General features: G+C 43.3%; 2 protein-coding genes and 1 non-coding gene across 12 annotated transcripts in view; 2 read left to right on the forward strand and 1 right to left on the reverse strand.

Annotated features, from left to right (window-relative positions):
- Positions 1-35,813: 35,813 nt before the first annotated feature.
- On the reverse strand, positions 35,814-35,936 carry LOC120366238 (small Cajal body-specific RNA 11). The gene has a single exon (XR_005580973.1).
- A 3,396-nt stretch (positions 35,937-39,332) lies between these two features.
- PRDM2 (PR/SET domain 2) lies at positions 39,333-164,037 on the forward strand. Of its 9 annotated transcripts, none has more exons than XM_074380090.1 (10): positions 39,351-39,420; positions 54,084-54,157; positions 69,061-69,178; positions 70,899-71,002; positions 82,734-82,886; positions 89,524-89,650; positions 116,456-116,566; positions 121,823-126,254; positions 156,905-157,048; positions 163,921-164,031. In XM_074380090.1, exons 2-9 carry the CDS (start codon positions 54,149-54,151, stop codon positions 157,023-157,025), a joined length of 5,175 nt encoding a protein of 1,724 aa, XP_074236191.1. In that variant the 5' UTR covers positions 39,351-39,420; positions 54,084-54,148; the 3' UTR covers positions 157,026-157,048; positions 163,921-164,031. The 9 variants fall into 9 exon arrangements, with proteins under 9 accessions (XP_074236194.1, XP_074236191.1, XP_039329981.1 ...); XM_074380088.1 differs by lacking the exon at positions 39,351-39,420 and adding an exon at positions 39,763-53,752; XM_074380093.1 differs by lacking the exon at positions 54,084-54,157 and having other exon boundaries at positions 39,333-39,420.
- Positions 164,038-221,653: 57,616 nt separating this feature from the next.
- The window catches only part of KAZN (kazrin, periplakin interacting protein), a 1,256,655-nt gene continuing 1,189,950 nt past the window's right edge, over positions 221,654-288,358 (forward strand). The window contains exon 1 of one of the 2 annotated variants that reach the window (XM_074380096.1): positions 221,654-222,610. In XM_074380096.1, the coding sequence (XP_074236197.1) occupies positions 222,490-222,610 (121 nt within the window). In that variant the 5' untranslated portion in view covers positions 221,654-222,489. The remainder of the gene's footprint in view (positions 222,611-288,358) is intronic. The other variant, XM_074380098.1, reaches the window with a different exon arrangement.

A 288,358-nucleotide genomic window follows, 5' to 3' on the forward strand; every position in this document is an offset into this window, starting at 1 on the left:
TGTTGGCCTCATTTATGTCTTCTTTTGAAAAGTGTCTGTTTATATCTTTCACCCACTTTTGGATGGGTTTGTTTGTTTGTTTTTTTCTTGTAAATCTGTTTTAGTTCTTTGTAGATTCTGGATATTAGCCCTTGGTCAGATGGGTAGATTGCAAAATTTTTTTCCCATTCTGTTGGTTGCCGGTTCACTCTAATGACTGTTTCTTTTGCTATACAGAAGCTGTGGAGTTTGATTAGGTCCCGTTTGTCTATTTTGTCTTTTGTTGCCATTGTTTTTGGTGTTTTAGTCATGAAGTCCTTGCTTATGCCTATGTCCTGAATGGTTTTGCCTAGATTTTCTTCTAGGATTTTTATGGTGTTAGGCCTTATGTTTAAGTCTTTAATCCATCTGGAGTTAATTTTAGTGTAAGGTGTCAGGAAGGGGTCCAGTTTCTGCTTTCTGCACATGGCTAGCCAGTTTTTCCAACACCATTTATTAAACAGGGAATCTTTTCCTCATTGCTTGTTTTTGTGAGGTTTGTCAAAGATCAGATGGTTGTAGATGTGTGGTGTTGCCTCCAGGGCCTCTGTTCTGTTCCGTTGGTCTATATCTCTGTTTTGGTACCAGTACCATGCTGTTTGGATTACTGCAGACTTGTAGTATAGTTTGAAATCAGGTAGTGTGATGCCTCCAGCTTTGTTATTTTTGCTTAGGATTGTCTTGGCTCTGCAGGCTCTCTTTTGGTTCCATATTAAGTTTAAGGTGTTTTTTTCCAGTTCTGTGAAGAAGGTCATTTGTAGCTTGATGGGGATAGCATTGAATCTATAAATTACTTTGGGCAGTATGGCCATTTTCACAATATTGATTCTTCCTAATCATGAGCATGGAATGTTTTTCCATCTGTTTGTGTCCTCTCTTATTTAGTTGAGGAGTGGTTTGTAGTTCTCCTTGAAGAGGTCCTTCACATCCCTTGTTAGTTGTACTCCTAGGTATTTTATTCTCTTTGTAGCAATTGTGAATGGGAATTTGCTCATGATTTGGCTCTCTGTTAGTCTGTTATTGGTGTATAGAAGTGCTTGTGATTTTTGCACATTGATTTTGTATCCTGAGACTGCTGAAGTTGCTTATCAGTTTAAGGAGATTTGGGGCTGAGGTGATAGGGTCTTCTAAATACACAATCATGTTGTCTGCAAATAGAGACAATTTGACTTCTTCTTTTCCTAATTGAATACCTTTTTTTTTTTCTTGCCTAATTGCTGTGGCTGGAACTTCCAGTACTATATTGAATAGGAGTGGTGAGAGAGGGCATCTCATCTAGTGCCGGATTTCAAAGGGAATGCTTCCAGTTTTTGCCTATTCAGTATGATATTGGCTGTGGGTTTGTCATAAATAGCTTTTATTATTTTGAGATATGTTCCTTTGATACCTAGTTTATTGAGAGTTTTTAGCTTAAAGGGCTACTGAATTTTGTCAAAGGCCTTCTCTTTCTCTATTGAGATAATCATGTGGTTTTTGTCTTTGGTTCTGTTTATGTGGCGGATTTAGTTTATAAACGTGCATATGTTGAACCACCCTTGTATCCCTGGGATGAAGCCTACTTGATCACGATGGATAAGCTTTTTGATGTGCTGTTGCAATCAGTTTGCCAGCGTTTTATTGAAGATTTTTGCATCGATGTTCATCATAGATATTGGCCTGAAGTTTGCTTTTTTAGTTGAGTCTCTGCCGGGTTTTGATATCAGGATGATGTTGGTCTCATAAAATAATTTGGGAAAGATTATTGTTTGGAATAGTTTCAGAAGGAGTGGTACCAGCTCCTCTTTGTATGTCTGGTAGAATTCGGCTGTGAACCCGTCTGGACCTGGACTTTTTTTTAGTTGGTAAGCTATTAATTGCTGCCTCAGCTCCAGCCTTTGTTATTTGTCTATTCAAGGTTTCAACTTCTTGCTGGTTTATGCTTGGGAGGGTGCAAGTGCCCAAGAATTTATCCATTTCTTCCAGGTTTACTGGTTTGTGTGCATAAAGTTGTTTGTAGGAATCTCTGATTGTAGTTTGCATTTCTGTGGAATCAGTGGTGATATCCCCTTTATCGTTTTTTATTGCATCTATTTGATTCTTCTCCCTTTTCTTTTTTGTTAATCTGGCTAGTGGTCTATTTTGTTGATCTTTTCAAAAAACCAGCTCCTGGATTTATTGATTTTCTGAAGGGTTTTTTGTGTCTCTCTCCTTCAATTCTGCTCTGATCTTAGTTATTTCCTGTCTTCTGCTAGCTGTTGAGTTTTTTTGATCTTGCTCCTCTAGCTCTTTCAATTTTGATGACAGAGTGTCAATTTTAGATCTTTCTTCACTTCTCATGTGTACATTTATTGCTATAAATTTCCCTCTAGACACTGTTTTAAATGTGTCCCAGAGATTCTGGTATGTTGTGTCTTCGTTCTCATTGGTTTCAAAGAACATCTTTATTTCTGCCTTCATTTCATTGTTTATCCAGTCGACATTCAGGAGCCAGTTGTTCAGTTTCCTTGAAGCTGTGCGGTTCTGAGTTAGTTTCTTAACTCTGAGTTTTAATTTGATTTCCCTGTGGTCTGAGAGATTGTTTGTTATGATTTCCGTTCTTTTGCATTTGCTGAGGAGTGATTTACTTCCAATTATGTGGTCAGTTTTAGAGAAGGTACAATGCAGTTTGAGAAGAATGCATATTCTGTGGATTTGGGGTGGAGATTTCTGTAGATGTCAATTAGGTCCTCTTGGTCCAGATTTGAGTTCACGTCCTGGATATCCTTGTTAATTTTCTGTCTCGCTGATCTGTGTAATACGGACAGTGGAGTGTTAAAGTCTCCCACTATTATCGTCTGGGAGTCCAGGTCTCTTTGTAGGTTGTTAAGAACTTACTTTATGTACCTAGGTGCTCCTGTGTTGGGTGCATATATATTTAGGTATAATGACTCATGCCTGTAATCCCAGAAAATGTATCCATATAAATATGACAATGCAAAATAGTAAATAGTGATGAAAGAGAGCACTGGCTAGCTAGTTCTGTGGACTTTTTTTTTTTTTTTTTTTTTTAGATGGGGTCTGGTTCTGTTTCCAGGTTGGAGTGCAGTGGCACAATCTCAGCCCACGATCTCAGCTCACAAGGGATACTCCTGCCTCAGCCCCCTGAGTAGCTGGGATCACAGGGACATGCTGTCACGGCCAGCTAATTTTTGTACTTTTTGTAGAGGTGGGGTTTCACCATGTTGGCCAGGATGGTCTCGATCTCCTGACTTGGTGTTCCGCCCACATCAGCCTCCCAAAGTGCTGGGGTTACAGGCATGAGTCACTGCACCCAGCCAGTTTCGTTGCCTTTTTTAGGGGGGACTTTAACAACACAAACTTGGGGATTCGTATTTTTGTTATTTATTTATTTTGTTTTTGGGGGAGGATCAGTATTTTTATTCAGATACTTTTGTCTTTAAACTTTCTAGACAAAAACATGTGCCATGTATATTATAAAATTCAAGAAGAATAAAAAGTAAGTGTATGCGTTAGAGGTGGAAGCAATATGAAAAACAGAAAATTCTAGTGTTGAAACAGACTTCAAAGAGCACACCAGTTAAAAGGACCTCTCTTCGGTGTTTGTAAGTGAAGCTCCAGGCTGCAAACACCTGGGCAGGCATGTGAGAACTGCTTCCTCTCTACTGATAAGCCAGACGATGGAGGTGACATAAGGCATTAATTCAAACAAAGAGGAACAACCCACGAAGGATGACGAATCATGGCCAGTTCAATGTCATTGCATGCTTCCTAAATAGTAGCCTAGCACCAGCTAGTAGTGAGAATTAATGAAGACATTATTTGCTAGGAAAAAAAAAAAGAGAATATTTGTCATAAGGAAATCATATGTCTCAATGCCTTAACCTCTTTATAGGTGCCTTCCACAGTGCAGCATTTTTACGCTCTGGACTGAATAATACAGATAGCTTCATTAAAAATGGTGAAAGATGCTGTTCATCTGAAAATCCAATGAGTAACTTGAGTGACACAGTTGTTAGAATCCTGGGAGGATAGTTGAGGATGGGGTGGGTAATGAAGGAAATAAAGGATCCATGTATTTGAAAAAACAAAAACAAAAACAAAAACAAAACCATCCCTTTAATCTGTGTAGCCTTCACAGATCTTGTTAGCACATTGCGGTTTCTTGGCATTTCACCCTAATTCAGCCTGAAAAATGTTCTGGCTGTCCTTGATGGCTGCTATTCACCGGCAGACCCCAGCCCATTGATCACATCTAATGCTGTGATGGAAAAGCTGGAATTTCAAACAGACTCACCAATCACGGTCTATGAGCCAGCTCTGACAACGTCTTGCTGGGTCTATACAGACAGAAAGTTAAGGACTTCTACAGTGCACTTGACATTGGTGGCTATGTTGGTAGCTAACCCGCTTTGCCATTGTTACTGCTTACACACTCAGGACATCTAATGTGTTGACACAAGGACACCCAGCATTAGTTCATGATGGTTATGAGGTAGAATTCAACTGGATGCAATATCAACAGCTATCTTTTATGGCTATAAAGGAAAGGATTGGAAAATGCGCTCATGATCCAAGAAAGGTTATTTTATTTATTTTTGCAGAAAGTGATTTATTTAGGAAGAGAGAAAGAGAGAGAAAAAGATGAGAGAGAGAAAGCTTCCGTGAGGATTGTGGAAGGGGACCCCAAGCATGGAATCCCAGGTTCTTCTATTTTTTAACAACAGCAGGAAGTTTTAGTCTATAAAGCATAAGATATTTTAATGAGAAAACAAAAACAAACCCAAACCTCAGTCTCATGTTTCTATCCAAAGACACTCAAAACTAGTTTTCCCCTGCTCGTCCCTTTCCTAACTTCAACTTTATTTGTGACCATGTAATAAAGGCCAGTTTAAAGACTTTTTTTTAAAGTTTAAAACTTTTTTTTTTTTTAAAGACGGGATTTCACTCTGTTGGCCAGGCTAATCTTGAACTCCTGACCTCAGATGATCCACCTGGCTCAGCCTCCCAAAGTACTGGGATTACAGCATGAGCCACCATGCCCAGCCCAAGTTTAAACCTTTTTTAAAAAGATTAAACAATGAGTCTAGCAAAAAGGAACCCAATACATATTTTCCTTATATCAAATAAGCTAATATTACAGTACAATATAACTATACAGATTATATACAATACACTTATGTTCACAAAGCAAACACTATAGGCTCAGAACAGATTTGAAGAAACATGATACTCACATTGGTTACAATAACTCTAAAAGTGATTGTAACATTGAAATGATATTGTATACATTTTCTGGAAATAAAAGAAAATCCAAAACCATTTTTATTATTGTCAAAAGTCAAACATGCCAAGTAAATTAGCTGCGGCCAGTGTCTCCAAGTAAAGCCATATTTGAATGAGATGACTAGATGCAAAGCTGATGAACTGCAGACCGTCACAGTTAAGAGTTGTACTAGTTCTAGGAAAGGGGTAGAAGATAGGAAAACATCCATCTATGTAATTTAATTCACATTTTCTCCCCTGCATCACCTTCCCTTGAGAGTTTCACAAAATGCCAGTGCCCGGAAAGAATCATGATGCTGTAACTGGCAGGGTAAAAAAGTGTCCCCCCCGTCCCCGGCCACCATCATGCCGGCTTCTTTGCTACGGGGCTATAGGCAAATATTAAAGCGTGCATCCACCGGGCCCGGTGGCTCACACCTGTAATTCCAGCACCTTGAGAGGCCGAGGCAGGTGGATCACGAGGTCAAGAGATCGAGACCATCCTGGTCAACAAAATGAAACCCCGTCTCTACTAAAAATACAAAAATTAGCAGGGCATGGTGGCACGCGCCTGTAGTCCCAGCTTCTCGGGAGGCTGAGGCAGAATTACTTGAACCCAGGAGGCGGAGGTTGCAGTGAGCCGAAAATGCGCCATTGCACTCCAGCCTGGGTAACAAGAGGGAAACTCTGTCTCAAAAAAAAAAAAAAAAAAAAAAAAAAAAAAAAAAAAAAAAAAAAAAAGCATGCATCAGCTACACAAAGCCATCAATTACCCATCTGGAAGACCATGGTGTACAGTTTCCGCCTAGGTTGGTTGCACTTTTAAAACAGAAATCCTGGGAAACAGAATTATCTTGTTAAAGTTAAAACCTGCATTTTAAAAGGTCATTATCAAAACATTAAAACCTTACTGGTAGAGCATTTTCCTACAGCATTTCTAAGATCTGACATAAATTTTAAAAAGAGACATACAAACCCACAGAGTAATGTGTTTGTATTAAGAAATTATGCATGTGTGTCTATATGGATATATTTATAAAATCCCAGCACACAGTGAGGTTCCCACTGGTGTGCTCAGGCCTCTGAAAAGTAATTGACTCAACGGTAATTGGCCTTTAGTGACAATGTCCTTTAATGACAGTGGCTTATGTGATCTGCAAATGTCAAAGTCCCATGATTTGCTGAGTTCCTTTGTGATAGTGAGTGATATAGTTTGGTTGTATCCCCACCCAAAATATCTTGAATTTTAATCCACATAATCCCCATAACCTCCAGGTGTCAAGGGGACCAGGTGGAGGTAGTTGGATCATGGGATGGTTTCCCCCATGCTGTTGTCCTGATACTGATTTTTCATGAGCTCTGGTGGTTACGTAATCGTCCGGCATCCTGTGAAGAAGGTGCCTGCTTCTCCTTTGCCTTCCACCATGATTGTAAGTTTCCTGAGGCCTCCCCAGGAATGTGAAACTGTGAGTCAATTAAATCTCTTTCCTTTATAAATTACCAGTGTCGGGCATTTCTTCATAGCAGTGTGAGAAAGGACTAATACGGGTTAGTTCTTCTGCAGCCCACCTGCTACTTGCAAGTGGAAAGAAGCAGCTCACAGACTCTTCAAGAGTCAGACTGTCAGGCCCTCCCTGAGCAAACCTGTATTCCTTCCTCCAAGGCAGAAGCCCAGGGAGTTACTTACTGACTAATGCAAATCAGACCCCAGTCACTTCATCCAATCGGAGGTAGTCCTACCCTGGCTGCTGCCTCCCCACCTTCCTCACCCCCATGCTCAAAACCATGACACCTAGGTCATTGACACCTGTGTCTGCAGCTGGCAGGGCCACAGCTCTGATCACATTCACACGTTCCTTCATTCATCATTTCATTCATTCACACACCCTTATTTGAAAACTGACATATGGTGGATCCTGATGTTTCTGAGATAAAGTACCCAGTTTGCTGTTAATGCAAACTAAATATGTCCTGAGAAGGACTCCATACTTCTATATTTGAGTCCTTGTGGATGAACTGTAACCCAGCTTAATAGGTAGACAATTTATGAGTATGCACCTGTAACAGTAGTTGAGTCTTGGCCAATCCCAGCAGCCAAACTTCAACCACTCAGAGACTGCTAAGCGTTCAAACTGTGGTTCAAGTAAGGCAAACACCAGCCTGTGAGCAATCCAGCTGTTTCTGTACCTCACTGCGATTTCTCTACGGCACTTCCTTTTCTTTGTCTATACATTTCTTCTGACCAGGAAGCATCCCTGGAGTCTCTCTAAATCTGCTGTGATTCTGGGGACTGCTTGGCTGGGAAATCCTGCATTGCTCAATTAAACTCCTTTAAATTTAATTCGGCTGAAGTTTTTCTTTTAACATTGCCCTTATTGACTTTGCAGCCTCGTGAGGAGAAATCATCTGACAAATACAGAGTGAGGAAAAAAGTTCTTAAATTCCCAAACTGCACTAGCAATGGGCTAATAACAGATTTCCAGGGATTATCTCATTTAATCCTCACAACAACAGGAGGAGGTGGATACCGTTATTATCTTCATTTCACAGGCCAAAAAGGTAAAAAAAGAGGACTCAGCAACAGACACAGCAATTTGCCCAAGATGACCAAGTTAGAAATGGTGGAAATTAGCCAGGAAGTCAATCTGACTCCATTAGCCCATTGCTAGTGCAGTTTGGGAATTTAAGAACTTTTTCCCTCACTCTGTATTTGTCAGATGACTCCAGACTGTGTGATTTACATGTCTCAGGCATCTTTAAAAGGAAAAAAAAAAAAAAAAAAAAAAAAAAAAAAAAAAAAAAAAAAAAAGAGAGAGAGGCAGGCACAGTGTCTCATGTCTGTAATCCCAGTATTTTGGGAGGCCTCAGGGGGAGAATTGCTTGAGCCCAGGAGTTTGAGACCAACCTGGGCAACATAGTGCAACCCCTCTCAAAAAATAATAATAGATAAATAAACAAAATGCTTTTTAATCCTCCAACCGAGCAATTCTGCTCCTAGAGGAATTGTTTATAACGGCAAATAAACTGTCTTACATGTCCGTCAAGGAGAGAATAATTTATAAGACTTCTGGTATACTTACCCTGTGAAGTATTTTACACACAGTGATGAAAATGAATGCAGTGTGGCCACATTCATTAATGTTAGAAACCTAAGACTGAATTTTTAAAAGCCAAAGATCACACATCATATGATGACATTTTGAAAGCTCACACCCAGTAAAACAAGATTACACATTGTTTTGACAACACACAGCTTAGATAAGCAAAAAATTGTTTAAAGTTAGAAAGTGATAAATATAAACTTTAGGGTAATGGTTGTCTGGGCAGATGGTTCTAGGGAAGCAGGAGAAGGACTTAGGGGTGGGGGTTGTCAAGGTAAATGTGAGGCTTTTGGGAATGGTTTAATTCCAAGATTGACATACTAGAGCCAAATCTGGCCCTTCAACTGTTTTTGTGAATAAAGTTTTATTTGAACACAGACTCGTCAATTTGCTTACATATTGTCTGTGGCTGCACTCTACAACAGCAGAAATGAGTAGTTGCAATGGAGACTATATGGCCCATAAAGCTTAAAATATTCTCTGACCCTTTACAGAAAAAGTTTGTTGTGATCTCTGTTCTTGCCTTAGATTGAGTAATAGATTCCTCTCTTTAATAGTGGTAAGATATTCACTTCTCTGGGCCTCAGTTGCTCTATCTGTAAATAGGGATGATACAGGTTCTAACTTCATATAGTAGTGTGAGGATTAACTAATTAATGTAAGAATAATAAGAATATGGAAATAAGGATTGGCTACTAATGAGTAAAAAGTTTCTTTTAGGGGATAAAAATGTTGTAAATTAGACTGTAGTGATGATTGCACAACTCTCCTAAAAGATTCACGGCCTCCTGCGGGATTTCTCAACCTCAGCACAATGGACATTGGGGCTGGATACTTCCTTGTTGTGGGGCTATCCTGTCAATGTAGGAAAGTGAGCAGCCACCCATCGAGGCAGTGATGCCAGTAGCACTCACCACGCTGTGAAAACCGGAAGGTCTCCAGACGTTGCCACATATCGCTGGGAACCACAAGGGGAAGTAAAATCACCCCCATTTGAAAACCACTGTTCTGAGGCCTCAGAAATAAGACCACACATCTACAACCATCTGATCTTTGACAAACTTGACAAAATCAAGCAATGGGGAAAGGATTCCCTATTTAATAAATGGCGTTGGGAAAACTGGCTAGCCATATGCAGAAAGCTGAAACTGAATCGCTTCCTTACACCTTATACAAAAATTAACTCAAGATGGATTAAAGACTTAAACATAAGACCTAAAACCGTAAAAGCCCTAGAAGAAAATCCAGGCAATACCATTCAGGACATAGGCATGGACAAAGACTTCGTGACTAAAACACCAAAAGCAATGGCAACAAAAGTCAAAATACACCAGTGGGATCTAGTTAAACTAAAGAGCTTCTGCACAGCAAAAGAAACTATCATCAGAGCAAACAGGCAGCCTAGAGAACGGGAGAAAATTTTTGCAATCTACTCATCTGACAAAGGGCTAATATCCAGAATCTACAAAGAACTTAAACAAATTTACAAGAAAGAAACAAACAACCCCATCAAAAAAGTGAGTGAAGGATATGAACTCCTCAAAAGGAGACATTTATGCAGCCAACAAACATATGAAAAAAAAATCCCATCGTCACAGGTCATTAGAGAAATGCAAATGAAAACCACAATGAGATACCATCTCACGCCAGTTAGAATGGCGATCATCAAAAAATCAGGAGACAATAGATGCTGGAGAGGATGTGGAGAAATAGGAATGCTTTTATACTATTGGTGGGAGTGTAAATTAGTTCAACCATTGTGGAAGACAATGTGGTGATTCCTCAAGGATCTAGAACTAGGAATAACCATTTGACCCAGCAATCCTATTACTGGGTATATACCCAAAGGGTTACAACTCATTCTCTTATAAAGACACACGCACTAGTATGTTTATTGTGGCACTGTTCACAATTGCAAAGACTTGGAATCAACCCAAATGCCCATCAATGAAAGACTGGATAAAGAAAATGTGGCTCATATACACCATGGAATACTATGCAGCCATAAAAAAGGATGAGTTCACTTCCTTTGCAGGGACATGGATGAAACGGAAAACCATCATTCTCTGCAAACTAACGCAAGAACAGAAAACCAAACACCACAAATTCTCACTCATAAGTGGGAGTTGAGCAATGAGAACGCACGGACACAGGGAGGGGAACATCACACACCAGGGCCTGTTAGGAGGTAGGGGGTTAGGGGAGGGATAGCATTAGGAGAAATTCTAATGTAGATGATGGGGTGTTGGATGCAGCAAACCACCATGGCACGTGTATACCTATGTAACAAACCTGCACGTTCTGCACATGTACCCCAGAACTTAAAGTATAAGAAAATAAAAAGAAAAAAAGAAAACCACTGTTCCATAATAATAACTTGAGAAACTGCCTCTGCACAGCATGACCATAGAAAGGACAGTCAAAAGTCTTGGAGTAAATAGTAGGCCCATTTTTACCATGGAATATGATCAGCTTTGAATCATTGGGCAGGGACTGAACTGGGCAAGTCTTTGCAAAGGCAACTTCCAAGGAGTAATAGAGGTGGCATTTGAGTAGTTTGGAAAGTGATATTACTTGGAAAGCTGCTATGTTCCATTCATTAAAACATCAGCGCCTAAGTGGTAGGAGTTAGCTGTGTGGTCCTGGTCTATTTCCAGCCCAGCTGATCTCAGTCTCCTGTTCTGAGTCTTCCCTCCGATTTCTGTAGGACATGGTGCTTTTCTTTACTTCCGTTCCGTACCTGATGACTAAGTCATCGTTATTCTCTTCTAGAGATGAGTTAGGAAATAGTAATTTTAAATCAGCAAAGAACTGGGGGGGGGGGGAAAGGACAGCTTGGGCTTCCCTTTTCATCCCCAAGGGAGGTCACAGTGTGCCGGTCAAGTCCTTGGTGGAGAGAGAAACTTCCTTGAAATCATCTTGCCAAAATGGAAAAACAGATTAGCCAATAGTTCATGAATTTGAAAGCGCAGGGCTTTCTTTTGGTGAAGGCCAATTCCTAGAGGAATGGAGAGGAAGCTCGATCACAGTGTTTAGACACAGTTGAAGAACCCAGTGCTCCCTACTTCCCCTCAACCTATGTCTCTAATCTGATGGGCCCTTTATGCTCCATCCTTGCAGGAAATTGATCTGCTCTCCAGCCTTTGCTTAATCCTTGCTCCCTTTATTTATTTATTTAATATTTTTGTTTATTTTGAGACGGAGTCTGTCTCTGTCACCCAGGCTGGAGTGCAGTGGCACAATCTCCGCTCACTACAACCTCTACCTGCTGGTTTCAAGTGACTATCCTGCCTCAGCCTCCTGAGTAGCTGGGATTACAGGCGCCCGCCACCACACCCGGATACTTTTTGTATTTTTAGTAGAGACGGGGTTTTGCCATGTTGGCCAGGCTGGTCTCGAACTCCTGACCTCAGGTGATCCACCCGCCTCGGCCTCCCAAAGTGCTGGGAGTACAGCATGAGCCACCGTGCCCAGCCTCTTGCTCCCATTTAAACAGTCAGCCCCAAGCTTCAACCCTAAGAGGCCTGGTTTCTGCCCAGCATCAGAGTGAATGGGTTAGGCCTAAAGGGACCCACTTGTCCAGATTGGTCCAAGACTGGGTGGGTTTTAGCACTGAAGGAGGTCCCGGGTAATCCTTTGGTCCCCAGCAACATGAAAGAGCTGGATAGCTTAACTCCCTGAAGACCACCTCTATACCTCATCCCTTGTAACCTCAACTCTCTTTGAACACACCTCACAGCGTCCAGGTCAACAAGTGATTGTGCATCTATCTCAAAACGAAGCAAACCACTTGAATGGAGACAAGCAGACTGCAAATTAACTGCAGCTCTTCCCGATGACCAGCAGGGGACTCCTTCTTCCACATAAACAGCCCTGCTGTGCCCAAAGGAACAGAACATTCCGGATCCGGAGTGATCAAGACGGCTGTGACAGTCACTGCCACTGAGTAGAAGCAAAAGAAGATGGTTACGTCCGTGTCACTTCTGCCTCTGTTAACGAACGGAAAACACTTTTTATGAAATGGGTGCTCCTTTCATGTTCCAGAAATAGCCTTTATTCCAGGTCCTCACCAGAATCTTGCAAAGTGGGACCCGCTGGTAAGTGGCCTGAGGTCATAAAACCATCAGACTTCAAAGACCACAGTCTTTTGACTGTACCACATCACCGTATTCTTTCTTTTTCTTTCTTTCTTTTTCTCTCTTTCTTTCGTTTTCTTTCGTTTTTTTCTTTCTTTCTTTCTTTTTTTTTTTTGAGATGGAGTTTCGCTCTTGTTACCCAGGCTGGAGTGCAATGGCGCGATCTCAGCTCACCGCAACCTCCGCCTCCTGGTTTCAAGCAATTCTCCTGCCTCAGCCTCCCGAGTAGCTGGGATTACAGGCAAGTGCCACCATGCCCAGCTGATTTTTAGTATTTTTAGTAGAGACGGGGTTTCACCATGTTGACCAGGATGGTCTTGATCTCTTGACCTCGTGATCCACCCGACTCGGCCTCCCAAAGTGCTGAGATTACAGACGTGAGCCACCGCGCCTGGCCCGTATTATTTCAAAGAACAGTGAAATGGCAGTGTTACAAGCTGTTCCGTGTAGTGTGTGGGTGTAGACAAGAGAGGGTGGATGCCTGAAGGGGGACTTGGTCAATGGCCGTGATGGAGAGCAGGAATGGGGGTGGGCATGCAAGGGCATCGCTGCGCAGTGCGGACGCCAACAGGAGTGAGAAGTGAGAGGACACCAGCCCCCGAGTGATGAGGAGGCAGGGATGACCAGCCCTTGTAACTTCCCAACTCTAAGACAGCTGACAGTGAGCAGCCACCATGGCTGCCCCCTGTCCGGGAGCTCCGAGCATGCAGCAGATGGGATGCAGGCAGAGAGTTCAAGGCTGTTAGGCCTCAGCACTAACCAGGAAGTCTTTACGGGACCCGGGTGGGATAGTGTGTGCCCCAGGCTCTACGCCACCTGTTACTGCCACCTGCCAAAAGAAACTGACAAAGTCAACCCAAACTAAATTAAGAACCAACGTGCCAAGAGTACCTATAAAAAGAAAGAGTATCTGCCAGTTGTTGTTAAAGCAAAGAAAAAGGAAGAACAGGGCAATTCTACGAATGAACCATGCTTTATCTTAACCCTGGGATCAGTGCAGAGAACGCACAACGTGCTAGAAAGGGCTGGGGTAGTTGAGTGGCAACTTCTCTTAGAACTGAAATCTTAAAATTCAGTTTGATCTTGGACTCCTCTGCCGCTTTCACACCTTATAGATGGGCCCAGAAGCCCCGGGGTTTGCTTGTTCTTACTTTCTTCTTTTTTGAAGAAAAATTCAGCGTTAGGTTTCACTGTGACATAGAATAGATTTGGTTTTTTTGGTCAGTCCCTACCATTTTGACAATCACACTTGGAAGACGTGGTGAGCTGTCAGGAAAGGACTCCTTTCTGCATTACTTTAACCAGAACAACTATCGTTTTTAAAACTATACATTAGGCCAGGCGTAGTGGCTCACGCCTGTAATCCCAGCCCTTTGGGAGGCCAAGGCAGGAGGATCACCTGAAGTCAGGAGTTCAAAACCAGCCTGGCCAAAGTGGTGAAACCCTGTCTCTACTAAAAATACAAAAATTAGCTGGGCGTGGTGGCGCACGCCTGTAGTCCCAGCTACTCAAGAGGCTGAGACAGGAGAATTGCTTGAACTTGGGAGGTGGAAGTTGCAATGAGCCGAGATTGTGCCACTGCACTCCAGCCTGGCAACAGAGAGAGACTCCATCTCCAAACAAAACAAAACAAAACAAAAAAAACCCTACATATTAGATTACTGTATCTGCTCTCGCTTGCCCTAGCCCCCAGATGAACTGGGTTATCATTTCTGAGTTGCAAATAATCCTTTCCCCATGGATGTATTTTTATCCACAGCAACATCTCTCTAATTCAAGACTTGAAAAATAAAGCCCACGTGATTTCAAGAAGATGAACACTTTTAAGTTGTGAAGCATGTCGTAGCCTAAAAAAGAAAAACCGTAGTCTTCCAAGAAAGCCATCTCTCCAGTAAGAAAAAAAAAATTCTTTGACTGACAGCTCTTTTCAAGTGCAAATGAGAGTGACAGGAAGAACGGGTTTTAAATTCTCACTGGGTTGGAGGGTGCTTTTGCTTTTAATGTAAATATTGATGTGTGATCTGGGTTGGCCCTGTCGGAAAGCCCTCATCCATACCAACATATTCAGCTTTTTATACATATACTCTTGGTTCCTTTCCTAGGTGGACCCTGTTTTTTTTTTTTTTTTTTTTCCTGAGACAGGGTCTCACTCTGTCACCCAGGCTGGAGTGCAGTGGTGCGATCTCGGCTCACTACAACCTCCCCCTCCCGGGTTCAAGCGATTCTCCTGCCTCAGCCTCCTGAGTAGCTGGGAGTACAGGCACGTGCCATCACACTCGGCTAATTTTTGCATTTTTGTTAGGGACGGGGTTTCACTATGTTGGTCAGGCTGGTCTCAAACTCCTGACCTTGTGATCCACCCACCTTGACCTCCCAAAGTGCTGGGATGACAGGCGTGAGCCATCGCTCCTGGCCAGACCCTGTCTTCTTTTCTTTCGGTTTTGAGATGGGGTCTTACTTTGTAGCCCAGGCAGATCTTCCAAGCTCAGGTGATCCTCCTGCCTCAGCCTCCCACATAGCTGGTATTACAGGCACGTGCCACTGTGCCTGGCCTCTTTTCTTTACAATGCCCTTCCGGGAAGGCAGAGAGTGTGCCTTATGGCTAATTTCAAGAAGGCAGCTCTAAAGAGCGTCCCAAAAACTTTCCCGTAAATCAGTGAAAGAGCTAACATGGTACGTAAGTGAAGGTCTCATTGTTTTTCTGTCTGGTTAAAGTTTTTTTTCACCAGATTTGTGAAAAAAGGAGTTGAACATACCGATGTCCTAGTTAACACATAAAGTTTATTTTATTTATTTGTTTGTTTTTAAATTGTACTTTAAGTTCTGGGGTACATGTGTAGAATGTGAAAGTTTGTTACATAGGCATACAAGCAACGTGGTGGTTTGCTGCACCCATCAACCCGTCATCTACATTAGGTATTTCTCCTAATGCTATCCTTCCCCATGCCCCCCACCCTCTGCTCTCCCTTCCCTTGGCCCCCACCCACCGACAGGCCCCGGTGTGTGATGTACCCCTTCTCTGTGTCCCTGTGTTTTCATTGTTCAACTCCCACTTATGAATGAGAATGTGTGGTGTTTGGTTTTTCTATTCCTGTGTTATTTTGCTGAGAATGATGGCTTCCAGCTTCATTTATGTCCCTGGGAAGGACATGAACTTGTCCTTTTTTATGGCTGCATAGTATTCCATGGTGTATATGTACCACACTTTTTATTTGGATTGGTTCCAAGTATTTGCTATTATAAATAGTGCTGCAAAAAACGTAAGTGTGCATATGTCTTTATAGTAGAATGATGTAAAATTCACTGGGTGTATACCCAGTAATGGGATTGCTGGGTCAAATGGTATTTCTAGTTCTAGATCCTTGAGGAATCACTGTAGTGTCTTCCACAATGGTTGAACTAATTTATACTCCCACCAATGGTATGAAAGTGTTCCTATTTCTCCACATCTTCTCCAGCATCTGTTGCTTTCTGCCTTTTTGATAATCAAGAAGGCCTACATCTTTTGCTGTTGATGGGTAGGTTGAACCAAAATCTGGTTCCAAATCTAATTGGTTTTGTCTTTTATTTCTTACTAGTTGCTATACTGGTCAGTCTCCTTTCTGTTGCAAGTGATAAACCTCAAATTAGTTTAATTTTTTAAAAAAATTCGTTGACTTGTGTAATCAAAAAGTTCAGGGATACATCTAACTTCAGGCACGATGTCATGAAAAAAGAGTCCCTCTTCATCTCTTGACTTCTTGTTTGCGTTTTTCTCTTCCTGTGTTGCCTTTATTCTAGTCCTCTGTTGATGTGATGGTAAGGAGGACCCCCAGCCGCTCCAGACTCGCATGCCCTGCTGCCTATGCTCTGAAAGTGTCAGAGAGTGTTCCTTTCACAAAAACCCCTGCAAAAAAGTCTCCCATGGGGCAGATGGATGTAAACCCATTGCCATGTCCTGGAAATGCTGAGCTCATTGGACAGGGAGCCAGCCCTCAAGCATGGGAGGGCATCTACGTGGACCACACAGCCTGGAAACAGGGAGGGGTAATGTCCCAAGAAAAATGTAGGATGCTGCTATGAAAAAAAAAAGTGGGGCATGGCTGGGCATGGTGGCTCATGCGTGTAATCCCAACACTTTGGGAGGCCAAGGTGGGCAGATCACCTGGGGTCAGGAGTTCAAGACTGGCCTGGCCCACATGCAGAAACCTCGTCTCTACTAAAAACATAAAAATTAGCCAGGTGCGGTGATATGTGCCTATAATCCCAGCTACTCGGGAGGTTGAAGCAGGAGAAAGACTTGAACCCGGGACGTGGAGGTTGCAGTGAGCTGAGATTGCGCCACTACACTCCAGCCTAGGCAACAGAGCGAGACTCTGTCTCAAAAAAAAAAAAAAAAAAAAAAAAAAGTGGGACGTAACGCCTGGCAGGTAAAAGGTGAAAACAACAGTTGTCCACTTTGTATGCTAACAAAAGTGTCTGATTCATAATCTGTGGCATTGAGAATGGCAGCGAGCAATTTGGTGAGATCTCCCAGGCAGTTCTGAAGATGCAGCTTGAACAAGAACTAGAAATCACAGACAGATGTTTCAGAGGAGCTTCCTTCCCAGGCTCCTTCCCAGGCTCACCAAGCCAAGTCCAGTTGAAGCTGGAGGACTCTGTGTCCAGTTGGGAGGTAGTCGACTGTGAATTCCTCTTTCCTCTTTGGTTGCCGTTGCCAGCTAAGCATTTCTTTTTGTTCTGTTGCATTTGAAAATGTTACTAAGATTATTTCCAACAATACTTCACTGAGTTATTTCTTCGTGGCGTATAGAAAATTACCTTTTTTTTTTTTTTTTTTTTTTTTTTTAAGACAGTCTAGCAGCCTCGCTCTGCCACCCGGGCTGGAGCACAGTGGCGCAATCTTGGTTCACTGCAACCTCTGCCTCCTGGGTTCAAGCGATTCTCCCGCCTCAGCCTCCCAGGTAGCTGGAATTACAGGCATGCACCACCGTACCCAGCTAATTTTTGTATTTTTAGTAGAGACGGGGTTTCATCATGTTGGCCATGCTGTTCTCGATCTCCTGACCTCAGGTGATTCACCTGCCTCAGCCTCCCAAAGTGCTGGGATTACAGGCGTGAGCCACCGCAACCGGTCTGAAAATAACTGATTTTTAAGAAAGAAGAAATCAAGCTCTCTATGATTAGACCAGATACATTACAGTTTGATCTTAAAAATCTGAACATCTTGGAGCTTCGGTGCTAAAATCATGCAGTGTCATTCCTTGAGTAGAAGGCTCAGGTTGGCTGTGAAACTCAACACACACACAACCCCAGTCTTGATACAAATCTTTCTGATTGCATTATCAGAGCAAGGGAGAAATGTTTTTTATGATCATTCAGTGTTGAGAATTTTTTAGTTTCCCTTTTGTTTCCTCTATAATCTATGAGTTGTTTCTTTTCTTTCTTTCTTTTCTTTTCTTTTTGAGATGGAGTTTCACTCTTGTTGCCCAGGCGGGAGTGCAGTGGTATGATCTTGGCTCACTGAAACCTCTGCCTCCTGGGTTCAAGTGATTCTCCTGCCTCAGCTGCCCAAGTTTCTGGGATTACAGACGTGTGCCACCATTCCCAGCTAATTTTGTATTTTTAGTAGAGATCAGGTTTCTCCATGATGGTCAGGCTGGTCTCAAACTTCCAACCACAGGTGATCCACCCACCTCCGCCTCCCAAAGTGCTGGGATTACAGGCTTGAGCCACTGTATCAGCTGAATTGTTTCTTAAAGTTATTTAGTTTTCCAGACATAGAGTATTTCTGTGGCCATCTTTTGTTATTAAGTCCTAATTTTATTGCATTATAGCTGAAAAACCTGGTCAATATGGTGTGTATGATCCTGTTCCCTTGGAATTTGTTGAGGTTTCTTTTATGGTCTAATTTATGGTCATTTTTTATTAATATTTTTTCCATATGTACTAAAAAATGTGCAGAAAAAGAAGGTATATTCTAGCCAGGCATGGTGGCTCATGCCTGTAATCCCAGCACTTTGGGAGGCTAAGGCAGGTGGATCACCTGAGGTTGGGAGTTCGAGACCAGCCTGACCAACATGGAGAAATGTGTCTCTATTAAAAGTACAAAATTAGCCAGGCATGGTGGCACGTGCCTGTAATCCCAGCTGCTTGGGAGGCCGAGGCAGGAGAATTGCTTGAACCAGGGAGGCGGAGGTTGCGGTGAGCTGAGATCATGCCATTGCACTCCAATCTGGGCAACAAGAGCGAAACTCCATCTCAAATAAATTAACCAAATAAATAAATAATAAATAAATAAATAAAAACATCATTTCTCCAAGGTTGATGTTGGGGAGAGGGAAACTAACCTGCACTGGTTTGCCCTTTTGACACGAATCAGAAAAATTAACCCTCCATCCAAAAAGGAAAAAAAAGTGTTCACTTAGTTTTCCTTTTCAGTCATCCGTGGTACTTTCGTCCTCAGTCTTTGTATTCAGAGTATACTTAACAGCTTATTTTATTGCACCACATGCTCAAAGGGCGTAATTCAGTGATAGAGATTTGATTATCTTCGCAATTTTTAAAATTAAGGTAGAGTTGGCATATCATCAAATCACTCCATTCAAGTGTATAATCCAGTGATTTTCAGCATATGCACAAAGATGGACAGCCATCTACGAATTGCAGAAAACTTTCATCACCCCAAAAGAATTGCCAAAACTGTTTATTACCCCACTTGCAGTTATTCCTCATTCCTTTCTGTCCTCAGCCCTGGTAACCACAAATCTCTTTTCCGTCTCTGTGGAGTTGCTATTCTGGCAAATTTGTATACATGAAATCATATCATATGTGGCCTTTTGTGTCTGGCTTCTTTCAGTGGTATAACGTTTTCAAGGTTCATTCTTACTGATTATTGATGCTTCATTCTGTTTTACAACTAAATAACTTGCATTTTTGGGCTATTAGAAATGATGCTGTGTTGAATCTTGGTGTGCAAATTTTTGTGTGAACATATGTTTTCAATTTTCTTGGATATATATCTAGAAGTAGAATTCCTGGGTCACACAGGAACTGTATGTTTAACTTTTTGAGGACTTGCCAGACTATTTTCCAAAGCAGCTGCATCATTTTACATTCCCATCAGCAATGAATGAAGGTTCCAATTGTCCCACACCTTTGTCAACATTTGTTACTGTCTGCCTTTTGGATGATAGCCATGTCAGCAGTATGAAGTAGTATCTCACAGCAGTTTTGATTTGCATATCCCTAAAGACAAATGAAATTGAACATCTTTTCGTGTGTTTGTTAGTCATTTGTATTTCTCCTTTGGAGAAATGTCTGTTCAAATCCTTGGCCCTTTTAAAAATTGGACATTATTCTGTTTATTGTTGATTTGTAAGAGTTCTTTATATATTCTGGATATCAGACCCTTATCAGATATATGATTTATAAATATTTTCTCCCATTGTCTAGGTTGCTCTGTACTTTGTTAATAATGTCCTTTGCTGCCCAGGAGTTTTCGTTTTTTGGGCTAGGTTCTGGCTCTGCTGCCCAGGCTGAAGTGCAGTGGTGCAATCTCAGCCCACTGCAACCTCTGCCTCCCAGGTTCAAGTGATTCTCCCACCTCAGCCTCTCAAGTACCTGGGATTATAAGCACCCTCCACCACACGCAGCTAATTTTTGTGTTTTTTGTGAAGATGGGGTTTCACCATGTTGTCCAGACTTGAACTTTCATCACCCCAAAAGATTGCTCCTGAGCTCAAGCAATCCACCTGCCTCGGCCTCCAAAAGTGCTGGGATTACAGGCATGAGCCTCTGCTCCCAGCCAAGAGTTTTAAATTTTGATTAAGTTGGAGTTATTTGTTTTCTTCTCGTTTTTGCTTTTGTTGTCACATCTAAGACACCACTGCCTACCAAACATTAGAGAGATTTACTCCCCTGTTTTCTTCTACAAGTTTGATGGTTTTATCTCTTACATGTAGGTTTTTTTTTTTTTTGAGACGGAGTTTCGCTCTTGTTACCCAGGCTGGAGTGCAATGGCACGATCTCGGCTCACCACAACTTCCACCTCCTGGGTTCACGCAATTCTCCTGCCTCAGCCTCCTGAGTAGCTGGGATTACAGGCACGTGCCACCATGCCCAGCTAATGTTTTGTATTTTTAGTAGAGACGGGGTTTCACCATGTTCACCAGGATGGTCTCGATCTCTCGACCTCGTGATCCACCAGCCTTGGCCTCCCAAAGTGCTGGGATTACAGGCTTGAGCCACCGGGCCTGGCACATGTAGGTATTTTGAGTTAAATGTTATGTATGGTGTGAGAGGTAGGTGTGTTATTCCATTTTGCATTACTATAAAGGAATACCCGAGGTTGACTAATTTATAAAGAAAAGAGGTTTATTTGGCTCATGGTTCTGCAGGCTGTGCAGGAAGCATGGTACCAGCATCTGCTTCTCGTGAAGAGTTCTGCAAGTTTCCACCCACAGTGGAAGGCGAAGGAGGAGGAGGTGCATCAGGGGGCAAGAGAGGGAGGTTGTTGGAGGATAGTGCCACACTCTTTTAAACAACCAGATCTCCTGTGAACTCAGAGCAAGAACTCACTCATTACCATGATGATGGCACCAAGCCATCAATGAGGGATCCTCTCCCACGACCCAAACACCTCCCACCAGCCCCACCTCCAACATTGGGGATTCCATTTCAACATGAGATTTGGTGGGGGGACAAGCATCTAAACCATATCAGTTGGGGGTTCAACCTCACTTTTTGCATGTGGCTGTGCAGATGTTCCAGCACCATTTGTCGAAAGGTTTATTCTTTCCCCATTGAATTTTCTTGACAATGTTGTCAAAAATCAATTGACCATAACCATATGGGTTTATTTCTGGTCTCTGGATTCTATTCTATTGATCTATGTCTGTTCCTGTGCCACCATCACACTGGTTTTTTTTTTTTTTTTTTTTTTTTGAGATTGGGTCTTACTACATTGCCCAGGCTAGAACTGAACTCCTGGGTTCAAGCAATCTTCCCACCTCAGCTTTCTAAGTGATTGAGACTACCCGTGTGCACCACTGTGCCAGCTTTTATTTTCCAGTTGCATATATTTAAGATGCACGATATGATGTTTTGATGTACATGTACATCATAAAATGATTATTATGGTCAAGAAAGGATTACCACAAACGAATTAACATATCCATCATCTCACATTGTTAACTTTCTTTTTCGTGGTAAGAGCACGTAAAACTGACTCTCTTAGCAAATTCTCAGTACCTGTAATACGAAATTATTAACTGTAGTACTCATGGTGTGCATCAGATCTCTAGAGTTGTGTTCATAACTGCAATGGCCTTTGACTTGTATCTCTCCATTCTTTCCCTCAAATCCCAGCTCAGGTAACCACTGTGTTACTCTGTTTCTATGTATTTGACTTTTTTTAAAAAAAGTCTCCACATATGTGAGAGACCACGCCGTATTTTTCTTTCTGTATCTGGCTTATTTCACTTAACATAACGTCTTCCAGTTTCATCCATGTTCTTGCAAATGGCAGGATCTCCTTTTCATGGCTGAATAATATTCCATTGCCTATATGTGCCACGAATCATTCTCCAGTCATTCATCAGTGGATACTCAGGTAGTTTCCAGTACTGCACTCTTCATTGCTGTAGCATTGTTGTAATGTTTGAAACCAAGTACGAATCCTCTACCTTTGTTCTTTTTTGAGATTGTTACATCAATGTTTGATATTTGAATATTTCATGAGATGTTAATCATATCCTTCACTATTTAAGCGATGGAATGTGTCATTGCAAACACTTCTACAACTAGAATGTTGATGTTTGTACCCCAACTCACTTTTCAAATCAGACTAAATGAGGTTAAGTGATTTGCCCATACCCATTTATTAATGTATTTATCTCATAAGCACCTATCATATGCAGGGTGCTGTGACAGGTACAGGACGGAGTAAATAGCCTTGGGTCCTGTCTTAAGGTCATTTACAGGCTAGTGGTGGAGGCAAGCCATGTGTGCAAATACAGCTGGTCCCCCACGTGCAATGGTTCAATTTATGACTTTTGACTTTACGATGGTGCAAAAGCAATAAGCATTTAGTAGAAACCATATTCCAAATTTTGAATTTTGATCTTTTCCCAGGTTATCACTATGTTTCACTTTATTCACTTCATTATAAAATATGCTTTGTGTTAGATGATTTTGCCCAATTGCAGACTAAAGTGTGTTCTGAACGTGTTAAAGGTAGGCTAGGCCAAGCTCTGATGTTCTGTAGGTTAGATGCATTAAATGCATTTTCTGTTTATCTTATTTTCAACTTAAAATGAGCTTATCAGGATGTAACTCCATAAGTTAAGGAGCATTCATAATGAAATTATAAGGCAGAAAGTTCTAAGTGGGATCAAAGAGGACTGATGAACTCTAGAAAGAATAGAGTTTAGAAATGGTGGGAGTTTTTAACACTGTGGGGTGAGGAGGAACCAGGAATAGCTCACACAGAGGCAGGTGGACAGGGTCTTCAAGAGTGAAGAGAATGTGAACTCGTAGGCAGGGAGAAGGGCTTCTGAGGAAATGGGGCATTAGGAAGAGAAGTTATATGTCAGGGGTGGGAATGTGTGAAGGGAATAAAGGCAGATGAAGCTGAAAGGTAAGTTAATGTGATAGTGTGCAAGGCCTTGACTTCCAGGTGGAATACATCGCCTTAATCAGCAGATTGTAAATCCCAGTCCCATAAAGGCAAGGCCAAGGTCTGTCTTGCTCACACTAAATCTCCCAAACCTTGCACAGTGCTCAATAAATCCACACTGAATGAATGAATGAATCTGGAATAATTGAATCTCACTTTGACACCTAGTTAATTTAGTGATACCCATAACAATTTTTTTTCACAACTCTGGCTCAATTCATCTCAACCTGAACGGTGGGATAAAAACAGGTAAAGGATGCAGGGTGGAAGGAAAGCAGCAGATTCTGTTCCTCCAGAAACCTCAAGATAAAAAGGTTATTTAGAAAAAGAATCATTTTGAGACTTGATGATGTTACATTTGTATTCTTCTATTTGCTTTTAACAACATCATTATAAATTTTTTCCAATAAATGCCGTATTTGTGTACATGTGTGTACACAACGCATATTTTGTGTGAGAAATATGCTTATACATATTTCTTTCTTTCTTTCTTTCTTTTTTTGAGACGGAGTTTTCGCTCTTGTTACCCAGGCTGGAGTGCAATGGCACAATCTCGGCTCACCGCAACCTCTGCCTCCTGGGTTCAGGCAATTCTCCTGCCTCAGCCGCCTGAGTAGCTGGGATTACAGGCGTGCACCACCATGCCCAGCTATTTTTTTGTATTTTTAGTAGAGACGGGGTTTCACCATATTGACCAGGATGGTCTCGATCTCTTGACCTCGTGATCCACCCGCCTCGGCCTCCCAAAGTGCTGGGATTGCAGGCGTGAGCCACTGCGCCCGGCCACTTACACATATTTCTAACACAAATATGTATATCCTCTAAAAGCATTCCCAACCAATAAGAAATGTATGTGCATATTTGCAATATGTAACATATTCACGTTAGTATATGTAATCACATTTACATTTGTAAACATATTAGTATATACAAATACAATGCTATTGGTTAACATTTTTAAAGATGTTTACATTAAAAATGCTTTATAACAGTACTGAAGCAGTAACAAAATTTTAACTAGACCGCATGGCAAGACTCATCTGAGGCCGGGCGCAGTGGCTCACGCCTGTAATCACAACATCTTGGGAAGCTGAGGCAGGTGGATCACCTGAGACCAGCCTGGTCAACATGGTGAAACCTCATCTCTACTAAAAATAAAAAACTAAAAAACTAGCTGAGCGTCGCTGGCAAGTGCCTGTAATCTCAGCTACTCAGGAGGCTGAGGCAGGAGAATTGCTGGAACCCAGGAGACGGAGGGTGCAGTGAGCTGAGATAGTGCCTTTGCACTCCAGCTCATGTGAAAACGGCAAGACTCTGTCTCAAAAAAAAAAAAAAAAAGAGACTCATCTGAATGTCACACAGTAATCTACAGCTAAAGACATGAAAGAGCTAAAACATCTATAAACATGATTGCACTTGTCTTCACTTTATTTTTTTTTGTTTTTCATAGTAATAACCTTTACTGGAAATTTTACCTGCACAGGAAGAGAACAAAATGTAATCAAATGCAGGTTTGACATCAAGTATTTAGTGTCACCCTTTCAGACAAAATATCGTAGATCTGTAAAACCAACTTTATCTACAAGCATAGCCTGCAATGCAGAAATCACTGATAGTAGGTATATATCAGATGCCATTCAATAGTATTACTATATCTTTGTGTTGGTTTATTTTATGTATCAAGTTGGAGGGTGTTTTGGGATGAGATCTTTTTTTTCTCTTTTTGAGATGGAGTTTTGCTCTTGTTGCCCAGACTGGAGTGCAATGGCGCAGTCTCGGCTCACTGCAATCTCCTCCTCCCAGGTTCAAGCGATTCTTCTGCCTCAGCCTCCCACGTAGCTGGGATTCCAGGCATGCACCACCTGTAATCTTATTAATTTTTGTATTTTTAGTAGAGGCGGGGTTTCTCCATGTTGGTCAGGCTGGTCTCAAACTCCTGACGTCAGGTGATCCACCCACCTTGGCCTCCCAAGGTGCTGGGATTACAGCGTGAACCACCAGGCCTGGCCTGAGATCCACATTTAAATTGATGTATTTGGGGTAAAGCAGATCATCTTCCATAATGTGTGTGGCCCTTATCCAGTCATTTGAAGGCCTGAATAGAACAACAACAAAAACAATGGGCTCCACAGCAAGAGAGAATTCTCCACCACACTGCTTTCAGACTACATCTACACAATCAGCTCTCCAGTGTCTCAAGTCTGCCAGTCCTTGGACTAGAACCAGACTATTGGCTTTCCTGGATTTCAAGCCTGCCAGCCCATACTGCAGATTTTGGACTTGCCAGCCTCCATAAACATATGAGCCTATATGCAATTAGCATATATACATATATATTATTCCATTGATTCTGTTTCTCTGGAAAGCCCTAATACAATCTTTTTTATTTTTATTTATATATTTGAACATATTTAAGGGAGGCTAGGCTAAGCTCTAATATTCTGTAGGTTAGGTGCATTAAATGCATTTTCTATTTATGATATTTTTGACTTAAGATGGGTTTAATAGGAAGTAATCTGATGATAAGGAGCATTGGTAATGAAATTACAAGGCAGAAGGTTCTAAATGTGCTCAAAGAGGACTGATGAGCTCTAGGAAGAATAGAGAGTTTAGAGGTGGTGGGAATTTCTCCACATTGCGGGATGAGGAAGAACCAGGAACAGCTCTTTTCCATCTCACAAAATCATTGAGTAGCAATGTTGATGTTATTTTAATGGTAGCGCTTGGCAGAAGTGTGTTCTCTGATCTATGCTCTGTTACGCTCCAGCTTGGGGACGCTACAAAAATCAGGTGTAGGATACACAGTATTCAGACTATCAGGCCGTTGCTGAGATAATGGCACAGAAACGGCCATTGTACACCTCTTCTTTTTTCTTCCATTTTCTTTTCTTTAGCTATTTTCACCCTATCATAGTGTGTGTATGTGTCTCAGCTACTTAGGTTATTTTAGGAATTAGGTGGAATAGGTGAAAAAAGAACCCAAATGTGTGTATTAATGACTTTCCTTTATACATTTAGTTCAGAAATGTTAGCAGAAAGTTTTCAGCAAAACTGGAAAGGATTAAATCACCATTACGATATTGACTGGCCTCACACGTATCATTCTTACAATTATACTCACGCTTTTTGCATTGTAATTGCTTGTTAAATATACGTTACAGACCTAGAGAAGATTTTTGTTTCTGTTTTCAAGTCAATTTTTGTTCTATTATTTAGTAATCTTCCAACTTGAGGAGAGAATATGAATTTTTTGAATTAAAAAGGTGTTATAAGTGACAGTAATTTTGTTATCAGATTCAAAATTGTGACATATATATACATATGTATGTATATATACACATGAGATGGAGTCTTGCTCTGTCACCAGGCTGGAGTACTGTGGCGTGATCTTGGCTCACTGCAACCTCCGCCTCGCAGGTACAAGCGATTCTTCTGCCTCAGCCTCCTGAATAGCTGGGACTACAGCACGCCCAGCTAATTTTTGTATTTTTTACTAATAGAGATGGGGTTTCACCATGTTGGCCAGGATGGTCTTGATCTCTTGACTTCATGATCAGCCTGCCTCGGCCTTCCAGAGTGCTGGGATTACAGGCGTGCGCCACCACGCCCAGCCATAACGGATATATTTTACATTATATAAATATATTTGGCTATTTTTATGTTATACTTTCATATTTATGTTTTTATTCTGTATTTTACATAATATGTATTTATATGTCTATTTTTATATATCCCTATACATGTAAAGTAATGAGTTTTGTTTTTTTGTCATTGAAAGAACATCGTTATTTAACTGAAAATGCAGTTAAAATTTCATAGAAACATCTTAAGAGGATTCAACATGAAGTCTCAAGTTATATAATTGTCGTTTTCTTTGTTTTGCATTTTCCCCCATAGGTCACCTGTGACAAAGCTGAACTGCACATGATTTTTACTTAAACAGCTTTGTTGAAAAGTACCAAAAGCTTTTAGAAAATGTTTATAAAATGCACATTTTAGAGTGTTTCTCACAATGTAAGAGACCGCCTAACTACTACACTAACTCAAAATACCTCTCATTGTCAAATATTGCTGGTTTAGTTTTCAATTATGAAACTGTCCAGGAGTAGTTTATATAAATACAACCAGAATAACAGATTTTATAACTAGAAGGGTAGTCTAGCTTCTTAATTTTGCAGATATGAAAATCAGGCCCAGAGAGGTTAGGTATCATAATTAAAATCATACAAATTCTCAAGAGCAAAAACAAAACACGAAACACGTTTTTTCTGGGTTTTTTTTTTTTTTTTTTTTTTTTGAGACGAAGTTTCGCTCTTGTTACCCAGGCTGGAGTGCAATGGCGCGATCTCGGCTCACTGCAACCTCCGCCTCCTGGGTTCAAGCAATTCTCCTGCCTCAGCCTCATGAGTAGCTGGGATTACAGGCACGCGCCACCATGCCCAGCTAATTTTTTTGTATTTTTAGTAGAGACGGAGTTTCACCTTGTTGACCAGGATGGTCTCCATCTCTTGACCTCGTGATCCGCCCGCTTCGGCCTCCCAAAGTGCTGGGATTACAGGTGTGAGCCACTGCACCTGGCCCAAAACACGTTTTTAAAGGCTGAAAAAAAAATTTTTTAAAAAAGAACCACAGGAGCCCATTTTACAAGTAAGAGTCATTTACAATGTTACATCCAGAATAGGTTTACTCCCTGCTAAAATATTTGTTTGTTCTTGCCTTACTACAGTCATGTAACATTTCATCACAGTCAATTATAAAAAGCAGTTGAGGTATTGTGATTTGTCTGGCCACGTGGGAAATAAGAAACAATTCCTAAGAATGCCTATTGCTAATTTTAATCATGTCAGAAGAAGAAAGTTTAACAACCTGGCCCAGGGACTGCTGTTTCCTCTGGCATTGGTTTCTTTCTCTGAAAGTAGGCATAATCCTGACTGGCATAAGGGAATGCTAATGAGGCTTCAGTCTTGCTAGTAAATTTTTTTGACATTTGCTCTCAGAGTAGCATGCATAAAAAGTGTATTATTAATATTTAGCTCACCATAGTGCCATCATTATGCATTGCATCATGAAATAAATCTAGAAGGAGACAGGGCTCCCCTCCAGTCTGCATGGAACATGAGTCTGTCAGTATTTTTAGATCAGGTTCCCACAGTAGGTGGAAGTGAAGCTCTGGTTTTCTCATCGTAAGGGGGTTGTAGTTGGTGGTCAGGCGTGCTGCCTCTTTGGCTCTGCTAAGCACGGTCTTCGTAGATTTTATAATGAGGAGCCAGGTGGCATGATGAGCATTCATTATTAAGAATAATGAGAAAATTGTATCATATAGAAAAATAAACTACAGCATCCCTGTTTTGATCAATGCATTTAACCTTTGCACTAGTCAACAGTTTTCTCCCTTAATCAGAATGTTGTTGCTTAGAGTTCATGCGCTTTCAACAGGGGTCAAAACTGGCTCTTGAGGGGCACGAAATCTTAACCATAAAACAGTAAAAAAATTCCTGGCCATAAATTCTCATAAAAAAAACCAAACACCAAAAAGTTGTCAAAGGCTGAAAAAGATATCTTAATCAGGAGCACAGGAGCTAAATTTATATTTTAAAACAGTTTGTGTGGAACTAGAAAGCACAATGATGGTTGGCAGGGATCAAGGGAAGGGGGAATCGGAAACTATTGCTTAAGGTATACAGTTTCAGTTTTGGTCTGGGTATGGTGGCTCACGCCTGTAATCCCAGCATTTTAGGAGACCAAGACAGGAGGATTGCTTGAGTCCAGGAGTTTGAGACCAGCCTGGGCCACATAGTGAGATCCTGTCTCTACAAAAAATAAACAAAAATTAGCTTGGCATGGTGGCATGCTCCTGTAGTCCCACACACTTGGGAGGCTAAAGTGGGAGGATCACTTGACTCTGGGAGGTAGAGGCTGCAGTGACCTGAGATTGAGCCACTGCACTCCAACTTGGGTGACCGAGGAAGACTGTGTCTCAAAACAAGATTCAGTTTTGTAAGATGAAAATAATTCTAAAGATGGATGGTGGCGATGGCTCTGCAACAGTGTGGGTGTACTTAAATGCCAGTAAACGGTACACTTAAAAATGGCTAGATTGTGAACTTTACATGATATGTATTTTTGCCACTATTTTTTTTTCTTTTTGAGATGGAGTCTCACTCTGTTGCCAGGCTGGAGGGCAGTGGCGCGATCTCAGCTCACCGCAAACTCTGACTCCCTGGTTCAAGTGATTCTCCTGTCTCAACCTCCCAAGTAGCTGAGATTACAGGCAGGCACAACCATGCCCAGCTAGTTTTTGTATTTTTAATAGAGATGAGGTTTCACCATGTTGGCCAGGATGGTCTCAGTCTCCTGACCTCATGATCTGCCTACCTCAGCCTCCCAAAGTGCTGGGATTACAGATGTGAGCCACAATGCCTGGCTTTTGCCATATATATATATATTTTTAAAAAAAGCTCTTTATAATCTTACATAAAAGATTAGCTGCTGCAGTATGTTTGCTCTCCAGTAACTGTAGCCATTATACCTCACCAAAGTGTCTAAAGCACAGGTATTATATTGTCTGTCTTCATGCTGCTGATAAAGACATACCTGAGACTGGGCAATTTACAAAAGAACGAGGTTTAATGGATTCACAGTTCAACGTGGCTGGGGAGGCTTCACAATCAGGACAGAAGGTGAAAGGCACATTTCACATGGCAGCAGACCAGAGAAGAGAGCTTGTACAGGGAATCTCCCCTTTATAAAACCGTCAGATCTCATGAGACTTATTCACTATCACAAAAATAGTACAGGAAAGAGCTGCCCCCATGATCCAATTACTTCCCACAGGGTTCCTCCCACAACATGTGGAAATTGTGGGAGCTACAATTCAAGATGTGATTTGAGTGGGGACACCCCCAAATCATATCAGATATTTATATAGTACACAAACAGATATACAGTACATCTATGATACGCAAATTTCATGGTAGCAGGAGGAGCAATTAGGGGGAAACTGTCTAAAGAAGTCCCTGGAGCAGGGAAGACAAGGGAAGAAGGGAGATATAGTTCCTTTCCTTGATGGGTCTGCAGTCCATACTCCAAATGGGTACACAAATGTCTAAAGATGAGACTTGAAAGTCACATACTGAATAATCTACAGCAGTGTTTTTAAAAAGACATTTTAAATATCTGGGGCTGAATAATTCTTTGTTGTGGGAGGGGACTGTCCTGTGTATTCTAGAATATTCAGTGACCTTTCTGGCCTCTACCTGCCAGAGGCCAGTAGCAGCCCCCACCCAATTAGGACAACTCAGACTCTCTCCAGATATTTCAAAATGTTCCCTTGGGGGCAAAATCTCACCCCAGTTGAGAATCACTGCTCTCCAATTAGTTAAAGCTAACCGTAACTTGGCTAGTGAATGAGTTTCAAGCAGAGGCTCATATAGGTTGGTTGGCAGGCTTATGAACCTAGCTCAGGTGTCTCAGCCCTGGCAGTTGTTGGCAGGTGTTGTCTTGGCTGTGACACCTGTATGGTTCCTTTATGTTGTTTAAATGATGACTTAGATGTGACAGAGGAATGGCATGCGTTTTGACCCTGTTTGTGCAGCTTTGGAAAGGTATTGTTATTCTACTGCTAGCCAAAGCATCTTCGGATGACAATATAGTTTGAGTTCTTAGGGAGGGTTGGAGGGAAACATACAGTCAAGTTAAATCGAAAGAAAATGAATTCAAAGTGCAGGCCCTGAGTTCTTGCTTAGCTGTGAGTAACTTGTTTCTATTTCAGAGATCATATTTAAATTACAAAATGCTTGTTACCAATCAACAGTATTGATGGAGGAAAGACTTGTACTTACCACTGTTTGGATAATGGAGATGTGTACAAGCCTGTTCACACTCTCGAGAGGCTTAAAATATGTTTGGGATTTAAGATACACATATACAGGCCAGGTGTGGAGGCTCACGCCTGTAATCCTAGCACTTTGGGAGGTCAATTTGGGTGGATCACTTGAGCTCAGGAGTTTGAGACCAGTGTGGGCAACATGGTGAAACCTTGTCTCTACAAAAAAATACAAAAATTAGGTGGGCATAGTGGTGCATGTTTGTAATCCCAGCTACCTGGGAGGCAGAGGTGGGAGAATGACTTGTGTCTAGAAGGTTGAGGCTGCAGTGAACCAAGATTGAACCACGGCACTCCAGCTTGGGCGACAGAATGAGATCCTGTCTCAAAGAAAAAGAAAAAGAAAAAAAGAGATACACACATACAGCAATTAGACCCAGAGGGGACACAGCATGTGGATGATTGCTGATGAAGGTTATACTTAGGTTCATAAAATGAAGAAAGAATGAATGTGTGCTCTACTTCTGTTCTGGGTTGCACACTGTCCTCCCAAAATCCATGTCCTGCTGGAATCTCAGATGTAAACTCATTTGGAAGGAATGTCTTTGAGATGTAATTAGTTAAGATGAGAATGAGCTGTGTGGTCTCGGCGTCTCACACCTGTAATCCCAGCACTTTGGGAAGCTGAGGCGGGTGGATATCCTGAGTCCAGGAATTCGGTACCAGCCTGGGGCAACATGGCAAAACCCTGTCGCTATTCAAAAGAAAACAAAAAACAAAAAACATGAGGTCAGACCAGATTAGGGTGGCCTTAAATCTAATGATTGGTATTCTTATAAAGAAGGCCATGTGAAGATAGAGAGACACAGAGAGAAGATGGCCAGGTGAAGATAGGGGCAGATTGAAATAATTTGTCTACAAGCCTGAGAATGTCAAGGCAACCATGAGAATCCAGGAGAAAGGCATGAAACAGATTCTCCCTCAGACTCTACAGAAGGAACCGATCCTGCAAGGCCTCTGGGGCTATAAGACAATACATTTCTTTTGTTTCAAACTAGAGGTCCCCAAACTTTTTGGCACCAGGGACTGGTTTCATGGAAGACAATTTTTCTAATGACTGCTGAGGTGGCAGGGGTGGAGGGATGGTTTTAGGATGATTACATTTATTGGGTACTTTATTTCTATTATTATTACTTTATAGTATATAATGAAATAATTATACGACTCACCATAATGTATTAGGCTGGTGCAAAAGTCACTGTGGTTTTTACCGTTAAAAAAACAGCAAAAACCACAATTACTTTTGCACCAACATAAAAGAATTGGTGGGAGCCCTGAGCCAGTTTTCCTGTGACTAGATGGTCTCACCTGGGGGTGATGGGAGACAGTGACAGATCATCAGACGCTAGATCCTCATAAGAAGCGTACAGCCTAGATCCTTCCCATGTGCAGTTCACAACGGGGTTCATGCTCCTACGAGAATCGAATGCTGCCACTGATCTGGCAGGAGGCGGGGCTCAGGCGGGAATGCCAGTGATGGGGAGCAGCTATAAATACAGATGAAGCTTCCTCCGCTTGCCTGCTGCTCACCTCCTGCTGTGTGGCCCAGTTCCTAACAAGGTACCAGTTCCTGGCCTGGGGGTTGAGGACCCCTGTTTGAAACCACTGGATTTATTTTGCGACTTGTTTACTGCAGCCCTAAGAAACTAATGCAATGAAGGGAAGATTTCATCAAAAAGCTGGCTTCTGAGGAAAGGCAAAATTTGGATGCCAGTGAGAAGGGGTGAGGAGTGAATCTTAGACAAAAAACGGGGTGAAGGAAAATGGAGAGGCTGGCATTTCTAGAACACAGGTGGGGACAGTGAGAAGCACAGATGCAGCATAAGAGATGGTTCTCTGGCCGGGCCTGATAGCTCACGCCTGTAATCTGAGCACTTTGGAAGGCCAAGATGGGTGGATCACAAGGTCAGGAGATTGAGACCATCCTGGCCAACATGGTGAAACCCTGTCTCTAATAAAAATACAAAAATTAGCTGGGCGTGGTGGCACGTGCCTGTAGTCCCAGCTGCTTGGGAGGCTGAGGCAAGAGAATTGCTTGAACCAGGGAGTCAGAGCTGAGATCGCGCCACTACACTCCAGCCTGGTGACAGAGCAAGACTCTGTCTCAGAAAAAAAAAAAAAAAAAAAAAAAGAGATGGTTCACCTTGGCGACGAGTGAGTACTGACTGGGTAGGTAGGATGGGTCATCTCGTCTACAGACGACCTTGTAAGACAACACACTATAGCTTCAAATCTGGGGAAACACATCCAGGCTTAGGGTTTTACTATCTCAGCGCAATCTGCACATTTCTGGCCCTGATTTATTTTCTATTCCTTCTCAGGCTGCTTGCTATTTCCAGCTGAAAAATATTTTCACTTCATGCCTTTGCTGTCAATGTATATGTTTTATTCATGCTCTCAGGGTGGTGTATTAGCGAATTCATTCTGCCTTCAAGGAAGACTTGAACTTCCCTTTGTACTCTCTGGAACAAACTACGTGGGCCTTTGAGCTTGTTACACTAAAAGTTTTGAAAGGAGTGACATCTGTTTGGGAATTTCCGAACTTTTCAACTAATTTATTAACATGTTTGGTTCTAAAAAATGTGATATAGGAAGTATAATGGGAAACCCTAGAAACAGTGCTCTGGATTTTTTTGCAGAATGGAGTAAAGTTATCTCTAGAGCCACACGTTTGAATTGGTTAGACATTTTAGCATCTTGGGCTGGGTGTGGTAGCTCATGCCTGTAATCCCAGCACTTTGGGAGGCCGGAGGTAGGCAGATCACTTGAGCCCAGCAGTTCAAGACCAGCCAGGGCAACATGGCAAAAACTCATCTCTACTAAAAATACAAAAATTAGCCAGGCATGGTGGCGTGTGCCTATGGTCCCAGCTATTCTGCAGGTGAGAGGACTACTCAAACCCAGGAGGTCAAAGCTGCAGTGAGCTGTGATTGTACTACTGCAGTCCTGCACTCCAGTGTGGGTGACAGAATGACCGAATGAGATTCTGTCTCAAAAAAAAAAAAAAAAGAAAAAAAAAGGAAAGGAAGAAAAAATTTAACATCTTGGAGTCCATTTTCTTTTTTTTCTTCTTAAGAGTAATACTGAAATGGAACAAGGTGTGGGAGCGAGCCATCATGAAGCATGCTGGTAGCATAGAAATGCAGTTGTTTTTTTTTTGTTGTTGTTGCTGTTTGTTTTGAGACAAAGTTTTGCTCTTGTTGCCCAGGTTGGAGCACAACGCCCACTACAACCTCTGCCTCCAGGATTCAAGCGATTCTCCTGCCTCAGCCTCCCAAGTGGCTGAGATTACAGGCACGCACCACGATGGCCAGCTAATTTTTGTATATTTAGTGGAGACGGGGTTTCACCGTGTTGACCATGGGTTCTGGTTTTATCCCAGAGTGAGCACCCTTTGTAAGTCCTGTCTCTTCCAGTGGATCTTAAGTTCTTGGAGGGCAGGGGTGGTGTCTTTGCTCCTAGTGTCTAAGAGTGGCTTGATGACCAGAAGCAGAGTGAATTCATCATGGACTTTGACATCAGACAAGTCCTTGAATCCTGCTTCTTATACTGGCCAGCTGTGTCTCTCAACAATCTGAGCTTCAGTTTCTTCATCTGCAAAATTAGCAGCCGTTGTTGCTGTTGGGAGGATAAAAAGACAATGTGGTATAAAGTGCCGGCTCAGACCTGGGGCTCAGTAAAGGTCACCCCCTTTCCCCTTCTCACACAACTGCATTTCACCATTGCCAAGATCTGCCTATACACCCCGAGGCTGCGGAGTTTTTCTCACAGGATCTATGCAGCCAAAAGTGCCTGTGACGGGATAAGATGTATCTTTAGCCCCCGGAGTTGCTATGTTTGGACTTCACGTGTTCATCTCTGATCAGAACCTGGAGTGCAAGCTTCAGATCTTTGGTTGCTGGGGTGCTTACTTGGATGCCATTCCTTGCTCAGGTGAATGACGTGGCAGAGGGATGGCAGGTGGGGAGAGTGAGGTGATATAACAGAAAAGAGTCACTGGATCTCATTATGGAACACGATTTGCAGTCACAAGAAAAAGGACTCAGTTTTCTTTCTTTCTTTTTTTGTTAAAGGTAAACGAATGTGTTATTTGAACAAAAGCCAAGTTCATTTGATGCAGCTGTGCTGGATTCTCTTCCTCTGCCCCTGCCTATGATCTTTTAATAGATGTTCTTGTTTGACAGTTCAGGGACAGGGTTTAGAATGGCGACTTTATGCATCCAATGTTTTCTAATAATTCTGGCAATGAATAAAAAAATTGTAAAAAAAAAAATACTTCCCAGCCCCTACCCTGAGTAGCTTGGTGGAGGAATGACTAGTTAAGAGCATGTAGTAAGGCCGGGCACGGTGGCTCATGCCTGTAATCCCAGCACTTTGGGAGGCCGAGACGGGTGGATCACGAGGTCAAGAGATCGAGACCATCCTGGTCAACATGGTGAAACCCCGTCTCTACTAAAAATACAAAAATTAGCTGGGCATGGTGGCGCGTGCCTGTAATCCCAGCTACTCAGGAGGCTGAGGCAGGAGAATTGCCTGAACCCAGGAGGCGGAGGTTGCGGTGAGCCGAGATCACGCCATTGCACTCCAGCCTGGGTAACAAGAGCGAAACTCCGTCTAAAAAAAAAAAAAGAACATGTAGTAGCATGGACCAGTTCCTGCTCTAGCTCTCAGACTTGTGTGTGTGCATGTATGCTTTGGGGGTGGGGAGGTTGCTCACTAGGGAGCTAAACTGTCTAGGTTCAAAACCTGGTTCTGTTGATGTTTTTCCATCTTAAATTGTCCTCTCTTGTCTTGCAGAGCTAGTTCTATTCTTAGGACAGCCTTCCTAAGCTGAGAGGGAGATGGCTGTTTGTCCTGCCAAACTACCTGTTAGCTTGGTTGTATTACTAACGAGGCAAGTTTTTTTTTTTCTTTTTAGATGAAGTCTCGCTCTGTTGCTCAGGCTGGAGTGAAATGGCATGATCTCTGCTCACTGCAACCTCTGCCTCCCAGGTTTCAGCGATTCTCCTGTCTCAGCCTCCTGAGTAGCTGGGATTACAGGTGTGCACTACCACACCATGTTAATTGTATTTTTAGCAGAGAAAGGGTTTTACCGTGTTGGCCAGGCTGGTCTCGATCTCCCGACCTCAAATGATCCACCCACCTTGGCCTCCCAAAGTGCTAGGATTACAGGCACGAGCCACTGTGCCTGGCCAAGGCAAGTCCTTGAACCCTTCCTAGCTTCAGTACCTTCAGCTTATCCCAGGTTATGAGGATAAGTGAGAGAGTGCACGTAAAATACCTAGAACAGAGCCCAGCAGAGAATAAGTATTGTTCTTATTTGGGGAATTTGAAGTCCACTTACATTCTCATTGGCAATGTACTGTAAGCTCTTAGATCTCAGATATAAGATCTGTAATCTTTGGAAGCAGTGCTACAGGCATTCCAGCTGCTATGCAGGGCAGGAGTGCTGTGGTTCCTATTATAACATTATCAACAACAGGCTGTCATTTATGTGCATAAGATCTGGTCTACAACATATTTGCTCTAATATATCCACATTAAGAGGGCCATGGAGAAGCCTTTTTTTCTCATTAAAAATATCTATTTAGTGTTTATTGTGTGACAGATCTTCTTCTGGGTAGTAGGATGTTACGGTGAATGATGATCATGTCTTCTGTTATGGTACTGCCGTGGCAAGGCACAAAACCGGCCAGAACCGGTACCAGGTGTACTGGGGTAGAGTGGAGTTTCATTCATGTCGTCGATTGGACAAAATATATTTTTTCTACTTCCATCCCCATAGAGAAACAGCCTGCAATACACTTTACCTTTCCAAAGAGGCAAAAGAGTGATATTTAACATATACGGATAATAAGTGCTCATTAAATTATTGTATTTTTGATGGCTCTGATCTTTTTGGATTAAATAAATTATATATAATTATTTACCGTGAGAAATAGTACAGTTTGAAAAACAGACACGTTCAAGAAATACACCGGTAAAAAACATGTGGCTGATTAAGGGTGGGAGGAACTCAGAAATGCTGAGGAGACACCCAGTGTGATAGGATAAATAATGGCCCCAGACCTAAGTCCACATCCCTAACATTCAGAATCTGCAAATGCTACTTCATATGTAGTCTTGCAGACGTGACTAAGTGAAGGATCTTGAGATGGCCAGATTATCCGGGTGGGTCCTAAATGCAATCACGTGTCCTCATAAGAGGGAGGCAGAGGGAAATTTGACCATATACAGAGAAGATGATACGAAGATGGATACAAGGATTTGAAGATACTGGCCTTGAAGCTAGAGTGATGCAGTCACAAGCCAAGGCATGCTGGCAGCCACCAGAAGCTGGAAAAGGGAAGGAGCAATTCTTCAGTAGAGACTCCAGAGGGAGCCTGGCTCTGCTGCCGCCTTGATTTTGACCTAGTGATACTGATTTTGGATTTCCAGCCTCTAGGGCTGTGAGAGAATAAACTTCTGTTGTTTTAAGCTGTCAGGTTCGGGATAATTTGTTGTCACAGGAAACTCACATAGCCAGTTGCTTTGCATTAATGACGGGAAAGGCGACCACTGGCTACTTTGTTAACCAACCATCTAGTATACATTCTGGTTCACCATGCCACTTCTGACTTAATGTCCTTCATTCTCCTTTTGCAGTCTATTGAATGCCAGGTGGCCCATAGCTTTTCTCTTAAAATGTTGATTTCTATGTCAGTGTTTTGATGGTGGATGTGGATAAACAGTGGGATCTCCCTATTTTCTTCAGAGATACCTCAGATAATTTCAACACATGGATCAGGTCGGAAGGTATTAATCTAGGTAAGGGGTGCAGAAGTCTGATGATTTTGCTCTACAACAGAGAATACTTCTTTGATGACCTGCATGTGGGCATCATTCAGATCTAGGATCTCTTTTCCTTGAATAAAGGAAGAAATAAGCAAAGCCTTGAGGTTTGATTTGCTTTTCTTTCTTGTGCTCTGTGCTGATCCTGTCACTTCTCAAGGCCTTGATAAAATTTACTCTGATGAGGTGATCTTCATTTGTTCACTATAACTGACTGGGTCATCAGCTATAGCCTCATCCTTTTACAGTAAGATAACATGATATATGTTGTTACAACACTTTTTCTTAAGTTTAAACCTGTTACGGAAATGATCGTTCATAATTTTGGGGGTCTGTCTTTGGATCGGGTGCTTTCTGCAGAGGGTTAACGTTGCCATTACGTTCAGATTCTTCCTGACTTCCTTCTCAGAGGATCACTTTATCTTGAAGTGCTCGAGGCTCCAGGCAACTCCCAACCTTCCATTTCATCTCCAGCCTGCGCCTCTCCCTGACTCAACTCATTTCCAACCGCGTGCTAGGCTTCACCCTTGGATGCCGAAGAGCCGTCTCCAGGTCCACCCAGTTCATCTTCATCAGCGCATCTGTGAGCCGTCGTCCCTGCAGTCCACGTGCGCGCCCGCTTGTGAACAGTAAGCTCCTTAAGGGCAGGGCTCTCAGGGGCTGCCCTGGAACAGCGCGGGCACAGGGCGGCCGCCGGGCACTGCCCCCGGGTACCGGGGCAGCCGATAGACCCAGCTGCGTCTGCCTGCCTGGAAGTGCATCTCTTTCGGCGAGGCCCTACCGGTCGGTCCTTCTGACACCAGCGAGGTATAAGGCCTATGTTTATGCACCTGTCAGATGCTTAACGACCTCCAGCGGTAGACATGCGCCCAACACCTCCTCCAGTGTTTTAGATTTTTTTTTTTTTTTTTTTTTTTTTTTTTTTTGAGACAGAGTTTCGCTCTTGTTACCCAGGCTGGAGTGCAATGGCGCGATCTCGGCTCACCGCAACCTCCGCCTCCTGGGTTCAGGCAATTCTCCTGCCTCAGCCTCCTGAGTAACTGGGATTACAGGCACGCGCCACCACGCCCAGCTAATTTTTTGTGTTTTTAGTAGAGACGGGGTTTCACCATGTTGACCAGGATGGTCTCGATCTCTCGACCTCGTGATCCACCCGCCTCGGCCTCCCAAAGTGCTGGGATTACAGGCGTGAGCCACCGCGCCCGGCCTTTTCGATTCTTTGAGAACCTCTGAGCCCCACGTGGGTGCGCTAGGACCCGCCGCGACGCCGGAGCACCTTCCCGAGGCGCCGCCATGGATTCCGCAGTGACCTACGGGGGAGGCCGGGTGGTAGCCCTCGGGCGACGGCGCAGGGCCCAGGGCCGGGCTCCGGGGTAGCGAGGAGGTCGGGGTCCGGGGTCCGGGGTCCGGGGGCCCCGCAGTCCCGCAGGCCGCGCCGCCCGACGTCACTTCCGCCTGGAGCCAAGATGGCGGCGGCGCGGCCGCGGGCGCGGGAGCCGGCGGGACGGTGGCGGCGGCGACGGCCCTCGTCGCTCTGAGGCGCGGGCGCGGGTAAGGAGCGGCGCGGGTGGGCGGCCTCTGGGCCGGCGCCGGGACGCCGGTCCCTCCCCGCGAGGAGCGCGGCGACACGCGGCGACACGCAGGGGACCCGGCGCCGCAGGGATGTCCGGGCCGGCGGGCGCGCCCCCTCAGAGGTCCCGGGCGCGGCGGGGGCCTCGGGGTCGGTGGTCCTGCCGCGGGGTGGGGTGGGGGGGGCGGTGGCGGCGCGGGGCCCCTCCCTGCCGGCGTGGGGTCCCCGCGGCGAAGTTCGGGGTGCGCTTTGTCGCCGTGCGGAGCCGCGCGCCCCGCGGGGGAGCGGTCGGTGCGGGCGGCGGCCACCTGCGACCCCACGTGGGGCCGGGCGCCCTCCCGAGCGTCAGGCCGCTGCGCGTTTCTCTCTTTTGTGTTCCCACCGAGCATGTCTCGCGCGTTTGCATCCCTGATGTGTTGTGTGTCTTGCGTCTTTGTGTTTCCCAAGTACTTTTTGTGTGGTTTAAACCTGGCGATTGTCTCCCTCCGTGTTCTCATAGACCCACGTGCGTGCGTGTGTGTGTGTGTGTTACAGACGTGCACCTCTAGGTGACTCATTTTGCTACTAAAGCTATCAATGAACCTCTTTTGATGGGGGCGAGTGAGACATGGAAGAAAGACCTAACGGGTCAGTGTTATTCCTCAACCTTCGTGGTTCTTTCGATCCACGCGTGAACCACCGACCCCTGGGCTTGTAGCCTGGCGTCCGGCTGTGAGCTGCGGCAACGACCCCACAGTGAACCGGAAAGCCCTGAACTATGTAGCTGAAATTTCCCCTAATGGAAATTTCGTGCTGGCCCCTCACTTTTCGTGTCGCATGGAGGTTTTGGGTGTATTTGAGACGTGGAACGTCTTTTGCTGAGTGTCAGTGGGTCCTTAGATCCCTTTAGCCAGACACTAGAACAAATATTTTTACGCCAGAACTGGGCCAAAATATTTCTTTTAAGTTTTTGTTGACTCCAGGTTTATTAAAAGTGACCGAAACTTTTCACAACAAATGGAACCCTTCAATGAACAGACTTCGCCTCGGTTTGATCAGCTGTGTCCAAGTAGAAGAAAAATGTAGGCCTTTAAAAAAAAAAAAAAAAAGATAGGAAATGTACTGTACCTATATTAAGCAGGAGGAACTGAGACCCGTAGTGATAGGTTCTTTTTTAGCAGGGTTCTGTGTTTTTGAGATGGTCCACAGCCGCCTGGTCACTCTAGAGGCTTCCGGACTAACATTTAGTTAGTCAAATTTTTACATGTAGAATCTTCGTTTAGCCTGGAGAGGACCTTTAAAGATCATTTTTTATTAAACCTCATTTCAAGCTATGGAAACTGAAATCAAAATTCATAATGGAACTAAAGCTCAATTTACATTTTCTCTTTTTACTCAGCACATCTGTTTTGGTTCGATGGAAATAAGTTAATACATTTTAAGTGCTTAGAAAAGTGCCAGAACATGATACTGCTCAGTAAATGTTCGCTTTTGTTGATTCTGAAGGTGGTGTCTTTAATTGAAAAGTTGGTATGTTCAGGTTTGTTTTTCCTTATTTTGTGGACGTGGCCCTCAACAGTACAGTTTAAATCGGTAAGAATGTATTAGTTTTGTAAGTACAAACCATAACAAAAGATTCTTACTGTAGAACAATTGGAAAGCAGAGAAAAGCACAAAGAAGAAACAAATAACCTTCCCCTTCTTCAGATAACCATCCTTAATGTCTGGCAGGTCTTCCTGTCTCTCTTGGTGTGCTTGTGTGCATTCCTCTTCTTATTTTATAATTCATTCATATATATATATGTTTACATTTTATACAGGAGTGATGATACAATGTATATATTGTTTGTAACCTGTCTTGCCTTGTGATATTGTGAGCATGTATCCATGCCACTAACCATTCAATATTATGCTTAATGGCTATTTAATAGGTGGATGGGTTGTAAGTTGCCAGTCAAGTCCATATTGATCTGTAAGGTTTCTCAAGCCTGAGATTTTTCTTTTCATTAAGATTTGTTTGAAAGTTTATTAACATTGTGAGTTTTAAAGTTCTGTGATCTTTTGAGATTGCAGTGAAAAATGTAAATTCTGCTTTTTAGCATCTAAATACACATTTTTTTCTTGCTAGCGTAGTTATAAGAAGTAACACTCAATTCCAGCTCCCTTTCTTCCCTTTCTCGGCTTTAGCTGTGCAATTATGTACATATATCTGCACACATTCTTTTGATGATTATTTTACGTTAGATGTTTATTTATTCATGGGACTGTTTCTTTAAGCAGCCCGTCCCTTGTCAAGTTCCAGATCTGATTTACAAACCCTTTTTAAGTCCTGTTATGTCACAGACTTTCCAGAATGGAAAGCACCTTAGGTTATTTACAGTTTTCATGTCTTCTGAGTAGTTTTGCATGTTATTTTTAATAACCATGAAGGGAAAAAAAACAAAACGGTGGACTTCTACTAGAAAACTCCATAATGGGGAGTGGAAGAGGAGGAGTAGGTAGATGGTTGAGGGAAAATTGTCATACTTGCACGGTGATGGGTAGCTAAGGGAGTTTCCAGATGATGAGGGACATCACCTGACCATCCTTACCATGGATACTGCTGTCACGTGTCCAGGACTTCATAGTTTGTGTGCTGCTTATCAGCTACGCTGTCACCTATGGTTACAACATTTGTTTAGAGGCCTGGGGTGGTGGTCCATCTCTCTATTTTTGAAGCTACACGTATCTAGTTAGAGCTGTAAAAACCACCTTTACAGAATGTCTGAAAGCGGTGGACTCCATTACTGAAAACAATACTTGGTTCCATTAAAGTAGGATTTCTCAACTTCTGCACTTACTGATATTTGGGTTGGTTAATTCTCTGTCCTGTACATTATAGGATGTTTAGCAGCGTCCCTATCCTCTATCAGGGAGATGCCAGTAGCACCTCCTGCCATTGTGACAGCCAATCAGATCTCCAGACATTTCCAAATGCCCTTGAACCGCTGCAGTGAAGGAAGGCTTATCTAACTGTATGGTTGAATTATTGAAGCAGATTATTGAATCTTTTTAGTCCAAGAACTGTAAGAATAGACTAGGTGGTTTACACCTTGAAGCCAAGAAATGGACTTCCAGGTCTGTCCCAAGTTCCTTTCCACCTTTGGTTTTGCAACTTTATTGAATGGTGCCTTTCAGCACTTCTGCTTCAGCATCAGTTTTGTGGCGAGGTAAAGCAATGTGAAGTCTCCTGGAGATCACGAAGGAGTTTTCATAACATGGCACCAGCATTCTTAGTATGCAGATTAAATTATGAAATTTGAATAAATTTGCATAGTTGGTGCGTGGTGAATAATTTAAGCCTGTCGACCATTCTGCTGAAGAGCGCAGAAACAATTGGCTTCTAGAAAAGCAGACTTGATCCAGCAGCCCCTTAAAGATTGATGGTAGAAGCTAAACCGTAGTTTTTCTGAAACCTTTTTTTTTTTTTTTTAAACAACCAGTTTGAGGTTATGCACAGAAATGGTGAATTAGCCCTCAGGCAATAAGGCTTACTTTTGAAGTGCTTACCTAACTTTAACTTAATACATGATAATTTAAAGACAGTTGATTGATCTTCTGGAAAACCTGCAGCTTTCCTCTGGGGGGAATTATAAGCTGCTAAATCCTTATTTGTAATCTTTATAGGTATAGATAGTATTGATTGAATTTTTATTGTGGCGTACCTAATCTTTAGCCAGAATGTATTGATGAATAAAACATATGAAAAGAGATGTGCTTTTGGAGCCACATTTGGTAGGGGTGGTTTTTTGAATTACAGAACATCTGTATAATTTCTCTGGAATGAATGCATGTGTCGTTTAAATATTCTTCCTTAAAGAGAATGCCTTTCATTCCCCACCCCCACGTTCCTGAGGCATGAATTACAGTTATTGTATGTAGTAAATCTGGCTCATTTGGAATGAAATATGCTTATAATATTTTTCTTAGTACTGTATAGTATTTATTCTTAGAGTCTTGGTTCATGTCATGGCTATACTGGGTTTTCATTTATTAGTCCTTTGGAACATGCAATAAAGGAGATTTTACTGAATACTTATTATTTTCCAGCCATTTTGGTGAAAAGAATATTTTGTAGCTCTTGCAATAAATCATACTCTGGGTTTTGCTTTGAAAGAGCTGAATTACTTCTTGGCACAGCTTGTCTGAAATATGTAAAGCTCAGTGGAACTGTTAGTTTGATTATAGGGGGCAGTCTGTCTGGAAATTGGTAAAACTCACACATTTTATGTGTGCTTATATGTAGCTCTACTAAGACTATGTTAAACTCTGGTGGGATAGTTCTGTGGCAGTTTCAAATAATTTAAGTGATGCCATCAAAATTTGAATTTTAAGTTTCACTAAACCCTTACATACTTCAGTATGAATCTTGTCCATGGCCCAAGACCTTGTTAGGATAATATAAATTAAACATAATTTGAAGTATCAGTGTAAAAGTGACATTCTCAATGTTCCTCACTCTCTGAGGCTTATGTTTTAGGGACTTTGCCATAATTCCGAAAGACTTAGTTGTAAAGTACATCTGAAAGTAGGAATGTCCAAAAGGATGGCTCTAGGGATAAATTTAGGTTCTTAATTGTGAAGCTCTGTTGCCACTTGTTAGAAGGCGGCCAGCAGGTCAGCTCAACCTGCTTCGGGAGATAAATACATGAATGCAACTCTTGGCTAATTTAATGGAGCCCTACCTCAATGTACAGAATGACAGTTTCACAGATCAAGCTTGGAGTGTGAGTGATTTTCAGCTGTGGTAGGGGTAGGTGGGTCACTTGTCCCTTATTGTCTCTTCCTGTTTGTAAACTGAAGACTATGATTACCTCTCTTTCATCGGGACTTGAGATGAATAAAGGATAGGCAGACACTTTGAGATACTTTACGTTTTTCCAGAACATTAGTAACATTTTTTCTTAGATATTTTTCCTAATACACTAAATGTTGTGAAATAACATGGCAGTTACTGTTGAGAGAAAAACCTTCCTGTTATCTGTTGAGTCCTTAGGCGTTTCAACCTTCTCCGCACTCTTACAGAACTTGGTGGAAGGGGCAACTATTTTTTTCGAGCTCCTTCCGTGCCTTTCACAAAGCCACATCCTGCACCTTCTACCCTTCTCTGTGGATATTTTTCCGCTGGGCAATTTCCTTTGCTGAGGCACCCCTTTGGGACTTCTGAATCGCCATCCCCGATGTTGATGTCCTCTTTGTACCTGGACCTGTTCTTCCACTTGAGCCTGATGTCGTTTTCCCTGGGAATGTCGGGCATCTCCTTAGAGTCGGTAAAATGGAGCTTAACCACCTTTCACTTAAATACCGTCCCTACTCCTGACTGCTCTATCTTTCAAATATATTCAAACCACCATTCCTGCAGTCACTCACATTCCAATTTTGGGACTCATCTTTGCCATTTCTTTTTTAGCTCCTGTTCAATTAGCTAACATTCTGCCCATTCCCTCCTTCTGCAGTGGCAATCACATTTTTTGTTTCAGCTCTTGACTACAGTTCAAACCCTAATTGCTTCTTCTCTTGGATTCTGAACTGACTTGCCTGGCCTCAGTCTTTCTGGCTACCCTCTCCTCACTACTTCCTCATTCTTTCCTGTCAAATTAATCTTCCTAAAATACTCAACTTTGTCTTGTCGATGGTGCCTTCTCAGTCCAGAATGCCTCATTGCCCGTCCCAGGTGCCAGATCTGCCTGCCGATGGGCTGCCAGGAAACCAGGCTCCTCTTACAGGTGATCGATCGTACGGTCTGCTTCTCAGTCATTCCTCTTCTATCTTTCTCCACAGACCTTTTGGAGTAGGGTGTGGAATAGAATAGTAACTCCTCACACAGTATCTGGGAACTCTACCACAAGGTCAAGTTTAGATTTAACCTGGAACTCAGAGCCCCCTAGAACCGCCCATCTGTTCTATCCTTGCTCTACACTGATGCTCACTTGAGTTGCAGTGTTTTGCGGACTAAAGCAGGCAAGCATCAAAAGACAGTCTTTCATTTTTTAAAAAAAATCATAAATGGTTGGGCATTTATCTTTACCTTGAAACAGAAACTAAAAAGGATTTATTTTGAGGAAGTATACTTATGTTTTCTTAAAAAAAAAGCTTGTGTGTGTGTATAGTTTAAGGGCCTCTTAAACTGTAGAGCAGTGCACACATGCAGGAGGCATTGCCATTATTTTTTTATTTTTTATTTTTTTAAGGTAAGAGAAATATTTATTTAATTTTGCCATTATTTTTAAATGCTCTTGAGAAGCAATAATGTGTTTAGAGAATAAATCTTAAATCTCAGATTATTTAAAATAGAAGAGGCTGGGTACAGTGGCTCATGCTTGTAATCCCAGCATTTTTTGTGAGGTTGAGGGGGACAGATCACTAGGTCAGGAGTTCGAGACCATCCTGGCCAACGTGATGAAATCCCGTCTCTACTAAAATTACAAAATTAGCTGGGTGTGGTGGCGTGCACCTGTAGTTGCTGCTAGTCGGGAGGCTGAGGTAGGAGAATCACTTGAACCTGGGAAGTGGAGGTTTCAGTGAGCTGAGATTGTGCCACTGCACTTCAGCCTGGGCGACAGAGTGAGATTCTGTCTCAAACAACAACAACAAAAGAACCTTAATAGAATCTTGGGAGAAGATCTGTAGAACCTTGTAGTAATATATGTGTGCCTGACACTGTAGCAAAAGTTTAAGTTGTCATTCTCTCTGCTATAAATTCCAGTTTTGCTTTAGGCTGTTCATCTGAGAATTCAGGAAGCCTCCCCATCATTTATGTGCAGTTCGTATGGAAGATGAGTTTTCCTGTATATTGTGTTGTGTAGGAAAAACCAAAAGAGCTCCGAGCAGCTCCTTGAAAGATGCCTGTATTGCTTAGAGAGTGGTCATGTGAGAAATGAAGGCTGGAGTACGAGGACCACCACCCTGTCCGTGCTGCTGTAGCGTTCTTCTGTTTCTTGGGAAATTCACAAGTATTTTGCAGGGTTCCTTTGACATCTCTTAATTTTAAAAGTAACATCTGCATTGGCAACTCCATAGAAAAACGGTAACTCACAGGGGTCAACTGAGGATTCATTTTGTTTTGGGAATTGTGAAATGAGCTATCATATGGCATCTTACTTTAGAAATTTTGTCTGAGTTAGAAGCTTGGCATTTGAGCGTTAGTAAAGAATTGATTTAATTTTCCTTTCATAATAAGTTAAAGTTTTTCACATCTAATATAGGGAAAATGTCAGTAAAGAATCTTTCACGGAAACTTCTGTTACTTTAATACTGTTTTGCCGGAGGTAATAATGGCCTTGAATTTATAGCATAGTTCTCATCGGAGAGCGAGGACTGATTGGAAAACTTTTATATTGTGACCTGCTCCAGGTCATTTGTATTTCTTGGCAATTAATCTTGAAAATAAGGAAAGGATATTAACATTTTAATTCAAGAGTGCTTTGATTGGATCGAGTTACTTCATTCAGGAAAATTAACAAGGATTCTTTTTTTTTTTTTTTTTTTTGTACCATGGGGAGGAGGAATATCTTACAGTGAGAGCTAAGATAATATGTTTTAATTTCTTTAGAGAAACTAGGTAATTTTAATCAGGGGATTACAGGGAACTATTGTAGGAACCCTAAACAAAGCTTGATATTTGTGATATAATAAATTACCTGTTCAGTGGAATACGACTTTGGTGTATAAATTTAATCAAAACTATGAGGGAGAACATGTATTAATAGCTGTCAATAACAGCAATCAATAATAAATGATAAATAATCAGCAATTGCCATATATTTACTTCTGAGCTGGCTCGTTATTAATGGAGGCTTGGAGCAGTATCTTTTGAAAATTTCCCCTTTAATCTTTTTTTTTCCAAGTAAAGGAAGATACAGTCTGATGACGGAGAAAAAACCCTGGAATGCCACAATCTAAATGCGGATTTATAGTCCTTTTCTAGCATATCAGCAGGTTCCTTATTTGACGTTTTGATATGGTATTGTTTAATTGCTCAAAGCCCACTGGAGCTGGAGGGCTGTTGACCTCAGAGTTCTATAAACTTAAATATTTCAAACAAAAGCTTGAATCAATCTCATTTTCTCATTGGAGCTCTGCGGCTCTAAAACCACTGAGAACAGCAGACCCTTAAACTGTTACATGGAAACTGTGTTGTCAGTATCAGATTGTCCCACCTGGAGCAAACCCAGTACACTGCACTTCGCCATTGAGGTTTCTGCCACGGCATTCTCTGCTCTGTGCATTTGGGGAACCGAGACCTACGATAGTTGTCTGTTGTATTCTGGGCCTCACTGAGGAAACTGATTATTGAAATGGAAGAAATTTCAGGTTTATTTGTGAACATTCTATTCTTGTATCTCCTATATATTTGTAGGTAGGGAAATTGCTGTATGTGATGTACTCTGTGTTAACCATCGTCTTTTGATCTGGGGAGAAATCCTTTCGGGGGCTGAGAGTCATGAGTGGTTTCAAGCAGAAGTTCATCCCCTCTGGTTCAGCGGTTTGTCGTACCTTTCCTGTATTCGCAGTCTCTCTCCGCATACACAGAATCTCCTTATTTGTAAAGTATCAGCTTTGATTTTTCACTTTATTTGATTTGGTAATATAGTCTACATTTTAAAACCAAAGTTGGGGCAATATTTTTTAGTGTGAAACTTAATATTACTTTTGTGAAGTCATATTATTTTAGAAAAGGAAAACTGATGATTTCTCATTTAGTAAATTCCTGGGAAGATTCAATATTTGTGCTTTTGCTGAATCTAACAAGTGGGTACTACATGTTTTCATATTGATACCTAAAGTTTACAGATTCTTGCTAGTTGTGGAGTCTTTCTGAAGAAAAAAAAAGTTCACAAATTGTAATTTAGGAATTATGCGTGATAGTTTTCTATGACAATGAATACCTTAATAGTGGTTTTTTTTTTGTTTTTTTTTTTTTTTTTTGAGATGGAGTCTTGATTCTTTGCCTAGGCTGTAGTGCAGTGGCATGATCTCTGCTCACCGCAACCTCCGCCTCCCGGGTTCAAGCAATTCTCTGCCTCAGCCTCCTGAGTAGCTGGGATTACGGGTGCTCACCACCATGCACGGCTACTTTTTGTATTAGTAAAGATGGGGTTTCACTATGTTGTCCAGGCTGGTCTTGAACTCCTGACCTCGTGATCCACCCACCTTAGCCTCCCAAAGTGCTGGGATAACAGGCATGAGCCACCGCACCTGGCAGCATTTTCAAATTAATGAAAACGGTGTTTGAGAAGGTGGCATATTTCAGACAGTTTTATTATTTTTCTAGAAGCTTCAGGATTGCAAGAATCTTTTGGTCAGAGTAAGTTAGAGTCAGTGTTAGAAGACACTACAAATCTACTCTGCTAAAAGCTGAATCATCTCTGTATTTGTTACAGTATTTATTTGCCTTGAGATCTACTCTATGTGGTGATTAATTTAAACTTTTTTTTTTAAATTTTGACCATGAACTTTCTAAGACTCCTTTCTCAAAAAGGCAACTTTTTTTCTTGTGTCTAGTCCATGTTTTCACTGTGGTCTTTTAAATTTGATAAAAACATACTAACTCCCTTACTTATTTCTGTTTTACCCTTTATCCCTAAACTTCATGAGTCATTAAAGTTAGTTTCTTCTGATTCTTGATGTCACAATGCAGAATTTTTTGTAACTTAAAAGAATTACAAAATGGTATGAGTGACCTCCATGTAACTATTGCAAAGTTAATTATTTTCCGGATACTCCCTCCTCCCTATCAAAGACCTAAAGTGATTCTAAAGAAAATTGTAAAAAATAATATCAATGATTTAGAGGTGAATGTACAAATCAAATATGTATTTTCCCAATTTTGTCCCTTCCCCCACAGACTTAAACTAATCTTAAAGAATCTACTCCTGCTCCTACTTTACCTTTCCTATAGATTCGTAGATTTTTTTTATTGCATTTTAGGTTTTGGGGTACATGTGAAGAACATGCAAGATTGTTGCATAGGTACACACGTGGCAGTGTGGTTTGCTGCCTTCCTCCCCTTCACCTATATCTAGATTTTTACAAGTCTGTAAGGGACAAATATGAAGACAGTTTAAGTGTTATATGTATTACATTAATGCTAGTTTGTGTCTTTCTTTAGATAAATCTGCTTTATTTCAGAGGATTGGTAATAGAGAGTGCTGGGGCTGCAGGGCTGGTATGACCCAGAGAAAGGGCTGTCCCACATGTCTCTAGATTTTCTGGTCTCTGGACTTCCGTGTCAGAAGACAGCAGCTTAACAGTTGTTGAGGTTGTTGACACTTTATGGGACTAGTATCTTAATAATGACCCAATTTATTTGATTGTTGTTATATTGATACTGATCATTTATCATGAAATCATCTTTGGGCTATTAAATATTTGTAAGACTGATTTGTCTAGAACTTGAAAGCAATATCTTGAAATGTTAACTGCATATACTCATTAAAATCTTGATATGTAAAATACAGATCAAGCTCTTATTTTCAAATAGTGTATGCTCTGAAGTATAGTTGGTGATAAAAATCCACATGCTATAAATTTGTATATCTACTAATATGCTTTATCTGTTCCTTCTAGGACTGATAAATATTAAGGTGGGATAAAAGGCATATGTTAGACTTATTCAAGGGGTGCTGTAGAAATATTCAAGAAGGTTTGATCAGGCATGGAAATCCAGAAGAGAAACTAAGGCATAAGCCAGGGTCAGAGAAGTAAGTCCTAGGGATTTAAAGATTTTCAGTATCTGCCATTAGAAAAGCAGAGGCACTTAAATGTTTAGTGCTTAAAAAAGAGTGTTTGGTAGAATTGTTAAGGTTTCAGTGATATGCATGGAAAGATTTCTCTCTCTGCCTCTGCACTGCTGGATTGATCATTCAGTTTCTCACATTCGATTAAACCTTGGCCTGGAGATACCATGTATTAGTTAAATGGGTATGTAAAGACAGGACTGTGAAGTCAGCACTGAATTTGAAAGTTACGGAGGATTGCCATGGCACTTCCATGGGGGTTTCAAGCAGTGCTGGAGGAATTTTAAGGAAGTTATTCCAAAAATTTTTACATGTTGTGGTTGCTTTAAAATATATTATATCCTATTGTAGCTAGTCACATCATTACTACAGTTCAGAGGTTCTCAGTTGGAAGGGCATTTGGGATTGTGTATAGGTATTTCCAGTTGTCAAAATGTTTGGAGGCACTGCCAGTGTTGATTGCTCACAGTGATGTTAAATGCCCGCAAGGAAAGGGACAGTCCTGCTCAAGGAGAAATTAGCCAGTCTAAAATGCAGTGGTCCTTTGTTGAGAGACTCTGCCCAGGTCTTACTTCTTTTCTTTTAACACCCCTTGTTTTTGGTATAGTTGGATAAAGAATCAAGTTTTTAAAATATCATTTGAGGATTCACTGTCAGATTTACAGTGTTTTTGATATTTTTGGTGTATAGCTTGACAATGTTGTGAGTCCAAGAGGGAGAGAAGAGAAAATGAGGGTCTGGTTAGCAACTAGGATTTGGAAGTAAGAGGGAGGAGGCTCTACCCACACAGATACATGGTGAACCTTTAAGGAGAAGATGTTAAGATCTTTCTTTTCTCTGGAAAGAAATAATAAGTGCATTCTCATTTGGACAGAGAGGAAAAAGATAGTGTAGAAAGTCACAGAAGATTATTAATTATGTAATAATCTGAATTATATTCTAACCTTGCTTGGGCAACAAGGTGAGACTCCATCTCTGCCCCCAACACAAAAAAATTAGCCGGGCATGGTGGTGAGAGCCTGTAGTCTTAGTTACTTAGGATGCTGAAGTGGGAGGATCACTTGAGCCCAGGAGTTCGAGGCCGCAGTGAGCTATGATTGTGCCACTGCATTCCAGCCCGGGTGACAGAGCACTACCCCATCTCCAGAAAAAAACAAAACAACAACAACAACAACAACAACAAAAAACACAAAACCCTTGAGATTCATTGAATTAAGAAATCAAAGAATACAATGTTTTAGGTACTACTTTAGTTATTCAATATCAGATGTTAGGATATATCTCAGTTGTCTGAATTGTGCCTATGAACTAGCAATGACAAGAGGTGAGGAAAAGAAAAGTGTTAAATAAAGAGGGAAAACATGAAAAGCAGATGGTAAGAAGAAGGCAGCATCTCAGAAAACAGCAGGTCCATCCTCCCATGCCCTCAGGACAAAAACCTCAGCGCCATCCCTGGCTTCTTTCTTTCATACCTAAGATGTAAACCTGCAGCACGTCTTGGGTGCTCTTTTTAAAAAATGTATCTGGGATCCACACATCCATTCTAGTGCCTGAGCTGCGCCCCCATTGTCTCGTGGTTAGACTGGACATCAGCCTCCAGCATCGCCTCTTCACTTGCCCCTCACGGACTGTGCACCAGCCACACTAGCCGCACCAGCCGCAGCTCCCTCTCCACTTTCCCAGGCTCACAGCTCTGTGAGGCTTCTCACTTTCGCTTCCACCTCCACCTCCATATAACGTTTCTCCCCATACTTTCCTGGCTCGAAGCTCTTCTCTTTCCTGGCTTTTGTGTAGACCCCTCCTCTGCGTCCTCTGACCACATTGTTGAATTTGCACACAGAGAGGTAGAGACAGAGACTGTAATTCCTATCTCCCTCTCCCTAACTCTTAATTTTTTCTAAAGCACTTTCATTTTCTGGCACGCCACATATTTTACTTATGTATTTGCTGTGGCTGTCCTCCCCAGAAGGGCAGGAATCTTCCTCCTTTCCACTGCTCAAGGGCAGTGCTTGACACACAATGGGTGCTCATGGGGAGCCAGGAGTAAAAAATTGGTGAGATGTAGTTACGATGCATTAGCAGAAACCAAAATTATGAGACCTTGACCGAATTATCTTAAGCTCTTGTTAATTGAGGATGCTGGTGCTGTGCTTATTTTGGCGAAGGTGACCTGAGCAAGTTCACCAAAGGCAGCGCAGTGCCCTCTGCTCCTCGGGAGAAGCTTCATAAATGGTAGTGATGATGATACTGACAATTCTTGTGAGAGGCAAAAGGCAAACGGAGGGAAATAGGAAAGTGTTACTGCTCTTTCCAAACATCTTTTATTAAAATGTTTGCATTTTACTGCAGATGTTTTTTCTTCTCTTCCTCAAAGAGAACTCCCCTGAGTCAGTGTTAATAAATCTACCCAAAAAAGTTTAGTAAGAGGACAAGTGAAACCCCTGACATTCACCTGGGGAATAAGGTGTCATGCAGGGCCACCACGTGGAACTGGATAGCAGTCAGATGTGCACATCAGCAGGACCGCTAACCTCATCACTGTTTAATACCAAAATAGACATTTTTAACTTGACAACAATCTTAAGTCTTACAGAAGAGACTTGATTGTGTTGAATATGCAATGTTTACTAAATATAGATGAGAAAGATGCTCAGTATTAAAATGTAAAGGAATGGACTTCATGGGTTAACTTTTAGTTCTCTGGCTTTTTATTTTGAGTACTTACTTACCAAGAGTTTATATTGATTTGGGTAGCAATGAGCTCTCTAACAAGATGCAATGTCATGGAATTCATTTCGACAATTATGAATAAAAGTAGTGCAGACAGCCAGCCGTAACTTAAATATGGTGCCTTTGGTGATTAAGGATGATCAGGTGAGTGGTTAAATAGATCAAGAAAAGGAAAGAAAAATCCAACGATCCTCATTAAAAAACAAGGGTAAAAATGTCAAAACAGTAGGCAGGCAATAGGAAGAATGTCACTAAATTATGTATTCCTTGGGTTATTAACAGACCATAAAGTTAACAGTGTAAGCAGAGGCTTGTGGGTCAGGGAAGGAAAGATGTTCTAAGCAAGTGCATAAAGAAATAGAATTGTGCTTAATGGTGTGTGTATGTAAACATACGGGAAATGTTTAGAACTGTACACTGGAATTTCTACATAAATTCTCATCGTTTAATATAATGTCTCTTAAGGCATATGTTGCAGAAAGGACCATTTTCAGAGATTATTATTTAGAAACAAGTATGTCATACGCATGTTCAAGAAATAATTTTGTCTTCTTATTTTGATATATTATGAATACATTGAACACAGGTTTTTTTTTTTTTAAAGGGATGATGCAGCTGTTTCCAAACATATTTTATTAAAATACTTGTATTTTACTGCCCGTTTTTTGTTCTTTTCCTCAGAGAGAACTCCCGGTGGCCAATGTTAGTAAATTAACCTTTCTAATTCAGGAGCTTGAACAACAATAATCTAATGGGCTCTAATGGTGTTTACATTCAACACGGTATTGGTGAAAGTAAAAGAAGGACACTTATATTGCATAATAAGGTACTCAATAATGCTTTGCATTTCTATTAATAAAGCTAATATATTTCTTCTTAGGAATGATGCACTTCCAAAGCAAAGATTTGATGTCATCCTAATGAGTCTACTTTCGATTGTAGAGTACAGTGAAGCCCTAGTAAAGAGGAGTAAGAAATTTATTTTACTGGAGATAATAAATCTGACAAGGGAGCTCTCAGCATAGATTGAAGTTGATTCGGCATAGAGTTGCTTTACAAATAGCCCTTTGAGCAAACTCTACAGTTCTGTATGTGGTTTTAAATCCCTGTACATTTGTAGGCAGGTACATATTACAATTGTCTGTTTTTCTTTTTAGGGTTCATGTAATCAAAGAAGTTTCTTTGTTGTGTGTATCTTTACAGAACACAACAGGAATTGAAAATGAATCAGGTGAGTTTAAAAATCAGAATTTATACAAATACGTGACCTAGATGTTAGACCAGCTCTTGATTTTTACCAGATAGTAGCACACACATTCTCCTGGATTCTCATTTTTATTTCTTAAAACCATTAATTAGCTCATTGCATTCATACTGTGCATTTGTTCGTGCAGTGAAATGTGCATTGTTTGGGCGTGGGTTGGCATTTCCGTGGTTCTCTGACTAGAGCACTCATTCTTAAGGATTTTCGTTAAGACTTCCTTTTTGACCTCTCTCTTGCCACACTCTAGTGTGTGAGTTTTTTTGTGTGTGTTTGTTTTGAAGTTTATTAAGGTTTCGTTTTTAGCATTTTTTTAAATTTTGTGCTTATCTGCTGGTTGAAAAGAGAGGATTAAAAGTTATTTATAGAGACTGCAAATGATCAAAGAAGAACCTTTAAGCATTTTGTCCTTGAAAAACCTGTTCTCAGAATAAAAACAAGAGGGCAGATATTGAAATGTAAGATGTGTTTTTCTTTACAGGAGATGTGGGATTACCTGATGATTAAATTACTCTGCTATGGATATTTCCATAGCCTCAAGGGTGTTCTGATAAGTAGAACCAGTTATGTGAATCTAATAATATATTCTAGAGTAGAATTCTTATGTTCTGGTTTCAATATCATCTCACTTGTAGTTATAGAAATTCGTGGGTGTCAGAAATGTTCTTTTTAAAATCTTCATAAGCACTTATTTTTAAAATATGAAGGACAAAACCAAAAATATGAAGTATGTAAATTTTTCTTTAGTCCTTAGCTTAAAATTCTTAGCTTAAAATTTCATTTCTTAAAATGAAAATTTTGTATCCATCATGAACTGAAACTGTGGACACCTTTTTATCATTTACAGGTGATTCTAAGTAGAGATCACAAGTCCAATTTAATTAGCGTGCCAAGTTTAATAAATTCAGTCCTGTGTTGCATTGAGAAATGTGAAATTTTTGGAATGGATTCTTTTGATTTCTTTTTCATTACTTTCTTTATCAGAAATCTTTATTTTAATGCAGAGGACATATAACATAAAAATTCGAATCTGGCGAACACATGGGACACATGCTTTCTATTTATTTTAAAACTTGCAGATTTATTGATATGCTTTTGAAGGCAAATTATTTTTGAAGTGGTGAGGTGGGGGAGGAAAAAGAATAGAGTGGATTTCCACAGTCATCATCCATCAGAGTTATATACATAAATATTTCATAGATTTTATTTACCTTCCTATTTTAAGATTGATTCTTAATACGAATGTGGTCACCCAAAGGAGCTTGCTTTTCTACTGTCTAGGAGCTGTTTTATCAGAGGAGTCTTGATTCTGTGTTAGAATGGTTGTGAGTTCTTCCAAAGTGGAATCTAAATGTTGATACTGTTTTTGTTACATCACTGTTCAGAAATCATTTATTTGATTTGCCTACACCTTTAACCTTAGGATTAATCGTGGCTTAATTCTTGTACAGTATTAGGCTTATAATATTTCTAGTGTGTTAGACTTGACACTTCAAACTTTTGCTGTATATTTCAATTATATCCAACAAATGTCTGTTTAAAAAAGCCTGCATGCCATTCAAAAAGTTGTAGCAATAACGACTTCTTTTTCTTGGCTCTTTTACAATTTCATTTTGCTTTCGACAAGTTTTAATATCAGACCTGCAGAAGACTTCCTTTGATGCCAGATGCCAAGTTATCAGTGGGAAAGTGTCCTCTTATGTTTCTAATGGTTAACACATTTCTGATTTGGGTGTAATTAAATGGTCTGGTAGTAATGAAACTTTTATTTGGATTATAAAAATAGTCCTCTTTTTATGAATAAAATTTTTAGCATCTTTTGTTATATTTTCATTATTAGTTATATGCTGTTTAGACCTGATTGTTAGGGCATAAAATCTATCAGTATTTTTCAATAATCACTCCCGTTATTTTTAAGGTTTATGACTTATTTCAGGATAATTTACGGTTTTCCCTTCTCGTATTTTTCCTCTCATTTTCATCCAGTAAATATGAGCAGTGAATGCTTGAAAAACTGAAAAATAACTACACAAAAAAATTCAGATATAAAAAAGTTTGAACTTGAAGAAGATTGGCTTATAAATAAAATCTTGGTGGTTATTTTAGGATTAGGTTGTTCTCTCTGGGGACGGATGAGCATTGCTTTGATGGATTTTAGTTGTCAGTTCTGTTTCTTCTGATGGGTGTGGTCTCTTAGACAATAGCTTAGAATAATTTGTTTATATATGCCTGGCAGTTGAGCTTCAGGGACTGCAGGATCCTAGGTATGGGCGTGGCATACGGTTTATCAATTCCTTTAGAAGAAGCAGTCAGGTCTACAGCCTGCCACTGTTTTAAGCGCTGACTATTGAGGCAGCATTCTGAACTGTTGCACTCAGTTATATCAGTGTGTTCCAAGTCGGTCCTAGTGTGATAGCTCCCTCTGAGCCCAGTCCTGGGGCTCCACAAATCTCCCCGACCCACATATTCTTTATCATTCTTTCTCTTCCCTTCTGTTCTTCACCTAAAATTTACCCCTTTCTTAGTATCTCTTATCCTCTCGATTAGAGCCAGCTTGCTTTGCATGTGAGTCTTGGATCCTTCACTTGCGCCCATGCCTGGGTGGCAGCGAGAGCGGTAGTCATTGTGCCTCCTCCCCTCGCTCTCCGTGCTCCCTTCTCTGTGTTCTCAGATCATAGGTTTCCTGCTTGCTTCATTTACATTCCACACCCATCCTGATACTTAACTTTTGAGATGTTCTGCTGGTTTCCTTATTTTCCTAGACTTACCTAGGAATGGCTTTATCTCAGGAATAGGTCCGTTATCTCAGTTGTCCCTAAGGTTCATTCATTCCTTCCCTCATTCATCGTGCACAGACGGTACCCCAGCATGGCATAGGTTCTGCAGTGAACTAGGTAGGCAAGGGCTCTGCCGGTAACATACTCCAAGAGGGAGACAGTTAAAAAGGAGGAAGACAAGCAAGGTAATTTCAGATAGTGAAAAGTGCCGTGAAGACAATTCAACAAGATTATCTTATAAAGGATGATGGGTGGAGGTGAAAGGAGGTCTTTGGATTACATGGTCAGAGAAGGCTACTCTGGAGGTGATTGCTAGTAGAACTGAGACTCAGGTAATAACCAGGAGCCAGACAGATACATGAAGATCTGGGGAAAGAAAATTCTAGGCCGAGTAAATACACAGTGATACAAAGGCCCTGACGTGGAAATGAGGTTGTTGGTTCAAGGAACAGAGAGCAAGCCAGGGTCTGGAGCTTGGCCCTGTCATGGACTCTGGGATAAGAGGACATTGATGTGAGAGGCAAGGTTTATAGGGCCTTTAGGGTTACTGGACAGTGACACAAGCTGATTGCCATTTTTAGGACATCCTCCCGACTGTGATATGGAGACTTGATCATAAGGGAGCAAGAGTGTGGTGCTACGTGTGTTCACTGTTGAGATTAACACCATGCTTTAGGACAGTTTCTTCAGTTGGACAGCTTAATAGACCTGACAGCTTTTTGAAAGAGGGTACTTTGTTAGATTTCAGAACTAATTTGACTGCTGTTCTTTTTCAGAAATGGTGTATAAGTGTTTCTTGTTTTGTGTTTTCATCTGTTTATTGTTATAGCAGTCCTATTTCTTAACCAAATATAATTTAATGGTATTTCAGTAAACTGAAGCTTGTTTGATTTTTTTTTTTCCATCGTTTGTTCCAGGATAGTAGCTTAGATTCTTGTTTGCATATCTATTACAAAGATGAGTTGTTCGTAGAATTTTAGAGATTTTAAGCTCTAAAATTAGAGATTAAACTGATGATTCTAAGCTGGTTTTTTTTTTTGCTTGTAGCAATTACTTTGGTGATTATTACTAGTCTGTTGTAGCAGTAATATATGTTTTAGTATGAATATACTATGAAGTGGTCTTAATATTAAGGAAAATTGACTCTAATCTATTCCGTCGCATATTACTGTCACTTTCCAGTTAGTTTTGATCAATCAATATTTAAGAAACTAGGTGCTTTAATTAAATAGATTAAACTGATATAATAATTTCTGATAATTCTCTGGGCAAAGCATATAAAAGGAGTTACTTATATACATTTAAATGAAACACCAATAACACTTGCTTATTCTTATATATTTTTAAACATAAAAACATTAGTATATGTTGACTATAGAAAATGGTGTATGCAGCTTTATGTAACAGCAGCCAGTGCCAATGTTATGCCCTAGAACAGAGTTACCTTGCTGATGGCAGTGACCATTTGTCTAAAGAGTGTGGAGAGAGGGGCTGGAGAGGGAGAGTGGAAGAGGTTGGTTCTGTGGTTCACGTGCCTGGAGCAGAGCTGAGGAGGGCAGAGTAAATGGTCAAAGAAGTGTGGGCTCAGCTCCGGGGTCGCTAGAATGACCGCAGTAGACTTTGCCAGTGAGGTGTACCTTTGTAGGGTTTTGAGTCGAGGACTGTTAGAATTGAGTTGAAGAATTCTTAATAAATACAAATAATTAAGGTATTCTATCGGGCAGAATCAGGACTTGGTTACTGGTTGAAAACAATAATAAATAATAACTTACCATGTCTCCTGTGTGTCAGACACTAGCCTAAGTGCTTTCTGTTCAGCCGGGCATTTACTGTTGACTGCAGCCACACTGGGCGCCATTACTATCCCTGTTCAACAGGTAAGAAAGTGAACACAGTCGAAAACATTGTTTTCTATTGCGTTGGTATGTTTGTCCTTTATTTTCTTGGTGCATTAAAGTTTCATTTTAACATGATTTAAAGATGAGAATTCAGATTTATTGACCTGTTTAGTTATTTGATTGTAAAGATCAGTTTTGAGGTGTAATCTGCATACAGTAAAAGGTAGCCGATTTAACCGAACAGTACGCGTTTCACAGCCGCGTCGCTCTTACCACTGTCGAGTCATAGGACACGCCCGTCACCCCAAGAAGTTATTTCCTGCTGCTCTGAAGTTAGTCTTTCCCTGCCCAAGGTCCATACTGATCAGCTTTCTGTTCCTACATGTTGGTTTTTCCCATTCTGGAGTTTCGTAGGGGTAGAATCATACAGTCTATGCCCTGTGGTGTTTGTCTTGTTTCAGTCTGCATACTGTTTCTGAGATTCAGCCATATTGTTGCATGTATCTATAGTTCATTTCTTTTACAGGAGGAGTTTTATGGGAGACCATCTGACCATCTAGATATGTCTATTCATCACTTTAATTCCAAAGAGTCCGTGAAACCCTGGGATGGCTTTCTATCTTTCATCGTAGTTATCTTTGCCCGTTTTTTCTAATTCGAAAAATATACATGATATAAAAGGTTGAAACCACTTTCACTGTTTTATCATATTATTAATATAGAATTTTTTATAGGTAATTATAAATATGAATCTGATTTTTTCACTTTCATGATATAAAAGGTTGAAACCACTTTCACTGTTTTATCATATTATTAATATAGAATTTTTTTATAGGTAATTATAAATATGAATCTGATTTTTTCACTTTAAAAAAAGTCTTCTAAGTAAGGTGGTTCCTATCTGTTTTGACTTAAAGCTCAATTAAATAAATGTGTAGTTTTGGAAATCAGCATGCTGAATGAATAATGGTGGCACTTAAAATCTCGTTTTGAATCATGTACTCCACTAGATAAATTAGCGATTTTTATAAAATCTGGGACCTTGTCTTTCTGAATGAAAATATTATTTTTGAAATTTGAAAAATAATTAACAACCTGAATAGCATTTCCCTAAGTCACTGGAAGGAGCTTGTGGCAAGAAGCCTTTCCTCTTATGTTAGGATCTCAACACTTCAGTAGAGAAGAAAGCTGTGGGACTGTTGAGCTCTGCTCGTCCTTTGATGTCCTCTGACTCACTCTCCTTGGTCAGTTCTGGCTATGCCATTCCAGCTACGTGACCTTGGGCAAGTCCTTGGCTTCTTTGTGTTCCCTTTCTTATCTGTTAAACAGGGAGAGACTTGGTGCCCACCCCATGTGGTTGCAGTCAGTAGTAAATGAGTTACTGGACGGAAAGCCCTTAGGCTAGTCCCTAACAGATAGGAAACACTGTAAGTTATTATTTATTACTACTTTTTCAACTGGTAACCATGTCCTGATTCTCCCCTGTCGAATAGTTTAGTCACTGTTACTGCTTGCATTCAGACCCAAACATCCCTTGTCTCGGCAATTACAGAAAGCTCCTGACTGATTCCTCACCAGTAGTTTTCCTCCCTGTGGGATGGTTCTCCATAGGCCTTACAGAACGTGCAGCTCACCATCTGGGAAATGAGAAAAGCTGGCGGTCGTTTCCAGTTGTTGGGAATGTCTGTGGAGGAACTGGGATTGGAACTTGACCTGGAAGGATGTGGGGGTTATTGACCATTAGAAGAATTGAGGGCCAGGTGAAAGCCTAAAGTGAGAAAGGCCTAGAGTAGGAAGGGGACCTAACGTGGGGAGGGGAGGAGGGGCCAGAGGGTGTGCCAGGAACCCAGATGCCTGTAGGGGCCAGGGACCACCTGGAAGAGTAAAATGGGTATTTTCCTGTGATTTCTTCCAAAAGAATCTGTTTTTTTTTTTTTTTTGTTTTAAATCCATGGGTAGACCAAACAAATGCCATCTGATGAAAGGCTGTAGCCCACAGTTTGCTGCTTTGGATGAAGGTAGTTTGAGAAGTTGAAACAGTCTCACCAGTAACAGCCTCACTGGGAGGCAGTAGAAAGCTCCTTCTCCTGCCTACCAACCCCCTGTCCCCACCCTTACCCATTCCTATTCTGTGTTAGAATCTTCTGGACAAGACAAGTAGAGGGGATGAGCCCTTAGGTGTCTTAATTTCTTTGCTTTCTTGAACTTTGGGAGTCTCTAAAGGTAGCAGATGAACTACTAGATTGTATTTAGAAAGTTTAAAAAGCATTTTGAATCAGATGCTTTCTAGATTGATTATTCAAGAAGACAAAAGGTTCAGGGAAGTTGACTATAGAGTGGACGGGAAACCAGAAAACCTCATCCCGTCTCTTCACTCTCCTGCCCAGACCCTCTTGCGGCATCCCACCACTTTGTGAATGCAGTCCAGCTCTTTGCCCTGCCTTGGGTTTACAGGTTCCAGTGGCGGCCGCCTCTGCTTTCTTCCCGGGTCTGCTCTGGTGCAGCTGCAGTGGCCTCTTTTTATTCCTGAACATGCCAAGCCCCTTCTCTCCTCAGCATGTTTGCTTGGCCTGCTCAGTTCTTAATACATGACTCATTCTCATCTCTCAAGTCCAAGTCCCTGTGTGACATCTTCTCTGAGAGGCCTCCCCTGACATCCTAACTAAAGCACTGCACTGTCCCCGCCTCATCTCTCACGTCACTCTTGAGGTCGCTGAGATGTTGAACACCCCTGGTCTGCCACATTAGCTTGGGGTGCAGGCGGGCAGGACCTGCCCCTTCTCTTGGTGGCTGCGTTCCCCAGGTAGTGCCGCTCCAGCACGTGGAACACTTGCTAATATGTGCGGGACGACTGGAGACTCCTGAGTAATTTCAGGTTGGAAGATGACGGTGCCAGTGGGAACTGGAGAAAGGGATTGGACATGACAGGTTTTGAAGGATCGGCAGCAGCGTTTGGCTCTGTTGGCCAGTACACTTACCGGAGTCTTCCCTAGCTTTGGTGATGCCATGAGCTCGGTGCCTCTTTTGGCTTTGCGTTGAGTTCTAGGACTAGGACTCATCTGCTGCTCTTTTCTTCCTTTCATTCTTTGATACGGGCATTCTGGGGTTTTTGTTTTCAGCTATTCTCTCCTTCTCTGCTTTCCATTGAGGCGTGTCATCTACTTCCTGGACTCCATGGCCAGTTGCATAGCCATCTGTCTGTGCCCAGACCTCTGGGTGGTTGACTGCCAGGCATTTAGTGACCACTGCTCTGGTCAGAACCTGCCTGTCTAAGGCCCTAAACTTGCCTCTCTGGAGAGGTGATTAACCAAGCCAACCAGTGAGGGCTTTCACAATACACAGTGCACACTGTTGCAAGTTGTGGAGAGTGTTGTAACTGAGCCACAGGGGAAATCCTACTAGGTTAGGATAGTGGGGACTGGCTTCTAGGAGCCCAAAGGGTTCTCTGGGTAGAGCAGAGGCCTAGAATACAAATGCAAATTAGCCCCTTTTGGTGATCTTACCTTGCTGGGGTCTCAGCTTTGCTCCCCTGGGGTTTAAAGCCTTGGGAACTTTCTTCGACATTTTCCTCTGTTCCCTGCAGGAGCCCAAACAGGCATTGATAATAAGTTGTGTTTAATACTCTGAAGCCATTGCAACTCATTCCAGTTTATTCTGGCATATGTTGCTTTTTCTCCTTTAGAGATTGGCAGTGAAACCCTTCAAATGAAAAAGACTCTTGTGCCTGTTTGGGGAGAGCAAATGTCACAACCATGTCTTGTCCCCAGCTTTGCGTACTTGACATTGCTCACTGTCTGTTCAAGTGTGCATAGATGTAGAAAGTTATAAAAATTCCTTCTCATGGCTTTTTTTTTTTTTTTTTTTCCCGATGGAGTTTCACTCTGTCGCCATAATCTCGGCTCACTGCAACTTCCGTCTCCTGGGTTCAAGTGATTCTCCTGCCTCAGCCTCGCGAGTAGCTGGGGCTACAGGCGTGGGCCACCACACCCAGCTAATTTTTGTATTTTTAGTAGAGATGGGGTTTCGCCATGTTGGCCAGGATGGTCTGTTTCCTGACCTTGTGATCCCACCTTGGCCTCCCAAAGTTCATGGCTTATTTTTCAGGGAACATATATAAAACAAAGTATGGAAGAAAAAGAGATCGCAGGGTATAGAGGGAGAAAAAGGAAGGAGGAGAAAGAGGGGAGAAAGCTTACAGTTTTAAAGCCTGTAGTTTTAGTGTTAACAGTTGTACTGAGGAAGTAGGGGAGATGCCCAGGAACGGGAGAACACAGGACATGAATGCGTGGATTAAGCCTCCCCGGCTCCCTCCGCTCCTGCAGTTTTGGTCTCTAAGAATGGGTCCTGTCTTCTGCTTCTTAGTCCTGAGAGGGGAGGTACGACGGAAGACTGGAGGCAGCATCAGCTCAGGCTTTTTGTTGATGTGTGTCGTATCTATGCATGTTTATCTTATTGGAAATGATAACACAGTATTTTGAAATAGTTACAGATCCACATGAAGTTATAAGAAGTGTCGAAAGTCTTGTGTACTCTATTTATTTTTGAGGAGTCTTGCTCTATCCCCTGGGCAATGATTCTCCTGCGTCAGTCTCCTGAATAGCTGGGATTACAGGCGCATGCTGCCATGACCAGCTAGATTTTGTTTTTTCAGTAGAGGTGAGGTTTCACCATGTTGGCCAGGCTGGTATCATACTCCTGACTTCAAATGATCCACCCACCTCGGCCTCCCACGGTGCTCGGATTACAGGCATGAGCCACCACACCCGGCCTGAGTCCTGTGTACTCTTTACCTATCCTTTTCTAGCAGTATCATGTTAAAAAGCTGTAGTACAGTATCAAAGCTTGGAAATTGATTTGGCATAATAATGCTAGTTAGACTACAGGTCTTATTCATAAATCAGAAAAATGTAAAACATAAGATTAAGTAGTCACACATATTTCATAAGCCTTCAGAGTGATGACATTTTCACACATGATAGCCTCCAGAAAACTCCACCCTACACACCTGAGAGGGAAAAAGGCAGACGACATCGTAGTGTTGTTACAGCAATAGCTCTGCTCTTGTTGGTCCCAGAAAGGGAATTCTCATGTGTCCCTGGACTATGAAGTATGAGACCCCCTGGGTTGGTGGTTAGAACTGTTAGAATGTAGACTCCGGAGTCTGTCTGGATTTTGTCTTGGCTCCACTACTTTAAAACTGTGCAGCTTGGGACAGGTACTCAGCAGAGCTGCTCTGTGGCCTAGTGTTTGAGAATGCAGACCCTGAAGCCGGATTGTCTGGGTTGAAATTACCTTTCTCTGCCACCTGCTGACTATGACCATGGGCAAGGTTTAGTTTCATCTGTAACGTGGAGATCATAAAAGTACCTGTAGCAATTGGTAGTGTGCAGATTAAATGAGGTGATAAGTGCCTGGAATTGTGTCTGACATACCCAAACGCTTCATCTGTGTTAGCTGTGATTGTTATTGTTGTCAGGATTAAATGAGGTAATACATGTAAAGTGCTTAGCACAGATCTTGGCCCAGAGGATGGAACAAATGTTATACTTCCTAAGTTCCTCACCCCGTCCAGCATGGGAAGGTCATCCTGGGTCAGAGGAAAGGTATCAGTAAAGCAGTAGAAGGGTCCTTCAGAGGCTTCCTAGCAAGTCAAAACTCATGAATCAAAATCTCTCTAAGGTTTCTTGTCTCAGGGAGCAGGAACAGAGAAGTTCTTCCTCTAACCAGTGGGCTTCATGAGGAGATGTCCCTGATCCTCACCGTACAGTGTGGTGCTAGCCCTGAGCAGACGCTTCGGGAGTATTTGTTAATGACTGATGGATGGGCTGAATGAAGGAGAGAGACTTTGGTGATTCACTGGGGAAAGAGAAGCAAGTAGTGACTTTCTTTGAGTTTGAGGTAGGAAGTTGGAGACATTGGATTGATGAGATCAAGTAATAGTTAATAACTACAATTAAATTAACTTAAATTTAATACATACCATTCCAGATCTGTTCACTGATACATGTTTAAAGACTGTATTTCATTAGGCAGTCAAATGATGAATCCTCACTGAGGTCTAACTAATAGGAAAGCAGCGAAGTGCTTTAGCTTCTTTCATATCACAGTGATCATTGTTAAAAACCCCTAAGACAGGAACATGCTTCTATTCAGGGGCAGCAAGGACAGGGCGTGCTAGGAGACGCCAGCAGCTGGGGTGCCTTGCAGAGCTCGTAGTCTGCTCTCTGCTCTCTACTCCTCCCATTCCGGGTAGACGAGCTAATGGCAATGAGTATTTCTCAGAGGCCTTACCCCTGCCTGCCCCTCCTGGCTCAGTTCTAGCTGCTTCTCTCACCGTCTCTGCTCTGGACACATGGGTCTTTTTGCCTGCGTACTGCATTTTCTCTTAAGTTGAGATTTTGTCCTGGCTGTTTTCTTTTCCTGGCGTGTTTCCCCGATATTGTCACAGATTCCATTTCTACTTCTCAGCATTCTGTCTGAAAAGGCGTCTCCATCCCTACTCCATGACTATGTTCCCTTCTTTTTTTCATTCACCATTGATCAGAAGGCATGTACCCCCTTTTTTATGCTTGAGTTTTCTACAGGGCATCAGGCATTGTACGTATGTGTTTGATTTTGTCTGTGTTTCTCACCAGAGTGATGCGTTATTGAGGCAAGTGTGCTGCCTAGAACACCGCCTGGCCCATAGCAGGGATTCAGAAATATTTAAATAGATTAATTGAGTAGATGGTACAATTTATTTTAGACAAGATCAATCTGGGAAATAATCCTGGGATCATATTGTGATTCTTTAGTGTAAGGACCAAGATGAGCCTGTTTAGAGTATGATATTATATCTAATCCTATCAGGATATGTACCAAGAAGAGATTGCAGCTTATGAGTATGCAGACGAGAGAATTTTTTGGAAAGATTCCTTTGTTCCAAAGGCTTACTTGTCCATTGATTGCTTGGAATTAATGGCATAGCACATTGGTTTTTTGTTTTGTTTTGTTTTGTTTTGAGACAGAGTCTCACTCTGTCACCAGGCGCCAGGCTGGAGTAGCAGTGGTGCGACCACGGCTCACAGCAACCTCCGCCTCCTGGATTCAAGCAATTTTCCTGCCTCAGCCGCCCGAGTAGCTGGGACTACAGGTGCGCACCACCACGCCCAGCTAATTTTTTTGTATTTTTAGTAAGACGGGGTTTCACCATGTTGGCCAGGATTGTCTTGATCTCTTGACCTCGTGATCCACCTGCCTCGGCCTCCCAAAGTGCTGGGAGCACATTTTCTAAAAAAAGATTCTTATATGGCCCGGAAGAATATCTACCTCAAATTCAAGAAATTCAGATGCATGTGGAGAAAATACCTTCTGATAGATGATCCTGCTCTTTTATTTATTTATATCCCTCCTTTTTTTTTTTTTTTTTAAAGCTTTAAGTTAGCTTACAAAGAGCCATGTACTCATTCAAGTATTTAAGTGACAACAAACATTTGAAATCTCCTGCTAAGCACTGGGAACACAATGTTGAATAAGATAGACACCATCTGTCTTCACTGCAGTCTCACAGAGGAGGCACACAGTAAACACAGAGCTATACAAATAAGCATTTGCAATTGTGGTAAGAGTTATGAAGGAGAACTAAGGAAGAAGAGAGGGTGGTTCTATTTAGGCAGTCCAGCCCATGAGTCTACCTTCTACTTCTCACATCACTGATTTTCTAGAAATGTTCCAGGCAGTTTGCAGCCATAGCCATTGCCATGCTGAGTCCAGCGGGGTTGTGGAGCAGAAGGGAGGGAGGGCCCTGGGTCTGCCCAGCATCTCGGTTGGGCTGCTGTGAATTGATTTGCTCCTGTTGTAGCTGGGTCCTTTTGTAATTCGAAGGATACGAAAGTGACAGAAAAAACTTTCCTCTACTGGGTGCATGAGCCCAAAAGAAAAACTAATGGCTCTAAATTACTAAAAGAGTAATTTAAAAGAAAAAAAAAAAGAAAAAATAATGAGTTGACTTAAAATGGATAAACAAATGGATAGCATTTTTTCTTATTTCTTTTTCCTATGGCATCTCTGCTGAGGTCCTTTATGTTCTCGGGTGCTTCCGAAATTTTAATACATGTGGTCTCCAACTTGTACTCAAGTTACACATTTCCTATGGGAATGACCATTCCTGCCTTAGGTGCCATCTCCTGCTGACATTTCCATGGAAATATGGAAGTTTTAGGACAGAGGTCCTTAGATGGTATTCCAGCAGAATCTTAAGTGAAAACTCCGTGATGGTTAGTATTGACTAGGCACTCGAATCAGACAGATAAGGGTTCAGATCCAGGCTTTGAGCCATTTAAGCAATATCCCTAAGCTCTAATTTCCTGCTCTGTGTGGCGAGGAGGAGACACTGATAATGTCTAACTAAGGAAGAAAAGAGCCCTTTTGGGCTATGTGGAGTAAATTCTACCCAGCCTGTAAGACGGCACAGTGCTTTGAGCAAGGAAGTTCTCAGTAAATATGAAGTTGTCATTAGTATCCCTGTAAAAGTGCCTGGAAGTACCAGTTCAGGTTAGCTGACGAGGTGACTCTGTGCTCCCGGGGAGGATAAATGGTGCTGAGTCTTTGCCTAGGGCCCCAACTGAGATGGAGGAAGAAACCCCCTTTTGCTTTACTAAATGGCCAGTGCTGAGAGGAAGCCTCACTCTGGCAAATATTTGTTAATGTCACTTATCAGTGATTTGAAATAGTTATTATGTAGCTTAGGATGCTAACTACCTGTGTAATACCTTTTCCCTCTTTGGAAATAAATTGTTCATATTTCAAAAAATCCAGCTTATAGATTAAACATTTAAAAATGGGGGTACTATATTAGAAGTGAAAAATGCCTATGCTTAATTTATTTGCACTTTAGCTAATCAAAGGTACCGTAAGACCATTTTCTGGGGCTAAATGACTATCTTATGTTTTGGAAAATGTTTCAGGGATATTGTTGGGACAAAAGTGTAAATGCAGGAACAAAGCATTTGTGTGTCTGAAATGTAGGCTCAGTTGGCTCAGCTCTGTACGAGAGACGAACCTGTCTTTAGATGCCCTCTCTCGGGTTCTCCAACTTGAAGCAGGCCAGAGAGTACATTACCATGTTTATAATGACTGTAAGATTTATTTCTCTTGAAGTGGACTGCTGATATTTAATAAACCAAAAATTGAAATGCTGAGAGTATGCCAGTTTGGATGATATTCTTTTCTTGGTGCATTTATTCTTGAGACTACAAGAGCTTTGTTGTTGTAGGAACAACTAGTCTTTTTTGTTTGGGGTTGACTTTTGCCTATATTGGTTCCTTTAAAAGTCCTGGAGAAATGTTTCCCTATGCAGTGAAATGAAATACACTCAGACTACAAAACCCATCATTCTTAGCAGTATCATGATATGCACATCAGTTAGACTTGATAAGCACATCAGCTCTGTAGGATATGTGATGTACCAGTTACTAGACCCTTGGTGTTCCTTTGATTTGAAAGTTACTTAAAAAATAACAGTCATAGTCTACCAATTGGCTCAAATCTCTCCCTTCCTTACATACTTATCTAGTAGTAATCTTTTCTTAAGATTATGATGAATTCCAGCCTAAACTTTGATAAGTAATTTTATAAAATTATCTATTTCTTAGCAACTCCGTGACATCCTGGTGACTTTGCTGTTTAGTGACTTGGTAAACAGTGGTAAATTACTGTTTCCTGGAAAGGTGGTACTTACAATGAGGGACCACAATAAGTTGTCGGGTTCTGGGGTGGAGTGTTAAAGCTCCATCCAGTTAGGGGTTGTTGCTGGAGGGCGGCATGAATAGGGGAGGGTTGGAGGGCCCCAGTAGCCTTTGTGGTGTGTGCTGAAAGCATTCATGAAGTGACCAGTGTTGGTTTTTATTTTTTAGATGTGTTAAGGTACTGATGGTAGCCTTTGATTTAAAAGTAAGCTTATGGTGTATTTTGCTGCCAGTATGGTGAGCAGCAATTAAAGCAGTATGGTGCTGGAGATGATTATATTTTGGAAATGACCACAGGTGGCTGGAACAAAATAGAGTAACACAGACATGCTTGAAGGTTGCAGGGGTTTCCTTTGGACAAACAAGCATGAAAGCAGCTCCTCAGATGCTTGACATATCGTTTTGGTCTGGCTTGCCAGCTTCAGGTTTCGGTTACATTTTTGCATATGTGCTTATTGAACCAGAAAAAAAAAAAACCCTACAATTTGAGTTTTCTTTCTTTTGCTGTGATCCTTCTATTTCTTGACTTGCAGAACACTACTGAGCCTGTGGCAGCCACTGAGACCCTGGCTGAGGTACCCGAACATGTGCTGCGAGGACTTCCGGAGGAAGTGAGGCTTTTCCCATCTGCTGTTGACAAGACCCGGCTTGGTGAGTGCTTCTCCTGTCACGGAACAAGTCAGGCAGTAAAAAGCAGGTGGCAGTGAGGCTTCCTGCAAGGGCATGTCAGGTAGGGAGTACACCATGAAAGCAGCGGATTTACCCTTGACTTAGAAGATTATATGGTGTCAATGCATTTTCCAGTCAAGAATCCAGGTTGGACACAGATTGTAAAAATAAAACCAGGAAAACACACACACACACACACACACACACACACACACACACACACACACATGCACGCCCCATCCTTCGTGACTCGCCCAACTGTCCTCCTCTTCTGAGTTTCCCTGCTGGGCCTTGTCCCACAGAACGTGTTGTTCCCTTCTCTCTGATTTCACCGTGACTGGAGGAGTATGATTGTGCCATTATATTCACTTCATTATGTTGTAATTGTTTTTGTGCCACCCGTCCCTGTCATTGCTTGTGGGTGCCTTTATTTCTTATTTATCTTTATGCCTCCAGTACCAAATACTTTGTGGACTCTCAGTAGATACTTGAATGAATGACATGCTGTGAGTGTATCTAAATTCTTCTGGCTGGGATTTCCTGAATGCAAACCAAGCTTGTGTGTGTTTGGTCTTTTTGTGACCTAATCTTTAGACAGAAAGCTAAGGAAGTAAATTGAAAACTTTTGCCAAAATACAGTCTTGGAATATATCATATTTATATCCCTGTTTCTTTTTTTAAGATATACTTCTGATACTCCAATTTATATGTACATATATGTGAAAAAATTTTAATACATGCTTTAAAAAAGTCTTGTTGGAAACTTATTTATCGAGCAGTTTGAGTATATTGTTCAAATTAAAGTGGTTGATTTTGTAGCTCAACTAATTGATTGTTAGAGGTGTTGTCAAATGCAGTTAATAGTAGACTTACAGAAAAGTGGAATTTATACATTCTAGCAGGATAGGACTGGCCCAGCCTTTACCTGCCATTCTGTACCTGAGGAAACTGAAGCCAAAAGATGAGGGAAGCAATCTAAAGGGATGCTGTGTGCCAGTTCCCTGGACTCCTGGGCCAGACTCCTGCCATTTCACAGACCTTTTGCTCATTATGTTGCTTTCTGTCATGGTCACTGCATAGAAAATAGAAATAAACCTGAGAATACTGTCGATGAACAGCTATTTTGGCTGCTGGAAACTCTGAAAAGTAAGCCATTCCAGTAGCTAAGTTTTCAGGAAGTTTAGTTAGGCAGGAAAGGGTTTTCCACTTTAAGCAAATGAATCTCAAAAATATTTATTCATAAAATTCTATTTCTAACCCTTTATAAGAACAAGTCATGTTCATTAGAGACAGTTTGAACTTTATAGACAAGCAGACAGAGGAGTTTAAAAGTCAGTTGTAATTTCAGTCCATTCCAATATTTTTTTCTCTTCAGTTGTTGTGATTGTGTAATTCAAGTATTTTTCATCCTACTGTATGGGTAGTGTTACATGTAAAACATTTTAGTAGTATAGAAAACATCCTTTTCTAATTATAAAACAATATAAGCTCTTTATAGAACAGAAGAGTATAAAGAAGAAAAATAAAAATCCCCGCTGAGCACTCGACTTAATGTGATTTAACTTGATCTCAGGCTATTGAACATTAGCTTGATTTAGGCAGTTTAGCCTTTTAACTGTTTGGTGAAACTTAATTGATTTTAATGGTTTCAATCTTTAAAATAACCATGATACAGTATAAAAATACTGATTTTATTTTCTAGGTGTCTGGGCCACTAAACCAATTTTAAAAGGCAAAAAGTTTGGGCCATTTGTTGGTGATAAGAAAAAAAGATCTCAGGTTAAGAATAATGTATACATGTGGGAGGTAAGAAGTAATTCTGATTCTTTCTTTATCAGAGTTTTATGAAATAATTATTCTGTTCTCTCAGGATTTGACATTTTGAAATTAAAACAATCATTTTAATGTGTTCTTTAAAATCAAGAATATTTTTATTAAAGAGAAAATATGTTTCCCTGGGTACAGACTCCGATTTATTTATGCTTTTGTGTTTTGAAACTGCTCGGCTGTCCTTAACAATAAATTTCAAATCCATGTTTTATATTGCCTTGTCCAGGGTGTTTTGCTTTGCAACTTAGACCCTGACTTCCTGCTTGATGGTTTGTCACTGTACAGGCTTCCAGATAAACCCCAGAAAAGACACTCTAGGGTGGCTGTAAAGAAGGCACTGTTAGGTTCTTCTCTATATTTTAGAAAGTAATTTCTGTGTTGCTAGAATATTCGGAGTTGGATATATTTAGCATATGGCACATATATAGAGCTTGTAGTTTTTCAGAAGTTTTTCGTCTATGAATTTCATGTTCTCCCAGCAGTCCTGGAAGACAGCAGGGCATCTGCACATTCCTTTGAGAGGAGAAGCAGTCAGGAGACAGAGCAGAGCTCTCCTCCCTGGGGCCTCCACTCGGGAGGCCTGTAGATGCAGAATTAGATTGCATCTCTCCTGCCTCACAGGGAGGCAGGTATAAGGTTTTCATTGCATTGCCTGAGTTCAGATCCTACCTCTAGCTTTGTGACTTTGAGCAGGATACATAACCTCTGGGCTAGAAAACTATCAGTTTAAAAAAGAGAGATAAAAATCTCCTAGGATAGTTGTGAAGATAAAATTTGTCATTGTTGCCTTTGTTTTTCCCTGGAGTATTGCATAGGAATTCAGCATTTACGAAGTTTAGTTCAGGTCAGTGCCCTCTGGAAGCTCCCTGAGTTCTTCAGGGAGCTCCATGGTGTGACTTCTTTTCAAAACAAGCTAAGATTTTGGATGGTGAGGAAAAGCATTCCTATCAGACTGCCTGAAATTGAATCACGTCTGTTTTTCACACATTAACATATAAAAGCCTAAAAATAAAAAATATGGCTAGGAAATGTGTGGACACTTTTCGTCAAGAAATTCTGTGGCATTTGTATGGTTGAAGTATGCTGCTGTTTCTCTTAATGCTGTGAGCTGTGTCCTAACTTGAAACATATGGACAGTTTATCCCAATGATTTTGAGCTCTTTGTTTCTTATGAATTTGTTATAATGTATCTTGCGACGAGGGTGTCTTAGGAAATGAGAATTTACCACAAGAGTTATTGCATTCTCTTATTTCACTGCTTTCGAGGTGTAAGAGTTCGCGAAGTATTTGTAGAAAAACGGGCCAGCCAAAAAATATTAATTACTAAAGATAATGCCTGCATGATTAAAAGTGTCTTGTCCACAATATTATGCTTCCTAATAAACTGCATTCTTAATTTTAGATGTTTCCCAAGGGAAACTAGCAAATTTGCTCACCGGGTTTAGTGCCACGTTTAGTAATAAGAATGTCAAGGAACCAGAAAATGCTTACTCTAGTGCTGTGTGTATAACGCTAATCTTGAACAAATGCCATCAGTATTAAACTGAAGTTGGTAGTGCTGCTTTTATCCCATGTAACAATTTGATGTTGTTGGGCATACTGTATAAATTAGTCATAGTGCTTTTTGTACATTAAGCTTCATTTGCATTGAGATTCATACATAGTTTGACTTGATCATTGTTGAAAATTTGGGAACCATGACTTACTAGGAACTTAATTTTTTCTATAAACTTATTAACATCCCATTGTTAATAAAAGATACGTCTTATATACTATACTACTAGAGTTTGCAAATCTTTGATAAGAATCCTAATTCTTATCAAGGGTGGCTTTTGTCTTCCTGCAATTAAAAAAATCTCATTCAGGTAGTTCTGACTAAAAGATATATATTTGATACAGAAACCTGTAAGCCTTTTGCTCTGTTAAAATAAAAGTCAATAGATATGACATACATGTGTAAGTATGTATATGGCAAAGGAAGTATAAATTATAATGCACATATTTCTTATAAAGAAGAAAATGAAAATTGAGGTAAGACTTAGTAGGGGCCCATTAATTTATCCCACTCTGCTCTTATTATCCTCAGACTTGCATCAGAATGCCTTGTAGTGGTGTAACAGAAATGGCTTATCATCAGAATCTCATCTTGGCACTTGTTCTCCCATCAAAACCCTTAAGACCAGCTTATCTTTTAGCAGCAGGTCTTAGACCCCAGCCAGAATTCCATTTTAAAGCTAATCTAAGACAAAGTGTTAAATTGCTCTCCTTGAGCCCTTGATTATCTAACCCAATCTTAAGTCCTCTAAGCTTTCACCGAAAACATTTTGTTAAATCAGAAATAACAGGAGAGAAACAGTAGCGTATTCTCAGTGTATATGCACAAAATAGGTTCTCACAAGAGGAGAGCGTTCTTCGATCAGTTTCTGACAGGGAGCTGCTAGCTAGCTGGTGCTCGGGACTGTGTTTCAGTTCTCTGGACTTTCCCCATCCGCGCCGAGTAATCTGCTGTATTTTAAAACCACCTCTGATAAAAGCCTTTCAGATTGACTTTTATGGGACTCAAATTGCTTCTAATTAACAGAACTTTCAAATTGTTTGGATGAGAATTATTTTTTATTTTTATTTATTTACTTATTTTTTAATATACTTAGAGTTTTTGGAGCAGCTTTAGGTGCATCGCGAAATTAAGCAGAAAGTACAGATAGTTCCCATATACCTGCTGCCCCCACACATGCACTCCCTTCCCCACTGTCAACATCCTGCAGCAGAGTGGGGCATAGCCTAGGAACCTGCATTGACACATCATTAGTACCCAAAGTCCATAGTTTATATTAGCAGTCACTTTTGGTGTTATATGTTCTAATAAATCTTTTACAATTTAAAATTAATATATGTTCACTGCAATACAATACAAACAATACAGAAAAATATATATAAGAATACAAAAATCATTGAAACTCCTACTCTACCATCCAGGTGCAACCACTGTATGGACATCTTCCTGAACGTTCTTTTAACTCCCTGCTTCGCTGCTTCTCTTTCTTCAGCCTCACACACACACTAGTACATGAACAACCCATATGTAGAAATTTATGCAATTGAGATCAAACAACACATGCAGTTTGTAATATGATTTTTTTCTTTCAGTATCTTATGGACATATCTATGTCAACTACTTCTTTATGTTATTCTTTCTTTCTTTTTTTTTTTTTTTGGAGACAGGATTGGAGACAGGGTTTTGCTCTGTCACCCAGGCTGAAATGCAGTGCATGTTCACAGCTCACTGCACCCTCCACCTCCTGGGCTCAAGTATTCTTCCTGCCTCAGCCTCCAGAGTAGCTGGGACTACAGGCCTGTGGTACCACACCCACTAAGTTTTGTGTTTTTGGTGGAGATGGGGTTTCACCATGTTGCCCAGCCTGGTCTTGAACTCACGGGCTCAAGAGCTCAAGCGACCTGCCCGTCTCAGCCTTCCAAAGTGCTGGGATTACAGGTGTGAGCCACTGTCCCTGGCCTATTTATATCATTATTTCTTATGCCCATCCAGAATTTCATTGTATGCCATTCATGATTTATTTAACCAAGACTTATGTTGGACATTTAAGTTGCTTTAATCTTTTTATGATTATAAATAATTCTTCAAAGTATAAAACTCACTGTATATAAATATTTGTTGACTTATCTGATTATCTTCTTAAGATAAATTTCTGGCAGTATAAATGTTGTCAAAAAGTTATATACATTTTAACTTTTTATAAATTTTGCCAGACATTTTTCCTCCAGGATTGTACTGTTAATGATTTATACAATCACCAACAGTATATGTTTCTTGCCAGCCTTTTAAAATCCAATATTGTTAATCTTTTTAATATTAAATAGTTAAAAAAGTTTTTATAGATGAATACCAGTCATCATTACTTCTAATATTTGCATTTTATTCATTCAGGCAACAAATTTTGAGGTCAAGAGGATAGAGGGAAGAAGTAGAATTGCATGTCAGTTAAAATTAATAGAGAAATTGTCTCTGTATAATGAGAAGACTAATGTAATTTTTAAAAGAGATAAAAACATTTTTTATAAGTCAGTGCTGCTGTGATTAAATATTAACAAGTGAGTTTTATAGTCCTCGCTATCTCAGTTATTCTGATTTCAAATTATTTATAAGTTAAAGTTGTAGGCAGGAAGAAGAGAGAGAAGTCAACCAGCTGATTCTGCAGAACCTTTTCTCGGAAAGTACTTTTCAGCTCTCAGTGCTGCTTTTCAGCCGTAGGGAAAGGTCTGGATCATCAGGGAAATACAACCTGCCACCTGTTTATTACAGCGCTGGAGCTAAGAATGGTTTTTTACATTTTTAAGTGGTTGGAAAAATAAAAATGTTTTGTGACATGTGAAAATTATGCGAAATTCAAATTTCAGTTCATGAGTAAAGTTTTATTGGAACACATGTCTGATTGTTCATTTAAATATTATCTATGGCTTCTTTTGCCCCATAATCACAGAGTTGAGCAGTGATGATGGAAACCATATGGCCTGCAAAACTGCAAATATTTGTGTGTGGCCCTTTACAGAAAGTTTGCTGAGCCCTGGTCTTGATGTGTGGGGAAGAGTAGCAGTAGGAGTGAACATGGTGATGTCTGGTTTCAGGTTTGCCTGGAAGCTGAGTGGTTAATAGCAGTGCATAGGTTTTTGGACAAAGTAATTAAAGGTGGGATGGCTATGGAATTGGTTGTCATAGAAACAGATGAGCTAATTACATTCCTCTTCTCTCAGTTACTGCAGGACAGATGAGGACATTGAAGTCCAGAGAATTAAGTGATCTTTTTGAACAAGTTCACTTGTACTCAGATTGGCAGCTTAGTCTGGTGCAAAAAAACCAAAATTTTCTTTGAGAGTTTATTTATTCATTCATTTAACCCCTATTAAGCTTTTAGCACATACCAAGCACTGTCTTAAGTTCTGGAACACCACGCTTGGCATACAGTGTTTGTGGTATTGTAAACTACTGGGAATACCTCACGGAATTTTTTATGTGTGGAATAAGGGAATACTAGAAATGACATAGATATTTCCACAGGTGAGAAATATGAGATCTATGTGGCTTCATGATGCCCTAGAATATTAGTCCTGGAATCAGGCCAAGAGCCTGTTCCTTGGTTGCTTATTCAGTCTTCTTCCTGTTAGCAAAGCCCAGAGACTCTTAGACTTTTTCGTGTTGTGGACCCTTTTGAGACTCTCTCCAGAAAATATACAAATACACATATGTACACAACATTTTACATGTTATTTATAGAGTTATATGGGATTCTTAAACATCTTTGGTCCACAGACAGAATTTCTGATTGAATAGTGAGAATAAATTATTTGTCTAGTGGCTGTTCACTGGGGACCTACTGTGAACCAGTCAACATTTTTTGTGCATCCGTTGTTGGGAGATTTTCCAGAAACATCGGTGTACTTTCAGTATAAAACCTACTCAGTCTAATTTTAAAAGAGAGGGTCTGTTAGTGCAGCCTCGAGGGCTTTAGAGGCCACACTGTTTAATTTTTAAATTTGTATTTTAGAATCTCTATAAAAGTAACCTGTGTGTTGGGAAATGTGCCCTGGCAGGTGGGATTATTGAAAGAAAATGTGCTGTCACCAATTAGATTCTCTTTTATTTCCCTTACTCTACAATTTTCAGACATTTTGGAATACAGTGTTGTATTAGAATAGTTCTTAAAAGCAGTCTGTGATCTGAAGTAATCTGAGGAGTGACGTAGTTGACACTGAAGATCCATTTTTGTCTGTAGTCACCAGAAAGTTACACCTGTAGGATGTCAGTTTTATAATCCTCAACAAACCCTTCAGGTATCAAATTCTGTAACTGAAAAACAACTGGAATTTGAACATACCAAGAAGGTATAGTTATTTTCGAGGTAGCAGTGTCAATAAAATTCTTTATTTAAAAAAGGCTTTCTTTGAAACACTTTTTTTTTTAACCAAGGTGAGGTTATCTTTTTTTTTTTCTTTATTCCTACTTTTAAATGAGGGGCAAGTTCCTAACTGATTTGTTTGACTACAAATTAGATAATTTATATGAAATTAGGTGATATAGACATCTCTGGCTCAGTTAATATTAGTTGAACCTGAACACCAAAGAAAAACACTTGGATCGGATGATGATGATGATTTTATTTTTTTGTAAAGTACTTTAAAAAAGATAACCAAGTAGACCTTATCTATCTACCTGTATGTTTGTACCTATTAACTAAATATTTGACGTGATAGATACCCTAAATAACCTAATTCGATCATTACATATTCTATGCATGTATCAAAATGGCACATGTACCCCATAAATAAGTACAATTACTTTATATCAATAAAGATTTCAAAAAATAGATGCTATAGATATTTTCCTCATTAACAAATATAAGTGGAAATAAAAAAAAGATTCCCTACTCAGTAATCTCTTCATTTCTGCCTAGAATCGCCTTTCCCCCTAATGTTAGAGGATACGGGTTGTATTTTGAATCAAGAAAGTGAGAATAATAATAGGAAAGGGTGCAGATTCCAGAACTGACTTCCGAAAGTTCTCTGAGTCAAGGTTTACTGACGGGGACTCAGGAGGTAAATGTGAACCTCCTGCCTGTCTTTTGGGAACAGACAGGGAAAGTTGAAAGCAGGGTGTAGATTATAACATGGGAAATTCAACAAGCTAGATTCCCCAGAAAAATGAAAACGTGAAAAGGAGCCTCAGGAGGTGTGGACAAAGCAGCCCCACTGCAATGGGAGCTTGGACCTCCAAGAGGGATTCCGTCTCCAAGGCTTAGAGCCCCAGGTTACATGCAGCGGAAGGGAAATCCGGAGAACAGCCAGCGGAAGCGGTTTGATTGCTGTAGACTCTGACTTCGGAGAGCTGCTGTGAGGGAAGATTTCTCTGCGCGTGGGAGTTGCTGCAGCATGAGGAGGTTTCTTCATGGCCTTGTCCTAACTCCTGAGCGGTTTCTATCAAAGTGAGTGGGTTACTGCAAGTTCTGATTGAGTGACGTGCTTACAGGTGAACAACTGAGGATTCAAATGATGGTATGCTTGCAGTGGCTGAATCAGAATTTTTTTTTTTTAATTTACAAATTTGAATGAATACATGTAACAGGTAGATGATAAGGAAGGCTAATAGTTATAACCCCCACTTTCTATCCCCTGAGGTAACTAACGGTTTGGTTTGTTCTTTGCAAACCTTCTGTATAGCATAAATATTTAATTTTCAATGTGTATTTAAATTGGCATGAGTACTAAAAGTTGAATTTAGATTATTTTATAGCTATTTCAAAATGACTGGATTAAATTGAATGGAAATTGGGTGGTATGAAAATTATGTTCTGCTTGACCAAGAATTACTACCCAGTCCCTGTCAGGTGGTAGAGGCAGAAAGGAGGTAGGGCCTGGCCAACTTAATGCGAGGTTAGGGATGGAAAGAGGGAAAATAGAAAGGCAAGTTGAGAACTCCACTCAACAGGACAAAAGTACCAGCCTCCCTCCCCCATTCCCTATCTGCATATTGTTTTGATTTTGGCATAGGAAGAAATAAGGGGACCAGGTTTGAATCCCGGCTGTGATTTTTAGTGACTTAATTATCCTTTTGAAGTTACCAACCCTCCATAAACTTGCTTATTTATAAGGGGGCTTAGTAATATTTCATAGTTATTTTAGAAATTCTTTTTTCTGTTGTTGAGACAGAGTTTTTGCTCTTGTTGCCCAGACTGGAGTGCAATGGCTTGATGTCAACTCACTGCAACCTCTGCCTCCCAGGTTCAAACTATTCTCCTGCCTCGGCCTCCTGAGTAGCTGGGATTATAGGCGCCCGCCACCGCACCTGACTGATTTTTTGTATTTTTAGTAGAGAGGTGGTTTCACTATGTTGGCCAGGCTCGTCTTGAACTCCTGACCTCGGGTGATCACCTGCCTTGGCTCCCCAAAGTGCTGAGATTACAGGTGTGGGCCACCATGCCCAGTCTATTTTATGAATTCTTTTTTTTTTTTTTTTTTTTTTTTTTGAGATGGAGTCTTGCTCTGTCGCCCAGACTAGAGTATAGTGGCTCGATCTCAGCTCACTGCAACCTCTGCCTCCTGGGTTCAAGCATTTCTCCTGCCTCAGCCTCCCAAGTAGCTGGGATTCCAGGTGCCTGGCTAATTTTTGCATTTTTAGTAGAGATGGGGTTTCACCATCTTGGCCAGGCTGGTCTCGAACTCCTGACCTCATTATCCACCCACCTCAGCCTTCCAAAGTGCTGGGATTACAGGTGTGAGCCACCACACCCAACCGTAAATTCTTAAGAGTTAAATAACATGTAAAGCATCTAGCCCACTGCTTGGTATAGTGGTCATTCTCTTCCTTCAGTTCTTTCCAAGTAGGGAGTTTGAATTTGAAAATTAGGTAACTTGTCAAAATTCATTTTTAATGGTATATAATTAGATACCTTTGCCTTTTTAAAAGGGAATATTTTATAGAATAAATCAAGGAAAAGATCAGTGATTATATGGTAGTATTTCTCTGGGATCAAGTCAGTTGCATATTTGTTGGCCCTTATAAAGATCTGGATATTAATTGATAGTTACAGGAAGCAAAATTATGTCACATTTTGGAAATAGATTCTGTGTGTCAATCACTGAAATTAATTTGATTAGAAACAAAGGTTTGACCAAGTAAGATGGGAATTGTATGAAAACATATTTTAATCTCAGTTTTTAAACATACAGTTAAACTCTCAATAAAAATGAGAAAGCTGCAAGATTGTTAGAAATACCTGTTGGGGAAGAGGAAGATGAGGAGGATTTTAGCTTAGAATTCCGCAGACCTTGGCTACCTTCATTCAGACCTAGGTTTTCATTTGGAAGACTACCTTGCTTTTCCCATCCTCCTTCCTTTTTTGTCATGTAGTATGTATTAAATCAGTGGGGGAAAGATAGAAGATTAAAGAAAATAAAAATTACAGATTATCCCTCTTCTCAGAGAAAACCATTTTTGACATTTTAATCTGTTAAGTTTCAAATTTTTCTCTTATGTTCATGTATTCATATACTTAAAACAAAAATGATGTACTTGAAAAATACTTTTTATAAATGCTTTTATTCAGTCATCGATATGTTAATTCCTTTATGCTGATAAATGTATTTCTGCAACATCTGATTATTTTTGCTGTCTTCTAATTACAGAAATAATGCATGTTTATCGGAAAACATTTTCAAGTATATAGTTATATCTAACAGGAAGTAAATCTTGCCGTATAACTTAATTAATCATTTGTACCACGGTACTTTTTAGTGTCTTAGGTTTCAGCTCTGTAAGTGGACAATAATTTACTGATTTAATTCCATATTGTTTGCCATTTAGCCGTCAATTGGAAGCAATTTGTAGTAAACCACACTACTGTGAACATCTTTGCATATACATCTGGGTACAATTGTCCAGCGATCTCATTAGAATGAATTCCTACAAGTGTATGTGCTGGTTTGTGTGTGTATATTTTAAAGTTTTTTTGTTTGTTTTTTGGTCAGGTGCAGCTAAATTTCTTCCAAATCAATTTGTTTTCTGCTCAGCAGTGTTTTGGGGCAATATCTGTTTTTTCACTCTCTTTCCTATCTTTAAAATTTTTTTGCATGCCCATTTAAAAGGTTAAAATTGTTTTACTTTCAATTTATTTTTTAATAACTAAGATTAGTATTTTTATGAGATTTTGGCTGTGTGTATTCGTTTTACTTCTCGATCTATTTTTAAAAATTGAAATGTCATCTTTTTCTACAAAAGCAAGTATTCCTTTTGTATGTCAGTCAGTGTGACTTAGAAGATGCCTTAGTCTCCTTTGAAACAAAATGAGCTATGTACGAATAAGGAATTGACTCAACTGTAGCACTTTGCTTTTTGCAAATGGCTATATTGACCCGAGAGCCAGGAAGTTCTGGCACAGCCTGTATTTTGATCCTGAGGCAGGTAGATGGACTCCAGCTACCTTCTGAACCATGTGGTTTTCTTGGCAACTGTCTGTGTTTGCCTCTGCAGTCTCATTAGTCTCAGTACTGTGCCAGTATTTGGGTGGGGAGTGAGTGGGACTCTGCCATCACTGCAGTGAATTAAAATGAAACTTACTATCCCTGAGCCCAGGGGCAGTTTATATTGCAGATGGGGGGAATAATGCCTGTATAAGTGACTACATACAGGTACTCTCCTTAGTGCCTGTGATGATTAAAGTAACTACAGTGTACCTCCCAGCATGGTACCTGTACATAGTAGGTGCTCATTAGATATTGGTAGTTCACTTAACTAGGATGGTCAAGGAAGGCACTGATAAATAGAAGACAAGCAGATCTGAGTTGAAGCCCATCTTTATGACAGTCAAACAGGTGACTTTGGGAAAGTTATTTAACTTATGAGCCTCAATTTTCACATATTCAAAGGAGAGATAATAAACCTGCTACATAGGGTTAAATGAGATAATATGCCAGGCAAATAGCATTATGCCTGACGTTCAACTTTCAAGAGGAAGAAGGCAGTGTTAGTGCCTGGTAAGGTGGATGCTGCCCCTTGGCAATCATAGACTTAGACACCCAGGCATTCCCAGAAGAGCAGCAGCATCACCATCAGCGGGGGGAATGGGAGTTTTGTTCCAGAAGTAAAGGTGCAGTAAAGAAGGGTCATTCATGTGGGTACGGGAGGGAAGAAGGCATGAGTGGTGGAAATCATGGGGAAGAAATGGAAACATCTAGATTATATCCTTTCTTCCTAAAAGTAAAGTGGAACGCTTATTTCTTTTGCCCCGCACGTCTGCCAGCCAGTTGATTCTGCAGTTCTGTTTCAGTGCCTACTCGGGTGTTTTATAGTCTGGTTTTGGGGAAATGTGCATATGTATACATGTATATACAAAATTAAAGTTAAAAATAGTTGCCAAATAGATGTTCTTTAAAAATGAAGGATGATAAATAAGTGCTGGAAGCATCTGTGGGAGGAATTGGTGTGGGTGAGAAGGGAAGGCTTCTCGCAAGAGGAGATTTCATTTGACTTCTAAAAGGGGTTGAGGATTTGGTCCTTTTCTTTTTGAAGGGCACTGATATTTCCCAGAGTCTGTTCCATCGCCCCTTCGTCCTTGCAGATGCTCTGGATGGAGCAAGTTTTAAGGGTGAGCTGAGTTTGCAGAAGCATCATATCCTGTCACCCATGTGCCTGGTTCACGATGCTTGTTCACCCCTGAAGTCTCTGTCAGCCCTGTGAGGAAGGGACCTGCTGAACTCTACTGCCTGGCAAGGCCAGGACGCCATACTCGGCTAGTAGAGCAACCCAGAAAGCTTGGGACGCGGGTGCTGCTGAACAACACTGCAGGCTGTTTTCCTTTCTAAGTCACACTTTACGGAGCATAGTTGTTATTTGTCTCTGTGTACGTATTTGTGAGCATCTGGAGATATCAAGCATGTTAACTATAGCTTTTAAAGTTTTGGGGTGGTGGGGGGAGGGTAGAAAAAAAAAGCCTAAATAGAAAAACAATGAGATTTACACAGTTTTGAATTTCAGTTTTCACCTTTTTCTTTTCTCTGTCACTTGTTTTGTTTTTATGAAATGCTTTATATGGAGTACTTACATATAATGAAAACGAATTATCCTTAAAAGTTAAAAATGGAAACATTTTAAAGATACTCCTATTTTAACAACAGTTTTTTCTTTCTCTCCATTCTCAAGGTATATTACCCAAATTTGGGATGGATGTGCATTGACGCCACTGATCCAGAGAAGGGAAACTGGCTGCGGTATGTGAACTGGGCTTGCTCGGGAGAAGAGCAAAATTTATTCCCACTGGAAATCAACAGAGCCATTTACTATAAAACTTTAAAGGTAACAGTGTTAGAATTAATTTACCATTAGTTACCCTGCTATGTTTTCCTTGTTTTTTGAGACTGTCTCATTCTGTTGCTCAGGCTGGAGTGCAGGGGTTCCATCACGGCTCACTGTAGCCTAAGCCTCCCCAGGCTTGGGTGCTCCCTGGACCTCAGCCTCCTGAGGAGCTGGCACTACAGGCACCTGCCACCACACCCAGCTAATTTTTGTAGAGACAGAGCTTTGCTATGTTGTCCAGGCTGGTCTCAAACTCCTGGGCTCAAGCGATCTACTGGCCTCAGCCTCCCAAAGTACTGGGATTACAGGCACGAGCCACAGTGCCTGGCCCCGCTTACGGTTTTCTAATGCTGTTCTTAGTTGTGACTGACAATAACTTTGCACACCTTGAAACGATTATATTTGGAAGTGCTTCATCCACACACTCAGGGTTCTGTGTTTTAAATATATGGTTGCCCATGTGTGTCAGGGAGCTAAAGCATGAAGATCGTGTTAAGTAATTACACACTGCTCCTTTAAAGATACTGATGAGTTAAGCAAGTGGCAGCTGCTTCCCTCCTCCTAAGACAGAGAGACATTAGGAACTGTCTGACTGGCAGATTTATCCAACTGTAAGAAACCATCGATAGCTGTTGTGGGTCTGTGTTAATTGAGTACACATTGTTAGTCTTTGATATTAATGCAGCCTGAATTAGCTTTTGGATTAGCTTTTCTTTTCCCTAAATTTTACCCAGGACATGTTTCTTCCTTCTGCCACATTTTCCTTGGAGATATTCATTGTTGAAAAGAAAAAGAAAGTCATGTTTTAGGACTGGTAATGAGGTTATGGAGCACTTTCAGAGACATACTAGGAAGTGTTGAGTGTTGCTGCATTTCTTCGTTGACCAAGGCCATGTCTCTCCCTCATTTTCATGGATCACATTCTCGAAGAAGACAAATCCTCACATTATACCTGGAGATGTTCTAAGAAGAATCTTGAGCCTGTTAAGATGGATGGTTGTTGCTTTTTGCAACAGATACACAAACTTGCTATAAGGCAAATTTCTCTTTATTCACTTACTTCCATTAAAAATGTCATAGATTGGAGAATGGTCTATGAAAAAAATTATCTCCATGGAGTTGAACACTTGGTGAGCACACATTTCAGATAGTGGCGAGCTTGCAGTGTGCTGGGTTTTGTTAGTGTGGTGGCAGTAGCCTTCTGGAAGTTAACAGGTAGCCGTTTAATTTTCCTTTGCTGCAGCTCTCCTGACAAGGTTAGCCAACTAGACTGCCTTTGACCATGCTCATAGCCAGGTCCTTGCCTCCAATCCCTGCAGGAGATTTTTTTTGTTACACTTTCTTATTTAGAACTTTCAAAACCTTGTTTTCCATTTCGTTCTGCCGGATCGTAGTAGCATACTTTTCCGGTAGGTATTACTCCATAGTTTTCTTATATTGACGTTTGAAATTGGATGCAAGCATGCATTCTGTTTCTCAAAAGTATTTAAAGTGAGAAATACATACAGTTGAGTCAGTGAGGTAGAATCCTAGTAGAGATGAACTAGTTAGGGGATGAATACGAGCCATTCAAGGTAACAGGAAAGAAGGTTTGAAGGCAGGCAAACCCATGTAGATGTTAGGACACGGCAATTCCTTCATTATACTTCAAGTTAAAATGTGTTCATCTCTGGTGCAGATTCCACTGAGTAGCAAGATAGAATAGTGCTTCGGAGAGTGAACTCTGAAGCCACACTGCCTGGGTTAGGTCCTGACTTGCAGTGATCCAAGGCAAGTAGATGTGACCTTACCAGCTTTGTAACCTTATCTAAGCCCCTCTCCATGCCTCAGTTTCCTCACTGTAAGATACAGGTAATTATGGCATTGACCTCATAGGGTGGTTGTGATGATTGCGCGGGTGAATATGGATAGAGCTCCAGCACCTTATAAATGCCAATACATGATTGCTGTTATTTTTTACAAAGTGGTATGGTGTCATGGTCAGGAATGGGGACTCTGGAGCAGACTCTCTTGTGAGCAAATTTTGGCTTCTAGATATGTGACCATGCAAAGGTCCTTAATCTCTCTGTGTCTTAGTCTTCTCATCCATAAAATGGAGGTAATAATAAGACTGCTTCATAGTTTGTTGTGAAGGTTAAACAAGTCAATATACAGAAGGTTCTGTGAACAGTTCTTAGTCCAGTGTAAGTCCTCAAGTGTTAGCTAGGTATACTAGTACTATTACTTTTGTCCAAAATAACGTAGTTCTGATTTTTTGCAGACCTCCCTTAATCTTGATCTTTGATATTTGCTCAAGTATATACAAAGCCTTTCACATTTTTTACTAGTGAATATCTAACCCTGTTCTTCTAGATTAAGTGTTCCGTGGGTTAGGTTTTGTGAAGAAATGACATGTGATACTCTCTGGGCTCTGTATCACCTTGTCAACTTATTATTAGACCAGATAATTGGGAAATCTCAACATTGGTTTTGTTTGTAATATGGTTAAAAACGATTTAAATTCCTGAAAGTTAGCTGTTAACTCTGCTATCCATTCATTCCTCTGTTGGTGAGTTTGATGAATATTTATTGCGAGTCTACTGTGTACCAAGTCCTCTCCTATAGTGGTGAGCAGGACAGACAAGGTCTCTGGTCTGGTGGATCTTCCGTGTTATAGGGGAAGAGGCAGATAATAAACAAGTAAATAAGAAGGTAATTTCTGGTAGTGATCAGTGTGTTAAGACAGTAAAATGTGATAGAGACTAGCTAGGTAGGAGAGGGCTGCTTTGTCTCTAGTGAGTCAGGGAAGGCCTTTCTGAGGAAAGATGTTTGAACCCCACTCCTGGGTTAGGAAGGAGACAGCCACGCAAAGGTCTGCTGGAAGGGCAGTCCAGGAAGAGGAGTGGTAGGAGCAAAGGCCTTGAAGGAGAAATAAGCTAATGTTTTTGGTTTGTTTTTTAAAGGAATACAAAAGCCCACGTGGCTGGAGGGAGGAGGAGAGGAATCTTAGGAGATGAGGCCGGTGAGGTCCACAGGGATGGATGAGTTTTAGGGTGAAGTGCTGTTCACTCATTGGAGAGCTGAGGCCAAGATCTGACCTATGACTTGTTAAAAGACCATGCTGGGGACTGGATTGTAGGTGGGTGTGAGTGGCTGTACTTTTGTGTGTTTGAGTGATCCTGGAATACTTCTCTCATTCTCTAATATTTTTCAGATTTAGGCACATTTTTCCAGTATTCCTCACCCAGTATGGGGAACATTAGAACCCTTGCTTCCTCCCGATTTGTTTGGTAAAATTTCAAGTTTATTTTATATATACTGATGTTTAAAGAAGAGAACATGGAGCAGATTCTTGGTTTTATACCTTTCTGAACCCAAAGAGAAAGTTGGAAGAGTTTAAAATCTTTGTTGTTAATTTTTTCTTTAACATCAAAATATATTTAAAGAGAGGTTGTTTGGTTTTCTGACTTTTTTTAAAATGTGGATTTATATTTCCTTTTTGAAAGGAGTAGTTTCTCTTTTGAATTTAACTTAAAAATGCTAATCAGTGCAGAAGAAAAAAACAACATAGTATGGAAGAAAACAAACTTTGATTTAAAAAATATATATGATTATTTTTCTCATCATAAGGGTCCATTGGTGTAGCTGTTTTAATATAAAGTTGAGAAGCATATATAGCTCTGTAATATAACCATTTCAAGTTGCCAATAATTTTATTTTGTTTTCTACGACTGTTTTTTTTTTTTTTTTTTTTTTTAAGATGTAGTCTTGCCCTGTGGCTCAGGCTGGAGTGCAATGGCGTGATCTTGGCTCACTGCAACCTCCACCTCCTGGGTTCAAGGGATTCTCCTGCCTCAGCCTCCTGAGTAGCAAGGATTACAGGGATATGCTACCACGCCCAGCTAATTTTTTGTATCTTTAGTAGAGATGGGGTTCACCATGTTGGCCAGGCTGGTCTCAAAGCCTTGACCTCGTCGTGATCCACCCGTCTGGGCCTCCCAAAGTGTTGGCATTACAGGCATGAGCCATCACGCCTGGCCTTTTTTTGCCTTCCAAGCTCAAGTGATCCTTCCTGAATAGCTGTGACTACAGGCATGCACCACCACGCCTGGCTAATTTTTGTATTTTTAGTAGAGACACGGTTTCACCATATTGCTCAGGCTGATCTTAAACTCCTGGCCTCAAGTGATCTGCCTGTCTCAGCCTCCCAGAGGTCAGGGATTGCAGGCATGAGCCACTATGGTCACTAATAAATTTGAAAGCTGTTCAGCAGCTAACAAATATGTTCCTTTTGTTCTAACACTTCGCCAGTGCTAGAACTTTCGTATTTGATTTGTGGTACAGATTCTGGTGTGTTTTTAGTTTGTGCGTTTTGCAGCAACAAGAATATCTTAGGACATGAGTGCCCTCCCAAGGGGCATTTGTGTGGATATTTAACTTCACCAAGTTGCTAGTTCAGTTAGCACTTCCCTGACAACTGCAATGGAGAGAACAGGGAAACTTAAGCTCTTTTTCTTAGAGGAATCTTGAAAATGTCCAGTGATACCTTCCCGCTAGTTCTCTGGTTATGCCATTTCAGTGGGGAATATGTGGGGAGTGCGTTTGTCCTCACTCCTTCCCGTGCTCTTTTTTGCTTTGGTTTTTAAGACTTTACGTATTTCTGAGAACTCTAGTCATTTCAAATATTAGTTGATACCACCATTTCTTAAATATGTGACTTAACAACAAAAAATACAGAAACTACACATTTCATCTACAGTTTTCTTTAACATAAGCCTGTTCTTTCAACAGACTAGCTCATCAGAATGCCAAAGGTGTTTGTGAGGCTGTCTTCACTCATTAACATCTTGTATATTAAATTTTTTTGTTAGATTTAACTGGTTCAAAAATAAGAGAAAGGCAGATTTTTTTCTTCGGGGTGGAGGAGAGCAAAGGAAACAGCTGCCTTTTATTTTAAAGAATTTAGAGTACTTTAAAATTTGGACTATATAAACAGTGAGAGTTCTACAGAGAATTAAACGAAGTAGCATTTGCTTTTAAGGGCTTCATCTAGACTAGAAGGTATGTTGAAGTGAGGAACTATTTGTTTCCAAACTGTAGGTGGAATTTCCCTCCCAGAAAAAAACAAAAAACACAAAACACACAGGATCACTCTCCTAGATAACCATTGTGCAATGATCCAAATCAGGAAGCTACTACCAACACATTATTTTATTAGCTAATATGTACATCTTACTCAGATTCTGTCAGTTGTTCCAATCATGTCTTTGTAAAATGTTTTCACGTCTGTTGTCACGTCACGTGTTTGGATGGTACCTTAGTCTTTATCTTTTATAATCTTTTAGTTTTGAGAACTGGTTGGTTATTTTACAGAACGTCCCAGAGTTTGAGCTTCTCTTATGTTTCATCATGATTAAATTCTGTGTAAGCATTTTGTGCAGAAATCTACCGGAAGTGATGCTGTTTTCTGTGCATCGTATTAGGAGACATGCTGTTGATTTGTCTTATTACTAAAGTGTTTTTTTCTTTTGTAATTAATAAACATTTTATGGGGAGATATTCTGAGGCTATGTATTTTGTTACTCCTTTTACCTACTTTTAGCATCCATTTATGATTGATTCTTGCTTGAATCAATCATTACTGTAATGATTGCCAAATGGCAATTTTCTAATCAACATTTCTTTTTTACTGATTAGTTGGCATCTCCTTTAAGGAAGAGCTTTCCTTTTTATTTACTTGTTCCTTCCTTCCTTCATTCACATCATGCTGGACTCATGGATTCTCATTTTCATTCAGTGGGTTTTAAATACAATTTTATTTGTATTGATACCCTTGAAACTTTCGAACACATCTGTCGTTGTGAGAGAAACCAATAAGCTGTTTCCCCAAATTCTAGGGATGTAAACTTTGCATCCAGTGTGTTTTTTCTTCTGGATCTTGTTCTGCGTGGAATCAGTTTGATGGTGGTCCTCACTACTCCCAGTCATACATGGCTTAAGAATGTGATGGTTTAGGAGCATAATGCATGGGAGATGCTTCCTGCTATATTCGAAAGTTAAAATGTACAAGTCTGATGTCCGGTCCAAAGGGCGAGGCACGGACCTCCCCGGACCCGAGCAGGCTGGTGGCCCCGGGCGGCCTCCCGTTGGAGGCGCTGGGATAGAAACCGCGGCGCAGCTGTTAAGTGCTTGCGCGTGGTTCCTCCTCCTCGTCCTGCCGAAGTTGCTCTCGGGGTCTGTAACGCGCGGGGGTCTTTATCTTTCAGCACTCCGCTTTCCACGCCGCGCGCTTTACATTTCTCGACTTTAGATTTCGTGAGCAAAATGGTCCCATGTTTTATTTTTTCCCGTGCGTAGGCCGTCGTGAGGCTTGAAACAGGAAGCTGTGGCAGCACCCGGGCTCCGCTGCCCGTCACCTGGCCTCCCGCGCCCCTCGCCCGGCGCCGCGGGTGCGGTCCTCCCTCCAGCAGAGGGTTCCGGGCGCCGGCGCGGTCCGCCTGGGGCCGGGAGCCCTTCCTGCTGGCCGGGTGCGCGCGGCGCCGCCGCCGACAGCTGTTTGCCATCGGCGCCGCTCCCTCCCGCGTCCCGGTGCGCGCCCCGCCCCCGCCAACAACCGCCGCTCTGATTGGCCCGGCGCTTGTCTCTTCTCTCCCCGCAGCCAATCGCGCCGGGCGAGGAGCTCCTGGTCTGGTACAATGGGGAAGACAACCCTGAGATAGCAGCTGCGATTGAGGAAGAGCGAGCCAGCGCCCGGAGTAAGCGGAGCTCCCCCAAGAGCCGGAAAGGTAGGAGCCCCCCGGCCCGCCCGGCCCCAGCGCCACGCCCGCACGCGACGCCGCCGTGCCGCCCCCGCCGCTGCTGGCCTGACCGCGAGGCGGGTCGTGGGCTCGGACGGCGGCGCCCGCGGCGTCTTAGTGACCTTTTCCGGACTCGGCCCGGCCCCGGCCCTGCTCCCGCCCCGCGGTCCCGCTCGGGCCCTGCGATCGCCGCCCTCCCGCCCGGCCGGCCGGCCGGCCCGGCCCCGCTGCTGAATCACGGCCGCCGCTCGCTCGGGCTGTTTCCTAACTTGTGACTTCGAGCCCGGGCTGCGGAAAGTGCGCGGACGTCTCTCCCGGGCCGGACGCTCTCCCGCGGGCACCCTGAGCCCGCTCCGCATCCGCGCGCACGGCGGGCGCCCGAGCCTTCTCGGGGCCGGCCTGACAGCACGGCTGCTCAGACTCGGGCCCGCAGCTCAGGACGCGGGCTGCGTCGGCCGCGGAGTCGGGCGGGGGAGCGGGGGAGGCAGGGGCAGAGTCGGGCGGCGGCGGGGAGGGCGGGGAGGCTGCGGGCGCGGTGGGCTTCCGAGAGGATGCCCAGGGGGTGGTGGAAGTTAGAGAGCGTGCTGTTCTGTCGTTTTGACGCGGTTCTCATAGTTTTACGACTTCTGATGATTCCGAACAAAAGGTAAAGTGTAGTCACACTTAGAAAGGGAGGGGATAATTTCTGGGTAGGAAAATAGTTTGGTTGGCTGTATCATATTTCCAGCTGGCATACTGACACGTTGGGACTTTTTTTTTTTTTTTTTTTAATGAAGAATTTTAATGTGAACTCAGGAATCGGTCGTAGATTCCAGTTTGAAAATATGCCAAGGCACAGTATGGTAGTTTCTTACTGATACAAATGCAGGTTTTTGTTTTTGTTTTTTCTCACCTTAGGTCTTAAGTAAATTTTTTAGTCATCTGAACAAACAGGTCCATCCTTTACCCAACATTGCAAAGTGAGTGCTGGAAGACATAGTGTAATTAAAATCATACCGTAAACTCGATTTGGGAAAATACTAAAATCGTCATTAAGGAATGTAGGCAAGAAGTCTGTTTTGATTTTTCAAGTATGTATTCTTTGTATATCACCACGAAATGGAAATACAATTAACTCCCCCATGGAACAGTTGGTAGGCCTTTTACTGAATATGCATTGTCTATTTATTGATGTGATTTAGTCACTGCTTTAGACTGTTAAACGCTTTTGATCCTGAATCAGATGATCAGGGTCTAGAAAGTTCCCGGTTGTTTGTTTTTGTTTTTGTTTTTTAACTTTAACTGGGTACTGGGATTTTGTTATTAGGCTTAGTGCTTAATTGGTTGCAATGAAAACTTTTTATGTAATTCAACTTGTTCCTTTATTTCGTATTCATTTTGTTTAATGTTACCAGCCTTCCAGGTAAGTTGTGATATGTAGGGGGCTGGAGATGGGGAGGACTCTCTTTACTGTGCCACTAGTCGTAACTAACTCATGTACTTAAATAGATTTGTAGTTTAATAGCAACCTCAGTTTAATGCTTTTCTCTGTTTGGCATACTTTGGTGTGCCTGTTTATTAGAACGTACATCATTACTCTTTTGTTTTTTTAATCTATCTGTAAATTAATTTTTCTCTTAGTTGGATGTGGGGAAAACTTGAACATGTACTTTTTGCTGTATTAGTGATATGTGAACTTAATATCTGCAATTTTATACCTGCATAGACGGCTGTGTTTTATATTGACTTAAATAGTTCATATTTCTTATTATCCTATTGTTTTGTACTATTCTGGGCAGCCTATAACCCAGAATCCTAGGTTTTAATTATAAGACTTACACAAAGCTCACTCTGGGAACTTAGTCTGTTTTTAACAGCTTACTGGGAAAGAGACCTGTTGGCTAAGACTTAAACTTTGAAGAGTTTAAATAATGAGTCAAACCTTTTTTTTTACTTTTAAATAAATAGTCAGAACCAACTTATAGCTTGCAAAGACCTGAAATGGAGATTTTTTTTTTTTATATTAACTCATTTCTATTTAGGTTTTATGTGTGACCTCAAACATTTAAATAATATCTTTTCAGGTAGTGATGTCAGAGAGTGAATCAACATAAATGTCTTTCAGAGGCAATGTTGACTTAGTATTGCTGAAAGCCGCATGTTGAATACATGCAGCGGACAGGTAGATTGACAGTGGGCCTGACTTCATTTTCATTCTGAGACAGAGCAAAAAACAAAGGGCTGAATTCCTCATAGTTCTGGACCTCAGCTTCTTTGCATGACAGCTGCTATGCTTACAGCTGTGCGTTGCATGTGGTGCCTTTTAGAATTCATCAGATTGCTGTTGGATCATAGGCTTGTTTGGGCAGGGCAAAGCCCTAATTTCTTTACATCCAAAGTAGTGGACCCTTCTCCTCTCTACCCTCATCACTTCTCCCCTCTCTCTTCCCTTCCCTCCCTCCCCCATATTCATTCATTCATCTAATGTGTATTTAGCCCATTCTGTGTGCTAGGCACTGTCCTCTGTTGTACCGCACAGTGATGAGCAAAAAGGCAGCAGTAACTTCTCATGGCGCCTGTAATCTCTTGGGGGAAATCATCATTAAATCAGTAAATAGCTGATCAGTGCCTAGATGGTTGGCATGTAGTGGGCCCTCAATAAATATTCATTGATTGGCAAGGACTTGCACAAATGTGTTGAAGGAAAAGAACGCAGTGCTGTGAGAACACAGTTCATATTGTCTGCGACCATGGAGCATGCAGTTTTGCCCATGGGCCAAAGATGGGCATACAACAGACATTTTAAACTAGAGTTTAATTTGGATTCTCAGCTTTGTGATTGATCTTCACTTTTTACATATCTGAGCAGCCTCTGTACAATGGAAAACATGTTGCTTGGATGAAATAGATTAAACTTTCAGTTAGAGAGCAAGGAGGGTTTGTAGTGTCAGGTGTTTCAGGTTATTTTAATGTGAATCATAGAAAGATTACAATTATAAAATGGCATAGAAATGGTCAAATTTAGAAGTATTTCTCATTTTCTTGATCTCTGTCCTGTTTGTTTTGATGAGAAATGAGAAATTGAATTTGCTTGTCAGCAATAAGCAATGACTGTTGGCAAATGCTCTTCCAGAATGTAGACTATCATGGCAGTATTTTCCCTGCTTTCTCAGCTGCGTAAGAGCCTTCTGAAGTTCTTTTAACCTGGAGAAACAACAGTGGCTTTCTACAAATGGGCTTAGTGGAAGGAATGAAAAACGGGATGCCTGGGTGTTTACCAGGTATGCGATTTTGGAGGACTCATGTCACCTCTCTGAGACGAAGTTTCCCTAGCCGTAAAAATGAATATCATAATATCGATGATACTTGTGCCACCTAACCTCACAAAGTTGTCAAGAGCAAGTGAGATAATAAAAACATGCTCTGTGAAGCCGTGGGCTCTTGGAAATGTAAGTACCACGTCTCAGAACAGGGTTGGCATTTACTTCCCAGCTACCTGCGGAGGAACTACTGACTTGGTGACTCATTTATTCAGTGGGGATTTATGGAGCACCTGTGGAAGCTCAGAGTAAGCATTGGGTATCTTCTTTCCCTCTTTCTTCCTATGTCACAGCCTCATTCTGTGCTGATTCACCCTTGTTTTGGCCTAGTTCTAACCTGTTGACCTCACTGTTCACAGCAAATTAGAAGAAAAGAGTTTATATTTATAGCAGCAGGAAGTTTTATACCTGAAAGCTGGGCATTGAAGAAGACAAAGTTTATAACAAAAATCAGCAATGAATGATAAAGAATAGGTTTTGTAAGGTCATTTAGTAGGTTCCGGTAGTCCTTCATAAAAGCCTTAAATAGTGCCTGAGAATATCAACTAGTTTATAAGCATTTATCGCCATGACTTTTAGTCACCGCAGAACAGTTAAATTATAATCAGCTTAGCAAAGTGATATTTTATCTGTCTTTACCATCAGAATTGTTTAAATTAAAAACCTTGGTACTGTGAAGAACACTAAAGTCTTTTGAAATTGTATATATTTGAAATTCTTCAATAAAGGTGTTGAATAACAAGCCTTTAGAAACTTAACATTTAGGGAGGTAAGAGAGCCGTATGCAAAGATAACTCAGTCTAAGGTACTTTAAAAAAAAAAAAATGCTAAACAGATGGTATAGGCAGTAAGGACTGTTGCCCTCCCTACGAGGAGGAAAAAGGGATGCTGAGCTGGGCTGGGCTGGCTAGGGAGGCTTTATGTAGAAAGGGTGGCAGGATGGGGACATTTCAGAACAGAGAGAGGAACGAGGAGAACATTAAGAGGAACCTTGGGGGCTGAGAAGTTGTAACTGTGTGGATGGTCTTCCTCTCTGTTATTTAACAAGTATTCCTTGCGTCTGTGTCAGGTACCATTCTGGGGGCTGGAGTTTCAGCAAAGAACTAAAATGAGAAGGGTCCCTGTTCACATAGAATCACATTCTGGAGAGTGGGGACTGCAGGCCAACAGATGAAGTAGGCATGCCTTGTAATGTCAATAGTGTGTCGTAGGGTAGGTTGTATGGCCTGACTGTTGGTGGGTGGCCAGGGGTGACCTTTCTGAGGTTGTGACATAAATGACACAGGAAGTTCGAGGGGCTGAGGGCTCTAGGAAGACGGACCCAGTTCTATTAGCCTGCTCATTATAAAATAGCTTACATGAGTATTTTTGGAGTATGAAACTTAGTTCTGCAAAAGGACATATATTGGCCCTTTTTCTGCCAGGTGCTGCACCAAGCGGCTGGGTTGGTTGGTGGGGCGAGGGTAGATGACTACAGCAGGCACCGTCTTCCTCCAGTGCGGAGTCTCCAGGTCTGTTTCGTTACAGCCACATGCAGGTCAGACTTAGTGGGTGTTCTGGTTGGTGATGGGGCAGGAAATGGACACTTCCAAAACTGGAAAACTTGTCCGAGATTCCTCTGCCAATGAGTATCACAGTCAGAATTCGAACCAGGTTTTCCATGCCTTTTCTTTATATAATATGCAGCTTTTTGGCCACATGTGGTTGGCAACAACTGAAGTGACAATATTGGTTCCATTTGAGGTTGAAATTAGAGCATACATTCAATAAACGCAGAGTGGTCGGGCTTCCGTGGAGTTGGATCTCCTAACCTTTCCTAGCAGCTGGCAGCTCTGTTTCAGACTGTAAGCTGAATGACAGAGGCCTGTGTCTGAAGATGGGCCTTATGCCTACTGGGTGCCTGGTGGGCAGGTCCTGTGCCCACTCACAGGGCACTGGCCTGTGGTTCCTGTTTGCAGGTGCCGGAGCAGGATGTGGAGCACTTGGACATGGCAGTGTTCCTGTGTCTGGCTTTATGCTGGCAACCTTGTGGCGTTGGACACAAATAAGCTGCTTCCGGCTTGGTCAGTCTTGGAGGGGCCTGTCTCTGCTCTAGCTTTCTGGCTGCCTCCTGAGGGTGCCTTTGCTGAGCATTGAGTGTTCTGTCACTGGTGGTTGCTTGCCAGGATGAACTCTCTGCTGGTGTTGTGGTGGTCTGTTTTTAAAAGCTCAGTACTGTTTTAATTAGTATTTTTTCGACAGTAGGAGTTAGGGAATTAAAAAAAAAACAACGCAGTTCTGCTGCCGCTGCTGAATTGCTCCGAACTGAGATAAAGATGTCGGTCAGTATTTTCATTTTGTGCCTTTGATTCTTATATCTGTCCTTGTTTACAGGGAAATTATGTGGACTAAAACTTTGCACAAATCCTGACATATGCCATGATTAAAAAGTTTTAAACATCATAATTATGTGTATTGGGAACCACGCTGTGCTCTGTTTTTAGGTGGTTATTTTGGTTCTCTTGTCCATAGGTAAATTGGAAGGTGAGACTTCCTAACACAGAAAAAAGGTTTGATGATGATTACATTTTCTAAAGGATACGAAAGAGGTAACAAGACCCTTATAGTTAGTTCAAAATACTTTAGTTGATTTTTACAAATCCACTTATAATTTGAAAGTAAAAAACCCAATTTTATGTGCTTGCCTTCAGTATGTACGCTATGTTCTTTTTCTAAATTATGAATTTTTATTTAGTTACATGTTTCAGTTTACAGATAGCTGTTAACGATATTCAAACTAATGTTCATAGGAGTATTACAGAGAGGAGGGTGTGGTTTTTTATTTTATTAAAAAAAAACTTTTAAAGTTTGTTTATTTATTTTGTAGAGACAGGGTCTCTGTGTTGCCAGGTTGGACTCCATCTCCCGAGCTGAAGCCGTCTTCCTTAGCTTCCCTAATAGCTGGTGTTACAGGCATGCACAGGGTGGAGTTTTGTATTTAAAGTTGCCTCTAAAGAATTGAGGAATTGGCTAAATATCCCAAAAACACCATTATGGAGGTTAAAAATGGGCATTTCTTTTAGTTAAAGGTTGTATGGGGAGCTGGAGTTGAAGTTTCAGGTAGACTGGCATGGTACTTTGTAGGCATTAGATTGCTTGTTTATATTTCACATGCTGCCAGGCACAGGCCTTGACTTTTATTTTGACCATTCATCTGGCTGAGAGTATTTTATTAGTGCTCATAATTTGGTTGAAATAGTTTAGAGGAGCTGAATGACATGGAGAAGCAAAAGTTATTTGAAAATGCCATTGTTTCTTAAGTGAAAAAGACATACTGAAAGTAGCTGTTTTTCTTTTAGCCACTCAGATTAAACCAGTTTTCATACATTACAAGGGTTCTTGGCTGAATTTATTTGTACAGTGTATTTTGATATGGACATATGTCATGCCTTGACACTTATTTGCACATCATGTCATGCCATGAATCACTCATTTCTATTGATGGTGACAATGACAGCAATTCCCCTTGTTTCTAGCATTGTGCTAGTGGTTCTGTGTATACTATAGCTAATCCTCCCAATAACACTGCAAAGTCGAGGTCAGTTATCATCAATTGTAGAAGAGGAAACTGATGCTCCAAGGGGCTACATGCTTTGGCCAAGTTCACACAGGCCCTGAATTAAAGGCTCTGTCTTACCTAAGTCCAGTTTTCATGCACAGTGTTTCTAATTAGCACAGATAAACTGTCTAAGTTGCAGTGTTTTATTTGCGTTACTGACTAGCCAAGGTGAATTTTCACTGCTCACCGTGAGACGTGCCCACTTTAAATAGCAAGACTGTGATTAAGTGAAGTCTTTGGTGTAGGAAAGATCAGTTATGGTGACACCTTCAGTTATTTTTGCTTTGGAGATTTATGAGTTGCATAGGTGTGTTGCATTCCTTTGAGCACCCCAGATAAACAGTTTTTAAAAACACAGATTATGAGTTTTTACCCCTTGCTAGCTGTTGTCTGTCAAGTGTTTTTTAAATGATATATTTGTTGTTCTAGGTTTCCAATGAATATTTTCTTTCTCTTAGGTTTTATATTATTTTGCCGTTAGTTTGAAACCAAAAGAGCACAGTGAGACAGAGATTGCTCTTGCCCAGCTCCCTCTGCAGTGCAGAGGATCGAGTCTAGAATTAGAGAGCTCTTTCGTTCTGTCCTATTGATGAGAAGCTGATGATTAGCTTCCAACTTGGCAGCACTGGTCTTGTGTTGAGACTGGCTTAACAGTCTGGCTGTTCTACCAATAAAAGTATACATTTTAAAGTTTTCTTGAGCTGAATGTTATAGATAATTGAACATGCTTTAATTAATGTGCGCCCTAAAGATTATTACAGAAACTGTAAGTACAGTTCTGATTTGTTTGTAGATATAATTGAGTTACATCATGCTTGTTAGTTTTTTCAGTTTTAGGAGGTAACATTTTGTTTATTTGTTTTGCCAGAAAGTTTGTCGAGTGGGATAGCTTTTTTTTTTTTTTCACTTTTTCATTTAAGAAGAATACACTTGAACTGTTTGAAGCAGTACCTTCTTAAGAGGTTTTGTTTGCTGATAAAGCTTTCCTATTCTAGCTGCTTGACTCATTCCAGAGGAGAAACACTAAAGGAGACCAGAAGGTGAAGAGTTGCCCTGACCTATAGGTGTGTGCTCTTGAATTTTCCTAATGAGGAGGACTCATTGATTTCCTCCTTGTCTTTATTCCACAATAGATTCTTAGAATATGTATGTCTGTATAAAATTTTTAAAGCTTCTTGAGTTTGTAGCCAAATGCAATGTGGCTTTTTTTTTTTTTTTTTTTTTTTTTCTTTTTTTAAATTACCTTTAAATCGCCGGATGTGGTGGCTCATGTCTGTAATCCCAACACTTTGGGAAGCCGAGGTGGGCAGATCATGAGGTCATGAGTTTGAGACCATCCTGGCTAACACGATGAAACCCCCGTCTCTACTAAAAATATAAAATTAGCTGGGGGTGGTGGCACCTGCCTGTAGTCCCAGATACTTGGGAGGCTGAGGCAGAAGAATTGCTTGAATCTGGGAGGCGGAGGTTGCAGTGAACCGAGATTGCGCCATTGCACTCCAGCCTGGGTGACAGAGCAGGACTCCATCTCAAAAAAAAAAAAAAAAAAAGAAAAAAAAAATTACCTTTAAATCATTAAAGTGTTTTTCTCACACAAAGAATATACATGTTCATGATTAAACACATGGTGAAAATAAGACTATTTCCAAGGCTACTCACTTAGAGAAGATAAAAGGAACACTGAAAATGAGCTAAGAAACTGGGCAAGGTGGCTCATGCCTGTAATCCCAGCACTTTGCAATGCCAATGCAGGCAGACACCTGAGGTCAGGAGTTCAAGATCAGTTTGACCAACATGGGGAAACCGTGTCTCTACTAAAAATAGAAATTAAAAATTCCTGATAAAAATCCCTTTATGAGAGAACCAGGCATCATGGTTCACATTCGTAATAATAGCTACGTGGTACATTAAAGTTGGAGAATTGCTTCTGGTCAAAACACTAAGACCTGCCTGGGTTACGTAGCAAGACCCCATCTCAAAAATAAGTGTCTTTTTTTTTTTTTTTTTTTTTGGACAGACTCTCACTATGTTGCCCAGGCTAGAGTGCAGTGGCACGATCTCAGCTCACTACAACCTCCACCTCCCAGGTTCAAGCAATTCTCCTGCCTCAGCCTCCCGAGTAGCTGAGATCACAGGCTGGCACCACCATTTCCGGCTATTTTTTAAAATTAATTTATTTACTTCAGGTGCATACTATATCTGGCATTTCTCCCCATGTTATCCCTCCCCATCTTCCCCTCCCTTCCCATCCCCTGCTGTCTCTCCCTACCCCCTCAACTACCCCCAGTGTGTGATGCTCCTCTCCCCGAGTCCACATGTTCTCGTTGTTCAACACCCACCTATGAGTGAGAACATACGGTGTTTGGCTTTCTGTTCTTTTATTAGTTCGCTGAGAATGATGGTTTCCAGATTCATCCAGGTCCCTACAAAGGACACAAACTTGTTTTTTATGGCTGCGTAGTATTCCATGGTGTACATGTACCACATTTTCTTTGTCCAATCTATCATTTATGGGCGTTTGGGTTGATTCTATGGAAGTCTAGTATTTCCTTTTTTTTAGAGACAGTTTCCAGTTGACACTCAGAAACAGGTTATTCAGTTTCCAAGTAGTTATGCGGGTTTGTGTGTGTTTCTTGATCCTGAGTCCTATTCTGACTGTGCTGTGGTCTGATAGACTGTTTGTTATGATTTCTGTTCTTTTGCGTTTGCTGAGGGGTGATTTGCTTCCAATGATATGGTCAATTTTAGAGTATGTGCAATTTGGTACTGAGAAAAATGTATATTCTGTGGATTTGGGGTGGAGTGTTCTATATATGTGTATTAGGTCCACTTGGTCCAGCTCTACATTCAAGTCCTGGATATCCTTGTTAATTTTCTGCTGATTTATCTAATATTGACAGTGGAGTGTTGAAGTCTCCCACTATTACTGTGTGGGAGTCTAAATCTTGTTTTAGGTCATTAAGAACTTGCTTCATGTATCTGGGTGCTCCTGTGTTGGGGACGTATGTATTTAGGGTACTTAACTCTTCCTGTTGGATTGATTCTTTGACCATAATGTAGTGTCCTTCTTTGTCTCTTTTGATCTTTGTTGAAGTCCATTTTATCAGAGACTAGGATTACAACCCCTGCTTTTTTTTGTTCTCCATTTGCTTCGTAAATCTTCTTCTATCCCTTTATTGTGAGTCTATGTGTGTCTTTGTATGTGAGATGGGTTTCCTGAATACAGCACACCGATGGGTTCTGACTTTTTATCCAGTTTGCCAGTCTGTGTCTTTTGATTGGAGCATTTAGGCCATTTACTTTCAATGTTAATATTGCTATATGTGATTTGATGCTGCCATTTTGTTACTGACTGGTTTTCTTTCCCATTAGTTGCCTCATTTTCTTCATTGCATTTTTGGTCTTTGCCAACTGGTTTGCTTTTGCAGTGACTGGTACTTGTTCCTTTCCATGCTTAGTGTTTCTCTCAGGAGCTCTTGTAGGGCAGGTTTGGTGGTGACAAAATCTCTCAATAATTCCTTGTCCGTAAAGGATTTTATTTCTCCTTCACTTACAAAGCTTAGTTTGGCTGGATATGAGATTCTGGGTTGAAAGTTCTTTTCTTTAAGGATGTTGAATATTGGCCTCCACTCTCTTCTGGCTTGTAGAGTTTCTGCAGAGAGATCTGCTGTGAATCTGATGGGCTTCCCTCTGTGGGTGACCTGGCCTTTCTCTCTGGCTGCCCTTAGTATTTTTTTCTTCATTTCAACCCTGGTGAATCTGACGATTATGTGCCTTGGGGTTGCTCTTCTTGAGAAATATCTTTGGGGAGTTCTCTGTATTTCTTGAATTTGAAATTTGGACTGCCTTGCTAGACTTGGGAAGTTCTCCTGGATAATATCCTGGAACATGTTTTCCAGCTTGGATTCATTCTCGCCGTCATATTCAGGTATACCGATCAAGCGTAGATTAGGTCTTTTCACATAATCCCATATTACTCGGAGGCTTTGTTCATTTCTTTTCACTCTTTTTTCTCTTGTCTTGCCTTCTCTTTTTATTTCATTGAGTTGATCTTCAATCTCTGATATCCTTTCTTCTCCTTTATCGATCTGGCTATTAGAACTTGTGTTTACTTCACGTAGTTCTTGTGCTGTGTTTTTCCACTCCACCAAGTCGTCTAAGTTCTTCTGTATGCTGGTTATTCTAATTAGCATTTTGTCTAACTTTTTTTCAAGGGTTTTTGTTTGCTTTCCTTTGAGTTAGAACATGTTCCTTTAGCTCAGAAATGTTTCTCACTAGCCACCTTCTGAAGCCTTTTTCTGTCAATTCGTCGCACTCCTCGGTCAAGTTGTGATTCTGTGCTGTTGAGGAGTTGTGATGCCTTGAAGGAGAAGAGGTGTTCTGGTCTTTGATGATGGTTTCATCTTTTTTGTGCTGGTTTTTTCCCATCTTTGTGGATTTACCTGGCTGTGCTGTCAGGGAGCTGCTTGATGAGGTTGCTTGTCTGCCCAGGGAGGCCAGGTTTCTGTAGTTCTCTAACATCACATTCCTATATAATTTCCGCTGTGCAGGGTCCAGGCATTGCCACTCCTCCAGAGAGAATTCTGTGGCCATATCCCTAAATGTCAATGGTTCCATTTCTAGGCTTCTAGGGGGTCCCGGCGTCGTAGCTGTAGATCTCCAGTACCTGCAGGTCACAGGGCCACACAAGCCAGGCGTCTAGGCGAACAGGACACAGAGCAGTGGAAAAGAGACCGCAATGTGGCTTTTTTTTACTTGGAACTTTTACTGAGGGTGCTTGATTCGATTGTTCCTTAAAGAGATAGTAAATAGTTAACACCCCCCAGCCACCCAAACACATACTGTAGGCAAAACACAACTGTGGTTTAGTAGTCTGTGCTTTCATTTTTGCAAACTTCTTCAGCATTTTTTTTCTGTTCTAACCTTTTCTCTGAAAAATAGGAGACGGTATCTTTGTTTAAAAGGTTAAAACTTAGTGCGTATGTTAGGAAAATGTCCTGAGGGATTCTGGATAAGAGACTAGAGCATTCTCAGTATTTTGAAGCATTTATTTTAGCTGCTTCTTATTCCTGCTTCTGTGGCCATGATCCATAAAAATATTTTGATGAAAGTTTTACTAATCTAGTGAGTGTGCAGTTATTTTAGATGCTTACTATTTAAAGTACGTAACATTTATTTTTAATATACAGAGAATATTCTAACGAATAAGATGATGATACTGTGTATGTGTGTGGTATATTTAAAAAAATCAGTTTCTAAGATAATATGACATCTAAAATACTGCTAATTTGATACTTTCATAACTTTCATTTTTATATGTTCTTGTTTAATCAGTGTCTAAACAATGAAAACCTAATTTCGCTGTGAATGAATTATCGCTCTCTGTTCCCAGTTAATGGACAGTAGCAAAGGATTGACTTCTAATATAGCATTGCTTAGGCTAAAATTCCCGTCTTTTTTTTTTTTTTTTTTTTTTTAAGAAAAACTAATGATAAACAATCTTTTTTCCTGTATTTATAATCCTACCTCTTGGTTTAGTCTTTTGTAGATTTCCTGAGGCGCCGCCTGCCACAAAAATGAAGGCAGACTGGTTTGTTCACCCATGTTTAGAACCCCAAAACGGAATTCTGTGCAATGTTTGAAGTTGCAGTGCCATTTAGAATGGGCAACAATGAAATTTCTGAGTGTTTTTTTTTTTTTAAACCATTTGGCCTCTCAGGTTCTGTTTTCATTCTCTTGACAGTTGGAGATGTAATATATGCCTTTCTGGTTCTGTTGACTACATTTTCGTCTTTCATGTGTGGGATTATCAGAGCCTGCTTCTCTGGAATAGAGAGATTACTGGCCATAAGCAGAACGTCTAAGAGCCTGTGAGAAATGAGAGTTCCTAGCTTTCCGCCTCGTGCCTTGTTACTTTTGCCATGAGGATGTGAATGTTGGTCATAGCTGGGTGCTAAGTCTTGTATTCTTCTGTAGCAGGTTTATGCTATGGGCAGCACCATGATGATAATAGTTATAGTTTTGATCTTTTATATGTGGAACAATCTCCTTGTCTATTTACACATAATGGACTCTTAATTTTTTTAAGATTAACACTAATGTTGAAATTACAATTTCCCTCTGACATCCAAGAAAATAAGTAAAAGGGAGTATCAGTAATAAAAAGTAATAAAAAATATATGTTGTTAATGGTCTCAATCTTGGATTTTTGGACCAGGGGTTTAAGATTCCAAATTTACTTGATTTTAGGAATTTTGTTAATTGCTAAAGGTATAATCCACAGTGTCTTTCCCTTGTTAGATGGGTCATGGGAGTGTTTGATAGCAAGATGAACTTTGCGTTAAGCTCTTAATAACTCTTTTCAGTTATCATTATAAATCCAGGAATTCAGGATAGAAGATAGTGCAAATTACTGTCTGTATGCCAAGATAAAATTTGAGGTTGTAATAGAGTGTAGAAAATATTAAATCAAGAAAAAGTGATACTTAATTTCTGTCTGACCTTTTCAAATTTTAAAGACAGAGTCCTATAAATTTCATGGGTGATTGTCAGAAAGTACGTGGAATTGGTGAACTTCGTTTTCATAGAGAATGATTCTTGTGCTTCCTTCTACTCCCTCTTCAGTTTCTATGCTAAGCACATTGCGAAAAAAAAAAAACCTAAAAAATTTTTTTTAGTGGGTGGAAATATATTGCTTGGGCTTCACTGTTCCTTTTGCATTAGGTGCAGATTGTTCAGTACTTTGAAAATGGATAACTTGTTTAAAGTGAGCCTGGAGTGTATGTGTATGTTGGGTGGAGGGGAAAGGGGAAGATTTGCTGGCCCAGCTCCATCTTGAATGTTAGGAGATGCACAATATGCAGACTTCATTGTGATGCACCAGAACATAGCCTTAGAATTAAGAGACCAGATTCAAATACCAGCTCCACCAGTTGATAGCATTGTGACTTAAGATGGGTTACTCTCCACGTTTTGGTCTTTAATTTGCCTGTCTGTAAAATGGGAATATGAGCTACCTGTCCTACAGGGTTGCTGTGAGTATTAAGTAAGAACATTATAGGAACATTTCTGGTACAACCGTTGCTTCATCCTGTTGTAATGGTAGGCACCAGCAAAATTCATTGTGTAGTAACTGCTGTTCTTTGGCCTGTTGACACACTTTAAAAAAATAAAAAAACAGTTTTGCCATCTTGTGTAGCATGTTCTCTTAAAATCCATTTATTTTCCTTTCGCATTGTGGAGTGAATTAAGGTGATTCAAATTAGGTAAGGGTAAAGGGCATCTTTGGATCTGCAACTAAATATATGCATCATGGCACCAAGGAATTCTTCATATGCAAGAAACCTGCTTCTCTCTTAAAAGCTGTCTTATTTCACTGTTACCCAAACTAGGACACCTGTGGTGACATAGGTTGGTGCATTAGGTAACTCTTGGAATTTGATTTGTTCCATTTGCCTGGCAGAAGTAAACACATCTCACTGTTCTGTGGTCCAAAGCACTCATGACTGTTAAAACAGGATTTTATGTGAATGAGTTTGTTTTTTTTTTTTTTTTTTTTTTTTTTTGATACGGAGTTTTGCTTGTTACCCAGGCTGGAGTGCAATGGCGCGGTCTTGGCTCACCGCAACCTCTGCCTCCTGGGTTCAGGCAATTCTTCTGCCTCAGCCTCCTGAGTAGCTGGTGGGATTACAGGCACGTGCCACCATGCCCAGCTAATTTTTTGTATTTTTAGTAGAGACGGGGTTTCACCATGTTGACCAGGATGGTCTCGATCTCTTGACCTCGTGATCCACCCGCCTCGGCCTCCCAAAGTGCTGGGATTACAGGCTTGAGCCACCGCGCCCGGCGAATGAGTTTTTCTTAACATTTTCTTAGATAGTAAATTATCAGACAGCCTTTAAAGTAATCATGTGAGAGCAATTTCAGGGCTGTATATGACAGATTTTTTTTTTTTTTTTTTTTTTTAAACATTCTTTCTGGGTGTGAAATCAGGAAAAGCCAAATGGGTGAAAGGATTATTTTCTTAGAAGGTACTAATTAATTTGATGATACCGGTTTCTTGGGAAGAAATGTCCTGATTATCTGTGCAGCATCTTTACAGAGCATTCTGAGGAGTTGGAGTTCTTTTTCAGGGATTACACAGGTACATTCCTTGTGTTGCAAGGCAATGCTTGTACATACTCACAACTTAACTTTGTAATAACACAGGAGTCCTTGAGCCCCCAGTGTTGTCTACCAAATAATTGTGTTTACATCCATTTGTGACTGTATGGGGAGAGGGGCCTTAGGTGTTACCTGATACTCAGAGGGGTCTGAAGTCTCCTCTCCAAAAGATTAAGAACCACCACAGTAAACCAGTATGTTCAGTTTTCAAACTCGAGCAGAGACAGTTAGAAGCAATAAAATCAGTAGGTTACAGACTTTAAAAATGAAGTATACTCACAGCTTAAACTGTTCGAGCATTTATATATTGATGTGGACGTGAGGGACAGAATTCTCTCAAACTTCTGTCCTCGTTGGACTTGTACATTTTTCTAATAATATCTGGGTGGGATCCTGTGAATCAATGGACAACAAATGAACAAAACAAACGGATGAATTAGGAATTGTTAGTGGAAGCAGATTGTCATTGTCTTCATAAGAAGGAACATATGCTGACAATTGAGATTTGTAGGCGTGTGCTTTCTGTAATTTGTTTAGTAGAATCTACTGTGGATACTCCTTACAATCGATTCCATTTATTGAGTCTGTGCCAGGCACCGTGTGGCATTCGTTTTATGCATTACCTCATTTTCTTCTTTTGGCGACAATATCACATTAGTATTACCAGTATATGTCATAGTTGGTTCCCATCTGCCTCGAATGGGTTTATTTCTCATTAATCAAATCATGGCCCAAGGGCTGCACAATGTAGTTTCATGCTATTTCACTTTTATGGGTTTCTGTTTTTGAGGACCAAACGTAATCTCAAAGATCTACTTTATTCTGAGTGCCACCACCACACTGCGGAAGGGGACAAGAGCCTCGTCCACTTTCTCACCTCAGTTTGGGTCAGCTCTTTGCAGGGAGCACGTGTGACCTTGGAGACACAGTAACCTTCTGGGAGCAGGTGAAATGAGTACGTGGGTTGGGTTGAGAGACCCTTTCCATCAGCGGTGGACACTGGCCTAGGAAGGACGCCTGTTTCAAGTCCTAGTCCTCTGTGAGCGTTCCCTCCCAGGCTTAATTTGTTCCCTGTGGGCATTACTTTACCCCTATATTGGCAAAAAAAATAGAAAAAGCATCAGCTCAAGGACAGTGTGGGATAGTCCTTGGATACCAGCACCAAGGAAGTTTTCGTGCCTGTGAAAGGCTCCCTTCTCAGTGCCAGAACCTGTTAGCAAGGCCACGTCTGCAGTGCGAGCTCCTTAGGCTTCCCCGCTTTACCAAGTTCCATTGGTGGATGGCACTTTACTTCCTCTGCTCCTCCCTCTTTTCTCATTCTCTTTCTCTCTCGTCACCTTGCTTTCACTATCCTTCCTTTCCTTTTTCTCGATTTTTAATGAAATATGGATTCTCGAGAAAATCTTTTCCACTCAAAGTTTGCTTCTTGTTAACGTTAGTAGGGCGTTTCTGCAGAGGGGCTTGTTTTTTACAGTGTCAAACAGGCATGCAGACATCTTTGTAGTAATATATATTTGTATTCCCTGTAGCTCATAAGTGTTATATAGCTAATAAGCAGCCAAGGAAAATTATCAGAATACTTATTTACTTTACCGTGATTCCAAAAACTTTACAAAGTACTCAAGAAATTTTTTAAAAATCTATCAAGAATAGTAAGTTTGGGCTAAATTTGAATAGCAGTCTGATACAGTCTGAATAGCTAGCACATCTAAGAATGAGATACACATTGCTGAATAGGCTAGTAGAATTTTGTGTTTAGGTGGAAATCTATTTAAAAAAATCTGGATTTGGGTTGGGCATGGTGGCTCATGTCTGTAATCCCAGCACTTCAGGTGGCCCAGGCAGACGGATCACCTGAGGTCAGGAGTTTGAGAGCATCTTGGTCAACATAGTGAAACCCCCACTTTGCTAAAAATACAAAATTAGCCAGGCATAGTGGCTCATGCCTGTAATTTCAGCTACTTGGGAGACTGAGGCAGGAATATAACCTGAGTCACTGGAGGCAGAGGTTGCAGTGAGCTGAGATTGTACCATTGCAGTTCAGCCTGGGCAACAGATCAAGACTCTGTCTCAAAAAAAAAAAAAAAAAATAATAATAATAATAATCTAGATTTGAATTTAAATGTAACTTGTGATTTAAAAGAGTTTATAAGAATAATATGTTTTAGTTTTTGTCCTGTTCTTCAATGTGAAGTACAGGCTTGGCAGCTCTGAGTTTACCAGAGGGCATGAGTTTGTGCCAGCTGGTGTGCGTGCGGAAGCCTGGAGGGGTACCAGGTCTTTTTTCTTGGATTATATGTTGGTCCATAAGTGCTGAGAGGGGCACAGCTGCGGGCAAGGAGGTGGCCGGGCACAGTTGAGATCTTCCGTCGCGGTGGGATCTGGTTGATCAGCAGTAGTGGAGCTGAGTCTGAAAACCTGTGCTGGACTAAATGTGCCTCATTTCACGGTGGGGCTGAGTGATTAGGTAGCTTAATATCTCTGTAAATGCTCTTGTTTTTGTAAACGCCTGTTAAAATGTGGCCTAATCAAATGCCATTGTCTAGTTTTTGCATTTTTAAGAGAAGCAAAATAAAGGTACAGAATGATTATCACAGCCAACTGCCAAGACATTGACCCTTAGGTTAATACCGGCAGACACTCAACATGATTGTTTAAACTAGATATTTTATTTAAATAATGATGGGTATAATAACCAAGTGCAGTGAACAAGAAAAAGAATATGGGGTTTGTGGTTGGAAAGAGGAAACATTAATTTTTTGTTTGAAGTGATGTGTTGCATAGAATTGAAAGATATCTACCAAAAGGTTAACAGGGGTAATTTGAATGCTGAGCATTTTTGGCTCTTTAATAATATCTGTTCTATTTTTAATCCCTTTAAAGTCTTTATAGCTGTGTGTCCATTGTGGATTTGATATTGCTGGGAATCGTGGTGTTTCTCTGAACGTTTTTTTCTGAGTTGAATACATGAAAAATCATGTATTTTTTTGCATAATGTAAACAAATGCTTATTTGAGAAAATACAGTCAGATAGAAATATCATACCCTTATCAGTACTCTCTCACTGGGAGCCACCTGCCAAAATCTGAATGTATATTCTTTTGATTTTCCTTAAGTTTATCTCTGTGGATACATCGTAGCCTGATTTTATTAATTAGTCATATGGCTTGACCATTGTTCTTATGGGCATTTCTGTAACTAAATGTGAAGAATGAATTTTGAATGTTTTCATTGTATTTTGTTTCATATTTATGTCAGATTTTTACTTCTTGAAAATATTTTAAAACTTGATGTAGTTAATTCATCAGGATGCAGTATTGTAAATTTTGTCATAGTCTTTGAATGGGGAAACATGACTTTCTTTGCTGAGTTCTTGAAGGTGTGGCTGTCCTCTCTGTTTTCAGGGTTGCCAGGCACTGGAAACACACCTCCTCTACAACAGCAACCACTTTGCTTTTTTGGTCGCAGGGGGCTGAGTCCATAACTTGAATTAGGTTCTTTATTTTGTAGTTGCCTCTTCACTATTTATATGTAAGGTTTTCAGATTTTAGGTACATTTTTCAGGCTACTAAAAAAACATGAGAAGGAAGCCTAGAAATTAATTATAAAGTAGAACAGGTCAGCAGCTTGTTTATATGTCATTACTTTCCTAAATCATCTTGTTCATGCCACAGCAGTTTTTGAGGCTCCAAGAATATAAGGAAACTTAATGCTTTCTTATCTTGAATTTGGTCATGTTTTTTTCTGACAGCGTAAAAGCCTGGATTCCTTTCCGACGGATCTTTGCTGTTCTCCCCTGAGCCTGACATTTGGAAGAGTTAGGGGAGCCTGCAGCCTCCACAGCTGCAGAGGCTGTGCAGCAGCCCCCTGGCAGGAAGCAAGCATTTCAGGAATTTATACTGTGATCTGCCGAACTGCAAAATCTAGAACTTTCCACTGTTTCTGTTGGAAACAAAACCTAGAGTTGTGTTTTAATACCATGAGCTACTTAAAACCAGAGAGGTTTTATTTTTAATTTACCTCCAGGATTACAGATAGTTCTTGATGAGTTTAACTGCAGAAAAGGATGTGAATTATGCCAAAAGAGCTTAACAGAATTTTTTACTGTCAGATAAGTTTCAAAATTACTTTCAGTGAAAAAGGCACCTATGGAAGAATGCATGGCATGTTACTTTTATAAATACTAACTGTTGCAACGTCTTACCACTTCAGATCTGCGAGGCTTGCTTTGCCACTGAGGCTTGCTTTGCCACTGATCGCTCCTTGACCAGTTGTAACAGCCACTTGTGATCCTCTGATAACCATACCCGCCTGCTGACATCTCTGAAAGCCTCTCTGGTTGAGGCACATTAATGTCCCCATCAGTCCTTCTGCCCGGGTTTCCCGTTTCTTTTGTTAATGGCATTTGATGACTTCCAGAGTACCAAGTCATTCTCTTATATTAAAGCATGCATTCAGAATTTTGAAATGAACTGTTAATTAGTTACGGAAAACTTAGCTTTAGGTATCCATTTCCAGCTTCCCTCTTCCTCTCTGTCACCCCAACTGCAGAACATTAAACTCACATAGGCAGCAGAATGGAAGTCTAATTCCAGTTGACCTTGACCATCTCACACATAGCATCACCTGGGCCATTCTTAAGATAACAACTCTGCTGTTATCAATCGATTCCCCTTCCTTACCAACACAGTCTATTGCAGATTAAAAAAAAAAATTATAGGGCTAATTTAACATGTACTATACTTCTCCCAGTTAAGCCTTTTCATCTTGCTTTGAGAACTCTATAATCTCCAAACCAGATGTATCCTGAGTGGTTCTAGTGCCACAGCTGGCCTGCTTTCACAGAAGACACCTTGGACTTTCAACAATTTGGAAAGCTGTATAATAATGCCTTATTCATACTTAACCTGAAGTGCAGGTAACAGAGGCGACTTTCAAGGCTTTTTTTGCTCCAGAGTGTTCTGGTTCCTCTTTCAGCTTTGAGCATATTGAGTTCAGCATCTATCTACCCTGTTCTCTAGGGTCTTTGCCCTCAGCTTAGCTGTATGCTTTCGTCAAAGCCTTTCTTCAGCCTAGCGTGAAAGCAAGATTCCAGTCTTCAGCTTTCCTAAGAAGGGCCTTCTTATCTAGGGGCAGGAAGAAGAGGAAGACTGCAAAAGAGAGAGGTTCTAGATCGTAGTGTCCTAAGTCTGGGAGGAGGAACTCCAAGAATGAAAGAAATACCAAGTTGTCGGATGTGAAAGAGAAACTTGAGGCAAATAAAGCCTGAAGAACTGTTGGGTTTTGTAATTACAGTATCAGTGGTAACCATGGGAATTGGATTCCTGTAGAGTAGAGAGGGTGGAAGTTTAGGTGCATGGATGAAGGACCGACGTAGGGCAGACGAACTGGAGGCAGCAGGCACAACCCACCTTGGTGAGGTGGTATCAGCCCTGTTAGGAAGCCTGTGTCCTCCATGACCTTCCATGGTACAACTGTGCAAATCTCCCAGTTGGAGTCTTGTCTGATTTGGAATCAACTGTGTATCTGAGTAAGATGGTGAGCTCCCCAAATGAAGATCGGATGGACCTAGCTTCTGTTTACAGATATTTAATTCTGATTTTATCCTTCAGAGTTGGATAGCTCCCAGCGAGGAGGCAGCACATGTAGAGTTACATGGAATCTTAAATTTAATTCATTTAAATCACCAAATACATAAGACTTCACTGTTGTAATGAATTTTTAATGTAACTTGAGCAAGTCTCCCAGAATTTTGCATTCTCTTTACTGCCTGAACATTTTAAAGTGAAATATTATTCTCTAGAATTTCCTGGTGTTGTCTGTCCAGTTTATTAGGATAGTAGAACATAGTCCAGACCTAGGTTAAATTTTTCATGTGATGCTTTAGGCAATTTTGATTTTACAACTCATATCCCAGGCACCAGCAGTATAATGCTATACACTGTCATAGAAAATAGTTGTTATGGTTGTTGAATGTCTTTGTATGGTAGCTATTTCACTAGAAAAATCCAATTTTACTGACATTATTCAGTGGTACATCATGCTTGTTCAGATCAGGGCTCTGTGCTGTTGACTGTTACTTGTTTCTGGCACAACATAAAATAGAAATAAAAAAATGCATTCCAATTTGATTGTTGCCTTAAAAAAAAAAAACCTATAAATGCAATTTAAGTCTTCGTTTTATTTTTTGAGACTATCTCTGTCACCCAGGCTGGAGTGCAGTGGCACTACCATGGCTCACTGCAGCCTCGACCTTCTGGGCTCAGTTGATCCTTCCACCTCAGCCTCCCAAGTGGTTGGCACCACAGGCATATGCCATCATGCTCAGCTAAATTTTTTTTTTTTTTTTTTTTTTTTTGTAGAGATAGGAGTCTCACTATGTTGCCCAGGCTGATCTTGAGTCCCCAAGCTCAAACAGTTTGCCTATCTTGGCTTCCCAAATTGCTAGGATTACAGGCATGAGCCATTGTGCCTGGCCAGTGCAAGTCTTTATGCAACTTTTTTCACTTGCCCTTGAAACCAGTGAAATAATGTATGTAAAGTGCTTTGTAGAGTAAGGTATGCTGCTGGATGCCATGACTCACACCTGTAATCCCAACACTTTGAGAGGCCGAGGCAAGAGGATTGCTTGAGCCCAGGAGTTCAAGACCACCTTGGGCAACGTAGCGAGATCCTGTCTCTACAAAAAAGAAACACAATTAGTCGGATGTGGTGGGACATGCCTGTAGTTTCAGCTACCTGGGAGGCTGAGGCAGGAGGATCACCTGAGCCCAGGAGGTCAAGGCTGCAGAGAACCAAGATCATGCCATCGGCACTCTAGACTGGATGACAGAGTAAGACACAGAGTGAGATTCTGTCTCAAAAAAAAAAAAAAAAAAAAAGAGAATGAGGTATGCATATTAACTTATTACTGATATTAAGAAGTAACTGTAAGAGAAAGATCATTTTTAATATTTTGTTTTTGAGTTTTCTTTTTCTTTCTTTCTTTCTTTCCTTTTTTTTTTTTTTTTTTTTTTTTTTTTTTTTTTGTGACAGAGTTTTACTCTTGTTGTCCAGGCTGTAGTATAGTCGGGTGATCTTGGCTCACTGCAGCCTCTGCCCCCCGGGTTCAAGTGATTCTTCTGCCTCAGCCTCCCAAGTAGCTGGGATTACAGGCACCCTCCACCACGGCTGGCTAATTTTTGTATTTTGAGTAGAGATGGGGTTTCATCATGTTGGCCAGGCTGGTCTTGAACTCCTGACCTCAGGTGATCCGCCCACCTCGGCCTCCCAAAGTGCTGGGATTACAGGCGTGAGCCACTACTCCTGGCCCTTGAGTTTTCATTCTGGCTCTACAGCGAATGTAGTCGTGTGACCTTGGGCAGGTTATTTCACATCTCTGCTCTTTGGATATCTCCCCTGTAAAGTGATTTATGCACTGGGACTTTGGGGGCTTCTAGCAAAATGGATCCATTAAGTGGTAGGGGCATCAGTTTTACAATAAGGGCATGGTGCAGGCCCAAAAATGAATATATTACATTGGTGTTATTCTCATCAACTAAGTACACAGGTAAACATTGTTTTTGGTACGTGAGCATCTTGATGCAGTAGATGACTGCTGATTTCCTTCTGTTGCATTCAATTTCTCATCTTGATGTATTCATTTCTTTTCCTCATGTTCATAGTGTTGTCCTGTCCCTCTGCTCTTCCTTGTCATCATTTCCATTTCACTTTCCTCGTGTTTCATTCCTCTGTCTTTCTTGTCTAGACCAAGCGGAGCAGCCAGCTGGCAGTAGCGCCCTGTAGGACCCCCAGGACCTGATGGTAAGTGCACTTGTGTGCTTGCCAGGCTCCCAGCGGCTCCTGCTCCTCTGCCTCACAGAGAGAAGCTCACAAATTTCCTTCTCCCCTTTATAAATGTCCTTATGGGTTTGGTTTGTTTTTTCTTCTAATTTGATGACATACAGGACAGAAATCAGGTGTCAGAAGAAACCAGTACTGGTTTGAGGAAATGTAGCACGTTCCACTACCTGTTGTTTCAGTATTTGTGAGGGACACCAAGCATGTGTGTGTGTGGGCAGGACCCCTGGTTTGACCTTCTGTTTCACTATAGACTAATTAGTCCTTCTCTGGCCCTGGCCTTCAGTTTCTTTCATAAAATTGCAGGCAGGAAAGGTGATTCTGATAGTCCCTTCATCTCTAGTCTGAGGCCCTCACGACAAGAAGTAACCTGACAGGTGGTTCTCCTAAAGACTGCGATCATTGTTTCAGATGTCAGATAATCTCAATTCCATGAATGAATGGTAGAATCATGATAGACTAATTTCCACGATAAGCTACGTCTGTCAGTGCTCACCAAATTTAGTTTGGTGGTATTGTTCCATTTTTAGAATTGTCGTCTTAGTGTTTTTCGAGTACTGTTTCTCATTTTTAGTTAAGTCTTTGAACTATCCAGTTGCATATGTCTTTAGTGATCCAGAAATGCATTGGTCTAGCCCTGTGGTTCTTAACCTGTGGAAATCTCCACAGGGGACTTCTGGCCATGTCTAGAGACTTTGGATTTTTACAGTTAGAAGGGGCTGCCACTGGCATGTAGTAAATAGAGGCTATAGGTACTGTTAAACATCTTTCGTCGCATCGGACAGCCCAGCGCACAGCCAAGGATTATCTGGTCCACATGGCATTTGCGCTGTGGTCGAGGCGCCTTGATACCTCATAGTGGTCTGTGGCAGGATACCCTCCTTAGTCCTCTGATAGGATCCAGAAGCTATACTTGCTGCAAGTGGCTTCTCTTCGCAGTCAATTAGGTTTCCAGGGTCATGGCTTTTAAAGAGGACAGCCAAGGAGAGAAAAGGGAGTTCTCACTGATGAGGTTTTGGTGGTCCAAAAAAGGACATTTGACATTTAGTGTCAGCTAGGTACTCTAATGTTCTTTTAGGTAGAGAATAAAACTTAAAATAGCCCTTTACCTTTTAGACAGTTATGTGATTTTATTTTGAGTGCATCTTAATGGTATTAAGATTGTACTTTGTTTTGTTAAGATATAAATCTAGACATTTTACTTATTTAATATTCTATTTACATACAGAAGAGTGTACTTTGCGTTTTATACAACCTATAGACTGGGTTTGTATAGCACTTGGGAGGTTATAGAAAAATCTTTGCATTTCTTTTGCAAGTGATTGTATTACAACAAACTGACATCTGTTTTTCTGTTAAATTTTACAATGTGACCCTTCTTTAAATGTGTATAACGTTTATGCAAGGAGTGAAGGTTTAGATTATACCTCTCCATTTTAATTTGTTTTAAAAGCTCATGCTAAGTACTAAGTAAATGATGACTGGTAAGAAAAGGCCACATTCCTTGGCCTGTTTGGGGTACATGAGGTGGTATGTCTTATAAAAATGTCATTGTTTGGATTCAGGGAAAAACTTTCTGAATATGATTTTTGAATCAAGCATCTGTGGGCTACACTAGGAACTCTCTCTTCCCATGGTAATAAAAGAAACCATGAATTTCCTCAGACATCAGCTGCAGCACTAGAAAAGTTATATAGGTAGATAGTAGTTTATATTTGCATTATGTGCATGGGTGGGCGATAAGCATTTTGTTTGCTATCAGTAATCTAATATGGGCTGAGCATTACATACAGAAAGAACTAGCTTATGTCATAAGCATTAAGAAAACTGATTGAAAGGAGGTGGAATCCAAATTCCCTTAAACAAAACTGGATCCCTGAAGAACCTTTGTCATTATCTGATTTAGACAAAGTGCTGTTAAGTTGATACAGGGAGAAAGAATTGTAAGAGGAGGTTATGCCTGTGGAAAGGTGCTTAGATGTTTGTGCCCCTTTTGGAGGGATTGGCTTGCAATTCTTCACCTGGAGGCACGTGTTAGTCATCTCCATGGAGATCCTTTATGCTTGTTCCCACCAGAATGTGGTTCCAGTGAAGTGTGTGCTCGTTTCTTGAGTTCCATTTTAAGTGCCTTTGGAAATGAATGGATAGACAAACTATCAGGAATTTATTTGTTCAAACAAACCCTTATAAATGTAGTGGCAAAAAAAAATACATATATATATCTGATTTCTCATGGGCTGAAGAATTGGATGTTTAAAATGCTATTTTAGAATTTGCTTTTTAAGACTGACAAGCAAAATGACTTTATTAAGATTATAGCTCTTAAATCTTTATCAAAATCTGATGATTTTTTTAGGATTCGTTTTTGCTTTGCATTGTACTTGATGTTTCTACTTTTAATTTACATGTTTTCAATGATGCTATTTTATGTCTCTGACCTCATTTTTGTCTAGTTTACATTTTTAGCTAATTATGCTTCCCTGTAGAGATTCTCTGTTATGGAGAATATAACTTTACATGTTTACAGCAGCTTTAAGTAGTTTCTAGTTTCATTTTACTAATGCAGAGATAAAAGGTGTCAGAGGCTTGTAGTTCTGGAAGCTGGTGGAAGTTGTTGCAGAGAGCAGTGGAGAAAAAGGAGTGTTAAGGAAGAATAGAAATCTGTCTGGCTGCAAAGACTGAAACACCAGTTTCCAGGAAAGTAGAATGCGGATAATTAAAAAATGGAAAAGAAAGGTTACAAATTCTGGTTAAATCCTGAAGAAACTGGGCTTCTGATTTCTTTAGTATTATTACTCTTATGGATAATTATTTCTTATCTTCACGACTTTAGTTCGTTGTTCCAGCTTATCAGAACTATGCTACATTTTAATCTTACCTTCTAAAAGTGTGGTATCACTTGAAATGCAGTGTTTCTGAATTCCATCCTCTGAATTGTTAATGAAATATTGACCTGTGCTGGACCTACAGTCAGATCCCTCAGGGCTCTCAAGAATGCCATGCTGGTGGACAGTGAATTATTCATAATTACTCTGCATTTTGTATTTGAGCCATTGTGAATGTGTATCTTTTGTAATTCAGCAGAATTTCTTCGTCTCTTGTTTAGCTTCCAACAATTATGGGTAATCATGTCTTAGCTAAAGGGGCCCCACGTTACACCATACTCTTTTTCTCTAATATGCTTCTTACAAACAGCCCGTCCCTGTTAGCTGTGTGGTATTGAAATTCAGTACTATTGCTAATTTTCCTTTGACATCAATAGTAACTTTTCGAGAATATATTACCTCATAATTTGATAGTCATTATAGCTATGAAGGGAACGTCATAGCTATAATGCCCAAGATTGTCAAAAATACAAGATTGATGGGTTTCTTTCTTTTCCCCCTCTGTCATCATTTACTTATATAACATAGTATTTATAGTCATTTATTCCTTTCTCTTTTTTTTTTTTTTTTTTGAGATGGAGTTTTGCTCTTGTTACCTAGGCTAGAGTGCAATGGCGCAATCTTGGCTCACCACAACCTCCGCCTCCTGGGTTCAGGCAATTCTCCTGCCTCAGCCTCCTGAGTAGCTGGGATTACAGGCACGCGCCACCATGCCCAGCTAATTTTTTGTATTTTTAGTAGAGACAGGGTTTCACTATGTTGACCAGGATGATCTCGATCTCTTGACCTCATGATCCACCCGCTTCGGCCTCCCAAAGTGCTGGGATTACAGGCTTGAGCCACCGCGCCCAGCCCTATTCCTTTCTTTAGGAATCCAAAGTGGTAATTGCCTAGGAATATATAGTGTGCTTGATTGGATTAATAAGTGTCTTCTTCAAGAATTCAGAATGATAACACGAGTGAATGAATGAATGAATAAATATATAAATAAATACAAATTGTGTTTCAGGGAAGAAAAAATCCCAGGAAAATAAAAACAAAGGAAGCAAAATCCAAGACGTACAACTGAAGACAAGTGAGCCAGATTTCACCTCTGCAAATATGAGAGATTCGGTAGAAGGTAAGCTTGTGATATTGGCCTAGTCTGAATTGGGGTATGTATGTACCCAATGAATTTAACTTTGTATCTCTTTGTATTGTCCTTCTGAGAATCATTTAGGATCTGTACAGAGGTTAAACAGCAAAAAAGCTGCCTAAATTTAATACGGTAAACCGAGCCTTCTGTATTCTGCCTTCCCTTCAAACAATTATGAAAGACTTTTCTTCTTAAAATAAACTTATTCCCTTGTTAAAATAAAATGAGACCAGGTGTGATGGCTCACGCCTGTAATCCCAGCACATTGGGAGGCAGAGCCAGAAGGATCTCTTGAGACCAGGAGTTTAAGACCAGCCCGGCCAACATAGACCCTGTTTCTATAAAATAAAAATTAAAAAATTGACTGAGATGGTGGCATGTGCCTATAGTCCTAGCTGCTTGACAGGCTGACGTGGGAGGATCACTGGTGCCCCGGAGGTTGAGGCTGCATAAACCTCCCTCTATGTTCAAAACTCAAAATCCCACCAATGCACTCCAGCCTGGGTGACAGAGCGCGAGACTCTGTCTCTTCAAAAAATAATAATGATAATAAATGAAACATACTACATGATTGCATTTACAGCATAAAGTTTAAAAACCCTCAAAAAGTGATAGCAAGGACATAAGGAGGCTCCTGGGGTGCTTGTTGTGTTATTACTGATCTGTGGAATGGTCACACGAGGGTATATGTATTTAGTGAGAATTTTATCCTGCTATATACTTAACTATTTGTGCACTTTAATACATGCATGTTTTATACTTCAAATTAAGCATTTACTTAAAATATCAAAGGTCTTTGATTTTTGTATAATGGAATGAAAAGTGTACAGAATGAAGTGTGTTTCTGTTTTTTTGTTAGAATTTAAATTCTTATTTTCTCTCCTCATGTTTCTCCCCTTAAAACTTTCTCCTTTATAGTCCCTCTGATGATTAATATTCTAGGCCTGCCATGGTGTAAGAATCTGAGAGGCATGGATTGAAAGTCAATCAGAGAGACAGCTTGCCCTGTGCTCATTGCAGTTGGGCCACCATATTGAGACTGTTGGGACAGAAGGGAAGGAGGTGTGTCTTAATTTGCCATGGGCAAATTTTTGCAGGTTGGAGCTCACTGGAGTTGTTTATGGTGACCCAAATAGGCAAATTTCAGAAGACAGGTTTGTGACTCTTTCAAGAAATATTAGTAGAGAAAAATAACCAAAATATTTTGGATGCCTTTCATAACCATTTTTAAGCAGTTTGTGATGATAGCATTCATAAAAGATTATAATTTTCTGTGTCATTTTATGAAGCAAGAATAGACAAGTTCATTTCCCAGAGTCTAAACTAAGTTCTGCCTCTTGATTGCAGATCTGCTGAGACCCTTTTTTGAACAACAAAAATTACTGAGGCACTTCACTACCTTTGGTGGCAGAATTAAAAAAAAAAAAAAAAAAAACAAATCTAACAGTAGCCTACTCCCCTTCAGTAATTTGAGACAATTATTTTTTTCCTGATACAACATCAGGTCCCATGAAAAATGACACTTGCTCTTTACCCCCCAGTATGTGGCACAGCTGGTCGAAGTGGGGTCGCAGGCCTCCCCTGAATGTTCCGCATTGTCCTCAGCAAATGGTCTATATAATGAGCAAACAGTTCAGATTCTTCTTTGTGTTCCCAATCCTCCTTTATGTTGAAAACTCAACAGACCACATCAGGTGTGTGGACCCACTCTGGCATGGGCCGTAGTCGTTAATGGAGCTGTGCACACTTAGGTTTGTATTACTTTGCACACTTCTAAATCTGGGATTGTTTACCAGTCATAGGGAAAGACATTTTTTCCCCATCAAAAGAATCCACAGATTTTAACTGAAAGTGAAGTCGATAAAGAAATTTCTGAACCTTAGGGTTGTATTTTCTGTTGTCTCATTTCAGCTTTTGTTTGACAGTGTTGTGGGTCTCTGTTGAAAATGTATTTAAAAGAAAGGTAGCTCCTAATCTGAAATACATTACTACCATCGAACGACTGGTTTCCCAGTTTGTGGAAAGCTCATGGAATTTATGAAATTAGTCTAGCGGGGAGAGAAGACTGTGTCTGTTTAGAAACAGAAACCTCATGGCTAGTAAATGTAGCAGCAGATGGGAAAAAGTAAGGCCAATATTCCTGGGAAAGAGCAAGGGGGCTAGGACTGAATAAGTGAGCTTGCATGAGTAATACTTGGCATTGACCTCTTCCCCACTGTATCCACGCAGTCCCCATGTCCAGTAGCAGGCCTTTTGGATCTTCAGGGTCTGGCTGCTTTTTCCTGCCTCCACTGCTCCTTCCCCTTTCCTTCTTAGCATAGCAGCCAGCATCTTCATTCTAATTCCGCTCTCCAGTCTTGCTCCTCAGCCTCCAGTGATGTCCTTCCCCCATCCCTTCCCCCACCCTGCAGCCAAGTCTCCCAGATGGCACTCTCCTGCTTTCAAATACCTTCAGTGGCTCCCCACTGTCCCCAGATAAGTCCGCGTAAATTTACAATGTTCTGTGTGTTTTGATACTTCCCTGCTTGCTTTTCCTCTTCTGTCCTTGATTCTTGTATCTTTCAGGTTCAGCCTGAAGAAGCCTTTCCTGATTAATCAAGCCCATGTGAGATGCTTCCGTACCACGCTTCCATAAGCAAAAGCATTACTTTTTTATAGTTTTGTTGCTTTCTTGCTTGTGTGTGGCTTCTGTTAAAGTGAAGCTCTTCTATGTGTAAGGATCTTGACAGTCTTGTTTACCTCATTCTGGCAGATTGTGAGTGCTAAGTGAGTATCTGCTAGTGATAGGGGAATAGCCAGGTAATACAGTCTGGAGAAGTCAGAATACCTCTGCCTCCTCCACGGAACCTTTCTTAACTCTCCTAGTGCCTGCAGTAGACGGGCCCGATTCTACAGTGCAGCAAGTGAGACTGTCGAAGCAGCAGCATTGGGGACCATTCCTACTAGCAGGAAACCACGGTTACAGTTTCTGTCTTTAAGAATCTCCTGTTGTCCCTGTGTTTTCTTTTTTCTTTTTTTCTTTTTTTTTTGAGATGGAGCTTTGCTCTTGTTACCCAGGCTGGAGTGCAATGGCGCGATCTCGGCTCACCGCAACCTCCGCCTCCTGGGCTCAGGCAGTTCCCCTGCCTCAGCCTCCTAAGTAGCTGGGATTACAGGGACGCACCTCCACGCCCAGCTAGTTTTTTGTATTTTTAGTAGAGACGGGGTTTCACCATGTTGACCAGGATGGTCTCGATCTCTCGACCTCGTGATCCACCCGCCTCAGCCTCCCAAAGTGCTGGGATTAGAGGCTTGAGCCACCGCACCCGGCGTCCCTGTGTTTTCTTCTAGTCTCTACTCTATTTCTTTTTCTTTACAGGTAAAATCGAAAGAGTTGCTAACAGGTTCCCTGTCTCTTCTGCCTCCTTCCGTGCTCTTAGGAACTCTGTTAGGCATTTGTCCCCACTACTCCACTTGCTGTTACAATCACCAGACCTCTGCCTTGGCAGATGGAATGTTCCATTCTCAGTCTTCATCTTATCCAACCCATCAGGAGTTCTGGACACAGCTGGTCACCTCTTCCTTGAAGCAATTTCTTTACTTGGCCGAAGGGCCACCCCTCTCTTGGTTCTCCAGATACCTTTCTTCCCGCCTCAGTTTTGGAGTCATCTGGGACAGAGTCCTCTCATTCCTGTTCTGTCTGCGTTCACTTGCCAGGTGACCTCATCCAGTCCAGTGCTCTAAATACCTTCTCTGGCCTTCTCTAGAAATTTCTTTGAAATTTCTAGGCCAGCCTCTTTGTTGAGTTTCAGATTCATATAAAGCTGTCTACGTAATATATTCACTTGGGTGTCTATAATCAGGTACCTTAAAACTTCAGCATGTTCTAAGTAAACTCTTAGTTCCCTCACGACACGCACATGTACACAGACCACGGTTGCTTCTCTTGGGATCTTCAACATTTCGTTAGCCAGGATTATTGCAGTTGCATGAATCTTCCTTGTCTCTTCTCTCTCACCACAGCCAATCAGCAGACGCATGTCAGTTTCATCACCAGAATATATCCAGAGCACCTGTAATCCTGTCCTACTGCCACCCCTGTGCCACCATCCTGCCTCTCCTGGAGGATGCAGTGGTTCCCCCCTTGTCCATCTGCCTCCACCCTTGTCACCTAGGGTTCACTATCTTCCTTGTAGTCACTAGAGTGATTCTCTTGACGACCAGTCAGATTGTGTATTTCTGTTAGATCTTGCTGGTAGCTCCCTGTTTCACTCAGAGTAGAGGCCAGCAGCCTCCAAGGTCTTGTGTGAGCAGGTCCCTGTTTTCATCTCTAGTCTCATCTCCTCCCCTTATTTTTCCCAGCTTCCCCACCTTGCCTTACTGACGTCTTTGCTGTTCTTTGAATACATCTAGTATGTTCTTAAGTCAGCGCTTATGCATTTTGCAGCTTCCTCTATCCAGTAGGGCTCCTCCCCCGTAATATTTGCGTGCTTCATTTTCCTCAGATCTCTCCTTCACTGTCACCTTGTAAGCAAGTCCTTTCCTGACCACCTTCTACCAAGCACCTCAGGTGGGCTAGGCCTGGAGACTGAAGTGACCGCAGATTCCCGTTGCCTTCAGTGTGGTGCTCCTGAGTTCTTAGTAACTTGGCTAGGCTTAGAAGAGATGATCTCCAAAGATTGTCTAGCTTGAAAAACTTGTGATTACACAATTCTGGAAAATGTTCTAGCCTCTGAATATAACATTTTAATTAAGGAGAGTGGATCATATACTCCAGACAGACTTCCAAGGATCTAACCTGGTGATATGTCTAGTAATGAACTTTTTTTCAATTTAGAATCATGAGAAATTAGAATTTACAACTACTTTCCTAAAATGTAGTATTGGCTACTCCAACACAATTTTAAATACTGCGCTTTCTGTAAACAGAGTTGTATGTATGTGCAGCTAAACGCAAAATCCCAGTTCCTCATGTACATCCTTGTCTTTTGTGTTGGTGTGTGTATCCTCACTCCCTGGGATATTGCCTGGTATGTAGCTGGTACTCTGTAAATACTTATTGAATGAATAGCTGAATGAAATGGATTCCTATTCCATCCAACTCTATCACTGAAGTATATAAAGTAGAAGTAACTTACTGTTCATCATAATCTCCCTTATGTTTTAGGTGGTAAGAGAAATAACTTGAGTCATACAAATTGTTCACCAAGTAGCTGGTTTCCCAGGCTTCACTTCATGCTTCTGCTTCCATGTGCTTTCTAGGTCCTAAAGAAGAGGAAGAGAAGCCTTTGGCCTCGGCACTTGAGCAGCCGGCCATCCTCCAGGAAGTGGCCAGTCAGGAGGTGCCTCCAGAACTAGCAACCCCTGCCCATGCCTGGGAGCCACAGCCAGAACCAGACGAGCGATTAGAAGCAGCAGATTGTGAGGTGAACGATTTGGGGGAAGAGGAGGAGGAAGAGGAGGAGGATGAAGAAGAAGAAGAGGAGGAAGAAGAGGAAGAAGAAGAAGAAGAAGATGATGAGTTGGAAGAAGAGGGGGAAGAAGCAGCCAGCATGCCAAATGAAAGTTCTGTGAAAGAGCCAGAAATACGGTGTGATGAGAAGCTGGAAGATTTATTAGAGGAACCAAAAACGATTTCAGAAGAGACTCTTGAAGACTCCTCAGAGGTAACATCTGCCAGGCAAATCCCCAGAAGTAAAGAAGAGGCCAATGGTGATGTATTTGAAGCGTTTATGTTCCCGTGTCAGCATTGTGAAAGGAAGTTTACAACCAAACAAGGGCTTGAGCGTCACATGCATATCCATATATCCACGGTCAATCATGCTTTCAAATGCAAGTACTGTGGGAAAGCCTTTGGCACGCAGATTAACCGGCGGCGGCACGAGCGGCGCCACGAAGCGGGGTTAAAGCGGAAACCCAGCCTAACACTACAGCAGTCAGAGGACCTGGCTGATGGCAAAGCACCTGGAGAAAACGTTGCTTCAAAAGATGAGTCGAGTCCTCCCAATCTTGGGCAAGACTGTCTGATCATCAATTCAGAGAAACCTTCCCAAGACACAGTAAATTCTTCTGTTGTAGAAGAGAATGGGGAAGTTAAAGAACTTCATCCATGCAAATATTGTAAAAAGGTTTTTGGAACTCACACTAATATGAGACGGCATCAGCGTAGAGTTCACGAACGCCATCTGATTCCCAAAGGTGTGCGGCGAAAAGGAAACCTTGAAGAGCCCCAGCCTCCAGCAGAACAGGCCCAGGCCACTCAGAACGTCTATGTACCAAGCACAGAGCCCGAGGAGGAAGGCGAAGCAGATGACGTGTACATCATGGACATTTCTAGCAATATCTCTGAAAACTTAAATTACTATATTGATGGTAAAATTCAAACTAATAACAGCACTAGTAACTGTGATGTGATTGAGATGGAGTCCACCTCTGCAGATTTGTATGGTATAAATTGTCTGCTCACTCCAGTTACAGTGGAAATTACTCAAAATATAAAGACCACACAGGTCTCTGTAACAGAAGATCTTCCTAAAGAACCTGCAGGCAGCACAAATAATGAGGCCAAGAAGCGGAGAACCGCGAGTCCGCCTGCACTGCCCAAAATTAAGGCTGAAACAGATTCTGACCCCATGGCCCCCTCCTGCTCCTTGAGTCTTCCTCTTAGCATATCAACAACGGAGGCAGTGTCTTTCCATAAAGAGAAAAGTGTTTATTTGTCATCAAAGCTCAAGCAGCTTCTTCAAACTCAAGATAAACTAACTCCTCCTGCGGGGATTTCAGCAACTGAAATAGCTAAATTAGGTCCTGTTTGTGTGTCTGCTCCTGCATCAATGTTGCCTGTGACCTCCTGTAGGTTTAAGAGGCGGACCAGCTCTCCTCCCAGTTCCCCACAGCACAGCCCTGCCCTTCGTGACTTTGGAAAGCCAAGTGATGGGAAAGCAGTGTGGACCGATGCAGTTCTGACTTCCAAAAAATCCAAATTAGAAAGTCATACTGACTCACCAGCATGGAGTTTGTCTGGGAGAGATGAGAGAGAAACTGTGAGCCCTCCATGCTTTGATGAATATAAAATGTCTAAAGAGTGGACAGCCAGTTCTGCTTTTAGCAGTGTGTGCAACCAGCAGCCATTGGATTTATCCAGTGGTGTCAAACAGAAGGCTGAGGGTACAGGCAAGACTCCGGTCCAGTGGGAATCTGTCTTAGATCTCAGTGTGCATAAAAAGCCTTGTAGTGATTCTGAAGGCAAGGAATTCAAAGAAAATCATACAGTGCAGCCTACTTGTAGTGCTGTAAAGAAAAAGAAACCAACCACTTGCATGCTACAGAAGGTTCTTCTCAATGAATATAATGGCATCGATTTACCTGTAGAAAACCCTGCAGATGTGACTAGGAGCCCAAGTCCCTGTAAATCCCTAGAAGCTCAGCCAGATCCTGACCTTGGTCCAGACTCTGGTTTCCCTGCCCCTACTGTTGAGTCCCCACCTGATGTTTGTCCTTCATCACCTGCCCTGCAGACACCTTCACTTTCTTCTGGTCGGCTGCCTCCTCTCTTGATTCCCACAGATCCCTCCTCCCCTCCACCCTGTCCCCCGGTATTAACTGTTGCCACTCCACCCCCTCCCCTCCTTCCTACTGTACCTCTTCCAGCCCCCTCTTCCAGCACATCTCCACATCCATGCCCCTCTCCACTCTCAAATGCCACCGCACAGTCCCCACTTCCAATTCTGTCCCCAACAGTGTCCCCCTCTCCCTCCCCCATTCCTCCCGTGGAGCCTCTGACGTCTGCTGCCTCACCCGGGCCTCCAACGCTTTCTTCTTCCTCCTCTTCATCTTCCTCCTCCTCTTCGTTCTCTTCTTCATCTTCCTCCTCTTCTCCTTCTCCACCTCCTCTCTCCGCGATATCATCTGTTGTTTCCTCTGGTGATAATCTGGAGGCTTCTCTCCCCATGATGTCTTTCAAACAGGAGGAATTGGAGAATGAAGGTCTGAAACCCAGGGAAGAGCCCCAGTCTGCTGCTGAACAGGGTGTTGTTGTTCAGGAAACATTCAACAAAAACTTTGTTTGCAATGTCTGTGAATCACCTTTTCTTTCCATTAAAGATCTAACCAAACATTTATCTATTCATGCTGAAGAATGGCCCTTCAAATGTGAATTTTGTGTGCAGCTTTTTAAGGATAAAACGGATTTGTCAGAACATCGCTTTTTGCTTCACGGAGTTGGGAATATCTTTGTGTGTTCTGTTTGTAAAAAAGAATTTGCTTTCTTGTGCAATTTGCAGCAGCACCAGCGAGATCTCCACCCAGATAAGGTGTGCACACATCATGAGTTTGAAAGTGGGACTTTGAGGCCCCAAAACTTTACAGACCCCAGCAAGGCCCATGTAGAGCATATGCAGAGCTTGCCAGAAGATCCTTTAGAAACTTCTAAAGAGGAAGAGGAGTTAAACGATTCCTCCGAAGAGCTTTACACAACTATAAAAATAATGGCTTCTGGAATAAAGACGAAAGATCCAGATGTTCGACTGGGCCTCAATCAGCATTACCCAAGCTTTAAACCACCTCCATTTCAGTACCATCACCGAAACCCCATGGGGATTGGTGTGACGGCCACAAATTTCACTACACACAATATTCCACAGACTTTTACTACTGCCATCCGCTGCACAAAGTGTGGAAAAGGTGTCGACAACATGCCTGAGCTGCACAAACATATCCTGGCGTGTGCTTCTGCAAGTGACAAGAAGAGGTATACACCTAAGAAAAATCCGGTACCGTTAAAACAAACTGTGCAACCCAAAAATGGCGTGGTGGTTTTAGATAACTCTGGGAAAAACGCCTTCCGACGAATGGGACAGCCCAAAAGGCTAAACTTCAGTGTTGAGCTCAGCAAAATGTCGTCGAATAAACTCAAATTAAATGCATTGAAGAAAAAAAATCAGCTCGTACAGAAAGCAATCCTTCAGAAAAACAAATCTGCAAAGCAGAAGGCTGACCTGAAAAATGCTTGTGAGTCATCCTCTCACATCTGCCCCTACTGTAATCGAGAGTTCACTTACATCGGAAGCCTGAATAAGCACGCTGCTTTCAGCTGTCCCAAAAAACCCCTTTCTCCTCCCAAAAAAAAAGTTTCTCATTCATCGAAGAAAGGTGGACACTCGTCACCTGCAGGTAGTGACAAAAACAACAGCAACCACCGCAGACGGACAGCGGATGCGGAGATTAAAATGCAAAGCATGCAGACTCCTTTGGGCAAGACCAGAGCCCGCAGCTCAGGCCCCGCCCAAGTCCCGCTCCCCTCCTCATCCTTCAGGTCCAAGCAGAATGTCAAGTTTGCAGCTTCGGTGAAATCCAAAAAACCGAGCTCCTCCTCTTTAAGGAACTCCAGCCCGATAAGAATGGCCAAAATAACTCATGTCGAGGGGAAAAAACCCAAAGCTGTGGCCAAGAATCATTCTGCTCAGCTTTCCAGCAAAACATCGCGGAGCCTGCACGTGAGGGTACAGAAAAGCAAAGCTGTTTTACAAAGCAAATCGGCTTTGGCGAGTAAGAAAAGAACAGATCGGTTCAATATAAAATCTAGAGAGCGGAGTGGGGGGCCAGTCACCCGAAGCCTTCAGCTGGCAGCTGCTGCTGACACGAGTGAGAGCAAGAGAGAGGACGGTAGCACCAAGCAGGAGCTGAAGGACTTCAGGTAAGCGCGGGAGCTGGGGGGAGGGGAGGGCCGGGGAGGTGGCAGTGTCCTTGCCTGCGGGTGTTTTTTGGTTTCTTGTTGCTTTTTTTTTCTTTTCCTGTAAAATTTTGACCTAAACACTTAAGGAAATAGCTGTTGCATAGGTTATAGGCATGAAGGGTCACAGCTTTGGCTGCCTTGAGATGAATAAATAGTTTTAATTTCAGACTTAGGACTCAAAAGGGGTGCCACGTCTTTAATGTGGCCAGGTGTACTTGAATTTAAAACTGTAGAAAAGCTCTCAGAAGTGCTCTGTAAGAAAAGGTGAAATCCTCTCAAACTTCCTTCATATCTTGGGTAATAGCTCAGTGTCACGTGTCTTATTTCCTGATCATAGGTCATTTCTTAGGTGAAGACGGGTCACAAGTTCATTAGAAAACCATGTTACAGTCTTGTTTAATATGTCTGTGACTTCAACATAGATCAAGTACCTGAGACTTTCATTGACAATGTTGAAATTTTAACAATTTAGGCCGGGCGTGGTGGCTTATGCCTGTAGTCCCAGCACTTCGGGAGGCTGAGGCGGGTGGATCACCTGAGGTCAGGAGTTTCTAGACTAGCCTGGCCAACGTGGCGAAACCTCATCTCTTTAAAAAAAAAAAAAAAAAAAAAAATATATATATATATATATATATATATATATTTATATATATAAATAAAATAATTTATTGCATTGGTAAAAACAAAACATAGTCCTTTAAAAGGCCTTATGCCCTGTTCCCCACCTCCTCAGCTCAGCCATAGGACAGTAAACAAGTCAGGTTCTGGATGGGAGGCAGAGTAGGAGAGACGTGCTGGGAACTCTGGACAAGACCCTTGTGGCTCTTTCAGGCCTGTGTGATACCCAGCCTCATTTGTCAGTGCCTTTGTGTCCCTGGTCATGATGGTAGGATTCGTCCTAGATTTGAAGTGACCTTACTGCTTTATTGCATGTGCTTCCTATGTTAAGAACTGTTTTCAGTGACAGATGAAGAGAGACGGCAGTGGTAAATTTGTTATATTGGATTCTCACTTTCCCCTTTGTCCAAAGTGGATATGCGTTCTTGGAATTCTTGCTGTTTCTGAATAATGCCTGTAGGTCAGTCTTGTGTGAAATTAATTACTCTTATCAGATAGCATTTCTACGGAATACTTTTAAATTCTGTCTTTTCAGAGTATGCCACCTGACCTGACTCTAGGCTTCCATGGCTATAGCTTTGGTGTCTGAAAATTCTCTGGTGTTTGAAGCAAGCAGAATTAGGGATAAGTGTGGGCGTGACTGCTGTTTTGGAGAGGTCATGAGGACACAGGGGTGCCATTAGCCCTGCGTAATTAATCAGGTAGAATTTTTAATGCTGGCTTGCCTTAAATCACAGCTGAAGAGAGAAGACTCATTAGCCAAGGCCGATTTGAATGATTTACTGTAGGATTAATGGTTCAGATTTTTAGAAAGCCACTTCATAAATGTTTTAAATATTTAGTTGCTATAGGTCTGACCAATGATCAGTCTCTGGCCACGGCACATGCATAGGCAGCATCTTGGAGGTTAGTGCTGGTGAAAATAAGCACCTGTGTTATCAGCTGTCAGAGCCGCTTGCCTTTAGTCATTGAATTGTGCACCTGTTTGCACTTAGTCTGTGTTCTGGAAGTGCTGCACCAACAGGACATGATCAAATTGAGTCCTTTTCAAGTTGCTTATGTCTTCAGCAACCACAATGTGCCTTCGTTTTCACAGATTGTACTATAAAACGCCTCCCAGGTGGTCGATGCTTTAGAATGTACTACTGTTTTTGTCCCTTTTTGTCTTCGGTATTATCTAAAAGAAACACTTGTTTTGTGCTGGGTCCTACTTACACAGTTCAAGGTTAAAGTTGATTTGAAAAAATTACATTCTGTAAGGAAAAGCTGTCAGAGTGACTATAAATTTATGAAGTTCATTCAGATAGCCTCTACACAGTGTCTTTTAAAGAACCCTTAAGGCTACAAACGTGCCTTAAAAGTTCTGTCTCTGCCTCGCTCCAGTTAATTGTCATTATTTTGCTTTGTTTGATAGTTAACAGAGGGTTACCTTGCTGGAGTTGACATTTGGCCTAAAAGGAAGCACAGAAGAATCAGATAAGAAAGAAAACATTGGTATTGTTCTTACTGTAGAGAGTAAATGACAGGCATTGGTGGCAACTCTTCCTCCTCTGTATGAGGTGCTGGAACTGTGCTGTGGACACATCTGCAGGTCAGGAATGTGATCCAGGGGTCCGCTTACCAAGTGGCCATAAACCTAAGAAGTGTTCTTGGGAATTGGAAGACAGATGTTCATCAAGATATAGTTTGACTATCTGGACACAAAAGTGGACATTTCTTCCAAGTATTTGTTTTGGTCTTAGTACTTTATAGTGAATTTAGTACAAAACTGGGATTCCTAAACTCAGACCTGGGGAATGTGATGACTGTCATTAACGTCCTGCTCAGGGCTCTTACAGAGGAGGCCTTGTCCTCAGCGCATATTCATTGTATTACACTGATAAGGAGTTGTTTGAACTACAGTCGTCTTCCTGTTTAGGTATAGTTCTAGTTCTAAATTTTGTGTAGGGAGAATTGCTAACACCAGGAGTCATCACATCTGTTGTGTGTTGAGGAATACTCACTTTCACTCTGTTTGCAGCTTGCTTTGCTTACATTGGGTAGGCAGGGACTTAGTACAAAACAGGCAGCACGTCCTTGTCCTGTGTATTTCCTTACAACAGATTGTGATTAGGAGCTGGTTTTCAATACTCAGGTATTTTACATTTGAATGCCACTTTAGGATTCCACGGTTTTTCAAATATATGCTTGCAATCAGCCACGTGATTTTTTCCATGAGTTTTCTACTGAACACTGAGGGTCATTTTCTGGAACACAAGCCATAGGGCCAGACAGGGTGTAAAAAAGCCATGTGCTCCAAATAGTTTTCTTAGGACAAAACACAGGAAACCAGGCACGCCACAGTCATTCAGGTTCTCCTGCTGCAGCTCTTAATGCAGTGATCCACCCCAACCCCACACTGTGGCTTTCTGTGGTGCTAAGTTTAAATCTGTTGCTAAGGGTTCATTGCCAAGGGCTCCCATAAAGCAGAAAAGGAAGGAAAGAGGTATAGTCTCTACTCACTTCCTAAACCTTTCACCTTGGTAAACCCCAAGGTGGCGTTATGTTCTTTAACGCTCCTTTTAGAGCCACTTTTTGCTTTTCGAACCGAGTTCCCATTGTAGCCAGTCAAGAAAACTTAAAGGTAGAGAAGCAAAATGAAATTCTAGACCAAGTTTTTTCTTTTACCATGAATTGATTAAAAAAATAAAGTGCCAATTTTTCACGTCTCCATGTCTGCTATACCCCTTGGAAATGCCTGTAGTTCCTTGCAGGGTATGTCTTCTGAATAGGATGCTCCTTCCTGAATGCCTTCAGTCATTTATGTGTTGTTGTCTGAATAACATTTGTCTTATGGTCTGTTCACCTTTTTCTTTAACATGGGCAATTCATGTAAGGTTATGTTATGTTGTCATTTATCTTCAGTTTTCTTATTTTCTAGGAACTTCCTGTAGAAAAGCCCCCAAAACAAAACAAACCTTAATTGACTAAAAGGTATTGCATGCTCAACTTAGGATAAGCACTACGGCAAAGGATACGAAATCTACCAAGCTTGCAAGACCAGTTGAAGCTGACTCAAAAATCCTAACATACAACTGATTGCCGGCAGGCTTAGAGTCAGGCATCTGCTGCTTCGGTGGGGCCCAACGCGCATGCTGGGCTCCCGGGTGATTGAGATCCAAAGAGAAGGGCACTGTAAGACAGGCCAGATGAACTGGCGCCTCGTCACGGGACTGGTACCTCAGATCTGAGCGTGGCCCTTATTTTTGGCATGTAGCAGAGAAAGGAATGATTTGAACTTAACCTTGCAAAGCAAGTTCTCTGTTTTAGCAGTAGTTTGTTGTAGGTTTCAGGGATGACAAATTTGGATGCACTCATTTAAAACGTTTTGGTCACATATCATCAGCTCTTGATGCCTTTCTTTAAAATTAACTGTAGACAGAGAGAGGCATTTAGCTGATCTCTTACCCTGGTTATTTTTTGGGTTTTTTTGTTTTTTTTTAATCACAAGTAGATTGCCAGTGTAATGGAGAGGAAACCAGTTTGGATACGGACTCTTTTTTATGCCTATTCTGGTGTTGTGTTTGTATGTCCAAATGGACATTATCCTCTCAGATTCTTATCTGGCACTAATTTATAACTATTATCAGAGACTGTGTAGCAATATATCGATGCACAGGTGCATCCCAGGCCTGCGTAGATGTATGTCTGCATGTAAGTATAAATGAATTTGCATACCAGGTTTTACACTTCCATCTCTGATAGAGATTAAAAACAAATTGGCCTCTTCTTTAAGTATATTAATAACATTTCTCCTTGCATTTTTATGCCTCCCTCTAAATTAATGACTGAGTTGGTGGAAAACGGCTAGGTTTTATTCATACTGTTTTTTGTTCTCAACTTCAAAAGTAATCTACCTCTTAAAAATGTGTAGTTTAATATTTGTTTGGTGAATTTGTGCCACTTTAATCCTTCCACTATCATTCCCATTTTGTTACATTTCTGTTATGGGGACTTTATGTTGAAATATTGTATAAAGCATTTGTAGCAGTTTAAAAATAAAATATTTAAAATTATTTAAATTGTTTTGGACGCTTCAATTGTATTATATGTGATTTACATTTCACTTTTTTTGTTGGCGTTGTTAACCCAGAGAGTGCTCCTGTACTGAAGTTTGCTGTTAGTTATTTTATTGCTTCTTTTTGGAGAGTGCTATAAAAGACTATTCTAATGAAACATTAAAATTTACAATTTGACATACAAAAAAGGGTTGTCCGTTGATTTTAACCAATGTAGCCTTGAGACAGAGAGAGGTTTATGATAGACAGATAGGAGTGGTGTTTGCTGTTTTTCCCTCCCAGCATTGAAATCGTTGGGGCTTGTCAGATGTATTTTTAAAAAGATTTTTTGTGCTATTGCTGCAAACAGTTAATAACTAGGGGAGAATTTAATGCATTTTATATCACTGTAACCAATAAAAAACTTTCTAAACATCTGTGAAAGGACTGCATTTTGTACATAATTGGGAGCAGTTGGGGGGAAACGGTGTCTGGAGGACTGTTGAAAAGCCCGCACTCTGAAAGTGCGGCATCTGCTCAGCTCACCTGGCGTCTGTTCACTTGTGCCTATTTGACAGTAACTGAATATGTGCTCATTCCAGTTGGAATTCTCTATAGAGGGTGGCCACGTAGTCAGACAACGGTGCCGAGAAGTACCTTGTGAACTCACTTGGGTAAGAGTGAAATATAAAATAATTTCATTGATGGGGTCTAGCATCCTCTGTGCTTCCTGACAGTTTATTCTAGTTTGTGGATTGATGTTTATTTCTATGGATCTCCAAAGAATGAAACCAAAAAGTTGTGACATACTCAGTTTATATGAAATTGCTGGGGCTTTTTAAAATGAAAAATGGCTGACCATAAGCAGTTTCCTGTAGTTCATCATCATAGCACTTTGGTAACCACATCTGTCTGTCACTGCTTGTCGGGGAAAGGTGGCGAAGGGATAGCCAGCCTCCCTTGGCCAGATTCTGGCATACGATATTCCTTCCTTAGAAAGACACGGAGGAGAGAGGTTGGTAGGAATCTGGAAGTGGTCTTCAATAATAGTAGTTTTAAACAAATGAGTACTGAATATACAGCAGTCTCCTGTGAGGAGTTAACATTGTAAGAAAGACATGGTCTTGGGGGAGAACTGGGTTTCCATCCTAACCCGTCTGCCGAGGGTTCATCCATTCCCTGTGCCTTCAGAAGTAAACAAGTGCCCTCAGTGGCTTTGTCTTTGGTGTTTTAGCCTTGGGCGAGTTCTTTTACATTCTGGATCACAGTTCCCAATCTGCAAATAGTGGAGAGTAGTGGACTGGCTGGTTTCTGAGTGCTCCTAGGAGATCTTTTTCCTGGTTCTAGATACTTGTCAGACACAAGCACTGGACTGAAAGCGTGGGGCAATGGCTAGGTCTCCACAGTGTCCCCGGCTCTGCCAGCAGCGCCTGGAACACGACAGGGACTCGGATGGTTACTGGAGGAGTCACCAAGGAGCCACGTCACATCCGTCTCTCCAAGGGAGAAGCTGCCCTGTTCGGGTTGTGTTGGCTCCTTTATTAAAGATGTAAACATTTTTTTAAAAAAATGAAAAGCTAATTAAAGCCTTCTGTCCCTGTTACCATTGACACATTTGGCAGTGCTTCTAGTGAATGCCGTGCTAGGCTGGCTGTCTTAACTTGGCTATTATAAGTAGTTTATAAAATCAACTTAATTCATGGAGTGCTTAGTGTATGCCTGGCTGTGTTCTAGGTGCTTAGGATACAGCACTGAACAAGATGGACAGAAATCCTGACCTCTGTGGGGCTTATTTTTTCATAGTGGCTTTCCCCCCCATTTTATATTTCATATTCCAAACCTCCTCGCTGTTACAATTCCCCAAAGGCTAGGTGGTCAAGGAGATGCTTCTAGCTTAATATCTGAGTGCCGATCTCCAGATGACTGCAGGCTTTTAATACTTAAAATGACTCTACTAAAATCATAGCTCACTTAATGCATTTGATATTTTATTCATGTGGATTTTGATTTGATATTGAACCTCGCTTTGAATATATTGACTTAAATCCATAAAAAGAATCATAAAGGGCAATTTACCTTGAAAGTGGATTCGAGCACAGGCAGATGAGGAAAGGGTTGACACGGATATAAAGGCCACATTTCAAGTGCTTCCAAAATGAGGCTGATAGTTACAGAAAATAGCTTGTCGTTCCCCGTCAGCCTTTATTGGCCCTGCAGCCGTGGCCTCTGTCCCTCCTGATGGCACCACCCCTGCAGCTGCCGCTTCAGGCAGCCTTGGTGAAGGTTCTGGTAAAGCACTGCTGTTGGAACTGCTACTGAGCGGATGTTCCAGGGCCTCGGAGGTGTGGACGGGCCAGTTTGCTAGACTTAACAAAACAGGGAGCCGCAAAGCCCTGCCCTCCAACACCATGGGTTCCACACTTCATCTGGGGAGCTTGTCAAAACCACTAGTTCCAAGGGCCTGCAAGTGGACCTTCCAATTAGTCCATTCAGGGCTGGGGCCTGCCTGGGTAATAGGTACTTTAAGGACCCCAGGTAAATTCAAGGCACAGGATAATTTCTGGATTTAATGTGGGAAAAATAATGGAAGTGTGGCTGTCAGTTGCTACAGGACGGTGTTGTTTAGGCCTCGCAGTGCCGCGTGTGCTTGTTACAGTCCTGCAAAGTGGGCGCTGCTGTTTCCCCATTCTTCCTAAGGCTGAGCAGGCCGGCATCTGCGGTTGAGGCATCAGCGTTACTCTGAAGCCAATCCTGAGCCGTGTGCACTTGGTGGAAAGAGGAGGTGGTGGGCCTTGAGGGTGAAGGCACCACAGGTCTGTTGTGTACTTTCTTTCCGGCTTATGTTGATTCCAAGGCCCAAGCCCCACTGGGCCCTGCCCTTCTGGGGGCTTGACCTTTCCTCAAGGGTTTGCCTCATAAGCCGGACCTTGAATACACAGTATCATGGGATAAAAGGAATAAAGGTCCAGATGGGTGGGGATGATGACATTCACGTGACCATTGACAAAACATCTAATGTCAAAATAGAAGTTGAATAAGGTTTGAGGTCTGAGTAGGTGCCACATAGGGAAAAAAGCGCAAAACTGCTTTTGATGGTGCCACAGATGTCTGTGCTGCAGCCCTGAGGCCCCAGGGCCGATCCTTGCTGCCACCTACACAGGGTCATGCCACTTTCTCCCTCCCCACCTTCTGCCCTTGCGCTGCTTCCTCTGAGTGGTCGTGGAAATGATCTAACACTTTACAGTGGATTCAGCGTGGCTTTCCAACACTTGCTGTGGGCTGGGTGCTTCACTGAGAATCCACAAAAAAAGTCTTGGCAATGACAGTCTGCGGTTAGTGCCACTTACCAATGGAGAAACAGATTTGGGGAAAATGACTTTGTTCCAAGGGCACGCAACTCCCAGGGTGGCAAGTTGAGATTTGAACTCCAAGCTACACTGTGCAGTCCATCTTTATAGGTAGGTTTTTTTTTTTTTTTAACAAAATAAAAATTTATTTCTTCTAAATGTAGAAAACAGGCCACAATACTTTCTCCATAAAAGCTTTTTCAGCATTAGTGAGCAAGTAGAGCAGTCATTTGTGGGCAAGGAAATCTTCCCGATGCAGTGAGACATTCTTGGGATTTGCCTTTAGTTTCCCCCTCACTGTGGAATACACTACCCCCATCACAGACCAATCAGATCAAGTCCATCAAGCTGGCTGTATAGAGCCATCTGCTTCACCAATGGCAATGTGACTGTTTAACAGAAGCTAAGCTCATTATAGTAATACCCTTTGCTTTTGGAGATGATTCTAAAGGTCCTGGAATGATCAGGCATCTCCTCAGATTAACAGCAGAGAACCTTGACCTGCTGGGCATGAACCCAAAAAGAAAGTTGGTCTAGGCCGCCTCCCCACTTCCCCAGTGTGTTTGTTACATGCAAAACAAAGAGGTATTTACTTTCTACCCAAATGTTATTTTTAAAACTTCAGAATTAGAACCTGGAGGGGGTGTATGTAGGTTTCATTTAGTTTTCTGGATTAAGAATAAGAATTGAGAGAACCATCATGACTCTAAATTACTTGCAGTTGCAGAAATTACATCCAATTGTGAGTCATTAAAAGTACTTTTATTAGAATAAAGTTGACCTGTTGTGGGTAATAAGATTTGTACATGCTTGCATTTCTACCTCCCGTCTGCCAGCTGGATTTCCTTTCAGCTCTTTTTTAAAATAGAAATTTAGGTGGACGTTCTGGAGAACATCAACGTTTTATGGAAGACATTGGCGCCTAAATGTGCCTTCCCATGTCCAACTCATAAACCGTGGCAGGAAGTCGGCAGAAGCAGCCATGTTTCTGAGCATCCTTTCATAGGTGCCAGCTGAGCTACTTCGTGAGGGGAGAGAGACCTGGAGTGTCATTTCAGCAACCACGGAAAGCTACAGGTGGATTTTAAAGTCCAGCTTTATGTTCTGATTCAGAACTGATTTAAGCTAAGAATATTTCCTTACCCATGTTTTAACTAACAGGAGCGTATGACATAATATGGAATCCTAATTAGATATCTACTGAATCTTAGCATTAAATCTGAATGTATTTTTAAAATAGGACTCACTTTTAAAATAAAAAAGACCTGGAATTTGTTTCGCAGGTAAGTTTACGAAAGGGCATTTAGGCCTTAGGACACAGTTGAGGCAATTTAAATTTTTTTAACTTAAAAGCCATTTCAATATACAGCAGTTTAATTTGTTTTAGTATTTAATTATTGCCCCAAAATATATTTAATATTTTTTTTACTGAAATGAAGTTATTTAAAACTCATATGGATTCAATTTTCCTTGCAGTAACATTCTCTTCTCACTTGCTTTTTATAATCGCATCCAATCCTTGCCAACCCAGCTAGAGTTTAGAGCACTTTCAGATGGCTTCTATTTCCAAGCTATTATTGGACTTGTGAATTCAGGCACATTCTCCTGTTGTGATTCAGTTAGCCATTCAGAAAACATCTTTCTGCAGCCAATCTGGATCATCAAGGTGTCAGGCTGTAGATCTGAAGGACTCTGTCCTCGGTCTCTTGGAGGACCCTTGGGGTATAGCTAACCAGTATGGAGGGAGTTGAGGATGTGCCTGGAGTGTCACTGGCCTTTTCAACGCACAGAACGCTTTTCTGAGTGCTTCCTATTTTGAGCTCTCCCACCACCTGACAGAGATAGTATTCTCATTTACAGACAGATCAACCAAGTCTGAGAGAGGCAACATCGCTTGAATTATGTTCCACAGCTACAAGTGGGGACCCCAAACCCAGCCATCTGATTCCAGAGCTAAGTTCAACTCCCAACTAAAACCCAACTGCTCTTGGGTTTTAGAGAGACTTGAATGTACCTAACTGTTGGGTCCCCCACATGACATGCTGATGGCCAGAGAGCAGTTTTGCTGTGCAGACAGGGTGTGTAGGACGCAAAAAAAAAAACAAAAAACAAAACAAAAAAAAAAAAACATGGGCATTGAATGCCTACCCATCTGGGTGTTCCTTACCTGGGTACTGTTAGTTACTGAGAGGCAGGGCACGCTGCCAGCTGAGTCCCAGCTTCCTGGCCTGCAGTGAAGCTCTGTGCCCCCTACATGCTATTACCGTGCGCATTACAGGAGGCGGCACGTGTTCCCAGTGAGGATCCAGTGGCCGATGGCTGTGGTGGCCTGGTGGTGACCACGGACACTTAACCGGCATCAGGTGCTCAAGTCTTCATAAAAACAGACCTAGGGAGTCACCGCGGAGGAAACCGCCAGGTCTTAGTAGCCTGCCCCGGGTGGAAAGGGGCAGCATGTGGTGAACTTGGATGACGGTGATCACGAACGAACTTGCGGGAGAGGCTGTTGCAGAAACGACTCACTTTTCAAAAGCCCTGAAAGAGAAAGTCCTTCGCGGAAACTGAGAAACAGGTTTCTATTCATTTCATGAGTGGGTGGTTCTATGCTTCAGTGAGGCTAGAGCTTTTGTGAGAATTTTTAGAACACTCCTGAAGGCTCCTAGAATGATCTATTCTCGGCCTAGGCAAGTGCGGAGTGGTTGAGCCACAGCTCATGGAGAGTATAGAGCAGGGATGCCTAATCTTTTGGCTTCTTTGATCCACGATGGAAAAATTACCTTAGGCCACGCGTAACATACAGTAACACTGACGATAGCTAATAAGCTAAGAAAAAAAAAAAAAAAAAAACCCCACAAAAAAAACTTAAAATGTTTTCAGAAAGTTTATGAATTTGTGTTGGGCTGCATGTTGGACAAGCTTGGTACCTGGGCTCCGGATGTTCATTCTCGTGGGATCCTGGAGCCTTTCTCGGTCTGAGACCAGGGCCCCTCGTGGTAGCAGTGCAAGTCGAGACAGAGCTTCAGTTCAGCCTGGCCTGCTGCGATGACAGAAGAATGGAAATACAAAGTTCAGAATTTCCTGAAGGCCACTTGTGTTCCACAAAAAGAGATGGCGAGGTGCAGGCCAGCACTAGCCTGGGTTGAGGTTCTGCTGGGATTTCATGACGGGCAGCGGAATGTAGGTAAGGGCATCGGCTCTGGACCTCGAAGTCTCATCAGCTGGCACCTCCTGCAAGAAGCCTTTTCTGACCATCGATCTGCCGCACTGCCCGGTCCCTCAGCCCTCTGTGTTCTTCACTGTTGAAGACCCTCAAGCCTTCCGTACTTTCTGTTGTGGACTCATTCGGTTTGTTGGCTCTATGGTCTCTCCCTTCTTGGATGAGAGTTCTACCCAGGCAGGAACTTTTTCTTCACTGCTGCGTTCCCAGCGTCTATTAAAAGAATGGAGCCTGGCATGTAGTAGTTGCTCAATAAATATTTGTTGAATGACTAAAATATTTGAATTGTGGCTTTATCAGTATAAGTCCATAAGCTTAACCTATGCAAGCTACTCGGCCTTTCTGAGCCCCAGTTTTCCTGTCTGTGAAATGGGAAAAATCAATCTGACCACAAAAGATTGCCACAAAGACTTTAGAGGAGCCTGCAAGGGCCACAGATGCTGTCCACCCTAGCGAGTGCTGTCCCCATCATTTGCTGTCAGCATCACTGTTATGATTGAATGATGTCCTCTCTAATCTCAGTTTGACTCTGATGAGAAGTTGAGCCTGGCCTGCATGTATAAGATTTCGTGACAGCATGCGTTGCAGTAGCCAGAACATTCCCTCATTATCTCCTGCCTCTGCCCAGAGAGAAAGCTCTCGAGTGGCCTGTAACTCCTGGTTTGGCCACCACTGACACTGGGGGCCTTTGCTGTGTCTTTGCCAGGCCAGAGCTGCTTCCTTTTTATAGCAGATGCTCCTACTCATCAGAACTAAAGTGAGCTGTAAGACAGGAAATCATTTTTCAATTCAAAATGAGAAAAAAGGTGATTCATTCTTATCCTATCACCTTTCCCTGTAACTTTCTATTTCTCTTGGTTTTGATTTTCAAAACCGTATGTCAGTTTTTAAAAGGTAAGTTCAGAAGAAAGCATTTCATTAGCTTTGTAAAACCATGAAAACCAAATAACCTCAATTTGCTGAAACCATAATAATATAAGGGTGATTCCCCTACAATGTGCTCACTGGCCACGATGTTAAGGAAGGGCTTTTCATGTATTACCTCATTAAATCTTCAAAAGAACCGTATGAATACTTTTATGTTCTGTCATTTTGCAAATGAGGAAACTGAGGCACAGGGAAGTCAAGCGATTTGCCTTAAGTCACAGATGGTAGGAGGTGGAGCCAGGAGTCAAGTCCGGGCAGTCTGACTCGTCTCTTAATCACAAGTCTGTTCTACCTCATCTGCAGATCTGGGAGTGAGGAGGTGGAAGGGAGCCCCTGGTCATGCTTCTGTGGCTTCTTCTAGTGGCATCTCTTTTAAGCAGCAGTGAACGTGACTTAGCACCTGCCAGAGTGTGGACAAGAATCACCAGCTGATTTGAAGGAGCTGAAAAGTGTTGGGGGTGAATAGATGTCTTTGTCCTTCCTGGGATGAACCCATTTTGTATGTTCCTGAGAAATTGGCATGTCCAAGGTTTCACCTAGGCCTCGTGTGTGTATTTACCAGGAATGGAACCTTATCTATCCAGCTTTGTTAAGGAAGGAGCAGATCTAGATACTGACCAGCCCAGAGGATGGATGAGCTTTACTCCCTCGGGTCAACTTTTCCCCGCTCTGTTTTCGCAGAAGTCTCTCCAAGCCACGGTTGATAGGTTTCCATCCAGTTGCCCAGGGTGCTGCATAGAACTGGATTTTCATGCTCAGGGAAAGAGGGCTGGCTAAGTGACCCGGGGCTGCCTTGTGTGCAGGAAGGCGGGTGGTTCTGCAGTGCCAGGTATTTGCTGCCTGTGGTCTCATTGTGTCTGCTACTTTTCTGCTTTATAAAACTACACTGGACTCCATTTCACCCTTCTTTGAAGGTTCAAGGTCAAGGTAACCATCAATTAATACTTTGTTGTAGAAAAGATGATTCTGGCATATAGGAGATCCTGACCCTACACTAGAGAATCCAGAAGCTTGAGATGTGACTTTTGAGAACAGCCTAATTCCTCAGATCTCCTCTTCCGTCTGCCATTCATGGGTATTGTCTGCACCTCCTGGCATCCTTCCGATATGCTTCTGTGAATTGTCTGTGGGCTGGGAAGCTACACTGTCGTCCTGTTAATATCATATGTAAACAAAGAAATGGTAGGCCTTGAGAGATCTCCCAAGGACCTTCCTTTTAAGCAAAGTGCATTAATTCCAAAACATGGATTTTGGGACATGGTTTGCTCACTCATTAACAATAAATCTTGACCAGATGTGGTGGCTCACACCTGTAATCCCAGCACTTCGTTCGGGAGGCTGTGGTGGGAGGATCATTTGAACTCATGAGTTCAAGACCAGCCTGGGCAACATAGTGAGACACCCCTCCCACCCCCACTATCTCTACAAAAAATAAAAAAGTTAGCCAGGCACAGTGGCACACATTTGTAGTCCTAGCTACTCAGGAGGCTGAGACGGGAGGATTGTTTAAGCCCAGGAAGCCAAGGCTGCAGTGAGCTGTGATTGAACCACTGTGTTCCTGCCTGGGCAACAGAGTGAGACCCTGTCTCCAAGAAAGCCAAAAACCAAAACACAATAGATTTTGGCTCTTGGTTCTGTGCTGGTAAGTGATGTTGGTGGGACAAGTGATGTAGACAGGAGAGTATTAAGTATAACATACATATAATGAACTGCTTTTTTTCTTTTAAGCTCCCAAAACACATGAGTTAAACAAATGATTTGTGGAGATAATGAAACAAAAGTTTGGGTAAAAGTGCCATCAGTTCCTTTCTCACCACATATTTGGGGCCAGGTGAAGTAGCTTAGTTCTGAAACAAAATGTTTCCTTCTCTTTACCATCCTATGTCCTTTAATTTATGTTTAGAATAAGTAATCTATTTGATGCCAAGTGGTTGACTCTGGATAGTTTCAGAGAGCTGGCCCTTACAAACCCGTGGAAGTACCTGTATAGTTCACTACCTTTAGCAGAGATTGATGAACCTGCCCATGAAATGGATTTCTCTTACGGATTCATGATGTCACTCTGGAATTGTCTTGGAATTTCTCTGTAGCCAGTGTATATGTTTACAGATGTGAGTTTTATACTCTTACTGTCTTCATTCTTATGCTAGGCTCCTGTGATTGAATTTTACGAGCGAGTTTAGTGAAAAAAATCGGCGTTAACTTTGCCTTCACAGAGGAGCTAACCATTTGATAGACCTCAATGAATTGGTGTCAGATATTGTGGTTGAAATATACGCCGTGCCAAATTATTTCAACATGTAATTAACGATAGGTTAATATCCTTTGAAAGTAGTTTTAACAATTACAGACACAGCCCATGGATGCCAGCTAACAGCAGGTGTTTTAGGAAGGTGGTGTTCTGAGTTGTGTATGGCACATGGCGAGGTAAGGGCGTTTTGTGGTTCAGTTTGTGTTGTTAATTACAGCTGGAAGTGCCGTTTCCTGCCTGTGTTCCTGGGTGTGTGATGGGGCCCTAGTTTGGATTATCTCCCCAGGATGTTTGCTCAGTGGACCACCTACATTAAAAAATCACCTGGGTGATTAAAAGTTTCAATCCTACTAAACCATAATCTCTGGTGGTGGGACTTTGAAATCTTCATTTTTAACAGTTTGTCGAATTAGTCTTATCCCGACTTCAGAGGGCTTTTAGAGTATTTTTTTTTAATGACACGGTATTACTCATCACTTAATTTCTTCTGATTTTAGTTTTGAATTCTTTGCCTTTGCTTGTTTACCATCTCTTTGATAGACTTACAGCAGGTTTCAACTCTCAGAACACTTTCAATTATGTTTTTCTTTAATTCTTACAACCACCTAATGACAGATGAGTGAGGGACAGCGCAGGGGCTGGGGACATTTCCGAGTGTCCGTAGGTAAGAGGGAGTTGGAGATTCACCAGCAGAGCGTCCTGCACGTGTGCAGTCATCTGCACCCAGCGTAGCCCTGAGCATGTGGCTGGAACTCGGTATTGGTGGAAGAAAAAGAAGAAGAAATCTTGAAGGATAATAGAGCCAAAGCTGGCACTCTGCCTCAGTGACCTGCTTATCCGACCCGAACTCATGACCTCTTGGTTTAAAATGGGAATCTTGGGGCAATTAACTGCTGGTGACTGAATAGAGCAGGCGTCCCCAAACTACGGCCCGCGGGCAGCATTTGGCTCCCTGAGGCCATTTATCCGGCCCCCCCGCCACACTTCAGGAAGGGGCACCTCTTTCATTGGTGGTCAGTGAGAGGAGCACAGTATGTGGCGGCCCTCCAACGGTCTGAGGGACAGTGAACTGGCCCCCTGTGTAAAAAGTTTGGGGATGCCTGGAATAGAGAATGTCCCATCCATAGGTAAATGACCCATTAAAATCAAGTCAAAAGGAAAGGCTGGTGATAGCTAATTAGAATCAGTGTTACTGCCTCAGGGCACAGTCCTTAAGGTTAAGAATGCATAAGGAGGCTGGGGCAGTGGCTCACGCCTGTAGTCCATCACCTTGGGAGGCCGAGGCGGGCATCATGAGGTCAGGAGTTAGAGACCAGCCCGGCCAATATGGTGAAACCCTGTCTAAAAAAAAAAAAAAAAAAAAAAAAAAAGTGTAAGGAAAGCCAATCAATAAACCATGGAGACCGGCAGAAAATTGTGTGCCAGAAGCTCAGTACGGCACAGTTTGTTAATTCAAAGGTATTAGTGGAATTATAGTCTTCCCCTCCCAGTCTGCACTGGTACATACACCGAAGATTTGAGTTCTTTTAACCATAGCTGAACATCCTGAACTTCATGGGGTCGGACTAGTCAAATATTCCCTCAGATTTCTATGTTCTTTTTTCCCAATTTTTGGGCCTGAAAATAGGGTCACTCTGTGGTACCGACCTTGAATTCCGTCTCTGACACTTGACATCTCCTAAGAGGTGAGGGTGGGGGGGTCCTCCAGGGGAGCCTCCCAAAATACGTAGCAATGGATGACTTTCCTTGCGTGTTTCCTTATTTTTGCTCAAAATAACGAATCCTCTTCTTAGGGTTTAAACACTGATGGGATTCTTGGTGCCATATGCTTTGAATGGGCTGTGTTGAACAAAGCTGTTCCAAAAACTGGATCTGCAACACGATATCGCTCGCCTTGGAGATTTCTTCCTCACCCTCATGAGTCAGAGCTGCTGGGTAATGTGATCCAGTCAGGTGGATCAAAGGGTAACAAACGCAAGCACTCGAAGCCAACACGGAGGTCTCCGCCGCTCACTCAGTCGCTAGGTCCGGCATACTCACCACTGCCTAAGGAAGAACAGAGAATTAAGAATGGTGAGGACATTTTGCAAAGCACAGGGCCTTGGAGAGTGGGATGGGACCAGAAATCCTTCTGAACTTTTGTGAGAACACCAACTGTGGAAAAAACATACAGTTGGGACCCAAGTGACTTCAGTTTGACCAACCCACCATGCTAATGCATGCTCTCCATTGCCTCTGGAAATCCTGAGCACTGCTCACGGGGAGAGCCTGTGTGCCTCCATTCCAGCAGCTAAGTTAAAGGCATGCCAAAGGTCAGTCGCATTTGTCCCCAAACCTGTTTATGCCACTTGTATTTATTATCATACTTGCACAATCTAATTAAATATTATACAAGCCGATGAATAGCATCAAGCTATTTATGAAAAACAAGTTGAATGCTTAGAGAGGCTCATAGTAATTTGCTTTAAAATTGCAGTCCGACTAGGCGAGGGTGAGAAAATTAACAATTTTCAGGGACCAGGGCAGGGATCATAAAGGAATAGGAAGATTTTGTACTGATTCCTTTTATAAGTGTCTTAGGTTCTCACCACGCTTGGAACAAAAACCGGAAGTCATAGATGATGCGGTGTGGGTGTGATTTAGTCCAGAAAGGCGGTGAAGATCTTGGCCATTCATTCATTCATTCATTCATTCATGAATGTGGGGCCTATGCCTGCTGTTACGTGCCTGGTGCTGTTCTGGGTGCCAGGGGATATAGCAGTGAACAAAACTGGCACAATGTCCTACTCCACGGAATTTATGTTCCAGTTGGTGGAGACAGAAAAGCAAGTAAATAGCATGTCAGATGATATATGCTAGGCGGAGAAATCAAACACAGATGCAGGAATAGAGACTTCTGGGGTGGAAATGGGGAGTGCCTTGATGGCATGAAAGAAGACGGAGCCTGGTACCCTTGGGAGGACTGAGGCTCAGGAGGGGGCATCCCACCTTACAGGGAAGAAGGCATCTGGGCAGGGACGCAGGGTGCAAACTGTGGGAGTCTTATTCCACCATCAGCGTGTGCCATAGGAAGCGAAGTCACTGGAGGAGAGTGAGGACGAGTAGATGTGGAGGGAGAGGGGAGACGGTGGGCAGCAGCCATGTGGGTGAGCAAGGGAATGTCACCAGGGAACAGAGAAAGGCTGCCAGGAGGCATGCGCTGGGAACCCACCTGAATTTTGGGGTCATGAATTTAAAATGTGGTCAGGCAGCCTGTGTTTGTGTTTTTCTCTGTCGGGAAGGTTGGTGAACTCACACACATCCCGCCATTTCTAACTGAAGTTTAAGAAATGTTTAAGGAATGAACCCATACTGATTCCCTGCTTTGAGTGACCAGCTGCTGGGTGGGCTGTGACTGAAGGAGGGTGTGGAGGGGTCTCCTCTAGAAAGAGCCTCTCTGGATTGAGCTCCTGCTCTGTTCCAGGCACCATGCAGGCAGAGTTGGGAATGCTTCCTCAAAGTTGGTCTTAGGCCGGTTTCATAAAGGAAACTCTACTGAGGGGGGCAGGTGACCAGCTCAGGCTGCTGGTGGTGGAGTTAGGACTGTCAGACTCTAAACATCATGCGCTCTGCCTCTCCGGGAGCACTAGGTCATACCAGATGGGTCAAAAGGCTCCATGTGCCTGGTGTTCCAGTAGTGCCCCCCTGGGGCTCGAGAGGGGGCCATGGTAGGGAGGGTACTTCAGGCAGGGGCATGGATGCGAGCAAGGACTGAAGTGACAGCCTCTGAAGGGGCAAAGGGAGGGTTCAGGCCAGGGCCCTTGTGTGTGGGAGGCTACTCTCCCGGAACTGAGTAGGGATGGGCTTTGACAAAGCCACAGTAATTGGCAGAGTGGGCGGTCAATGGCTGTCATATAACTAAGGGAAAAAAGTCTGGGGTAGATGACAATCTGTCTCCTCTTCTTGGGAATTTACACTGCCTGCCGGCACATGAAAGGCTCAAAAATCCTGCAGAGACACGTCTGCTTGGTTTCACAAGCCTGTGCTCTGGAGGTAAATGGCTCGGGCTTCCAGCCCAGCTCTGCCGCCTGCCAGCTGTGTGTTCCTGGGCAAGTTGTCTAACTTCTCAGCGCCTGAGTTCCTCGTCTGTAAAATGCAGCAGTGCCCATCTCATAAAGTTCCTGGGAAGATCAGATTTGTTATTCCATATCAAACACTTGGCACAGTGCTTGGCACACAGTAGGCAGGAAATGGTAGCTGCAATTATGCAAATTATCATGAGGACAAATACAGCGTCTGCGGGAACCAGTTCCACTGAACCTGGTTTTGGGAAATGATGGTAGCATGGAAGAAACATTAGAGGGGTTTTCACTCCATGTGCGCCACCTGGCCGTCATTCCGTGGTCTCCCCGAATAGTGCCTGGCTGGACCGGGTGTCAGTTTGAATCAGCAGTTCCCAAACTAAATGGAGTGCAGGATCCTGGGGAGGTCGGAGCAGCCCAGAGTGGTGCCAGTCGGCCCAGGTCAGAGTCATCTGATACCTGCTGGCTTCTGTAGGCTCGTTGGTGTAAGATAGATTGAGCTGTCCCGTCCTGGCCACCTTACAGTCTGTTTGAGGACTCTGGGGATCACGGGCAGGAAGGGAGAAGGCATGAGAGCAGACGCTGCTCTCCAGCCCCAGACCCTGAGCACATTCTGAGGATGAGACCTCCAGCCCCACAGGCCGTGGTCTCCGCATTGACCGACATCCGTTCAGGCGCAAAGTGAGCGTGCCTTTCGCATAACAGTACCAGCGCTGCGTCTGTCTGGGACGCCCTGCCAGCTAGGCACGCCCAGGCCTCTCGGGACAAGCTGATTTTGACCTCTTGGGTAGCAAAGAACCCCAAACTTTCACAGGCTTCTTCATCGAGGCAGGAGCAGTGAGCGCCGCAGTGAGCAGCTGCCTCTCACCCCCGAGCCGGCTCCAGGTCATCCAGCACAGGCATCAGGCATCATGTTCCAAAAATTCTGGGTCCAGGGCAGATGCCACGCGAGGCTTCTGAGACACTCAGTCCCAGCAACTCCAAACCACGTGTGGGGTGAGCTCTTCTTTTCTCTGTCCTTGGGGTTGACCTTATCCTTTTGACTTCTTTGACCTAGATCATCTTTAGAAGATGATGTGGTGACAGTGATGAAGTCTTAGTGTCCTCACAGAATTTTACCATCTAAAAAGGACTCTTCGGCTGGATCTCATAAGAGACCATCATCTCTTGCTTCCCAGGTTGGGAATCTGCTTTTTCTATGTTCATCAGTCTTCACACATTTTGTGTTTGTTCACGTTTTCTTTCTGGCTTCCCTCCTACTCTTAGAAGTTGCCTTTTGAAGAAAGCCGTCTGTTTCAGCTCCACTGGAGAGGAAAGAAGGGTCAGAGGAAAGAAGGTTCCAGAAAGCCTGGAACCAGGTGGCTGCAGGGGAGCGTGCTGTGGGAGGTGTGAAAGCAGAGAAGGGAGGAAGCTGTGAAGCTGGAGGAGCCGCTCCTCCACCCTGCTGGGATTCTGTCACCCGTGCTGGTCATGTCACGGGCGGTGACGGTGTTTTCAGCAGAGGTGACATTCTTCGGACTCGAACCCCTGCACTGAATGGAGTGGGGAAGGTCTGTCGGGGAGGCCTGAGGGCTGTAGGGTTAGGTTCAGAGAATTGTCATAAACTTGGGGACCTTGTCCCTTGGTTTGGGCCGGACCTTGGCAATGAGAGAAACCTCATGGGAAGCCATACTGGGAAGATCTGATGCTTGAGCAACATGGACGCGCACGTTTAGGGGTTGAACTGCACCAGGAGCCTGGGTTCGCCATCCATTCGCTCAGGAAATGTTCTCTGCCTGTGCTAGGCCCAGTGGCAGGTTCGATGGGTGAGAAGTGAATGGAGGTGCCAGGTGGGTAGAACCTGTTACAGAAATCTGAGTGCCCTCACTGAATCCTTGCGGGCTTCAACTACCCTTGTTCCCATGATCAGTGTCCCTAAAGAAGCCGTGAGCCTAGCCCTGTCCCCTCACTGCTCCCAAGAACAACCTGCCACGCGACTGTTACCAAGTGCTCGCTCCGGCTTGGTTTCCTCGTCTGTAAGGGAAGAGCTGCTCCCTGTGGCCTCTGGGGTTCCCTGCACCTCTTGGGCCCTGGCAGCAAAAGAGGCAGCCACAGCTGGGCTTTCCCCGCCGGCAGGTTCCCCGGGCTGAGGAGAACAGGCCAGGTGGGGCCAGTCTCCCTGCTAACTGGGTCAGGTGTTAGGAGCTTGTCACGTGCTGGGTATTTAGAGTTCAACCCAAACAGGTTTGGGGAACTCGGGGGCTCTGCAGACCTTAGAAACCGGCTTAGAAGCTCCACAAAGCAGGGTTGTGACTGGTCTTTTGGGAGCATGGAGGCCACATTGGGAGCTCAGCAGTGGGCCCGTGGCCTCCTACAGGGCTGATGAAAAGGAAGAGATGTTTTTCTGCTGAGGCCAAAAGGGTTTAACAGCCCATCTCCCGGGGCTAAAGGGAGGACATGAAGACAGTGCGTGGCCAGGCAGGTGCTAATTCCTCACGGTCAGCTGCAGTCTCCCCCGCATCCCTACCGCGGGACTCGAGGGCTCTGTCGCACCTGACGGCATCCCAGCGACTCCTTGGCCGGTGGTGTCAAACCTTTACCAAACCTGTTTGGGTTGAAGTCTAAATACCCTACCCCGAAAGGGCCACTTACACTCTGTCCCCTTTGGCCCCCTCACTGCGAGACTTGTCTACAGAACTTCACCCACAGCAACTCCTCCCTAGGCTTCAGAACCGGCCCCTGCTGCCCACCCTTGGGACTCTGCTGAAGGTGTCCCCCAGCCCCTACGGCGTCCCCGTGCCCGTGCGTTGTCCCCGTGCAGATCCCTGTCTCAGGGATCTTGCTAAACTGCAGATTCTGACTCGGAGTAGGCCGGAGCCGAGGGTCTGCATTATGGAAAAGCTCCTGGAGGAAAGTGATGCCGCTGGTCTGGGGACCACACCTTGAGTAAAGGATCTAGACCAGTGGCCTGCAAAGCACCTTTAAAAAGTTCCAGTGCCTGGGCTGTCCCTGAAACCAACGAAATCAGAACTTGGTGGGGTAGAAAGCAGCATCAGGCCCGGTTTAGTCTCCCCAGGGGTTGCAGTGAGCGTCTGAATTTGAGAATCTCTGTTCCGGTGCCCCTCTGAGCGAATGTGGTTCCTGCCCAAAACAGACTGCCAGCGTCCTGGGTGGCCAGTGCAGCTGTTCTGTGGGCAGAGGCTCACCCCCATCTGGCTTTGGGAGATTGGAAAGGACTCTTCAATCCTCACTACTCTGGGGACTGTGTCAGGGAGGGGGGCATGGGCTTTGGTGTCAAATGGTCCTGGATTCAAATCTCGGCTGCTTCTCTAATTGGCCGAGGGAACTTGACCATCCAGCTTCCTTATTCCTCCGAGCCTTAGCACCCTCCTCTGTAAAACTGGGACCATCACAGGCCCGGCCTCATAGGACTGCTGGGAATTTGAGGAGCTCCCAAAAGCTGCCCAGTAGTAAGTGCTCAGTGGATGATGTGATCATGCTCCCCCCGCCCCCACCTTGCCTGACACCCTCATTTCACAGGCAAGACTCCTGTGGCTCAGCGAGGTAGAGGCGTTTTCCAGAGGCCACACAGCAAGTCAGTAATGGAGCTAGGATTCCAGTTCTGGGTTCTAGAGTCCCCACCCCTTCCTCCTTTGGGTTCCTGCCTGCTTCTTTCTTCACTGTCTTCTCAGCCCTGCTTCCAGGCTGGAGGCTTCATCCAGATGGGTGGGGGCTCCCTGGAGCATGTGAGCCTTGGGTCATGCATTGGATGTCCTGTTCCTGGAAGTGGCTGAGGGCCGGTGGCTCTCACAGCTCCCACCCGTGGGCCCTCACCCAGCCTCCAGGGAGCGTTGGGCATCGTCACAGGCTTGTCTTACCTTCGCACCATCTCCCCACCCTCTGTCTCTCCCCTACCTTCAGCGAAAGTGCAGAACATCAGACACTGACTTCAAATGAATTGCACTCTGAGAATTCACAGAGTCATGCAAGACTTCTGCGGCCAGCGATGTGGCCTAACCAGCTTCCACGTGGCGGTCCCAGGAGATCCCTCCTGAAGCCCGTGACAGAAAAAAAGGTGCAAGGAGGGGCCAGGGTAGGCAGGGGTCCCAACCCAGGATGCCCATGGGGGCCTGGCAGGGAGCTTGGAAGAGCACCGCGGCCAGGTGGGGACCCTGGAGCCCTGGAGAGCCCACGTCCTCTGAGAGCCGGCAGCTCCTTCCCTCCCAAACGCCTTCCCTTCTGTTCCGCTTGATGCGTTCTCTGGGTTTTCGCCTCCAGTGTCTCTCCTCCACTTCTCTCTTTAACTCACTTTCAGGTGTCTGGTTCTTCTTCAGGAGCATCAGATCTGCTCCTACCAAGGTTACCGGCAGCCCCGGGATGCTCAGTGCAGTGAGCGGTCCCCAGCCCCATCTCCCTTGGCCCGTCCACAGCGGTGGGCGCTGTTAACCCTCCTCTTCCTTGAAATACTCTCCATCTGGACACCGCCCTCTCCCGGTCTCCGCACGTTACCGGCTGCTCCCCCTCATCCCGCCTCCGTCCCTGGGCTCTGTCCCTTCGCTCCGTCTCCGCTCCCCCTTGGTGATCTCATCCAGTCACACGCGTTAAATACCGCCTGGATGTGACCAATCCCGGGTTTCCACCCTCATCAGCTCTCCGTTCAGCCGCCCACCTGACATCTCCCTTCTTTGGTGTCTAGATTCAAATTTAATCTTTCCAAAAGGAAGCTGTTTCTCCATGAAGCCTCCCTCTCCTGCCGTCCTCCCCATGGGGGCTGCATGGAAACCGTCCTGCTTGGAGTCCAGCTAGACCCCAGGCTCTTCCTCCGTCCCCCCATCCGGTTCAGCAGATCCTGTCAGCACTGCTTCCCAAACGCACCCGGAGTCTACAGCTTCCCCCAGCTCGGCCTCCTCAGCTGCCCCTATGTCCAGGCCACCATCATCTCTCCCTGGGTGGTGGCAGCCACCTCCTTGCTGGTGTCACAGTCCCATCGCTGTCAACTCCTGGTCTGTGCCCAGCGCAGCGGCCACTTCGGGTGTTAACGTTCCTCTGCCCGGAAGGACAACATGGTGGCCACCTCACTTGGAAGCCTGAGACCCACCCCCCGCCCACATCACCTCTGGCATTCCTGGTGTGTCTCACCTCAGGGCCTTTGTACTTCCCGTCCCCCCCGCCCCGGACCACACACGTCCTAGGTGTCTGGATGGATGGACCCCTCATCCCAGGTCTTAGCCCATGTGCTGCTGTTTCCCATGTCACCGTTCCCCGATTTCTTCTCTGCTCTGACCCTCCTGTTTCTTCAGTTTCAGTTTCTCTTGTAGACGTCAGGGTGTCTGGATCTCTCCTTTATCCAAAACCACTGGGGGCTGAATAAGCACGTGGTCATTTTGAGAGCCAGGAAGCCCGAGTCTTCGCCTTGTGCTGGCATCAAACTCCGGAAATGGGCAGCCTTCCTCTCTAGGCTACACGAAGTGACACGTACAGCTATGCTGTGTGTAGAGAACTTGACATGTTTCATTCACCAGAACTCCCGTCGGCAAAGCACCTGGTACAGAATAGACATGCTGTCCACCTGACAAATAGTGGGTGACTGCCACTGTGTGCCAGCCAGCAGCCTGGGTACCGGGGGTGCCTCAGTGACAAAGCAGCCTCCAGTGCTTGCCCTCATGGAACCTTCTAGACAGACAGTAAACGATAACCAAATACTCGCAGGTCTGTTGAAGGGGATGAGTACAACTGAGGAAGTAAAAGGGAGGCAAGGCTGGGCACGGAGGCTCACGCCTGTAATCCCAGCACTTCGGGAGGCTGAGGCAGGTGGATCCCATGAAGTTGGGAGTTCGAGACCAGCTTGACCAGCATGAAACCCTGTCTCTACTAAAAATACAAAAATTAGCCAGGTGTGGTGGCGCATGCCTGCAATCCCAGCTGTTCAGGAGGCTAAGGCAGGAAAATCGCTTAAACCAGGGAGGTGGAGGTTGTGGTGAGCCGAGATTGCACCATTGCACTCTAGCCTGGGCGACGGAGGGAGACTGGCTCAAAAAAAAAAAAAAAAAAAAAAAAAAAAAGAGTTGAGATGAGGAGTACCAGGGAGACTTGAAATTTCAAATAGTTAACGGGAGGCTCATTGGGAAGGAGACATTTGCACAGAAACTTGAAAAGGGACCTGGGTGTGAGCCACGTGACTACCTGGGGGAAGAGCAGTCCAGGAGCAGCCTGTGCCAGAGTCCCTGACGCAAGAATGGGCCACAGGAAATCTGAGTGGCTGAATGAATGAATGTGTCCTTGAGGCCAGGAATAGAACAGATGCGGCCCTCGCATTGTTTTCAGGGATTCCGAGGCACTGTTTCTGAGCCTTCCTATGAGCCGGGAGTGGACCAGGTGTTTGAGATCTGCTCTCTCCCCGTCGGTACAGATTGGATGGTGGATGGCATCTCCTTGTGCTTTCAAAGTCCATTAATTTTTCTTCTAAGTAAAATGTCCAGAAATTTCCTCCTAGGGTAGGCAGGAGAGCACAGTTTGCAAGGGGCCAGACACTTCTGGGCAAAGCTGGTGTGAGATACGGAGCAGGTTCCGCTCCGCCCTGCCACTATGTTTAAACTGTTAAACCACTGTGTCTGAAAATCTTACCGAGGTAACGCTATGCTGCCCTGCTTTCTAAAAACAGTTGATGTTGAACGTGCCAGTCCTTTCTTGATGTCTGCGATTTAGGACTACGCATCTCATTCATTTTGCTGGGGTTTTACAGAGAAACATCTTTGGGAGCAGAGTAAGTCACTTTCCCTTCCCTGCACTAAATGGGTGCAGATTTCTTAATACTTCTGCAGTGGGGAGATCTTAGAGTCTTCAATCTCTCATTTCTTCCTTCTGTAAATGTTGAGGGTCTATTATTCACTCACTCACAATTAGGTGCTAAGAATACAATGATGAGCAAAACTCAACCGAGCTCTGCCATCAGAGACCTTGCGATCCCCTGGGGAGACCTGCGTTTATCAGACAGTCACAGAACCTGAGCAGGGCTGTGTTACCTTAAGAGGACCGCTGCAGAAGCATCTCCAGAGCCAGTGGTTCTCAGGCCAGCTGCATGCTGGAATCACCGAAGAGCTTTAAAAATACCATTGCCCAATCCTGCCCCAGAGATCCCGATGCCATGGCCTGCTGTGCAGCCCAGGCCTCTCTGGGTGAATTTAGTGAGTAGCCGGGGCTGGAGGCCATGGGGAAATGGGTTCTACCCAGATTAGCTGGAGTAACAAGGACTGAAGGGGAGATGGGCTGGACTTGCTACATTTCTTGGGCTGCGGCCCGGGAGCCGTGGGATTTTGACAGGTCGCAGCAGGGGCATGTCGTGGTCCGTTTGGCCTTGTGGGAAGAAGGTCCCACTTCTGTGAAAAAGATGGGAGGGGAGCCAGTGCAGAAGCGAGAAGTAGAAGTCCAGTGAGGAAGGCGCCTCGCAGGACCCCAGGCGAGAGGTGCTCCCGGATGGTGGTAGAAGAAAGAGGAAGGAACGCGGGCTGGATGGAGCCAGTGGCAGCTGATGTCTGGTAGGAGGGGCCGAGGGAGGGACCCTGTTGACTCCCAGGTCTCTGGCTTTCAGGGCACAAATGCAGTGCTGTTCACCAAGAACAGGATATGGTGGATGGCAGGCATGAGGCGGGGTCATCATTTAAATTCAGGACCTGATTTAAGGGGCCTCCTCGATGTCCAAGAGATGTCATGTCGGCACGTGAATGGAGTTCAAAGGCCAGATGTGGGCTGGGCGTGGGTGCCGGTCAGTCATCAGGGTGAGGCTGGCCATGGGCACCGAAGCCATGGATGTGTCGCCTTGGGAGGGAGTCACGTGCAGAGGTGGCCGGCTCTGGTCCAGACCCCGTGTTCAGATCCTGATCTCACCAAGCGTGACTTTGGGCAAGTTAGCTGTCTTAACAAAATTTGGGCTGCCATAGCAAAATGCCGTGGACTGGGTGGCTTAAATGACAGAAGTTAATTTATTCAGAGTTTTGGAGGCTGGAAGTTCAAGATGAGGGTGCCAGCATGGTGCCGTTCTGGCAGGGGCTCTCTTCCTGGTTCGCAGACTGCCACCTTCTGTCTGTGTCCTCACACGACCTTTCTAGGGCACACGTGTCTTCTTACAAGGCACACGCATTAATCTTGTCATGAATGTCCCATCATCATGACCCCATTAAACCCAGTCACCTCCTGTAGGTCCCACCTCTACATACGGGGGTTAGGGCTTCAGCATATGAATGGGGCACAGGCGACACAAGTGTTCCATCTATAACTAATAGTTAACCTCTCTCAAGTTTGTCAGCCTCTCAGGTTCACCAAGGACAAAATTAAGCGTGCATGGAACCTGGAACATCACGGCACATACGTGGCTGGGCGCATACTATTTCCTGCCCTTGAACTTGCCCTCCTTTCCCGCTTCCAGGGAAGTGTCTGATGTCTACTACAGACTCTGTATTTGCTTCAATCTAAGGGCTCTTTTCTGCCTCTTCTATTCGTTTTGCTGCCTCCGATTTGGCTGTGGACTTGTAAGCCATTGGCTGTATTCGCTTGAATTGTGTGTACAGTGAGAGCAGTGTGCACTGAACGTCAGAGCTTGAGTTCCCTGTGACTTTGTGCTCCTTGGGGACGGGCTGCAGGCCCAGGCCCGAATCTTAGTGCCCGCGTGTAGTGAGATTCGCTCAGAGTTTACAGATCTGGGGCTGGGTGTGGTGGCTCATGCCTGTAAACCCAGCACTTTGGGAGGCCGAGATGGGTGGATCACCTGAGGTCAGGAGTTCGAGGCCAGCCTGGCCAACATGGTGAAACCCCGTCTCTACTAAAAATAATAAAAATTAGCCGAGTGTGGTGGCGGGCGCCTATAGTCCCAGCTACTCAGGAGGCTGCGGCAGGAGAATCGCTTGAACCTGGGAGGTGGAGATTGCAGTGAGCTGAGATTGTGCCACTGCCCTCCAGCCTAAGCGACAGAGTGAGGCTCCATCTCAAAAGAAAAAAAAAAAAGGTTTTAAAGATAAATGGGCACTGGTTGTGGATGACTCAGACTTTCCACAATGTGTTAGGCTGTTCTCTGGATTGTGAAGGTGAAGGGGCCTCTGGATAAGTGAGGCACTGGCTTGTTAACACTTACTTGCACAGCTGCCGACCGTGCCATCACCATGACCCACAGGGAGCATCCTGTGCTCACCCCCGCTGGCCGATGTGGCATCTCCTTGTGACTGGAGGCAGTGCTGGGAGTGCACGAGCTGTCCTTGTCCCTGAGACTCTGGGTTCTGCTGTCTCTGGGTGGGGATGTGGCCTGGGGTGGGGGGTGTGGTCCTGTGACCATGTTTTCTCCACCTGCAAACCAGAACATCTCCTGGCTGCTTCCACCCACCCACCCACCCACCCAACATTTCCTGTGCCAGATCCTGTTCCTGGGGACACGGGATTCTGCTGTGAGCGAGACAGTCCCTGCCCTCAAAGCCATCCTCTTCTGGCGGTGAAGGAGTAAGCAACTATCAGGAAACACCCAAGTGGTCACCTGGTGCTTCTTCAAAATTGTGGCCCAAGGAGCTGAAAGGCCTGGCCTCTGCTCCCTTAGGAAAGTCTCCATGTCCTTCTGAGCCTCAGTTTTCTCATCCGTGAAAGGGGTAAAAAAGCATTTGTTCCGCCTCTCCCTCCTGGGCTGCTGGGAGGGTTCAGAGAGAAAGCTGAGAAAGTCCGTGGGAGTCATGGGGGGCATGTTAATGTCGGCTGCCGTGGTCCTCCGTTAGGCCGGGCAGTGGATGAAAGGTGGCAGAGGGGGCTTCTGCCTTCGGGGGTTTTGCCCCAGACCTCCTGGCTCCATCCAGGTGGACGCCCTGAGCCGGGGAGGACGCGCGCCCCCTGGTGGCGACGCTGTGGTTGCTGCATCCACAGGAGCCCAGGCGGAACAGATGCCAAAGCCAGCAGAGGCAGGCAGGCTCGCTGGAGAGGGCCGGGAGGTCGTGGTGTGATTTTTGTGCGATTGATCTGGCTTTTGGATATTTAACAGCAGAGAGGGAGAAGCTGAATACTGATGATGCAGGGCTTGTCTGTCTCCAAAGCTTCTGCTGGTCTTGCTTTACCTCTGTAGACGTTTCCTAGGGAGGGTGATGTCTTGGGGAAGGCACCTGCTCTTTGCCAGCTCTGTTTCTTATTCCCCAGCAGGACACGGGAGTTCATGTCTCCAGCAGCCTCCCAGCTGCCTGTCGCCTCCCAGGTTGGGTCTCCTGGGACACCAGCCAGCTAGCATGGAGTTGGCCACTAGCTGCAGAGACAGCCCCCCGGAGGCTCCCTCCTGGGCCTTGGTGGCCCAGCTGGAGCACAGCTTGCATGAAGCGTGGGCCCTCTGTTTCCTCCTTAACTCTTGCACGGGCGAGTCGACCGAGCTGACCGTAGGCCCTGGCTGCACAGTGCGGGGGAGGAATCAAACAGGCGGCCCTGACCTTGACGGAGAGCCGGGCCCTCGGGGAGGCTCCCTGTGACAACAGCAGATCTTCGTGTTGTCTAAGGCTTCTCTTGGGCACCTTCTGCATTTGTTTGTCTGTTGATGCATTTGCTTATTTTAATATTGGTTGAGTTCCCTTGTCAGGTTTGGCACTGTCAGCATTTGGGGCTGGTGAAATCTTTGTCGCGGAGCCTGTCCCTGACCTGGGCCGCCTTGTCCGGAGGCCCTCCCCCCACCTCACTTTCCATTTTTCCATCTAGAGAGGCAGACAGGTGACAGGCTCTCTGTGCCTCGGTTTCCTCATCTGAAAATTAGGGATAATAACAGTATCCACCTGGATAGGCTGTGTGAAGAGTTAGAATGTGTATGTAAAATGCCTGGCATAGTTCTGGACACATAGTAAGCCTGTGTGTATCACCCTTTCTCAGTGGATGTTTATTTGTTTATTTATTTGAGATGGAGTCTTGCTCTGTCACCCAGCATGGAGTACAATGGAACAATCTCAGCTCACTGCAGCCTCTCCCTCCTGGGTTCAAGCAGTTCTCCTGCCTCAGCCTCCCGAGTAACTGGGATTACGGGAGCCCACCACCACACCCGGCTAATTTTTTGTATTTTTAGTAGAGATGGGGTTTCACCATGTTAACCAGGCTGATCTTGAACTCCTGACCTTATGTGATCCACCCGCCTCAGCTTCCCAGAGTGCTGGGGAGCCACTGCGTCCTGCTGGATGTTTATTTTTATTGTGCCAAGCTGGGGATGCAACAATGAACAAAGACCCTGACCTTGGATCTCAGAGCTCATGAGAACAGCAGATACCTTATTCTGGGCTTTTAATTCAGTGTAACTTGCTGGGATGGGCACACATCAGGGGCTTGATGGAGGAACACCTCACCCAGGAGTTAAAGAAGGAAGGCTTCCTGGAGGAGGTAGCATCCCAGCTGGGATATCAAAGAAAAGTACGAGGTAGCTGAGTGAGGAAAGGAGAGGAATAATGTTGTGAGTTATCTGTCTTTTAAATAAATTTTAAAAGGCCCTTCTGAAAAACTCAAATGCCGTTTACTGGGCTATGTAGTACAACTAGGGCAAAATCATGCCAAAAAAAAAAAAAAAATCCTGGGTTCACATCTCTGTGGGAAGTCACGTCACCCCTCTGAGATACCCAGCTTGGAAGTGCTTGGCACAGGATAGATGCGGAGTGCAGGCTTAGGGCAGGGAGGAGACCTGCCTCCATCCCCCACAACCCAGCAGGTGTGTTTCTGCTTTGGCAACAGTAACCTCCCCAGATGCTTTCTGCCTCATGGGTGCTGGGGCCTGGCAGGAAGGGAAAATAGGGAGGCAGGTGGGGAATGCAATCAGAGAAGGGCAAAGCCGTTGTTCTGATGCAACCGGAGTCATTCCAGCTCACCTGCATGTCCACTGGGGGTCACCAGACGGCGCTGCCCATCACGGTGTCTCAGAACCGTGCCAATGGACACCGCTCTCACCACGCTCCTGCCATCGCCTCCGAGGGGAGACAGTGTGGTGGATTGAACATGGAGAAATGCACATTGGTGGTTAAAGCTCATGTCCCATTAGCTGATGTCAGGCACCTGACCTCAAAGTGTCTGGGAAGTACAGTCCTGCCCGGGCCCGGGAAGTGGTGACCGGCACTAAGGAAGCCCCTCAAGCAATGTCTGGGACACCGGGCTGGGCTCCTGGTGACAATGTGTGTTGTTCCTCTTCCTGCACAGCTACAGCCTCCGCCTGGCGTCCCGATGCCCTCCGCCAGCCGCCCCGTACATCACCAGGCAGTGTAGGAAGGTCAAGGCCCCGGCTGCAGCCCAGTTCCAGGGACCATTCTTCAAAGAGTAGACACCCTGCCTGCTCCCTGACAGGTACGAGGCAGGACAGAGCAGCTTACGGCACTGTTTGGGTGGGTCTGGGGGGCGTGGGCTTGGGTCTTGGGTGGAGAGGGAAGGAGAGAAAGGGTGGGCATGATTGCTTGTGTGTACCAGGCACGGAGCAGGGCCTCCCTCCAGGAGGACACTTGGCTGAGGGCAGACTCTGGACCGCCTGTTTCACATCCCAGCTCTGCCACTTCCTGGCTGTGAACTTCAAGCACGTGACTTAGTCTGTCTGAGCCTCAGTTTCCACATTTGTACAGTGGGCACCACAACAGTACCTACTTTATGGGGTGATTGTGAGAATTACAAGTGTCAAACGCACAAAGCACCTAGAACAGGGTGTGCCACGTAATCAGCACTGGGTAAGTCGTTATTGGAATAATAATAATATTAAAAGTCATTTGTTTGGGCGCGGTGGCTCACACCTGTAATCCCAGCACTTTGGGAGGCCGAGGCGGGTGGATCTCGAGGTCAGGAGATTGAGACCATTCCTGGCCAACATGGTGAAACCCCTTCTCTACTAAAAAATACAAAAATTAGCTGGGTGTGGTGGCACGTACCTGTAGTCCCAGCTACTTGGGAGGCCGAGGAAGGAGAATTGCTTGAACCCAGGAGGCAGAGGTTGCAGCGAGCCGAAATTGTGCCACTGTACTCCAGCCTAGCGCCTGGCAACAGAGCAAGACTCTGTCTCAAAAAAAAAAAAAAAAAAAAAAAAAAAATAGTCATTATACTCAGTTCTCAACTGCCTCAGAGGCGCTAAGCCCAGAACAGATTGCAGCGTTCCTATTCTCACACTGTATTTGAAAGTAAAAATAATACAGGTTGAGTGACCCTAATCCAAAAATCCAAAATCTTAAAATGTCCCCAAATCTGAAACTTGAGTACAGACACGACACTCGAAGGAAATGCTCATTGGAGCATTCCAGATTTCAGACTTTTGGATTAGGGATGCTGAACCTATGTAATGCAAATATTCCAAAATCCAAAAAAAAAAAAAAAAAAAAATCCAAAATCTAAAAAGTTTTGAGTCTCAAGCATTTCAGATGAGGGATGTATAATCTGTCCTAATCCATAAAATATAAAACTCAGATTTATTTTGGACCAAAACAGTCTCTTCCTAGGTTTTCTGGTGGTAAAAACCTGGAATCACTCTAAGATTTCTGTCAGATAAAAACATGGAAGCCAGGTCTTTCATTTTTGGCGTACCTGGGTTTTGCTGGTGACCCACGAGCAGGCTTGACCCTCCCTGTTGGTGACACCACAGGACTACATTCATTGTGTCCCCAGGGTCAGCATTGCAAAGCGTGACCAGAGGACCTCAGGCATCTGAAGATCTAGGATGCTGTTATAAATACAGACCCCAGAGTCCAGCTCCAATGTACAACATTTCAAATCCCATTTACTGGGCTGTAGTATAAATAGGGCCAAACGCCATTATAAAATCCCGAGCTCACATCTCTGTGGGAAGTCACACCATCCCTGAGACATACCCAGCATGGAAGTGCTTGGCACAGGACAGATGTGGAATGCAGGGTCAATGGCAGGGAGGGGACCTGCCACCACCCCCACAGCCCTGCTTGTCTTGGTGGGTGGGTATTGATGGCATGGGCCAGGGAACCTGCATAAACAGATGGCCGGGTGGTTCCGGGACACACTTAGTTTGGAGATGCCTACTTAGCACAAGGGAGGGGTTAAAACACAAGCTAGGGCTGTTTGGAATGAGAGTACAGTTCAAGGCAAGAATGGGCTGAATTCTGAAACTTGGAGGTCTTTTGTGTTATACCAGCAAGAGAAGACCCTTTCTTCCTTCTGCCTGCCCTCCCACCCCAACATCTCACTCACTTCTCTCTTAAGCAGTTAGAGTTTTCGGTTTGGCTTTATTCCTCTGGGGTTTGGAGAGGGGAGGGAAAATAAAATCCGCTCTCCCCCAGAGAGTCTGTTGTCTGCCGCTGGAACTGAACCTGTCTCTCCGAGGCCAGCTGCTCCCTGACAGGGGAACCTGGAGAGTTGACCCTGAGCTGGGGCCTCATGGAACAACACGGAGATGGACTCTAAGATAATACAGAATTGGGAGGCCCTGGGAGATGAGCCTCCCATTTTACAGATGGAAAAATTGAGGCCTTCTGGAAAATGGGAGGCCATACCAGAATGAGCAGTTCCGACTCTGGGAACCGTTTGTGTCTAGCATCCTCCTGGTAGCCAAGGCTGCTGCATGAACCCTCGGTGTCGATGGGCACCTGGGAATTGCTTCCACCCCAGAGCAGGTGTTCTCTGAGCCGGAGGGAGAGGCAGGTGCGATGGGCTGGCCTCCTAAACAGACTGGGACATTTCTGTTGGCCGCTGCAGGCTTGGCAAAGACGATGATGAAATGTATGTAGCATTTGCCAAGCTGTATGAATTTAGGCTGTGCCCCAGGGCTGGGCACCGTCCTAGGTGGTGGCCTTTTTTTCCTTCTTTAAAAACACATACAGGTCGGGCGCGGTGGGCTCACACTTGTAATCCCAGCACTTTGGGAGGCTGAGGCGGGTGTATCACGAGGTGAAGAGATCGAGACCATCCTGGCCAACCTGCTGAAACCCCGTCTCTACTAAAAATACAAGAAAAACTGGTTTGGCATGGTGGTGGGTTCCTGTAGTCCCAGCCACTCTGGAGGCTGAGGCAGGAGAATTGCTTGAACCTGGGAGTCAGAGGTTGCAGTGAGCCGAGATTGCGCCACTGCACTCCAGCCTGGCCACAGAGTGAGACTTTGTTTAAAAAACAACAACAACAAAAAACTTCCCACCTCCACACACAGTTTCCCAAGTTAAGCAATCAAATGAAGAAAGGCCTAATGTTATTTGCGTCTGCGTCTTACAATCTCTGTTTGCTCACCAACAACGAAGGTTCCAAACTCACAGTTTACTTACTGTCTAAGTGACTAAAACTTGCTCCATAAAATCCTATGTTGCTTTTTCTTTCCATTTTTAAAATTGGTACTTACACCAAGCATGTGCTACTTACATTATTTTAAAAGAATTTTTTTTTTTTTTTTTTTTTTTGAGACGGAGTTTCACTCTTGTTACCCAGGCTGGAGTGCAATGGCGCGATCGCGGCTCACCGCAACCTCCGCCTCCTGGGTTTGGGCAATTCTCCTGCCTCAGCCTCTTGAGTAGATGGGATTACAGGCACTCGCCACCATGCCCAGCTAATTTTTTGTATTTTTGGTAGAGCTGGGGTTTCACCATGTTGACCAGCATGGTCTCGATCTCTTGACCTCATGATCCACCCGCCTCGGCCTCCCAAAGTGCTGGGATTACAGGCGTGAGCCACCGCACCCAGCTTAAAAGAATTTTTTTTTTTTTGAATCTTCTTTATACTTTTGCCTTAGTTAGCTCAGGCAGCCATCACAAAATACCATTGATTATGTGGCTTAAATATTGAACAGAAATTTATTTCCTGATGGTTCTTGGGGCTGGAAGTACCAGAACAGGGAGCCACCATAGCCAGGTTCTGGTGAGGGCTCACTTCCTGGCTTGCAGACAGCCACCTTCTTGCTGTGTCCTCACAGGGTGGGGGCCTGGGGGAGAGCAAGCTTTCTGGGGTCTCTTCTTAGAAGTCCACTCATCTCATCGTGAGCCTTTCTTTATGATCTCATCTAAACCTAATCACCTCTCAAAGGCCCCACTGTAAATACCATCACATGGAGGGGTTAGGTCTTCAGCATAAGGGTTTTAGGGGTACACGGTTCAGTCCATAGCACTATTGAACACAGTTCCAGACTTACGAAAATGCCACAGCAAAGCATTTTAGTTCAGGAGGGTGTGTGCAGGTCAAAGCCCTCATTTTACAGGGAAGGAAACTGATGCAGAGGGGCACGTGGCAGAGCTGGCATCAGTACTCTGGTCTTCTGATTTCTGGGACCAATGCTGGATTTTAAGTGGGCCGTGCCTCCTTCATGCAAAACTGTGTGTGCATGTGGGTTTTGTACAGAGAAAAGGATGGCCTTCTCGAAGGACCCATGGCCCCGGCTGCTTTGCCCGCTGTTGCCTATGTCAGATTCAAGGCTCCATCACCCATCTCCTGGATGGTCTGAATGCAGCGATAATGAACACAGAGGAGCCTGGTTTCCAGCCGGCCCCCTCTTTTGTCAGCCTCTGCGGCATCCCCTTTACTGTGGCTCAGACAAAGCCCAGAGGTTGCTGTTCACTTTTAAGTGCAGAAAAGTGCCACATTGCTTAGGTCATAGGGAGGCTTCCTTCGCACATCCTGTCTTCACCCCACCCCAGGGGTTCAGCAGGAAGCCCAGGGAAGGGACAGTCTCTGACCTGTCTGGCCACAGTTGTGATCCTTCTCTCAGCTGTTGCTGCTCCTTTGGCTAAGACCAGCGACCTGAGGGCCCTCTGTGGCAGGCTTTCTGACATGGACCCCCTCGCGGGGTCCTGGGAGTGGGGTGTGTAGAGGTCCCCTATTCCGGCTCATCTCCCTTGTATGAGAGCTTCCCTCCTTCTCAGGTCCAGCCCCCAGCCCAGGCTGCTGTGGCCTCCCCAGAGGGCTGCCCTCTTGGTTGGGGACTGGCAGGATGGCTCCTTTTATGGATCCCACGTGACCCAGGGGAAACACACTTGCTGGCCACGCCAGGCCAAGGGAACGCAGCCGCTCCATAGCTGGCCCTGTTTCTGCTTCCTTTTCCTCCACACGCTGTGGCTCATGGGCACAGGCAGACAGGCTGGTCTGCTGCATAAGCAGGCATCCTCTGGGAAGGGACACTGCCTCTCTTGAAGACATCCCACTCCCCCGCAAGCAGCCCTTTCCAGCCCCATCGAGACATTTCAGGGAATTGAAATTAACATAGGGTAGTGGTTAAGTGCACAGTTTCTGGAGCTATACCTTCGGTGGCTACTTCACTCCTCTGTGTTTGAATTCACGCATCTGTGAAATGGGTTAATAATGATAATACCTCCCTCATGGGCTGATTGAGAGGATTTAATAGGTTAGTGAATGAAAAGCCCTTAGCAGAGTGCCTGGCATGCAGTAAGCCTTCCATAAATAACTGGTATTATCATGATAGAAATATTACATTATTAGCAGTAGTAATAATAATGGCCATAGTTATTTTTAGTAATCGTAATGGTGACCAGGTCCATTGGGCAAGAGAATTATGTCCTGAACTTGGCCCAGCTCAATTCAACCCAATGCAGTGAACATGATTGTTTGATTGATTGATTGATTTTGAGACAGGGTCTCACTCTGTCACCCAGGCTGGAGTGCAGTGGTGTGATCTCGTCTCACTCCAACCTCCGCCTCCTGGCTTCAAGAGATTCTCCTGTGTCAGCCTCCTGAGTAGCTGGGATTACAGGCACCCACCACCACGCCTGGCTAATTTTTGTATTTTTAGTAGAGGTGGAGTTTCAACATGTTGGCCAGGCTGGTCTCAAACTCCCGACCTCAGGTGATCTGCCCACCTCAGCCTCTGAAAAGCGCTGGGATTACAACCGTGAGCTACTGCACCCTGCCTGCAATGAACATTATTAAGGACTCACTCATGTGCTCAGCTCTGTGAATGTGGTTTCTGCGGAGGAAGCACGAGGGCACAGCCATCCCCTCCTGACTGGAAGAGCAGACAGGTGCTGGGGTGAGCCTAGCCTGGGTTCGAGTCTCACCTCTGCTGGGTTCGAGTCTCATCATCAGCACATTTGTAAAAGTTATTTCTCTTCTCTGAGTCTCCCATTTCTTTCCTATAAAATGGGGATCCGTGTTGCCTGCCTTGAGGGTTGTGAACATCCAAAGGAAATTAAGGGAGAGTACAATCACTTTGAAAAACTGGCAGTGGTGACTGATGCTGAACATGTAGGTACCTCAGGACCCAGCAGTCCCACTGCAGGGGACACACTCACACTCAGCAGATACGCACCCACGTGCACCAGAAAACACCCATGAGAATGCTGATACATCATCTGTGCGCATCCTACAACCCAGCACTTCCGCTCAGCAGCAATGCATAGATATGTGCACCACATGTGTCTCCTAGACACATATAAGAATGTTCTAGCAGCGTGACTCATATGGCACCAAACTGGAAGTTCCCAGTTGTGGATCAGCAGAGGAATAGCTGGATAGATGTGGTGCATTTTTTTTTTTCTTTGAGATGGTGTTTCATTCTTAATTGCCTAGGCTGGAGTGCAATGGTGGGATCTCAGCTCACTGCAACCTCCACCTCCCGATTCAAGTGATTCTCCTGGCTCAGCCTCCCAAGTAGCTGGGATTACAGGCCTATGCCATGATACCCAGCTAATTTTTGTACTTTTAGTAGAGATGGGGTTTCACCATGTTGGCCAGGCTGGTCTTGAACTCCTGACCTCAGGTGACCCGCCCACCTTGGTCTCCCAAAGTGCTTGGATTACAGGCATGAGCCACCATATCCAGCCTAGATGTGTGGTATTTCTATAGTAACACACTACACAGCAACAAGGTTGCAAGCATCAACCACACGTGCAGAATGGATGGCTCTCACACTGAGTGGAAAAAGCCAGACACAGGAGGAAATGTACTGATTGATCCTATTTGTTTAACTTAAAAAATGGATGAAATCAGTCTACCGTGTTAGAGGTGAGCCCAGTGGTTCTTCTGGAGGGCAGGAGGGTTCATGTATCCTTAAAGGGGTCATGGGTTTGGGGTTGATAGGTGACTGTCACGTTCTGGTTTTTCATCTGGCTGCCAGCTTTGCAGGTGTATTCACTGTGAACATTCATCAAGCTGTGCTTTTCAGCTAGATGTTTCCGTGCACAGTTTAATTACAAAATTAAGTGGGATAACACATGGACCACCTGCGATCGGTACTGAATATGTGCTCACCATCATTTTGTTCATTTCCTTTTTCTCCTCAGCACCTGAAGTGACCTGGAATCAGTGAAGCCAAAGGGACTGGCAGACTGCCCTGCAGGGAGTACCGACCTATCCCAGTTGTGTGAGCCCGCGTGAGAAAGGGAGTGCATGTGTGCATGTGTGCGCGTGCGCGTGCCTGTGTGTGTGCATGTGTGTGCGCGCGCCTGTGTGCGTGCCTGTGTGCGTGCATGTGTGCGTGCATGTGTTCTCGTGCGGGCGTGCGAGTGCTCTTCAAACAAGGGTCCCAAACCCCAGGGCGGCAGGAAGGCGGCCGACTCCAGGCGGTCCTTCAGCATGATGCCTGGATGCAGCTCTCGGGAGCTCAGTCTTCCTGTTGGGGTGGGGCCTCTCCTACTATGCAATTTTTCAAGAGCTCCTTGACCCTGCTTTTCACTTCCTGAGTTGGCTTTTGCCCTCATGGGGACTTTGGTCTGACCCAGGGGTCAGCTTTAGGAAGGCCTTCAGGAGGAGGCCAAGTTACCCTTCAGTACCACCCCGTCTCCCCACCTTCCCTCTCCCACAGCATCTCTGGGAATCCATAGCATATTGACACGTTGGAGCCAAGCCTGAAGACTCCCCTTGGCCCCAGCACATGGAAACCCCCCTTCCTTGCCTAAGGTGTCTGCGTTTCTGGCTCTTGAGTCATTTCCAGACTTGAAATTCTCATCAGTCCATTGCTCTTGAGTCCTTTGCAGAGAACCTCAAATCAGGTGCACCTGGGAGAAAGACTTTGTCCTCACTTACAGATCTATTTCCTCCCTTGGGAAGGGCCGGGAATGGGGCCGGTGTGTGGAAGGGAGGGATCTCCTGTGCCCTTCATTGCCATACTTGGTGGGACCATGAACACCTTTAGTGTCTGAGCTTCTCAAATTAGCTGCAATAGGAAACAAACAAATTGGGAAATGGAAAAAAAAAGGAAAGATTTAAAAGCACAGGGGGAAGAAGAAGAGATTTTGGAGGCCATCCTGCCAGGGGTGGACAGGGCTGACTCCTGCTCTCTGGAACACAGTCCATGTCTCGGAGAAACGGGTGAACTGAGCTTGGCGTTTGGACCCAGTTCAGTGAGGTTCTTGGGTTTTGTGCCTTTGGGGCAGACCCCAGACGAGGATGTCTGAGCCACTTGGGTGCTGTTTTCTCAGCTCCGATTTCAGTAGTGAGCTATCAAACCCAGAGCGAGAGGAAGGAGCTCTGATGAGCACGATCTGTCACACAATAAAGGGAATTTTTTTTTTCAGGGCTACTATGGTTGATCTTGCAACTCTGTAAATATGTGTGTAGACACTTTTAAAAGCACGTATTTATGTCCCTGACTGTAAATGCCCCATTTTTAAAGTTTTATAACTTGTGTTATTTAATGAGTCAGTCAATCAGCTGCAGTATGGGGTCTGCAAAGGGTCTAGGAGAAGGGTCTCATGCGACCCTTACATGGGCAGAAAAATGCTGGTCATTGGCCGACGTCGCAGTTTTCCTGTTTCCCACCCAGCTAAAAACCATTGTTTGCTTTAAATTTTCATAAACTGGAACCCTTTCACCCGCTCCTACAGTTAACCCTCCTGAGCATGACGTGCTGAGGCTGTTCCTTATCTTGAGGATGCGCTTCTGTCCCGTAAATGTTAACACTCGTGAACCATACCCCGGCCTCTCGGTTCTTGAGGGCCTCCCCTTGCAGCAGCGAGGAAAGCTCACAAACCCAAAACCTGGGAAGTCACCTGCAGCCCACGGTGAACTCTGGGAAATTTGGTTGAGGCCTCGGGGTCACTCCTTGTTTGCATGTGCAAATGTGCTGGTCACCCTTCAACACTCCCAGACGGTCAGGAAAACTGTTCCAGTAACGAGAAGCGGGGATGATTTTGTAAAAGCGGCATATCTTGGTCAGTGTTGGTCTTCAAGACGACAGCTCTGTGTCTGCCATGTGAAGAGAATTAACAATAAAAGTGTCAAGAGCGATTGTGAGGAACAAGGGCGGGAGTGATCATTTTCGTTTCTGTGCTTCGTCATCTCTGTTGGTGGTTTCAGCGGGAGTCGGGTGGTGGGGTCTCTGAATGCTCCCTCCCAGCAACGGGAGGAACCAGGGGCTCATGGAACCTCACTCTGGAAATGTCCCACCTGGTAAGCAACTCTACTCTGCCACCTGCCAGCCAGTGAGTTAAACCACGTCACTAAGACTTGAAAGACGTCTTGTGATTGCAAATATATTCTCAAACAGCTTTATTGAGGGCTGATCCACAGATCATACCACTTACCCACTTAAGCGTACACATTAGTGGTTTTTAGTACTTTCAGTGTTACGTAGCCAGCTCCACGATCAATTGTAGAACATTTTCATCACCCCTAAAAAGAAACCCCATGCTTGTTAGCAGTTACTCCCCATTTCCCCCAAAGCCCCTACCCTTAGGCAACCACAGATCTACTTTCTGTTCCTGTAGGTTTATCTATTCTGGACATTTCATAGAAGTGGAACTAGAAAACGTGATCTTTCGTGACTGGCTTCTTTTACTCAGCATAATGTTTTCAAGGCTCGCCCAGGTTGCAGCACGCATTAGGATTTCATTCCTTTTTGTGGCTAAATGTTCCATTGTAGGAACAGAGCACATTTCACTCACTCATTCTTCAGGTGATTTATTCTGGGGTTGGTTCTGCTCCTTGGCTATTAAAAATGTTGCTGCTATGAATATTCATGTGACAGTTTTTGTATGGACATAGATCTTCTTGGATACATAGCTAGGAGGGGACTGGGTCGTATGGCAACCCTATATTCCACATTTTGAGGAACCGCCAAACTATTTTCCAAAGTAGCTGCGCTGTTTCACATTCCCAGCAGCCACACTTAAGGATTCCTATTTCCCCACATTCTTGGCATCACTTGGCACTGTCTTTTTAAATTTTAGCCACTCTACTGGGTATGAATGTAAATGAACTCTCTGTAGGAATAACCATCTCTCTGATCACAAACCCTGGCAGAGTTAGCTATCAGAGTCCCAAGAGGATGGGACAGCTACAGGGGGATTCTTATGGGAAGTGTGAGGGAAGTGTATTCTTGGGTTTGGGTGGAAGGAGACCCCAAAATGGTCTTTGTCCACATCCAAATATTGCAGAAAAGTAGGAGGAAGAACCCAAAGTTCTATCTTTTCACTTAAACACTTCCTCTGAAAAGGAGAAGAGGCGATGTGTTAGAGTTCTCCAGAGAAACAGAACCAGAAGGAGATACATATATATGTGTATATGTATGATTTATTATGATGAATTGGCTCACATGATTGTGAAGGCTGAGAAGTCCCAAGATCTGCTTCCTGCAAGCTGGGGACCCAGGAAAGTCAGCGGTGTAATTGAGTCCAAGTCCAAAGGTCTGAGAACCAGGGGAGTTGATATAAATCAACTCAGTCGGTGGGCAGGAGAAGGTGAGGTGAGAGGTCCCAGGGGAAAAGGGGTAAATTGCTCCTTCCACCTTTTGCTCTATCCAGGTCTTTAACGGATTGGAGGATGCCACCCATACTGGGGAAGGTGATCTACTGAGTCCTCAGACTCAAATGTGAATCTCATCTGGAAACACCCTCACAGATACACCCAGAAAGAACGTTTGATCTGGACGCTCATTGGGTACCCTGGGGTCAACTCAAGTTGACACATAAAATTAACCATCCACTCTTTGGAGGACGTTTATCTAGAAAGTAAACAAAGTAGGCTCCTAGTGAGGTGAAATCCACATATTCAACTCATCAGCATTGGCCGGTCCCCTAGTCTGGGCAGACAGAGATGAATTTCACACAGGCATTGCTATGCAGGGACTCACAGGGGTAGAGATGGCAGGGGGAGAGTAGATGGAGGAGAAAATAAACAATTTCGGAAAATGAAAAGTGTGGAGGCCAATCCTGAGTGCATTGAAAGCATAGTGGTGGGACCTCAAATCCAGCCTGGGGCATCCGGGAAGCCTTCCTGGAGGAGGAGGACTGCAGATCCCGATGAGGTCACCACACCTAACCTCCACATTAGGCTTTAGAAAGATTCATGAAGGGAAGAGAAGTTTTCTTAGTGACCTGGAATTAAAATGAAACTGACGAGGTCCAGCAATGGGCTACTTTTCAGCTTCATCAGACAATGTCATGCATAATTCCATCCCATTCTTCCAACAGGCTTCGAGGTGGGCAGTTGGGCGTCCAGTGTCTAATGTCTGTTCTGCACTGATGTAGCTTGGTCAACTGAGTGACTCTTCAAGATCACACCTGCTCCGCATCAACCTGGGCCCAAGGCAGCCCTTGCTTCCAAGCCAAGGGCTGCTATTCTCATAGAGACAGCGCCAGGCATTCCCCTCGACACCCCTCTCATCTCACAACACAGCAGTGTGAGTATCTCAATAGCTGCTTCACAGATGAAAAATGTGAGGCTCAGAGATGTTAGACGATTGGACCAGGGTCACATAACTGGTAGATGTGGGCCTGGCATTGCCTCTCAGGGCCCCAAGGCCAAGATGTCCTACTCACCCATCCTTGTCCCTTGCTGTTCCCTTTACCACGACTTTAGCAATTCCTTATGATCTCAAGCCACCTTGCAAGTGGAAACATTGCAACAGAGGTCAGTCCCTGACTCCCAGGGTACAGCAATCTGCTCCTGGGCTTTTGCTACGCCCCAGATTTGTACCCATACAAGACATACCAGTTTAAAAGACAGGTGTTGGAGCACCAGGCCCAGGTTAATCTCAGCTCTGCTCCATACTGGCTGTGACCTTGGGCTGGTCACTGGCCTCAGCTTGGTTCCTTGTTTGTACAAGGGGATGTTAATCACTCCACCTTCCTACGTTTCAGTGAGGATAAAAATTACCTACTACTGGGTCTCTTTAGGGTAAGTAAACTTACCTGTTTCTGGGATCACCTGGTCCTATTGTTAAAAGAGAGATTCTCGACTTCCACCCCAGCAGGTGCTGAATCAGAATGGGGTTCGGGTTGTATTGTTAACAAGCTCGGCATGTCCCGCCAAGTTTAACACCTGCTAAGTTTGAGGATTATGGGCATAGCAATGATTGAAAACAGCATCTAGCCTCCACCAGAACAACACATCGAGGTTGCCAGAGCCTCTGAGATTTCGTTCAACGAAGCATCTCTGGTGACTCTCTTTTTTTTTTCAAATGGAGTTTCATTCTTGTTGCCCTGGCTGGAGTGCAATGGCACAATCTCAGCTCACTGCAACCTCCGCCTCCCAGGTTCAGGCGATTCTCCTGCCTCAGCCTCCCAAGTAGCTGGGATTACAGGCATGCACCACTATGCCCAGCAAATTTTGTATTTTTAGTAGAGATGAGGTTTCTCCATGTTGGTCAGGCTGGTCTTGAACTCCTGACCTTGTGATCTGCCCACCTCAACCTCCCAAAGTGCTGAAATTACAGGCTTGAGCCACCTTGCCCGGCCTCTGGTGACTCTTTAGAACATTGCACTGAGCCGCTCCTAGGAGAGGGGAGACAGCCTCCAGCAACGCCCACCTTCCACGTGCCTCACAGAGCCTGCTGAACCTGATCACCTGTCTTCAGTGAAGAAACAGGACAGAGGTACTGGGATGGGTCAGGAAACAGGGAGCCCCCATAGACCTCTGTGGCAGCAACACGCAGAATGTGGGCAACCTAGGCTTCACTGGGACAGGTTAGAGGGATCCCAGTGGGGATTGCAATAGAGAATCTGGCACTTCTCAGAAGTCCAGGATTTAGCGACCTGCTGAGTGACCAGGACTGTACATGTGTCCACCAAGGGAACCCGAGGAAGGCACACACACAGCTCACCAAACACATCAGCTGTGGCTGGGACTGAGTCTTCCTGGGTACCACAGGTGGGAGCCGGGCAGAGGAAGGACCCCGCAGCTCACCTGAGGCTGTGATGCTGCCTCTCGCCAGCAGATGGGGATCCTCTGTCAAGTCCAGGCTCCAGGACCTCTGGCTTTTGTCCAGGCAGGGGTAGGTCAAACAGGTGAGCCTAGTATGCCCGGTTAAGGCAGAAGTCATAAGGAGCCTTGGGGGCCCACAAAGTTGCTCAGCTGAGGGGGTAGAAAGCGGTCACTAAACTCCCAACTCCAAAGAGACAGGCTTGGGATCCCCCTCGGGTGTGAGGTCAAAGGAGAGATGCAATGATCTGGGGTGGGGTGCCCAGCCAAGGGTGAGAGTCCGCTGGTCTGGAGGACTAGCAGCTCAAACTCCTGACAGCTTTGCTGGTCATGGCTCAGCTGAGAAGGCAGAACTGCCGACCCCCAGCTCTAGGAAGCCTGTGTCCAAGACGGGAGCCTGGCCTGGAGTCAGCCCCTTGTTACGATAGGCTGGCGGAGGTGGAGGCTTCCTTCGCTAACCCAGAGCAAATAAAACCTTCAGCTGGTCCCTGATGGGCTGCATGCAGAGTAAAGCTCTCCCATACCCTCCCAATCCTTTCTCCTACTCCAGAGCAAGTCAGGCAGAGAAGGCGGGTTTGCTGAGACGGTGAGGCTGGTCGTGTGACTTAGTTATCAGCCGGCTTCTCTGCAGGGTTTGGGAGAGGGGACTGGACCAGTAAGAATCAGCACATAGATAGATCTGAGATTGAGGGGCTCCTTGCATTTTGCATCCTGACCACCTTACTCATCTGCCTCTAGTTCTGGTCCCGGCAGTTTAGGATGCTGTGCGTTTCTCTGGGCCGTGTGCACATCTCTGAGTCCAGTCAAGTCATTCTAAAAATGCTCCAAAGTCTTCCCATGCACTTAGAATGAAATTCAACCCCCTTTTCTGGTTTAGGTGCCCCCTAGCCTCACCCTGTACCCTCTGCCCCACCCCCCTTGCCCTCTTCATTGCAGCCATAGTAGCTGTCTTTCTGCTCTTGTATAAGCTCTCTCTGCCACAGGGCCTTTGCACGAACTAATTCCTCTGCCTTCAATGACTTTTCCCCCTTAGTCATGTGGCTCTCTGCTTGAATGTTCTCCTCCCAGCACCCTTCCCTGAACACTCAGTCCAAAGTAGCCCATCATCTCTCATTTGGGCCTGTTGATTTATTCTTACCTCTTATGACCTGAGAATTTCTAGTCTCCCGGCTTCTCCTGAATGTCTGCCCCATGAGAGCAGAGGGATGACATCTGCCTTGTTCAAGGCTGTATCCTGGTACCAATGACAGCACTCGGCACTTGTCACTGGGTACCTACCTGTCAGTAGGTCTTTGGGATTCGTTATGGTGCACATTGAGAGTCCTCCCTCAGAGAGATCGATCTTGGAAGAGCCCTTCCTGACTCAGGTATCTGGTGCAGTTGTGTGAAAATAGCTGGTTTGCAGCTTCCAAGCTGGGCAGAGCATTTTGCCCAGTTCTCAACCATGGCCTGCTTCTCTGTGTGGGTCTCTCTGTGACCACCTTTAGGGCCGGGGCAAAAATGAGGAAAATTTTGTTCTAAACATCACTGCTTCAGAGGTAGGGTACGGGATGATCAGTTACATTTGAATTTCAGATTATGAGTAGTTTTCAAAGTACAAATATGTCCCCCATTATTGTATGGGATATATGTATACTAAAAAAAAAATAAAGATTATTTATTTGAAATTCAAATGGAACTAGAATTCTGTTTCATTATTTGCTAAAACTGGCAACGCCCTTGAGGCCAGGCCTCTCAACAATCCCCTTCTGTTCTCCTGGTCATCTTGAGGTACAGCAGCTGGTCACTCTGAGCTCTCAGCCAGCCCTGGCCCTCGGCCCGGCAGCTGGACAGCGGCTTCCGCTGCTCTTCACAGCGGCTCATGCCTTGGATGCGAAGGTCACCAAATGTCAAGTGGGGCCCTGGGGACTCTAAAGAGTGTTCAAGTGGCTCTCCACGCCTGCCTGCATCCTGGGATTGTGGCCCTGACCTTTGCTTGATGTATAAAATAAAAAAAAAAAGAAATGTAAATAAGCAGCCTCCCTTTCTTGCCATCAGATGTGAAAGGTTGCATGACAGAAAGGCAAACAAGTGAACGGATGTTGGCATCAACTGGTAGGAGTTTGCAAAATCACGTCATTCTTGGGCATCTGCAGCTGTAGGTCCCTGCCCCTTCCTAGGGCCATGCTGGGTGAGCACTTCCAAACCAGCTGTTGTGGAAATTTGGGCATTGGTGTGGTCCATATCTGCCTGTCTTACCCAAGTGCCTTCTGCTGAGGTGCCACCAGCAGAAGGCTGAGGCTGAGGGTGGAGGGAAGGCAAGGGCCTGGCACACACCGATGCCAACCTTGAATCCCAGGGCAGGGAGGCCTCCACTATGGGCCATCCTCTGACACTGCCCATGTGGACCAAAGTGGCTGATTTGTGCATGTACCTGCTAGTCACCCCTGTTGCAAGCAGCAATGTCCCTTGCATGTGAGGGGAGAGGTTACGATTAGACAGACATGGCAGAGGTTTGTTCTCTGCTGATGGAGCTGCCACCACACTGAAATCCCCAGTCCCATCCCTACTGAAACAGTGCTTATGGTTAGTGCTTGCCCCAGGCTTCTCATTTGTCTCTACCTCCACTCTGTAATGTGCTGGGCATATGTAGGCGGTGACCTGCAATGGACGGGAGGCATGGCTGAATGAAATGATCTGTTCTTATTGGTGCAAGATCATTGTTATATGTGAATTGTTGCTGCAGCAAAAGAAGTAGCACTCGAATATAAATTTTCTCTCAGCCAGGCGACTTTACTTTCTGCAGAAAGGGTACACTCACCCACAGTTTGCCAGGAGAGTACAAAGAACAAAGGAAAAGCAGACATACTTATCCCTTATGAACTGGCCCCTACTACTGTGCCCTGCTTCCATTGGCTGGGAGCTGGGCCTCACAATCTAAACTATGCCGATTGGCTAATAACTCAAAACTTTTCCTAAAAGGGTAAAGGCAAGGGAGAACAAAGGAGACGAGGAAGTCACTTACAAAAGACCTTAAAGCAGCAATCACATTTCCAAATAAGGAAGGAGAATTGACTATGGGCTAAAGTCTGCCTGGGCTTGTCCAGACATGTCAGGGCAAACATCTGGGCGATAGTGTAAGAACTAGGATCACAGAACACACCTATTTCTTTATTATCACCTAATTCTTTAGTATAACAGCTACTTAGGATTATTAGCAAAAGACTTTGGAGTCAGTCAACCGGGTTCAGTCTTGGGAGGTTGTATGTGTCCAGGAAATCAGCCATTTCTTCTAGACATTTTAGTTTGTGTGCATAGAGGTGTTCATAGTAGTCTCTAATTTTTTTTCCCCCCGTGGGATCAGTGGTATTGCCTTCTTTGTTGTTTCTAATTGTGTTTATTTGGATATTCTCTTTTTTTCTTTATTAATTTAGCTAGCAGTCTATCCAATGAATTTTTTTTCAAAGAACCAAATTCTGGATTCATTGATCTTTTGTACGGTTTTTCATGTCTCAATTTCTTTCAGTTCAGCTCTGATTTTGGCTATTTCTTGTCTTCTGCTAGCTTTAGAGTTGGTTTGCTCTTGCTCTCTAGTTCTTATAGTTGTGAGGTTAGGTCGTTAATGTGAAATCTTTCTAACGTTTTGACGTAGGCATTTAGAGCTGTAAATTCCCTGTTACCACTGCCCTAGTCATGTCCCAGAGATATTAGTAAGTTGCATCTTTTGCTCATTAGTTTCAAAGAATTTCTTGACTTCTGCCATGATTTCATTGTCTACCCCAAAGTCACTCAGGCACAGACTGTTTAATTTTCACTTAATTCTATGGTTTTGAGTGATTTTCTTAGTATTGATTTCTATTTTTATTGTGCTGTGGTTGGATAGTGTGGTTGGTCTGACTTCAGTTTTTTGAATTTTCTAGGTACCGTTTTATGGCCAATTGTGTGGCCAGTTTTGGAGTATGTGTCATGTGGCAATGAAAAGAATGTATGTTCCATTGTTTTTGGGATAGAGAGTTCTGTAGATGTCTATTAGGTCCATTTGGACAAATGCTGAGTTCAGGTCCTGAATATCCTTGTTAATTTTCTGCCTCAATGATCTGTCTAATACTGTCAATAGAGTGTTAAAGTCTCTTATTAATATTGTGTGGGAATCTAAGTTTCTTTGTAGGTGTCTAAGAACTTGCTTTGTAATTCTGGGTGCTCCTGCATTAGGTATGTATAGGATAGTTAGGTCTTCTTGGTGAACTGAACCCTTACCATTATATAATGCCCTTCTTTATCTTTTTTGATCTACATTGGTTTAAAGAACCCTCTTTTTTTCTGAAATTAGGATTGTAACCCCTGCTTTTTCTATTTTCCATTTTCTTGGTAGCTGTTTTCCATTTTCTTATTTTGAGCCTATGAATGTCATAGTATATGAGATGGGCCTCTTGAAGAGAGCATAGCATTGGGTTTTGATTCTTTATCCAGACTGACGTTTCTTACCTCTTAATTGGGGCATTTAACCCATTTACATTCAGGGTTAGTATTGATATGTGAATTTCATCCTGACACAATGTTGTTAGCTGGTTACTATGCAGACTTCTTTATGTGGTAGCTTTAGAATATCACTGGTCAGTGTACATAAGTGTATTTTGTAGTGCCTGGTAATGGTTTTTCCTTTCCATATTTAGTGATCCCTTCAGGACCTCTTGTAAGGCAGGTCTGGTGGTAACAATTATAAAAGGATCTTATTTCTCTTTCACTTGTGATGCTTCAATTGTCTGGATATGAAATTATTGGCTGGATTTTTTTTTCTTTAAGAATGCTAAATATAGGTCTCCAATATCTTTTGGCTTACAGGATTTCTGCTGAAAGGTCCACTGTTAGCTTGATGGCACTCCCTTTGTAGGTGGCCTGCCCCTTCTCACTAAGTAACTTTAATATTTTTTCTTTCATTTGGACCTTGGGGGTGTCTCACTCACTCACGCTTTCATATATGGAGAGGTTCTCCTGGCTCTGTGCTGAGCTTAGAGAGGCTGGTGTCCAGCTTTTCTCTTCTCTGCTCTCTGTGTTCCCCTGCTGTCTTGATGGAACCCACCATGGTTTCTCAGATGATCTGCCTGCAGGGTCCGTGTTCACTAGTCCTTTTGCTTATGTTCCATGACAGCAGCACACAAGAGCTGCTTTTAGTCCACCATCTTGGCCCTGGCCTGGAGTAAGTCTTAATTAATTCCTCCAGCTTTATTCTTTTTTTCCAAGGATTATTTTAACTTTACAGTTCCTTTGCATTACTATAAAACTTTGGAATAGTCTTGTTTATATCTATAAAAATCTTGCTGGGGTTTAAATAGGAATTGTGTAAAACCTATACATCAATTTAGGAAGAACTGTCATCTTTACTATGATGAGTTTTCCAATCTATGAACATGGTATCTCTTTGTTTATCTAGATATTCTTTGATTTCTTTCATGAATGTTATGTAGTTTTCAGAATAAAAGTCCAATATGGATTTAGTTAGACTTATATCTATGTATTACATTTTATGAATGATTATAAATGATATTAAGTTTTAAATGTTGATATCCATGCATTCTTTGCAAGTATAGAAAATGCAATTGATTTTTTGGTATAGATCTTGTATCTTGTGATTTTGATAAACTCACTTAGTAGTTCTAAGAGTTTTTGGTAGGTTTTTTTGGGAATTTTCTATATATTATAGGAAATCATATTATCTGCAAATAGAAACAATGTTCTTCCTTTCTTTCTGATATATATGCTTTTATTTAATTTTCTTGCCTTATTGCACTGTCTAGAACTTCCAAAACTATGTTGAATAAGAGCTGTGAGAGCACATATTCCTGCCTTGTTTCCAATCTTAGGGGGAGAGCATTCATTTTTTGCTATTAAGTATGATGTTAGCTATAGGTTTTTTGTAGATGTTCTTTATCAAGTTGAGGAAGTTCCTGTTCTTCCTACTTTCTGAGAGTTTTTTGTCATAAGTGGATGTTGACTTTTGGCAAATTTTGCCTTTTCCTACATCAATTGATATCATCATGTGATGTTTACTTTTTAGCCTGTTAATGTGGTCTATCACATTGATTAATTTTTGAATTAGAAATCTGCCTTGGATTCCTGGGATAAAGCCCACTTAGTTACGTTGTGTAATTCTTTTAATATATTTGCTAATATTTTGTTTGTTAAAATTTTTTGTCTATATTCAGAAGGAATGTTTACCTATAGTTGTCTCTTTTTTTTGTACTATCGGTTTGGTTTTGGTATTAAGGTAGAACTTAGCTTTATAAATTTAATTGGGAATATTCTCTCCTTTTCTGTTTTTTGGAAGAGATTGTGTGGAATTAGTGTTAATTCTTCTTTAAATGTTTGGTAGAATCCTCAAGTAAAACTATTTGGGCCTGAAGATTTCCTTTTTGGGAGTTTTTTAAACATTATGAATTTCATTTATTTAATAGTTACAGGGCTACTGAAATGATCTATCTTATATTGGATGAGTTGTAGTAATTCATGTTTTTAGGTGAAATTGCTTTCTCAAAATCATCAAATTTGTATATGTATTCATAGTATTCTCTTATTCTCCTTTCAATCCCCTGTATTATTTCTGATATTTCTAGTTCTGTTTGTTCATCTAGTTGTGTTTATCCATTTTCTGATCTTGGCAAAGAACCAACTCCTTTTTCATTAATTGTCTATATTATTTTTCTGTTTTTAATTTCATTGATTTAAAAAATCTTATCTTTATTATTTCATTCCTTCTTTATGCTTTGGGTTTCTTCTTCCTTTTCTAGGTTTTTGAGGCAAAAAGCTTAGATTATTTACTTGAGAGTTTTTCTTTCTTCAGATATATGCATTTAGCGCTATAAATTTCTTTTTCAGTTTTAACAGTGTCCCAGAAATTTGGATTTTTACTTTCATTCAGTTTAATGTATTTTTAATTTTTCTTGAGATTTCCTCTTTAATTTATGGATTATTTAGATGTCTGTTGCTGAGTTTCTAAGTATTTGAAAGTTTTCCTCTCATCTTCTGTTTTTGCTCCTCTGACCATCACATACATATTCTGTATGATTTTATTTTTTAAAAACTTGTTGAGGTTTGTTTTATGGCACAGGACGTGGCATATCTTGGTGTATGTTTGGTAGGCACTTGCAAAGATTGTGTATTCTGTTGGGGTGAGTGTTCTAAAACTATCAGTTGGAACTTATTTGTTGGTAGTTGATATGATTCGGTTCTGTGTCCCCACCCAAATCTCACCTTCAATTGTAATGCTCATAATCCCCACTTGTCAAGGGCATGACCAGGTAAAGGTAATTAAATTATGGGGCAGTTTTCCCCATGCTGTTCTGGTGATAATGAGTTCTCATAAGATCTGATGGTTTTATAAGCATCTGGCATTTTCCCTGCTTGCACTCATTGTGTCCTGACATCCTGTGAAGAAGGTGCCTGCTTCTCCTTTGCCTTCCATCATGATTGTAAGTTTCCTCAGGCCTCCCCAGCAATGTGAAACTGTGAGTCAATTAAACCTCTTTCCTTTATAAATTATCCAGTCTTGGGCAGTTTTTTTTTTTAATAGAAGCATGAGAACAGAGTAATACAGTAAATTTGTACTTCAGAGAATGGGGTGCTGCTACCAAGATATCCAAAAATGTGGAAGTGACATTGTAACCGGGTAATAGGCAGAGGATGGAACAGTTTGGAAGGCTCAAAGAAAGACAGAAAGATGTGAGAAAGTTTGGAACATCCTAGAGAATTGTTGAATGGCTTTGACCAAAATGCTGATAGTGATTTGGACAGTGAAGTCCAGGCGGAGGTGGTCTCAGATGGAGAGGAGAAACTTGTTGGGAAGTGGAATAAAGGTGACTCTTTCTATGCTTTAACAAAGAGACTGGTGGCATTTAGCCCCTGCCCTAGAGATCTGTGGAAATTTGAACTTGAGAGAGATGATTTGGGGTATCTGGCAGAAGAAATTTCTAAGCAGCAAAGCATTCAAGAAGGAGCAAAGCATACAAGTTTGGAAAATTTGCAGCCTGGCCAGGATGTAGGAAAGAAAAACCTGTTTTCTGGGGAGAAATTCTAGCCAGCTGCAGAAATTTGCATAAGTAATGAGAAACCAAGACATTGGGGAAAATGTCTCCAGGGCATGTCAGAAGGCTTTAGGCAGCCCCTTCCATCACAGACCCAGAGGCCTAGAAGGGAAAAATAATTCTGTGGGCTGGGCCGAGGGCTTTGCACAGTCTTGGGACTTAATACCCCGCATCCCAGCTGTGGCTATAAAGGGTCAATGTATGGCTTGGGCCATTGCTTCCGAGGGTGCAAGCCTTAAGTCTTGGCAGCCTGTATGTATTGTTAGTCCTCCAGCTGGACAGAAGTCAAGAATTGAGGTTTGGGAAGCTCTGCCTTGATTTCAGAGGATATACGGAAATTTCTGGATGTCCAGGCAAAAGTTTGTTTCAGGGACAGAGCCTTCAGAGAGAACCTCTGTTAGGGCAGCACAGAAGGGAAATCTGGAATCAGGGCCCCCACAAAGAGTCCCCACTAGGGCACTGCCTAGTGGAGCTGTAAGAAGGCAGCCACCGTCCTCCAGACCCCAGAATGGTAGATCCACCAACAGTGTGAACTGTGCACCTGAAAAAGCTGCAGACACTCAACGTAAGCCCATGAAAGCAGCTAGGAGGGAGGCTGAGAGGTCCAGGGGCAGAGCTGGCCCAAGACCATGGAGCCCACCTCTTGCATCAGCTTGATGTGGATATGAGACATGGAGTCAAAGGAGATCATTTTGGAACTTTAAGCTTTACTGACTGCCCTATTGAATTTTGGACTTGCATGGGGCCTGTAGCCCCTCTGTTTTGGCCAATTTCTCCCATTTGGAATAGGAGCATTTATCCAGTGCCTGTACCTCCATTTTATCTAGGAAGTAATTAACTTGCTTTTAATTGTACAAGCTCATAGGTGGAAGGGACGTGCCTTGTCTTAGATGAGACTTTGGACTGTGGACTTTTGAGTTAAAGCCGAAATGAGTTAAGACTTTGGGGAACTGTTGGGAAGGCATGATTGGTTTTGAAATGTGAAAAGACATGAGATTTGGGAGGGGCCAGGAGTGGAATGATATTGTTTGGCTCTGTGCCCTCACCCAAATCTCACCCTGAATTTTAATATGATTTGGCTGTGTCCCTACCCAAATCTCATCTTGAATGGCAACTCCCACAATTTCCACATGTCATGGGAGGAACCTGGTGGGAGGTGATGAAATTATGGGGGCAGGTCTTTCCTGTGCCGTTCTTGTAATAGTGAATGAGTCTCATGAGATCTGACGGTTTTAAAAAAGGGAGTTTCTCTACACAAGCTCTCTCTTCTCTTGTCTGCCACCTTCAGCCATGATGGTGAGGCCTCCCCAGTCACATAGAACTGTAAGTCCAATAATCCTCTTTCTTTAGTAAATTGTCCCGTCTTGGGTATGTCTTTATCAGCAGCATGAAAATGGACTAATACAGTAAATTGGTACCAGTAGAGTGAGGCATTGCTGAAAAGATACCCAAAAATGTGAAAGCGACTTTGGAGCTGGGCTACAGGCAGAGGTTGAAACGTTTGGAGGGCTCAGAAGAAGACAGGAAAATGTGGAAGGTTTGGAACTTCCTAGAGGCTTGTTGAATGGCTTTGCCTAAAATGCTAATAGCAATATGGACAATGAAGTCCAGACTCAGGTGGTCTCAGATGGAAATGAGGAACTTGTTGGGAACTAGAGCAAAGGTGACTCTTGTTACATTTTAGTAAAGAGACTGGCAGCATTTGCCCCTGCACTAGAGATTTATGAAACTTTGAACTTGAGGGAGATGATTTAGGAGGTCTAGCAGAAGAAATTTCTAAGCAGCAAAGCATTCATGATGTGACTTGGGTGCTGTTAAAGGCATTCCGCTTCAAAAGGAAAACAAAGCATAAAAGTTTGGAAAATGTGCAGCCTGACAACGAAACAGAAAAGAAAATTCTGTTCTCTGAGGAGAAATTCAAGCCAACTGCAGACATTTGCATAAGTAACAAGGAGTCAAATGTTAATCCCCAAGACAAGGGGGGAAATGTCTCCAGGACACGTCAGAGACCTTTGTAGCAGCTCTGCCCATCACAGGCTTGGAGGCCTAGGACAAAGAAATGGTTTCATTGCCAGGCCCAGGATCCCAAAGCTGTGTGCAGCCTAGAGATTTGGTGACCTGCGTTCTAGCCACTCCAGCCATGGCTGAACGGAGGCCAATGTGGAGCTTGGGCTGTGGCTTCAGAGGGTGCAAGCCTCAAGTCTTGGCAGCTTCCATGTGGTGTTGAGCCTGCAAGTGGACAGAAGTCAAGAATTGAGGTTCGGGGTTCGGGAACCTCTGTGTAGATTTCAGAAGATGTATGGAAATGCCCAGATTCCCAGGCAGAAGTTTGCTGTAGGGGTGGGGTTCTCATGGAGAACCTCTGCTAGGGCAGTGCAGAAGGGACATGTGGTGTGGGAGCCCCCACACAGTCCCTACTAGGACCTGCCTAGTGGAGCTGTCAGAAGAGGGCCACTGTTCTCCAGACCTCAGAATGGTAGATCCACTGACAGCTCGCACCATGCACCTGGAAAAGCCACAGACATTCAATGTCAGTCCATGAAGGCAGCTGGGAGGGAGGCTGTATCCTTCAATGTCACAGGGGCAGAGCTGCCCAAGACCATGGGAACCCACGTCTCACATCAGTATGACCTGGATGTGAGACATGGAGTCAAAGGAGATCATTTTGGAGTTCTAAGATTTGATTGCCCCTTTGGATTTTGGACTTGCATGGGGCCTGTAGCCCCTCTGTTTTGACCAATTTCTCCCATTTGGAACAGAAGCATTTATCTAATACCTGTACCCCCATTGCAACTAAGAGGTAGCTAACTTGCTTTCGGTTTTACAGCCTCATAGGTAGAAGGGACTTGGCTTGTATTGGATAAACCTTTGGATTGTGGACTTTTGAGTTAATGCTAAAATGAGTTGAGACTTTGGGGGAGTGTTGGAAAGGCATGATTGATTTTGAAATGTGAGGATATGAGATTTGGGAGAGGCCAGGGTTGAAATGATATTGTTTGGCTGCGACCACCCAAATCTCATCTTGATTGTAACTCCCACAATTCCCACATATTGTGGGAGAAACCTGGTTGGAGGTGATTGAATTATGAGGGTGGATCTTTCCTGCACTGTTCTCATGATAGTGAATGAGTCTCATGAGATCTGATGGTTTTAAAAACGGAAGTTTCTCTGCACAAGCTCTCTCTTTGCCTGTCACTATCCACATAAGATGTGACTTTCTTCTCCTTGCCTTTTGCCATGATTGTGAGGCCTCCCCAGCCACGTGGAACTGTGAATCCAATTAAATCTCTTTCTTTTGTAAATTGCCCAGTCTCAGGTGTGTCTTTACCAGCAGCCTGAAAAGGGACTAATACATCCTCCTAATTTCCACTGGTTAAGGGCAGGACCAGGTGGAGGTAATTGAATCATGGGGGCAATTTTCCCCATGCTGTTTCATGATAATGAGTGAGCTTCATAACATCTGATGGTTTTATAAGTGTCTGGCATTTCCCCTGCTTGCACTCACTCTGTCCTTCGACACTGTGAAGAAGGTGCCTGCTTCTCCTTTGCCTTCCATCATAATTCTAAGTTTCCTGAAGCCTCCCCAGCAATGTGAAACTGTGAGTCAATTAAAACTCTATTCGTTATAAATTACCAAGTCTTGGGCAGTTCTTTATAGCAATGTGAGAACAGACTAATACAGGAGTGTTTATACTTTTCATTTCTTAGTTATTTTCTTTCTAGTTATTTTATCAATTGTTGAAAGAAGGGTGTTAAAGTTTCCAACTATTTGTATGGATTTGTCTATTATTCTATCTAATCATACCAGTTGTATCTTACATATCTGAAGTTCTGTTGTTTGGTATATACAAGCTTAGGATTTCTTTGGGCTGTGTAAAAAATATTTTGCCAATTTATGTCTTTTAATTCATATAATTATGTCATTTACATTTAGTGCAATTGTTGATATGCTGGGGCTTAAGTCCAAAATTTATTTTTTCTTTCCATCTTTCATTTCTGTTTTATTTACCTTTCTGTGAGTTAATTGACCATTAAAAAATTCCATTTGATCTATTGGTAGTGTTTTTCCGTGTATCTCCTTGTATGTTTTTACAGGTTTTTTTTAGTGGTTGCTTTAGGCACTATATTATACATACGTAACTATCAGAGTCTACCGGTATCATCATTTTACCATTCAAGTGAAGTGTCAAAATTTTACCTTCTTTATGCTCTTTTACCTTCCCCCATTTATAATTACATTCAATATTTCCTTTGTATACATTTAGAACCAGATGAGACAGTGTTATGTTTGCTTTATCTATCAGCTATACTTTATAAAACTCAAGAAAAGGAAAGCCTATTATATTTACCTATAATTTTGTTTACCCCTTTTTTTCTTTATTTCTGATTGTATTAGTTGCTGCTGTAACAGATTACCCCAAACTTGATGGCTTAACACAAGGCAATTTTTAAAAATTATTTTATAGTTCTGGAGATCAGAAGTCTAAAATGGGTTGGCAGGGCTACATTTCTTCGAAGACTTTAAGAGAGTATCTGCTCCTTTGCTGACTGTTGTAATGAAATGAATCTGTTCTCTTGCCTTTTCTAGCTTTTAAGAGGCCGCCTGGATTCCATGGCTGATGATAAGTTCTCTCATCTGAAAGCCATCAGTGCAGCATCTTTAAATCTTCTTTCTTTCTGCTTCCAATGTCACATTTTTTTTTTCTATTCTCTCTCCTGCCTCCCTCCTAAAGGAGCCCCTATAATTATATTAAGCCCATCTGGGCAATCTGGGATAATCTCATCTCATATCCTTCATTTAATTACATCTGTAAAGTTCTTTTTATTATGTAAAGTAGCATATTCACAGGTTCCTAGGATTAGGATGTGGACATTTTGGGGAGGCCATTATTCTTTTTACGACACAAATATTCCAAGTGTAATCTTTTTTTCATGTCCTTTCTGTTTAGAGAACTTCTTTTAGCAGAGAAATGGTAGATGACTGGTGACAAATTTTTCCAGTTTTTCTTCATTTGAGACTGTCTTGGTTTGCCCTTTATTCCTCAAGGATATTTTCATTGACTGTAGGATTCTAAGTTGACAATCCTTTTCTTTCAATGCTTGAAAACTTTGATACTCCTTTCTGGCATCCATGATTTCTGATGAAAAACCCTCTGTTTTAGAAATTGCTTTTCCCCCGTAGGGTATAGTTTCCTTACTGTCTTATGTGTCAGGTGCTTTTTGCACATTTTCTGCCCCAGACAGACCTGGAATCAGCTATTTCTCCAAGAAACCCTGGTTTCTTATAATGAGAAATGCTGCTTCTCAATGACAATTGGGTGCTACAGAATGCTTCTTGCCACTGGGCCTGGTATATAACCAATGTTTTCTCTTTTTTGGTTCATGTTTTAAAAAAGAATTTATTTTAGGTTTGGGGGTACACGTGAAGTTTTATTACACAGGTAAACACATGTCACAGGGGTTTGTTGTACATATTATTTCATCACCCAGGTGTTAAGCCCACTACCCAATAGCTGTCTTTTTTGCCCCCTTTTTTCCTCCCACCCTCCCCCTTCAAGTAAACCCCAATGTCTGTTGTTTGCTTCTTTGTGCTCACAGGTTTTTATCATTTAGCTCTTAATTATAAGTGAGAACATTTCAGTCTTTGGTCTCAGCATTACTGATATGATTTGGCTGTTTCTCCGCTTAAATCTCATCTTTAATTATAATCCCCTGTATTGAGGGAGGGACTTGGTAGGAGGTGATTGGATTATGGGGGAGGTTTCTCCCATGCTGTTCTTGTGATAGTAAGGGAGTTCTTGTGAGATCTGATAGTTTAAAAGTGGCAATTTCTCCTGCATGCTCTTTCTCTCCTGCTGCCACGTAAGAAGGTGCTTGCTTCTCCTTAGGCTTCTGCCATGATTGCAAATTTCCTGAGGCCTCCACAGCCATGTGGAACTGAAGTTAATTAAGTGAGTCAATTAAGCCACTTTTCTTTATAAATTGCACAGTCTCAAGTAGTATCTTTATAGCAGTATGACGACAGACTAACATAGCAAATGGGTACCAGGAGAGGGGTTAGGGGTCCTGCTATCAAGATAACCTGAAAATGTGGAAGTGACTTTGGAACTGAGTAATGGGCAGAGGTTGGAACAGTTTGGAGGGCTCAGAAGAAGACAGATGTGGGAAAGTTTGAAACTTCCTAGAAACCTGTTGAATGGTTTTGACTAAAATGCTGATAGTAATATGGACAATGAAGTCCAGGCTTAGGTGGTCTCAGATGGAGACGAGGAACTTCTTAGGAACTGGAGCAAAGATCACTCTTGCTATGCTTTAGCAAAAAGACTGGTGGCATTTTGCCCCTGCCTTAGAGCTCTGTGGAACTTTGAACTTAAGAGAGATGATTTAGGGTATCTGGCAGAAGAAATTTCTAAGTGGCAAAGCCTTTAAGAGGTAACCTGGCTGATTCTGGAAATGTTCAGTTATATTATGTGTTCACAAAGAGATTATATGAAACTAGAACTTTTATTTAAAAGAGAAGCAGAGTATAAAAGTTTGGAAAATTTGCAGCCTGAACATGAGACAGAAAAGAAAAATCCATTTCCTGGGGAGAAATTCAAGCCAGCTGCAGAAATTCACTTAAGTATGAGGAGCAGAATGTATAACCCCCAAGACATTGGGGAAAATGTCTCCAGGGTATTTCAGAGATCTTCATGGCAGCCCCTCCCTCAAAGCCCTCGGAGGGTAAAATGTCTCTGTGAGCTGGTCCCAGGACCGTGCTGCTCTGTGCAGCCTGGGAACTTGGTACCCTGTGTCCCAGCCACTCTGGCTCCAACTGTTACTGAAAGATCCAAGCTTGGTGGCTTCCATGTGGTGTTGGGCCTGTGAGTGTGCAGAAGACAAAAGGTGAGGTTTGAGAACCTCTGCTTAGATTTCAGAGGATGTAAGGAAATGCCTGGATGTCAAGGCAGAAGTCTTCTGCAGGGGCAGAGCCCTTGCAGAGAACCTGTACTAGGACAAAGCAGAGGGGAAAATGTGGAGTTGGTGCTCCCACACAGAATCTCCACTGGGGCACTGCCCAGTGGAACTGTGAGAAGAGGGCCTTTGTTCTCCAATCCCCAGATTGATATATCCACTGACAGTTTGCATTTTGCACCTGAAAAAGCCATAGGCATTCAATGCCAGTCCATGAAAACAGCCTCAGGAGTTATGACTTGCAGAGCCACAGGGGTAGAGCTGTCCTAGACCTTGGGAGCCCACCCCTTGCATCAGTGTGCCCTGGATGTGAGACATGGATTCAGAGGAAATCATTTTGGAGCTCTAAGATTTACTGAATGTCCTGCTGGGTTTTGGACTCGCATGGGGCCTGTGGCCCCTTTGTTTTGGACAATTTTTCCCATTTGCAATAGGAACATTTGCCTAATGCTTGTACCCTTATCGTATCTTGGAAGTAACTAGCTTGTTTTTTATTTTTTCGGGCTCACAGGCAGAAGGGACATGCCTTGTCTCAGATGAGACTTTGGACTTGGACTTTTGAATTAATGCTGGAATGAGTTAAGATTTTGGGGAAATGTTGAGAAGGCATAATTGGTTTTGAAATGTGATGAGGACATGAGATTTGAGAGGGGCTGGGGTGGATTATATGGTTTGTCTTTTTGTCCCGACCCAAATCTCATCTCAAATTATAATGCTCACATGCGGAGGGAGGGACTTGATGGGAGGTGATTAGATAATGGGGGTGGTTTTCCCCATGCTGTTCTTGTGATAGCGAGGCAGTTCTCATGATCTGATTGTTTAAAAGTGGCAGTTTTCCCTCTACTCTCTCTCTCTCTCCTGTCACCATGTGAGAAGGTGCTTGCTTCTTCTTTGCCTTCTGCCATTATTGTAAGTTTCCTAAGGTCTTCCCAGCTATGTGGGATGTTGAGCCAATTAAACCTCTTTTGTTTATAAATTACCCAGTCTCACATAGTATCTTCATAGCAGTGTACAAACTAATACAGTTACTTTGCTAAAGAGGATAGCCTCCTGCTCCATCCATGTTCCCACAAAAGACACAATCTCATTCTTTTTTATGGCTGCATAATATTCCATGGTGTGTATGTAACACATTTTCTTTATCCAGTCTGTCATTGATATTGGGCGTTTAGGTTATTCCATGTCTTTGCTACTGTAAGTAGTGCTGCAGTGAACATTAGTGTGCATGTGTCTTTATACAAGAATGCTTTAAATTCCTCTGGGTAAATGCCCAGCAATGGAATTGCTAAGTTAAATGGTAGTTCTGCTTTTAGATCTTTGAGGATTCACCATACTGCTTTCTCCAATGGTTGAACTAATTTACATTCCCACAAACAGTATTTAGGTGTTCTCTTTTCTTCACAGTTTCACCAGCACCTGTTATTTTTTTTTTTTGACTTTTTAATAACAGCCACTCTGATTAGTGTGAGATGACATCTCATTGTGGTTTTGATTTGCATTTCTCTAATGATCAGAGACATTGAGCTTTTTAAAAATATGCTTGTTGGCTACATGCATGTCTTCTTTTGAGAAATGTCTGTTCATGTCTTTGACACGTTTTAATGAGGACTTGCCTTGTCTCAGATGAGACTGTTTTTTTTCTTGCAAATTTGTTTAAATTCCTTATAGATGTTGGATGTTAGACCTTTGTCAGATGCGTAGTTTGCAAATATTTTCTTCCATTTTGTAGGTTGTCTGTTTACTCTGTTGATAATTTCCTTTGCTGTGCAGAAGCTCTTCAGTTTATTTAGATTCTGCTTGTCAATTATGGCTTTTTTTTTTTTTTTTTTTTTTTTTTTTTTTTTTTTTTTTACAATTGCTTTTGGTGTCTTTGTCATGAAATCTTTGCAAAATCCTATGCCCAGGATGGTATTGCCTAGGATACCTTCCAGGGTTTTTATAGTTTTTGGATTTACATTTACGTATTTAATCCATTGTGAGTTGATTTTTGTATATGGTGTAAGGATGGGGTCTAGCTTCAATCTTCTGCATATGCTTAACCAGTATTCCAGCACCATTTATTGAATAGGAAGTCTTTTTCCCATTGTTTGTTTTTATCAGCTTTGTCAAAGATCAGACGGTCATAGATGTGCAACCTATTTCTGGGTTTTCTGTTCTGTTCTATTGGTCTCTGTGCCTGTTTTTGTACCATTACCATGCTGTTTTGGTTACTGCAGCCTTGTAGTATAGTTTGAAGTCAGGTAACATGATGCCTACAGCTTTGTTCTTTTTGCTTAGGATTGCCTTGGTTATTCATGCTCTTTTTTTGGTTCCATATACATTTTTTAAAAAGTTTTTTTTTTTTTTTCTAGTTCTGTGAGGAATGTCATTGGTTGTTTGACAGAAAAAACATTGAATCTGTAAATTGCTTTGGGCAGTATAGCCATTTTAATGATATTGATTTTTTTCTATCCATGAGCCTAGAATTTTTAAAATTTATTTGTGTCATCTCTGATTTTTTTGAGCAGTGTTCTGTAATTCTCATTGTAGAGATCTTTTACTTCCCTGGTTAGCTATATTCCTAGGTATTTTATTTTTTGTAGGAATTGTAAATGAGATTGCCTTTCTGATTTGGCTCTTGGTTTGACTGTTGTTGGTGTGTAGAGATGCTAGTGATTTTTGTACATTGATTTATGTCCTGAAACTTTGTTGAAGTTGTTTATCAGCTGAAGGAGCTTTTGGGCCAAGACTGTGAGTTTTTCTAGATATAGAATCATGTCATCTGCAAACAGAGATAGTTTGACTTCCTCTCTTCCTATTTGGGTGTTCTTTATTTCTTTCTCTGATTGCCTGATTGCTCTGGCTAGGACTTTTAATACTATGTTGAATAGAATACAAGCAGTGTTTTCAATGAGCATGTAGCTATAGTCTTGAATTTTGCTAATCACTAATGCAGAGAAAAAAGGGACTCTGGGGGGTTTTACATCTGCAACTAAATGCTCTGCCATAGAGTGAGGTATGTTACTTCCATCCCTAACTCATTGGCCAAGACTAGTTCCTTGGCCTTATCCAATGATAAGGGCCCAAGAAATGTACCATCATGAATCTTGGAAGCAAAAAGGGAAAATATTTGAACGATAGTAATGTACATCACAGTATGAGGACCCCATATGCAGCCTGGTCTAATCAATTAGACATCAGATTAGTGTTTAGAAAATGTATTGAGTAAGAATTGAAAGCGGTAGGGACAAACACACTTTTTGAAGTCAGATATATGTTTGAATCTTGATTCCTCTGCTACCTAGTTCTGTTACCGTGAATGAGTTACATATTGTCTCTTTCCGTATTTGAACTGGAGATGACAATTGCTTATGATTTTGTGGGATTATTTTAAGGATTAATGGAGAATGCATGTCAAGTTTCTAGCCTATTTTTCTAGAATATAGTCAGTGCTCAATACTTAGTAACTTTATTATTTCCTCTTGGCAGAAATTTCTATCTATATTTTTTGAAACTTAAAAAAAATTGTTTCTTACTACCTAGCCTGCCATTATGAAAGTAATTTTTTTTAAAAAAACAAAATAATATGCATTCACAGTTTAAAAGTTAAATAATCATGTCTAATAACAATTGCAGAACTCTTGCCAACCTTTTACCCCAAATTTTTATTTGCAGAAGAAATTATTTTTATTATTTTTAGTTCCTTCTGGTATCTAATTACCCATTTATATATGGTATGCTAATGTCACCTAAAATTAAAAAAATTGATGAATATTATCTATTATAGTTGGCTCTGCATATCCATGGGTTTTATATCTGTGGATTCAACCAACTACAGAAAAAACCTGCAGATCTGAAGGAATGACTGTACTATATCATTTTACGTAAGGGACTAGAGAATCTTCAGAATTTGGTATCTACAGAAAATCCTGGGACCAATCCACCATGGATGCAGAGGGCTGACTGTACACATCTATGAGAGAAAATGAGGATTACATTTCTATTCCAACCTCTCCCACTATAACCCATAAATTATAATTTTGCATTGAATCAATCGGCAGTCTATTGTGATGATGCAAACATATTATATACTGAGCCAGTAATACATTGTGATTGCTTTTTAAAAAAATTTTTTCTACTCTTGCAATTTGTTTTAACCAATTTGCTTGGTTATTTATTTGCCTTATTTTCTGTGCCCATCCCAGAGTCTTTGCCAGCTTTGCCAGAGCTGTAAAACTCCTCAATATGGCCAAACTGGCTCTCTTGTTTTCTTGTTCTCTCTCTCTCCCTCTTTCATTCTGAGATATTACTCCTAGAGTCCTAATCCTCTTGTTACCAACTAGGCTGGATGCTCCGTAGGTGACTCAACAGCTGCCATTCTCCTGGGTCTTCCTTTCCTGATCATTTCAAGGATTCATGTTGTATCCTCTTGTGTTAGGATCTCAGAAGCAGGAATTCCATGGGATTGCCTTTCTTGGTTCATTCTCTTTCTTTAATGGATTCTACCTTTTAGTAGCTTCCTGAAAATGATGCATGGGAATGAAATTTGTTTTTCATATACGTTAAAAAAAGTTTCACTTTTTTCCCCAACACCATTTATTAAATAGGGAATCCTTTCCCCATTGCTTGTTTTTGTCAGGTTTGTCAAAGACCAGATGGTAGTAGATGTGTGGTGTTATTTCTGAGGCCTCTGTTCTGTTCCCCGGTCTATAAATCTATTTTGGTACCAGTACCATGCTGTTTTTGTTACTGTAGCCTTGTAGTATAGTTTGAAGTTAGGTAGCATGATGCCTCCAGCTTTGTTCTTTTTGCTTAGGATTGTCTTAGCTATGCGGGCTCTTTTTTGGTTCCATATGAAATTTAAAGGAGTTTTTTTTTCTAATTTTGTGAAGAAAGTCAGTGGTATCTTGATGGGGATAGCATTGAATCTATAAATTACTTTGGGCAGTATGGCCATTTTCATGATATTGATTCTTCCTATCCCTTCCTCATACTTTTACAAAAATTAACTCAAGATGAATTAAAGACTTACATGTAAGCCTTAATACCATAAAAACCCTACAAGGAAACCTAGGCAAACCCATTCAAGACATAGGCATGGGCAAAGACTTCATGACTAAAACACCAAAAGCAATGGCAACAAAAGCCAAAATGGGATCTAATTGAACTAAAGAGCTTCTGCACAGCAAAAGAAACTATCATCAGAGTGAACAGGCAACCTAAAGAATGGGAGAAAATTTTTGCAATCTATCCATCTGACAAAGGGCTAGTGTCCAGAATCTACAAAGAACTTAAATAAATTTATAAGAAAAAACAACCCCATCAAAAAGTGGGCAAAGGATATGAACAGACACTTCTCAAAAGAAGACATTTATGCAGCCAACAAACATGAAAAAATGCTCATCATCACTGGTCATTAGAGAAATGCAAATCAAAACCACAACAAGATACCATCTCATGCCAGTTAGAATGGCGATCATTAAAAAGTCAGGAAACAACAGATGCTGGAGAGGACGTGAACTAAGAACACTTTTACACTGTTGGTGAGAAGTGTAAATTAGTTCAACCATTGTGGAAGACAGTGTGGCAATTCCTCCAGGATTTAGAACTAGAAATACCATGTGACCCAGCAATCCCATTACTGGGTATATACCCAAAGGATTATAAATTATTCTACTATAAAGACACATGCACATGTATGTTTACTGTGGCACTGTTCAAAATAGCAAAGACTTGGGATCAACCCACATACCTATCAATGATAGACTGGATAAAGAAAATGTGGCATATATACACCATGGCATAATATGCAGGCATAAAAAGCGACAAGTTTGTGTCCTTTGCAGGGACATGGATGAATCTGGAAACCATCATTCTGAGCAAACTAACACAAGAACAGAAAACCAAACACTACATATTCTCACTCAAATGGGAGTTGAACAATGAGAACACACTGACACAAAGAGGGAAACATCCCACACTGGAGCCTGTTGGGGTTGGGGGACTAAAGGAGAGATAGCATTAGGAGAAACACCTAATGTAAACGACAGGTTGATGGGTGTAGCAAACCACCATGGCACATGTATACGGATGTAACAAACCTGCATGTTCTGCACATGTACCCCAAAACTTGAAGTATAATAAAAATAATAATGAAGTTTTTCTTATACTTTCATATTTCTTTTATAATTTAACCCAGTATAGAATTCTAGGTTGAAAACCACATTTTTAAGGACTTTGTTTTATCCTATTTCAGCTTCCAGTGTTCTTGCTGTCAAGAAATCCAGTATGCTGGATGCCATACCTGTTTTTCTTCAGAAGCTTTTAGGATCTTCTCTTTATCTATAATGTTCAGACAGAAACTCAACAGTGTGGCTTGGTATGGGTGTCTTTACATTTGTAGTACTTGGTGGGTACACTTTTGGGATTCTGAAGTGTTGTTATAATTTTTGAATACTAGGAAAGAAGTGTTTCTTCTCTCTTTCTTGAACGTTCATTATTTAGATGGTCTGCTTCTGGAATGATCTATTTGTTTTGCTCTTGATCCATTTGTTCCATATATTTTGTGAGACTTTCTCAATGTTAGACAAGTCATTTCTTAAAAATTAAAAATTAAATCAGTTTTTTTTTTTTTTTTAGACAGAGTTTTGCTCTTGTCCTCTAGACTGGAGTACAATGGCATGATCTTGGCACACTGCAACCTTCACCTCCCGGGTTCAAGCAGTTTTCCTGCCTCCACCTCCCCAGTAGCTGGAATTACAGGGGCCCACCACCCTGTCTGGCTAATTTTTGTAGTTTTAGTAGAGACAGGCTTTCACCGTGTTGGCCAGGCTGGTCTCGAACTCCTGACCTCAAGTGGCCCACTCTACTCAGCCTCCCAAAGTGGTAGGATTATAGGCATGGGCCACCATGCCTGGCCTCACTTTTACTTTTTAATACCTCTATTTTGTTATTACTCTGTATTAGCATCCCACAATTTATGAGAACAAAATCATCTCTAACTCATCCTTTTTACAGTCATCTGATGTATAATACATTGACTATTTCTAGAGAGCTTCTTTTTTGAGTTTTTATTTAAATTATATAGTTCTTTTGTATTCCAGGTACTATTCTGGGTGGTTTTACAAATATTTACTTATTTCATAAAAAAGTATTTCATAATACCTTTTTAAGAAAAAGGTATTATGAAGTGATCCAAAGTCATTTGTTCAAGTCCCACAGGTGGCAAATGGCAGAGCTGGGATTTGAACCCAGGCCTTTGGGTCTAGAGCCCATGCTCTTAGCCACAAAAACTAGGAGCTACATGTTTCCCACAGAGGTCAGTCATGTCATAGTGGGCTGTTTTATCATACTTCAAGAGACACAAATGCTGGCAGGAAGCCTTGTGTGTGTGAGTGATGCTTGTCTCCCAGTGAGCCTCTCACAGAGTGTTTAGGTAAAGACCTACACATTCAGCAGGGATTCCTAAATGTCAGCATCTCAGGCATATCCTGAAAGGAGGAGGATTGGGGTGGTAAAAAACTGGCTTCAGCATTCTGATTGCTGAGTGGAGAAAGACAACAGACTTTGTCTTAATTCCCCTGCTTTTATTACAGCCTTGCTCTTGCCTTTAGCTGTGCTTGGCATTCATGAGTCCCGCGACTTCCTGGCTCAGCTACTGTCAGGATTGTCCTTGCCATTTTAAGAAATCACATTACATGAAGGGGGATGGGCCATCTAAGTGTTCCTTGCAAACTTTTAACTCATCTTCCTATTTTTCAGCCCTCTTCCATACCTACCTTCAGAAATGCCCTCTGCCTCTAGTTCCTGAGCCTTTCTGAATCTCCCTGGTATGTGTGGTAGCTTTCTGTTAACTGCCCTCCACTCCTCCTTGCCACCCACTCCACTTTCAGCTTTCTCTGCCTTAAGATGATCCACCCCTTAGATACCGCCCTTCCAGCCCTCAACGTTTGCTGACATTTTATCTTCTTCCATCTGCCTTCTCCTTGTTGCCTCAGTGGGTTTCTACCCTTTTATTTAAAAAATTATCACTCTGGCCAGGTGTGGTGGCTCACGCCTATAATCCCAGCACTTTGGGAGGCCGAGGCAGGTGGATCACGAGGTCAAGAGATTTAGACCATCCTGGTCAACATGGTGAAACCCAGTCTCTACTAAAAATACAAAAATTAGCAGGGTGTGCTGGCGCGTGCCTGTAGTCCCAGCTACTCAGGAGGCTGAGGCAGGAGAATTGCCTGAACCCAGGAGGCGGAGGTTGCGGTGAGCCGAGATGGCGCCATTGCACTCCAGCCTGGGTAACAAGAGTGAAACTCTGTCTCAAAAAAAAAAAAAAAAAAAAAAAAAAAAAGGATCTCTTGATATTTTCAAGGACTGCTTCTGCTTCTTCTCCAGTGTGGGTGCTTGTGCCAGGACAAGCCAGGTCAGTTCATTGCATCCTGTTTAGTTGCTGAGAGGGCACTTCCTTCCTCATGCCATCCTAATACGGCCTGGGAGTAGGCAGGGAACCCAAGCTCTGTCAGTCCGATGCCCTTGTCTGGGACTTTGAATTCTGAGAATGATGCAACACCAGAAAAAAATGGTTGGCAGTCATGCATCTCAGCTGCTGTTCACTGATCAGATACTTATGCCTTATAAGTATATTGGCTTCTGCAGTCTCTGCTTCCAAGTCCCTAGAGATATCTTAGATGTGCTCGTATCGATTATGGTTTTGGTTGCAAGCTACACTATAGACTGTGGCTTTCTCAAGTAAGAGCAAGGAATGTATTGGAAGGATAAGGAAGCTAGAAATTGGTGGGAGGCTGAAGGACCGACTTAGAACCTGGGCATGAACCAAGCGTACTCTAGAGTGTTAAGAAGTAGGAAGCATGAAAATCAGATTTTAATAGAAACAGTCCACCGGGACAAATTTGCAGCCACTGACACATGCTGCTACGTCATTAAGCCACCCCCATAGCGACCTTGGGATTATTCTCAATTGTCCTTTTGTCTCTAACACTCTCTGCAGATTCAAAGTGTCAGGTGGGATGGTGGGATTTGCCAACGCTGGGTCATGTGGCCGCCCACTGATTTTGGATTCTAGACAGCCAGAAGCGGGCAGGTCCACCAAACTGTTGATTTCCGTACCAGGTTTCCCTAACTTCTTGTAGATTCTGTAAATTCCCAATTTCTTTCCAATAACTTTTCTTTGTTTTCCAGCCAGAAGCCTGTGTCTTACACGTAAAGATCCCTCTACATTGCAGTGGGTATCATTGTTCCCACCGATCTCTGTTTATTGCTGCATCTTAGAACTCTGGAAATCTTGAATTCTAGACTCTGCCTTTGTTCTTGACCCATCAGCTTGATTATAACGTTTAGGGGAGAAAATAACTTGTACATCTTTTGCCGATAGCAGTTTATCAAGGACTGGCCACAAAGATCATTTTCCACATTGGTGGCTGAGGAGCTGGCAGTTTGCATGGAAGGGTCAGCAGTGAGCAAGGTGCCAACACTTGCAGATGGGCCTGTGAAATGAGTCCGTGCGGCCAATTCATTCTCACTTGGCACATTCAAGCTTGAGTACTTTTCTCCGAGGAGTTCATTATAGTGGGGGTAGGGAGGCAGTTTCATGTAAACGTGAACGAGAAACCGCTTTGCCCACGACTATAATTTGGCTAAGGAGATGTATTCAGTTCTGGGCAAGCAGAACTCCCCGTGAAGCTGTGTGTAAAATGTTCCTGTGTGTAGGCACACATGCTAACCTTTTGGAGGAGAGGGTCCATGGTTTTTAGGAATCAATAGGAGTCCACAATACCCAAAAATATCCTTTGAACTGTGTTGTGAATTCTGAGCTTCTTAAAAATGAAGACGTGGTAATAGTGACATGACTCTGAATTTCTGAAAACCATTGAATTGTATGTTTAAACGGGTGACTTGCATGGTATGCGAGTGATAGCTCAAGAAAGCTTTGTAAAAAATAACCCTTTAGTACTAACCTCTTTTTGAGCTGGGGATTGCCTGAATGATGGGCTCATCTTGAGTCCTCAGTGAATTTGAGTATTATTGAGCCTGTTGGGATGTAATTGCCTGATACCCAAATACAGTAATTTTGTGGTGCTTCTAAGTGAGGTATTTGGCTTTCAGTCCAGGACTGAGGACCGTGTTGAATCCTATGATGAGTAAAAGAAAATGCTTATTTCCTTTGGTGCCCTGCAAATGGTTATAGTTCTGTTAATGGGTGAAGATATGAGTGCATTGAAAACTTAGCCAAAATCCCTTTAATGAGCCTCAGTTCCCTCCAACTGGTATTTGCCACTCTGTTAAGTGATCAGGACTCAAGATGTTTTGTATTATTTGGGGGAGTGCTATGTAGTGATGTTGGGGACAGTTGCACTCAAACCGAAACAAAAATGAGAAAAATCAATGTGGGACCCTCCTGGGATCCTATAGAACACGTCAGAGAATTAGGGGGTCAACATAGGGAGCATTAAGTAAAAATAAGTCAAAGCTATCTAGTGTGTAGCCATAAAAATGCAAGCCTGCCTGTATCCTGTTCATGGCTAATTCTTGGGTGGCTTCCATCACAGCTGCAGAGAGTCCGAGCATGTGACCATGGCCTGGGTGGCCCTCTGACCTTGGCCTATTGCTCTGTTCCACCTGCCCCTCCTGGCCCACCATGCTGTTTTTCATCTTTGAAGATTTGCATGTCCTTTCCTTAGCATCTGTCCTGCCTGTCCTCCCGCCACCCCCAACTCCTACCCCTTCACCAGCGAATCGACCCATCATTCAGTCACTTGCTTCAGTGTCCCTTTCTTGATTTAAATGCTTCCCTGATCCCTTAGTCTACAGGGGTGCCCCTATCAGTCGCATTATGCCCTTTGTGGGGATGATGCCCTTGTCCCTTGCAATTATGCTTCTGTGATTGCCTGTTTCCTCTCTGTCCACTCTGTTAGACTATTAGCTCCATGGAAGCATGGCTCATGTTGTTCACAGCTATATCCCTTGCATGTGGAGGAGCACCTGGCACAGAGTAGGAGGCTGAAATATTTGCAGGAATTAATCTTAGCCATCACCTCCTCATCTCCCCAGTTTTTCTTTGCGTGTTAGATATTCAAGTGCCCTTTCTGTGCCTGGCCTTGTGCTATGAGGAGTCAGTAAGGCTGGTGGGAGAAATTTTAGTTATAGAGAATATATACAAACCTTTTGGGAGGGCCTAAGGGTTTTTACTGTAGTACTTGGCTGAAGGCAACCTTGTCTCCTCAGTTAAATAAACTAGAGTAGGAACAGAGAGATTTGGGGTGTTTACCTAACTAACTTGTTTACTCATGTGGTCCTAAAATTAACCTTTGATCATTCTGGATGGCTCTCTCCGGGGTAGGTCAGTCAGGGATATTACCCACTAATGGTGTTTGCTTTAGGCCCTGGAAGCTGGCCTTTAATCTTGACCCTCTCCTGGTGTTGACTCAAAGCCTTTGTCATTTAACGTGTGCTGCCTAAAGGCCTGTGAGGCCAGCGTGTCACGGCTGGCAGCTGCTGTCTCTTTACAGCACTCTCCTCGAGTGTCTGTGACTGGCCATGGACATCCCGGCCTGCTCATTCACTGAACATTGTGTCTGAGTGAATTTATTCATCCATTGTTGAGTCAGGATCTATAGGACAGACCCCTGCAGGTGGTGACCCCGACATTGTGCAGCACTGGGGAAGATAGATGTGTGGCATTCAGTCTCCTTTCTGTGTTACATTGGGGTTCTCCATTTTTTACAGAAGTGTCCTGTGGCTGGTTGGAGCAGGCCTCACGCTATAGAGAAACATGTGCCTTGAACATGCGCCTTGTAGCTACAGGCCCCTATGGCCTACTTTTCCGTGCTGTTTTAGGTTCCTTCCTGCTTGTTCCCTAGCATGCCTATGAGACTTCTCATCTTTCAGGGACAAATCCAGGAGGAGCGGGCTGTGGCCGCAGGGACCTCCTGGAATCCGGGCATTACTGAGTTACTCTTTTCAGGGTGGGCACTGTCCTAGAAAATATGCACCTGAATTTTATTTATGCCCTATTATTAAAAGGTGCTGGTTATTTTCTAGGTGAGGGATTGAGGCCTGCAAGGGGTTGGAGTTTCACAATGCATGGCCCAGCCCCACCTGGCCAGGGGTTTTGACTCTGGAGATGATGCTCTTAGTTGCTCCACTGTCACTGACTGGGTTCTCTGGGACGCAGACTGTGAGCCGGAGTTCATACTAAGGGAGATTTTAGGGAAGTGCTCTTGGGGTCCACGTTGGGGAGGAGGTAAAGCGAAGGCAGGAAAGAGGGAGCAGTTCATCACAACACAGGGCCCACAGCCTGGCTGACCCCACAGGTGGCTTAGAAGCTGAAATGGCTTGTGGGAGTGCCCTACATTGAGGCAGAATGGCCAGGCCATCTTTAGATGTGAGTATTGAAGAGTTCAAGGGGAATAGCGGCAGGAGGGGCGTGGCCCCTCCGGGAGGATGTGTCCTTGGGCCTCTCTGCAGCTGACGCCATCCTGCAGGGTCTTCAGTACCTCCAGCAGCACGGCAGCCAGCCCTTTCTGGAAGGAGTGGTCTGGGATCTCATCTACTACACTCTCTCCTTCCTCTACCTTTCTTTTTGTGGATAATTCTAGAATTTTCCACCACTTATCTTTAGTGGTTTTTCTCACCTTAGAGAATTGTTGCAGTTCTTGAAAGTGAAATATCCTTTAAAGATGACTAGTGGTCACTTCAAGGATAATCTAACCCAGCCAGCTGTATCATCCCAAGCTTTGAGACTTATTTATCCATCAAAGCCAAGGGCCATCTGCTCAGTGTGACAGAGAGGGCTGTGGAATGGTGGCAAACTGGGACTCTCAATAAGGAATAACTTAAAGGGGATTGTTTGCACCGTAGGGGCCCCTCAGTCTCAACACAGAGCTGAGACTTAGTAGTTAAGCAGAATGAATAGAAAAGGAGCATTAAGATAAAAACTCAGCTGAGTTTTCTGCTAAGCCAAAGACAGCAAGGACCACCCCCATACATTCTAGCTGCCCTTGTGATCTGCCATGGGAAACTTGTCCTGTCTCCTCCTACCTCCTGGAAGAGCTTAGAAGTCATTGTTATCTGGGAAATCAAATGTAATTCTTCATCTACATCAGGCCATGGCAAACTTGTTTTATACGTACATTGTTCTGAATGTACATTCTGTAAATGTGCATTTATAGAACGTACGTATATTCTTCACAGTTACATCTAATTTGGCATTAAGAAAAATGAAACTGTCCTGTTCCTTCTCTGTGTGACCAGCTAGGCACCATTAAGTTCTTACTTTGTGCCAGGCTCTAAATAAGGCTTTGCATAGGGTCTTTCTTTTCTTTTTCTTTCTTTCTTTCTTTTTTCTTTCTTTCTTTCTTTCTCTTTCTTTCTTTCTTTTTCTTTATTTCTTTTCTTTCTTTCTTTCTTTCTTTCTTCCTTCCTTCCTTCCTTCCTTCCTTCCTTCCTTCCTTCCTTCCTTCCTTCCCTCCCTCCCTCCCTCCCTCCTTTCTTTCTTTCTTTCTTTCTTTCTTTCTTTCTTTCTTTCTTTTTCTTTTGTTCTCTCTCTCTCTCTCTCTCTCTCTCTCTCTCCTTCTTCTTTCTTTCTGTTCCAGAGTACAAGGGCAGGTTTGTTACATAGGTAAACTTGTGTCATGGGGATTCGTTTCTAGTAGGAGATACAGGGAGCAAGGTTTAACAGCTGTAGAATCAGACCCAGGACCGAATTCTGTGATTTCCTGCTCACTATTTGTGTAGCTCCAGCAATTTGGTAAACTTTTCTAAACCTTGGTTTTATTTTATGAAAAAGTGGTGCATTCTGTCTCTTGGGGGTTTGTACAGGCTATTCCATCACCTAGGTATTAAGCGTAGTATCCATTAGTTACTATTCTGGATCCGCTCCCACCTCCTACCCTCCACTCTCCAGAAGGCCCCAGTGTGTGTTGTTCCCCTCTATGCGTCCACGAGTTCTCATCATTTAGCTCCCACTTACAAGTGAGAACATGCAGTATTTGGTCTTCTGTTTCTGTGTTACTTTACTAAGAATAATGGCCTCCAGCTCTATCTGTGTCCTGCAAAGGACGTGATCTTGTTCTTCTTTATGGCTGCATAGTATTCCATGGTGTATATGTACCACATTTTCTTCATCCAGTCTATCACTGTTGGACATTTAGGTTTATTCTATGTCTTTGCTATTGTGTACAGTGCTGCAATGAACATACATGTGCATGTGTCTTTATAACAGAACGATTTATATTCCTTTGGGTATATATTCAGTAATGGGATTGCTGGATCAAATGGTATTTCTGCCTTTAGGTCTTTGATGAATCACCGCACTGTCTTCCACAATGGCTGAACTAATTTGCACTCCCACCAACTGTGTAAAAGTGTTCCTTTTTCTCCACAACCTTGCCAGGTTCTGTTATTTTTTGACTTTTTAATAATCGCCATTCTGACTGGTGTTAGATGGTATCATATAGTGGTTTTGATCTTCATTTCTCTAATGATCAGTGATGTTGAGCTTTTTTTCATATGCTGTTGGCTGCCGGTATGTGTTCTTCTGAAAAATGTCCCTGTCTTTTGCCCACTTTTTTTAATGGGATTTTTTCCTTGTAAATTTGTTTAGGTTCCTTATAGTGCATAGGGTATTTCATAGAATCCTCGCAACCCCATGAGACAGGATGCACCAATTTTTCATAAGATAAAACCAAGGTTTAGAAAATTTACCGAATTGCTGGGAGCTACACAAATAGTGAGCAGGAAATCATAGAATTCGGTCCTGGGTCTGATTCTACAGCTATTAACCTTGCTCCCTATAGCTCCTATTAGAACAGGGTTCCTGTCTGCGCTTCCTCAGAACGCTTCTGACTGTGTGCAGATTCCTTCCTGGGGGGAGTTGGCTAGGAAGGGGAGTGAGCATTGTGGTCGTTGTGTGTCACGAGAGAGCCATTAAACCACCGACTAGATTGGGACCAGCACACCTTGGCCAAATATGGCCCATGGCTCTTGAGTTAAGAATGGTTTTGACGTTTTTATTTATTTAACTTTTAGGTTTGAGGGTACATGTGAAGGTTTGTTAGATAGGTAAACACGTGTCACAGGGTTTTTTTGTACATATTATTACATCACCAGGTATTAAAGCTCAGTACCCAATAGTTATCTCTTCTGTTCCTTTCCCTCCTTCCGCCCTCCCCCACCAAGTAGACCCAGCATCTATTTTTGCCTTCTTTGTGTTCGTAAGTTCCTGTCATTTAGCTCCTGGGTTTTTACATTTTTAAATGGCTGAGAATAAAAATCAAAAGAAGACTACTTTGTGACACCTGAAAATGACATGACATTGACATTTCTGTGTCCATAAATAAAGTTTTATTGGTACACACCCATGCTCATTTGTTTACATGCCATCCATGGTTGCTTTTGTGCTATGACAGCAAAGTGAAGTACTTGCAACAAAGACTGGATGGCTTGCAAAATATTTGCTGTCTGGCCATTTGCACGTAAATTCTGTTGACTCCTGATCTCAGATGAAGAATCATGTTTGATCTCTCAGATGAGAATGACTTTCTAAGCTCTTCTGGGAGGTGGGAGAGATGGGACAATTTTCAGAGGGCAGCTGGATACAAAGTTGGGTGAGTTGAATGATACATGTGCTTCTATGCATTGTTCTGGAACATTCTTTGCAGAAACCAGGTACTTGCTTTTCAATGGGTCTTGAGTGAATGTCTCTGTGTTGGCTGTGCTCTGATGAATTAGTGCTTCTCCTGCAAGCTCCTGCCTTGAAGGCTGATGTGTTTCTATTAGATCATGTTCATCTCCAGGTGCTGGTACCCCCGAGCAGCTTTGTCAGTACAGGGTGGTTGTCAATTTGACAGTTTTTGCCATAGCAAATTAAAGCAGCATTAGTTAGTGATTAGCACAAGGATCTTCTACTCAATACACCATTGAAGAACTGCACTAGGTGCTGAGGGCAAGAGGGTGAGTGAGAGCCACTGTTCTTAGGCCTTCACTACCCAGAGTGATGGATGGGACATCAGAGGATTCCAGGATTCTTTGGTTGGAAGCAACAGAAGAAAATTCTGGCTAATCTCAGCCAATAGGGAGGCTATGAAATAATTCACAGGAGAAGTTCAGCAGCCAGGCTCAGAAAGGACAGGGGTACACAGCTCTGGGGACCTAAAGAGAGGAAATATAGACAGTCTCTTCTGGAGTCTATGCCGTTGGGACAAATTTGTTGTCACCGTTTTTCTTAACTTGATCAATATCAGGTTGCCTCAGCATGAGAATTTGATTTCACTTCAGCCCTGTGTCCACTTCTTTGGCTAGAAGAGAACAGGACTTTTGATCGACAGTGTGCCAGGGCTACTGCAGAAGTACAGGGAACTTCCCAAAGGACATGAAAAGAGTAAGTGCTGTTGGGCAAAGAAAACCAGGTTCCATAAGTCCTACACATTAGGGAAGCACAGGGGAAGACGCCCAACCCAACCTGGTAGGTCAAGGAAGACTTCCTGGAGGAGGAAACAACCAAGCTGAAACCAGAATGACAAGTAAAGTTAACCAAGGGAAGGGGCAAGAAGGAAAATAAACATTACAGGCCAAGAGAATTACAGACGCAAAGGCTTGGAGGTCAGGGGCATTATCGGTGTCTCCAGAATAAAAGCTCTTCCCTGTGGTCTCTAGGAGTGATGGCTCACTTTGCTCAAAGACTTGTACTTTTAAGGATCAGAGTCCACGCTCCCTCCATCCCCCTAGAGTCCTTGAGCTTCCTGAGGTCAACTGAACATCATGAAAAACCTTAGGCTGTGACTCCCTTCCTTCCAGGGAGTCTGCAGGTTTAAATGAAACCTTGAACCTCCTGCACCAAGGGCTGATAGGAAAAAAATAAATGCCGGGACAGCTTTGAGCATTTTTACTGCTTCTCTCTGGCTCCAGTGGGGGAGGCCTCCAGTCGAGAACTGCCTAAACTGATTCGCACTGGCCTTAGTCACAAATTGTGGCTTGACGTTTATAGCAGCCATGATCCACGGGTATCGATTATTTAGAAAAAGAAATGAAGAGATGGCCAAGCAGCTGCCTCCTTAAACATCTGTTCTTGTCACATTTCATCCTGACGGAAGAGGGGGCTCAAACTGAGAAAGGGGGACAAAGCACCATCCCTAGTTTAGATCTTGTTCCTGTCTCAGGAGAAAGCCAGCGGTTTTTATTCACCATCTGTGATTCATCAGTTCCTTTTTATTCATGTGAAAAATCCACAATCACCCGGGGGCTCCTTGGAAGGATTCACTGTTCTTTGCGGCCTGGGCTCCGTTGCTTCTGTTTTGTGTTCCTAGGGCTGATGGAAGTGGAGTCACTGTCTCTGTGCTGGCTGAGGTTTGATGAATTAGCTCTTCTCTTGAAAACTACGCTTCTCTGATTAAGCCGATGAGTTTGCTTCCTCCCTTCCCCTTGGTCTTTAGGAGGTTGTTCCTTCCATGCTAACTGGTGGGAGCTGCGGGGAGGAGTTTGAGCCTCGTTTCCATTCGGAGAGCACTTGGTCATGCAATGACAGTCCAAGAGCCTTCTGATGGGGGGTGAGCCCAGAGGTGAAAAAACAAAACCCACAGGAGCGCCAGCCCTAGAATGGAAAGAAGCCCAGTGAGCGCCTGCGGGGGAACAGATGAATGGCGCCTTGACCTACGGTGGCCGTGCCCTTCAGTGCCATGTGGGAGGGAGGCAGGCCCCTCCACTTCCCCCAGCCAGCTTGACTGGTGCTGGCCAGGTTTGATCAGATTCTGGCCAAGTTCTGCGTTAACTTGGACACGTCACTGACTCTCTGTGACATAGCTACCCCCTACAAAATGAGGGGACTGAATTAGAGACACGTGTTAGTCTGCTCAGGCGGCCGTCACAGAATGCCACAGACGGGGAGGGGGCTTAAATGACAGAAATTAATTTTGTCACAGTTCTAGAGGCTGAAGTCGAGGACTGAGGTGCAGGCAGGGTCGCCTTCTGGCGAGTCCCCTCTTCCCGGTGGGCAGGCGGCTGCCTCCCTGTCCTCCCTTGGCCTCTCTGTGTGCTTGCTCCATCCCCTGCCCTCTTTCTTCTCAGTTGGACACTATTCAGTTAGGGCCCCACCCTATGACCTCATTTAACCCTCATTACCCTCCTGTAGATCCCATCTGCAAACACCATTGGGGGTCAGGTCTTCAACATGAAAAAACAATTCAGTCCATAACAATGAGAAAACCTGAGCTCCAGAAAGGTAAGGGAAGTTGTTGACATTTCCACACAAAATATCAACTACTGGGTGATGGGAGAGGACTTTTTCCAGCTACGCAATCATCCCTCACCCCATTCCTATTTGAGAAACCCCCGCCACGCTGAGCTAGTCTCACAGACGCCATGATGAGCTGTTATCACTGCTGGCTGTGTTTTCCCCTCTCTGTGCTGAGTTGCAGCAAACTCCACTGATTGCCCACCCAAGTGCTATTTACCCCCTCTCCTTTGTTGGCTGAAGGGTCCCCATGATGACTTTTGTGGGTCCTAGGTACTTTTGCCCTTGGGAGCCCCATTCCTCTACAAAAAACATTTTAAAATTACATGAATGACTTTCAAAGTAGACACCTTGCTTATTGTGAGAAGTAAACCATTTCTGTGGGCTCCTACAGGTGTCGTTGGCTGTAGGCCCTGGTGCCTACTTTGATCAGTGGGTAAGTCAAACCAGGGTCTCCACCCTTTACCACCGTCTGTAAGGAAGGATGACCTTTCGCCAGTCGTATGGGGATATTGGGAGTGGGGGAAGCCATTCCCACGGCTGCTGACCTGGCCTAGCTGTGGAATGCTATCTGGCCAGTGAGATGCGAGGGACAGTGTCCCAGAGAACTCCTAAAAAGGGTTTCTTTCCCTTAATGAGATGCATGAGGGAGAAATAGCCCTTCTTTTCCTGGGCTTTCTCATGCCTGTGTGTGGCAGCTATTTGGAGGTGATGAGGCAATGCTGACTCACTGGGGGTGGGGGTGGGGCAGCACACAAGGGTGGAGGGGACCTGAGTCCCAGATAATGCTGTGGGGCCAGGGCATTAACCATCACGGGGCTGTCTTGGTCTCTGCTAGGGCTGCCGTGATGGTAGCAAAGTACCACAAAAGAGATGGCTTAAGCAACAGACATTTACTCAATCTCAATTCTGGAGGCTGGGTGCCTGAGATCAAGGTGCTGGCAGGCTGAGTTCTTTCCGAAGGCTTTGAGGAAGAATCTGTTTCATGCCCCTCTAGGTTCTGGGTTTTTTTTGGCAACCAGTGGCATCACTTTGCCTGTAAAGCATTCCTCCATCTCCATCTTCATGTCTACGTGGCGTTTTCCCTTGGTGCATGACTGTATCCAAATCTCCCTTTTTAAATAAGGACATCAGTCATATTGGTTCATGGCTACTCCAATGCCCTTCCTTTAACTTGATGACCTCTGTAGAGACCCCATTTCCAGGCCTGCGTTCTGAGGTTCTTGCGGGTAGGACTTCAACATGGGAACTTTTGGGGATACAGTGCAGTCTGTAACATCTACCTTGAGACTGGTTTTTGGGTGACACATTTCCTTATTTATTTATTTCTTTATTTTAAGAAACACGGTCTTGCTCTGTCACTCAGGCTGGCGTGCAGTGGTGTGATCTCAGCTCACTGCAACCTCCAACTCCTGGACTCAAGCGTTCTACTACAGGTAGTCCCAGGTACTCAGAAGGCTGAAGCGGGAGAATCGCTCGAGTCTAATCCTGTCTGATTATTTTAGACCAGTTATTGCTTAAGCCTTGTGAGATGGGTTTTTGTTACCTGTCATCTGCCTGATGCCTGAGTTGCTGCAAGAGAGCTCAATAGGGCTGTCCTGCTCTAGCCTCTGGTATCATGGGTTTCCCTTCTTGTCCTCAGGCTCTACTAGGAACTTGTTTTGTTTTTGTTTTTTTGAGATGGAATTTCACTCTTGTTGCCCAGGTAGCAGTGCCGTGGCACGATCTCGGCTTGCTGCAACCTCCGCCTCCCGGGTTCAAGCGATTCTCCTGCCTCAGCCTTCCAAGTAGCTGGGATTACAGGTGTCCACCACCACGCCCAGCTGATTTTTGTATTTTTAGTAGAGACGGGTTTCACCATACTGGCCAGGATGGTCTTGATCTCTTGACCTTGTAATCCACCCACCTAGGCCTCCCAAAGTGCTGGGATTACAGGCATGAGCCACCGTGCCTGGCATTACTGTTTTTGTTTTTGAGACAAGGTCTCATTCCGTCACCCAGGCTGAAGGGCAGTGGCATGATCTGGGCTCTCCGCTGGCAGCCTAGGCCTCCTAGGCTCAAGCAGTCCTCCCACCTCAGCCTCCCAAGTAGCTGGACTACATAGAGGCACGTGCTACCACACCTGGCTAAATTTTATGTTTTTTGTTTTCTTTTTTTTTTTTTTGAGATGGAGTTTCACTCTTGTTGTCCAGGCTAGAGTGCAATGGCTCGATCTTGGCTCGCTGCAACCACCACCTCCCAGATTCAAGCGATTCTACTGCCTCAGCCTCCTGAGTAGCTGGGATTACAACTGCCAGCCACCATACCTGGCTAATTTTTTTGTATTTTTAGTAGAGATGGAGTTTCACCATGTTGACCAGGCAGATCTGGAACTCCTGACCTCAGGTGATCCACTCACCTTGACCTCTCAAAGTGCTGGGATTATAGACGTGAGCCACCGCACCTGGCAAGTTTTATGTTTTTTGTTTTGTGGAGACCGGGTTTTGTCCTATTGCCCAGGCTGGTCTTGAACTCCTGGGCTCAAGTGATCTGCCCGCCTTGGCCTCTCAGAGTGCTGGGATTACAGGCATGAGCCTCTACGCCCAGTCCCCTACCAGGAACTGTACTTTCTCATTTTCTTGCTGTTCAAGATGTTCCTGTGCAGGTTCATGAACCAAAGCCCTGCACAGACATTCCAGCTCAGAGAGCAGCACACGCAAGGCCTGGAGTGAGGAAAGAGCTCACGGTGTTTGAAGAAACCACAGGGCTGATGTCCTTGCCTTTTCTTGTAGCTGCCTGCCCTGCCTGGCTGGTGGTCCTGTCTTCTGTCTTCCAAGCGTGTTACTCTGATTTCTGCTTCCATCATCACATCGCCTTTCCTTCTATAAAGACTGCGGTGCTGAACCAGGTCTGCCTGGGTAACCAGGATCATCTCCTCGTCTTGAGGTCCTCAATATAGTCCCCGCTGCAAGGTCCCTTTTGCCACATAAGGTAACATAGTCCCAGGTTCTGGGTATTAGGACACGGATGTCTTTGAAGGGGGCATTATTTAAGCTACTGCAGGGAATTAGACTGTCACATGTATTGATTGATCTTGTAGTGCCATGGCTGCTTAGAAGTGGATGCTTTTCGGTCCATTTCTGCTCCTGGCGTTGAAGTAATTACTTTCCTGTACCTCGATGCAGGGTCAGAGGGTGGGAGGTGCAGTGAATAAACCCTAAGGCCATGCTTCTCAAAGTGTGGGCCTGCCCCAGCTCCACCAGTGTCTCCTGGGACCCTCTGGCCCCACCCCAGACCTCAGAAGCAGAAACCCTGGGGATATGGCTTAGCCGTCTTGAAGGCCTGCCTCATGACCCTGCCTTTATTTAAAATTCTGATTTTTTTTTTTTTACAAAAAATTCACTGGGCATGGTGGCGCGTGCCCGTAATCCCAGCTACTCAGGAGGCTGAGGCAGGAGAATTGCCTGAACCCAGGAGGCGGAGGTTGCGGTGAGCCGAGATCGCGCCATTGCACTCCAGCCTCGGTATCAAGAGTGAAACTCCGTCTCAACAACAACAACAACAACAATAACAACAACAACAACAACAACAACAACAACAAAAATTTTTTTGATTTTTGCATTATTGAAATATTTGGAACGAAGAGATTACGTATCTTGACTATTGACGTTTTTGGCCTCCCCTTCCCTTTTACACCTGGCGGGAATGCCTCGACTGCCTTTCCCTAGAAAACGAAGGCTGTTGAATCTCAGATCAAAACCTGAGTTCCTCCAGGAGGTCTGTGGCATGTGACACAGACCTTGACCTGCTCGGGCAGTGGCAGACGTCTTCCATGAGGACATGATATCAGGACTGACAGCTGAGGGCAGGAAGGAGTTAACCTGGTGAAACAAAGCCAGGGGCATCCAGGCAGAGAGAGAAGTAGGAGCAAAAGCTGGACGTTTGGAGGGAACGCAGCAAAGAGAGGGCCTGGGAAGACACTGTGTATGTGATTCCTTTAACAAACATTTATTGAGCTCCTATTGTGAGCCCTGGGGTCTCCTGATCTTTAACAACCCAGAATCATCCCGCCTCCGCTGCCACATATTGACGTGGAAGAGCCTGAGAGAGGCGATCGGAGCAAAGGTTAGGTCTCGGCACGCGTCGGTCATGTTGGCAAAAGATGCCCCAGGTGCTCTTCCGCCCAGAAATGGTATTTGGCATCCAGCAAATTAGCCAGGGAAAGCACAAACAGTCCTGCATCTCATCAAAGATGCATTTAGCACAGGTTTCTATTTCAGAGCGAATAGCATTAGCTGTTTTGTGGAAAGTAAGAAAGCACAATTACCCTGTTTTAATAACATGGTTGACAGCACAGCTCTAATCCCGGGGGATCCTGGGTTGACAATTTTGAGGGTTCTGTAGCAAGTGAGTTCTAAACGCTCCTGGTTTATGCTTCATATACCAATATCATTATTAATAGCACCCCCTCCCTTCATCTTCTAGTGTCCCAGTTTGGACAATAAATGACACGATCACCCTAGTGACACAAAACTGAGAACACGAAGCCCATGCTTGATGAAGCCGTTCCCACCCAGCTCCTTAGAGAAATCCACTCCTACCAAAAAAATAATTCACCAAATCTCAGACTGTGCCCCTTCAGCCATGAATGTTTGAGTGAATGTCCATGCTAGGCATTGCTCTAAAAATCAGGCCAAAAGATGTCCTAGGATCTGATATCAGTCTTTTCATTGTACTCAGGAAAATGCTTAAGTAGAACAAGGAGAAACAAAGACATCAGTAAGATAAAGTAGCCCTCACTTTCATTTAATAGGTCACTCCTCAAAGGCGTAGGCTTTTCCAGTAACAGTGGTTGGGGAATAGAATACCTTCTTGAGGAAAGTGAATAGATTGCTCCAGTTCAATGCTGAATTGTTTAAAAATTTACGACTGTACAAGTTTGTTTTGGACAATTCAAAGGAATAATGGCAGTGCCCTCAGTTGTCCTCCTGCTTTAGGGTGAGAGTTACTAAGTTTGGTTTGAATCTACCCAGACATTTAAAAGTTAAAAAAAAAGAAATATTTTTTGAGACTGAGTCTTGCTCTGTTGCCCAGGCTGGCATGCAGTGGTGTGATCTTGGCTCACTGCAACCACCACCTCCCAGGTTCAAGTGATTCTCCTTCCTCAGCCTTCCAAGTAGCTGGGACTACAGGCATGCCACCATGCCCGGCTAACTTTTGTATTTTTAGTGGAGATGGGGTTTCACTCTGTTGACCAGGCTGGTCTTGAACTCCTGACCTTGTGATCTGCATGCCTCGGCCTCCCAAGGCAGATGACAGATGTGAGTCACCGCACCTGGCCAAGTAAATTTTATTAAAGTGTAACAACGGCAAGAACACAGATTATAAGATAGAGCTGCTGTGTTCAGAGTGTTGCAAACCCCAGGAGCCTCACTGGGGGATCCTCCGATTACCAGCAACCATCCTTAAAGGGGACTACCACCCTGACCCCTCAGGCTAGTGATTCTATCAAGTCCAAAAAGATAAAACTAAATATAGTTATACATGTTATGTCTTGCTTTTCCCTCCAACCTTGAGAATCGTCCACGTTGTATGTATTTTGCTCACTTTATTCCTGTGTGTGTTCCATTGGATGAATACACCCTTTCATTTTGTTCTGCTGTTGATGAAAACTTAGGTTATTTGCCTTTGGGGGCATTATGAATAATGAATGCATCTGTGAGCATTCTGGTAATATGTGGGTGCATCTGTGAATGCATTCTGCTAGGTCCATACTTGGGAGTAGAATTGCCAGGTCACAAAGCAGATGGATGCTCAACTTTAAAACATAATAGCAAACAGTTTTCCAAAGGTTTACATGACTTGATGCTTACACCAATAGGGTGTAACATCAATAGGCTATGAGAGTTCCTATTGCTCTACACCTTTGTCAACACTTGGAATTGTCGATTCAATGTTGGCTATTATGGTGGGTATGTGTTTGAGTTTCATTGTGGTTTTAATGTGCTTTTCCCAGTGAATCATGGGGGTGAGGATCTTTTCATATTTGCCATTTTAAAAATCCTCTTTTGTGAAATGCTTGTCCACACGTCTTGTCTATTTTTGTTTTGTTTTGTTTTGGGAGACGGTCTGGCTCTGTCGCTCAGGCTGGCATGCAGTGGCACAATCTTGGCCCAGTGCAACTTTAGCCTCCTGGGCTCAAGCCATCCTCCCACTCCAGCCTCTTGAGTAGCTGGAACCATAGGCGTGCACCAATATGCCTGGCAAATTTTTGTATTTTTTATAGAGACAGGATTTCACCATGTTGCTCAGGCTGATCGCGGACTCCTGGGCTCAAGCAGTTCTTCTGCCTCGGCCTCCCAAAATGCTGGGATTAACAGGCATGAGCCACTGCATCCAGCCCTATGTTTTAATTGAGTTCTTTGCCTTATTGATTTGGGGGAGTTCTTTCTAAAATGAGAGTATGAATCTTTTCTTGGTTATAGGTGTTACAAATTTATTTCCTTCATTAAGAGACAATAATAAGACAGTAGAAAGACTAGTCACAGGATAGAAGTTCTTAACCTTGATATCTCATTTATCAATCTTTTCCCTTATGGTTAGTACTTTTTGTGTCTCATTTAAGAAGTACTGTCCGCCCCTCTCTACCACATCCTAGAGGCATTCTCTATCATTGCCATAAAGTTTTGTTTTGGCTGGGCATGGTAGCTCACACCTGTAATTCCAGCACTGTGGGAGGCTGAGGCGGGCGGATCACTTGAGGTCAGGAGTTCAAGACCAGCCTGACCAACATAGTGAAACCCTATCTCTACTAAAAATACAAAATAAGCTGGGCGTGGTGGTGAGTGCCTGTAATCTTAGCTAATCAGGAGGCTGAGGGAGGAGAATTGCTTGAACCCAGGAGTTGGAGGTTGCAGTGAGCTGAGATCACAGCACTGCACTCCAGCGGGTGTGACAGAAGGAGATTCCATCTCAAAAAAAAAAAAAAAAAAAAGCTTTGTTTTGATTTCACATTGAAATCTACAATCTGCATGTAACTTGTTTTTATCTATGGTGTAAAGTGAAAGTCAACTTTTGTTTTTTTTTGTCCCTATGAATTTCCACTTGATTGAGCATCATTAAGCATCTCCGCTGCCCTGCAGTGATGGTGCAGTCCTAATGCCATGAGTGAGTCAGCTTCTGGACACTTTATTCTCATGATTGATCTTTCTGCGTATTCTTTTTTTTTTTTCGAGACGGAGTTTCACTCTTGTTACCCAGGCTGGAGTGCAATGGCGCGATCTCAGCTCCCCGCAACCTCCGCCTCCTGGGTTCAGGCAGTTCTCCTGCCTCAGCCTCCTGAGTAGCTGGGATTGGGATTACAGGCACGTGCCACCATGCCCAGCTACTTTTTTGTATTTTTAGTAGAGACGGGGTTTCACCATGTTGACCAGGATGGTCTGGATCTCTTGACCTCGTGATCCACCTGCCTCGGCCTCCCAAAGTGTTGGGATTACAGGCTTGAGCCACCTCGCCTGGCCTTTCTGTGTATTCTTAGCCCAATACCACACTCTCCTATCTACTGAAGCTTAATTATCTGTCTGGAGGATCTGGTGGAGTACGTCTTCATTTCTGGCGGCCTTCACCAAGAGCTTTCAGCCCTTTGCCTTTCTGGTTAAATTCTACAATCATCTTGTCAATGGTTACAAAAGATCTGCTCAAATTTTTATCCGATTAAATGTGTAGATTAATTTGGGAGAACAGAAGTTTTTATAACATTGAGTCATCAAATCATGACTCAGTGGTACATGTCTTCATTTGTTTAGGTTTCTTGAGTTTCTGCCTGTCTCATGGATTTCTGTAGAGTGGTCTTAAGGGCTTTTTGTTAGATTTATTCCTTGTTATTTGATATGTTTTGATGGTAATGCTTTATTTTCTTAAAGTTAATTTTGTTTCATGTCCAGAAATATAATTTACATTGTAAATTATATTTAATTTACAATGTAAATTATAAATTTACATTTGTAAATATAAATTTACAGCTCTTTGTTCCTAACATAGACCTTACATTTATGTAGCAATGTTGCTAAGTTTATTCTAATAATTTGTCTGTATACTTTTCTTTTGGGATTTTCTACAATTGTGCCAACTGCAAATGGTGACAATTCTATTTTTCTATTGCAAACCTCAAATCTCATCTCTTTTACTTACAGTATAATGTCATATAGAAATGATGATAGAGGCTATTCTTATTTCATTCCTGACCTTAAGAGGAAGCCTTCAACATTTCATGAATATCATGAGTGGTGTTTTCAGTAGGCTTTTTAATACAAATTATTTATTGGATTAAAAAAATTTCCCTTAGGTCAGGCTCGGTGGCTCATGACTGTAATCTCAGCACTTTGGGAGGCCGAGGCAGGCAGGTCACGAGGTCAGGAGATCAAGACTATCCTGGTTAACACGGTAAAACCCCGTCTCTACTAAAAATACAAAATACTAGCTGGACATGTTGGTGTGCACCTATAGTCCCAGCTACTTGGGAGGCTGAGGCAGGAGCATTTCTTGAACCCAGGAGGTGGAGGTTGAAGTGAGCCGAGATTGTGCCACTGCACTCTAGCCTGGGCAACAGAGCAAGACTGTGTCTCAAAAAAAAAAAAAAAAAAAAAAAAAAAAAGAGTTCTCTTTATTTGTGTGACACTTTTTGAGATGTGAATTAAGGTCTAGCAAAGGAACAATTTTTGTAATGTTCTCTGTGGTTTTTTTTTTTTTTTTTTGAAAAGAATATATATGCTCTATTTGTCAAGCACAACCAATCTGTTATATAGGTCTCTGGGTCAATATGTTAATCATGTTCAGTTTTTCTATATTGTTTGCTTTTTGTTTAGTTTTTCACTACTTTTTTATTTTTTGCAGTTTGTCATTTTTTTGCTTATGTTTGGAGGCTTGTTAAATTGATCATTTTGTTATTATGAAGGATGTTTTTGGTTACTATAACTGTTTATTTATCTTTCAGTTTACTTTGTCTGATAGCAACATAGTGTACTAGCTTTCTTTTTTTTTTTTTTAAAGATAGGGTTTCTCCATGTTGGTCAGGCTGGTCTTGAACTCCCGACCTCAGGTGATCCGCCCCCCTCAGTCTCCCAAAGTGCTGGGATTACAGGTGTGAGCCACCGTGCCCAGCTATACTAGCTTTCTTTACAATTATTTTTTCCCTTGTTTTCTGACATCTTTTGGATTGATTATTTTTATAATAAGTTTTCCCTTCCTTCTGGTGATTTTATACTCTTTTATAAACTTTCAGTGGTTATACAGGAGGTTACAGTATGTATTCTTGACTTATCGAGATCTAACATAAATTAATGCCTCTATTTTTTCCTGGACAATTCAGGGACCTTAGAGCATTTTAATTCCATTGATCTTCTTTCAGCCTCTAAGCGATTTTTGCTCTGTATTTTATTGTTATATACACTTTTAACCCTATAGTGCATCATTGACCTATTAACATAAGACAAATTAATGTTAACTATTAGTAATTATGAATTAATAGTCAACATTAGTTTATATTTAATGTAGACTTAGCCACAGTTAACCCTTTCATGGCTCTTTGTTCCTTTCTTTCTTTCTTTTTTTTTTAAAGACGGGTTTCACCGTGTTGGTCAGGCTGGTCTTGAACTCCCGACCTCAGGTGATCCACCTGCCTTGGCCTCCAAAGTGCTTGGATTACAAATGTGAGCCACCATGCCTGGTCAGCTCTTTGTTCCTTTCTACGGCTCTTAGCTTCCATTTGGCTTCATTTTTCTCCTCCTCGAAGAAACTCTTTGGTATCTCTTGACTGCATCTGCTGCTTTTCAATTTTGCTAGATTGCTTTGGTCCGAAATTTCTTTATTTCATCTACATTATTGAAGGATATTTTCAATGGGTACAGAGTTCTGTGTGGCGATTATTCACTTTTAGTGCTTTGAAGGTCTCATTCATTGACTTCTGGTTTCCCTCGTTGGCATTGAAGTCAGGTGTCAGTCTGTGTTGCTGTATTGAAGGCTCTTTGTTCTCTTCTCATCCTGACTTCTACAGATGCTTTTAAGACTATCTCTGTTACTGCTTTTCAGCTTATCACTATGATAAGCCTAGGTATGATTTTCTTTTCATTTGTCATAGTTAGGGTTCATTGAGCTTTTTAGGTATGAATTTACACAGTTGCAAAGCTGTCAATACAGGCTTCTTCAGAAAAACAGAACCCATAGGATATATAGAGACATAGAAGAGGAGGTTATTATGGGTCTTGGTTTGCATGATTACGGAAGCCAAGTGGTTCCATGATCTGCTCTCTTCGAGCTGGAGACCCAGGAAAGCTGCTGGTGTCATTCAGTCTGAGTCTAAAGGCGTGAGAATGAGGGGAGCTAATGTTACAACTCCCAGTCCAAGGATGAAGACCTGAGAGCTGTAATGGGGGCTGCTGGTTTAAGTCCTGGAGTTTGAAGGCTCAAGAACCAGGAGCTCCAATATCCAAGAGAAGGAAAAGGTGAATGCCTCAGCTCCTCAAGAAGACAAAGAGAGAATTCACCTTCCTCTATTTTTTATTCTATTGAGACCTCAACAGATTGGATGATTTCACCCACATAGGTGAGGGTGGATCTTCTTTACTCAGTTGCTGATGCACACAGTGACGTCTTCTGGACCCACCCACACCAACGCACCCAGAAGTAAACAGCTATCTGAGTATCCTTAACCCCATCAAAAACTTCTTGCAAGAGGAGATTTGATCTGATTGCTTTTGAGTCAGATCAAATCTCCTCTTGAGAGAAGTTTTTGATGGGGTTCAAGGTCTTTCCTGATCTGACGTTTGGGTCCTTTTCTTTTTGAAGGGCACTGACATTTCTCAGAGTCTGTTCCATCGCCCCTTCGTCCTTGCAGATGCTCTGGATGGAGTATTTTTAAGGGTGAGCTGAGTTTGCAGAAGCATCATATCCTGCCACCCAGGTGCCAGGTTCGCAATGCATGTTCATTCCTGAAGTCCCTGTCAGCTCTGCCAGCAAGGGACCTGCTGAACTGTACAGTCTTAACCCTGTCGTGTTGACAGATAAAATTTGCCATCCCAGGTATTAACAGTTTTTTCTCTTATTGCTTCTTTTTCTTTTATTGAGACAGAGTTTCACTCTTGTTACCCAGGCTGGAGTGCAATGGTGCAATCTCAGCTCACCGCGACCTCCGCCTCCTGGGTTCAGGCAATTCTCCTGCCTCAGCCTCCTGAGTAGCTGGGATTACAGGCACGTGCCACCATGCCCAGCTAATTTTTGTATTTTTAGTAGAGACGGGGTTTCACCATGTTGACCAGGATGGTCTAGATCTCTTGACCTCATGATCCACCCGCCTCAGCCTCCCGAAGTGCTGGGATTATAGGCGTGAGCCACCGCACCTGGCCTCTTATTGCTTCTAATCCTTTTCTCCTACTTCTTTTCTTTGTTCTCTCTTATTTGTTCTCTCTTTCTGGGATGACAGTTAAACTCATGTCAGACCTTTTAACGGAATCCCTATGTCTCGTTCTTTCCTCTGTCTTTTCTATCCTGTTGTCTGTACTTCATTCTGACTTTATTCTGAATGATCTACCATTTCACTAATTCTTCCCACCTGTGTCTAATATCAATTTGGTAAATTTTTACAGCCTCCCCCCCCCCCCCCCCCGCCAATATCCTGTACCTTGCCCCATTTCCCTAACCACAATAAGCAAACTTATTGTGGTCTGTGTCTGATATCTGGATTGCTAGTGGTCCTGCCTTCCCTCCCTTCTTTCCTTCCCTCCCCCCTCCCTCCCTCCTTCCTTCTTTCCTTCCTTCCTCCCTCCTCCCTCTCTCCTTCTCCCTCTCTCTCTCTCTCTCTCCACTCTCTCTCTCTCTGTCTGTCTTTCTCTCTCTCTCTCTCTTTTTTTTTTTTTTTTCTGGATAGGGCAGGGTGGAGTGCAGTGATATGATCTTGGCTCATTGCAATCTCCACCTCCTGGGCTCAAGCTAACTTCCCACCTCAGCCTCCCCTGTAGCTGGGACTGCAGGTGTGCACCACCACACCCAGCTAATTTTTGTATTTTTTGTAGAGACAGGGTCTCACCCTGTTGCCCAGGTTGGTCTTGAACTCCTGAGTTCCAGCCATCCACCAACCTCAGCCTCCCAAGATGTTGGAATTTCGAGTGTGAGCCACTGTGCCCAGCCTGGTGGTTTTCTTTTTCTTGTCTGTTTCTCTTGCCTTTTGACCAGGTCATCTTTGTCTAACTAATTGTTTTTCTTAAACTGTAGGAAAATTGAAAGAAGAGTGTAATAAACATTACTGCCGCAAGTCATTTGAGAGCCTGCTGCAGACACAATGCTCCATCATACTCAAATGTTTTAGTATATGTTGCCTACACATCAAGGACATTCTCCTATTAACCACAGCATGACTACCAAACTCAAGGAATTAACATGGATCCGCCACTACTCTCTACTTTGCAAGCTCCATTAACGTTTTATTGGAAGAATTCAGGATCACAGGCTGCATTTAGTCATGTTGCCTTTTTACTCACTTTCGATTTGGAGCAGTGCCTCAGATTTTCCTTAACTTTTATGACCTCACCACTTTAAAGCATTATAGGACAGTTATTCTGTAGAACATTCTTCAGTGTGGGTTTATAAAACGTTTTCTGATTAGTTGCAAGTAATAGATCTTTGTGAAGAATACTGCAGAAGTGATGCTGAGTTCTTACTGTATCCTATTAGGCGATTTATCCTGTGAGTAATGATGTTAACTTTGTTACTAGCTTTGATTAAGATAGTGTCTTCCAGGTTTGCCCACTGTAAAGTCACTCCTTTTTCTTTTTGTGGTTAACAGAGTTTGAAGTTGTGAGTTTACTGTTTCTCATCAAGCTTTCACCCACTATATTTAGCATTTATTGACATTTCCTGCCTGAAATATAAATATGAGAAGCTGTCAAATGGCAATTTTTCAAATCCATCATTTTGTGCATTTATTGTTTGGCATTTGACTGTAAAGAAGAACTTTTTCTTCTACCTGTCTATGCATTTATTTATGGATATATTTATGTATTCATCCATCCATCCATCCATCCATCCATATGGACCTATAGATTTCTATTCAATGAGTTACAATTTATCATCACTTTTATATAAAAATTATTCTTGATTTGGCCAGTAGGAGTTACTTCAAGCTGGCTACTGTGTCTTTTTGGAATGTCTCCATCCATCTTGGAGAATTCCTTACTTTTTGGCTAAATGAGATGTCAAGATATCTTTGTGTTTTTCATGTACCAGCCCTGGACCAATCAGCTCTGGTTCCTTTTAGTGGAGGAATGGTATTTAGAGCCTAGATCTTGGTTTCTAGGAGAGCTCATTGCTATTGGGGTATCATTGTCCCAGGCCCTCTCAGTAGACAGAATTAGGGAAAATAGTATGTATATTTTGACGCACATAGCCGCATACACACATACATCTAAATCTAGATTTATTTTTGTGACTATACATAGATTAAAAACCAAGAGCTTATACCAATGTTTACAATTTCTGTTCAGCACTACAGATTTTATTCTAGCTTCCCCTTGTCTCTAACAGTGAGAACTGGCTCCCATTATCCTCAATATGTTTACCTATTTGCTTAATCTCATCTTGTATAACTGGTCTCTTATTGCTGCGGCTGCTTCTTGTGTGAATGCCTTACTCATCTCAGTTGGGTTCTGACCCTAAGGGATTTCTGTCATCCCTCCTTACTTCACAAATGGTGTAAGTTTCTGCAGTGCTGTGGTTATCACATTTGCAAAAAAAAATAAATAAATAAATAAAAAATGCCCCTTTACCTTGCTTGGGTTCTGGCTTGACATTGGGCTCCCCCACCCACTCCTTTGGCAAGGATTTCTACCTCTCTTACTCAGTGTTTTGCATTGAGTTGAATTATTCAGGAAGGAAGGAAGAAAAGTAGATACCTTGTTATTTTAAACTCAGTGCTAGACAGTGTTTATGAATTCATAGAAATAATATAAGACCTAGGGATAATAATGATGATTAGTGATAATATTATTCCTCCAGAGAAACATTATGTTCATTCCTGTGGGTTCTGTTGTGACTGAATAAAAGACAGTGTTAGCTCTTTCTGGCCTGAATCTATTGATCAGTGGTTTTTCTAGGCAAAGAAAGGGTTAACTTTATAAATAAGTCTGTTTAGAAATCTAATGATGCTCCTTTTGAGCCAATTACTATTTCAGCATCTGCCATTTTTAAGATTACTAGAATAATAGTACTTAGCCCTGCATCAGGACATTATTGAGTTGGTTAGGATACGAAGATATTAGAACCCTCATACGTAGCTGTTGGGAATGTAAAACAATAAAGCCCACAGTAAAACACCTTGGCATTTCCTCAAATCATTAAACATAGTTCCATATGTCCCAGCAATTCTATTCCTCAATACATACCTGAGATAAATAAAAACAAATGCCCACACCAAAAATTATACACAAATGGTTAGAGTGACATTATTCATAATAGCCAAAATGTAGAAATAACCCAATGTCTATCAACAGACGAATGATTAAACAAAATGTGGCATAGCCATACAATGAAATATTATTCAGTCATTAAAATAAATGAAATATAGGTTTATATTACAAGTTGAATAAACCCTGAAAAGATTGTGCTAACTGAAAGAAGCCAGACACAAAGGTTCGCATATCGCATGATTCTATTCACAGGAAAATCCAGAATATGGAGATTAATAGATACAGAAAGTAGATTAGTGGTGGCTTAGGGTTGAGAGGGTGTTGTGGAGTTGGGGTGAGAGCTAAAGTTTACAGGTTTCTTTCTAAGGCGGTGAAAGGGTTCTAACATTGACTGTGGTGATGATCGTGGATGTCTGTGCATATACTAAAGAGCACTGACTTGTACATTTCAAGTGGGTGAGCCATATGGCATGTGAATCATATCCCAATAAAGCTGTTAAACGTTAAAGAAAAAAATGAAGACATGCATTATGACTTGCTAGGAACCTTGGATCAATCTGGAAAACTTTGTGGAATATGAGTCAATAGAACAATTTGGCAAGGACATAGATAATAGCTCGTTTCAAAGCAGAACACTGACCTATAAGCCCATTCATCCTGTAGACTACTGTGAATGGCTATATGAATTTCTGCTGTGTAATCTTGGCTAAAGGAAATGAATTTCCCTAAGCCCCGGTTTTCTCATTTAGGAAGAGGGCACATTAGTATCTGTCATTAAATAAGAATGTTTCTAGAACTCCTGATGCCCTATAGCTCATGTTACATAGCAGCCTTCACTTACTGATAATTTATTATGAGAAATAAAGTTTCATACAGCAAGTTGCTCTGAGCTTGGTGCCATGTTTTCCTAAATTGCTCTTCATTTTGTCTCTGTAACAGCTGGCTAGGGTACTCTGCACCTTTTGGGAACTGTGGGTGATAACAGCTGATGTATTGGGCCTGAGTTGACGTGTGGAAGCAGCTCTTAACTCCCGTGAGACTGTGAGGGTGAGCACAGTCAAGGGAGCCCTTTGGGCCAAGTCAATTGAAAGCCTATAGGATTGAAAATATACCAAGGAGATCTTAAAAGCAAGGAGATAATGATTGATTTGAACCAGAGCAAATTTATATGATTTCTTGTCTAAAAGGCCCGAACCAGACTTTAAAAAGCCTTCAGTATAACAGGATATTTATGCTAGCCTTTTTCTAATGACTTGCCCAAATTCCCTCCCTGACCCAAGCCTCTTCCTTCTACTGAAGCAAATCCTACTTCTCTTCTTAGACCCAGGATTAACACTCCCTCCCTCTAAAAGCTCTCCTGGAAGGCTCCACTCCAGCTGTCATCTGTATTAGAGTGATAAGCCCTTTCATGTCTATAATTCACAATGCGGTTTTGTATATTTCCACCTGTGTGGTTAATCATTCTTTGTGTTTATTATCTATACATGGATACATTTTGTGTTGCTTCTCCCACTGTCTCTTCGTTCCTTCCCTCTACCACTTTCCATGCACACCACTATCCCATCTACCTGTGGTTAGCATCGGGTTAGTAATCAAACAGATATTAAGTAAACGATCCTTATGAATGCAGATGTAACGAGTCCTATACATCAGTTAATGACTTCTTCTGTGAGACTTTCTTTTGACCTCTAGCTCCAGAGTTGTTTCAATACCTGAACACATCTCTGTGAGGTGTAGGCTTGTATTGCAAATGAATGCAGACCATGCTTGGTGTAACAGGATGGCATGCATTCCGTCCAAAGGGGGCAATTGCTGCTCCACTTTATTGTAGCATGAGACGTGTAGCCACAACACTGTCAAATCTGACTTGTCTTGAAAAATTTAAAATCCAAACTTCTTAAAATGCTGGCCAGTAACTTTAAAATTTGAACATTGATAGCGTAGTTTGAGGAATCAGTAGAATAACATAGAAAGCTCAAGATTGCATTCATGTTTATGGAAACATGATTGATAGGTAATAATAGTGGTACCACAGTGAAAAAAGGTAGGTATTGAACCTCGGTCAGTTGGAGCTGCTATGATGGAATGCCATTGACTGGGTGACTTATAAACAACAGAAATGTATTTCTCACAGTTCTAGAGGCTAGAAGTCTGAGATCAGGGTGCCAGCATGGTCTGGTTCTGGTGAGGGTCCACTTGCAGATTGCAGGCTGCCAGCTTCTCTCTATGTCCTCACTTGGTGGAAAGAGAGCTAGAGAGTTCCCCGGGATTTCTTTAATAAGGGCAGCAATCCCATTCAAGATGGCTCCAACCTCGTGAGCTAATCACTCCCCCACAAAGGCTTTACCTCCTAATTGTATTGTATCGAGGGTTAGGATTTCTACATATCAGTTTTAGGGGAACATAAACATAAGGAAAAAATGGTTCATTGCATAAGGAAAAGATGGTTTTAGGAAAACTGTTTCACAATTTTAAGGGGAAAGAAAGGTGAACCTTACTGAATACCAGTTATGAAAGTAAGCTTCAGATAGAACTGAGTATGAAAGGTAAAACTATCAAAGAGCCTAACTTTGCAACCCAGTAAGAGGGAAGGATGTTTTAAGCAAGACTCCCAAATCAGACCAAAAGTCAGAAGAACAACCGACTTAACTACCCTAAAATTAAGTATTTCAAATCATGGAAAGATACCATGGGTGTCTTTCCATGGGTGATTGTCAGTTGGATGACCAAGTGGGAGAAGATGCTCCTAAAATCTAAGTGGATGAGAGGTTAATATCTAGCAAAACCAATAAACTCTAATGAATCAATAAGAATGCCAGAAAAATAGTAAAATGACTGGAAAAATGGGCAAAGCCTATGAACAGGAAATTTCCTTAGGAGGAAGCCTCTGTGGCTGGTAAGCTTTTCAAGACATACTCAACTTGGTAATTAAGGAAAGGCAAACCAAAACAATGAATTATAATAAACTGTACCTATTATGAAGCTAATTTCCTGGCTTCATAATTTCTACCAACAACAGTTATTGGCAGAAGTGTGGGAAAGTGGGAGTATGGGTGCCATGTGCAGTGCTAGTGGGAGTGCACATCAGCACAGCCATTCTGGAGTAGTACTTGGAAGCATTTACTGTAATAAAATTTGCATTTATCCTTGAACAATTCTACTCCTGGGTGCGTAGCCAGGAAATTGTTGTGAAGCTTCATCCCTCCTGGCATATGCCATGTATCCCAGTGTAATCATCAACGGCACCTCCACTCACTCTCAGAGTGTCCTGATTTGGACAATATATTGCTTGACGACCCTAATACTTGATGGCATCATCACTGCACTGTTTTTTTTTTTTTTTTTGCCACCCCGCCTTAGAGCCCATTTGCCAGAGAGAAATGGTCCCTGATGTCCTGCAATTTCATGACTTGGAGAAGAGCCTCTTGCATGAAAAAAAAAAAAAAAAAAAAAAAAAGGATGCTCAATCACTTAAAGTATCTGGAAGCATTAATACAAAGTCAGACTTCATTTGAACTCTTGGAATACTTCAAGGCTCCTCTGCTTTGTCTTACCCATCCCAGGTAACCCTCAAAACATCACTGAGCTGTACCTCTTTGCTGCCCAAGGGCGCTAATGGAAAAAGCTCTGTTTGAGAGTCCTTCTGGCCCCTAGATCAGTTGTGAGCTTATCTTCCGTTGCTTAAATACAGAAGAGGCGTATGGCTTTTTAAAATCAAAGTTCTCCAGGGGAAAATCACGAGTGCTTTGACGGCTGCAGCTGTGCTGACCGTGGCACAGCCTCTCTCTCTGCACATGTGTTGCTGCCTAACAAGGTGATAGCCAGTGCCCTGCCAATGTCGCAGCGGAATCCTCCAAGAAAGTACCCCAAATGCTGGTCCGAGATGATGCAGTGTCTCTGGAGTTAGCATCTTAATGATTAGCAGGTGGAATAGCAAAATAAAGCCAGCACTCGCAGAAATAGCTGTTGGAATCTTGCAAAAAGTGCTCCCCCTCCCCCTTTTCCAGAGAAGCGGCCCCTTTTGGTTTGGAGCAGGGGACAGGCAGATCCTTCTTCATACACAGCAGGGCTGGGCACCGGAGCACCCTAGGGGATGTGTGGCATTTTCTCCCCTTGTCTTTTTGGGGTCTGGATTTGCTCGCAGGCAGTCGGGTCTCCCGGGTCTGGCCCTTCCTTGGCCGTGGGCAGGAAGAGGTTACAGCAGCCCGGGAGCCTGCTGGGCTGAGTTGGCACTTCCCTCCGCATCCAGAATATCTCCCTGGAACGGCCCCCTTTGCATCACGGCACCGGGGTGGTGGCGCGGGCCGGGGACCGCCGTGGCCGGTCTCAGTCCCTCTCCGCTGCCCCGCGAGGCGTGGGGAGCCGCAAGGCCGAGGCGTCCGGAGCGGAGGATGAGCGGGGGACGCCGGCGGGTCCGGAGCTGCACTGCGCCCGCGCCGCGCGCCTCCCGCGCTCTCCCTTCGACCGCAGCCGGACGCCCGGCGCGTGCAGGACCTGGGGCCGCGGCGCTCGCGCGGGGACGCGGGAGCCCAGAGCTGGCGCTGCGGGCAGCGGGGCGGCGCCCGCAAGGTCAGCACCCCGGGGAGCCTGGGGCAGCCTCGCGCCCTGCCCGCCTCCCTGGACGGAGACGCCGCGGGGCCTGGGCAGCGCTTTGCCGGCAGCTGGTGCTGGAACGCGGCCAGGGCTGAGCCGCTCCCAGCGACCCTGCCCCTTCCAGGTGACCCCAGAAGAGTAAGGGTTAGGGGGCAAGTTCCAGCCACCGTTCCGGGCCAAGAGGCTACGACTCCTGGTTAGGAGGAAACTTAGATTTTTGTTTTTTTTTGCATCGAACTGCCGCTGTGCAAGATTTGCCAAGCCCTGTAATAGGGTTTCATGTTTTACTTGACTGGTGTTTGAGAAAATCTGCAAGGAAAGGGTGGCGAGAAAAAGAAACACTATAAACTTTGGGGGCAGGGACATTTTCTTGAAGTGACAAGTAGCCTCAGATCTGCAGTTCCTGGGCCGGCGACGGCATCCTTTGCTCTGCCACTCCGAGGGTCTGGACGCTGCCACATGACCAACACCAAAGACCCCAAAAGAGCCATGGAGTCCACGCTGGCGACGTCCAGCTCTGCCACAGGCCCCGTCACCTTCTCCCACGTCTTTGGTCAGCAGTGCCAACTTATGCAAGCAGGTAGGAATTGTGTCGCGCATGATGGGCCCAGAGAATGGGAAGTGGAGCGTTATCCCGGGTCCCCCAAACAGAGGTCTGTGTGTGTCTGTCTGTCTACCTCATCTCTTTCTTGATGTAATTTGGGATGTAAGCCTTAACTACCTAGAGACATGTTTGCCTGGCATTTATCACGGTAAAAGATAAAGTTTTTAGGACTTGCTATGAGACAACACACTGCTTTTGCAATGAGTTGGGGGTCTTGTTTATCCTTCCTCATCGATTTTCTCTGTGGCTAGCTGGGGGATGAAGGAGGGTGTGTCAGGATGGATCTGATGATGCCATGGTGTGGCCGTCTTTTGAGGGCAGGTGCCAGTCCTAGCCTGGTTGCCTTTGTCAGCTTTTCTCTCTCTGCTCCTAAGAGTTATGTTTAACCCATGCCCCACCAGCCCCTGCTGGAGTAACTTCCATGCTTCTAAGTGTCTGCTCTGAGCAGCGTCTCTCAGCCTATAATTTGGTTGTGGGGAATTCCTCATCAGTCTCTGCTCATGAATTTGCCTTCCAAATGATTCGTGTTTTATACAGAAGGGAAAGATTGGCATGGGCTGCAGCCTTAACCCATGCTAGCCATCTTGCTAGGATGCACATGTGATCACATTAAAAAAAAAAAAAAGGTGAGGATGGATGGCTTGGTGCAAATGATCACTGTGCTCAAATTCACAAGTGATGCTTGAGACATGTTTATGATTGGGTTGGAGTCACAGAAGAAATAGGATGCCTGTTTCTCTGCCTTTCTGGAGTTCATTCCCACTGGGAAACCAAACACGTGCTCCTCCAATGTTTTCCTGGGTGTTACAGAGTTAATTGTGCATTTTGGCTGTGAATCTCAGGAAGATGGGGAGAAGAGCACTGTATTAGGAGTCTGGGGGCCTGAGTCAGTATTGATGCTTTCATTGGGTAGTTGCATGACCTTGGAAGTTGCAGACCCCACCCCTCTTCCTGGGGTATCTGTCCCCTGCTGCAAAACAAGAGAGCTGGACTCAGGGCTGCTAGGTCCATCCAGGCCTGAGATTCTGTGAGCCCAGAGGAGCACAGCTTGGTGGAGAAGACATGCTTGAGCTGGATTCTACAACTGGACATGTCTGCACAGAGAGGCAGCTCATGGAGTGGGTGAGTGAGGGCTCCAGAGCTGACTGCCTGGGTTGGAGTCCCAGTTTTACTTCTTAAAAACTGTGTGATCACAGGCAAGTTACTTAACCTCTCTGTGCCTCAATTTCCTCATTTGTAAAATAGAAATACTAGGCCCTCCTTCGTAAGGTTATTGCAAAGATTAATTAAGTTAATATGTGAAAAAATCCTTCTATGGGCCCGTCAAGTCATCTCTGCTTGCAGGGAGGGGCATAGCTGCCTTTGGTAGTAGAAGATGGAAGCATTGAACATATACCCTCCACTGCCCACTGTACTCCTAACTTGATTTTGGTTTGTCCAGAAGGTTGACAATCTCCCATTCCATACATCCATGGAATATTTTATCTGGAATGGCTTAGGTAGGGGGCTCTGAAGCTTTCCTGGACTGAGGTTCCCTCGCCTTACCTTTCTACTTCTCTGAGGCTCCTGTGGGAAGGCACGTCGGATTTCTCAAGCGCCTGCGGCTTCATTCACTTTCTTTCAGAAGCACCCAGGCCTAAATCAGGCCATGAAATCCCCTGTCTCTTTTTTTAAAAAAACATCCTTTATGTCAAGAGAGCAATGCAACATGGAATAATAATGACCAGCAGTCTCTAGGGAGAACACTCTCCTTGAAGAAATGCAAAGAGGAATCATTAACCTTAAGTCAAAAGAGCTCACTCAATTAGGATGAGAAAGAGATTGAGACCAACACTGATAGTCTCCAGCCAGCCATTTACAGTCCAGTGAGTATCACAAATGAGATCTAACTGTATGTGAAAATGATTCGCAGGCTCTAGGGCAGGCGTCCCCAAACTTTTTACACAGGGAGCCAGTTCATTGTCCCTCAGACCGTTGGAGGGCCGCCACATACTGTGCTCCTCTCACTGACCACCAATGAAAGAGGTGCCTCTTCCTGAAGTGCGGCGGGGGGCCAGATAAATGGCCTCAGGGGGCCGCATGCAGCCTGTGGGCCGTAGTTTGGGGACGCCTGCTAGGGGTTTACAGCTGGGTTAATCACATACGTTCCCAGGTGAGAGGTAGCTACAGATCGCATGTACTCACTGAGTACCTACTACGTACTGTGCATGGTACCAGGAAGCACAGGATTGGAGGGTAAGTTATGGCTCATACTCCTGGAGATGTTGGTCTCACTGGTGCAAACGTAAAGCATACCGAGGAAAAGAGAATTACGCGCAATGCGACTTTTCAATGATATGATTTTCTGAACAACCCTTCCTATGTTGTTCCTATTTTATGAACAACAAACCTTCCTATGTTGTTCCTATTTTATGAACAACCCTTTTTTACATAAACTAGCTCCTGTAATTTTGATAAGTTTTTGATTTTTTGAGACAGGGTCTTGCTTTGTTGCCCAGGCTACAGTGCAGTGGCATGATCATAGCTCACTGCAGCCTCAACCTCCTAGACTCAAATGGTCCTCCCACCTCAGCTTCCTGCTACCTATGTTGGTCTAGGGCAGGGGTTAACAGAGGTTTTGTTTCTTCTGCAAAGAGCCAGATAAGAAATACTGTTGTCTTTATAGTTCACGTGTTTTCACTTATGACTACTTGACTTTACCATTACAGAACAAAAGCAGCCACAGATAAAATGTACAGGAATGGGCATGGCTGTGTGTCAATAAAACTTTACTTGCAAAAGCAAATGGTGGGCCAGGCTATAGTGGCATGATTTTAGCTCACTGCAGCCTTGACTTCCTAGGCTCAAGTGATCCTCCCACCTCAGTCTCCCAAGTAGCTGGGACTACAGTCATGTACCACCATTCTCAGCTAATTTTTAATTTTTTTTGTAGAGACGAAGTCTCCTTATATAGCCCAGGCTTGTCTTGATCTCCTGGGTTCAAGCGATCCTTCTTCTCAGGCTCCCCAAATGCTGGGATTGCAGGAGTGAGCCACCACACCAGGCTCCTGTAATTTTTTAAAACCTTAACCAATTTCCATAGGCAAAGGAAATACACAGGGATTGCCTACATGCTGACATTTACGCCATTTGGGTAGGAAAGCCTTGGTCTGATGCTTAGGCCTATGCCTTAAACCTCTAAAGTCTATGGTCTCTGGTGAATGAGTGGGGTTAATTTTTTATATTTGTAAGTATCTGTTGTCTTAGGAGAATATGTTGATTTCCAGGAATGGAGCAGTAAGGATGTTTAAAGAGTTGGGGATGGGAGGGGGTTGAGCACTAAAAGACACCTAGAATTTAGTAGGGCAGAAATTGGTTTCTGGGAGGCAGGGTGAAATTGGGCATGTATGAGACCAATAAAAACTTTGACCCAATTAGCAGTAGTGGGAGCATGCAGGTCTGGTGAGGCCATAGAAAGAGCATGTGTTTCTTTCTCATTTAGTCCCAGTTTGGCTGTTGCGGGTTGTGTGAGCTTCAAATCAAAGGCTGGCGAACTACAGCCCTGGGGCCAAATCTGGCCCACCACTTGCTTTTGTAAATAAAGTTTTATTGGCACACAGCCATGCCCATTTATGTACATTTTGTCTGTGACTGCTTTTGTGCTACAGTGGTGGAGTCAAGTAGTCATGAGTGAAGCCAGGTAGACCATAAAGCCAACGATATTTATTATCTGGCTCTTTGCAAAAAAAACAAAAACTTTGCTGACCCCTCCCCTAGACCAGCATAAGAAGCACAGAATGGGGGTAGACAGAATTTATGTGGGACAATGTGAAAGGTCTCAAGCCCGAGAGTGTGGTTCTGAAAGGTGCTTATTTTCTGGTACCTTTGATGCTACACGGTGCTGTGGCTTTTTCCTGTTCTCTTCCATTCCCATACCACCTCATATATGTATGTGGGAGTTGCTTCAGGAAGCTTTTACAATAGATCTGAAAGTCCTAGCAAGAACAGAGTTCTTACCATGTGCCCAAATCTATGGCACCTGCGCTAGATAAGACCATATCTGCCTCATCTTCGTGCCACCCTGCAGGGTGGATGGAGCGTTTCCTAGTTAACAGGTGAGGTTTCCGTGTTGGCATAGTTGGGATTTAAACCTCAGGCAGCCCAACCCCAAAGCCTGTGCTCAGAAAAGGCAATTCGACAGCTTCTGCAAAGGATTTTAAAAAACGTGTCTTGAGTTGCTCAAGGATTTGGTGGAGAGAGCAGCACTCTGGATCTTTGGGTGGCTTTCATGCTGCTGCCCACCCTCCTCCCTCTCCAGGTCCTTCATCCCACTCTTAATAGTTAGTCCTATGAGGAAGTTACTCCTCTTCTCTTTCTAACCCTCTAACCAAATTTCTTTTACTTGCCTTTGTCCCCTGCTAGAGCCCGAAATGGTGGGTAAGAAGTTGGTCTGGCCAGGCAGGCATGACCAGTGGAGGCTGCCATTGTCCATTCTTGCTGCCTGACCCCCTTCAGCCAGGAGCTTAAGACCACACTCCCAGGCTGGGTATTCGCTGACATTGCAGTATTCAGAGTCACACAGGGGTTCGGCTTGTTCAACATCTGAGGATGTTGGGGGGAGCTCCGAGGGGTTAGGCAGTATAGACCCAAGCTGGTATGCTAGTGACCTCTGCAGCTAGACAAGTCCCCTTGTCCATATTATCCTGGGTTCCCAAAATGTTTAACTGGATACCCCCTACCCCACAACCTGGCATTGGCTGCGTCTCTGCAGAGGTCTCTTTTTCCACCCCCTGGCCTGGCAGTCTATTGGTTGGGTGGGCCCCAGCTTGCAGACCACAGCAGGTGGGGACTTGATCTATTGTGCCAAGTTCTGACTTGCTAAGCTGCCCTTGTGGCACGGTAGTTGATTTCCAATCCATTTCACGTGGGCAGAAAGCATTTCTGCAGTTACCTTGCTTGACCAGAACAACTAAAGTCATTGTGTCCAATATGTGCTGCTGATGCTGCAGGAATCGAGGCCCAGCTCAAGGAGGAGGGTGGAAGGGAGATGAGGACAGGAAGGTGACATGACTTCAGCACCGGGACTGCTGCTGCTTGGCACCGTTCCTGGGCTGCAGCTCAGATGCCACCTGCAAGGTTCCTCATTTGCCTGATTAGTTAGGGACTGGTCCCCCACACCACCACCATGCAGAAACTCAGACATGTGCAAGCTCTACCTGGCTGGCTGTCCCTCTCATCGGTCAGACTGGCACCTGGAGCTGTGGTATCGTCAGCTTTTGACTTTATCATCATCACGTTCCTTCTGAAGGCTGCCAGCTGAACCCCTTTCCCTGCCTTTTAAACAATATAAGGATCCTTCTGAATATAAAGCCTACCTACATTGGGAAGCCATTTGCCAGATTTATAACCAAGAGGGCAAGGAGACTAACACTGATGGCACCTGGGATGAGCTGTGCACACTGGGGACCTTTTGCAAAAGTTCAGTGGATGAAGATGAGCAAAGAAGCGAGTGCATACTGCTTCCTGTCTTTCCGTCCATGGGAAGGACAGCCTAGTTTTAAGGTTTCCCTGTAGATCCCTGAGAGGTGGTGTGTAGGACCTGTTTCTTTCCTGGCTGTTTCTCCAGTGGAAACAGTATGTTCTGAGATTCCAGACAAAGATTCACCATGGCGGACTGCTGGCAGTTGGGCACAGCTGTAGACGGCACTTACTGGGTGCTTATTCTGGGATGTTTAAATCCCAAGCGAAGTGCTTTACCTATTGCCTTGTTTCATCCCTGTTGCATCCTCAGAAGGCAAGTGAAATAATCCCCATTTTACAGATGAGGAAACTCGAGGCCCGTAAAGAGAAATGTTTGTCTTAACTAGTTAATGGTTGGGCCAGGATTCAAATTCAAGCCATCTGGATCAGAAGTCTTTATTTATTCCTATTCATTCTTCTAGACCCTCTCCCAGAAATTAATCTCCTGAAATGTTGCTTGAACATCTGTGCCAGAAAATTAATCTTTGTTGAAGGAATGTGGAATCTGTCACCACTGGGGTGACAGTCACTCTTCGTAACATGCCGTGTTGGGTTGTGATTTCTGTTCATCGATGTCTTCTGTGTTCGACTCTAAGCTTTCTGAGGTCAACAACTATTATCTTGTTTTTTTTTCTTTTTTTTTCTTTTTTTGTCTGAGGTGGAATTTTGCTTTTGTTGCCCGGGCTGGAGTACAATGGCACGATCTAGGCTCACTGCAACCTCCACCTCCCAGGTTCAAGCGATTCTTGTACCTCAGCCTCCTGAATAGTTGGGATTACAGGCATGTGCCACCATGCCCAACTAATTTTTGTATTTTTAGTAGAGATGGGGTTTCACCGTGTTGGCCAGGCTGGTGTCAAACTCATGGCCTTAGGTGATCCACCCACTTCGGCCTCCCAAAGTGCTGGGATTACAGTGTGGGCCACCGCGCCCGGCTTAGCTTGGTTGTCTTTAGACCCTCTATGCCTCATATGGTGCTGGCAACGTAGCAGTTTTCATCACTATGATATCTGTTTTAGACCACATCATCAGTCATTTTACAGGGTGGCTGTCATCCTTACGAGTAGCTGTCAGCGTGATGAAATGGTGTTAGTGGAATCTGGCAAAGCAAAACTGTGGTTATGTTCGTTCTGTTTCTCAAGACTAATTCTTCATGATCGTTCTCAAGTGTGCCTCGACCTGGATTCCAGGTCAATGGGGAAAGCAATTTATTCCAGTCGTCCATTGGGCCGATCAGGTTGAGTACGCTGAACTCCGGGTCTTAAAGGGAAAGACACATATGCTAGGCATGATGGACAAAGAGGTGGGGGTCAGCCTCTTGTTCCTCTCCTCCAGCAGCCCCTCCCTGCCCAGTCCCCCACCCTCAGCCCCAAGGTAGAGTATCCCTTACCAGCCCCTGGTGATCTTGGCATTCATGCAGCTGGTGGTGGAAGCACTTACTGTCAATGACGCCCCTCGGACCGCTACTTGGCCTCAAGACGTTCCCGTAACTTGATTACTTTTCGAAGAAAAAGCAACAGGGTGAAAGTGTGGTCCTCATAGCCGTGTCGTGAGCAGCACAGACAGCGGTCCCAGCTCGTGAGCAGCACGGGCCTCCCACATTGCTACTTCAGAAGCAGTCTTATTTCTCCAGAGACCTATTTGTCAGAGGCAGGAGCATGTGATTATTAGTACGGACTTCAGAGCTCCACAGCTTGGGTTCAAATTCCACTTCTGCCGTTCACTAGCTGTGTGACCTTGGGCAATACCTTAACCTCTCTGTGCCACATTTTTCTCATTAGTATAGGGAAAGTAAGAATTTACTACCTCATGTGGTTGTGATGAGTCTGACAATGAGTTCCTGTGTGTGAAATGTTTCTCCCAGTGCCTGACCAGAATGCTATTATACATCAGTGTTTGCTATCACTATTTCTTATTAATGCAATTGCTGTATTTTGTTTAATGAGAGAAAGCTTAGTAACAATAGGAATTAAAATATTTCTTCTGCTGATGTCTTTCTGACCAGTAAAAAAAAAAAAAAAAATTACTGCTCGTTTTCCTTGGTTAATCATTGCTATTAAAACAAACAAACAAACAAAAAAAAAACCTCAACATTTTTTTTTTTTCTTGATTCCCAAGGCCAAGAATCAACAGGTTATAAAAACACCCAACCCCCTCCCCTCCCATCACAAAGGGATGTTTAAAGAGGGGCCTTCATTGGACAAAGTTCGCCTGGGGTTTGTGTCTCTTCCTGGTATAATTAACAGTATCAACCTTCATTCTCAAGCACGTCTTTGTTTGCATGTTAAATCATACGGTCACTCTTAATAAGAGGCAGCTGCGTAAATAAAATTCCAATATTACTTAAACAAAATGTGGATCATCTGATCCCAGAGGAAGCAGTTTAAGGTTAAAAAGACAGTCATGGGAAGAAGCGGATATTGGGTCTGAAACAGGGGGCCAGGCGGGTCAGGTGAGCTGGATGCCACTTCTCAGAGGTTCTATTAGGGTTTCCAGTGTAGCAAGATTGTGTTTTCCAAGAGAAACATGGAGTCCCAATGTTCCCATAAAGCTCTCCCCGCAACCCCTGCCAATTTGTGGATGTGTATTACCAAATGAAAGGTTTAAAATTCTAGAGGTCAAACTCTCCAGCTGTGTCCTGCCCATGGGCCACCAGGTTATAAGCTCTGGTTTAAGCGTTCCATTCTAGTTAGCAGGTTTCTCATGCCAGCTTAAAAGCTGCTTCTGGCATCAGCGACACTCTGGCCATTTGCTCTTGTTTCACCCTCGTGTGTGTTTGAGATGATGGATATTTCTTCCTGTTATCCCGTTTTGATCCTTACACGTTATAGGAATGTGATGAAATATCACATGCACCCTCAAAATATCTACAACTATTATGTATCCATCGAGATACATAAGTAAATAAATTGAGGACAAAGCTCTTAACCAGACAAGCTTTCCCTCTGAGGGTCCTCTGAGTCCCTGACTCTCTGGGTGCCTGTAGCTCCAGTCAAGAGCTCCAGAAGCATCAGGTCTTCAGGAAGGGATGAGAGCTCTAGAGAGGTATGAACCATTCCTCACAAAGAAGTGGTAGACTCAGAAATGTATCAGGAAACATGGAAAGGTCTGTTTGGAGACCGAGGCACAGTCTACCACATCATCCGTGCTTAACATGGAACAGCTGTTCTAAAGGCTGGTTAGAGGGATCCGAAGCAGGACTAGGCCAGAGGAGCAGAGGATGGAGAGGCAGCAGGCAGGACTAGGATGTGCCCTGGGATGCTGGAGGCCAGCATGCGCCTTCCTCAGCACAGAGGAAATAGCCGCCTCCAAGACAGGTGAAAGGAAGTAGTATCTCAGGAAGGGAACCCTTCATGCCTCCTTCCTTCCTTTAATAAGCAACTCTCTGTGGCCTGCTAAGCAGGAAGTATTGCAGGGAGAACTCCAGAGTTGGAGAAGTTGGATTGTGGGGACCAAGCCAGTCACAGCTGAGATGATCATCCACGATAGGGACCAGTCTGCACTGGAGGCCAGGACCAGCTACAGTAAAGCCTCCACTGCTGGCACTCCAGAACGTTGAGTTTTATTTTGGCCACTGTTATTGGATGAGGTCAGCTAGATCCAGATTTCTAAGTTGAGTTGTTGTCTCTCAGCATTTTGTCAATGGTTTTCCTGCTTCTGGCTGCTTCTATTGCTGTTGGTCTTTGATCTCAGGGTCATTTCTCTGTAGGTGATCTCTCTTTTCTGTGGATTTGCTTTTAAAGTCTTTGTTCTGGAAGCTCTGTAGTTTCACTACACCGTGGCTAGGGGTAGATCTAATTTTATTTATTCTGTTTGGAGTTTTTGCTTCTCGGATCTGAGGATTTGCATCTGAGATGCAAATCATGTAACTAATGTTCAGTTACTCATATTCAATTATTCAAGTAACTCATGTTCATTACTTATTTCTTTGAACACTGATTCTCTCCCATTCTTTCTATCCCTCCTTTAGAAATTCCTTAGTGACTTGCATTAGACTTCTTAATTTGAACTCTTGTTCATATTTTCCATATTTGTCTCTCTGTTGTGTTCTGGATAGTGACTTTAAAAACTGCCTTCTGGTTCATGAATTTTCTTTCTAGCTGTGTCTAATCTTCAGCTGAACTCTGGCAATTCATTTTTTGTTGAATATCTTTTGTTAACCTCTAGAAGTTCTCATTGAATAGTTTTCAAATCTTCCAAGTATTATTTTTTAAAGTAATCTTTGTCTCTCTTGCTCTTGAGCATATCTTTAATTTATTTAATCATTTAAAATTAATACTTATCTGATAAAGGAATTTTATAATCCAGTTCTGGCACTCCTGAGTACATTTCTGCTGCTTTTCTGTTGAGTCATGTCTAAGATAGTTTATTACCTCATGCACTTAGCAAAATTGGATTTTGAGCTTATTCTCGGAATTCTATCTGTGAGCTATTATTACCATAGGTAATGTTAATTTCTGGGCTGGAGATTTCCATACACTCCCAGGTATTATAAATCTGAACCCCAACTCATATGAGGGTAAGCTTGGAGTAATGAGTTATCAAGGGAGATCACTCTCAACCCCTCTCAATCCAGGACTCAGACGGAGACAGACAAGCTTTCTTACCTCCCTGTGCCTGTGTTCAGGACCCACATCCAAGTCTCTTCCCTGATGGCGAGCCCTGTAAGGGAGCTGGCATGTGAATATGTATGCGGAAAGTGTTGTAGTTCTCATTCCTCTATCCCAGCATAACCTAAAACCTTGCTGTCTACCTGATGTGACTGATAAAACTCTAACATTCCTTTTACAAGATCAGCAATTGCCTCTGAACAGCCAAAGTCTTAGAGTGTGCGATCACTCTGGTTTTCGGTTTTGCCATTTTTTTGTTGTTTGTTTTGTGGATGTATTAGTTTCTTGTAGCCTTTATAACAAATTACCACAATGTCGGTGACTTAAAACAACAGAAACATATTATCTCGTGGTTCTGGAGGCCAGAAATTCAAAATCAGTACCTCTGGACTGAAATCAAGGTCTCAGAGGCCTGAGTTCCTTCTGGGGGCTCCAGTCTCTCTCCATGGTTACCCAGCTCCTCCTTCTCATCTGTGTATGTGATGTCCCTCTGACTCTCTCTTATAAGGACACTTGTGATGGCAATTAGAGCCCACTTGGATAATCCAGGATAATCTCCCCATTACTAGGCCCTTAGCTCCAATCACATCACTTGGAAAAGGAGCCCCTTTCCCCAAATAACATAACATTTACAAGCTCCAGGGATTAGGCTGTGAATGTCTTTTGCAGGGGGCATTTTCAGCCCACTACCGCAGATTTCTATTACACTGAAAGTTCAGTTTTATATTTCTGAGGACGCCTATTGTATTTCCAAATGTTTTATAGCCTTTCCCCCCAGTCTACCATACTAACTCCCTGAAAAAGACATACAGCAAACAGTCTCCAGGCTGGAGAGAGACAGGCACAATCCTGTGGGGGTGGGCTTCTTTTTCAGAGAGCCAGGAGTTGGAGATATTGAGGCATAGGTGGCTCCAGGTGTGAGGAAATGATGCTTCTAAAGCTCTGTGGTGCAGAAAGGCTGTGCTAGGGCTGAGAAGATGCTGCTGCCTGGGCTGGACTGGTCCAGGTTTCCAGGCTGCCTCTTCCTGTTCTTCTGGCCTAAATTTGTCTCTCGGCTCCCATATGTGTGTGATCAACCTTGGTTTCTGTTCTCCGTTGACCTTGAGTGTCTTCCATTCTGACAGCCAGTAACTGACCTTGAGTTTGTTTCTTGGTATCCCTTTACCTCAGACACTGGACAAGACATTCACCTGGGAAGATCCCAGACACTCACTCTGTGCCAGCTGGGCATGGCCAAAACCAGAGCAGGGCCAGGACCGGAAGTGACCGTGATTACACAGCATGCTACGCTGTAGACGTGGGCATTCCTACCACTGGAGAGAGACGAATGCACTCCTGAAAATTCTATTCTGCGGCACGTGTTCATTTCTAGGAAGAGTCAGGCAAACCGACCAGGAGACTATGTCCTGCTTGTTGGGATTTTTTGGGAAGTAAGACTTCCAGGTTGTGCAAAGGCCATTGCAAAGTGAAACACCCAGAGTCTCCAGGCAATGCGTGGAGTGGTTATGGTGGGCTTCTTGCTCCATTAGCTCAGAGAAAAGAAATGTCCACACAGGTGATTTTTGTCCCTACCTCTTTGGATGTGGTATCTCTGTCTTTAGTTAATGTTAATGGCTAAAACCATAATGAGAAGTGTTTTTGCAGCTGGAGTTCCCCAAGAAGGTGTCTCTACCGTGCAGTAGAATCTTCCAGCACCACAGGGCACCCCCATCCAGGACTAGAGTCCCACTGAAGGCTGGAACCACATTTTGTGCCTCTCATGCCAGTGGTTCCTGCCACTCTCAGGTCCAAGCCCTCTTAGCTAGGAGGAAATTCTAAAGGTAACCCAGTCCCTGGAGCTACTGACATTACCTCCTGGTCCAATAGCCCTTCTACAAACAAACCAAATGTATGCTCTCTGTCCTCAGTCTCAAAATGTTTTCTGGGAAATATAAGGCTGAATTAGTCTGGCGACCTTCAGGCTGGCTTCCCACGAAAGCTCAGTCTCCCAATGAGGCATTTTTGGATGGGTTTGGGAGTGACTGCTCCCACTGTAAGTTTTTTGGCTTGAATGATACTTCTCGGGCTCCTGTTGGTGAGGTTGTAAGAGCGTGCAGTTCATAGAGAAAAATAAAATGTGCTTCTGCTAAACAAGAACTGATTCTCTGAGAATTGTTGGGGTCTGAAGGCAGCGATTCTGGTGCACAAAGTTATAATATCATTAGCAGTGGTAGCAGGAGACGGAATAGATGACAAGGTAGAGAGAACATTTGCTGTCAGCCAGCCTGCAGAAACTGAATAATTTAAAGTGCCAGCCACATTCTGGCAGTCCATTTTTCTACTTGAAACAGAATTCCTGGACTTCGGTTCACAGTGAAGACACGGTTTATTTTTAGTGACATCAGAGAGCCTGTAGCTGGGTTTCTTTAGAAAGCTGGACTGCCCATGAGAAACGGGCAGCATCAACGCATCGTCTTGTGGTTTAGAAAGACTCCCTTGCCTGCTGTAACATGAAGGACCAGCCGCTTTCCTTCGAGGGTAAAGAGAGAGGTCATGAGAAAGCTAGGGGGTTTCAAAGCAGTCCACGCTTTCTTGCACAAAGCTGTTGCTATAGGCTGAAGCTTGGCTCTTCGGCCTTGATGGCTCTCTGGCCAAGAAAGCTCCAGCTGAAACAGCTCATTCCCCTGTGTGCTAAGAGTTCATTAAAAATCCAGTTTGTCAGGTGGTACCCCCCTGGTTGTCCCCAATTTAAACAAAAGTTCCTTTGTGGACACTGGCACTTAGGAATGGAACCTCGGAGCCATGTCGAGACCAGATGGCACCCAGCGGAGACTTTATAGCTTTTCTTAGGAAGGCATTGATCACTGATAAATGAACTCAGCATTGCAGAAGAACCTTTTGCCATTATCTTGTCTCTTGGTAAACTAAAGAACTGTGGGGCCTGTGCTGCCCTTTCAAGGGTCAACTCCAGTGGCAGAACGGGCCCGAGCTAGGGTGCCAAGCTGCAAAAGTTGTTGCGTGTGTGCAGAAATCCACGGTTACGGGCCCCGCGCTCACCCCAACTAGCATCATGGCAGAGCTGTTAAGGACTTCCGTGAGTGGAGGAGAACAGAAAATAAACACGTATTTTATGAGACCAAAGAGAGGAAGTGCGAGGCTGCTCCTTGGGCTGGTGTTTGTTTTTGCAAAGCAGGTAGAGGTTGCGGTTTGCCTCTTCTCTGCTCTTGTTGGCACCTGCAGGCAGAGGAAGCTCACCAATTGAGGGAAAGCTGGTAGGTGCTTTCTCATCCTTACAAGAGGAAAAGATGGATATTGGCAGGGGGCATCTAGGTGTAAACATTTCTTATGGAAGTACAAGGTTATTGATCATCCTAGTGTCCAGTCTTGAATGGTGAGATTGGTGGACATATCGTTTAATTTCACTGGTTCTGTTTTCACTGGTTCTTTTTTTTTTTTTTTTTTGAGACAGAGTATCACTCTGTTACCAGGCGCCAGGCTGGAGTGCAGTGGTGCAATCTTGGCTCACTGCAACCTCCATCTCCCAGGTTCAAGCAACTCTCCTGCCTCAGCCTCCCAAGTAGCTGGAACTACACTACAGGCATGCGCCACCACGCCCAGCTAATTTTTTGTATTTTTTAGTAGAGACGGGGTTTCACCATGTTGGCTTGGATGGTCTCGATCTCCTGACCTTGTGATCCACCCACCTTGGCTTCCCAAAGTGCTGGGATTACAGGCTTGAGCCACCGCGCCCGGCCTCACTGGTTCTTAAATACCAGCAATACCAACAAAGTATGTGTCTACAAGCTCAGAGTTCAGGTAACATCGGGGTTCCTTTCAAATAGAAGATAACATAGTGTGGGTCTTTCTTTTTCCTGGGATGCCTGACAATAAAGAAAAATTCTGTGAACCTGGGAAAGGCCGTTTTTCCGGGGACGAGAGGATGAGGAGGGAGGTATGGATTTCTCTCTCTTTCTTAGATAGTGAGGAAGAGAGCTCCCGTCTAGCATTGAAAGGTGGGGAGGTTGTGAATAAGGGGGAGTCTACCTGGATCTGTTCTATCTCAGTTGGGATTTCCCCCCACAAAATGGTCTTCTTGTACCCTGCTTTGCTGCCCACCTGTTCTTATGCCCACTTTTTCTTTAGAGAATTGCAAACCAATACTGAATATTGATTTGGGCTTATTTATTAATAAGCTTGGGCTTATTTAGGATAAAATGTCTTTCTTGGCTGCTTCTTATGATGAAGGCTGGGTTTAAAAATGTAGTGAGACTAATTAAGCATTTATGAGAACAGAGTCCTCCTCCTGCCAGCCTTATGGAAAGATTTGGTCTCAGTTGAACCCTGAGAATGAGGTGGGGTAATTTGCAGGGCTGGCAGTGTAACAGGGAGACCGGAGGCAGCTCCAGCACCTCTTCTAGGCTGGCTTCATGGAATCTGCTTCAAATGTTGAGGCTCACGGAGCCCTCGTTTAAACCCAGATGATGGTGGTCAACCTCAGCCCTGAGTGGAGCAGCCTGATCAGGAAGAGCACAGTTGCCGCCTCCAATAGTAGACATTTGGACTGGATACTTTAAATGGGGTCTGATATGGTTTGAATCTGTGTCCCCATCCAAATCTCATGTTGAATGGTAATCCCCAGTGTTGGAGGTGGGGCCTGGTGGGAGGTGATTTGATCATGAAGGCAAGATCTTATGGTTTAACACCATCCTCCTTGACGCTGTCGTGGCTATGTGAGTTCTTGTGAGATCTGATTGTTTAAAAGTATGTGACACAGGCGGGGTCCGGTGGCTCACGCCTGTAATGCCAGCACTTTGGAAGGCCAAGGCAGGCGGATCACAAGGTCAGGAGATCGAGACCATCCTGGCCAACATGATGAAACCCAGTCTCTACTAAAAATGCAAAAAATTAGCTGGGTGTGGTGGCATGTGCCTGTAATCCCAGCAACTTGGGAGGCGGAGGCAGGAGAATCATTTGAACCAGGGAGTCAGAGGTTGCGGTGAGCTCAGATTGTCACTGCACTCTATCTTGGCACAGAGCGAGGCTCTGCCTAATAAAGAAAAAGTATGTGACACCTTGCTCCTGCTTTGCCATATAAAATGCCTGTTTCCTTGTTTATCTTCTACTACAATTACAAGTTTCCTGAGGCTTCCCCAGAAGCAGAGCAGATACCAGCATTATGCTTCCTGTACAGCCTAGAGAACTGTGAGCCAATTAAACTCCTTTTCTTTATAAATTACCCAGTCTCAGGTATTTCTTTATAGCAACGTAAAAACAGACTAATATAAGGTCTAACTCCCACCTCATTTCCAGGTGCTTTTCCATAATAAGAAGAGATATGTATGTGTGTTAGGCTATTCGTGCACCACTGTAAAGAAATACCTAAGACTGGGTAATTTATAAAGCAAGGGGGTTTTATTGGCTCACGGTTCTGCAGGCTGTACAGGAAGCCTGGCAGCTTCTGTTTCTGGGACGCCCCAGAAAGCTTCCAATCATGATGGAAGGCAGAGGGGAAGGAGGCGCATCACATGGGGGAAACAGGAACAAGAGAGGGATGGAGGAAATGCCACACGCTTTTGTTTCGTTTTGTTTTTGAGATGGAGTTTCACTCTTGTCACCCAGGCTGGAGTGCAATGGTGCCATATCAGCTCACTGCAACCTCTGCCTTCTGGTTTCAAGTAATTCTCCTGTCTCAGGCTCCCAAGTAGCTGGAATTACAGGTGCCAACCACCACGCCTGACTAATTTTAGTATTTTTGGTGGAGACAGGGTTTCACCATGTTGGCTGCTCTCAAACTCTTGACCTCAGGTGATTCACCCTCCTCAGCCTCCCAAAGTGCTGGGATTACAGGCTGGTGCCACATGCTTACAAACAAGCAGATCTTAAGGAACCCACTCACTATTGGGATCCTGAAGTCAGCACCAAGCCATGAGGGATCCATCCCCATGACCCAGACACCCGCCACGAGGCCCCATCTTCAGCATTGGGGATCACAATTCAGCATGAGATTTGGGTGGGGACAAATATCCAAATGACCTCAGGAGAAACTATTATAATCCATCATGGTTGAGTCAGAAGAAATGAGATTCTCCTGCTTTCTGATGCCGAAGGAGGAAGACATCACTTCCTTTGAGATCTATATAAATTGTCCCACTTTGAAAATTTCATTTCAAAGCATACGTCACCTGGTAGGCCATGCAGAAGCATTTTGAGTTTGTTATATAACATAATTTAATGCACTATATCCCTAGGTCCCGAATTCAAACATGTGATAAGACATGAGGCAGCTTGGCAGAAAGGGAAGATGTATTAATGAGGACAGTTATCTGCTGGGAGTTGGGGTTGAGTTTGGGCCCCCAGAAGCCCCTTCTATGTCGTTCTAAGAAGTTAAGGATGTAGGTTTGGTGTCAGTGTTGAGTTCTGGCTCTTCTTAGCTACGTATTGTGTTACTTTGGACAAGTTTCTTTTTCCCCATTGCTATTGTTTTCAGTCTCTCTGAACCACGGGCTTTTGATGTGAAATGCAGATGGCCAGTCTATAAGGTAGGAACTCTGAGGATTATCTTAAAATGCATGGAAAATGCTAGAGGACCGTGTACCTGGAGTAACACAAAGACCAGTGTTCACGATCAAAGGCAGCTTCCCAGCCAAGCACTGGGCTTCCCTGAGCACCCCCTTTGCCCAGTACAGGTCAAATCTTACTCTTGGTAGGCACCGCAGAGTATCAGTTCAGGTCAGAAGAGAGCCCCACTCTTTCCTCCTCTGCCTGAAGAGCCTGTGGCAGTTCTTTACTGAAATGGCTTTATCTAGCCTCTGCTGAGTTGCTGATTTGTCCAATCTGCTTGTCAGCACGCACTTCAGATAAAAGGCCACATGAAACTGCGTGCTGCGTGATGGGCTCAACAAGCGCCATTGAAGATACTCCAGTCTACTCATCCCCCAGGACCAGGGCTGGGCTCCTTTTCCTTCAGGAAGGAAGAGGCTGAGACCAGGGGAAGAGCGCATGCTGACACCCATTTGAAAAGTAGATCAGATGATAAAATTAATGAAGTGTTGACTGCGTTTCTATTTCTGTAAAAATGAAATCCTACCTAATGCAAATTCTTTTTTAAAGTTCTTTGAGACGGGGTCTTGCTCTGTCGCCCAGGCTGGAGTGCAGTGGCACGATCGTGGCTCACGGCAGCCTTTGCCTCACAGGGTTAAGCAATTCTCTCACCTCAGCCTCCCGAGTAGCTGGGATTACGGGGTCACACCACCATACCTGGATACTTTTTGCATTTTTAGTAGAGACAGGGTTTCACTATGTTGGCCAGGCTGGTCTCGAATTCCCGACCTCAAGGGATCCCCTTGTCTTGGCCTCCCGAAGTGCTGGGATAACAGGTGGGAGCCACTGCGCCTGGCCCTAATGCAAATTCTGTCATTACATCCAAGATTTACCTGGTGGCTGTGCAGCATAGAGAAACCGAAGAAAAACTTGGGTGGGGCCCAGGAGCTGCATCCGGCACGGCCCCGGGAAGACTGGCTTAGATGAGGTTGGAACTCTCCTTTATCATCTTGCTGGATCATGGGGCTGGGGTTTGGGACACCGGAACTCTCCTGATGTTAGTGTTGAACAGCAAGAGGCACTTACTAAGCACTTACCAGTTTCCCCCAAGACAAGATGTTCTGGGACATGCAGGAGAGGCAGAAGCACAGCCCTTGCCAGCTCAGATAGACAAACATCAGGAGCAAGTAGAGGATTTCAGCAAGTTAGAGAAATAAAAGGAATTGTTTTGGTACAAACTAGTGGAATGTCCTGCATGGCCTCTGTCTGGTCAAGCAGAGGAGACAGGTGGGAGGTGGTGGGGCTTGCACTGGATCTTTCCAGATACTTTGTGCTGTGATTTGGTATTTTGGGGTAGGAATCTCAGGCTTCCAGGCCTGCGGTGGAGCTAGAGATGGTCAGCGGCTGCTCCCCAGAGCTGCCTCTGCCAATACAAAAGGGCTTGGCTGGATGGGGGGAGAGTTTTGGGCGCGGTAAGGTCAGGAATTGATTGTGCAGCTGTATTCTTCACCAGGGCTCCTTCTTCTCCAGCAAGACAATTCTTACAGATTTGCAAATCTGGTTTTCTTCTGGCCTCAGGGGATATAAAGCCATGTTCTTGCAGGCTCTCCTCTTAGCTAGGATTTCTTCAACTTTTCCAATGCATTTACGCCAAACAGGAAACCCTGGAGGGGATGAGCCTTTTTGAAGTGGGTCTCTAACTTCAGTGTTTCACAATCACTTGGAAGGTTGTTTAAAACACAGGCTCTTGGCTCCGCTCCAGAAATTCTGATTACTGGGTCTCACTGCAGGCCTGTTTATTCAACAAGGACCCCTAGAGCTCCTGCTTCCGGCGGTGTGAGAATCATTAAACTGGTGCAGCATCTCTCCAACTGGGATCCTCGAGCCATCACCACCTGGGAACTGGTTAGAAATGCAGATGCTCAGGCCTTACCCAAGACCTGCTCCATCAGAGACTCTGGGGGTGAGGCACGGTCGTTCGAGTTTCGGCACATTCTGGCCTGGCGAAGGCTTGAGAACAAATGTGCTCGGGTTTGCAGCAATTAAAGATGCACTGAGGGAATTTGGGGTTTTTGGAATGGAGAACCAAGTCCCAGTAGGAATAATCAGGGAACTAAGTCTGATTCGGTACCAGTCTGGGCTGGCGCCTGGATTTGCTAAAAATGACAAGAAAGCTACTCATGCTTAGAAATCTCACTATCGCTCCCCTGTCTCTTGGGCACGTCACTCTGCACTAGGGATGCTTCGTGAGCCTAGCAGTTCATTTAACCCTGTGAGCATCAGTTTCCTCAACGGAAACATGGGGGTAATATGATTGTCGACCTCACAGTGTTAAAACTTGTATGAATCGCACAGAACAGTACCTGGCTCAGACGCGGGCTGATAGAAGTACTGGTATTTGCTAAAGCTCCTACAGCAGGCAGCATCCTGGTGGGTGGGGTCTGTGACTGTAATGGGATGTCACCCCCTCAATTACATTATGTTATACGGCCCCTACATTGGGGCGATGTCCTTCCTGTGAGCACAGGGTATTCTATGACTCCTTAGCTGACTATGGAGGGATTTTCCTGTTGACCTTGAAAAAGCAAGAAGCTACACTGGCAAGGGCCTGAGGGAAACCCCAGGAGCCCAGAGTGAACTTGAACGGCAGGTGACTGCAGTGGGAATCTCAGAGACAGCTGGAAGAAGGTAAGTCCTGCCCACAGTCTGAATGGCCTTGGAAGCGGATTCTTCCTTAGAACCTCCAGATGAGAATGCATCCCAGCTGACACTTCTATTGTAGCCTGAGACCCTGAGCAGGGGACCCAATTATGCTGTGCCTGGATCTATGACCTCGGAATGGAGATAGTAGATGGCATTGCCTTTGAGCTGCTAAGTGGCGATGTGTTACACAGTAGTAGAAAACGTACACAAATCACATGTGTGTGTGTAAATATATACAGATGCCTATGTGTACGTGCAGGTGTGTGTATGTGCCAAAGTGTATACACATGCACACAGACACAAACACAGGCACACATGTGTACGATCTGTCTTTCACCAGCAGGGCAGCAGGGAGGGTTTTCTTATGGTAAAACCAAGAAAATCACTCATAAAATTGTTTTAATTTCTTTTGAAAGAAGAAAAAGATGCACTTTGAAGCTGACAAAAATGCTTTAGTCCATAACATTAATATATTTGTCTTCACACTAACATAGTCATAAAATGTAATTTATAATCTATTTTATGGGAGGACACACAATCGCAAAAGTGCTTTGGGGCCTAGGAAACTCCTAGTGTGGCCCCAGTGGATGGTGGAAGGGAGTCCTGTCCTCTCCATGTCAATTTCCTCCTCCTTCTCTGTCCACCCCCAGCCCTGGGGCTGTGTGCACCAAGGTTTCTTCTCCCCCCACCCCGGCCCCCTGTTGCCCTCTGTTTCCACCCTTGGTTGGAACGTCTCCTATCTGGTGACCGTTCCAGATGAAGGAGGAAGGATGAGAGAGGACCCAGGTCATGAGGCCAAAGACCTTGCTATTCACTTTCTAGCACAAGAGGGAGAGAGAGAGAGAGAGAGAGAGAGGCTCGAGCCTGGAGTCAGCTCCACCTTCTATGTTCACACTATGTACTCCAGCCTGGGTGACAGAGAAAGACTTGTGTCACACACACACACACACACAAGCCTTATCTACTCTACCTGTGCTCTATAAATGGAACAACAAAGCCTAGATGACAGCTCATGTTTACAGCGAGGTTTACTGAATATTTTAAGCCCACTGTTGAGAACTACTGCTCAGATAAGAGTCCTTTCAAAGTATTACTGCTCATAGATAATGCACCTGGAAACCCAGTAACTCTGATGAAGACATACAAGGAGATTAATATTGTTTTCATGCCTGCTAACACAACATTAATTCTGTAGTTCATGGAACAGGGAGTAATTTAGACTTTCAAGTTTTGCTATTTAAGACGTACATTCTGTAAATCTGTAGCTCTCACAGATAGTGATTCCTCTGGTGGATCTGGGCAAAGTCCATTGAAACCTTCTAGAAGGGATTCACTATTCTAGATGCTATTATGAACATTCATGATTTATAGGAAAATGTCGATATATCAGCATTAACAGAAGTTTGAAAGAAGTTGATTCAAACCTTTGCGGATAACTTTGAGGGTTCAAGATTTAAGGGGAGGAAGTAACTGCAGTTGTGGTGAAAACAGTAAAAGAACTAGGATTAAAATGGGAGCCTGAATATGTAACTGAATTATTGCAGTTTCATAATAGAACTTAAATGGAGGAGAAGTTTCTTCTTACAGTTGAGCAAAGAAAGTGGTTTATTGAGATGAAATCTATTCCTGATGAAGATACTGTGAACATTGTTGAAATGACAACAAAAGATTTGTACTATGACATAAACTTAGTTGATAAAGCAGTGGCAGGATTTGAGAGGAGTGACTTCAATTTTGAAATAAGTTCTACTGTGTATAAAATGCTGTCAAACAGCATTGCATGCTATAGAGAAATCTTTCCTGAAAGGAAGAGTCCATTGACGTGGCAGACTTTACTGTTGTCTTGTTTTAAGAAGTGGCCACAGCTGCTCTAACCTTCAGCAACCACCACCCTGATCAGTCTGCAGCCATCAACTTCGAAGCAAGACTACTCCACCAACAAAAAGAATATGACTTGCTGAAGGCTCAGAAGAGTATTAGTATTTTTATCTTTTTTTTTTTTTTTTTTTTTTTTTTGAGACAAGTGTTTGTCTGTGGCCCAGGCTGGAGCACAGTGTCATGATCATAGCTCACTGTAGCCTTGATCTCTAAGGCTCAAGAATTGCTCCCACCTCAGTCTTCCGAGTAACTAGGACTGTAGGTGTATGTCTAATTTTTTCATGTTTTGAAGAGACAAGCCTTTGCCATGTTGCCCAGGCTGGTCTTCAACTCATGGGCTCAAGTGGTCCTCCCACCTCAGCGTCTCAAAGTGCTGGGATTACAGACATGAGTCACTGCACTTGACCTAATAATAAAATATTTTTAAATTAAGGTATGTACTTTTTAGAAAAGACAGAATGCTATTTCACACTTAATTGACAATAGTATAGTATAGTATAAAACATAACTTACATACACCAAAAATTTCATGTGACTTGCTTTATTGTGATATTTCCTTTACTGTGGTGGTCTGGATTTGAACCTGCAATCTCTGAGGTATGCATGAATATCAGAGCATCAGTTGTCCATGAATACAAATACAATTTTTATTCATGAGTTACACCTTAATAAAGCTGGAGAGGACAATACCATTCTCCACTAAAAGGAACACAAAACGGAGACTCTCGTCACTGCTGTGACTTTCTCCCACCCTTTCTCCTCCTCTCCTGTCGGAGCTGCTTCCATCCTTGACCACTTTCAATTTGTTCTCCACTCAGCCAACCAAAAAATGAAAACCTATCCAGGGGCTTCCATCACTTCTAGAATGTTCTCTGCCCCCTCCCCCATGCATGCATATCTGCCTCCTTTATGATCTCAGATGAGAGCTGCCTTGCTCAACCACCTCATCCAAAGTGGCATTCCTCTGCCCCCACCAGTTTATGCTCTAGCACAGGGGTTCCCGGTCACTAGACTGCAGACCCGGACTGGTCTGTAGCCTGTTAGGAACTGGGCAGCACAGCAGGGGATGAGCAGCTGGCCAGAGCATGACAGCCAAAGCCCAGCCTTCTGTCTGATCAGCAGAGGGGTTTGCTCTCATCAGAGAGCAAAACCCTATTGTCCATTGGGAACATGAGGAAATCTAGGTTGTGCGCTCCTTATGAGAATCTAATGCCTCAAGACCAGAGGCTTCATCCTGAAACCATCCCCATGTCTTCACTCCCTCAACTCATCCCTGTTCCTAGAAGTCATCTTCCACCAAAGCAGTTCCTGGGGCCAAAAATGTTGGGGACTGCCGCTCTGGCACATCAGCTCATCTCACCTGTCCTCACTCTGGCTGTCGAAGTTTAGGTGTTCCTCTCTTTCTTACCACTGGAATGCAGGCTTCCTGATGTCTTTTACATTCGCTGCTGTGCCTGCAGTGTCGGGACAGTGGGTGGGGCGGAGCAGACACTCGGTTAACATCCGATGCCTGAGGGTGATATTCCAGAGTTTCTGGGATCTCTTTCCAGGAACCCCAAATGTGTGAAACTTCTCAGTGGTTCCCAATGTCTGTCTGCTGCAGAAAGAGAAACCCAAGGACAGCATCACAAGTATATTCACTTAGCAAGTATTTGTGGAGTACCTACTATGTGCCAGGCATTTTTGTAGGAGGTTGGAACATGTGAATGAACAAAAGTAGGTTGTACTCTAGCAGGAGAAATAAGTAAAAAATAAGCAAGATAAGTAAACTAGGTAGCACGTTAGAAGGCTGTAAAGGAAAAGAACAAACAGAAGGGAAATTGGAAGCATGGGGGCGGGGGCAGGCAGCGGGGAGAAGCGGAAGGCAGGTGCTTTATTAAATAACAGCCAAGGCATGCCTGGCTGGGCAGGTGGCCTCTGAGCAAAGCGTGAAAGAAATGACGGAATGAGTGATGCAAGTATCTGGGGAAGTGCTTTCTGGGCAGGAAAACAAAAAACAATCAAAAACCCCCCAGCAATGCAAAAGCCCTAAGGCAGGGGTCACCAACCCCTGGGCCATGGACAGTACAGAGCCAGTGAAGCTTCATCTGTGTTTACAGCTACTCCCAATGGCTCAAATTACTGTCTGAGCTCCGCCTCCTGTCACATCAATAGTGGCATTAGATTCCCATAGGCGTGCAAATGCTGTTGTGAACTGCACATGCGAGGGATCTAGGTTGTGCAATCCTTATGAGAATATAATGCTTGATGATCTTTCATTGTCTCCCATCGTCCACAGATGGGACCATCCAGTTGCAGAAAACCAAGTTCAGGCCCCCACTGGGCCCCCAACGATTCCACATTATGGTGATTGTATAGTTATTTCATTATATATTACAACATTCATAAATTATGTACATAAAGTGCACAATACATGTAATGGACTTGAATTATCTTGAAACCATCCTCCCACCCCCTGTCCGTGGAAAAATTGTCTTCCACGAAACTGGTCCCTGGTGCCAAAAAAGTTAGGGACCATTGTTCTAGGGCAGGCGTCCCCAAACTTTTTACACAGGGGGCCAGTTCACTGTCCCTCAGACCGTTGGAGGGCTGCCACATACTGTGCTCCTCTCACTGACCACTAGTGAAAGAGGTGCCCCTTCCTGAAGTGTGGCAGGGGGCTGGATAAATGGCCTCAGGGGGTCGCATGCGGCCCGCAGGGCCGTGGTTGGGGACGCCTGCTCTAGGGGATAGGGCTTCTGTTGTATTTGAGGGAAGTGACATATTTGAGGGACAGTGGGAGATGAGGACACACAGGTGACGGAAGTGCCCATAGACCATTGGTAAAGACTTGGGCTTTTAATAAAGAGGAAATGCCTGTTCGGAGTTCCAGATTTTAAAACATCACTCTGGGTTGTGTGTGGGGAATAGATCATAGAACAGGGAGGCTAGTTACTTATTATGAGTAATCTAGGTGAAAAATGATGGTGTATGTGTGCATGCATGCATACAGACACAAACACGGGTAATATACACAAGATGCATGTTACGACACCTGCCTTCATGCAGAGAGTTATTAGTAGCAGTGCAGCTGATGAGGACTGGCTGGATTCTGGAGATCTTTGAAAGGTAGCGTTGACAGAACTTTCCGATGGAGTGGATGTAGGCTATGGGAGAGAGTAGCCAGATGTTACTCCAAGGTTTTTTTTTTTTTTTTTTCTTTTATTATTTTTATTTTTTTTTTATAAGAAAAAGAATAAAGAAGAGGAAGAAAGAGAAAGAGGAAGAGGGAGAGAGAATGGGGGTATTGCTTTATTGCCCGGGCTAGAATGCAATCTAAATATGGGTATGCCTATAATTGTCCTTAATAATGGAGATATAAAAGAAAATGAGGGAAGAGAATAACAAACAAGGAGCCAACGAACATTTCGTTTAAACTTCTAAGTTGATATGATGTGGTACTGATCTATGTATTCCTGTATTGGGTGCGTATATATTTAGGATCTTTAGCTCTTCTTGTTGTTGCATTGATCCTTTTATCATTATATAATGTCCTTCTTTGCTTCTTTTGATTTTGTTGCTTAATTTTAACTTCTGCTTTTTATTTATTTATTTTAGCTCTCTGTTTGGTTGGTAAATCCTTCTCCATCTCTTGTTTTGAGTCTTTGTGTATCCTTGAATGTGAGATGGGTCTGGATGCAGCATACTGATCGGTTTTAGTTTTTTATTCAAATTGCCTGTCTGTCTTTGGATGGGGGATTTAGTCAATTTAAATTTAGAATCAATAATAATATATGTGAGTTTAATACTGCCAGTTAATATTAGCTGGCTATTTTGCCCATTAGTTGATGTAAATTCTTCATTATATTGATGCTCTTTTTGGTATTTTTTTAGAAAGGCTGATACTGTTTGTTCCTTTCTATGTGTAGTGGTTCTTTCAGAATCTCTTGTAAAGCAGGCCTGGTGGTGATGAAATCTCTGAGTGCTTGCTTATTCACAAAAAACTTTATTTTTCCTTCACTTGTGAAGCTTAGTTTGGCTGGATGTGAAATTCTGGTTTGAAAGTTCTTTTCTTTAAGGATGTTGAATATTGGTCCCCACTCTCTTCTGGCTTGTCGGGTTTCTGCTGAGAGATCTGCTCTAAGTCTGATAGGCTTCCCTTTGTGGGTAACCTGACCTTTCTCTCTGGCTGCCCTTAGTATTTTCTCCTTCATTTCAACCCTGGTGAATCTGACGATTATGTGCCTTGGAGTTGCTCTTCTTGAAGTATATCTCTGTGGTGTTCTCTGTATTACCTGGAGTTGAATATTATCCTGCCTTACTACGTTGGGAAAATTTTCCTAAATAATGTCCTGAAGCGTATTTGCCAGCTTGGATTCATTCTCTTCCTCACTTTCAGGTACACCTATCAAGCGTAGATTAGGTCTTTTCACATAGTCCCATATTTCTTGGAGACTTTGCTCGTTCCTTTGTATCCTTTTTTCTCTAATCTTGTCTTCTTGTTTTATTTCATTGAGTTGGTCTTCGACCTCTGATATCCTTTCTTCTGCTTGATCAATTCGGCTGTTAAAACTTGTGCATACTTCACGAAGTTCTCGTATTGTGTTTTTCAGCTCCATCAATTCACTTATATTCCTCTCTAAATTGTGTATTCTTTTTAACATTTCGTCAAATCTTTTTTCAAAGTTCTTAGTTTCTTTGGATTGGTTTAAAACAAGTTCTTTTAATTCACAGAAGTTTCTCATTATCCACATTTTGAAGCCTGCTTCTGTAATTGGAACACACTTGTTCTCCATCAAGCCTTGTTCCGTTGCTGATGAGGAACTGTGATCCCCTGTTGAGGGAGAGGCGTTCTGATCTTGGGTATTCTCAGCCTTTTTTGGCTGTTTTCTTCCCTTCGTTATAAATTTATCCATCTGTGGTCTTTGTATTTACCGTCTTTGTAATTGGTTTTCTGAGTGGACGTCCAACTTACTGATTCTCAGCGCTGAAATCTGAGCAACCCACTGCACCGACTAAATCAGCGGCGTTAAGATTGATGGTGCTTTTCTGACTCTGCACCAAGAACCGACGCTCTGAGGCGCCGGCAAAACCGCCTCACCAGTCACAAGAGTCGCGCTGGCGACCCGTCGGGCTCCTCTGCTGGGAATCTCCTGGTGCGTGAGCAACAAGAATTCATGTGAAGGTATGGCGTCCTCTCATTCTTTGCGCTTTCACTGGGAGCTATAATCCCGAGCTGCTAGTGGTCAGCCATCTTGGATCTCTCTCACTCCAAGGTTTTTGATGTGAATAGTTGGATGGGTGGAGTTACTATCCAAGGAGATGTGAAAGCTATGAGTCAATGGGACGGAAGGTTGTTCAAAATGTGCAATTTTGAACATACTAGAGTCATGATGTCTATTAGACATTCAAGTGGAAGTGGTGAGAATGTAGTTGAAGTACAAACTAAGGTGGGACACCAGGTCTGGGAACAAAAATTTGGAGTTGTGGGCATACAATGTTATTTATAGCTGCATTTAAAACTCTTTCATAAACATACATTTACTAGATTTAATGGACGTTTTTATTCTGACATTTTTCTTCATGGACTTTTTGGTGTTCAAATGTTTTTTTTTGTGTGTTATAAAATTGAGATTAGAGAGTGGGCCTTCTTAATGTTCTTACTCAGCAAAGTAAACAATTAACAAACTTATATTTGTCCACACAGGGGACCATGAAACTTAAATTGAAGTACAGCATGTATTCATCAGAAGCTTAGTGTGACTCAGGGAGTTATCACAAGTGAACGCATGCGTACCCACTGCTCAGCACGTGAAGGGCACCGCGCGTATCTACTCTTGGAAATGCCTTATGGCTCCTTTTAGTCATCTCCAACTTCTCCCAAGGGTGACCGCTATCCTGATTTCTTCCAATATAGTGTAGTTTTGCCTGTTTTTGACCTTAAATGAATGGTTTCATAGAATATGCTTTCCTTTCTGTCTGGCTTCTTTTGCTCACCCCATTTTGGGATTTCTCCATGTTGTGTGCAGCAGGAGTTGGCTCTTTTTCATTGCTATATAGTATTCTGCTGTATGCACATATCACACACATTTAATATTTCTACTCTGCACTTAATGATCTTTGGGTTATTTCTAGTTGGGACCATTATGAAAAGTACATGATAGTGCATTCTTTTTCAAGTTTTTGGTGTACATGTGCAAATATTCCTAGGAGTAGAACTGGATATTGGATGTACCTGTGTTCAGCCTCAGATGTTGACTATCTCCCAGAGTGTTTGTACTTATTTACACTCTCATCAAAAGGATGTGAGAGTCCTAGTTGCTCCACATCATTGCCAACACTCAGTAATGTCTGTCTTTTTCATTTAAGCCATTCTGTTAGTTATGGAGTAGTTAAGCATTTCTGCTTTCATTTGCATTTTTCTGATGCCTAATGAAACCACTTTTTCTGATGTCCAAATGGACAATTTAAAAATATGTTTATTCAAGGTTTTTGTCCTTTTCTGTATTGTCAAGTGTTTGTTCAAGGCTTTTGTCCATTTCTGTATGGGGTTATCTGTCTTTTCCTTATTAAATTCTAAAAGTTTATATATAGTGTGTATACCAGTCTTTGGGGCATATGGATGGTGGCTGTGGCTTGCCTTTTCACCTTCTGATATTGTTGATGAGCAGAAACTTCCAATTTTAATATAATCCACAATATTAATATTTTTCATAGGCCACCATGCTTAGCCTATGTTATCTTTTAGTATTGTTAACCTTTTATATTGGGATCTAAAATCTACCTGATTTGATTGAAATCTACCTGAAATGTGTATGGTGTGAGTTAGGGGTCATGGTTCTTCCTTTTCTGCATAAGTATCCTATTGCCCCAGAGCCATTTATTAAAAAGGTTATTTTTTGCCTCATGTTCTGAAGTGCTCTCTCTGTCATGAATCAAGTGTTCATCTCTAAGTGGTCTCTTTTAGACTCTATTCTTTTCTTTGATCCGTTTGCCTGTCTGGTACTCACATCACAATGTTTTAATTACCTTGGAGTATGAGGCTTGCTATTCAAGAGTGTAAATCCTCCAGCTTTGCTTGGAATCTAACAGGTAAAGTTGGCAGACTCGCCAGGTGTTCCTGTTTTAAGAGTTAAACAAAGAAGAAAGAAACATGAAAAGCAGCTCAACAGTCAAAGACAGGTTTATTTTGGAGAATAAATCTGAGAGGGGCTTCTGGCTGGTTTCAGCCAGGAGCCTACTCTCTTACAAAGGATATTTAAGGGTTTAGGGAGGGAGGGCTAATCACAGGCTCTGAATATTTCTGTGTAGAGGGGAGTTTTATTGAGGGGTTGGAATGTCTCTGGTTGGAGGGAAGTTATCTCGGGGCTGGCATGTTTCTGGTAGGAGGGGAGTTTATCTCAGGGTTGGAATGTTTCTGGTCAAAGGTGTCACTTGTGGTTTATGGTCATGCTGCTATTGGCCTTTAGACTGATGTTTTTGGGCTGGATTTAGATGGGTTTCAATCAAGGGGAACTTAAAATGGTGGTGTTTGTCCAAGACGGCAATGCTTCTGAGATGTCACATGTCAGAGGTACAGAGCAGAGAAATGTGCACGTAGCATCTGGAAAGGTAAGTACGCTGACTTTTCTGTGTGCTCACTGTGTCCCAGACCCGTACTAAACCATCTATATGCATTGTTTCAGTTACTCTTTGAGGTCCTTGTTATTCAAGGATGGCTGATATTTGAAAAGCTCTCTCAAACTTAGATTGCCTTGATTGTTCTTGTTTTTTTTTCATAATACATTTTATAATCAGTTTATCAATGTTCACAATGATATCTACATGTAATTTTATTGATATTTTATTGATTCATGGTCAATCTGAGAATAGACATCTTTTCAGTAATCTAGTGCAGGAGTCAACAAACTTTTTCTCTAAAGATCCTGATAGTAAATATTTCTGGTTTTGCAGACCAGATGGTATCTGTTGCAGTACATAGTTCTGTAATTGCAGTGTGAAGGCTGCCATAGGCAATATGCAAGCGAATGAATATGGCTATGTCTCAATAAAGCTTTATTTACAAAAAGAAGCAAGGGTTCAGATTCAGCCATGGGTTATAGTTTACTGACACCTGTTCTAATCCATGAGCATGTCTTCCAAGTTCTTTCATATCTCTGAAGTCAAGAAGTCTGGGAATCATATATCCTGTTATCCTCATCTTTTGTAATCTTTCCTTATGCTTCTGTCTGGCCTTGCAGTATAGTTGTTTGTATTTTTATTGGAGTCTATGATCAAGTCATGAGCCACTGGAGACCAGGGACTGAGTTTTTTCCATGTGCATTTTCCCTTTGATGCTCTATACAGGGTCTGACACGTGTACTGCTGCAATAAGTTACTAGGGTCTGAATCTGATGTTGAGAAGATACTGGGAAAGGATGGAGTTTAGAAGCTCAATGTTAGGTGCCGGGGCCCTGGCTTTCTCTGCCTTTTCTGTAGAATCCATGGCATCAAGACTTGGCTCTGTCTCTTCTTTACAGATCATTAGTTCCCCCACAACCCCCTGCTACCCCCTGCTCTTGTACTCTTCCAGTAAAGTTCTGCCTCCGTGAAGATACAGAAAGGCCATGTATGTATTAGACTTTGGGCCAACTAAAAGCTAGGTCTGTGTTTGCTGATCTCCTGGCCTCTAGCATAGTACTCCATGAATTTTGAATGAATGAATGGACCGGCAGAGGGAGAAGGTTATTTCTGTTTTCTGTTGGAAATCCCTTGGAAATATCTTTTGTGGTTGCATTTCTATAAGGATGGATACACTTTGCATCTGGCTACACTTTGCGTCTGGCTTCCTAGGAGAAGGGTTTATTTAGGGCTGCTTTTTCAGCACCACCTGGCAGAGCTGCTTATGTTTGCTGTGTTTGGAGTTTTTGTTGTGGTCTGCCACTGAGTGGGAAGGATGGGAATCGTGGCTGAACACAGCTGGGGTTTCCTTCTCTCCCAGATTTACAGCTTTAAATGCACCCTGAGAAAGCATGACTCAGCCAGTCCCAGTCTTGGAGGCTGTTGGGGCCAGTCAGGGCAGCTGACATGAGGACACCCTGTCCAGCTTTAGAGTCAGTAGCAGGATCGCCTTCCAGAATTCCCAAGTGCAGCTCAGAAATCTGGCTATTTTGGAGTGTGTTTTCTTACTTTTGGTTGTGTTTTGTGATGCTGTACTATTTTATTTCTGTAGTTTAGTGCTTAGAACATTGGTCAGCACATAGTAGATGCACTAGAACTTAGGAACTAATTAATGAAGTTGGTGGGCTTGCCAGATGCACAGGCCAGACAGCTCAGGGCAATGTGCACACAGCAGCTGGAATGGCAGAGAAGGCCTTCAACAAAAGTCAACAGCCCTTTTGCTAAAAACTCTCAATAAACTAGGTATTGATAGAATGTATCTCAAACTAATAAAAGCTATTTATGACAAACCCACAGCCAATATCATACTATATGGGCAAAAACTGGAAGCATTCCCTTTGAAATCTGGCACTAGACAAGGATGCCCTCTCTCACCACTCCTATTCAATATAGTATTGGAAGTTCTAGCCAGAGCAATCAGGCAAGAAAAAGAAATAAAGGGTATTCAATTTGGAAAGGAGGAAGTCAAATTATCTCTGTTGGCAGGCGACATGATTGTATATTTAGAAGACCCCATCGTCTCAGCCCCAAATCTCCTGAAACTGATAAGCAACTTCAGCAAAGTCTCAGGATACAAAATCAATGTGCAGAAATCACAAGCATTCCTATACACCAAAAACAGACTTAAAGAGAGCCAAATCAAGAACGAGCTGCCATTCACAATTGCTATAAAGAGAATAAAATATATATATATAAAATACCTATATATATATATATAAAATACATACATATGTATAATATATATAATACATATATATGTATTATATATATATATATGAAAAAAATTATATATTGTGACAGGAAAATAAATATTGGGGCCCCAGTATCACTAATCCAAAGGGAGAAGTCAAGCTGGGAACTGCTTAGGGTGAACCTGCCTCTGATTTTATTCATCCATCCCTCTGCTCACTGAGATAAATACATAGCTGATTGCCTTCTTTGGAGAGGCTAATCAGGAACTCAAAAGAACGCAGCAATTTGTCTCTTATCTGCCTATTACCTGGAAGCCCCCTACCTTCTTCGAGTCTTTGCGTGTTTGCTTGGAGTTGTCCCGCCTTTCTAGACTGAACCAGTGTTCATCTTACATATGTTGATTGATGGCTCATGTGTCCCTAAAATGTATAAAAGCAAGCTGTGCTCTGACTACCTTGGGCACATGTTGTCAGGACCCCCTGAGGCTATGTCATGGGTGCAGGTCCTCAGCCTTGGCAAAATAAACTTTCTAAATTAACTGAGACCTGTCCCAGATATTCAGCATTCACAATATCATACAACTCACCCATTTGATGTGTACATTTCCGTGATTTTTAGTATATTCACAGGTTTATACCACCATCAACATGGTCAAATTTAGAGTATTTTTATCATCTCACATAAAACTCCATACATTTTCGGTCTCACCCACTCCGTATGCCCCGATGCCTTCCACCCGGGACGACCACTGACCTGCTTTCTGTTTCTATGTATTTTCTATTCTGGACAGTTCACAATGATGGGGTCATAGATTATGTGGTCTTTCTGGGACTGGCTTCTTGTGCTTTGCATAATGTTTTCCAGTCATTTTAGATACAATCCCTGTTGCTGCCTGTAACATTGCTTTATTCCTTTTTGTGGCTGGTATCGTTCTTTATACTTTGCCGTAGTTTTGAGAGTCACCGCTTGGCAGGATCATCTAATGTGGTTATGTTGAAAGTATGTTCTTATTTGTGAGAGCTAAATAAAGTGTCCACGGGGAATGGGAGTGTGGGTGGTTGGGAAAGTCTTCCACGTGGCGGTGACATTTGGGCAAAGATCTGAAAGAGGTGGGAGTACCTGGGAGGTGGTGCTCCAGGCAGATGGGATGGGAGGTCTAAAGATCCTGTGATAGATTAGGGAATGTCAAGGTGGGCAGTGAAGAAGGAGGAAATGGCAGGAAGTGAGGCCTGAGGGATACAGAGCTGGGATGGGCTGTGGAGATCACTCAGGACCTTGCAGACTATTGAAGCGAATTTAGATTTCGTTATGGGTGAAATGGGAAGCTTGGAATCCATTTCAAAAACAGTGCTCACAGGATTTGCTGATGACTGAAGTTGGGGAGTGAGGGCAGAAGAGTGAAGGACCATGAAGGTCCCCCCTTCGTGGCCCATAGGATGGGGTGGGCATTGACGGAGATGGTAGATACTTGGGAGGGATACCTTCAGGGTGGTTGGGGGGAAGCGTGTGATTGGGTTTTGATGATGGTTTCTCTCTCCCTTTGTTTTTTTTTTAATTTTTGTTTTTTCATTTCAAAGGATCTAGTTTTGATTTGAGTCTCCACTAATGAGTCACTTCTCCCAGGAAGCTTTCACCCATTCTCTCTGAAACTGGGCAGGGGTCTTGCTGGCACCAGGCATTTGTGTTTCCCTGTGCCCTGGCTCACCATGCTGTTACTACCCAGAGTAGGCAGGACACGGAACACCAGGCTGGCTCTCTGCCCTGGCTGGCTGGGACCGCCATTGAACACTGCACCTCTCTGTTGGGACGACAGAGGCTCACTCTTATTTGGTGGCAGGCATCTCTGCCTATGTGACCTGGAGGGACTTTCCTTTCTCACTCTGAAATTTTTGAATTCAATGTTTCGGACAAGAAGGAAGAGATGAACAATCCCTGCTTGTGTTTCTGAGTTACCGGATGACTTCCTCCCACACTTCCCTAGCCCCTTCCCTCTTTTCAAGCCCCCTTTGGACAAAGACATGTATACATAGAGCAGGTGACATTGGGTCCTGATTACAGTGAGACTTACAGGTCCTCGTTATTAATGAGTAAAAATAACCAGGCAATGAAAATGAGAGAGGAAGATTTATCTTTGTTTTAAGAGTTAAAAAAAAAAAATCTCCTGGGAACTTCAGTGCGTGACTGTAATAAATGGCTGTAAATTTTCCCAAGCACAAACCAGTATCTTAAGGTGACAAAATGCTGGCTGTAGTGACATATCCTATTTAATATTGGGGTGACAGTTAAAATAGCATCTTCCATATTTGCTATTTTTTTTCCAAGTTAGGGTTTCAAAGGGAATAGCTAGGGAGACAAGAAACATTTATCATCTGTGATTTTCGCCTCCTTGGAAAGGTTAATATCGCTATGGTGCTCCAAGAAAAAAAAACCTGCAAAAATATGTGTTTTAAATATGCATTTGTCTTCAAGTGGCTAAAATCCCATGCCACGGGACCCTTTGTTTTCCATGCAAACCCTCATGCAAGATTCTGTCATTGTAGCGTGGCAGCTCTGCTAAAAAAGAGATGTCGCATTTTCAATTTCATCAAGTGGGATTCTTGTTTTTGTGTGTGACCCAATTTCCCTGTCCTACAAAGCGCTTTCAGAAGTCCTTTTAAGATCACACGTAGGGCCGGGCACGGTGGCTCAAGCCTGTAATCCCAGCACTTTGGGAGGCCGAGGCAGGTGGATCACGAGGTCAAGAGATGGAGACCATCCTGGTCAACATGGTGAAACCCCGTCTCTACTAAAAATACAAAAAATTAGCTGGGCGTGGTGGCACGTGCCTGTAATCCTAGCTACTCAGGAGGCTGAGGCAGGAGAATTGCCTGAACCCAGGAGGTGGAGGTTGTGGTGAGCCGAGATCGCGCCATTGCACTCCAGCCTGGGCAACAAGAGTGAAACTCCGTCTCAAAAAAAAAAAAAAAAAAAAATCACATATATACAGTCCTGGGTTCTGTTAATACAAGTATGACATCAACGTGACTGTGTTGTCCCTGGAATGAATCTGGTCCTAGTGCCGTTGGAGAAGCAAGACCCCGAGGAATTGGAAGGTCACGCAGGGACCCTTAAGCAGGTTTGAAAGCCTTTCTGTATAAAACAGAGCTGGGCACAGCGGGGCATTACAGAGAGGACTTAAAATGGGGCCTGGGAGCTGTTTCTAGACACCTAAAAGGATTTGAGCAGGAGGAAGTATTTTTTTCTGTCCATCACATCAGAAGGCAGGGTTAGGAATAGCTAGGTGAAGAACCAACCATCAGAGGTGGGTTAGGAGTTTGGTCTGTGTACCAGGCAGACCTATGTCCAAATCCCAACTTCACTTTCATCCACTTGGACCTGTGTTCAAATCCCAACAGTACTGTTGCCTTCTTCTATTCAGTGGCTCTTGGTGGAGGATCTCTTTTGAGCCAGACGTGTTTTCAGGCATGGGAAATACAGTGGATATAGGATGGAGAAGCTTCCTTCCTCAGGAAGCTTACATCTTAGTGGGAAGACAAATGACAAACCCATATTCTGATGTTTAGAAGGTTGCATAGCAATTACAACAGAGAGGAAAATGGATGTGTGGAGTGGAAGAGACAACTGTGTACAGGGTCCTCAGAGGCTGCTCTGCAAGGGGCCGCGTGTGGGCTGAGACCTGAGTGATCAAAAAGGTGGGGTCACATGAACACCAAGGCGGAGGGCGTCCCAGGCAGTGGCAGGGCCCCAGCAAAGATGCTGCGGTGGGAACAAGCCTGGCAGTGGGTTCGAGGAACAGAGAGGGCCGAGTCAATGGCAGAGGTAAAATTCCAACCTGGCTCCATCCAATTTCACACTTGAAACTGTCAACCACAGAGCTGGGCTGCACATACTGGGGGAACCAGAGAGTGCGCTCGTATGCAGGGGTCAGACATTTCATTGCTCAGGTTTTGGAGAGAAGATGAGGTTCTTGTAAACTAATAGCCTGTGGCTTTAAAAACGTGCAGCATCTGCGCTACTCCTGAAAGGGCTTTCTCGTATAATTAAGAAACTTGGCCAGCACAGTGGCTCATGCCTGTAATCCCAGCACTTTGGGAGGCTGAGGCAGGTGGATCATGAGTTCAGGAGATCGAGACCATGCTGACTAACATGGTGAAACCCAGTCTCTACTAAAAATACAAAAAAAAAAAAAAAAATTAGCCAGGCATGGTGGCACGTGCCTGTAGTTCCAGCTACTCGGGAGGTGGAGGCAGGAGAATCGCTTGAACCTGGAAGGCGGAGGTTACAGTGAGCTGAGATCCTGCCACTGAACTCCAGCTTGACAACAGGGCAAGACTCTGTCTCAAAAAAAAAAAAAAAAAGAAACTTGGGTGGAAATCCCATTGTGTTACTTCCTTTTGCTGGGTCCTTCTAGGTCATGGATGATGATGAATATGATGACGACGGTGACACTGATGATCTGATGATGACAACCGTAACCATGGTAACAGCTTCTCTGGGAACTTGCTGTCCACCTGGCACTCTGTGTATTATGCCCCTGAATTCCTGTGTTTCTTTTCTGATTGTTCTGATAACACTGAAGCTTAGAAAGGGTAAGTGACTTGCCCAAGGTCACACGACATCAGTATGGCTTCCGGAATCGTGCTTGTCACTAGTTTTCTGAACTGCGAATCAGGAGGATGAGTTCAAAAGTCGAGTTTAGAAACTCACTCTTCCCAAGACACCATTGCCTGTACCATGTGTGATTAACATAATAAAAAAATTCAGGACAGGATTTCTGTCCTGAATAAAACATACACCCAGCAAGGCTCTGCGTGGGGATGATGGTCAGAAGCACACACGGGCATAGCTGGGGGGAAGAGTGACTTCTAGGTAGGAGAATTCTTTAAAACATTGCCTTTTCATAAAATAGTTTGATCTTTAATTTTGCAGGGTAGATACCTCGGAGTGAAAAACAAAATGCTCTATTTGAAGAAATCTTTTTTTTTTGTTTCTTTTCCCTGATATCTAATTTTGGAGAAAGAGCCCTAGCAGGGGATAGATTCTAATCTTTGTTCTGTGCTCAAACAAGTTGTGAATTGGAGAGACTTCTCCTCCTGGGAATTAGTGGCTTTCTGCTTTGTAAACTAGAATTGAGGAGCCAGAGCTGGGCCAGCTGAGGGACAAGGTCTGGCTCAACTTCAAGGCTTTTTTTTTTTTTTTTTTTAAGAGACAGGTTCACACTCTGTCACCCCAACTGGACTGCAGTGGCATGGTCGTAGCTCACTGCAGCCTCAAACTCCTGAGATCAGGCAGTCTTCCACCTCAGCCTCCAAAGGAGCTGGGATTACAAGCATGAGCCATTGTGCCCCGTCTAGGGCCCTTTGATTCTAGGTTGGAGTTGGGCCCCTTAGACCCAGGAGTGGCATCTGAGAGGTACTTATGTGTGTTTTGTCTTGAACGTCTTTGTCTTGATTTAATCCAGTTAAAAACTCAGGCTGCTGGCGGGAGTACCTTATGCATTCATTGGAGAGTGAGGTTGACTCCCACTGCGCACTCTTTATCTTCGTGACTGCATTCTGGCTTCCAAGGAAGAGATGGATTGTCTGGGAGGCACACTGCAGCTCAGAAGCCTGCAGCCATCCATCATTACGACACCTTCTTTATGGGCCGAATGACTTTGGTGATGCTCACATCAATGTCAGCCTGGGGCTTCCGTGCTACCTCTGAGCCTGACATCTGGGGGCCCTTTGAGCAGCTGCTAAAGATCTACTCATGGTTAATAAAGGGATCACATGAATGAGATAAAATATGTGAACTAATTGGGAAGAAACTGGGGAGTCTAGCCACAGGAGGGTTGGCATAGGAAAGGGATGGGGGCTGGGAAGTGTTTGATATTTTCCGGGAAAAGGTCCAAAGCAGAGAAGGGAGAGAATGAAACGAACAGGTAGAATGTATTAGCATTTGCTAGAACCAGACTTTGTGCTAAATGCTTTGTGTGGGCCATTTTCGTTAAATCCTCCTAGCAATTGCCTGAAGTAGGTATTATTGTTATATCCATTTGATAGATGGGGAAGCTGAGGCCCTGGCTGTTTGAGTCACTTCCTCCTTGGTCACAATCTTGATTGGGTGGAGCCAGAATTTGAACTCAGGCAATCAGACTTCAGAGTCTACCTCTTTAACCACTTCTCCCGTCCCACTCCCTTATGTCCCCCTCCCTGTATATTATATATCCACACTGTTTGCCATGTGACTTCGCTACGCATCTCAGTAGAGAGAAGGAACACCCTGCCCTCTATCCCTACCATTTGATGTTGGACTTGGTCAGAAGTCGGATGTGGCCAATCAAGCGTTGGTGGATGTGATTCAATTACAGGCTTTAAACTGCTGGCACGTGTTAGCTCCAAGTCTCACGTTTCTGCTGTTATGAAAAGGACGGGCCCCAGGGAAGCTGCTTCTCCATCCAGTAGACCTGAACCCAACCTGCAGCCTGAAGCCAGGGCGAGCTACCAGCAGAGTGCACCCTACGTATAGACCCACAAATGAGAAATAATTGCTTCTTGTAAGCCACCGGGCTTGGGTATTGTCACATGTCATTATCACATTGGGATACAATGAGATCCCTGATACAATGGAATCTGCCAAACCATCTTCCCCTTTCTCCTTTTGTCTTGTCTCCTCGTTCATTGAGCATCTACTTTGTGACAGGTGCTTGCTAGGGCTGGGGAAACAGACACAGACACAGTCCTCATAAATCCCAGTCTTATGAGGGAGTTTGTTAATAGACAAATTAAAATGCTATACTTGGAAATATAAGAACAGCATAAGAGTCATTGACTTAGTCGTTGGAGAAGGTTTTACTAAGAAATCCATGAATTCTCATATCATCATTATGAGACAGGCACTAGTTTTTGTCCCCATTTTATAGATGAGGAAATAGAGACCTAGAGGAGTGAGTTAGTTGGTCACAGTAACACAGCTAGTAAATTCGATTCAGCCTCAGGCAGTCTGGTTTGGGCTGGTGCTCACAATCAATCATCAGCAATATGGGTTTGTTGCTAAATGTTTGACACTGAAATATTTTACTAAGGTAGGAACATTTGGCCTGGGTTTTGCAGGATTCATAGGAGTTTACCAAAGCTGATATTCTGAAGGAAGTGCTGGATTTAATAATCTCTGAATCCCATAATAGCCACTCAGTCTTGGGTTGGAGAGAGAAAACTCCAGTGGTCCTTAGGGAGTCCTGGACTGACCCCTTGTGGCCTGTCAAGATAATGCCCACAGATCTGCCCCAAGGCCCTGGGGGTCCTGGCTTTATACCTCCAGTGTCTTACCCACCTCCTCCCACCCCTACAAGTCTGTCTTATGTGTCTGGACTGGAGTAAAGCAAGAAGCAGCTTCCCCAGGTTCCCAGGAAAATCTTGTGGTCAGAGCATCTGTGCACACAGCCTTAGTTTTTCTCCTGATTAAATAATGAAGTGCCATTTATCTCTGTTCATGCTGGAGGAATTCAATTTTGCCAATTAATGTTAGTGAATTGCAAAATCTAAGGAAATGATAGTTTCTGCGAAATAAAAACAGTCACCACATTTTTATTACACAACTGTAATGGTCCAAGTACATGGCTATGATTGGATTTATAAACTGTAAACACAAATTAATAATTCTCCCTCCAAATAGCCACGCAGCTTCTCTGACATGTTTTAATTGCTGTGCTTTGCAGTGCAGGAAAACCTGGCCGGGTGTGACTGCAGCAAATTGCTTCTTTGGGAACTGCCAAGGTTTTTCAGCCAGAGGGGTGCGTGTGTGTGTGTGTGTGTGTGTGTGTGTGTATGCATGTGTGTGTGCACAGACACTTGCTTTCTTCTAGACAGGTGCTGAGTTGAGGCTTAGCGTCACAGACTCAGGGAAGATTAAACTAAAAGCAATCATGCCTTATACCAGTGTCTGGACTTCCCTGTTATCAGACTAAGGAGAGAAGATAAAGGGCGTGGATAGTCAAAAACATGGACAATCCCTGGTGATTTTCACGTGTGTGCGTGTATTTGGCCCCTAGTATATTCATGTTAATTCTTATATGTAGCTTAGAGTGAGCTATTTCAGAACCAAAAATCATGATACAAGTGATCATAATTACATTTTCTGATTGGTAAATGTATTTATATAAGACACCTTCAAAGGTGTACAGCTTAAGTTTTTTTTTTTTTTTTTTTTTTTTTTTTTTAAATGGAGTCTTGCTGTATTGCCCAGGCTGGAGTGCAGTGATGTGATCTTGGCTCACTGCAACCTCCACTTCCCTGGTTCAAGCAGTTCTCGTGTCTCAGCCTCCCAAGTAGCTGGGACTACAGGCATGTACCACCAGGCCTGCCTAATTTTTTTTGTTGTTGTTGTTATTTTTTTTTTAGTAGAGATGGGGTTTCACCATGTTGGCCAGGCTGATCTCAAACTACTGACCTCAGGGGATCCACCTGCCTCAGCCTCCCAAAAATGCTGGTATTACAGATGTGAGCCATCATGCTCAGCCAAGTTTTACATTTAATAACTCATATGTACAAGAAGGGATAAGTTATTAGCTAGTTTATTTTCACTTATGTGAATGGGGTACAATTCTCAGCTTACTAAACATATTAAATCCATGAATTCTCATATCATCACCATGAGACAGGCATAATTTTTATCCTTATTTTATAGATGAGGAAATAGAGACCCGGAAGGATGAGTTAGTTGGCCGCAGTAACACAGCAAGTAAATTTGATTCAAACTCAGGCAATCTGGCTTGGACCGGAGCTCACAATCAATCACCAGCAATATGCGTTTGTTGCTAAATGTTTGACACTGGAATGGTTCCAAAATCTGGGGAGTCATGAATATATTCTTTTTTTTTTTCTGAAAGGCTTACTTAAAAATTTTCTAAAATGATTTCTAAATTAAAAGTTTACATAAAAAATAGATACTGAAAAACAGATACTTTTTCTAAATAAAATTTTTTGGGGGAATAATTTGAGATTTACAGAAAGGTTACAAAAATACTGAAGAGAATTCCTCCACACCCTTTACCCTGTTCCCTATTTCCCCTAACGTTAATATCTTACATTCCCATGGTATATTTATCAAAACTAAGAAACCATCATTGTACATTACTATCACATAAACTCAAGGCTTTATTTAAGTTTCACCAGTTTTTCCATTAATGTCCTCTTTTTGTTTCAAGGTCCCATTTAGGACCCCACATTATATATTTTTTTCATTAAAAAATATTCATTGGCCAGGCGTGGTGGCTCACGCCTGTAATCCCAGCACTTTGGGAGGCCGAAGCGGGTGGATCATGAGGTCAAGAGATCGAGACCATCCTGGTCAACATGGTGAAACCCCATCTCTACTAAAAATACAAAAAATTAGCTGGGCGTGGTGGCGCGTGCCTGTAATCCCAGCTACTCAGGAGGCTGAGGCAGGAGAATTGCCTGAACCCAGGAGGTGGAGGTTGCGGTGAGCCGAGATCGCGCCATTGCACTCCAGCCTGGGTAACAAGAGCGAAACTCCGTCTTCAAAAAAAAAAAAAAAAAAAAAAAAAAAAAAAAAAAAAAAATTCATCAATTCTATTAGGGTCTGGTACAAAGTCAATGGTCATTCATTCATTGGGCAAATGTTTACTGAATCTTTGCTTTATGCCTGGCTTATTTCTAGACCTTGTGGGCATAGCTATGGCAGGCTAATATTTGCTGACTGATCATTTTAATGGTAAGAATAAGAGCAAATCATTCACTGAGTACCTGGTATGTGGCAGGCACTGGTCATGAAGGCACTGTGATCATTTGATTGATATTATGACTCAAAAAGATGCCTGCGGTTCAGAAAGGTAGACTGTCTTTCCTAAGCCACATATCTGGTTAGTGGCAGGTTCGTATTCTAACTCAGGGCTGTCTGCCTCTAAGGCTGACTCCCTTATTACTTTTTGAAAATGAATGAATGGATGGATGAATCCTTAACGGAAACCGTCAGAGACAAAAGATGTGTTGGATAAGAAAAGAAAGCCAGTCTGAAGTCAAGAAAAGAAAGATAAGATTACCAAAAATACCTCCGTGCCTTTGGAAAAATGGACATAGCCGGTACCAGTCCTTTTTAAACATATAGACGTTTCTCTCTCTGGGAACTAATATAGAGTAGGTGCATAAAATGTAAAAGGAAATATAAAAGAAACAGCAATGAATGATCTCCAGACTCACAGGAGCAAAAGCATCTGTTGCCTCTCTGCCCGATAAACCGTGACAAGTGGGGTTGAGTTTCTGCAAAGACAAAGCGTGCCTTGGATTTTCTGTGAGCCTCCACTGGGAAGCCGGAGGTGGGGGGGTGTGAGAAGCCGCCACCTTGAGATAGTGCTCTCCAAAGAAGTGTCTGGAAAGAAATGGCTGGAAAAGGCCATAGGGGTAGATAAGCCTGCCACTCTCTACAGGCAAACCCTTACCTGTAAATGTAATGTCATTGTGGTTTTGCCAAAGTCTATGAAATTCTTGCTGTTTTTCACTTTCTCTTCCTCTCTGCCCGTTGCAGCCCTTTCTATCCTTTAAGATCCAACACTGGAAGGGGTTCCTCTGAGCACTGGAGTCCCAGGCCTTGTATTTACGCCTTGGGCAAGACTCACTCTATTCAGTTGGGTTGCGTTCACTTGTCCATCTCCTCCGAGTGACTGAGAGCTCTTTGAAGGTGGAAACTGGGTCTTACTCATCAATCTAATCCCTAACCCCAGTGCAGGTTCAGTGAGTGTTTTTACCATGAGATGAAATGAAATTGAATTAGTATAATAATAAGCCTTCAAGGCCGGGCATGGTGGCTCATGCCTATAATCCCAGCACATTGGGAGGCAAAGATGGGTGGATCACCTGAGGTCAGGAGTTCCAGACCAGCCTGGCCAACATGGTAAAACCCTGTCTCTACTAAATATAGAAAAATTAGCTGGGTGTGATGGCAGGTACCTGTAATCCCAGCTACTTGGGAGGCAGAAGAATTGCATGAACCCAGGAGGTGAAGGTTGCAGTGAGCCAAGATCGTGCCATTTCACTTCAGCCTGTGCAGCAAGAGCAAAACTCAGTAATAATAATAATAATAATAATAATAATAATAATGGTAATAAGCCTTCAGAACTTACTAAACATTTTACATATAGTGTGTTGTCCAATCTTTCTAACAAGCTGAACTATTTTAATTCTCATTTTATGATGCAGAAAGTGAAGCAAGAGACTTGTGTAAGGTGACACAACTGGGAAGGACAGATGCTGGGATTCAAACCCAGGCAGTCTGGCAACAGAGCCTGTGATCTTGACTGCTGTCTCATGCTGCCACCATCCTACTTAACAGAACTTTGGCTGTTTTCCAAGAACCTGGCCTCTGGGGATGCCACATGATGGCTTAGAACTGTGGGAGTGAAGAGTTTGGAGAGCTGGGGCACCTGTCTCCAGCTCACTGTTGGGAGGTTGTGTTTCCAGCAGAGGGCTTTAGTGCTGGCCTATAAGCAACAAGCACATGTATAGCTGCACTTTGAATTAGGAAAATCCATGCTATAAATATTACAGTTTACAGCACTGGGTAGTAGTCTGAACATGAACTTCGTCGTTTTTTTGAATTTAATAGCTAACCAAGTCACTACTGACTGAAGCTTTGGGTGAGCCACTTCACACTTGTGAGCCCCAGATTTTCCATTCGTAGAATGGGGATAATTGCTTTTACATCCTAGTGTGTGTGTGAGTGTGTGTAGAATCAGATAAATTATTTAATATGCATATGTCATCAGAAAACTAGAATATATATACTAGAATGTATACATGTAGATATAAACACACTATTATATGATTTGTATATATAGTTACATATCTGGTATGTGTATCTTAGCCTAGAATTTATACTGTATATTCTAGTTTCCTTATAATTTTTATTTTTGTAGATTTAGGGGATACAAGTACAGTTTGGTTATATGGATATATTATGTAGCGGTGAAGTCTGGGCATTTAATGTACCTATCACTTGAATAGTGAACATCGTACTCAATAGGTAATTTTTCAAACCTTACCTCCCTCCTTCTCTTCCGCCTTTTGGAGTCTCCATGGTTTGGTCTTCCACTGCATATGTCCATGTGTACCTATGGTTTAGCTCCACTTCTAAGTAAGAACATACACTATTTGACTTTGTTTCTGAACTGCTTCACTTAGGATAATGGCCTTCAATTCTATCCTTGTTGCTGCAAAGGATATGATTTCATTCTTTTTAATGGCTGAGTAGTATTCCATGGTGTGTATGTGTACACACTTAGCTTATGTTGATTTCATGACTTTGCTATTGTGAATAGGGCTGTGATGAACATGCTAGTGCAGGTAGATAACCAGTAGTGGGATTGCTGGATCAAGCTGTTCTGACTGTGTAAGATGGTATCTCGTTGTATGTTTAATTTGTATTTCTCTGATGATTAGTGATGCTGAACATTTTTACCTATGTTTGTGGGCCACTTGTATATCTTTTTTTGAAAAATGTCCATTCATGTCCTTTGCTCACTTATTAATGGTGTTTTTTTTTCCTTGATGAGGTGTTTGAGTTCCTTGCAGATTCTGAATATTAGTACTTTGTCAGATGAATCGTTTGCAAATATTTTCTCCCATTGTGTAGATCGGGGTCCCCAAATTATGGCCCACGGGCCGCATGTGGCCCCCTGAGGCCATTTATCCGCCCCCCCGCCGCACTTCAGGAAGGGGCACCTCTTTCATTGGTGGTTAGTGATGCATCCGCATCCTGTGCTCCTGGAGCACTGTATGTGGTCCCGCAAAGCGCAACGTCGCTCACGTACAGTACTACTTCCAGTGACGGGGGACTCACGCATCATGGCTCTGGAATCACGTCATATGACGCACATCCGGTCTGCGGCTGCTGCGCCCCACATGACCAGAAGCAGTGTGAAATAACAGCAGAAGTAGGAAGAAAGGCAAAGCACTATAACCGTTACTACACAGTACAGTGGTCCCCACACTCCCCCAAATGTACAACAGCATAATGGCCCCTATAACCTCTCTTTGCCCAAAAGTCTCCCCCCACATTACTACACCCCATGTTCCCCCTATTATAAGACCCTGTCTTATATTAATTTTACCCCCAAAAGATGGGGGCTGTCTTATTTTTAGGTGTCTTATAATAGGGGAAACATGCAGCAGTGGGCTTCCCACAGAAGAGGCCCACCGCTGCTGCAGATGTCCAGGACGCTGTACACACAGTGTCACAGGCTGATCACCGCCATCCCTGTGTACAGCACTGGAGGCGGTGCTGGGCCTGTGACACTGTATACCGCTGTCTGGGATAGTGGAGGCAGCAGCACTGGCTGTGAAGGGTGTCACATCTTGCATAGTCCGGCCCTCCAGCAGTCTGAGGGACAGTGAACTGGCCCCCTGCGTAAAAAGTTTGGGGACCCCTGGTGTAGATTGTCTGTTTACTCTGTTGATTATTTCTTTTGCTGTACAGAAGCTTTTTTAAATTTATGTCTCATTTGTTTTTGTTTTTGTTGCATTTGCTTTTGAGGACTTAGTCATAAGTTCTTTGGCTTAGGCCAATGTCCAGAAGAGATTTTCCTAGATTTTCTTAAAAACTTTTTAGAGTTTCAGGCCTTAAATTTAAGTCTTTGGCCCATCTTGAGTTAATTTTTGTGTATATTGAGAGTTATGGGTCCAGAGTTATTCTTCTGTAAATGGCTATCCAATTTTCTTAGCACCATTTATTGAGTAGAATGTTTTTCCTCAATGTATATTTTTGTTGACTTTGTTAAAGATCGGTTGATTGTAGGTAGGTGGCTTTATTTCTGGGTTCTCTATTCTGTTCCATTGACCTATGTGTCTACTTTTTATGCCAGTACCATGCTGTTTTAGTTCTTATACACTTGTAGTATAATTTGAAGTCAGGTTATGTGATGTTTCCAGTTTTGTCATTTTTGCTTAGGAGTGCTTTGGCTATTCAGACTCTTTTCTGGTTCCATATGAATTTTAGGATTTTTTTTCTAATTAAAATATAAAAAATAATGTTGACAAGTTAATAGAAATTGCATTGAATCTGTAAATTGCTTTGGGCAGTATGGTCATTTTAACAATATTGGTTCTTCCAGTCCACGAGCATGAAAGGTTTTTTCTGTTTGTGTCATCTATAATTTCTTTAATCGGTGTTTCACTGCTGTCTTGTGCTGCCACCATCCTACTTAACAAAACTTTGGCTGTTTTCCAAGAACCTGGCATAGTTTTCTAGTTTGTGTGCATAGAGATGCTCATAGTAGTCTCTGATTATCTTTCTCCTTATACAGATCTTTCAGCTCCTTGGTTAAATGCATTCTAGGTATTTTCTTTTTACCTCTTATAAGTGGGATTGAGTTCTTGATTTGGTTCTCAGCTTGATCATTATTGGTATGTAGAGATGCTACTAATTTTTTTACGTTAATTTTGTGCCCTGAAACTTTATCGAAGTCACTTATCAAATCTAGGAGTCTTTTGGAGGAGTCTGTAGGGTTTTCTAGGTGTAAGATTATATTATCAGTGAACAGAGATAATTTGACTTCCTCTTTTCCAATTTGGATGCTTTTTATTTCTTTTTCATGCATGATTTCTATAGCCAGAACTTCCAGTTTAAGTCCTGGGCATCCAGGCAGAAGTCTGCTGCAGGGGTGGGGCCCTCATAGATAAGCTCTACTAGGGCAGTGCAGAGGAAAATGTGGCATTGGAGTCCTCATACAGAATCCCCACTGTAGAATTGCCTAGTGAAGCTGTGGAAAGAGTACCACCCTTGCAGCAGGCTTCTGCCTGGACACCCAGGACTTTTCATACATCCTTTGAAATCTAGGTAGAGGAAGCCAAACCTCCTTCACTCTTGTACTCTGTGTGTCTACTGGCTTAACAACATGTAGAAGTTACCAAGGCCTATAACTTGCATCTTCTGCAGCATGAGCTGTGCTTGTGGCCCTGTGAACAACAGCTACAGATGGAGCAGCAGGAATGTAGAGAGTATCCTCTTGGAGTGGCACAGGGCATTGGAGCCCAAGGCCTTGCCCACAAAACCATTCTTTCCTCCTAGGCCTCTGGCTTATGATCTCTAGGCTGCCTTGCAGATCTTTTGAGTGCCACCCAGACCTTTCCCCATTGTCTTGGCTATCAGCACCTAGCTCTTTTTTTAGTAATGCTGATATCTCCGGCAAGTGGTTGTTCCACAGCTCTCTTGTATTTCTCTGCCATTTAGCCAGCCTGCAGGTTTTTAGAACTTTTATGTTCTGCTTCCCCTTTGAATAAAAATTCTAGCTTTAAGTCATTTCTTTGCTCCTGCATCTGAGTGTAGGCCACATTTTGAATGCTTTGCTGCTTAGAATTTTTTTTCCACCAGATGCCCTAAGACATCACTCTTAAGTTCAAACTTCCACAGATCCCTAGGGCATGAGCATAATTTCTTTGCTAAGGCATAATAAGAGTGACCTTTGCTCAACTTCCTAATAAGTTCTTAATTTCCATCTGAGACCTTGTCAGTCTGGACCTAATTGTCCATATCACTATCAGCATTTTCATCACCTAATTGTTCATATCACTATCAGCATTTTCATCACCTAATTGCCCATATCACTATCAGCATTTTCATCACCTAATTGTCCATATCACTATCAGCATTTTTGTCACCGTTTAACCAGTCTCTAAGAAGTTCCAAATTTTCCCTCATCTTTCCATCGTCTTCTGAGCCCTCCAAACTCTTCCAGTCTCTGCCTGCTACCCAGTTCCAAAGTCACTTACATATTTCCCGGTATCTTTATAGCAAAGCCCCACTCCTGTGTTAGGCTATTCTTGCATTGTTGTGAACAAATACCTGAGACCAGGTAATTTATAAAGAAAAGAGGTATAATTGGCTCACAGTCTGTGGGCTATACAAGCATGGTGATGTCATCTGCTTGGCTTCCAGGGAGGCCTCAGGAAGCTTTCACTTATGGCAGAAGGCAAAGAAACAGCTTGCACAAAACGTGGTGAGAGTGGGAGCAAGGGGATGGTGGGGGAGATGCCTCACACTTTAAACACTCACTCACTATAGTGAGAATAGCACCACGAGTGTGGTGCTATACCATTCATGAGAAATCTGCCTTGTGATCCAATTGCTTCCCACCAGGTCTCACCTCCAACAGTGGGGATTAAAATTCAACATGAGATTTAGGTGGAACAATATCCAAACTATATCAGGGATACTGGCCTGTAGTTTTCTTTTTATGTTGTGTCCTTGCATGGCTTCGGTATCACGGTGTTACTGGCTTCATAGAATGAGTTAGGGAGGATTCTCTCCTCCTCATTCTTTTGGAACAGTTTCAGAAAGATTGGTACCAGTTCATCTTTGTACATCTGATAAAACTCAGCTGTGAATCCATCTGTTCCTAAGAGTTTTTCTGTTGGGAGATTTTTTTTTTTTTGGATGACTGATTTAATTTCACACTTGTTATTGGTCTTTTCAGAATTTCTATTTCTTTCTGGTTCAATCTTGGGAGGTTGTATGTTTCTATGAATTTATGCATTTCTTCTGATTTTCTAGTTTGTGTGCATAGAGATGCTCATAGTAGTCTCTGATGATCTTTTGTCTTTCTGTGGTGTCGGTTGTAATGTTACCTTTATCATTTTTATTGTGTTTATTTGAATCTTCTCTCTTCAGTTCTAGTTTTCTGATGACATATACATATGAGATAATTTACCAGAGAAACAATACATGTAAGAGAATCAATGACAACTCTAAAATTGAAAAAATGACTATAACTGAAATTAGGTCAACATACAGGTTAGACACAGCAGAAGAGATTAGTGAACTAGAAAATTAATAGGAAAAAAATATGTAGTGCCTTGTATATGATAGGGGTTGAAAAAATTTTGGCTACTACCCTTACTGGGATGTTACTTGGGTTTCATTTTTTAAAACTTTACAGTGTCAGATTGGGCAAGTTTTTCTGGTTAATATCCTGAAGGCACAAGAGCAGAAAATCAAACACCGCATGTTCTCACTCATAGGCGGATGTTGAACAATGACAACACATGGACACAGGGAGGGGAGCATCACACACTGGGGTCTGTTGAGGGGAAATGGAGGAGGGACAGGGGGGTGGGGAGGTGGGGAGAGAGAGCATGGGGAGAAATGCCAGATATAGGTGAGGGGGAGGAAGGCAGCAAACCACACTGCCATGTGTGTACCTATGCAACAATCTTGCATGTTCTTCACATGTACCCCAAAACCTAAAATGCAATTTTAAAAAAAAGAAACTTTAACAAGGATACAGAGAAATGGGAACCTTCACATATTTCTGGTCAGAATGTAAAATGATCTAACCATTTTAGAAACGTTTGGCACTTGCCAAAAAAGTTAAAGGTAAAACGATCATAGGAACCAGCAATTCCACTTCTGGCTTATCTACCCAAGAGGAATGAAACCATTCTCCACACAAAGACTCTCATGCAGATGCTCATAGGTGCCTTGTTTATAGTAGCCAAAAGGTGGAAATAACCCAGGTGTTCATCAGCTGGCGAAAGACAGGCAAGTGTGTGTATCATACAATGGAATACTCTTCAGCAATAAAAGAGAATAAACTACTGATATGTGACATCATAGATGAACCTTAAAAATAGCGTGCGAAGTGAAAGAAACCAGACACAAGAGTCCCACCACACATGTGAGTCCATTTATATGACATCTCCAGAAAAGGCAAATTTATAGAAACAGAAAGCAGATTAGTGGCTGCCTAGGTCTAGAAATGGGAATGAAGATTAACTGTAAATGGACATGAAAGATTTTATTGGGGGATAAAGTGCTATAAAATAAATTTATGGTGATAGTTGCAGCACCTGGTAAAATGTATTAAAATCATTGACTTACGCAATTGAGATGGGTGAATTCTATGATATGTAAGATATACTTTAATAACGTTGTTTAAAATGTATGTAGAATTAAAATACATAACCACAGTAGCACAAAGGCAGATGGAAATAAATGGAGTTAGTGTTATTAATGCCTTGAATGGCCACAAAGTGATAAAAGTAGTAATTTATATTAGACTGTAATAAGCCAAGGACGTGTGCCATTATCTCTATGGTAACCACTAATAGAAGAGTGAAAAATGTGTAATTAAAAAGCTACTAGAGGGATAATTATCATAAAAATACTTGATTAATCAAAAAGAAGGCCAGAAAAGATAAAATAAGCAACAGAAAATAGTTTGACAAATAGAAAATAAATAGTAATACAGTTTATATAAACCCAGATATATCAATAATTATATGTAAATAGACTAGATGTTCTCAGTAACAAAGAAAAAAAATCCAACACTATGCTCTTACAAGAGACATCCCTTAAATATGAGATACAGGCAGATTTACAGTAAAAGGAGAGAAAAGAGATATTATTGTAAACACTAGTCAAAAGAAAGCTAGTGTCATTTAAAAAATATAAAACAAAGTGGACCTTAAGGTAAAAGACATTACTAGATGTAAAGAAACATTTCATAATAATAACCATAACAGGTTCAATCCACCTGAAAGATCTGGAATATATGAATAAAAAATTTATGTGCAGGTTGGGCATGGTGGCTCATGCCTGTAATCCCAGCACTTTTGGAGGCCAAGGTGGGTGGATCACCTAAAGTCAGAGTTCGAGACCAGCCTGGCCAACATGGTAAAACCCTGTCTCTGCTAAAAATACAAAATTAACCGGGCATGGTGGTGCATGCCTGTAATCCCAGCTATTTGAACCCAGAAGGTGGAGGCTGCAGTGAGCCAAGATCACATCACTGCACTCATTTAGCATGGGCAACAGAGCAAGACTCCATCTCAAAAAAAAAAAAAAAAAATAGAATTGATCAGGGATGTAAGACTCCATCTCAAAAAAAAAAAAGTTACCTGTTAATATCACCTCATAATATATATAGCAATGAATGGTAAAACTAAGATTACCCACAATTATAGTGGGAGATTTAATACAGCTATTCCTTAGGGTGATTTTTAAAAAAACATTTGCTCTCAGTAGTGTGTGTGTGTGTGTGTGTGTGTGTGTGTGTGTGTGTGTCTGTGTGTGTGTGTGTGAGAGAGAGAGAGAGAGAGAGAGAGACAGAGAGAGAGAGAGAGAGAGAGAGAGAGAGAGAGAGAGAAAGAAATAGTTTTAAACCTAAGTCATTAGTACGTTTTTTATCAACCCGGTTCCTGGTAGATGGGGTGAACTGGGACATTGGAAACTAGAATGCTGGTTCTGGCAAGGGCCACCTGAGTTGGGGAAGAGGCAGTGGTGTGGTTACAGAACATCCGAGATGGCTCCTGTGCCTGCTTCCCCTCTCTGCCCAAGTCCCTATTGCTGGACTCCTGAGGAAGCATAGTGATGGGTCTTGGGTGTTTCCAAAAAGGGCCTTTCTCCAGCAGTAAGCGGGAGCTGCCAGATGGCAGTGATCAGACAATCTGGGCTTCCGAGTCCTCAGGAGAGTTACTCAGACAGATGAAGCTACCTTTGTATTTTTAAATAAATCCAGAGTGAGCTTTTCTATATTCTTTCCCTGGTCAGCAATTTCTGGTGCTTTTCTATTAAGAAAGGCATTATTTTGGCTAACCCAAATCCCTCGTGTCATGATTTAAGTGCCTTTATTCTAATATGCTTACCACAGTCTTACTGACAGAAGAGGAGAAAACTCACACAGCTGCCTTCCAAAGCACGGTTTTTGTTTTCTCTACGCAAGAATGCATAGAGGCAAAGGTTTGGATTCTGGAGTCCATCTTCCTGGGTTTCAAAACAGGATTTTCCTCTTATTATCTATGTGATCTTAGACAAATTACTTTTCCTTCTCACCATCCATAAAATGGAAATAAAGTGAACAGGTTTGAGGATTAAGAACAATCAAGAGCACAGAAGTCTGCTGATATGATCTATACTAATCATTATACTCACTGTAGAAAATTGGAAACTTCCAGGGAGTACATGGAAGTTTAAAAATCCCCTACAATGGCCAGGTGCAGTGGCTCATACCTGTAATCTCAGCACTTTGGGAGGCTGAGGTGAGTGAATCACGAGGTCAGGAGTTTGAGATCAGTCTGGCCAATATGGTGAAACCCTGTCTCTACTAAAAATACAAAAAAACTAGCTGGGTGTGGTGGTGGGCACCTGTAATCCCAGTTACTCAGGAGGCTGAGACAGGAGAATCTCTTGAACCCAGAAGGTGGAGGTTGCAGTGAGCTGAGATTGTGCCACTGCACTCCAGCCCAGGTGACAGGGTGAGGTTCTATCTAAAAAAAAAAAAATCCCCTATGATATTGTCTCACAACTGCCCCCTGCTGTAGTACCTAGGAAAATCCCTAGGATCCTTAAGAAAACTTGTTGAACTAATATTCCAAAAGGGTCGTGATCACCTGCCTATGCTCTGTAATGTGTGTCCAAGATGCTAGATGGCTAAGGTGTTACGTTCCTGAGGTCACCTGATGCTTTCTTTATCTGTGTTGCTCCATAACCCTATTTTCTAGGACTGCACCTGAGACCTATAAATGATGCCTCATATTTTAAAATTAGGTAGTGTATTTTTGTGTGTGGCTGCTGTTACAAATGACCACAAACTTAGTGGCTAACAACATCAGAAATGCATTCTTTCATGGTTCTGGAAACCGGATGTCCAAAATAAAGGTGTCAGCAGGGTTGCATTCTCTCTGGAGGCTGGAGGGGAGAATCCGTTCCTTGCCTCTTCCGACTTCTGGTGGCTATCCCATTCCCGGACTTGTGACTCCATCCGTCTGATCTCTGCCCCCATGGTCATTGTGTCAGTCCGTTTTCACACTGCTATAGAGAACTGCCTGAGACTTGGTAATTCATAAAGGAAAGAGGTTTAATTGACACACAGTTCCTCAGGGCTGAGGAGACCTGAGGAAACTTATAATCACGGCACAAGGGGAAGAAGGCACTTAGATGGCAGCAGGCGAGAGAGAGCAAACAAGAGCAGGGAAAACTGCCTTATAAAACCATCCGCTCTCTTGAGAACTCACTCACTCAGTAACTCGCCTAGAGTCCCTTGGGTAGCAAGATGCAAAATTGTGACTGGACTCAAGATACATGTTGTCACTCATGAGAACAGCATGGGGGAAGCTGCCCTATGACCCAATCACCTCCCACCTGGTCCCACCCTTGGCACGTGGGGATTACAATTTGAGATGAGATTTGGGTGGGGACACAGAGATTTGGGTGGGGACACAATGTCACTGATACTGGTTAGCTGACATTGTGTATCAGTGACATTGCCTCCTCCTGTGCAGTGTGTCTGTGCCAAGTCTCCCTTTGCCTCCTCCTTATCAGAGCACTTGTGATTCCCTTCAGGGACGTATTAGTCATCAGCTGTCATAACAAATACGACAGAATGGGGGCTTAAACCATAGAAATGTATTGTCACACAGTTTTGGAGACTGGAAGTGTGAGGTCAAAGTGTCAACAGTGTTGGTCTTCTCTGAAACCGCTCTCCTCGGATGTAGATAGCCGTATCTTCACATGGTCTTCCCTCTGTGTACACCTGTGTCCTAATCTAACCTTATAAGTTTACCAGTCATGATGGATCAGAGCCCACCCTCATGACCTCATTTTAATGACCTCTTATCTCCAAATACAGTCAAGCTCAGAGTTAGCTTTTCTGTATTCTTTCCCTGGTCAGCAATTTCTGGGGTTGGGATGTCAACATACGAATTTTGTGGAGATACAATTTAGCTCATAACAAAGTCCCACTCAGATAATTCAGGATAACCTTTCCCATCTCAAGATCTTTAACTGCTAAGATTGCTTTTTCATTTAAGGGAACAGTCACAGATTCCAGGGTTAAGAACTGATTTCTTGGTATGGTCTTTATTCATCCTACTACAGGAAAGAGAAGAAAAAGAGTGAAGGTGTCTGGAAACGTTAGCCTGCTGAACCACCTTGATATGGTTTGGCTCTGTGTCCCCACCCAAATCTCACCTTGAATGTAATAGTTCCCATGTGCCAAGGGCAGGACCAGGTGGAGATAATTGAATCACGGGGGCAGTTTTCCCCATGGTATTCTCCTGATAGTGAGTGAGTTCTCACAAGATCTGATGGCTGATGGTTTTATAAGGGGGCTCCTCCCTTCACTTGGCACTCATTCTCTCTCCTGTCACCATGTGAAGAGGTGCCTTCCGCCATGACTGTCAGTTTCCTGAGGCCTCCCCAGCCATGCAGAACTGTGTCAATTAAACCTCTTTCCGGTGTAAATTACTCAGTGTCAGTTATTTCTTCACGGCACTGTGAGAACGAACTCATACACATCTGGTGTGGGGAGACGGGGCAGTGGGGAAGCTTCTGCAGGATGGAGCCTTCCTGTGCTGAGATCCAGTATTGGCTTCTCGAGCCTTATTCCCAAGACCTCTTTTGTCATGACCGTTCTTCTTTTTTTCTTTTTTCCCTGCAAACCATCTTCTTCCTGCTGCAATGATGCTGTGTCCACCATCTCCTGGTTTTCGTTCTATACATCTGGAGGCTTCTACTGGGAAACATTGCTGACTCTTGTTTTCTGTTATGTTAAGGAATGAAAGTGTGGCTCAAGGTTCTGCCCTAGGCCCCTTCCCATTTTACAGACATGGAAATGGAGGCTTACAGAGCTAAGTAACTTGGCTAAGATCTCTCAGATAGCAGGAGGCAAAATCATGACTGGACTCAAGATGCATGACTCAAATGTCCCAGCATCACCTCCCTGATACACCCAGCACCCAGCGTGTACTCTGTGTTCAATAAATACACTGATAAATACTGAGCAAAACAGACCTGAAACCCAGGTTTTCTGGATCTAATCTATTATTCTTTCCAGCCAGCATTCTAAGAGCATCACTTCCTTTCCTCTGTGCCCAGAGGGAGTAGCTGTCCCAGAAATTGTAGTTACTCTCAAGATTTTTATTTTCAGCAGCTCCGATTTTTATGTTCAGGGACCACACTTAATTATTGCAAAACATCTGCTGGCACAAAATGCCGTTTTGTTACTGAATCATTCCCAAGAACTTCGCACGAGCTCTTGTACTTGGAGACACAATTTCTGCAGGGGCCTGGGCCAGCAGAAATACCTCCTGTTTAAGAGGCAGCAGGGGAGACTTAGCGCTGACTGGCTTTGAACACAATCACTAATTAGATTGCTCAGGGCTTAAAAAAAGATAAGGCTTCTGAATATCAGACAGTGGTCCTTATCAACTATTAAATAACCTGTACATGACTTTCTGTGAGCATCTCTGTATGAGGAGGCACTTTTAGGGTGAGATTTTTTCCCATGGCCGTGAGTTCTATAATGGCGATCATAATAGCTCACACTCACTGAGTCTGTGCCAAGCGGCACATCCTTAACAGTCCTTGGAGGACTTCATCACATTCAAACCTCACATTATCCTACAAGGTCTCGTATTATCCATATGAATATACCTTATTACAGAGAAGTAACCTGGGTCACCTAGAAGTTGACTTTCCCAAGACTGAACCAGCTGGAAAATGGGGGACAGACTCTAAACCCAGGCACTCCGGAAGGTCCCATTCTCAACATCCACCCTCTGAGGTCGAAGGGGAAGCTGCTGCTCAAAACGCAGTCAAGACAACATCCAGCTGTGGACCCAGGAGAATTCCCACTGCAACTGTTGACTGTAAGACTGGGTTTTATGTGGGGAGGAACTTCATGGCTAAGATTTGGAGACATTGGGGCCAACTCAGATTCAAAGGCTTTGGGATGGCTGGTAGGGGCCTTCCAGATCCCACCCTGCCTTGCTCTGCAGCCCTCTCTTCCATGACATCCCCATGCCCCAGGCTGAGCCTGCTCCCTCCCAGGCATCTTCCTTGGCTTTTTGATTTGCCCACTGCTTTGTTTGGGCTGCACCTCCTGCCTCTTGGGCTTTGCCCTTGGGTTGAGTGAGGTGCCAAGGCTTTTCTCTGTCCCCCACTTTCTCTGATGGACCTGCACAATGCTTCCATGGTGTCCCTTACAGCTCCCTGACCAGGCTGGTGCCCTTCCAAATCACCTCTCCCGGCATCCTGCATTGCCCATACAGAACACGTCCAGCTGTCATTTTGCACCCATTTCTGGGATTTGATCATCTCCCCCATCAGACTGTCAGCTCCATGAGGACAGAGACTGTGTCTGCTTCTCCTTATTGTATATCCCCAGCCTTCAGTGTACTGACTGGCAAATAGTGCATGCTCAGAATAGTTTTTGAATGAGCTGCCCACTTGCTTGTGGGTTTCCTTAATAGATTGTCAGGAAACAGGGTCCGACAGGTAGTAGTCGATGTGTTCAAGTTGGGATTTTAGTAAAGATACAGTTTACCAAGGCAGCGTCAGGATAAGCCACTGCAGGACTGCAGGAGTTATAACCATCAGACCTGAGCAGACCCGGAGAGGGAAGGGCTGCCTAGAAGGAGCTGGCTCCGGGAGAGAGCAGGGGAATGAACACCGCATCTCTCCAGCCACTCATCCTTCCACTTCCCTATGTGTTTCCCATTGACTGAGCCCACAGGGCAGCTAGAGGTCAAGGGGGTTCAAGGATGCAGTTCCCACAGGTCTGTCTCTTGGGGCATTTCAGGGGCAAGGTCATCTATCCAGAACTGTGTGTTAAATAGGTATTCAAAGGAAGGAATGACCAAAGATATGATAGTGTTGCAGTTCTTGGGAAACTGTCAAAGGAGAAGACAGAAAGGAATGTCCCTAGTCTTGCTGGGAAACGACCCCGCGCAGAGTCCATAGGATTCCTCTTCCTTTCAGCCTTTTATTTTTGGCCAATACCCAGCCCTGTATTAAGTTGAGGATTCGGAATTAGCAGGCGATACCATTGCGTTGTCAGATAGAGATTCTTTGAGCAAAGACTTTAGTGAGGGGAGACTGGGAGGTGTCCAGTGCACAGGGTTGGGGGTCAGCATATTTGAGTGGACATCCTGACTCCTGGAGAAGCAGCATGGCATAGTGGGAAGGGGTGTGGGGCCTGGAGCTAGGCTGCTCTGGTTCAAATCCTGTATCTAGGGTCTACCACTTCACAGCTGCGTGCCTTGATGTTCCCATCTATGAAATGGGGATAAGGGTAGAGGAGGATAAGATGAGCTAGTTCATGCAAAGCACTTAGACCCATACCTGGCTCATAGTTTGGGGACCACACTTCCTTGTGAGCTCAGGATGGCCCCAAAGTATGCCTTTCATCCCAGCAGAATTATTACTAATGCCCCCTTTACTCTCAAAGGGGTTCCATTTTGGAGATGACACACGTGGCCTTACACACCGTAGGATGTTGTTGGGTGATGCTGAATATTTGGACAATCGACTTCACTGCTTGGAGTCTTAACTCTAAAATGGGGATAATAATAATAATATCTGCTCTTTTGGGTTGATCGGCATTGATAGGATGAAACAGAATGGCCGGCACAGGGTTGTGTCCACGATGGCCATGCTTTTTGTGTTTCTTCGGGCCCTGAGTCCAGGCAAACCGTACAGACATAGATGGATCCCCCAACACCCTTACCACCCACTTACTGCTTCTGTAAAAATCTCTCAAGTAAAAGTACCTTGAAAAACATGATGCCAAGATATGATCCACAGTGCTGTTGTCCTGGGGGTTATCTGGCCTGCCCTAGCTGTGCTGTTTATTACCCGTGGAGTAGTGTTGGTAATGGTTTCCCGGGGAAACCTTGAACCAGGTCAGACCTGTTTGCAGTAAGTAGAGGGTGGTGTCTTCACCCAGATTCCTGCAGGGCTATGGGAGTTGTTGATTGTTTGAGAACTGTTCGTTACATCATCTCCTTCCTTTTAGCAGCAGGAGAAGTGGTTTCAGGACTCCTTAGAGCTGCTACCTTATTTGTTATTAATATTATTACTATTTACTGTGTTACTTTTTTGTCTTCTAAACACCCTGTGCTGAGCCTTTTAAAGGAGAGGGAGAACGAACAGCAGCAATCTGGGGCAGTGTCTTCTGGGAACTGTTGTAACCCCCAGATCCCTTTCAGAACACCTTGTAAAGTCATCCTCTGTGCCACAGTACAGAGATGCATGACCTTGAAAGGTTGCCCCTGGCAGATCACCAGAAAAGCTCCTCATGTTTCAAGGCCACTGGCCAGCCAGAGCTCAAATACCAGTCATATCAGCTGGACCACAACTGTGCTGTGTGACCTTGGGATGTCCCTATCCCTCTCTGGTCCTCCACTTAGTCAACTTTAAAAGGAGGGGACTGAATCAAAGTTCTCTATGATTTTCTTCCTAATTATATTTTTCTTTATTTCCTAAGATACAGAAAGATACATTTTTAGCTTATCAGAAAGGGTACTCCAGCAGCCAGAGCTGCCTGATGATCAACAGAATGGGCTGGCCTGGAGTAGTGAGCAGCCTGTGGTTCAAGGTATTCAAGTAGAAGCAACAGAACAGGTTGTGGTGGGAGCTGCAGAAAGGCCCCTGAATTCAATGGACAATGGGCCTGGGAGGCTCAGAGCTTCTGCGATTTTTCTAGGCACTGTCTCATCTCTCCTCTCACCCCTCACATGTTGGAGGCGAATTTTGAGTTTATTGACTCAGGGAGGAGTTATGGCTACTTCTAGGGGCCTGGAGTGATCTAAAGTAATACTTACCTCTCAGAATCTGAAGATCCTTTTTTTTGGCCAGTGGAGTATTTCACACTGTAGAAGTCAATCTTGGTTCTGGACTAAGCCCGACTAAGAGAGGCTTTTGCAAAGATTTTGCAAAGGACCTCAGGATACACTCAGTGAGTAGTTCCATGTCCGGGTTTTATTTTCATCCCAAAATTGAATGAGAATTTGTCTGATTAAAGAATTCCCAATCCTAAATAATGTGTCCTCAGAATTTTCCCACCGGCCCTTTTCTTCTAGCGTGTCGTGTTGCTAATGATAGGTCTGATCTCAATTTGATTCTCATTTCCATGTTGGTAATCCTTTTTTTTTTCTTTCTTTTTATATTTTTCTTCTGTGGAAGCTTTTAGAGTTTTCTTTTTCATTTCTTCTGAAAGGTCACTATTGTATGTGTAAATATGGGTCGATTTTCACGGGCTTAGTGGGCTCTTTTAATCTGAAGATTCGTGTCTTTAGCTTGTTTCTTATTTCCTCTCGTACATTCTAATCATTTTCTTCTAAAGCTTTCGTTAGAATTGCACCATCCAATATGGTGGTCACCAGAATGATACCAATCATCTTCCTGAAAGACAGAATTCCAAGTGTCATAATCCTGAATACTGAAATCCCGAAAGATCAAAATTCCTAAAATCGAAATCCCTTAATTCTAAAATCCCTAATATTTAATTGAAACCCCAAACCATGACAGGTTTGCAATTAGGTGTGGTCCAACCTTTGAAAAGTGAGTCTCAAGGTGTTACCAGTCAAGTTTGATTTTTCCATTCAGCCCCATGCGTTTGTTGGAAAATTCAAATGAGTGAAGTGCCCACACGATACAGCCAACAACAGATACTGCAGTTTAAAAACGCATCCTGTGTCTGCGTTGGTGTTCCTTCCAGCTGATGACATTCTAGGCGCTTTGCTGTTGAATTAAAGCCACACTTATTTGCCTGAAGAAGGCAGCAAAGTCACCGACTGGTTCAAAAATAATTTTGTGCACGACGGGATAAGAAGATGTGATGGTGTGGCAGTTTGATCACCAGGATTATTTTTGCCAAATCTGAGGTCTGTGTATGCGTGCATGCAGAATGGATTTTTACACACTCCAAACGACACAGAGGTGTGGTACAGAAGATGGGAAAATTTAATAGGGAATGCTCATGTTCAGGTATGTCAACTCACAGAAGAATTTCAGAAAAGCAGTGTCATGTAGAAAATACATGTGAACATATTCTCCGAGGAGAGGCATGCCCTGAAAGAAAAAAAGCAAGCATTCATTATCATTCAAGACGTCAAAAGTCGGCCAGCTCTTATGCACCGCCTCCACGCAATTGACCATAATTTATCACTGTAATCCACTCTTCCATATGCTGAGATTTCTTTTTAGCTTTTTTGAGGGGGTTGGGCTTTTTTCTTTTTTTACTTTCTTTCCCACTGTTTTAAATTGTCAGCATTATTTTTTACAACTGGCTCTGCTGCGTCTTTCGTCTTCACACTCTTTGTGAAGTGTCGTCTTTTTTATACCCATGCTAGAAGTATATATTGTGTGAAGACTTTTAGAGGGTTCTAATTCGTCGTAGGCTTTTTCCGTCGCAAATTTGACTCCTCAAAAGTAATATTTTCATGTTGACTGTGTAGAAGGCACTGTGTGTGCATGTAAACATGTTGAAACTTCCTCAGTAAATGAAAAAATGTCCTTTTCACATATCTGCACTTGAGAAAGATACATTTTCTTGACATATCGGCTCTTTGGGTGATTGTATATGGGTGATGACTTGTGGTGGTTTTTGACTGATCTCATCAAAAGACTTAGGTTGTCTGTCACAGTATTTCAGATTGACGACAGATATATAAGCTATTTCTTTATTAATATAGTTCATCTGCTCATAGCAGTTAGACTTGTATGACTGTCATTAGTATACCTGAGTGTTTATGGTTGCAAAAATATGTATGTTTTTATTGCCTATTTTACCATGTAAAGTGACCTAGGAAGTGTTCTATCATGTTTTTATATAAATGAATCTCCTTTTAAAATATAAATAAATGTCCTTTTAAAATATACATTAATGTCATTTAAATAATTATAAAATTATTATTTTTTTAAAATATATTTTTGGGATTATGATTTTCAGGGTTTTAGACTTTACGGATTTTGGTCTTTCAGGATTCCAGCATTGGTGATGATGGCATTTGGGGTTGTGTCTTTTGGGATTATGGCTCAAACTCTTGCCAAAGACGTTCTCCACCTCAGGAATCTGGGAAGGAGAGCACAGCTGGTCAAACCACTGGTATGTGAATCTTAAAGCCAGCTTGCTTTTTCTAAAAATGTTCTTACCCTTTTGGGGTTCATTAAAAATTCTCTACTATTAGATCTTGAGATGACTAACATTTTCTCTTAAAAGAGAATACATTCCTACTACATGAATATGACCTTCCTAACTCCAGCCTCTAAGGATGAATGAAAGAAGAGGCACTGAGGAAAGTCCTTGGGACTTCTGACTACTCCTCCGCCTGAAGGGGCCATGTTCTCCAGGGAGTCACAGTCACGTAGCCCACGATTGTAGGATCACGTCAGTCATTCTAAGAAGCGTTCTTCTCCTGGACTGGTGTCTGCTCATCATGAGTGCCCATCATCCTAGCGCCTCGTGGGGCCCGTAGTAAGGATTCTGTAAAGGCTGCTGGATGAACGAGTGGTGTGTGCATTAATTCATCCCAATTAGAACTGGAAACTGAGTTCCCATTTTTTTATAAACTGAGATGGCATTGTTTGGTATTAATTTTCCCTAAATCATTATTCCGTTCCCTTGCTTGTGTTCCCTGTTCGTCATTGTCACTAATGTGTACAATCTTCAAGTTGAGTCTTCCTGACTTGGAGCGTCCACCTGCCAGAATTTTTGGGGATGTCTGTCGATGTTACTCCATCATTTCTCTTTTTTGTTTTTTGTTTTTCATTTATAAAAAATGTCAACTCCACCAGTTCCAGCCCCAAGTCTCCCGGTGGGCTTACTGTTTCCATTTTTGCATCCAGAGACATGTCTGCTTGTCTCCATCTTTAATTCCTGCCTGTTCCTGACCTATGACAAAAATTTCCTCCAATTTTCTGCCCGCTCATGTTTTAAAAGGAACTTTTAGGAGAAATATTTCTTAGGAAGTATTCTGACATGCGCATGGTTATTCTTTTCTTTCTGGGCATCCCTCCAGGAATCTCCTGGCTAAGTTTGCGTACTCCAAGCGTGGCCCACCTAATGGTATGGTAATTGGTTTGGTTCTCGCGGGAAGTCTGTACTCGTCATGTGATTGTGCATATGCTCGGAGCATGATATGCACCCACTGTTTTGTTGTTGGAGAATAAAATGATTACTTTCAGATTAAAAACCAGAAACTGTGGACTTGAAGGATGTATAGAGAAGATGTAGGAAGAGATTGAGGGAGCTGCTCATCCGTGTTTTGCTTTTTAGATGAGTAAATAAAGACGCAAGGAAGGGAGCAATATTTCCAAGGACATGAGAGTTGTTGGGTGCTAAGTGAAGCTGTGGCATCCCCGGTCAGGAGTCCAGTTGTATGCATTGTATTACTTTTGTCTGTATATTGGGGGGTAGCTGAGGGCATGATGAGGCTGGGGAGACCAGTGTGAGTCTTCTTTACAAGATGATCTTGCATTTGCTCTGAGCCTTGTAGGGAAGCTCCAGGAGTTGGGGTAGAAGAAGAAATCCCACCTGGTGTTAGAGCCTTGTGACCTGCCAGGATCCTGGAGAAGGTTATGAATCCAAGAGTAAAAGACTCAGCTCACATTTGGGAGGCTGAGGTTAGAGATGGAGACCATCCTGACCAACATGGCAAAACTCCGCGTCTACTAAAAATACAAAAATTAGCTGGGCGTGGTGGCACGTGACTGTAGTCCCAGCTACTTGGGAGGCTGAGGCAGGAGAATCGCTTGAACCTGGGAGGCGGAGGTTGCAGTGAGCTGAGATAACACCACTGCACTCCAGTCTGGGTGACAGAGCAAGACTCCGTCTCAAAAAAAAAAAAAAAAAAAAAAAAAAAAAGACTCAGATCATTGCTATTTGGCCAATGACTAGCCTGACCTAGAAGTCAGGTGGCCACCCCAGGCTTCTGTCCCCTTACTTCTCATGTGTGGAAATGCAGAAGAGAATGGTACATGCAGACTGTATGGCCAGTGCCCCTGGATATGGGCAGTGACCAAGGCAATCCAGACCCCTGCTCTTCTGGGAGAGGGAGACAGGAAACCGCTCAGCAAGCAACTGAGATAATTTGGTAGTAATGAGTGCCGTTCAGACAGTAAGAGGGTGATCAGACGTGGGGCGTCTTGAGGATGACTTTGGGTTGGGTACCTCTGCGTTTTAGTTCATTTAGTGTTCCTACAAGGGAATATGTGAGGCTGAGTAATTTGCATAGAAAAAAAAATTGGCTCCCAAATTATAATGGTTGGAAATTTCAAGATTGGGCATCTGCATCTGGTGAGGGCCTCAGGCTGCTTCTACTCATGGCGGAAGGCAAAGGGGATCCAGGTGTGCGGAGATCACTGGTGAGAGAGGACGTGAGGCAGGGATGGGTGGGACGTGAGGTTCTTTTTAACAATGAACTCTTTTAACAATAAACAATTTAACTCTTTCTGGAACCAGTGAGTGAGACAGTGAGAACTCAACCTCTAGGGGATGGCCTTCACCTATTCATGAAAGATCCACCCCCATGACCCAAACACCTCCCATTAGGCCCCAATCTCAACACTGGAGATGAAATTTTAACATGAAGCTTGGAAGGGACTAACATCCAAGCCGCAACGCTTTGTGTGTAATAGGACAGGGGTGGCTACTATCAGTGGAAGTATGATGATGGCAATGATGATGACATCCAGGGATCAGGAAGCAGGGACGTTCAGTGCTGGACCGTCAAGAATGGGGATGTGACAGTAGTTCCGGTTACTGAATAGTTTGTTCATTCATGTATTTATTAAGCATTTACTATGTGCTGGGCATTGCTCAGGCATTAGGTACACAAAAGAGAACACCAAAACCGTGACGTGTGTGCCCAGAACTTATAGTGGAATGGGGAAGACAGAAGTTATTATAACTTTGCACAGATAGATGCTCAATTGCTAAATTTTCATATTTAGCCTTATGCTTTTCCTTAATTCCACTTTACTTAAAAATTAAACATTGACTACTTCTGTCTCTCATTCTCTCTCTCTGATTCTCTCTCTCTCTGTCTCTGACTCTCTCTCTCTCTCTGACTCTTTCTTTTTCTCTCTCACTCTCTCTGACTCGCTCTCTCTCTCACTGTCTTCCTCTCTCTGACTCTCTCTGACTCTCTGACTCTCTCTGACTCTCTCTCTCTGACTCTCTCTCTTTGACTCACTCTCTCTGACTCTGTCTCTCTGCCACTCTCTCTCTCTCTCTCTCTCTCTCTTTCTCTCTCTCTCTTCCTTTGTTCCATGTCAGTCTTTCTCCTCTAGGATTTCCACCCCCCCCGCCCCCCCGCAAAGCTCTTTTGGAGATTTATCTTTCTAGTTCTCTATTAATTTATTTTTTGTAATTTCTTGTTAATATTTGGCCAATTGTTAGTGACAAAATGAAGTTTTAACATTCCCTGTCCAGGAAGATCCTTAGCACCCAGACCAGCATGTTTAAAAAAAAAAATTAAAAAATTAAAAAAAAAATTAAACATTAACATAATGGGGGAGAAACTAACCTGAAGAGCGGGTTAGGGAAGGCTTCTCTGGGGTTATATTTAAGCAGAGACTTGGGGGCTGGGTAGGGATCATCCAGCCAGGGGGAACTCGTGCTGACGAGGACCTGTGGGCAGGTAGGTAAATCTATGGGAGGCGGACCCTGAAGCGCCAAAGGCCATGGTAGATTTCAGAACAGAGAGGAGACCAGTGTGGCTGGAACAGAGGAGGGACTGGAAGTGAATTGGAGGCAGAGATGAGAAATGCAAGGGCCAGACTACTCAGGTCCTTGGTAAGAATTCAGGCTCTACCAGAATGGTAAGTAATGGTGGCAAAAGCCAGGCGTGCACATCCGTCCCACCCATCCCAGTTCGCACCTGCCCTGTTGGTCTTGCCTGTGGTCTAGGCCCGCCCACAGCCTTTCTTTCCCTTTCACTCCCACCGTGATGAATCTCGGCCCCCGATTCCACCACGTCCAGGTGATTGCAGATGTCTCCCAAGTGATCTCACTAGAAGCCCCTGGGAGGTGAACAGGTCATGGGGACTCTGCTCTCATGAATTAGTTCCCTTACAGAAGAGACCCCAGAGAGCTAACTAGCCCTTTCCAGCAGGTGAGGATGTTCCAAGAAACACTTCCATGGTCAGAAGACGGGCTTCGCTGCCAGCACTTTCATCTTAGACTTCCCAGCCTCCAGGACTGCTGTTTATAAGCCAGCCAGTGTGCAGAATCTTTGTGATGGTAGCCCACAGGAATGAAGGCAAGGACCATACCCGATCTCACCTTGAGATGCTCTGGGATGGACTGTAAGGTGGCAGGGAGGAATTAGCAGGCAGGATCCATGTCTAATTCTCTTTATCCTCAGTCCCCAGCACACTCGGAAATGCTTCAGTAGAGTAAGGTCATATCAAATATGAATGCCAGAATTGATTGGCAGTCTGTCCCTCTGATGCTATTTGGATATGGCCCTGTCCTGTTGCACCCTCAGGGCCTTTGCACTGGTTCCTTTTGGCTGGGATCATTTCCCGGCCTTCTCACCGTGTTAGCACCCATGCATCCTTCAGTTCTCAGCAGAGATCACAGTTGCTTTTTTTTTGTTTTTGTTTTTGTTTTCTTAGATGGAGTCTCGCTCTGTCACCAGGCTGGAGCGCAGTAGTGTGATCTCAGCTCACTGCAACCTCCACCTCCTGGGTTCAAGTGATGCTCCTCCCTCAGCCTACTGAATAGCTGGGACTACAGGCGCATGCCACCATGCCCAGCTAGTTTTTTATATTTTTAGTAGAGGTAGGATTTCACCATGTTTGCCAAGATGGTCTTGATCTCTTGACCTCATGATCCACCCGCCTTGGCCTCCCAAAGTGCTGGGATTACAAGCGTGAGCCAATGCGCCGGGCCCATTGATGCTTCTTTCAGGAAACCTCACCTGACTAGGTGAGATATCCGCATCATACCATCAGCTTACTTACCTCCACCCTGTGGAATGATCAAATGAAGGCAGCCTTTCTTATTAGATTGTGAGCTCCTTGTGCACAGGGCCTGGGTCTGATTCACTCTCTGGACCTGTTGCCCAACACCCTCTCTGGCTTATAAATAACTCCTAATAAATGGGCATTAGAAAATCATTGTCAGAGGACTACAGTGCTGTGGGCATTGCATTCAGAGCTGGGGAGGCAATGATGAATAGAAACAGATACAGACTCTTTCTATTTTCATGTATATTTGAAGTTTTTCGTAATAAAAAGTCTAAAAAACACGTAAACACCAGCCCCGCGCACAAAGCCACAATCTAATGGGAAAAAAGTCGTTAATGAAATAACCACAAAATTTATCATTATAACTCATGTTTAGCCATATGGAGGAAAAGCAATAATAAATAATTCACGGCCACAATTCTTGAGTATATGCCAAGCATCGTTCTAAAAGTTCTGTGTGCATGACTCAGTCCTCACAAAATCCCTGCAAGGAGGGCACTATCATTATCTCATTTTGTAGAAGGGGAAACTGAGGCAGAGAGCTTTGCCCAGCACCACACAGGCAGGCAGAGCTGGGATTCTAACCCAGATATAGCCTGACTTCAGAGTCCATGGTTTGATTGTATCTTTGGCTTTTATAAGGACATACCCTAAGTCATGTATGTTCTAGTAATGCCAGCATTGGTCCCAGAGTTGTTGTGGGAGAAGGTGCCGTTTTCCCACCTGCTGGGACACAGAGAAGGTGAAATCAGAACCACAAACTCACACCTGACAGGGGCCATCTTGGAACGTTATATGAAGCCACAGTGACCTCTGGTGGTCAAAGAATGAATGGCATGAACGCATCGCATTGACTTGGGTAGACCAAACCTCAGGATGATTTCCTAAATTGGCTTGTATTTGCTAAGGCCTCATCTGGGTCCTGCTTGGGCTGGTGTCT

Source organism: Saimiri boliviensis, chromosome 11 (genome assembly GCF_048565385.1).
Source record: "Saimiri boliviensis isolate mSaiBol1 chromosome 11, mSaiBol1.pri, whole genome shotgun sequence".
Taxonomy (NCBI): domain Eukaryota; kingdom Metazoa; phylum Chordata; class Mammalia; order Primates; family Cebidae; genus Saimiri; species Saimiri boliviensis.

Bases quoted from the DNA above. Each gene is read 5' to 3' on its own strand.
- PRDM2 (XM_074380090.1), top strand. The intron at 71,003-82,733 runs GTAAGAAGTAAT...TCCATTCTCAAG, and splicing joins ATAATGTATACATGTGGGAG to GTATATTACCCAAATTTGGG. The intron at 116,567-121,822 runs GTAAGCTTGTGA...TGTGCTTTCTAG, and splicing joins TATGAGAGATTCGGTAGAAG to GTCCTAAAGAAGAGGAAGAG.